Genomic DNA, 288,358 nt, shown 5'->3' with positions numbered 1-288,358 from the left:
GTAGGTCACAGTTGTCCAATCGCTCTCCAAAAAGTGTGTGCTCTAAAACACCACCATCAGAAACCCTGCCATTCATGCCAACATCTACATTTATAAATTCGTAATTGGCGTTAACAAGGGCCATCATGATGATGCTGAAATAGCCCTTATAATTATAAAAATAGGATCCGCTATTTGGTGGCTGAGTGATTCGGACATGTTTCCCGTCCAAAGCCCCACCACAGTTAGGGAACTGCCACAGCTGCTCAAAATCAGAGGCAATCTTTTTCCATTCCTCCTCCATGTTGGGAAACTGTATGTAACTACGTAGACTGTGGTAAATTGCATTACATGTCTCCGGGATTAGAACACTGAGCATGGGCCTTGAAATGGCTGCAGAAAAATGCAATTCTTGGAGTGAGCGTCCGGTGGCCAGGAATCTCAGTGTGACTGCCAATCTTTCATCTGCCGGAATGGCAGCACGCATCGCTGTATCCTTCCGTTGAATACGTGGCGTAACTCGTTCCAGTAACTCTTTAAAAGATTCCTCTGACATCCTCAGATAGTTGCGGAAATCATGAGGATTCTTCTCCTGAAGCTCTCTTACAAGTTGCATGTGGGACAATTCAGACCTCTTCTGCAGCCACTCTCTGGTCCACATGCGACGCTTTTGTTTGGAACGCCTCTGTAGCTCTCGTGCCTCATCTTGATGCCGAGCTTCCTCAACCAGCAATGCAGCAACCACAATAGCACACTGCCCGTCGTCCATGATGTGCAAACTGCAAACATAACATGAGAAGATGAGAACACTTTCAACAAAACAATTAACACAAGTATTAAAACTGTACATAAAAAATATCATGGAAAACCATGTTCCATTATGTTAGTGAGCATGACAGAAAACGTGCTGTGTAGGTGCGTATGCATGAGACCCCTAAAATATCTGTCCATGCAAAAGCATATACATATACAAATAGAAGCCAAGCCCTCTCTTACTGAAGAGCAAAGATAGCAGATAATTGGTAAATGTGCGATAAATGGATCAAAAATGGAAACGCATTTGAGACCACAAACAATACCTACCTCGCTAAAGATGCCTGATTTGTTCAAAGCGGAGTCACAGCTGGAGAACGCTACAATGATCCGCAAAAATCAGCACTAGTCCAATGAACGGATATTAACAGCCCGGAGAACTCTGCTAGGATCCGCAATCAACAGCCCGGAGAACTCTGCTAGGATCTGCAATCAAGCACGAGGTCAGAAACAAAGAACGGAATCGCTATCCTGTTGCCTTCTGTATGCGCGGCCGGAAATGAGAACGCTGTAGTGACCACCAATCGGGGACGAGGGGCGCGGAAAAGTCCAATTTATGCACGCCTACGTGTCTCTGCTCTGAATCGCTGACGAGGTCGTTGGCTAGGTGTCAAATACAGCGATGCACACTGCCCAGCGGGAGTGCAACGACTCAGGAATGGTCCAGGAAGCTTTGTAACGATCAACGATCTCACAGCAGGGGCCTGGTCGTTGCTACCTGTCAAACGTAGCGAGATCGCTATCGATGTCGCTATTGCGTCACAAAACCCGTGACGTATCAACGATCTCGCTAGCGATCTCGTTATGTGTGACAGGGCCTCTACCCTAGGGATTAGATCTTTCGTATCAAATTGGTAGATGTGTCTAACACTCAGCACACCCACAGGTAAGCCGTTTCTACCAGTGGCGTTCAGATGTAAACACTAAATGCAGCTGAACAGCACATCTCTGATCACTGTATCGTTGCTGAGAACTGCAGCTCAGTACATATTGAACTGAATAAGAGCTGAGCTGCAGTTCTTGGCAACAGCAACTATGCAGTGAACTGAGCTGTGCTGTGTGACCTCTGCTAGAGCTGAAAACTGCTGACATGTGAGGGCAAGTAAGATCCCAGCCAATTTGATATTTATGAAGATAGGTGATTTTATGTCATTTTTATTTTTTTAGATAAATATCATCATTAATATCATAAACTCAGACAGTCCCGTCAGTAGTATTAATGTTTTAATTAAAAAAATATATATATTAAAGGTAAAAAATGTGAAAAATAAGTTAAAGTTTTGATACTTTCAACTTTTAAATATGAGTGCAGTAAATGTGAGTGGGATGTGCTCACATGTTTGTGACATCACTCCTTCCCTCACCTTCTGGCCGTTTGCAGAAGAATAAGGGAGAGTGACGTTTTTGATCACAGTACAGAGACATTTTGTTGGTCACTGTAAAGTGATACCAAGAAGTGGACAGTGTCACAGAGGATATCTGGTACTGCTAATTCTGTTAGTTGGCGCTTCATTCCTCACTGTATCACACATGATAGGATTAGATACACAGAATGTGTCCTGATAGGATTAGAAACAAGGCTCAGCAGACTGTATCACATAGTATTATATATGATAAAATTAGATACAGTGGTGGCCAAAAGTATTGGCACCCCTGCAATTCTGTCAGATAATACTCAGTTTCTTCCTTAAAATGATTGCAATCACAAATTCTTTGGTATTATTATCTTCATTTAATTTGTCTTCAATGAAAAAACACAAAAAGAATTGTCCTAAAGCCAAATTGGATATAATTCCACACCAAACCTAAAAAAGAGGGTGGACAAAAGTATTGGCACTGTTTGAAAAATCATGTGATGCTTCTCTAATTCGTGTAATTAACAGCACCTGTAACTTACCTGTGGCACCTAACAGGTGTTGGCCATAACTAAATCACACTTGCAGCCAGTTAACATGGATTAAAGTTGACTCAACCTCTGTCCTGTGTCCTTGTGTGTACCACATTGTGCATGGAGAAAAGAAAGAAGACCAAAGAACTGTCTGAGGACTTGAGAAACCAAATTGTGAGGAAGCATGAGCAATCTCAAGGCTACAAGTCCATCTCCAAAGACCTGAATGTTCCTGCATCTTCCGTGCGCAGTGTCATCAAGAAGTTTAAAGCCCATGGCACTGTGGCTAACCTCCCTAGATGTGGACGGAAAAGAAAAATTGACGAGAGATTTCAACGCAAGATTGTGCGGATGGTGGATAAAGAACCTCAACTAACATCCAAACAAGTTCAAGCTGCCCTGCAGTCCGAGGGTACAACAGTGTCAACCCGTACTATCCGTCGTAGTCTGAATGAAAAGGGACTGTATGGTAGGATACCCAGGAAGACCCCACTTCTTACCCCGAGACATAAAAAAGCCAGGCTGGAGTTTGCCAAAACTTACCTGAGAAAGCCTAAAACGTTTTGGAAGAATGTTCTCTTGTCAGATGAGACAAAAGTAGAGCTTTTTGGGAAAAAGCATCAACATAGAGTGTACAGGGAAAAAAAAGAGGCATTCAAAGAAAAGAACACGGTCCCTACAGTCAAACATGGCGGAGGTTCCCTGATGTTTTGGGGTTGCTTTGCTGCCTCTGGCACTGGACTGCTTGACCGTGTGCATGGCATTATGAAGTCTGAAGACTACCAACAAATTTTGCAGCATAATGTAGGGCCCAGTGTGAGAATGCTGGGTCTCCCTCAGAGGTCATGGGTCTTCCAGCAGGACAATGACCCAAAACACACTTCCAAAAGCACTATAAAATGGTTTGAGAGAAAACACTGGAGACTTCTAAGGTGGCCAGCAATGAGTCCAGACCTGAATCCCATAGAACACCTGTGGAGAGATCTCAAAATGGCAGTTTGGAGAAGGCACCCTTCAAATATCAGGGACCTGAAGCAGTTTGCCAAAGAAGAATGGTCTACAATTCCAGCAGAGCATTGTAAGAAACTCATTGATGATTGCCGGAAGCGGTTGTTCGCAGTTATTTTGGCTAAAGGTTGTGCTACCAAGTATCAGGCTGAGGGTGCCAATACTTTTGTCTGGCCCATTTTTGGAGTTTTGTGTGAAATGATCAATGATTTGATTTTTACTTCATTCTCTTTTGTGCTTTTTCCTTGCAAGCAAATTAAATGAAGATAATAATACCAAAGAATTTGTGATTGCAATCATTTTCAGGAAGAAACTGAGTATTATCTGACAGAATTGCAGGGGTGCCAATACTTTTGGCCACCACTGTACATGGCTCAGCGGACTGTATCACACATGATGGGATTACAATCTTTAGTTTATTGATACATTAAATGGGTTGTCTGGTCCAAATCTATAAGTCTGCAGTCACTCTTGTGTGACTGCAGAATTATGAATCCCCCCAGCGCATGCACTGTACGCTCCCACAACATACTTGCCACTGGTTCAGTGCCGTAATGGAAGCTGCATGATCTTCATCAAAGTAAGTACCACACTTATAGCAGTTTTAACGACCATCTATGCGGCACCTACCATTAAGATCTATTGGCAGACAGTCTCATCTGCGACTGGTCAGAGGATATTTTTGGGCACGTTGAATGTTTTTGATGTTTATTTCATTCACTCTGGGCTTTGTGCCATGTGACAGAGTCACTGGTATGATATACGAGGGGAGGTATGTGTCAGGTTGCTCTCCTGTGTGAACTAAAACCTAATAAATTTCTGCGAGCATGTTATATGCTGGGGGGTGTTAACTCTCTTAAAGGGTGTGGTTTTGTGGGAATGGCAAAGAGGGTGCGAGGTCATTCCCCTACCTCCCCTCAGGGTGTGGCTGAGCAAGGTTTAAATGTCCAGTCAGTTGTTTTTTTCTCTGAGCAGTGTGTGGCCTAGAGAGTGAAGTCTCCAGGCAGTGTTTGGGTGAAGCTAGAGAACAACACTGGAGAACTTGTGTTTACTGCGACTTTATCGTGTTACCCGGAGCGGCGGGCCGAGCCTCGCTTGATATTGGACTCTGTTACATCTTATCTTTTGTTTTCCTGTTAACCCCGAGAGGGTCTGTTTATTTTTATGGGACACTGCTGGAGTTTATGCTACAGAATAAACCAGCAGGAAGTTTAACCCGAACCGTGTATCCTGTGTCTATCTCTGGAGAGCCGTGAAAGTTGCTTTACCACAGTTGGTGTGAGAGTGCGTGCAAGATTCCAGGAACACGTGTACCTGCCACAGAGACCGGTTGATGTCCTGGGTGAAGGCCACCAGCCACGCAGAGAAGTCCGGCAGCCAGACAGAGAAGTCCGGAAGCATGGAGGAGCTCATTAAGCACCTGGTGCAGAGCCAACAACAGATGCACCAGCAGCACTTGCAGCAGAGCATGCAGCAGAGCCAGCAGAGCATGCAGCAGCACCAGGAGACGACCAAACTGTTGCTGCAACAGATCCAGTTGCAGCAAAAGGAGCAGCAGCAGCATCAGTAGGAGCAGCAACAGCAGATACAGCTTCTGGCGGACGCCATCCAGGGCAGGGCAACCAACCCACCCCCAGGACCAACTGATGACTCCCAAGTCAGGAAAGCGGTAAGAAGGGCCTTGCAGAAGATGACCCCTGGGGATGACATAGAAGCATTTCTGTCTTTGAGAGGGTGGCTGATTGGGAGAGACTTCAACCAGAACAGTGGGAAGAGGTTCTGGCCCTTTTTTGTCGGGTGAACCCCAAAAGGAGTATTACAACTTGGCACAGCAGGATGCTAAGGAATACGCAAAGCTAAAGATGGAGATCTTGGCATGCCTGGGAGTGAATATGGCGGTGAGAGCCCAACGAGTCCACCACTGGGCGTATGCCAGCGACAAAGCCCCTTGCTCGCCGATGTTCGACCTACTGCATCTCGTTCAGAAGTAGTTGCAGCCAGAGTCCTCCACTCTGACCCGGATGGTCAAGCGGGTGGCGATTGATAGATTCGCAAGTCAGTATAGACTTGGGTTGCCCAGGGCGATCCCCAGAACGCAGATGACTTCATCGGCCTGGTAGAGATGTACTAGGTGGTTGAGAAATCCCTTGAGAAACCGTATAAAGTCACTTCTCCGTACTGGGATACCCAAAAGGGGGCAGGTTCACCACGAAAGGGGTCTAGAGCCACCACTGGGGGGCGTCCCACTCCCACTGAAGGTGCCACAAGGACTGTTGTGAAAGATATTGGCGGTGTCACAACCCTGGACACGTAGCCACCAGGTGTCATATATCCCCCGAGCCCATGAACTGCAGCCTAGACAGACGGGTCTCCTATTATGCTTATCCAGCCTGCAGTGTGGACTGTCGACCCTGCGAGGAGCTGCAAGCGTGCGCCGTGTCCGTTAATGGAGTAAAGGTGCTTGGACTGTTGGACTCTGGGAGTCTGGTGACCTTAATCATAGCTACCCTTCCCCACCTGTTGAGCCCTTCCAAAACTAAGGGCATTTGGTGCATTCATGGGGACGCCAAGGACTATCCCGTGGCCACAGTGTCAGTGGCAACAGACTGAGGTGCCCAGTCCCACGAGGTCGGGGTGGTTAAAGACGTGATACATCCCATCATACTGGCCCGTGATTTTTCTTTATTTTGGGACTTTTGGGAGAAGGGAACTGGAATAAGTACCGTGGGCAAAAGCCAGGTCCCTGGAGAAGAACCCCCGACGAAGTCTCAAGTGGATGAGTTCCCACTGTGCATCCTTACCGGTGATGAGGGCTAGACGGTGACTGAGGAGGCTGACCTCCCTGAGTTAGATGTGTCTGGAGAGAACTTTTTTGACTGCTCAAGATCGGGACCTGAACTTAAAGGGGGTGTTTGACCTGGTTACTGTATGTAATGGGGTTGCCGCCCAAGAGCCGGGGGCCAATACCAGGTTACCCCACTTTGCAGTTCAGGGGGAGTTGCTATATCGGGTGGCTAAACTAAGGGGCGGTGAGACAGTAGAACAGCTGTTAGTGCCGGGGCCATACAGACGGAGGGTACTGGATATGGCCCATTGACATGTTCTGGGCGGACACCTAGGGGTTGAGAAAACTCAGGAGAGGATTTTAAGAAGGTTTTATTGGTCTGGGTGTTACCAAGAAATTCCGAACTATTGTAGGTCCTGCCCCACCTGCCAAATAACCGCTCCCTCTTCCCACTTCCGTAGTCCATTAGTTCCACTGCCGGTGATAGAGATCGCCTTTGAGAGGATTGCTATGGACCTAGTAGGCCCTTAGACAAGTCAGCCCAAGGCCACCAATACATTTTGGTGATCATGGACTATGCGACTCGGTATCCAGAAATGGTGCCGCTAAAAAATTCATCAAGTAAATGCGTAGCCAGGGAACTTGTCCATATATTTGCCAGGACCGGTCAGCCCAAGATAATCCTAACGGACCAAGGGACCCTGTTCATGAGCAAGGTAATGAAGGAGCTGTGCAAGGTCCTCCAGATTACCCAACTGTGAACCTCTGTGTACCATCCGCAGACAGATGGCTTAGTAGAGTGCTTTAACAAGACCCTGAAAGCGATGCTCAAGAAAGTCGTGGAGAAGGATGGACATGACTGTGACTACCTGCTGCCCTTCCTGCTCTTCTCGGGAAGGGAGGTTCCACTAGCCTCTAGCGGTTTTTCTCCGTTTGAGCTCCTGTATGGACGACATCCGCAAGGGCTCCTGGAAATCACTAAGGAAACCTGGGAAGCCGAGGGTACGCTACACCAGAGCATCGTTGAACATGTCACCCAGATGCAGGAAAGAATGGTGAAAGTGATGCCGATCATGAAAGCGCATCTCCTCCAGGCGCAGGAAGCCCAGGCTAGGGTCTATAATCGATCGGTGAGGCTGAGGCAGTTCCAGCCTGGGGACCGTGTTTTGGTGCTAATCCCTACAGTCAAGAGCAAGTTCCTGGCCAAATGGCAAGGTCCGTACGAGGTGGTGGAGAAAGTCAGCGAAGTTAATTATAAAGTCCACCAGCCTGGCCGAAGAAAGCTGCACTAAGTGTACCATGTGAACTTGCTCAAGCCGTGGCGGGACTGGGAACCTGTGGAAACTCTTTGCCTGGGAGCCGCTCCTGAAGGCAAGGTGGAAGAGGTCACTATAGCAGGTACTATATAGCCCAGAAGCAACAGTGTCGAGAACTACTACAGCGAAATCGGGAGTTGTTCTGAGAGTTGCCGGGGTATACTCAGGTGGTAGAGCATGACATGCTGACAGAGCCACATGTAAGAGTGAATTTGAAGCCATACCGGATTCTGGAAGCACGCCGGGAGGTGATCTCCGACGAGGTGAAGCGAATGCTAGACCTCGGGGTGAGTGAGAAGTCAAAGAGTGGGTGGTCGAGCCCAATCGTCCCCGTGCCAAAATCCAATGGAGAGTGGAGGTTTTGTAATGACTACCGCCGGCTGAATGAGGTGTCCAAGTGGGACGCATACCCGATGCCCCGCATCGACGAACTCAAGGCAAGGTACATCACCACTCTTGACCTGACGAAGGGCTACTGGCAGATCCCCATGTCCCCATGGAGAAGACGGCTTTCTTGACACATGATGGGTGCTTTCAATACACTTGGATGCCATTCAGACTACAGGGGGCCCCAGCCAACTTCCAGAGGGTTATGGATTTGATCCTAGCCCCACATAAGAAGTATGCCGCAGCCTACCTTGATGACATTGTAGTCTTTAGCCCAGACTGGGCTAGACATCTACCTAAACTGCAGTCCATTCTGGATGCGCTGAGAAAGGCGGGATTTACTATAAATCCGAGAAAATGTGCCATTGGGAAAGAGGAGTCGAAGTACTTGGACTATGTCGTCGGGAGAGACTAAATAAAGCCGCAAGTCAATAAGGTGGAGGCAATCCAGACCTGGCCGCAACCGCTCTCCAAGAAGCAAGTAAGAGCATTCCTAGGAATGGTGGGACATTACCGGCGGTTTATACCGAATTTTGCCATGATGGCCGCGCCGCTGACGGATCTCCTAAAAGGCACCAGATCAACCATGGTGAAGTGGATGGAGGAAACAGAGATCGCGTTTCAACAGTTGAAGCTAGCACTGTGTGAGCAGCCGGTCCTGGTCGCACCAGACTTTAAGAAAGAGTTTGTGGTCCAGACAGACACTCCAGAGGTTGGTCTAGGAGCCATACTTTCTCAAGAGATAAATGGGGAAGAACATCCCATTCTCTACCTGAACCAGGAACTTTCATCCTGTGAGAAGAACTACGCAATAGTGGAAAAAGAGTCTTTAGCCATAAAGTGGGCCGTAGATACTCTAAGATATTACCTACTAGGCCGGAAGTTTAAGTTGGTGTTAGACCAACGAGGGGTAAAAATGCCAGGGTAACTAGATGGTTTCTAGCTCTTCAGGACTTTAACTTTCACGTGGAGCATAGGCCTGGGAAGTTACACGGGAACGCGGATGCCCTCTCTAGGATTCCCTGCCTGGTATCGGAAAGTGCCCAAACCCCCGGCTTTGGGCAGAGGGGGGGAATATGTGACAGAGTCACTGGTATCATATATGAGGGGATGTATGTGTCACTCAAATTGCTCTCCTGTGTGAACTAAAACTTAATAAATTTCTGCCAGCATGTTATATGCTGGGGTGTTAACTCTCTTAAAGGGTGTGGTTTTATGGGAATGGCAAAGAGGGTGTGGCTGAGCAAGCTTTAAATGATGTTTGCTGCGACTTTATCGTGCTACCCGGATCGGGCCGAGCCTTGCTTGATATCGGACTCTGTTATACCTTATCTTTTGTTTTCCCGTTAACCCCAAGAGGGTCTGTTTATTTTTATGGGACACTGCAGGAGTTTATGCTACAGAATAAACCAGCAGGAAGTTTAACCCAAATTGTGTGTCCTGTGTCTGCCTCTGGAGAGCCGTGCAAGTTGCTTTACCACAGCCATTACATTACTAATTCTTTTCCTGGGGGTGGAGATAATTGTGAACTGGTTCCTATACTTCAAAAATAGGTGGTTATTGCGTCTATATGCTCCATTCTTGAGAAGGAGGTTGTTGAGGCTCAAGGGGATGCCCCTGCGGCCTGTCTGTTAGGTAAACTGTTTGTACCTGTGAATCTCCATCTTAGAGTTCTTAGTGAACATCATGATTCGGTCTTGGCCGGACAACCCAGTAATAAAGCTACCACAGATTTCCTTACTCAGCATTTTTAGTGGTCAGGGGTTCATCAGGATATTTAGGAGCATGTAGTCACCTGCAATATCTGTGCGCCTTCTAAGACCTCTTATACTCGTCCGTCTGGGTCTCTCCAACCATTGGCGATTCCCAGTAGACCATGGACTCATTTATCGGTCAATTTTATCACTGATCTACCCATATCGGCAGGTAATACTGTAATTTTGCTGGTGGTGGACAGATTCAGTAAGATGTCACATTTCATTGCGATACCCGCTTTATCTAACACTAAGACTTTGGCACAGATTTTCATCAAAGAGATCGTAAAATTACATTGGATCCCTACCGATATTGTTTCTGATCAGGGGATGCAGTTTATTTTAGAGGGTGTTTTGCACTCGTTTGGGGATCCAGCTATCATTCTCTTCAGCTATTCACCCTCAGTCTAATTGGCAAACTGAATGTGTTAATCAGAATCTTGAGACTTATTTTAGGTGTTTTGTGATTGAGAATCAGAAGGATTGGGTTACTTACTTACCTCTAGCTGAATTCGCGGTGAATAATTGTCATGAATCTACAGTCATGGCCAAAAGTTTTGAGAATGACACCAAAATTATATTTTCACATGATCTGCTGGCCTCTGGTTTTTATTAGTGTTTGTCTGATGTTTATATCACATACAGAAATATAATTGCAATCATATTATGAGTACCAATAGGTTATATTGACAGTTAGAATGAGTTAATGCAGCAAGTCAATATTTGCAGTGTTGCCCCTTCTTCTTCAAGACCTCTGTAATTCTCCCTGGCATGCTCTCAGTCAACTTTTGGACCAAATCCTGACTGATAGCAGTCCATTCTTGCATAATCAATGCTTGCATTTTGCCAGAATTTGTTGGTTTTTGTTTGTCCACCCGTCTCTTGATGATTGACCACAAGTTCTCAATGGGATTAAGATCTGGGGAGTTTCCAGGCCATGGACCCAAAATCTCTATGTTTTGTTCCATGAGCCATTTAGTTATCACCTTTGCTTTATGGCAAGGTGCTCCATCATGCTGGAAAAGGCATTGTTGGGCGCCAAACTGCTCTTGGACGGTTGGGAGAAGTTGCTCTTGGAGGACATTCTTGTACCATTCTTTATTCATGGCTGTGTTTTTAGGCAAGACTGTGAGTGAGCCGATTCCCTTGGCTGAGAAGCAACCCCACACATGAATGGTTTCAGGATGCTTTACAGTTGGCATGAGACAAGACTGGTGGTAGCGCTCACCTTTTCTTCTCCGAATAAGCTGTTTTCCAGATGTCCCAAACAATCGAAAAGGGGATTCATCAGAGAAAATGACTTTGCCCCAGTCCTCAGCAGTCCACTCCCTGTACCTTTTGCAGAATATCAGTCGGTCCCTGATGTTTTTTCTGGAGAGAAGTGGCTTCTTTGCAGCCCTCCTTGAAACCAGCCCTTGCTCAAAGAGTCTCCGCCTCACAGTGCGTGCAGAAGCACTCACACCAGCCTGCTGCCATTCCTGAGCAAGCTCGGCACTGCTGGTAGTCCGATCCCGCAGCTGAAACAGTTTTAAGATACGGTCCTGGCGCTTGCTGGTCTTTCTTGGGCGCCCTGGAGCCTTTTTGGCAACAATGGAAGCTCTCTCCTTGAAGTTCTTGATGATGCGATAGATTGTTGACTGAGGTGCAATCTTTGTAGCTGCGATACTCTTCCCTGTTAGGCCATTTTTGTGCAGTGCAATGATGGCTGCACGTGTTTCTTTAGAGATAACCATGGTTAACTAAAGAGAAACAATGATACTAAGAACCAGCCTCCTTTTAAAGTGTCCAGTGATGTCATTCTTACTTAATCATGACTGATTGATCGCCAGCCCTGTCCTCATCAACACCCACACCTATGTTAATGGATCAATCACTAAAACGATGTTAGCTGCTCCTTTTAAGGCAGGACTGCAATGATGTTGAAATGTGTTTTGGGGGTTAAAGTTCATTTTCTGGGCAAATATTGACTTTGCAAGTACAGTAATTGCTGTTAAGCTGATCACTCTTTGACATTCAGGAGTATATGCAAATTGACATTACAAAAAATGAAGCAGTAAACTTTGGAAAAATTACTATTTGTCTCATTCTCAATACTTTTGGCCATGACTGTACTGGTAAGTCCCTGTTCTTCAGGGCATACGGGTTTCATCCTCAGTTCAGCTCATTTAATAGAAATTGTTCTTCAGGAATACCTGAAGAAGAAGGGGTTCTTGATAACTTGAGGAAGATGGGGTCCAAATATAAGACGTATGATGGGTCCGGACCTATGTGTTGGTGACTTGGTGTGGTTGTCCTCAAGGAACATTAAGTTGAATGTTCTCTTTTGGAAACTGGGTCCCAGGTTGATCGTCCCTTATAAGATTGTGACCGTCATCAGTCCCCTAGCATTCCACCTTGTTCTGCCGCCCACCTTTAGGATCCTTAATGTATTACATTGGTTTCTCCAAAAAATAATATGTTGCGTCCTCTGTACCATCACTGCTACCGCATAAGCCCCCACACAGCCCCCTTATGTACAGTGTGATATCAACACAGCCTCTTATATACAATATGAGCCTCCACACAGCCCCCCTTTACAGTATCACAGCCCCCTGAATACAGTATGAACCTACACACAGCTCCTTATATATAATATGAGCCTACACCCAGCTGTCCCTAAATACAGTATTTGACCACATACAGCCCCCTATATACAGTATTTACCCACTCACAGTCCCCTTTATGCAGTATGAGCCTACATACAGCTGCCCCTATATACAGTAGGAGCACACACTCTATATGTAATTTCTTAGTTAAGTGTTTCTATGAAGAGTGAAAATGGTGCAATAATTTACCAGCTTGTAGACCATCAAATGTTATAAGATGATGGGACATCCAGCATGTGACTCTACTAGGATGATTTAATACAGGGGCGGGCGATTAATTTTCCTAAGGGGGCCACATGAGACACTGTGACTGTTGCGGAGGGCCGAACCAACAGGCTGATATTCTGCTCAATATTAGTATTAACTATATTATTATTTCATGTGAATTATATCACTTAAAGGGAACCTGTCTTGCCATTTGTATAATGTAAACTGTCCCCAGGTGACAATTAGAAAATCGGTGCTATAATCATTTGCCAAAACAACTTTATATACTTATATCTTACTTGCTTGTTCAGTCATAGGGGTGTTCATTACTGTATTCAGTCATGGTGGTCGCCGCCCAATCAATTTGATTTCTGTCCCCGTGTTTAAGGCGACGTCATCTGAACAGTGGAGTTCAAATTCCGCGCTTCTGCACTGTGTAGTCTTATCCACGCTTGTGCAGTGTGTTTTTAAGCCGCCCTTTCCATCGGGTCATGCGCAGTGAAGGTGTGTTTAGTTCACAGCTTCACTGACTGTGTGCACACGTGCATGGAGCCGCTCTTCACGGCGCACGCATGGGACCCGATGTACAATGCGCAAGCATGGCTTAAAAACACCCTCACAAGCGTGGATAAGACTACACAGTGCGTAAGTGCGGAATTTGAAATCCACTATTCAGATGACGTCGCCGCGAACATGGGGACAGAATTTTAATTGGGTGGGCGGTGATCACCATGACTGAATACAGTAATGAACAACCCTATGACTGAATGAACAAGTAAGATATAAGTATATAAAGTGGCTTTGCAAATGATTATAGCACTGATTTTCATGGAAAAAGCATGTTAGTGATGCACATTGCATCACTAATTGTGACCTGCGAACAGTTTACATTATACAAATGATATGACAGTTTCCCTTTAATATTGAGTAGAATTAAGTATGCTAACTCGTTGCAACTGCTAATACATGTTGCGATAGGGCTTATTGTAACATGTATTCTTACCACTTGCAGCTGATCAAAACCATATAATTTATTATTTTTTATAAAGTTTATAGAAAACAGTAAATGGTGCCCGGTTGTCTAACGGTGCATGTGTGGCACCCCAGGGGTCTGGTTGCCACAGTGGTAGAAATACCATGTCTGAGATCGAGCATGAGTTTTCTTGGTCAGGAGCAATATTGCTTGCCACACCTCCTGCCACAGTCCAGGGAGGGGAGGAACCTGCCCTTTATAAACTGGATCTGGGGTGGGGTTAGAGGGTGGAGAGAAGTCTAGTTTCAAAGAAGGGACAGAGGAGAAGCAAGGAGCTCTGTAGGAGCCAGGAGCTGAAGACCAGGGACTGGAGCAGAGCTCGTCCTGGAAGAAGACGCAGAGAACCGGACACCTGAGTCCGAGGCTGTGGGGATATCTACATCCAGCAGCAGAAACCACCTGGCAGGGGATTTCAGGTCCTCTGGCCATAGAAAGCCTGGAGGCTCAGTCACACGCAAGGGACCGGCACTGCCATCGAGGAGCGGAAGGAACCAAAGGCCCCAAGTCACCAGCCATACGGGTGAGCACCACACGGTACACTCAGGGACGTGGGCTACTACACGACTACAGCAGGGTAGCCAGGAAGTGTGCAGTCAGACAGGAAGGCCTATAACTCCACCTGGCCAGGAGACTCTTGTTCGCTCACAGACTCACCAGGCCTCTAATGTTAGCCAGTACTCCCGGCAGGGCCTTCTTCATTACCAACAGTAAAGACCCTGAACCGCACTGCACGGATTCTGAGTCATTTCTGCTGCGCCCACGCACCACAACCCTCACCATCTACAGACGCTTCCCTGAGGCTATACTCCTCCCATGGGGAGTTATACTACCCTCTGCTGTGCACACCACACCAGCCTCAGCAGTCTGCCACGCAGCGGCGGTTCTCAGTGATCGCAATCCACGGGTGGCGTAGTCGGACATTTAATCATAAAAAAACACATAAATAGACTGCCACTGGTTTGACCACCCTGAGCCACGGGACCGGGTCGCCGCCACGGAGACTACAACCCCCAGCATTATACAGAGACCCGGCTCCGGGTATTTCCCCTACACACACGGCCCAGGGGGCGCGTCACATGCGTGGTGCCGGCTGCTTCTGGGTCAGAGTTGAAGCCAGATGTGACGTCAGCAGGGCGCCGACACGTGTATTCAGTGGCCACTTCCAGATTCAGAAGATGAGACCTCCGAAATATGCGGCAAAGTGCAGTTTGAAAAAAAAAAGTAATAAAACCGCCATCTATAAAGGGGGACCAGAACATCAATGACGTCAAATTACCAGGGGGGGGAAGATTAAAAATGTTTTGCCATCAATGGGTTCTACTGTCTGCTACCCTATGGGTAGTGGATACTCTTTCCAGAGGCCTAAAACTAAGTTGTTCTGCCATTCCCCTACTCCGGATGATAGAGACCCGTGTAGGCAAGAAGAAGCAAATGGCTTTAGAAACAGAGGTCATACAATTAATAAACAAGTGAGTGTTAGTCAGTGTGCCAGAACTAGAAAAGGGTTTTACAGCAATTTATTTCTAATAAAAAAACAGATGGTTCCTACAGAACCATAATCTAAAAGCCCTAAATGTTTAGATAAAAATGAAAGCATTTAAATTGGAGACTCTAAGTTCAACGGTGAAGCTTTCTACCCCTTTTATTTCATGGCAGTAATATACTTAAAAGATGCGTATTATCACATCCCGATCCACCCAGACCACCGAAAATATCTCAGGGTGTCAGTAGAATTCCAAGGCGACCTCTTGCATCTACAGTTTCAGAATTTTTACCAAGATAGTGGCGGAGATGACATCTTATATAAGAAAAAGGGCTGTGTCCTTCTTGCCTGTGAGTGGCGCTATCACTGGCCGCTCACAGGCATCACGTGACCCTCGGCTGCAGCCGGCTCTGACATCCGATGATGTCGCGTCAAGTTCCGGCTGCAGCCAGGGGTGACTCACTTCTGTGTTCCACAGTGGATGCTGGGTTGTAGGCGGGGTTACCCTGCGCATCACACCCAGCATCCACCATGCACTTTCCCTCTCCTCATTGATTTGGAAAGCGCGCGGTGGATGCTGGGTGTGCAGCACGGGGTAATCCCGCCCACAGCCCAGCATCCTTTGTGGGGATCGCGTCACTCATGTCACACCTCACTTGACGTGACATCAGTGGGGGGGTCACGTGATGCCTGTGAGCGGCCAGTGATAGCACCGCTCACAAGCAAGAAGGACACTGCAAGGTATTTACAAAACGTCTTATAATCACTGGGTTAATACATTGGGGGATTCTTAAAAAGTAGTGGACAACTTCTTTAATAGTGCCATACCTAGATTACTTTCTAATAATCTGAGACTCAGAAAAGACATGCGCAATAGCAGTCAAACAAGTTCTATCCATCCTATCAAGATTAGGTTGGATATTAAACAAAGAAAAATCAAGACTCGAGCCTATTCAGATTAAAATTTTCTTGTTCATCAACCTGGATGCTATTCACTAGCGATATGCCCTCTCGGCAGAGAAGATTCAAACAATCAAACAAAAAATTGTAAATATTCAGGAAAAGCATATAGTCTCAGTAAGGGAAGCCATGTCCCTACTAGGATCCCTGACAGCTAAAATTCCAGTAGTGCAGTGGGCTCAATTCCACACAAGTAGTCTACAGTGGGAGATCCTGGCAGTGCAGGCCACAGTAGGAGATCAGCTGGATTACAAATTTAAACTATCTATGAGATCTCTAAACTTGCTAAAGTGGTGGACAGAAACAGAAAATCTCTTGATGCAAGTCTGACAGGTTGGGGTGCCCGCCTAGAGGGGTTTTGTTTTCAAGGCCTGCGGGATTCCAAGATAAAAAGCGGTTTCTCCAACCTAAAAGAACTGACCGTAGTCAGAAAAGCACTACAGGCAACCTTGAGATGCAGTATAGGAAAAAACATGGTGATTCTATCAGACAACAGCACAGCATTGCCTATATAAATAACCAATGAGGAACCAGGTGCATTAATGTCGGAGGTAGAAAGAATATTCTCCATAGCAGAGAAAAATTTTTATTCCTCTCAAGCCGTCACTTATCAAAAAACATCATCGCTGATTACCTAAGTCGCCATTTGCTCAATCAGGGAGAATAGGCTCTAAACCAAAGAGTTTTTGGGCAAATTTGCTTGGCGTGAGGTCTTCCAGAAGTAGATTTATTTGCCACCAGGGAAAATTGTCAGGTAGAATTTTTTTTTCTCTAAACCCAAGGGAGTTGCCAAACCGGGTAGATGCACTACTACAGAAAAGGGAGTTTCACCTAGCATATGCCTTTCCTCTCTTTCCCTTAATTCCCATGGTAATAAAAAAGATACACGAGGACAACGCCAGAGAAATACTAATTGCTCCCTTTTGGCCGAAAAGGACCTGGTTTACATTCATGTCAGTCTCGGTCCCCTGGACCTACCCAACAAGCCAGATCTACTATTCCAGGGTCCAGTGACCCACCCTCAGGTTCACAGCTTACACCTGACTGCCTGGAACTTGAAAGGGGGTTGTAACCAGCCAGGGGGTTCTCACAGGATTTAATTTAAACTCTCCTGTTCAACAGGAATAAAGTTACATCTCTTTTAAGTATGAAAAAATCCAGAATAAAGTTCTGGAATATTTGGGTCGGGTTATGACCCCCCAATGTCAACTAGTCCCCATTACGCAAATACTAGAATTTCTCCAAAATGGTCTAGAGAGAGGCCTCTCCACTAGCTCCTTAAAAGTTCAGGTACCAGCTTTAGGAGCATTGTTTGATCATAAGATTGCTGATCACCCATGGACACATAGGTTCATAAAAGCATCTTTTTCATCCAGACCAGTAGCTGGTCCTAAGGTGGGCCCCTGCGACCTTAATTTAGTTCTAAATGTGACGCGCCCCCTGGGTCGTGGGGTACTCGGTGCCGGGCCGGTCGTTGCTTGGGGAGATGTCACAGTGGTGGTGACCCGGTCCGTGACCGTCAGTAAAAAGGGGGATTTTATAGTTTTTATGTATGCATTCCGTGACGCCACCTGTGGTATGCGGCTATAGGTAGCCGCCGCTGCAGCACAGGTCCTCTGAAGCTGGTATTTAATGCAGCAGAGTTGGTTTGGCTCTCCACAGGTAGAGCTTAGCTCCAGGGCAGTGCAGAAATGTTGTAGATGTTATAGGTGATCCTGGGAGTTGTAGTGCAGGGGTGATGGCGCAGTTAATAATCAGTCCACAACTCAATGGCGGTTTCCTCTTATGTTTACTTGCGGTGATTAGGCAGACCGGAACACGGGTGCTGGCTAGAAGTGGAAGTCCGGGCAGCCTGGAAGCAAGTAAGGAATCCACCTCGCCAGGTGGAGTTGTAGGCCTTCCCTTTTGCACTAATCTCTCTGGCCCTGCTGCTTGTAGCTGTGCTGTGGTCCTCGTCCCTGAGTACAACGTCCTTGTGCTCACCCGTATGGCAGGCAGCTCGGGCCTTGCTGATGCGTCGCTCCCACGTGGCAGTGCTGGGCCCTGTGGTGCTGCTGAGCCTCCGGGCATCTGGTGGGGCCAGGAGACCTGCAGTATCCTGCCCTCTGGCTTCTGCTGCTGGGCCTTCGGTGCCCCACAACCTCGGACTCCGGTGTCCGGTTCTTCCGTGCTCCTATCCTCAGGGATGAACTGCCGCGCAGCTCCACTCCCTAGGTCTTTCCTGTTCTACGTCCTGACTTCAACTCCTGTCTGCTCTCCTCACACTAAGTCTAACTAACCCCGCCCCCAGATCCCAGTTGCCAAGGGGAGGGACTCCCCTTGCTGGTCTTGAGCCAGGACAGTGTTGCATGCTTAGTATACCAGACTAGGGGACCCCTGCTTGCTTCCAGGCATTGCATGAGCTCTTGTGAGAGAGGCAATGCCACTGTGGCAACCAGACTCCTGGGGTGCCACATTCCCCTCCTAGTTAACTTCAGTACTCCCGGACTGAGGATACCTTTTAAAATTAACAATAACAATTCACATTACAAACAATGTACAAGTCAAAAATTACAAAAAACAAACAAAAATTTATAGCAGTCACTGCGGCGCTTAGTCTTTACGCCACATTCCGGGGATTGTCTTTTTCCGGATAATTGAAATTTAGCTGGTGGGAACCGCATCAACCAACTTTGTGTATCGTCCCTGGGCGTGGCTTCAGGTCATTCTTTCGGTGGGCCTGGTCTTCAGCCACGCCTGCGGTTTATTTTCTAGGCCACTTAATAAATATTTTTCAATATTGTCCTGACCACACCTAGTCCTGTGGTCCAATTGTCTATAAATTTAACAAATATATACATCCAAGACTATTTAACGGTTACAACTATATATAACATACACTTTTATCCTCTTACACTTTAGTTCCTCCAACGGACAGGGAGCTGACCTTTAGTACTCCGGGTCGATCTACGGAGTACATTTGTTGTCATTGACCTACCCTGGTCCCTAGAGTCTACCCCTGGTGTGGTGGGTTCAGTGTGAACTACACTACGGGTAGTCTGAGGTAACACCGGTAGGCTGGGTAATCTCCTACGAAGTCTTTGGCTCACCCTGGGTATGACAGGTTCACTGTTAGCAGAGGGTAAATTCTCCTGATCTGCTGCTGATGAAGCATCTGTCTCTGAGGCCGACTGGTCTTCCAGATGTTCTGGAGCCTCTGCAGCTTCTGGTGAGGCCGCTTGGAGAGAGGTTAGGACAGGCACCACAATGGCTTTGTTCACTTGCGTCCAAGACAGGGGAAATTCTCCGAGGACTGTCTGGACCGTTTCCTCCACTTCTTCTGTGCGTCGAGGGCTGCCTTGATCTTCTTCTGTGTGTTTCAACTGTTCAGGACATATCTTCAAGTGAACTCTTGAGACTGCCGCTGAAGTTTCTCCTCCATCCTTACTGATGAGGCACACTTTGGTGTTATCATAATTTGAGGGTAGGACGGTGTATGGCTTAACCTCCCACTGGTCACCTAATTTGTGAACTCGCCTCTTCCTTTTGAGTACTTGTTCTCCAGGTGACAAGGGAACTGCAGGTGCGTGCTGATTGTAAGTTTTCTCCTGTTTTTGTCTTGCCTGGGACAAACTTCTCTCAACACATTCTTGCACCTTGTGGTATTGTTGCTGCCGCTCTGTATCCCAATCTTCATCTGGTGATGTCGTCTCTGGTGTTAAGACTCCCATGTCTAAGTCGATGGGTAGCTTACCAGGTCTTGCTCTCATCAGGTAAGCGGGTGTACAGTTGGTGGAGTTCACCGGGATGTGGTTATATAGGTCCACCAAATCTGGTAAGTTCTCTGGCCACAGGCTACGTTCTTCAAAGGGCAACGTCTTCAACAAGTCTCTTACCACCTGGTTCATCTTCTCACACAACCCGTTGGTCTGGGGATGAGACGGCATCGTCCTTATTTTCTTGCAGCCATAAAAGTTACAGAATTCCTGGAACACCTCTGCTTCAAAGGCTGGACCTTGGTCGGTAAGCACCCGTTCAGGGTGACCGTGCGGGTGACAAAAGTGCTGTTGGAACGCTTTGGCTGCCGTCTGAGCCGTCTGGTCTTTCACTGGCACTACTACCAAGAATCTGGAGTAGTGGTCTACTACGGTGAGAGCGTAGACATAGCCTGACCGGCTTAGGGCTAGCTTCACGTGGTCCAAGGCTACCAGTTCAAGTGGTTGCTTGGTGATTATGGGCTGCAGGGGAGCCCTATGGCTATCACGGTCTTTTTGTCTCAGGTTGCATGGACCACATTCTCGACACCATCTCTTGATTGCTTTCCTCATGCCAACCCAGTAGAATCCCTCATGTAGCAGGACTTCCAACTTCTTCCACCCGAAGTGTCCTGCTCCATCGTGGTACGCTTCTAAGACCATTGGCGCATCTCGCCTCGGGACTACCACCTGCCAGACCAGTTCGTGTGTCCGGGAGTTAATACTTCTTCGACACAGCTTTCCCTCGTAGATGAACAGTTTGCCCTTCTCCTTCCACAACTGTTGGGTCTCCTGTGGAGCATCTGGATCAGGGTGTGAGTCAGCTTGTGTCAGCAAATCCTTTACCAGGTGGACAGCTGGGTCGCTATCCTGCGTCTCTGCCCATCCATGATGGGGCAATGGGTTGAACGTGGCCTCTCTGCTGGCGGAGCGCTTGTCCCTCACACAGTGGGAGCACTGGGTCACCCCGTGACGATGTCAAGCGGGTAGCTCTATCTCCTCCAGCTCTTCCAGGTCTTCCCCCCCATCTGGCAAGTTGGGCATCCTGGACAGCGAATCAGCATTAGTGTTGTTATGCCCCGCCCGATACTTGATGGTAAACTCATAGTTAGACAGTCGGGCCATCCATCGTTGCTCTAAGGCACCAAGCTTCGCAGTTTCCAGGTGCGTCAGCCGGTTGTTATTTGTGAAGACTGTAAATCTAGAAGAGGCGAGGTAATGTTTGAAGCGCTCTGTTACAGCCCAGACAATGGCTAAAAACTCCAACTTAAAGGAACTATAGTTGTCGGGGTTCCTTTCCATGGGCTGGAGCTTCCTGCTGGCGTAGGCAATCACTCTCTCTCTGCCCTGCTGTACCTGGGACAGTACCGCTCCCAATCCCACATTTCTGGCATCTGTATGGAGTACAAATGGTTGGCCATAGTCGTGGTAGGCCAGGACTTTGTCTCCAGTAAGAGCCATTTTCAGTCGAATGAAAGATTCGTCTTCTGGTTTACCCCATTTGAGCGGAGGTTTTGGGTTTTTGACCTTCTTGGACTGGCCCACTAAGAGGTCCTGCATGGGTGCCACTATCTTGGTGAAAACTTTGATGAATCTCCTGTAGTAGCCTACCAGCCTGAGGGACTGCCGCACTTTCTTGATAGTGGAGGGTCTTGGCCAGTCCTTGATCACGGTGACTTTTTCAGGGCCTGGTGCTACACCTTCGGCGCTTACCACATGACCTAGGTACTGCACCTTGGGCTTCAACAGGTGGCACTTGGACGGCTTTACCTTCAGGCCAAAACCAGAAAGGGTTTCGAACACCTCGGCCAGGTGCTCCAGGTGGTCTTCATATGTCTTTGAGTAGACAATTACATCGTCTAGGTACAGCAGGACGGTTTTGAAGTTTTTGCGTCCCAGGCAACACTCCATTAACCGCTGGAAGGTTCCTGGGGCATTGCAGAGCCCGAATGGCATGCAGTTGAACTCGCTGAGGCCCATTGGTGTTGTAAACGCGGTCTTTTCTCTGTCCGCCTCTGCCACAGGACCCTGCCAGTACCCACTGGTGAGATCCAAAGTGGAGAAATAATTAGCAGATCTTAGTGCAGCTAATGATTTCTCAATTCTGGGTAATGGGCAATCTTATGTGTAATGCGGTTAATCTGCCTGTAATCAACACACATTCTCATTGTACCATCTTTCTTTCTGACTAGAACTAATGGAGCTGCCCAGGGGCTACAACTATCTCTGATCACCCAAGCCTCCTTCATCTCCCGTAACATTCCTTTGCCACATTGATAGTGAGCTGGCGGTACAGGCCGGTACCTCTCTTTGATGGGCGGATGATCTCCCGTGGGGATATGATGTTGGACCCCTTTTACCTGCAGACAGCATAGCCAGAACAATAGACAGAATTTTTAGAAAATAGCAAAAGGCAATGGTACTCACCAGCCAAGGTTTCAAGAAAAAATGCACACCAGGACACGGCCGGCCCCCTTTTGTTAGAAGGAGGTAACACAGGTGCTGAATGCTGATGAACAATCGCCCTCACCCACTCTCACTGGAGGGGCGATTGCCCAGCACTAAAACTGCACACAGATGAAACTTGCAGTAGGGTGCAATTCACACACTCGTGGCACCGTGCCTAGCCAGCATCCTATTACATGCCCCTACTATTTGACTAGGCGGGATGCCCGGCACCCTATCCGTGCATCCCTTTTACCTGCCCAAAGTCTAGTGGATGTTTGCTGAATACTCGCTCATACTCTTGGACCACCCGGTATACTCCATGCTTGTGGTGCAAAGGGGTGGAGTCAGTGCCTACTTGTAGCTTCTGACACCAATCCTCCATCTGCCCCTTGGAGCCGTTATCCTCCACTGGTTTGGATGGAGGCAAGGGTTCCACTGCCTTTATTGCATTGTTACTGACAGTGAACAGCTTAGCAAGGGTAGCATACCGGGGTAAATGGACTTCTTTCTCCCCACAATTCAGGATGCGTATCGGTACTCTCCTCTTGCGGACATCGACTACCCCCCTGGCTGTCAAGATGGTGGGCCTACTATCAGAGTACACGGGTTCTACCAGGGCCTGATAATCTTGACCCCTGAGACCTATTGCTGCCCGACACCATATTAACATTTCACTCCTAGGGGGCATTGCAATGGGGAATGGATCACTCATCCTGACACTGCCAACTTCTCCACCAGACAGGTCTACCTGTTGTCTTTTCATCAGGGCTCTGATCTTCTTCTACAGAACTCGCTGCTGACTGGAACTGGCAGTCTCTGCGACCTGCTGCAACAAAAGAATAATTTCCCCAAGACAATTCTCTATCACATTGGTGCCTATAGTTATCATAGGATGACTTTCTCGGCAATCAGTATCAACAATAATCATTCCTTGTGATGGATGTTCTACTCGGCCAACTTTTATGGTCGCCTCTTTATACCCCACCTGAGGCAAGGGCTGACCATTGCTGTCATAGATGCTAAGATTTTCATCTGGACTGCGGGTAATGTGAGTCAGTCCAGTATCGTTTATAAAGGATATATGGCATCGTTGTCACCTGGGAACCAGTGTCCAGCAGTGCGTTCATCGGGATGCCATCAAGCACGACAGGCAGAATCTTGCGTAGTGCCCCGCCTTTTGACAGCGGCGGCAGATGGGTTGTCCGTCCTGGTCGTAGCGATCGCTGTTCCTACCTCTGGTCGGTGGAATTCTTCTCTGTCGTCGCCATGGGACGTCATCTGGACTGGAAGCCAGCTGGATCTTTTCCTTGGGAGACACTTGCATGGCCTGCACGGTTTTGGTTAGTGTAGCCACACTTTTGGTCAGCTCCTGGACCTGAAGGCACAGGTCTGCAGATGGATCATTATCTAGGGTCTGCGCGTCAGCCTCCACAGGTGCTGGGGAAAAGGACGCCACCTACTGGTGGTATGTGATAGCGGGGCGCCGGAGAGATGCAGTGCCGCCTGGGGTTTATTCTCGCAGCACCCGGATGGCTCTGTCTTTAAATTGCGCAAAGTCCAGATCAGGGTTTTGCAGAGCCATAATGCGCAGCTGTGTCCAGTGAGCGCCAGACAGGAGCCCCTCAATAAACTGCTCTGTCAGCAATCTGTCCTCACACAGTGTCGGAGTCTACCTGTTTGATGGCCTGCAGCGCCTCCTGCAGGTTTAGAGCATAGTCCCGTACACTGTCCTGCATCCTTTGTTTGCACCCGTAGAACTTCATCTTAATTTCTTCTGCGGTGCGGGTGTCAAAGGTATCCTTCAATCGGGCCAGTATTTCTTTTACAGTGCCTTTGTCTCTGCCCGGCCAGGACTTCACCTCTCTCTGGCCTGCACCGATTAGCTGGCCTATGAGGATGCTGACTTTTTGCTCCTCAGGCAGGGGGTACACTTTAAACAAACTGCGCAGTCTCTCCTCAAAGTCGTTCAGGGTGTGCGACTCCCCTGAGTACTGGGGCAACCACGCCGCCCCCGGTATATATGGCATTGATAACGGCATTACAGTGGCGGTGGCCGCGCCCGCGGCTGCATCCTCTCCCATGCTGGGCATCTTCCTCCCCCGTAGTGAACCTCAGCCAGGTCCTGGGCGTCTGCTCACGTACCAGTATGCTGCTCTGCGGCGGAAGGATCTCTTACCCGGCGGTTCCGGATCGGGGCCTCCTGCTTCCCCTCGGCGGGCGGCAAACCACGTGATAACACCGTTTAGTAAAGTCTATGGAACACAGGACCCGGTTATACCGGGCTTCGTAAATCCTGTTCATGACGCCAAGTTGACGCGCCCCCTGGGTCGTGAGGTACTCGGTGCCGGGTCGGTCGTTGCTTGGGGAGATGTCACAGTAGCAGTGACCTAGTAAAAAGGGGGATTTTATAGTTTTTATGTATGCAATTCGTGATGCCACCTGTGGTATGCGGCTATAGGTAGCCGCCGCAGCAGCACAGGTCCTCTGAAGCTGGTATTTAATGCAGCAGAGTTGGTTTGGCTCTCCACAGGTAGAGCTTAGCTCCAGGGCAGTGCAGAAATGTTGTAGATGTTATAGGTGATCCTGGGAGTTGTAGTGCAGGGGTGATGGCGCAGTTAATAATCAGTCCACAACTCAATGGCGGTTTCCTCTTATGTTTACTTGCGGTGATTAGGCAGACCGGAACACGGGTGCTGGCTAGAAGTGGAAGTCCGGGCAGCCTGGAAGCAAGTAAGGAATCCACCTAGCCAAGTGGAGTTGTAGGCCTTCCCTTTTGCACTAATCTCTCTGGCCCTGCTACTTGTAGCTGTGCTGTGGCCCTCGTCCCTGAGTACAACGTCCTTGTGCTCACCCGTATGGCAGGCAGCTCGGGCCTTGCTGATGCGTTGCTCCCACGTGGCGGTGCTGGGCCCTGCGGTGCTGCTGAGCCTCCGGGCGTCTGGTGGGGCCAGGAGACCTGCAGTCTCCTGCCCTCCGGCTTCTGCTGCTGGGCCTTCGGTGCCCCACAACCTCGGACTCCGGTATCCGGTTCTTCTGTGCCCCTATCCTCAGGGGTGAACTGCCGCACAGCTCCACTCCCTAGGTCTTTAATCTTCAACGTCCTGACTTCAACTCCTGTCTGCTCTCCTCACACTAAGTCTAACTAACCCCGCCCCCAGATCCCAGTTGCCAAGGGGAGGGACTCCCCTTGCTTGTCTGGAGCCAGGACAGTGTTGCATGCTTAGTATACCTGACTAGGGGACCCCTGCTTGCTTCCAGGCATGGCATCACCTCTTGTGAGGGAGGCAATGCCACTGTGGCAACCGGACTCCTGGGGTGCCACAAATGCCCTTACAAAGGCTCCCTTTGAACCTATTTCAACCACTACTATTAGGGTGCTTACACTAAAAATATTCATACTGGTGGCACTAACCTCAGCCAGGTAAGTTAGTGAGTTCCAAACTGTATTGGTCAGCAAACATCTTGCAACAACGGGTGATATTGAGGCCATATCCAGCATTCCTGCCAAAAGGAAGTTCTAGATTTCACAGAAGTCAGGAAATAGTTCTTCCTTCGTTTTGTGATGAACCAAAAACCCTGGATGTGAGAAGGTGTATCCTGAGATACCTTGAGGTAATGAGTCAGTGGAGGAAGTCCTCGGCCATGTTTATTCTTTTTCAGAGGCCAAACCATGGGAAAGGGCTGCAAAATCCATGATTGCTAGATGGGTTAGGATGGCCATAGCCTTAGCCTACTCTGCCCCAGACTGTGTTCCCCCTCAGGGTATAAAAGCACACTCTACTAGGGCCATAGCAGCCTCTTGGGCAGAAAGAGCTAATGCCTCAGTGGACCAAATCTGCAAGGCAGCAATCTGGTCTACTCCTACCACATTCGAGAGAATGACTTACTTTCTCTTGCACATTAGAGAAAAGAGCAGGCACCCTTTTCTGCAAGCTTACACCATCATTTCTCAAAAGCATCAGACTCCACAAGGTGGTACAGTACCAACTACATCATAAGTAACTTGACCAGTTGAGAGTTTAGTTGGCAAATGAGTTGATGACTGAGACTCTACACCTGTTCCCTTGGCACACAATTATGGATGCATATTTGACAATGCGAAGAAAGAGGAGCCATACTTGGAGAATGACAAACAGCAGTAGTGGATGTTGATGATGGTGATAATGTCACCTAACAGTTACTACCTGAGGGTGCAGCCTGGCCAACAAAGACAAGTAGGGGGAAGAGGATAACTTGAGGCTTCTTGTGATTGATGGTCATTTTGATTTTTTCAGATAAGCTAGTGATGTCGCTTCATGTGTTAATAAAGAGTCATAGTTCCTAATCTGTACAAAATGGAATGTTCATCAGGACTTTTACTTACTTTGAGGTTTATTGATTACTGCTTTATATTCGGGTTCAGACAAACCTTTACATGTTGCTCTATTTCCAATGTGTCTTCCCACATGGCAACCCACAAAGTATGATTTGCTCAATAATCTGCAATCAGATGGATTTCCTCATTGAAAATACTCTACAGTTTTTAGTGCTAAGAATGGAGTTCTTCTGGGATTTTCTCATTGGAGGTTTCAAGCTGAAATTTAGAATAAACTGCTGCGTTTGAATAAAATGGGGTGCAAGTGACCCACAGATCTGTATCTACAGTTTTAAGAAGTATGTGTAATTTAACATAAAAATAAAAAACATTACAAAATAAATATAATTCCTCCAAACATATATTCAAATTTCTCATACATTAGATGGAAGGTACTGCCTATTAAATATTGATGAATATGTGTAGAGCTTCATTGTTTAGAAATTAATATATAAATTTGATATTTAACTATGTGCAGAGAAGAGAACAATATTGTATTACTGATGCATAGTTGTAGCTTATAGTCCTGTAGCAGATATAATAACAATATTAAAGAGGAGAAATGATGGAGCAGCATCGCTTATTCATTTGTGTGTAATTCTCTATTTTTTAAAGGGGTTGTCCAGTCTGATAAAAGTCTACAGTCACATAGTGAATCGTGACAACATGCAGTTAGAGTGGGTGGTCACGTGACTGCAAGAACGCAATTCGCACATATGCAGTCACGTGTTGACTAGACGTGCCCGGTTTATCCCACTTCACTAGTATTGAGATAAGCCGGGCACGTCTAGTTGGAATGTGTAAATCGCATACTTGTAGTCACATGACCATCTGCTCTCACCAGCAATACCTTACAGTATGCACACTGCCGGCTGTCAGATTCAGAAGTCTCCAGTCACATAATGTGACTGCAGACTTTTATCAGAAGACCATACTACACATTTAAGTTCTCTGTGACAGATGTAAAAGTTGTGCTGTAGGTTCTTTTAGATCGCAGAAACAGAATAACTTCATGGGTATATAAACACATCTAACATCAGAAAAAAACGCATAAAAATAACTTTTAATAGATATCAATAAAATGTTGCCTTAAAGGCACACACCAGATACTGTATGATGCAAAAAATGGACACACATCTATTATTAAAAAATGACCTAGTGCTGCAAATGTAAACAGATACTCAAATATTCAGCAGTAGGCTCTGTCGTCTAATTTGAAGACACACAGACTCAAGAAAGATCCAAATATTAGGTGTCTCTCAGAAAGAGCCTACCCTTATATACCAGTCATTGGTCACAAACAACAAGATACACCATTAGGAGTACACCAGATAAATTACCAAATTTCTGTAATCCCAAGGCTACCCGGTATGTATCTTAATGGGGCTAGAGATTTATACGAAAAATCATTAGTTCCCTCATTACCCCCAGGCACCTCCTATTACTATAATGTGGGTATGTCCATTAACTTACTCCACTTAGAAAGACAATTTCCAGGTAAGGACAATACTCCATAAAGCATGAATAAATAATTAATTCCCAAACTGAGGTACGCAGGCAGGTACCCACAGAAAACCAAACATTAAGAGAGAGGTAAGAACCGATAACGCTACACCTCCTGCAGGTACAAATAGTCAAGCAAAAATATATATGGGTTACTCATCTCAAACTGAAGATCTTGCCTCCCCAGTCCAGTATAAGAATTCCTCATTCCTCGACGGGTTTCCCCGTATGGTTTCAGGTTCATCAGGAGAAAAAATTGGATCAATATAATGATAGGTATCCTGCTCATGATTTGCAGTCTATCCAGTTATGCTACTCCCCCTCTTAATATACCCCATCAGGAAAGATTCATTCATAGCTACTTCCCTGATCAAGAGGTATATCCTCCATTGATGTAATCATGAGGAATTGTCCCCTCTATGTGCAGTACGCATGTCTCCTGTTCTAACATCCACTAGAGGTTCTAGAGACGTATTGCGCAGGCATGGGTCCTTGCACGGACGCCAGAGACCAGACCCACGGCGCACCTGCACATACATCGCTACCAGCTGTGCTGTGTATGTAGTCAACCCTGCGCATGCGCAATCGGCAGGGCCTCAGGGATGAAAAAAGAGAGTCTATCCCGCAGGTCCTGAATCGAAAATATCCCGCATGCGCTATGATTCTGAACCCAGATGAAGCCACTGTGCAGGCGCTACCAATTGGACCACGGATAGATGCCCCGTGCTGATCACACATCCACAGTATATATGCCCCGTCTCAGAAATCACAGCTCACAACTATGCGGTATGTAAAGAACAAGATGATCAAAGCCATCAGGTAAATGTTCACAGGGGCCGATTAGTACAATATGTGTATAGGTAACCCTTTAAATAACGCGGCACATAGAAATAGTTGGAATAGGTTTAATTGGGTCAAAAAAAGAGACCTATTGTTAATATTGATATATTGCTTATGTCACACATATCGGCATAATGGAAAGGGGGAAAATGGAGGAGAGGGGAAGTGTACATAGAGCACTTAAGTGTAGACGATACTTATGATAAGAGTCATGATATATAAACAATAGTGTTGAGCGAGCATGCTCGACACTGCTCGGTACTCGCTCGAGCATCTCGCTGCTCGGGATGTTCGGCGAGCACTGAGCATTTCCGGGTTACTCGGGTGGGAGCTCGGGTCTCCGCCCTGCACGTTTGGGGCTCTTTACAGAGCCAATGAACATGCAGGGATTGCCAGCCAGTCACTGTAATGCCGCAGCCATGTTGTTTGTGGGCATTACAGTGATTGGCTGGCCGCACAGCGTCACCTCGAGTATTTAAAACCGGGCGCCTCCATCTTGGACACAGTCGCCCGGGATCAGACAGTGTAGGGAGAGTGCTGCTTGTAACATACCTGGCGGCGTTCTTGCATAGGGCACTATGTTCCACTATGCAAGATCGCAAACTTGATCATCAGTCCAGTCTGCTAGCCTGGCTTCTTTCCATGCTGTCTGCTTGCCTCTGTTCTGGCTGCTTAGGGCGGCGATCCGGTCACTTCCTGTCTCTTGTAGCTGCTGTGGGCACACCCCTAATGCGTCCTCAGCCTGTTGCTGTCAGTCACTGGATATTTAAACCTGCTTCACCTGGAAGCTGGTGCCTGAGCAACTTTAACATTCAGTGTGCTCCTTGACTCTGAATGTGCCAGGTCCTGTTCTGTTTTTCCCTGCCTGTCTGCTTTTCTGAAGGCTTTATTCCCAGGCCTGTCTGAACACGCTCCTAGCCTGTTCGTTTCTGCCTCTGGGGGCCGTATACCCAGGCTCGTTCCTGTATTTCGCTGCAGAAACAGTTCCTGTCTGAACAGTCTCCAAACCTGTTACTTGTTTTGTCTCTTTGTCCGTTTCCTCCCTTTTTCTGCAGTGTCTGAACCAGCTCTTGGCTATACCTAGGCTCGTTCCTGTATTTCGTTGCAGTACAGTTCCTGTCTGAACTGTCTCCTAACCTGTTACCTGTTTGGTCCCTATGTCCGTTTTCTCCCTTTTGCTGCAGTGTCTGAACCAGCACTTGGCTTTATCTAGGCTCGTTCCTGTATTTTGTTGCAGTACAGTTCCTGTCTGAACTGTCTCCTAACCTGTTACCTGTTTGGTCCCTTTGTCCGTTTCCTCTCTTTTTCTGCAGAGTCTGAACCTGCACCTAACTCCTACTCATTGTCGCTGTACTTTTGTTTGTGAGTTTGGAGTCCACTCGCTACTTCTTTGCAAGTACCTTGTGTGCATCTGGTTCTGCCTTTCCCTTCCAGTCTGTTCCGTGTGAACAGAGCCCTGTCCCCTCTGCTCAGCCTTGTCCACCGCGCCTGCGGTTTCGCTCTGCTCAGCCCTGTCCACTGCATCTGCGGTTTCGCTCTGCTCAGCCTTGTCCACCGCCCTTATGGTTTCGCTCTGCTCAGCCTTGTCCACCGCACCTGCGGTTTCGCTCTGCTCAGCCCTGTCCACCGCACTTGCGGTTTCGCTCTGCTCAGCCTTGTCCTCCACATCTGCGGTTTTGCTCTGCTCAGCCTTGTCCACCGCATCTGCGGTTTCGCTCTGCTCAGCCCTGTCCACCGCATCTACGGTTTCGCTCTGCTCTGCCTTGTCCACCGCATCTGCGGTTTTGCTCTGCTCTGCCTTGTCCACCCCATCTGCGGTTTCGCTCTGCTCAGCCTTGTCCACTGCATCTGCGGTTTCGCTCTGCTCTGCCTTGTCCACCGCACTTGCGGTTTTGCTCTGCTCAGCCTTGTCCACCGCACCTGCGATTTCGCTCTGCTCAGCCTTGGCCACCGCACCTGCGGTTTCGCTCTGCTCAGCCTTGTCCACCGCACCTGCGGTTTCGCTCTGCTCAGCCTTGTCCACCGCACCTATGGTTTCGCTTTACTCTGCTTGATTACCGCATCTGCGGCTCTGAACCGGTCTCCTAGTCTGTACTGGACCCTACCCAGCCTGTGCTCTAACCTGGCTGTTCCTGTCAACAGCCGTGTCCGGGGTCTGACCTGGAGTCGCACCTGGTCCCTCTGCTCGGTTCCTCCCTGGTGCACAGGCGTCGTTAGCCGTCGTGCGACCTTGGTCGGATCGGGTAGATACTTAGTTACGCCCCTCCAGGCACTCTCCGGTTCATGGTCCAGTGGGATCACTAAACACGCACACGCCAGTCAGTCCGGGCTTGTGCATAACCGTTTGCTCAGGCCATGGTTCCCGTTGAGCCCCACGGCCCTTCGCTCTCAGAGACATTTTAAATCCGTGTCCAGCGAATACGTGCAAAAAAAATAAATAAAAATAAAAAATAAATAATTTTTATTTTTTTTTTGTCTAGCTATGGCCCAGGCGATGTACGCACCAGTTCAAATGGAGCTTTCTGCACCCGTTCCTGTGGATCCGCCACGGTACTATGGGGATCCTAAACAAAGCCGTGCGTTTGTGGAGCAATGCATGCTGTATTTCAAGTTCTACCCTCTCTATTTTCCTACCGATTGGTCTAAAGTGGCATTTATGTTATCTTATCTAGCGGGTGATGCCTTGAAATGGGTCACCCCCCTATGGGAAGCATGGGATCCTATCGTCCTTGACCTGCAGGCCTTCCTGGTAGCCTTTCTAATGGTCTTCGACGACCCTAATCCTGGGGACTCTGCTGAAGCTGCCCTTCCCAGTGTCCTGGAGCTGCCCCGATGGGTGATGTGTGTGGGTAGCGCACCAGATCTCCTGCCCAAAGAGACTGCTGCCCACCCAGAAACCAGACTGAAGATGGTCCCTAAGCAGGGACTCTCCATCTTTAATGAATCTGGTGATACGTCCATCGAGGTGGAGGATACTCCCAAGTCTCTGCACCCCTCTAACCTGGCGGAGGTCCTCCAGTTGCCTCCTGAATCCTCCGGGGTGCTACCTGTTAACGAATGGAGAGAGACTTTCCCACACCCTGTACCGGATACCTCGCCCGCTTCATCCAGTGAGCTTGACCAAGTGTACTCCGAAACAGTGGTTACCCCCGAGTCTCTGCACCCCTCCAACCAGGCGGAGGTCCTCCAGTTGCCTCCTGAATCCTCCGGGGTGCTACCTGTTAACGAATGGAGACAGACTTTCCTACACCCTGTATCGGATACCTCGCCCACTTCTTCCAGTGAGCTTGACCAAGTGTACTCCGAAGCAGTGGTTACCCCCGAGTCCCTGCACCCCTCCGGCCAGGCGGAGGACCTCCAGTTGTCTCCTGTATTCCCCGGGGTGCTAACTGGTAACAATTGCAGTGAGACTTTCTTACATCCTGTACCTGGTACTGCGCCTACTTCATCTAGTAAGCTTGGCAAAATGTACTTCGAAGCAGTAATGACCCTCGAGTCTCCGCACCCCTCTAACCAGGCGGAGGACCTAAAGTTGTCTCCAGAATCCACCAGGGTGTTATCGGATAATAAATGGATAGAGAATTTCCTGTGTACTGTTCCTGGTACTTCGCCAACTTCTTCTGTTGCTGAGGATGGCTTGATGGGAGGAAGCATCGTAGTTACCAAGATGATGAGATCAGTTTTGTTTCCTCTAGTGGACAGAAGAGGTAGCCCTCTTGAAGAGAAGGATTGGTCTCCTAATTCTCTGCGGAACACTCTTGCAGGCTTGAAGAAGAGGGGGCATAAAGGGGGGTGTACTGTAACATACCTGGCGGCGTTCTTGCATAGGGCACTATGTCCCACTATGCAAGATCGCAAACTTGATCATCAGTCCAGTCTGCTAGCCTGGCTTCTTTCCATGCTGTCTGCTTGCCTCTGTTCTGGCTGCATAGGGCGGCGGCCTGGTCACTTCCTGTCTCTTGTAGCTGCTGTGTGCACACCCCTAATGCGTCCTCAGCCTGTTGCTGTCAGTCACTAGATATTTAAACCAGCTTCACCTGGAAGCTGGTGCCTGAACAACTTTAATATTCAGTGTGCTCCTTGACTTTGAATGTGCCAGGTCCTGTTCTGTTTTTCCCTGCTTGTCCGCCTTCCTGGAGGCTTTATTCCCAGGCCTGTCTGAACACGCTCCTAGCCTGTTCGTTTCTGACTCTGAGGGCCGTATACCCAGGCTCGTTCCTGTATTTCGCTGCAGTAACAGTTCCTGTCTGAACTGTCTCCTAACCTGTTACCTGTTGGGTCCCTATGTCCGTTTTCTCCCTTTTGCTTAAGTGTCTGAACCAGCACTTGGCTTTACCTAGGCTCGTTCCTGTATTTCGTTGCAGTACAGTTCCTGTCTGAACTGTCTCCTAACCTGTTACCTGTTTGGTCCCTATGTCCGTTTCCTCCCTTTTGCTGCAGTGTCTGAACCAGCACTTGGCTTTACCTAGGCTCGTTCCTGTATTTTGCTGCAGTACAGTTCCTGTCTGAACTGTCTCCTAACCTGTTACCTGTTTGGTCCCTTTGTTCGTTTCCTCTCTTTTTCTGCAGAGTCTGAACCTTCACCTAACTCCTACTCGTTGTCGCTGTACTTTTGTTTGTGAGTTTGGAGTCCACTCGCTACTTCTTTGCAAGTACCTTGTGTGTATCTGTGGCACCCCAGGGGTCTGGTCTCCACAGTAATAGCAATGTTATGTCTGAGAGCAGGTGGGAGGTCTCTTGGTCAGGAATCCTATGCATGCCACACCTCCTGCCCAGTCCTGGGAGGGGAAGAACTTCCCCTATATAAAACTGGGGCTGAGGCAGGGTTAGTGAGAAGAGAAGAGTTGAGAAGAAGAGAAGCAGCATAGGAAAGAAAGATCAGGAGCTCTGTGGGAGCAGGCTAAAAGGAATCAGGGGCTGGCAGCTGAAGAGCTCGCCCTGATTGAAGAGTTACTACCGGACCCGGAGTCCGAGGCTGTGGGGATTAACCCAGACCCAGCAGCAGAAACCGCCCGGCAGGGGATTTCAGGTCCTCTGGCCAAGAAACCCGAAGGCACGGTCACACGCGTGGGACCAGCACCGCCGTCGTGGAGCGGAAGCCACTAGAAGGCCCCGAGTCACCGGCCATACGGGTGAGCACCACACGGTACACTCAGGGACGTGGGCTACTTTTACCCGCCTCTAGCAAGGTAGCCAGAAGAGTACGATTAGTTGGGGAGGCCTACAACTCCGCCTGGCCAAGGGGGATCCCATCTGCTCAAGGACTGACCAGGCCCCGACCGCTAGCCAGTACTCCGGGAGGGTCTATCTTTGTCACCAGTAAAGACCCTGAACTACACCGCATCGTCTCTGAGTGGTTCCTGCTACCCCCATCATCCACGTCGGCTGCCCTGAGGCCATACCCCTCCCATTGGGGGTTATACCATCTACGCTGCACTATCCTACCACCGGCCTCAGCGGTCTGCCCTGCAGCGGCAGCTCCATAGCTGCATTCAACGGGTGGCGTAGTCGTCCTACATCTACTGCTAATACTCAGCCACACAGTTTGACTCCCTGGGCACGGACCGGGTCACCGCCACGAGACTACTACCCCTATCAGATCCGGCTCCGGGTAGGCTCCCGCGTGCGCAACGCTACTCAGCACAGGCCCAGGGGCGCGTCAGCTTTTGGCGTAGTCGGCAGGATTACGTGCCCGCAACCACCGGGTACTGCGTGCCTGAAAAAGACTGTTCAAACTTACCAGTGGTGAAGATTCCCGCCATCCGTGAAGATTCCCGCCATCCGGCACCATCTTCAGCCTTCTTCCCGCCATCCGCGAAGATTCCCGCCATCCGGCGCCATTTTCAGCCTTCTTCCCGCCTTCCGTGGAGTTTTCCCGCCGTTGGACGCCATCTTGAAGACGCCGCGCGGGAAGAAGAGGGGCGTGGACTCCGAAAGCGCGCGAGAACTGAAGCCCCGCCTCACGTCCGGACGTTGCGTAAGGTCCTGGAAGGAGCCCAGCAGACGCCGACGTCACAGGAGCGCGACGGAAGGTCCTCAACCCTGACGATCCACTGCGGAGTCGCGGCCTACGGAAGAGGATCATCGCAAGGTAGGCCACGGTCCACTAGGGGGGAGAAAGATGTCGGATACGGAGGAGAGCTTCACTGCCTCAACCCCCGCCAGCGCCAGCGCTGCTGCAGTCATGCCTTTCACCATGCCCTATATCCCGGGAGCAGCCTGGCTACCCCAGTACTCAGGGGAGTCACATACCCTGAATGACTTTAAAGAAAAGCTGGATAGCCTCTTCCAGGTGTACCCCCTCACAGAGGAGCAAAAAGTGAGCATCCTGGTGGCCCAACTAACCGGGGCAGCCCAAAGGGAGGTAAAGTCCTGGCCACCTGGGAGGAGGACTGTCGCGGGGATACTAACCCGGCTGAGGGACACCTTTGATACCCGCACCTCAGCCGAGATTAAGCTTAAATTCTATGGGTGCAAGCAGCGAGCACATGAGAGTATAAGGGACTATGCGCTAAACCTACAAGAGGCCCTGAGAGCCATTAAGCAGACCGACCCTGACAGCGTGGGAAACGAGGACAGGCTGTTGACCGAGCAATTTATAGAGGGACTATATTGCAATGTCCACCGAACCCAGTTGCGGGCCATAGCCTTACAGGATCCTCATCTGGACTTTGCACAGTTCAAGGACAGAGCCATCCGGGTGCTCCGAGAACCGGCACCGGGTGGCGTTGTGACCCACAGGCGCCCTACTACCGTTTACCACCAGGAGGCGGCGCCCTTGTCGGCAGGGCCTGTGGGGGCTGATGCGCAGACTTTGAACAATGACCCGGCTCCAGACCTGCACCATCAGGTCCAAGAGCTAGCTAAAAGCGTTGCTGCGCTAACCCGAACTGTGCAGTCTTTACAGGTTTCCACTCCAGGGAAGATCCAGCTGGCATCCGGACCGGAGGACATCCCGTGGCGTCGACCAAGGAGGACCCCACCGGCCAGAGGAAGACCCAGCGACCGATACAACGAGGACGGACAGCCCATCTGCCGCCGCTGCAATCAACCCGGACATATGGCAAGGTACTGTCCTTTAAACTGGCACAACCTGGGGTAGAGGGCCAACCCCCAGGAAAAAGATCACCAGGCCCATCGAGCTGGCGCGACAAATATGTGGGAGGACGTCCAGTCTTGCCTGTGGTACTGGATGGCATCCCTATGAGTGCCCTACTGGACACCGGGTCACAGGTCACCACCATCCCGTACGTGCTCTTCAAGCAGTACTGGAATGACTCGGATATAACCGGCTATCCAGACGACGACTTGAGTATCATCGCCAGTAATGGTCAGCCCGTGCCACAGATCGGATTTAAAGAAATGACCATTAAAATCGGTAGAGTTGAACTGGCAGCACAGGGACTGATCATTGTAGACATTGACAAGCGCGAGAGTCACCCAAAGATAACCCTAGGAACTAATGTGATTGAAAATTGTCTTGCAGAGGTGATTTTCATTTTACAGCAGGTTGCCAAGAACGCCAGCTCCGGCCAGCAGCGAGTGCTCCAGAAAGAGATCCGGGCACTGATGCGACGGCAACAAGTGGAACTCTCCGGCGGTGAGATTGGTAGCGTAAGAATGTGTGACCCTTTCCCTATTGCCATACCCCCGAAAAGTGAAATGATGATTTGGTGCCGGGCAGCTATTGGTCTGAGAGGTAGAGATTACCAGGCCATGGTAGAGCCAGTCTACTCAGACAGTAGGCCCACCATTTTGACAGCCCGGGAGGTAGTTGATGTACGCCATGGGAGGGTACCCGTTCGCATAATAAATATCGGGAAAAGGGAAGTATACCTGCCCCGGTATGCTACGCTAGCCAAATTATATACTATCAGCCAAAATTCTATACAGTCTGTGGAACCCTTGCCTCCATCTCACCCGGAGGAAGGTAACGGCTCTACGAAAATAATGGAGGATTGGTGTCAGCAACTACATTTGGGTACTGACTCCACTCCCTCCCACCAGAAACAGGGAGTCTACCGGGTGGTTCAAGAGTACGAGAGAGTGTTTAGTAAACACCCGTTAGACTTCGGGCGAGTCAAGGGGGTAGAACACCACATCCCCACGGGAGACCATCCTCCCATAAAAGAGAGGTATCGACCCGTACCCCCTGCACACTACCAACACGCCAAGGGGATGCTTAGAGACATGAAGGAGGCTGGGGTAATCAGGGATAGCTGTAGCCCCTGGGCAGCTCCACTAGTCTTAGTCAAAAAGAAAGACAACACCATGAGAATGTGTGTAGATTACCGGAAAATTAACCGTATCACACACAAAGATGCGTACCCCTTACCAAGAATAGAGGAGTCTTTGGCTGCTTTAAAATCTGCTAACTTCTTCTCCACCTTGGATCTCACTAGCGGGTACTGGCAGGTTCCTGTAGCAGAGGCGGACCGGGAGAAGACCGCATTCACCACCCCGATGGGACTTAGCGAGTTTACCTGCATGCCGTTTGGACTCTGCAACGCACCAGGAACCTTCCAGCGACTGATGGAGTGCTGTCTGGGACACCGGAACTTTGAGACGGTCCTGTTATACCTGGACGATTTCATCGTCTACTCCAAGACCTACGAGGACCACCTGAAACACCTGGCGGAAGTGTTCGAAGCTCTGGCAAGTTACGGCCTAAAGGTGAAACCCTCCAAGTGTCACCTCCTGAAGCCAAAGGTGCAGTACCTGGGACACGTGGTGAGTGCTGACGGAGTGGCTCCCGACCCTGATAAGATCACCGCAATTAAGGAATGGCCAAGCCCCTCCAGCGTAAAGGAAGTGAGGCAGTTCCTCGGGTTGGTAGGCTACTACCGAAGGTTCATACCCGGTTTCACCAAGAAGGCAGCTCCTATGCAGGACCTCCTGATAGGCCAGTCCAGGAAGGCCAAGAACCAGAAGCCACCCTTCAGATGGGAGAAGCTGGAAGAAGAGTCCTTCCGCCAGCTGAAGATGGCCCTCACGGGGGATGAAATCCTGGCGTACCCGGATTACAGCCAGCCCTTTATCCTCTACACCGACGCTAGTAACATCGGGCTAGGAGCCGTACTGTCCCAGATCCAGCAGGGGAAAGAACGGGTAATTGCTTACGCCAGCCGAAAACTGCGACCCACCGAAAGAAACCCTGAGAATTACAGCTCATTTAAGCTAGAGTTCCTGGCAGTGGTGTGGGCAGTCACCGAACGCTTTAAGCACTACCTTGCTGCTTCCCGGTTCACCGTGTACACGGATAACAACCCGTTGACACACCTGGACACTGCAAGACTCGGTGCCCTAGAGCAGAGATGGATGGCCCGCTTGTCCAACTATGAGTTCACAATCAAATACCGGGCAGGACGCTCCAATACCAACGCGGACGCCCTGTCCAGGATGCCGAACCTACCGGACGTAGGGGAAGATTCAGAGGAACTGGAAGAAGTTGAACTCCCCGCGTTCCACCGTCATGGGACTATCCAGTATTCCCACCGTGTAAGGAGTAAGCAATCCGCTACGTTCAACCCGTTACCTCATTACAACTGGGCGGAGACGCAAGACAGTGACCCTGCCGTCCGACTGGTAAAGGAGTTGCTGACTCGGCCAGATGCACGCCTTGACCCAGATGCTCCGGAGGAAGCCAAGCAACTGTGGGCTGAGAAGAGTCGACTGTTCCTTTACAAGGGGAAGTTGTGCCGCAGAATGGTTAACTCCCGGACGCATGAACTAATCTGGCAAGTAGTGGTGCCAAGAAGAGACGCAGCTATGGTGATGGAGGCATACCACGACGGAGCTGGGCACTTCGGATGGAAGAAGCTGGAGTTTCTGCTGCGCGGGCGGTTCCATTGGGTAGGCATGAGAGGGACCATCGAGAGGTGGTGCAGAGACTGTGGCCCATGCAACTTAAGAAGGAGGGACCGTGCCAGCCAGAAGACTCCCCTGCGGTCCATCATCACCAGACAGCCGTTGGAACTGGTAGCCTTGGATCATGTAAAGCTGACCCCAAGCAGAAGTGGCTACGTCTACGCATTAACCATCGTGGATCACTACTCCCGGTTCTTGGTTGTCGTCCCCGTCAAGGATTTAACGGCTCACACAGCAGCTAGAGCCTTCCAGCAGCACTTCTGCCGTCCGCATGGATACCCGGAGCAGGTGCTGACGGACCAGGGGCCTGCCTTTGAAGCGGAAGTCTTCCAGGAGTTCTGCACCCTGTATGGATGCCGGAAGATTAGAACAACACCCTATCACCCGCAAACTAATGGACTTTGTGAGAAAATGAACCAGGTGGTGATAGATCTCCTGAAAACATTGCCCCTGGAGGAACGCAGTCTGTGGCCTGAAAAGCTGCCCGACCTGGTGGACCTATACAACCACATCCCTGTAGGTTCCACCAACTGTACCCCGGCTTACGTAATGAGGGCAAGACCTGGTAAGCTTCCTGTTGATCTGGAGATGGGAGTCCTGACACCCGAGGACACTTCACCAGAAGCAGACTGGGACACAGAGAGGCAGCAGCAGTACCGGAAAGTACAGGAGAGCGTGGAGCGAAGTCTCTGTCAAGCTAGGGAAAGACAAGAGAAAACTTACAACCAGTATGCTCCCGCTGTTCCCCTGGTGCCCGGAGAGCAGGTCTTGAAGAGGAAAAGACGGCTCCACAAGTTGGACGACCAGTGGGAGAAGGACCCGTACACCATACTGCCCTCAAGCTACGACAACCCAAAGATCTGTACAATCAGTAAAGACGGAGGGGAAACCACAGCCATTGTATCCCGGGATCACCTAAAGAAGTGTCCCGAACAGCTACGGAACCCTGAAGAGGAACAAGAGGACCCTCGACCCGTAGAGGAAAGGGAAGATATGGTTAGTACTGTGCTCGGAGACTTCCCTCGGTCTTGGACTCAGGTCAATGGTGCTGTTGTGGTACCCGTCCTCACGTTCCTCCAACCAGCATCCCAAGTGCCTACGGAGACACAGGTAGAACTGGAAGAACAGCCGGTCCAGGAGGCAGAAGACCCTACACAAGCAGACCCGGAGAATCAACCCTCTGCTTATAGTGAGCCTGCCATACCCCTAGTGAGCCAAAGAGTCCGTAGACGGCTGCCCAGTTTACCCTTGACAGCTCCTATACCCTGTAGCTCAGGACCAGTGAGTCAGCTCCGTAGGTCCACTAGGGTCACTAGAGGCCAGTTGCCCATACGTTGGAGGATCTAAGTGTTTAGATTGTTTATTAATGTTTACCTGTCTATTGTTGCTTGTGTATAATTTTGTGTTTCTAGTTATTTATAGGAGTCTTTGGTGGATTTACCGGGAATCCTTTGTGTATATAGTTGGAGCGTAACCCAGGACGGACTGAAAGACTGTTAAGGACTCGGGGCAGGACAGACCCCTACCTGGTTACGTCTCCCTGTGTTGGTGAAATGGACACCCTTGTTTTCTTGAAAAACTGCACCCGGTTGCGGACACGCCGCGACCATCCTAATGTTTTTCTTTATTGCGTTGTTTCTGTTTGTAATTTGTTATGTTTACAAAAGTATGTTTAGTCCCGGAGTACTAAAATTCACTAGGGGGGAATGTGGCACCCCAGGGGTCTGGTCTCCACAGTAATAGCAATGTTATGTCTGAGAGCAGGTGGGAGGTCTCTTGGTCAGGAATCCTATGCATGCCACACCTCCTGCCCAGTCCTGGGAGGGGAAGAACTTCCTCTATATAAAACTGGGGCTGAGGCAGGGTTAGTGAGAAGAGAAGAGTTGAGAAGAAGAGAAGCAGCATAGGAAAGAAAGATCAGGAGCTCTGTGGGAGCAGGCTAAAAGGAATCAGGGGCTGGCAGCTGAAGAGCTCGCCCTGATTGAAGAGTTACTACCGGACCCGGAGTCCGAGGCTGTGGGGATTAACCCAGACCCAGCAGCAGAAACCGCCCGGCAGGGGATTTCAGGTCCTCTGGCCAAGAAACCCGAAGGCACGGTCACACGCGTGGGACCAGCACCGCCGTCGTGGAGCGGAAGCCACTAGAAGGCCCCGAGTCACCGGCCATACGGGTGAGCACCACACGGTACACTCAGGGACGTGGGCTACTTTTACCCGCCTCTAGCAAGGTAGCCAGAAGAGTACGATTAGTTGGGGAGGCCTACAACTCCGCCTGGCCAAGGGGGATCCCATCTGCTCAAGGACTGACCAGGCCCCGACCGCTAGCCAGTACTCCGGGAGGGTCTATCTTTGTCACCAGTAAAGACCCTGAACTACACCGCATCGTCTCTGAGTGGTTCCTGCTACCCCCATCATCCACGTCGGCTGCCTTGAGGCCATACCCCTCCCGTTGGGGGTTATACCATCTACGCTGCACTATCCTACCACCGGCCTCAGCGGTCTGCCCTGCAGCGGCAGCTCCATAGCTGCATTCAACGGGTGGCGTAGTCGTCCTACATCTACTGCTAATACTCAGCCACACAGTTTGACTCCCTGGGCACGGACCGGGTCACCGCCACGAGACTACTACCCCTATCAGATCCGGCTCCGGGTAGGCTCCCGCGTGCGCAACGCTACTCAGCACAGGCCCAGGGGCGCGTCATATCTGGTTCTGCCTTTCCCTTCCAGTCTGTTCCGTGTGAACAGAGCCCTGTCCCCTCTGCTCAGCCTTGTCCACCGTGCCTGCGGTTTCACTCTGCTCAGACCTGTCCACCGCATCTGCGGTTTTGCTCTGCTCAGCCTTGTCCACCGCACTTACGGTTTTGCTCTGCTCAGCCTTGTCCACTGCACCTGCGGTTTCGCTCTGCTCAGCCTTGTCCACCGCATCTGCGGTTTCGCTCTGCTCAGCCCTGTCCACCGCACCTGCGGTTTCGCTCTGCTCAGCCCTGTCCACCGCACTTGCGGTTTCGCTCTGCTCTGCCTTGTCCTCCGCATCTGCGGTTTTGCTCTGCTCAGCCTTGTCCACCGCATCTGCGGTTTCGTTCTGTTCAGCCCTGTCCACCGCATCTGCGGTTTCGCTCTGCTCAGCCCTGTCCACCGCACTTGCGGTTTCGCTCTGCTCAGCCTTGTCCACCGCATCTGAGGTTTCGCTATGCTCTGCCTTGTCCACCGCACCTGCGGTTTCGCTCTACTCAGCCTTGTCCACCGCACTTGCGGTTTTGCTCTGCTCAGCTCTGTCCACCGCACCTGCGGTTTCTCTCGCTCAGCCCTGTCCACCGCACTTGCGGTTTTGCTCTGCTCAGCTCTGTCTACCGCACCTGCGGTTTCGCACTGCTCAGCCTTGTCCACCACATCTGCGGTTTCGCTCTGCTCAGCCCTGTCCACCGCACCTGCGGTTTCGCTCTGCTCAGCCCTGTCCACCGCACTTGCGGTTTCGCTCTGCTCTGCCTTGTCCTCCGCATCTGCGGTTTCGTTCTGCTCTGCCTTGTCCACCGCATCTGCGGTTTCGTTCTGCTCAGCCCTGTCCACCGCATTTGCGGTTTTGCTCTGCTCAGCCTTGTCCACCGCACTTGCAGTTTCGCTCTGCTCAGCCTTGTCCACCGCACCTGCGGTTTCGCTCTACTCAGCCTTGTCCACCGCACTTGCGGTTTCGCTCTGCTCAGCTCTGTCCACCACACCTGCGGCTTCGCTCGCTCAGCCCTGTCCACCGCACTTGCGGTTTTGCTCTGCTCAGCCCTGTCCACCGCACCTGCGGTTTCGCTCTGCTCAGCCTTGTCCACCGCACCTGCGGTTTCGCTCTGCTCATCCTTGTCCACCGCACTTACGGTTTCGCTTTACTCTGCTTGATTACCGCATCTGCGGCTCTGAACCCATCTCCTAGTCTGTACTGGACCCTACCCAGCCTGTGCTCTAACCTGCCTGTTCCTGTATTCCCCGGTGTGGGTCAACAGCCGTGTCCGGGGTCTGACCTGGAGTCGCACCTGGTCCCTCTGCTCGGTTCCTCCCTGGTGCACAGGCATCGTTAGCCGTCGTGCGACCTTGGGTAGATACTTAGTTGCGCCCCTCCAGGCACTCTTCGGTTCATGGTCCAGTGGGATCACCAAACACGCACACGCCAGTCAGTCCGGGCGTGTGCGTAACACTGCTGAGTTAGGGAGAGATATATAGTGCGAAATAGTTAGTGTAGGGTCTCTAAAGGCTGCCAAATCAAACAAAGAGTCCTTCTCAGGACTAATATCCATCCCAGATATCAGGCAGGCAAGCAGACTGTATAGGAGACGCGGTGGTTATACCAACAAACAGTGCATTACAGTCCTGTGTGCTCCTGCTGGTCAAATTGCTAGACTTATCCCCCGGTCTCAGGGGCCAGGAAAAATCCTTTTTTTTTTCATCTAAATCCTGTATTTTTTTTTCCTCAGTCAGACTGTACAAATACGCATCTTATTAACCTTTTGGTATTCCCCCCACCAAAAAAAAAAAATTGAGTGTGTCTGTGACTGTTAAGACACCAATATATCTGTTTAAAAGAGTCTGGTGTAGGCCAGAAAAATAGAAATGTGGTTTTGCAGTTCCACGGGTCAAATCTCTGTATTATCCTGTTTTTGGCATTTTTTGTCGTAAAAAAAAACTGTAATGGTGTCTTCCTGACTGGTCAGACATCAATATATCTGTTTAAAAGATTCTGGTGTATGCCACATAACTATAACTGTGGTTTTGCAGTTCCACGGGTCAAATCTCTGTATTATCCTGCTTTCGGCATTTTTTGCCATAAAAAAAAACTGTAATAGTGTCTCCCTGACTGGTCAGACACCAGTATATCTGTTTAAAATATTCTGGTGTAGGCCAGATAACTAGAAGTTTGGTTTTACAGTTCACGGTTCAAATCTCTGTATTATGCAGCTTTTGGCATTTTTTACATAAAAAAAAAGTAATAGTGTCTCCCTGACTGTTCAGACACAAATATATCTGTTTAAAATATTCTGGTGTAGGCCAGATAACTAAAAGTTTGGTTTTGCAGTTCCACGGTTCAAATCTCTATATTATGCAGCTTTTGGCCTTTTTTACATAAAAAAAAACAGTAATAGTGTCTCCCTGACTGTTCAGACACAAATATATCTGTTTACAATATTCTGGTGTAGGCCAGATAACTAGAAGTTTGGTTTTGCAGTTCACGGTTCAAATCTCTGTATTATGCAGCTTTTGGCATTTTTTACATAAAAAAAAGTAATAGTGTCTCCCTGACTGTTCAGACACAAATATATCTGTTTAAAATATTCTGGTGTAGGCCAGATAACTAAAAGTTTGGTTTTGCAGTTCCACGGTTCAAATCTCTATATTATGCAGCTTTTGGCCTTTTTTACATTAAAAAAAAACAGTAATAGTGTCTCCCTGGCTGTTCAGACACAAATATATCTGTTTAAAATATTCTGGTGTAGGCCAGATAACTAGAAGTTTGGTTTTGCAGTTCCACGGTTCAAATCTCTGTATTATGCAGCATTTGGCCTTTTTTACATAAAAAAAACAGTAATAGTGTCTCCCTGACTGTTCAGACATAAATATATCTGTTTAAAATATTCTGGTGTAGGCCAGATAACTAGAAGTTTGGTTTTGCAGTTCCACGGTTCAAATCTCTGTATTATGCTGCTTTTGGCCTTTTTTACATAAAAAAAACAGTAATAGTGTCTCCCTGACTGTTCAGACACAAATATATCTGTTTAAAAGATTCTGGTGTAGGCCAGAGAAATAGAACTGTGGTTTTCCTCTTTCACGCTTCTAATCGCCATTTTATTACCCTTTTTCCATTGATAGTGCGAGTGTAAGCTATTTTACTTCATTTACAATGGGCAAAGCGCGTGGCAATGGACGTGGAACTGGACGTTCTGGTGATGGTGCGTGTAGAGGACGGGGCAGTGGCCAAAGTGAAAATGTGCCACAACCTACAGGCACATCTTCTCGCTCCCACTTCTTGACCGAATTACTAGGGAAGCACACTACAACACCAGTATTGCGAACTGATCAGTTTGAACAGGTTATTAATTGGATAGCAGATAATACTTCCACTCACCTGGGCACCACCACCTCCGGTCTGTCTTCCACGCGGTCAAGTTTTAGTAGCCGTGAGTCTCGACCGCATACTCCTCCTCACCCTGATGCTGCTTCCTCCCACCATGCCGAGTGTCGTCAGAAAGCAACTGATCCCACAGTTGGACACTCTGAAGAGCTGTTCACTGGTCCATTTCCATATTTGTGCCCCTCGCCTGCTCCTCTTGAAGTGGTGGAAGAGGAGATCCCATGTAGCAATGCCCAAATATTTGAACAGTCGACGCTGGCAATTTGTCACAAGAGGTGGACGATGACGAGATTCAATTGCCACGAAGTGAGGAGGAGGATCGTGGTGCGCAAGTGGAAGAGGAGGAGGTGGTGGATGATCTAGTAACTGACCCAACGTGGCAGGAGGACACGCAGAGCGAGGCCAGCAGCACACAGGGGGAGGGAGGCAGAGTACCCCAACAGGCAGGAAGAAGCAGTGTGGTGGCCGCACACAGAAGGCAGGCAACAGTTCCCCGTAACACCAACACGAGGGACGTTGCCAGTACAACCGGTAGGTCTTCCAGAGTATGGAGTTTTTTTAAAGACTCTGCTGATAACCCCAAAAAGGCCATTTGCACCACCTGCCATGCCAGCATCAGCAGGGGTGATAAAACTACCAGCCTGACCACCACCAGCATGATCAGGCACATGTCAGCAAAGCACCCGACTTTGTGGGGAGAACCCCAGGGTCCACGACCAGTGTCAGCGGGTGTCACCACTGCTTCTTCCGCTGTTGTGCGTGTAAGAGAACCCCCTGTTGTGCGTGCAAGGCAATCCCCTGTCCATACTGCATGCAAAGATGCCCCCTCCTCTCAGTCTTCACTTGTTATGGCAGTTTCTCAAGAAACTGCATCAACGTCCACGTCCCACCGCAGCGTTCAATTGTCCATATCCTAGACATTTGAACGAAAGCACAAATTCGCAGCCAACGTCCCACAGGCCACAGTCCTAAATTCGCACATTTCACGACTGCTTGCGTTGGAAATGCTGCCTTTTAGGCTGGTGGAGACGGAATCCTTCCGCAACCTTATGGCGGTGGCCATCCCTCGGTACTCGGTCCCCAGCCGACACTATTTTGCCCGGTATGCCATCCCCGCACTACACAAGCACGTGTCCCAAAACATCTGCCGTGACCTCAACAACGCAGTTACTGGGAGAGTCCACCTGACAACGGACACGTGGACAAGTGCTTGTGGCCAGGGACGGTACATGTCCCTGACGGCACACTGGGTAAACATAGTGGAAGCCTGGACCCAGTCGGACCTTGGGACGGAACACATTCTCCCCACACTGAGGATTGCAGGCCCTATGTCAGTCAGAGTTGCCCCCACAGTGTACAGCTCCTGCGCATCATCCTCCTCCTCCTCCTCATGTTCAGCCTCCATCTCAGATATCACCACATCAGTTACAAGCTGGAAGCACTGCAGTACTGCCTCAGCCTAGCGGCAACAGGCTGTGCTGAAACTCATAAGCTTAGGTGATAAACCTTACACTGCTTGTGAGTTGTGGACAGCTGTGAAAGAGCAGGCAGATCTGTGGCTGAGACCGCTGAACCTACATCCAGGCATGGTCGTGTGTGACAATGGCCTTAACCTGGTGGCGGCTCTGAGGCGAGGCGAGATCACACACGTACCATGCCTGGCTTATGTGCTTAACCTCGTGGTTCAGCGGTTTCTTAAATCGTACCCCGAGTTGCCAGATCTGCTCGTCAAAGTACGTCACCTGTCAGCTCATTTTCGGAAGTCGGCTACAGCTTCCGCCGCCCTTGCTGTGTTGCAGCAGCGTTTGCAGCTTCCGGCACACCGACTGGTGTGTGATGTCCCCACACGTTGGAACTCTACCCTCCACATGTTGCAAAGGATATGTGTGCGCAGAAGAGAGCAGTTGTGGAGTACCAGCTGAAACCAGGCCGTCGATATTCAGGTCAGACTCCACATATAAGACCTCAGGAGTGGACCTGGATGTCTGACATATGTACCATCCTGACAAACTTTGAGGAGGCCACCAAGACGGTGAGTGGCGATGACGCCATCATTAGCGTCAGCATCCCACTTGTCTGTCTTTTGCAACGCTCTCTGCAGAGAATTAAAGAGGAGGCATTGCAGCCAGAGTATGATGAGATGGATCAAGAAGCCGTAATTGGCGATTACCCATAGCCCAACCTCATCTCATCCCAAAGTGCATTGGGGGACAATGAGGGAGAGGAGGAGGAAGAACAGGAGCTGGTATCATGCGCTGTAGACAGTCATACCTGTACAACTGTCATACCATCGGTTCAGTGTGGGTGGCTTGAGGACAGGGGGGAGGAGGAGGAGAGCATGGTCAGTCGTCATCTTGGTGAGGACACGGAAGTCTTGCCCGTGACCAGTCTGGCACGCATGACTGACTTTAAGTTACGCTGCCTTAACCGTGATCCTCGCGTTGTCAAAATGTTGGGTGACAGTCATTACTGGTTGGTGACACTTTTAGACCCCCGCTACAAGGAGGACTTTCACTCTCTTATTCCTGAGGTGGAGAGGTCTACAAAAATGGGGCAGTACCAGAAGGCCCTTGCTGCAGAACTGTTAAAAAAATTCCCATCTGAACACGCTAGCGGCAGAAGTCACAGTTCATTGACCAACCAAGGCGTACAGGCGAGAGAGACGCAACTCCAATCCAGCAGAGGCAGGGGAACACTGTCAACATTCTGGGACAGTTTTCTGAGACCCGCCCAGCTTACAGGCCCTGAGGCACGGGGTACTCTCACAAGGAGTGGAAAGTTTCAAAAGATGGTGAGGGAGTACCTTGCCGACCGTACCAGTGTCCTCCGTGATTCCTCTGTGCCTTTTAATTATTGGGTATCCAAGCCGGACACTTGGAATGAACTCGCTCTGTACACCTTGGAGGTCCTGGCCTGCCATGCTGCTAGCGTGTTATCGGAGAGTGTTTTTAGTGCCGCTGGGGGAATTATAACTGATAAACGCACTCACCTGTCAACTGACAATGCTGACAAGCTGACCCTTATCAAAATGAACAAGGGCTGGATTGGGCCAGACTTCTCATCACCACCAAATGACAGCAGAGTAACATAAAGTCAAATCCACTGTGTTATTTCGAGAGGTGTATTCCCATGCACCGCTTCACACCCACACATGGGTATACGCTTCCTCATTTCGGCTGTTTTTTGCTCTTCTGCTTATCCTCAGCCTCCACCACCACTATACCACCAGGGTGACCGTGGTCCGTTTTGCCAGCATTGCAAGTTCCTCCGTCCTAATTTTTGGCAGCTTTTGCTTGGAAGGCATAGGCAAAGACTATGGGAGACCCACTCCCCAATAATGGGAATAATGTTTTAATATGCTGTACTGCATGGCTCTTGTAAGGGGTATTGCAAGTTCCTCCTTCCTAATTTTTGGCAGCTTTTGCTTGGAAGGCATAGACAAAGACTATGGGAGACCCACTCCCCAATAATGGGAATACTGTTTTTAATATGCTGTACTGCATGGTTCTTGTAAGGGGCATTGCAAGTTCCTCCTTCCTAATTTTTGGCAGCTTTTGCTTGGAAGGCATAGGCAAAAACTATGGGAGACCCACTCCCCAATAATGGGAATGTTTTTAAGATGCTGTACTGCATGGCTCTTGTAAGGGGCATTAAAATCGTCTTGTTAAGCTACTGCGACCTCCACCATTCTTCCAAGGGGCATTGATATTGTCTTTTTATTCCACTGCGACCTCCACCACTCTTCCAAGGGGCATTAAAACTGTCTTGTTAAGCTACTGCGACCTCCACCACTCTTCCAAGGGGCATTAAAACCGTCTTGTTAAGCTACTGCGACCTCCACCACTCTTCCAAGGGGCATTAAACTGTCTTGTTAAGCTACTGCGACCTCCACCACTTTTCCAAGGGGCATTAAAACCGTCTTGTTAAGCTACTGCGACCTCCACCACTTTTCCAAGGGGCATTAAAACCGTCTTGTTAAGCTACTGCGACCTCCACCACTTTTCCAAGGGGCATTAAAACCATCTTGTTAAGCTACTGCGACCTCCACCGCTCTTCCAAGGGGCATTAAAACCGTCTTGTTAAGCTACTGCGACCTCCACTGCTCTTACAAGGGGCATTAAAACCGTCTTGTTAAACCACTCTGAACTCCACAGCTCTTCCAACGGGCATTGAAATGTTGTTTTTAATTAACTCTAACCTCCACGACTCTTCCAACGGGCATTGCATTTCCTCCTAATTTTAGTCAGCTTTTTCTTTTCAATGCATAGGCGAACACAAAGGGAGACCCACTCCCCAATAATGGGTAGAAGGTTTTTAGTACGCTATAATCCACGTCTGTTTCAAGGGGCATTGCAGTTCCTCATAATTTTTGGAAAGCCTTCCATTCACTGCTTAGGCCAACAGTGTACAGTAGACCCAGTTGCTATAAACGGTAAAAAACGGTTTAGTTAAGGCCCTCTGACCTCCATGTCTCTTCCAAGGGGCATTGAAGTGCCTCAAAATTTTTGGTAGGCATTGCACTCACTGTATGCCCTATAACTGTGTAGCCGAACTGCTCCTTTTGGTACAGAAACATATCCTACAAGACATGTGTGGTTGACTGGCCTTATATTGATGTGAATGGTCCCTGTTCCTCCTGCTCTTTCTCCTTTGCCACCACTTCATCCATAATTCATCACCTGAAGCTTTGTTTTAACGGGAGTCATAGAACTGGGATAGTAGCAGGAAAACATCCAGCAATTCTCGGAGGAGGTAGGATATACGCCAAAATGCTGACCACCTCAGGCCTACCCGCTACTACATACATGCGCTTGCATTCCAAGGAACAGAAAGCTAAGGAGATGGATGGTCTCATGATCATGAATAATTTACTCGTTGTGTAGGAGGCCGACCACTGCTGCTGTCTACCTTCTGAAGTTTGTGTTGAAGCCTGATTGACCCAGGATGCGCAATCCTCTATGTCTAGAGGACGTGTTGCATCCCAGTGTCCAACTGTGTCCCGGCTTCCACAATATTAACCCAGTGTGAAGGCTTCAGTGAGATGGACCATCCCTGGCCACATTCACTTGTCCACGTGTTTGTGGTTAGGCTGTCCTTCAAATAGGGGCGGCTGGGGACCGTTTATGGACACCCGGCCGCCCCCTGGCGGCTGGGGACCAAGCGTGGACACCCGACCCCCTGGCGGCTGGGGACCGAGTGTGGACACCTGGCCACGTGGCGTCTGGGGACTAAGTACAGACACCCGGCCGCGCCCTGGCGGCTGGGGACCAAGCGTGGACACCCGACCGCCGGGCGGCTGGGGACTGAGTATGGATACCAGGCCGCCGACGCAGCCATGACGTGGTGGCCAGATTCTGCCTCCACATGCCTAAAAGGCCCAATTTCAAGTGCAAGCAAGCTAGCAGTATGGTATTGCAGCCTGGGGGTGGGTGGGTGGCAGGCTGCACACTTACGCTTGCATTCCAAGAAAACAAAGCAGATGCTAACTTCTATCATCATCATCATGCTCCTCACCTTGGCACTCTCAACTCCCCTGATGGAGAAGCCAGGGCCCACCGGAGGAGTCTGGTTGTCTGGTGGGCTCTGCCAATGCTGCCCTAAAGCAGTTCAGACTAAGAAAAGTGTGGGGAAGATTACCGGGACAAATAGGGCGGCTGGGGACCGTTTATGGACACCCGGCCGCTCCCTGGTGGCTGTTGACCAAGCGTGGACACCCGGCCGCTGGGCGGCTGGGGACTGAGTATGGATACCAGGCCGCCGACGCAGCCATGACGTGGTGGCCAGATTCCGCCTCCACATGCCTAAAAGGCCCAATTTCAAGTGCAAGCAAGCAGTATGGTATTGCAGCCTGGGGGTGGGTGGGTGGCAGGCTGCATACTTGCGCTTGCATTGCAAGGAATGAGGGAGGTACAATTGAACACTGCCCTGGGACAAGGACTTGCAAGTCTGATGCGGCAAGAATCACTTCTGATGGGCACACTTTTAGGCAGTGACCTGGGTGTCAGAGATGCTTCCAGGGGTCTTCCCCATGCTGTTCCCATGTCTTTTCAGCACTGTATGCATGTGTCACACAGCACATGGGCAGATAAGGTTGAAAAATGTTAAAATGACATTTCCCAGTGAATGCATTTGTCACGGTTGAAAGCAATACAAAAGTGCAAAAACGCATAAAAAATGCTACTTGTGAACATAGCCCAAGGTGTGGAGGAGTATTTTTGTTTTTGGTTATTTATTTTACCTTATACACAAGTCTTTACCCTGGAAAGGATGTTCCTTAACATATTTCACAGGAAAGCACTTTCAGTTTCGTTTGTGAACGTTTTCTTGTGAGCCCGTAAAAGGGGCTTAATACCTCTGACCACGTTGTTGACAGCAGTGACCTGGGGGTCAGAAATGCTTCCTGGGGCGATCCCCATGCTGTCCCCATGTCATTTGAGCACTGTCACTATCGTTTTGAGCACTTTTTAGGCTTTCTACAGACTGCCGGGGGTGCCGCCGCAAAAATGCTCGGGTCTCCCATAGACTAACATTGGGCTCATTGCTCGATTCGAACAACCGAGTATCACGGTGAGCTCGGCCCGAGCTTCGAGCACCCAAGCATTTTAGTGCTCGCTCAACACTAATAAACACCTATACATGATAATTCACAAAAATTGCTAAATAACCATGCTGGCTGATAATAGGAGATCCTATTAACTAAATGAAACAACAATAATTTTGTTGTTCGTTAAGACCGTTTGGAGTCAAGGTACACAATCTAAAAATCCACTAGCATTCCTTTTGGAGAAGTAGCCTATTCCAATCACCCCCCCGGACCACCTCTAGCACACAAAATGAAACTGCGTTTGGATTGTTAGAATGGTATTCCCTAATGTGACGAGCAAGAGGCGTGTCCCTCTTATGTCGCACATCTCCAAGATGTTCTTCAATCCTTCTCCACAATTCCCTTTTGGTCTTACCAATATAGTTTTTAGGGCAAGAGCACGTCGCCATGTATACTACCCCTATTGTCTTGCAATTTGCAAAGTCCCTCATAAAAAAGTTCTTTCCCCCAGTATTGTCAGCAAAACTTTTACACGGTCTTATCCAGGGGCAAAATTTACAATCTCCGCACCTAAAAGTGCCACATGTTCTACGTTCAAGCCACGTACCCTGTCTAGTCGGCTGTTTATATAGACTATGGACTAGGCGGTCCCAAATTGACAGTCCCTTTCTATAGCTGATACTGGGATGTTCAGAAACAAACCCCTTGAGATCAGGGTCCGTCTTGAGGATCCCCCAGTATCTACGGACAATAGTTGACACCTCATTTGCCCTGTTGTCAAACATGCCAATAATCCTAGGTGGACCATTTTTTTCTTCATTGGCTATCGGACATAACAATGTTTGTCTATTTTGACGACTGGCATGGAGAAAAGCTGTTTCGATGACCTTGTCAGGGTAATAGGGTGTCTTTAAACCGTTATCTCAAATCACGAGATTGGGACATAAATACCCCCTTTCCATTATGCCGATATGTGTGACATAAGCAATATATCAATATTAACAATAGGTCTCTTTTTGACCCATTTATACCTATTCCAACTATTTCTACGTGCGGCGTTATTTAAATGGTTACCTATACAAATATTGTACTAATCGGCCCCTGTGAACATTTACCAGATGGCTTTGATCATCTTGTTCTTTACATACCGCATCGTTGTGTGCTGTGATTTCTGAGACTGGGCATATATACTGTGGATGTGTGATCAGCACGGGGCATCTATCCATGGTCCAATTGGTGACGCCTGTGCAGTGGCTTCATCTGGGATCAAAATCATAGCGCATGCGGGGTAGTCTTGATTCAGGACCTGCGGGATAGACTCTCTTTTTTCATCCGTGAGGCCCAGGCGATTACGCACGCGCAGGGTTGACTAGTACATACACAGCACAGCTGGTAGCTATGTGTGTGCACAATACGTCTCTAGAACCTCTAGTAGATGTTAGAACAGGAGACATGCGTACTGCACATAGAAGGGACAATTCCTCATGATTACATCAATGGAGGATATACCTCTTGATCAGGGAAGTAGCTATGAATGAATCTTTCCTGATGGGGTATATTAAGAGGGGGAGTAGCATAACTGGAAAGACTGCAAATCATCAGCAAGATACCTATCATTATATTGATCCAATTTTTTCTCCTGATGAACCTGAAACCATACGGGGAAACCCGTCGAGGAATGAGGAATTCTTATACTGGACTGGGGAGGCAAGATCTTCAGTTTGAGATGAGTAAGCCATATATATTTTTGCTTGACTATTTGTACCTGCAGGAGGTGTAGCGTTATCGGTTCTTACCTCTCTCTTAATGTTTGGTTTTCTGTGGGTACCTGGCTGTGACGCGCCCCTGGGCCTGAGTCGCGCAGCGTTGCGCACGCGGGAGCCTACCCGGAGCCGGATCTGATAGGGGTAGTAGTCTCGTGGCGGTGACCCGGTCCGTGCCCAGGGAGTCAAACTGAGCGGCAGAGTTTAGCAGAAGATGGTACGGTGTTCGACTACGCCACCCGTTGAATGCGGCTATGAAGCCGCCGCTGCAGGGCAGACCGCTGAGGCCGGTGGTAAGGTCGTGCAGCGTAGCTGGTAGAACCCCCAACGGGAGGGGTATGGCCTCAGGGCAACCGACGTGTTTGAAGGGGGTAGCAGGAACCACTCAGAGACGGTGCGGTGTAGTTCTGGGTCTTTACTGGTGACAAAGTAGACCCTCCCGGAGTACTGGCTAGCGATCGGGGCCTGGTCAGTCCGTGAGCTGATGGGATCTCCCCTGGCCAGGCGGAGTTGTAGGCCTCCCCAACTAATCGTACTCTTCTGGCTACCTTGCTAGAGGCGGGTAAAAGTAGCCCACGTCCCTGAGTGTACCGTGTGGTGCTCACCCGTATGGCCGGTGACTCGGGGCCTTTTGGTAGCTTCCGCTCCACGTCGCGGTGCTGGTCCCTTACGTGTGACCGTGCCTTCGGGTTTCTTGGCCAGAGGACCTGAAATCCCCTGCCGGGCGGTTTCTGCTGCTGGGTAAGGATTAGTCCCCACAGCCTCGGACTCCGGGTCCGGTAAGAACTCTTCAATCAGGGCGAGCTCTACAGCTTCCAGCCCCTGACCTCTTTTAGCACAGCTCCCACAGAGCTCCTGATCTTTCTTTCCTATAGCTGCTCCACTACAGACCAGACTGTGTCTCTGTCTGTGTTCTCTGCTCTTTCTCTCTACTCACTCACCCTGCTTCAGCCCCAGCTTTATATAGGGGAAGTTCTTCCCCTCCCAGGACTGGGCAGGAGGTGTGGCATGCATAGGATGTCTGACCAGGAAACCTCCCACCTGCTCACAGACGTAATATTGCTATTACTGTGGGAAACCAGACCCCATGGGGTGCCACACCTGCGTACCTCAGTTTGGGAATTAATTATTTATTCATGCTTTATGGAGTATTGTCCTTACCTGGAAATTGTCTTTCTAAGTGGAGTAAGTTAATGGACATACCCACATTATAGTAATAGGAGGTGCCTTGGGGGTAATGAGGGAACTAATGATTTTTCGTATAAATCTCTAGCCCCATTAAGATACATAATAATAGATGTGTGTCCATTTTTTGCATCATACAGTATCTGGTGTGTGCCTTTAAGGCAACATTTTATTGATATCTATTAAAAGTTATTTTTTATGGGTTTTTTTTTATGTTAGCTGTAGGTTCTTTGCCACTTTGAGAGTTATCTTTTAGCTAGTTTACTTATTTTGCAAAACCTTTTGTACAATAGGTATCACTGTTTATGATTCGTGACCATCTTCTATGTTCTACTTTTGGAGTGTCTTGTAATATTACACTTGTAAAGCCTGAAAAATACAGAAAACATAGCAGTGCAAAGAGTATGGGTGATATTGTCACTATTGATTTGAACACAAATTGTTTTAATTTGCCAATTAATACCAGGAACACAAATGATAATATCCACAAGGCTAATTGGCTTTCACATCTTGAAAATTATTTTAATGAATATTTCAAAGCATGAAGCTTTTTAGTGGCTAAGCGGGAATAAATCAATACATTTCTACTTGTTATGTAACAAGTCTACTCTTTATTTCTACCTTTCTAGTCTTCAGTTTCATTAGGATTTAAATCTATTTGGTGTAAAGGCAACTATATTAACGCCTAATTAGGTCTTAAAGACTTATTCTGATCTAAGCAGTGGTCAGGAACAATTGAATTGAGGGGTAAGTTGCAAAGGTGCTCCATTCAAGTCAATGGCTCTGATGAAGATAGCATAGTCCAGCATAAGGTTATCTTCGTGTCATTAGTGCCATATACTTTGAATAGGGTGACAGGGTGAATGCTAGTGTTGAGCCACCCCCGTAGTGTTCGAGTTCGGTTCGGTTCGTCGAACACCCGTGTGTTCGCCGAACTGTTCGTCGAACTGTTCGTCGAACACCTTCGAACACCGTTAAAACCAATGGCAGGCAAACAAAAACACATAGAAACACATAGAAAACACCTTCAAAGGTGTCCAAAAGCTGACAAACTGCTCAGAAGACACAACTAACACATGGAAAAGTGACAAGTACATATAGTCATGCGAAAAGAAAAGAGGTGGAGGAGTAAAAGGAGGGGGAGACACAGATATAGGCATGTCATGCCCTTCTAAAATCCAAAAAGTGAGAAGCCGACACGTTCAGTCCGCTCCTGCCCGTGCCACCTCGTCGCCGGGTTTGTGCCAGAGCCGCGGTGAACCCTGACGGCCAGCCCCCCTCTCCCAATACTGGTGCCTGTCCGCTGGTGGGTCGAGCGAGCCCCCCTGTGGTGGAGGCAGCTCTAAGCTTTTTAATTTAAATTGTCTCTCTAATTTGAATGAATACGCTTTAAATCCATTTACAAGGATCTATTGGAGGGCAAGTCTCATGCCAGCAGCCGCGTAATTCCAGCTCCAGTAGCGTCCACTAAAGCTGCTGCAGTTAAAAAGCTTTTATAAGGATCGAGCTCGGCTGTCCACCGCAAGGCATCCTACTGCCAGTCCCAGCCCCTATGCCTTGGGGTGCCTCCTGATGCTCTTCACTGAGTATCCCATGGTCCCGAAGCATTTCCTTTGAAAAAATTAAGTGTCCAAACTACAGGTGGTGTAGCTTGCTTAACAGCCGGGATAATCCGCTGACTAGCAGACACTGCTACTAGGCACAAAGTATTTCCTGGGCTAGATGCAGTTAAAAATTTGTAATTAGATACTCTCGTTGGATGCTGAGAAAGCATTCCATAGAGTCTCCTGGCACGCCATATATGATTCTCTTAAAAAGCTTGGGGTAGGGGTCTAGGGCAGAGGTCCCCAACCGCCGGTCCGCGGACCAGGACCGGGCCGTTGGGGTTTTTCAGCCGGTCCGCGGGGAGAGGGGGCCCCTCCAGCCTCCAGCAGGGCCGCCATCAGGGCATGACTGCCCTGACTCCAGTATGGGGCCCGGCCGGTAGGAGCCCCCTCGGAGCCCCCCTCTTGTGCGTCTCTCTCCTCATGGGGCCCCCGGCCGCATGCTAAGCGCCGGGTCCGGGACATCTTAGCGCTGCGCTGTTTCGGCAGCACCTTCATGATTCCCCTGACTTCCGGTCATGTGACGGCGCCGTCACATGGCCGGAAGTCAGGAGAACCTGGTGTCAGCGATTTGGACGAGCGCCAGGATTCTGCAGGGATCGCATGGGGGTAAGTATAACAAGTTTTATTTTTTTTTAAATACAATTAACTAGGAGTGGGGGGAATGGGAGATGCACATGGGGGGAGGGGAGAGATGAGAGATGCACATGGGGGAGGGGAGAGATGAGAGATCCACATGGGGGGGAGGGGAGAGATGAGAGATGCACATGGGGGAGGGGAGAGATGAGAGATCCACATGGGGGGGAGGGGAGAGATGAGAGATGCACATGGGGGGGAGGGGAGAGATGAGAGATGCACATGGGGGAGGGGAGAGATGAGAGATCCACATGGGGGGGAGGGGAGAGATGAGAGATGCACATGGGAGGGAGGGGAGAGATGAGAGATGTACATGGGGGGAGGGGAGAGATGAGAGATGCACATGGGAGGGAGGGGAGAGATGAGAGATGCACGGGGGGGTGAGAGATGCACGGGGGGGTGAGAGATGCACGGGGGGATGAGAGATGCACGGGGGGTGGATGAGAGATGCACGGGGGGGTGAGAGATGCACGGGGGGGATGAGAGATGCACAGGGGGTGGATGAGAGATGCACGGGGGGATGAGAGATGCACGGGGGGGTGAGAGATGCACGGGGGGGATGAGAGATGCACGGAGGGGATGAGAGATGCACGGAGGGGATGAGAGATGCACGGGGGGTGGATGAGAGATGCACGGAGGGGGGTGAGAGATGCACGGAGGGGGGTGAGAGATGCACGGAGGGGGATGAGAGATGCACGGGGGTGAGCTGCACATGGGGGGGTGAGAGATGCACATGGGGGGGTTATGTTTACATAACTTTGTTGCCTTATGAAGGGCGGGGGGGCCCCCAAAAATTTCTTGCACAGGGGCCCACTACAGTCTGTGTCCGCCCCTGGGATGAAGTAAATGCAGCTGAACAGCAGCTGTCAGGACAGCTGCCCTGTCCTGCTGCAGGGCGTGATGGGGCCTCAGTGATGCGGCTCCTGGCACAGCACATTATGTGGGGCTCCTGGCATAGCTCCTGGCGGGGACCTGGTCTACACTATATGATAAGTATGCACTAAACTCCAAATCCCTCCATTACCCCGCCCCCATATGACCAAAGCCCCGCCCATCCCACCCCCTCCTTGCTGGGCCATGGAAAAATGATCTTGCTTCAAGCCAGTCCCTGGTGCAAAAAAGGTTGGGGACCACTGGTCTAGGGGACCCTTTTATAGCCAAAATCACGGCCCTGTATCACAATACGTCACCTAGGCTGAAGATAAATGGAACTGTAGCACCCTGAGGGCTCGGTTGCTACAGAAGTATTGCACCTCACCCAGAGGTGTGATATCTCACTCTCAGGTAAGGATGGAGTGTGGATCAGGACCCGACACCTGCATGCATTACACCACATTGCCGTGGGGCAGGGTGACCAATATGCCTCTGAGATAGGCACGACAGTCCCTGTCCCTGGCTGGAGTGGGGGGAGGGAACACTGAGGAAGGGAAACCCTGTAGTGCAGGAGCAGGGAGGAAGCAGTTCCTGGGTGCATTGAGAAGGGAGTATAAAAGGTGGGCACCATCTTAGTTCAGTGCAGAGAAGTCTGAGCAGAAGTGGCAGGGAGCAGGGGCTCTGCATGAGCTCTGCTCCGGAGGCGGGCCTAGTAACAGAGGCCCAGGCCTGGAAGAGGGAGAAGGAAGGAAGAGGAGCGGAGAAGGCTCCAGGAACGAGGAATGAAGTGATCCCAGGGGTGCGGACGGGCGAGTCGCCACCGCACGCCCGAATCCACCTGCGTGGAGGGGTCAGGCCAAAGGGGGAGACCGGTCCCCGAAACTAGTGGAGGCAGGAAACGACCCTCAGCTAGAAACCGGAGGCTGTGACATTTTATGTGGCGCAGCCCCTCGCTACACCCGCTAGGAAGGCACCACATAGGGTCAGGGAAACTGGCGCCAAGTTTACCAAGAGGAGGCCCGAGGCAGCCGGACAGAAGGGTTGGTAAGAAAGGCCAGACAAAGGACACACAAAGGGGGTCCTGTGAAGCGCTCCAAAGTTATCTGGGAGTTGTCTGAGCCCCTCACCTGGTGAGCACAGTACGACGTGGGCAGCCGTTACCTGCAGACGTGGTCTGGATAATAAGAACTGTGAGTAAAGGCCCTGGACTGCATCACTGACTCCGTGTCGTTACTGCTGCTGCCCTGCACCATCACCCCCATCCTCCGCATACACTGCCCTGAGGCTATACTCCTCCCGTGGGGAGTTATGCTACGCTCTGCTGCACCCACAACACCAGCCTCAGCGGTCTGCCCTGCAGCGGCGGTTCACTCTGACCGCAATCCACGGGTGACGTAGTCGGACATTTAAACATCAAAACCACATAAATAGTTCCGCCACTGGTTTGACCACCCTGAGCCACGGAACCGGGTCGCCGCCACGAAGACTACAACCACCAGCATCCACCAAAAAGGGTCCGGCTCCGGGTGTCCCAAGGCCCAGGGGGTGCATCAGAACATTTTCATCACCTTTCACAATCACCAATGGGACAAGGCAGGGATGTCCTCTGTCCCCTCTCTTATACATCCTAGTGACGGAGCACCTGCTCTCATCAATTCGCCATAACCCCAATATTAGGTGGATTGAGGTGGGAGGCACCGAGTACAAGTGCTCTCTATTTGCTGATGATGTCCTAGTATATATCACTCAATCACATATATTCATCCATGCTGTTATGGCTGAAATAGATCACTTTGTTACATGGTCAAATTTTAAAATCAATGCAGCGAAGTCTGAGGCCCTCGATGTCTCCCACCCCAAATCCATATAGGATTCCATCCAGTCCAACTTTCCCTTTGCCTGGCCCTCACAGGGTATCAAATACTTAGGAATTCCTATTCATAGAGACCTCTCCCATCTATGTTATCTTAATTTTGGGCCCTTTGTTGAACAACTCCATACAGACCACGGTTGGCAAGTTAGAACTGTAAGATTCACTACGTGAACCACTGGTGTTTTGTGGAAAAGCACATGTACACTGTGTTCCAAATTATTATGCAAAAAGTGTTTAGGAGTGATAAGGGAAGAATTTGTTTGTTTGTCAGTTAAACTCATTGATGGTGATGTGTGTCAGGGCTCTTTATATCACTGTAAGCAATTGCAGACACCTGTGCTAATTAGTTTGGCAGGTGTGTCCAATGAAAGGCAAGACTACTTAAGAAGGCTGTCTCACATTATTAAGCAGCCTACATTTTCTGCCAAAATGGGAAAGAAAAAGGATGTGTCGGCTGCTGAGAAGCAACAAATTGTGGAGTGTTTAGGTCAAGGCATGACTACAATCAACATTGTGCTATGATCAGGATGAAGTGTCTTGGCAATCAAGAAGTATGAAGCTGATTCACAGTACACACGTGTGCGTGCTGATAAGGGCAAATTGAGGACTCTTTCCTACAGGCAATTACGTCAAGTTAAAAGAGCAGCGGCAAAAAAGCCTTGTCATAGCAGCAGACAAGTTTTTGAAGCTGCTGGTGTCTCCAACGTCCCCCGAACAACAAGATGCAGGGTCCTTCAGAGGTTTGCAGCTGTGCATATGACGCGCCCCTGGGCCTGTGTCGCGCTGCGATGCGCACGCGGGAGCTTACCCGGAGCCGGATCTCTTGAGGGTTGTAGTCTCGTGGCGGCGACCCGGTCCGTGCCCAGGGAGTCAAACTGAGCGGCGATGTACTAGCAGTAGATGGTTGGTGACTACGCCACCCGTTGAATGCAGCTTTGGAGCTGCCGCTGCAGGGCAGACCGCTGAGGCCGGTGGAAGGATGGTGCAGCGTGGATGGTATAACCCCCAACGGGAGGGGTATGGCCTCAGGGCAGCCGACGTGGATGATGGGGGTAGCAGGAACCACTCAGAGACGGTGCGGTGTAGTTCAGGGTCTTTACTGGTGACAAAGAAAGACCCTCCCGGAGTACTTGCTAGTGATAGGGGCCTGGTCAGTCCTTGAGCAGATGGGATTTCCCCTGGCCAGGCGGAGTTGTAGGCCTTCCCAACTAACTGTACTCTTCTGGCTACCTTGCTAGAGGCGGGAATAAGTAGCCCACGTCCCTGAGTGTACCGTGTGGTGCTCACCCGTATGGCCGGTGACTCGGGGCCTTCTAATGGCTTCCGCTCCACGATGGCGGTGCTGGTCCCACGCGTGTGACCGTGCCTTCGGGCTTCTGGGCCAGAGGACCTGAAATCCTCTGCCGGACGGTTTCTGCTGCTGGGTAGGAGTTAGTCCCCACAGCCTCGGACTCCGGGTCCGGTTAGAAATCTTCTCAGTCAGGACGAGCTCGGCAGCTGCCAGCCCCTGACTCGTTGTAACACTGCTCCCCACAGAGCTCCTGATGTTTCTTGCTATGCTGCTTCTCTTCTCTACTCTTGTTCTGTCTTCTTTCTCACTAACCCTGCCTCAGCCCCGGGTTTATATAGGGGAAGTCCTTCCCCTCCCAAGACTGGGCAGGAGGTGTGGCATGCACAGGATCCCTGACCAAAGGACCTCCCACCTGCTCTCAGACGTAATATCTCTATCACTGTGGCAACCAGACCCCTGGGGTGTCACATTCCCCCCTAGTGAAATTTAGTACTCCGGGACTAAACATATTTTTTTAGAAAAACATAACAAGGTATAACAATAACAATACAATAAGAAAAACACATAAGATGGTTACGGCGTGTCCGCAACCGGGTGCAGTTTTGAGAAGCAAGGTGTCCATTTCACCAAAACAGGGAGACGTAACCAGGTAGGGGCCTGTCCTGCCCCGAGTCCTTAACAGTCTTTAGTCCATCCTGGGTTACGCTCCAACTATGTACAAGGATTCCCGGTAAATCCACCAAGGACTCCTAAAAAGAACTAGAAACACAAAATTATACACAAGCAACTATAAACAAGTAAACATTATAAGATAGCTTAAACATTTAGATCCTCCAACGTGCGGGTAGCTGGCCTCTAGTGGCCCTAGTGGACCTACGGAGCTGACTGTCTGGCCCTGAACTACAGGGTGTAGGAGCTGTCAAGGGTAAACTGGGCAGCTGTCTATGGGCCCTCTGGCTCACTAGGGGTATGGCAGGCTCACTATAAGCAGAGGGTTGATTTTCCGGGTCTGCTTGTGTAGAGTCTTCTGCCTCCTGGACCGGCTGTTCTTCCAGCTCTACCGGTTGCTCCGTAGGTTCTTGGGATGATGGTTGGAGAAAGGTGAGTACGGGTACCACAACTGCACCATTGACTTGAGTCCAAGACCGAGGGAAGTCCCCGAGCACGGTACTAACCATATCTTCCCTTTCCTCTACGGGTCGATGGTCTTCTTGTTCCTCTTCAGGGTTCCTCAGTTGTTCGGGACACTTCTTCAGGTGGTCCCGGGATACAATGGCTGTGGTTTCCCCTCCGTCTTTACTGATGGTACAGACCTTCGGGTTTTCGTGGCTTGAGGGCAGTACGGTGTACGGGTCCTTCTCCCACTGGTCGTCCAACTTGTGGAGCCGTCTCTTCCTCTTCAAGACCTGCTCTCCGGGTACCAGGGGAACAGCGGGAGCATACTGGTTGTAAGTTTTCTCTTGTCTTTCCCTAGCCTGACAGAGACTTCGCTCCACGCTCTCCTGTACTCTCCGGTACTGCTGCTGCCTCTCTGTGTCCCAGTCTGTTTCTGGTGAAGTGTCCTCGGGTGTCAGGACTCCCATTTCCAGGTCAACAGGTAACTTACCAGGTCTTGCCCTCATTAGGTAAGCCGGGGTACAGTTGGTGGAACCTACCGGGATGTGGTTGTATAGGTCCACCAGATCGGGCAACTTTTCAGGCCACAGACTGCGTTCTTCCAGGGGCAACGTTTTTAGAAGATCCATCACCACCTGGTTCATTTTTTCACAAAGTCCATTAGTCTGCGGATGGTAGGGTGTCGTCCTTATCTTCCGGCAGCCATATAGATTGCAGAATTCCTGGAAGACCTCCGCTTCAAAGGCAGGTCCCTGGTCCGTCAGCACTTGGTCCGGGTACCCGTGTGGACGGCAAAAGTGCTGCTGGAAGGCTCTAGCTGCTGTTTGAGCCGTTAAGTCCTTGACGGGGACGACAACCAGAAACCGGGAGTAATGATCCACGATGGTTAACGCGTAGACGTAGCCACTTCTGCTTGGGGTCAGTTTTACATGATCCAAGGCTACCAGTTCCAACGGTTGCCGGGTGACGATGGACTGCAGGGGAGTCTTCTGGCTGGCGCGGTCCTTCCTTCTCAGGTTGCACGGGCCACAGTCTCTGCACCACTTCTCAATGGTTCCCCTCATGCCTACCCAGTGGAATCGCTCGCGCAGCAGGAACTCCAGCTTCTTCCACCCGAAGTGTCCAGCTCCGTCGTGGTATGCCTCCATCACCATGGCTGCGTCTCTTCGTGGCACCACTACTTGCCAGAGTAATTCATGCGTTCGGGAGTTAACCATTCTGCGGCACAACTTCCCTTTGTAAAGGAACAGTCGACTCTTCTCTGCCCATAGTTGTTTGGCTTCCTCCGGAGCGTCTGGTTCAAGGCAAGCCTCCGGCCGAGTCAGCATCTCCTTCACCAGTCGGACGGCAGGGTCGCTGTCTTGCGTTTCCGCCCAGTTGTAGTGAGGTAAGGGGTTCAACGTAGTAGCCTGCTTACTCCTTACCCGGTGGGAATACTGGATAGTCCCATGACGGTGGAACGCAGGGAGTTCAATTTCCTCCAGTCCCTCCGGATCTTCTCCTTCGTCCGGCAGGTTGGGCATCCTGGACAGGGCGTCCGCGTTAGTATTGGAGCGCCCTGCCCGGTATTTGATTATGAACTCGTAGTTGGACAGACGGGCCATCCACCTCTGCTCCAGGGCACCGAGTCTTGCCGTGTCCAGGTGTTTCAACGGGTTGTTATCCGTGTACACGGTGAACCGGGAAGAAGCAAGGTAATGCTTAAAGCGCTCAGTGACTGCCCATACCACGGCCAGGAACTCTAGCTTAAATGAGCTATAATTCTCGGGGTTCCTTTCGGTGGGTCGCAGTTTTCGGCTGGCGTAGGCGATTACTCGTTCTTTCCCCTGCTGGATCTGGGACAGTACGGCTCCTAGCCCGATGTTACTGGCGTCGGTGTAGAGGATGAAGGGCTGGCTATAATACGGGTACGCCAAGATTTCATCCCCCGTGAGGGCCATCTTCAGCTGGCGGAAGGACTCTTCTTCTAGCTCTTCCCATTTGAAGGGCGGCTTCTGGTTCTTGGCCTTCCGGGACTGGCCTATCAGGAGGTCCTGCATAGGCGCTGCCTTTTTGGTGAAACCGGGAATAAACCTTCGGTAGTAGCCTACCAACCCGAGGAACTGCCGCACTTCTTTTACGCTGGAGGGGCTTGGCCATCCCTTAATTGCGGTGATCTTATCGGGGTCGGGAGCCACTCCATCAGCGCTCACCACGTGTCCCAGGTACTGCACCTTTGGTTTCAGGAGGTGACACTTGGAGGGTTTCACCTTTAGGCCGTAACTCGCCAGAGCTTCGAACACCTCCGCCAGGTGTTTCAGGTGGTCCTCATAAGTTTTGGAGTATACGATGACATCGTCCAGGTACAACAGGACCGTCTCGAAGTTTCTGTGGCCCAGACAGCACTCCATTAATCGTTGGAAGGTTCCTGGGGCGTTGCAGAGTCCGAACGGCATGCAGGTGAACTCGCTAAGTCCCATCGGGGTGGTGAATGCGGTCTTCTCCCGGTCCGCCTCTGCTACAGGAACCTGCCAGTACCCGCTAGTGAGATCCAAGGTAGAGAAGAAGTTAGCAGACCTTAAAGCAGCCAATGACTCCTCTATCCTTGGTAAGGGGTACGCATCCTTGTGTGTGATACGGTTGATTTTCCGGTAATCTACACACATCCTCATGGTGTTGTCTTTCTTTTTGACTAAAACTAGCGGGGCTGCCCAGGGGCTACAACTATCCCGGATTACCCCAGCCTCCTTCATGTCTCTAAGCATCCCCTTGGCGTGTTGGTAATGTGCAGGGGGTACGGGTCGATACCTCTCTTTTATGGGAGGATGATCTCCCGTGGGGATGCGGTGTTCTACCCCCTTGACTCGCCCGAAGTCTAACGGGTGTTTACTAAACACTCTCTCATACTCTTGAACCACCCGGTAGACTCCCTGTTTCTGGTGGGAGGGAGTGGAGTCAGTTCCCAAGTGTAGTTGCTGACACCAATCCTCCATTACTTTCTTAGAGCCGTTACCTTCCTCCGGGTGAGATGGAGGCAAGGGTTCCACAGACTGTATAGAGTTTTGGTTGATGGTATATAATTTTGCTAGCGTGGCATACCGGGGCAGGTACACTTCCCTCTCCCCGATATTGATTATGCGAACGGGCACCCTCCCATGGCGTACATTGACCACCCCCCGTGCTGTCAAAATGGTGGGCCTACTGTCTGAGTAAACTGGTTCTACCATTGCCTGGTAATCTCTACCTCTCAGACCAATAGCTGCCCGGCACCAAATCATCATTTCACTTTTTGGGGGCATGGCAATAGGGAAAGGGTCACACATTCTTACGCTACCAATCTCACCGCCGGAGAGTTCCACCTGTTGCCGTCGCATCAGTGCCCGGATCTCTTTCTGGAGCACTCGCTGCTCGCCGGAGCTGGCGTTCTTGGCAACCTGCTGTAGAAGGAAAATCACCTCTGCAAGACAATTTTCAATTACATTAGTTCCTAGAGTTATTTTTGGGTGGCTCTCATGTTTGTCAATGTCTACAATGATCAGTCCCTGTGCTGCCAGTTCGACTCTACCGATTTTGATGGTCACCTCTTTAAATCCGATCTGTGGCACGGGCTGGCCATTGCTGGCGATGATACTCAAGTCGTCGTCAGGGTAGCGGGTAATATCCGAGTCATTCCAGTACTGCTTAAAGAGCACGTACGGGATGGTGGTGACCTGTGACCCGGTGTCCAGTAGGGCACTCATGGGAATGCCATCCAGTACCACAGGCAAGACTGGACGTCCTCCCACATATCTGTCGCGCCAGTTCGATGGGCCTGGTGATCTTTTTCCTGGGGGTTGGCCCTCTACCCCAGGTTGTGCCCGTTTAAAGAACAGTACCTTTCCATATGTCCGGGTTGATTGCAGCGGCGGCAGATGGGTCGTCCGTCCTCGCTGTATCGGTCACTGGGTCTTCCTCTGGCCGGTGGGGTCCTCCTTGGTCGACGCCACGGGATGTCCTCCGGTCCGGATGCCAGCTGGATCTTCCCTGGGGTGGAAACCTGTAAAGACTGCACAGTTCGGGTTAGCGCAGCAACGCTCTTAGCTAGCTCTTGGACCTGATGGCGTAGGTCTGGAGCCGGGTCATTGTCCAAAGCCTGCGCATCAGCTCCCACAGGCCCTGCCGACAAGGGCGCCTGTGGGTCACAACGCCACCCGGTGCCGGTTCTCGGAGCACCCGGATGGCTCTGTCCTTGAACTGTGCAAAGTCTAGATGGGGATCCTGTAAGGCCATTGCCCGCAACTGGGTTTGGTGGGCATTGCAATATAAACCCTCTATAAATTGTTCAGTCAACAGCCTGTCCTCGTTTCCCACCCCATCAGGGTCGGTCTGCTTTATGGCCCTCAGGGCCTCTTGTAGGTTTAGTGCATAGTCCCTTATACTCTCATGCGCTCGCTGCTTGCACCCGTAGAATCTAAGCTTAATCTCGGCTGAGGTGCGGGTATCAAAGGTGTCCTTCAGCCGGGTTAGTATCCCTGCGACAGTCTTCCTCCCAGGTGGCCAGGATTTTACTTCCCTTTTGGCTGCCCCAGTTAGTTGGGCCACCAGGATGCTCACTTTTTGCTCTTCTGTGAGGGGGTACACCTGGAAGAGGCTATCCAGCTTTTCTCTAAAGTCATGCAGGGTATGTGACTCCCCTGAGTACTGGGGTAGCCAAGCTGCTCCCGGGATATAGGGCATGGTGAAGGGCATAACTGCAGCAGCGGTGGCGCTGGCGGGGGTTGAGGCAGTGAAGCTCTCCTCCGTATCCGACATCTTCCTCCCCCCTAGTGGACCGTGGCCTACCTTGCGATGATCCTGTTCCGTAGGCCGCGGCTCCGCAGTGGATCGTCAGGGTTGAGGACCTTCCGTCGCGCTCCGGTGACGTCGGCGTCTGCTGGGCTCCTTCCAGGACCTTACGCAACGTCCGGACGTGAGGCGGGGCTTCAGTTCTCGCGCGCTTTCGGAGTCCACGCCCCTCTTCTTCCCGCGCGGCGTCCTCAAGATGGCGTCCAATGGCGGGAAAACTCCACGGATGGCGGGAAGAAGGTCGAAGATGGCGCCGGATGGCGGGAAAACTTCGCGGATGGCGGGAAGAAGGTAGAAGATGGCGCCGGATGGCGGGAAACCTCCACGGATAGCGGGAATCTTCACCACTGGTAAGTTTGAACAGTCTTTGCTTTTCAGGCACGCAGTACCCGGTGGTTGCGGGCACGAGATCCTGCCGACTACGCCAAAGTTGACGCGCCCCTGGGCCTGTGTCGCGCTGCGATGCGCACGCGGGAGCTTACCCGGAGCCGGATCTCTTGAGGGTTGTAGTCTCGTGGCGGCGACCCGGTCCGTGCCCAGGGAGTCAAACTGAGCGGCGATGTACTAGCAGTAGATGGTTGGTGACTACGCCACCCGTTGAATGCAGCTTTGGAGCTGCCGCTGCAGGGCAGACCGCTGAGGCCGGTGGAAGGATGGTGCAGCGTGGATGGTATAACCCCCAACGGGAGGGGTATGGCCTCAGGGCAGCCGACGTGGATGATGGGGGTAGCAGGAACCACTCAGAGACGGTGCGGTGTAGTTCAGGGTCTTTACTGGTGACAAAGAAAGACCCTCCCGAAGTACTTGCTAGTGATAGGGGCCTGGTCAGTCCTTGAGCAGATGGGATTTCCCCTGGCCAGGCGGAGTTGTAGGCCTTCCCAACTAACTGTACTCTTCTGGCTACCTTGCTAGAGGCGGGAATAAGTAGCCCACGTCCCTGAGTGTACCGTGTGGTGCTCACCCGTATGGCCGGTGACTCGGGGCCTTCTAATGGCTTCCGCTCCACGATGGCGGTGCTGGTCCCACGCGTGTGACCGTGCCTTCGGGCTTCTGGGCCAGAGGACCTGAAATCCTCTGCCGGACGGTTTCTGCTGCTGGGTAGGAGTTAGTCCCCAAAGCCTCGGACTCCGGGTCCGGTTAGAAATCTTCTCAGTCAGGGCGAGCTCGGCAGCTGCCAGCCCCTGACTCATTGTAACACTGCTCCCCACAGAGCTCCTGATGTTTCTTGCTATGCTGCTTCTCTTCTCTACTCTTGTTCTGTCTTCTTTCTCACTAACCCTGCCTCAGCCCCGGGTTTATATAGGGGAAGTCCTTCCCCTCCCAAGACTGGGCAGGAGGTGTGGCATGCACAGGATCCCTGACCAAAGGACCTCCCACCTGCTCTCAGACGTAATATCTCTATCACTGTGGCAACCAGACCCCTGGGGTGTCACACATACACCATCCTGTCGACCTCCTCTATCCACTTCACACAAGCAGAAACGGCTCCAGTGGGCTAAACATTACATGAAGACTGATTTCAAAACTGTTTTGTTCACGGATGAGTGCTGTGCAGCGCTCGATGGTCCAGATGGATGGAGTGGAGGATGGCTGGTTGATGGACACCCCACGCAAACACGGCTACAGCGCCAACAAGGAGGAGGTGGAGTAATGTTTTGGGCTGGAATCATGGGGAGAGAGATTGTCGGCCCCTTTAGGATCCCTGAAGGCGCTAAAGATGAACTCCATAATGTATGTGGATTTTCTCAAACAGCACTTCCTGCCATGGTTCAAGAAGAAGAACCGTGTATTTCACAGCAAGATCATTTTTTTGCATGATAATGCACCATCTCATGCTGCACATAAAACATCTGCATCTCTGGCTGATATGGGCATAAAAGGGGACAAACTTATGGTGTGACCCCCATGCTCCCCTGACCTCTACCCCATTCAGAACCTCTGGAGCATCATCAAAAGGAGTGTCTATGATGGCGGGGGGCAGTTCACATCTAAGCAACAGCTCTGGGAGGGTATTCTGTCCTCATGCAAAACAATTGAAGCAGAAACCATCCAAAACCTGACAAATTCAATGGACGAGAGAGTTCAGAAGCTCCTTTCGAACAAGGGGTCCTATGTGAAAATGTAACATCACCTAGAATAAAGTTTTGAGTTGAAAACTGTTTGATTTCAGTTTCTAATAACCTGCTAATGCTTATAATTTCAAAAATGACAATTTTTTTGGTCTTTATTAAAATGAAAAGGTTGATCGAAAAGTTTGGGGGATCTAAGAGTGTGGCAACCCAGTAGTCATGATTACTTCGAATTCTGACAATATGAGGGTCATGTTGCAGGTAGTGCAGCAAGAAGGCACTTAAGTGTCTTGCGCATCTCGGAGCCCCAAAATTATTTTCCGGGCTAGATGCAGCTAAAAATTATTATTAATTTTAAATCTGGTGGAGCTTAGTATAGATGGCCTAATAGGATCAGTGCTGCACACTGCTACAAAGCCCAAATTATTTTCCAGCCAAGATACAGATAAACATGATTAGTAATTTTAAATCTGGTGGAGCTTATTATAGATGGCCTAATAGAATCAGTGCTGCACACTGCTACAAAGCCCAAATTATTTTCCAGCCAAGATACAGATAAACATGATTAGTAATTTGAAAGCTTAAAACGGTTGGTAGGGTGATTTTAACCAATCATCAAGTTTTTACTCTCCCCAGGATGACACAGGGGTAGAAAAGTCGTTTCGGATCCATGATTTGTTCATCTTTATGAACGTGAGTCTGTCTACATTATCAGTGGAGAGCCGCGTGCGCTTATCTGTCAGCACACCACCAGCAGCGCTGAACACACGTTCAGACAGAACGCTGGCTGCGGGGCATGACAAGATCTCCAAGGCGTAAGTGGCTAGCTCCGGCCATTTATCCAGATTGGAAGCCCAAAAAGAGCAAGGGTCCAGTGACACAGTCATGGCTTCAATGTTTACTTGGAGATACTCCTGTACCATCGTCTCTAGGCGTTGACTATGTGTCAGACTTCTTGTCTCCTGTGGCCTTGCAAAGGATGGGCTAAAAAAGTGGTGAAATGATTCCGCAAAATTGATGTTACCAGCAGATACTGTGGTTCTGTTACGGTTTGAGTGCTGAACACTTGACGGTCCCAAGGTTGGCAAGTTGGAACTGTGAGATTCACTACGTGCACCACTGGTGTTTTGTGGAAAAGCACATGTAAGATTCTGCAACAGTCTCTGCTGATACTCCTGCATGCGTGCATCCCTTTCTATGGCAGGAATAATTTCGGCAAATTTACTTTTGTACCGGGGATCTAACAGTGTGGCAACCCAGTAGTCAGGATTATTTCTAATTCTCACAATTCGAGGGTCATGTTGCAGGTAGTGCAGCAAGAAGGCACTCATGTGTGTTGCGCATCCAGGAGCACCAAGTCCCTGTTGTGTTGGTGGCGAGGTAACAATCATGCTTCCTTCCTCTGTCCTCTCCCCCCAACCTCGCACAACAGAAATGTGATCAAGGTCTCCCTCATCTGATGAGTCTTCCATCAGTTCGTCCTCCACTTCTTCCTGGGCTCCTGCACCTTCCTCACTAGTTTGGCTGCTACCATGCGCCCTGGTAAAACCATCTCCCCCACCCTCACATGCCTGCCGCCTTGGTGCTGCCGACCGTCTGGACCTTGCAGATGTTAGCCCTTCCGCATACAACTCCTCCTCCTCTACTTCCTCCACCTCCTCTTGTGCCACCACCTGACTCCGAATTCTGTTTAACATGTGCTCCAGCATGTAAATCGCCGGAATAGTCATGCTGATAATGGCATCGTCAGCACTAAACATCTTCGTCGCCATTTCAAAACTGTGCAGAAGGGTGCATAGGTCCCTGATCTGAGACCACTCCTCCAGCGTGATTTGCCCCACCTCTGGATCTTGTTGGCCCAGGCTATACGTCAGAACGTATTGCACCAGGGCTTGTCGGTGCTGCCACAGTCGCTGCAACATGTGCAGAGTTGAATTCCACCGGGTAGGCACATCGCATTTTAGCCGGTGAAGTGGCAGGCCCAACGACTTCTGTAGAGATGTAAGTCGCTGAGCTGCGGGATGCGAACGGCGGAAGTGAGCACACAGCGACCGTGCCCTCTGCAGAAGGCCATCTAGTCTGGGATAGTGGGCTAAAAATTGCTGGACAACCAGGTTCAACACGTGAGCCATACAAGGCACGTGTGTGACATTGCCCCGGCGAAGGGCCGCACCAAGGTTTGCAGCATTGTCGCACACGGCCTTCCCTGGTTTCAGGTCCAGTGGGGACAACCATTCATGAAATTGGTTCTCCAGAGCTGACCACAACTCCTCAGCTGTGTGACTCACATTTCCCAGACATTTCAAAGTAAAAACCGCCTGATGACGTTGAGCCTTTCTGCCAGCATAGTAAGGAGGTGTGCAGGATCCCTTCTGCGCAGTTAGAAAGCTTGTGGCATGACCAGACAGGCTTTGGGTGCAGGTGGAAGACCGAGAGGAGGTTGAGGAGGCAGAAGCAGTGGAGGAACTTTGACATAAAGAGGATTGACGCACAACTCGTGGGGACGGCAAGACTTGGACAGCAGCCCCTTGTCCTGCTGTCACCATAGTTACCCAGTGCCCAGTCAGCGACATGTAACGCCCCTGTCCATGCCTACTCGTCCAAGTGTCTGTGGTGAAATGCACCCTGTCACACACAGAGTTTCTCAAAGAAGCGGTGATGTTGTGTGCGACATGCTGGTGGAGCACAGGCACACCTTTCTTTGAGAAGTAGTGCCGACTGGGCATCTGGTACTGGGGCACTGCGACGGACATAAGGTCTCGAAAATCCTCTGTGTCCACCAGGCGGAAAGGCAGCATTTCTGTAGCCAAGAGCTTGCAGATGGTGAAATTCAGCCTCTTAGCTTTCTCATGGCTAGGAGGAAATGGTCTTTTACTTGTCCACATCTGAGGGACCAAGGGCTGACTATTGTGCTTAGACGGGGTTGATAAGGGTGTCCCCGGCAAACTGCCGGTCTGTGAGGAAGATGCAGGTGGACATGTTAGGTTGCCTTGATCCAAAGGTGGTGCTATCGATGTCGGACAGCGCTCAACACCAGCTGGTGTTACCACCTCCAAAGAAAATGATGACCTGCCAATCACGCTGGCTGTTGCGGGTAAAGAGGTGGCAGGTCTGCGCCCCAAAACAGGTGTGACTGCTGTCCCCCCAGTCACAGAGGATGAAGAGGCCGCGGATGCACAAGATATGGCAGACGGTGGTTGGCCCGGCCGGCTAGGCCGCATTGTAGCACACTGAGCTTCCCACTGCAACTTATGCTTCATGTCCATGTGCCGGTTCATGCATGAAGTACTCAAACTATGTATTTTTTGGCCTCTACTTAGCTTTTGCTGACAAATGTTACAGATAACACGAGTTGGGTCATCTTTATCGATCTGAAAAAATGCCCAGGCTATGCAAGGCTTAGCACCCATGCGACCTGAAGAGCCACCACGACTTGTGGTGAGAGGCAGAGTTGTGTTTGAGGATGCAGTTGTTGACGTGCTTCCAGTACTACGTCTCTGTCCAGGAAGGCGCAACCTGACCTCGTCGTCACTAGCATCTTCCTCCACCTCCTCTGCTGACCTCATCTCTTGGCTGACTGTGGGTTGACAGTAAGTGGGATCTCCAACCTCATCATCATCACCCTGTGCGTTATCACACCCGTCGTCCTCAGAGCCAACCTGTTCCTGCCCTGACAAAAAACTAAAGTTGTCGCTCCAATCAGGTATTTGAGTCTCATCATCGTCTTCCTCATTGTCTCCACCAACAGGAGTTACAGTTTGGGAATGAGGGTCTACATTATGGTCAGAACCTTCTGCGTCTGGTCCTGGATCCGACTCATAAAGATTCTGGGCATCAGTGCAGATCATTTCCTCGTCTGGATTCACAGAAGTGCTGAAGTCGACCTCTGATTCCCAGGCTATAGTATGAGTAAACAGCTCTGCAGACTCAACCATCTGTTCTACCTCATACTCAGACGGGCAGCTGGAGATTTGGGAGCTGTGAGGAAGCAAGTGCGATTTGGGTGACACCTTTGAGGACTGGAGTATTTGTGATGTTGAAGTTGATGTGGAGGAGAGCCCACTTAAAGGAGCACTTGATATCCGTTGAAGCACCTGCTGTTTTTGTGCCTCATCTGGAATTTGTAGCGATTGGCGTGGCCGTAAGAAAGGGATCTTATCACATTGTCCGCTAAAAGAAGTAGACATTTTAGTTTGGCTGGAAGATGGTCTTTCTTCTGCAGATGTTACTGTTTCTTTAACACCTACCCCACGGACACAACCTTTTTTCCCCTTCCCAACACGCCTATTCCACTTTCCACCAGCAGCAGGCCTTTTTCCACTCATTTTGGTGGTTAACTAATTCACAACTCTGGAGTTGTTTGCACAAAAAAACAATGGATGGGAACCGAGCAGAGCTGAGTGGCCAAACTGTGGTATTAGGCCAAAACTATTGGCTGGGTTAGATGCAGAAAAAAATTATATTCGATTTGCAACCTGATGGAGGTCAGTATAGATGGACTAATAGAACAAGTCCCACACACAGCTAGAAGCCCAAATATTTTTTCAGAGCTAGATGCAGAAAAAAATTATATTCAGTTTGCAACCTGATGGAGGTCAGTATAGATGGACTAATAGAACAAGTCCCACACACAGCTAGAAGCCCAAATATTTTTTCAGAGGTATATGCAGATAAAAATTATTTTTAATTTGCAACCTGATGGAGGTCAGTATAGATGGACTAATAGAGAAAGTCCCACGCACTGCTAGAAGGCCAAATTTTTTTCAGAGCTAGATGCAGAAAAAAATTATATTCAGTTCGCAACCTGATGGAGGTCTGTATAGATGGATTAATAGAACAAGTCCCACACACAGCTAGAAGCCCAATATTTTTTCAGAGGTAGATGCAGAAAAAAAAATATTTTTAATTTGCAACCTGATGGAGGTCAGTATAGATGTACTAATAGAGAAAGTCCCACACACTGCTAGAAGGCCAAATATTTTTTCAGAGCTAGATGCATAAAAAAATTATATTCAGTTTGCAACCTGATGGAGGTCTGTATAGATGGATTAATAAAACAAGTCCCACACACAGCTAGAAGCCCAATATTTTTTCAGAGGTAGATGCAGAAAAAAAATTATTTTTAATTTGCAACCTGATAGAGGTCAGTATAGATGGACTAATAGAGAAAGTCCCACACACTGCTAGAAGACCAAATATTTTTTCAGAGCTAGATGCAGAAAAAAATTATATTCAGTTTGCAACCTGATGGAGGTCAGTATAGATGGACTAATAGAACAAGTCCCACACACAGCTAGAAGCCCAAATATTTTTTCAGAGGTAGATGCAGATAAAAATGATTTTTAATTTGCAACCTGATGGAGGTCAGTATAGATGGACTAATAGAGAAAGTCCCACACACTGCTAGAAGGCCAAATATTTTTTCAGAGCTAGATGCAGAAAAAAATTATATTCAGTTTGCAACCTGATGGAGGTCAGTATAGATGGACTAATAGAACAAGTCCCACACACAACCTAGAAGCCCAAATATTTTTTCAGAGGTAGATGCAGATAAAAATTATTTTTAATTTGCAACCTGATGGAGGTCAGTATAGATGGACTAATAGAGAAAGTCCCACACACTGCTAGAAGGCCAAATATTTTTTCAGAGCTAGATGCAGATAAAAATTATTTTTAATTTGCAACCTGATGGAGGTCAGTATAGATGGACTAATAGAGAAAGTCCCACACACTGCTAGAAGGCCAAATATTTTTTCAGAGCTAGATGCAGATAAAAATTATTTTTAATTTGCAACCTGATGGAGTTCAGTATAGATGGTCTAATAGAGAAAGTCCCACACACTGCTAGAAGGCCAAATATTTTTTCAGAGCTAGATGCAGAAAAAAATTATATTCAGTTTGCAACCTGATGGAGGTCTGTATAGATGGATTAATAGAACAAGTCTCACACACAGCTAGAAGCCCAATATTTTTTCAGAGGTAGATGCAGAAAAAAAATATATTCAGTTTGCAACCTGATGGAGGTCTGTATAGATGGATTAATAGAACAAGTCCCACACACAGCTAGAAGCCCAATATTTTTTCAGAGGTAGATGCAGAAAAAAAATATATTCAGTTTGCAACCTGATGGAGGTCAGTATAGATGGACTAATAGAGAAAGTCCCACACACTGCTAGAAGGCCAAATATTTTTTCAGAGCTAGATGCAGAAAAAAATTATATTCAGTTTGCAACCTGATGGAGGTCAGTATAGATGGACTAATAGAACAAGTCCCACACACAGCTAGAAGCCCAAATATTTTTTCAGAGGTAGATGCAGATAAAAATTATTTTTAATTTGCAACCTGATGGAGGTCAGTATAGATGGACTAATAGAGAAAGTCCCACACACTGCTAGAAGGCCAAATATTTTTTCAGAGCTAGATGCAGATAAAAATTATTTTTAATTTGCAACCTGATGGAGGTCAGTATAGATGGACTAATAGAGAAAGTCCCACACACTGCTAGAAGGCCAAATATTTTTTCAGAGCTAGATGCAGAAAAAAATTATATTCAGTTTGCAACCTGATGGAGGTCAGTATAGATGGACTAATAGAACAAGTCCCACACACAGCTAGAAGCCCAAATATTTTTTCAGAGCTAGATGCAGAAAAAAATTATATTCAGTTTGCAACCTGATGGAGGTCAGCCGAATTTTTCTCAAATCGTTCGTGTTCGCCGAACGGCTCGAACACCGCCCAAAACAGCTCGAATTTGAGATTGGCGAACAGTTCGAGTAGAACAACGCTCATCTCTAGTGAATGCTTCATTCAACTCCAATCTCAGGCTAGATCACAGCTAAAACCATGAATGGAGAGGCAACATGCTGAATGAAGCATGACACTAGGGGGCGAATAGTAAAGATTTTGATATTTTCAATGAGAGCAAGTCATCATATTCCTGTAATTTAAAACAAGAATACCACTTTAATGAGTTTTTGTTCTTTATCTCTGTTTTTGGAAATCTATAACTTATTTATTTTTCAATTGAAATAAAGGCAATTTTTTTGTGAGATAAATTGCATTTTTAAATGTCATCATTTTGGAATCCATATAATGTATTCTATTACTTTTATTACAGTTTTTTGGGGGAAAAAGGGGTTGAGAAAACAACTATTCCACCATTGGAAAGGTTGTGTTTAGGCTAGAAGGGAGGTTGGGTGCTAAGTACTTACAAGCTCTTGGCCAATTATGGTATTCAACTACACAGACAACCAGAGCACTAGGCACTATATATGATAGGTGCACTTTGATATGTGCAGTGCCTCTCTTGTTGATTATTACAGTGTTGATCTAGCTAACAATCAAGCGCACCTGTCAGCAGGATTGTGCTTAGTAAAGTACATACACTGTCAGGTGAGTGACATTACACTGAGTAAAATGATACCTTTGTTGATGAAATTCATCCAGTGCTTCTTTTATAATCTTTATTTTCATGTCTTCCATAATGATATGCATGTGCTCTGGGGCGGGCTTTAAGAAGGGGCTGTAGCTGGTGCTCTCATTATGTATTCCTATCGCTGGCCTCTGACAGGTCACTGTGGTTTCAGTGACCTGCCTACTGTTTTAAATACTGCCTGTGTAATTTCTGTGATAAAGTCAAATGTACATCCCCCAAAATGGCCGCTGCTGCCCGCGCATGTGCAGTAGCACCTTTCAGTTGCCGAGAGATGCTACTGCGCACACGCGGGCGCCATATTGCTTAAGTAAAACAAATTTGAGTGCAGCACTTATCACGAGCCTTATCACATGGTCTGACGATTCTCACCCAGCCAAACCAGAACTCACACTTTGCACTGATGAGGGGCAGTACCCCGAAACACAGTGTCTGCAAATTGAGTTTTTGGTTCTGGCTTATATCCTAAGTCATGTGATAAGGCTCGTTAAAGGGTCACTATTGACTTTTAGGATTGCTACTTCCTGTAGGTGGCACTTCATCCAAATGTGCAATATGCAAATATGTGCTTAAAATACAATCTTTTTTTTGCTATGCAATGCAGGAATGAAGGTGAGTATTGACCTAGTCAGGCTATCTGGCTAAGGCAGATTAGTAAAACCCGGCAGGGCCTTCATTTCTTGGAGGAGGTCACAGGAGGCAGTGGGGTGGCCTCCTCCCTCCAACCCGGGTTTTCCAGTGGCTCTTGCCACAGGTCCTTTAAAAACCCTGCATTAAGGATTAGTATTGTTCAGTGTTGGGACCTGCTAGGAACATAGCAGGAAAGCTTGGTGGGCCTGTGTGTAGCTGAACCCACGCCTGGGAAGGCTCTGCACCCATTAGGCTCTGAGTGGCCCGGCACGGCCGTTGCCCATGGCAACCGTTGTTATGGACTGATGTTAACCCGGCTGCAAACCGGAGGACTTTCTGTTTTACCCATGAGTGCTGAATAAAAGCTGCTTATGTTGGACTTGCTTGGGTCACTGCCTCAGTTACTGCACGGTGTGAACTCCGCCGCCTTACAGCTTGGTGGAGAAAGCGGGCATTGTGACTGAGGCATACTCCACCGGCAGCTGCATGACCACAATCTGGCCGGCCACCTTTCAGCCCAACCCTGTGGACAAAATGGAGGAGCTGTTAAGGAGATTGGTCCTCACGCAGCGGCAGCAACAGGAGTAGTTCAAGTAGCAGCAGAACGCCAATGACCTGATCGTGCAGCAGCTCGCAGCCCTGAGGGAGACGCCAATGGCACCAGCCCCAGAACATCGAGAGGCCCGGGACTAGGTTCGCTCAGCATTGAGGAAGATGGGACCAGAGGAAGACGTGGAAGCCTTCCTGTCCATCTACAAATGTACAGCAGAGCGGGAAAACCTACCAGCCAGCCAGTGGGCGGAAGTGGTGTCTCCGTTTTTGGTCGGCGATGCTCAGAAGGCCTACTTCCACCTCAGTCGGGAGGACGCCCAGGACTACCAGAGGCTCAAAGGTGAGATCCTTGCCCGACTGGGGGTAAATACATATGTGAGGGCTCAGTGTGTATTTTCATGGGCCTATGTGGAGACCCAACCCCCCCAGTCTCAGGCGTATGACCTTTTGCAGCTGGTAAAGAGGTGGCTCCAGCCTGAGTCTTTGACTCTAGCCCAGATGGTGGAGAGGGTGGTGGTCTACCGGCTGGTGAGGACTCTGCCGGCCGCTATCCAATGATGGGTGGGGCAAGGGGACCCCAGCACCCTCGACCAGTTGGTCAGGCTGATCGAGCGCTACTCGGACACTCAGGACTTTATCCGGGACTCTGCCCCCTCGCGGCTGTCACGCCGATCCCTGCCAACCCCGGAACCGGGAAAGGGGTCGCGTCTGAGAACAGTCAGCACCGTACCCGTGCTGAAGGGATACCCCGGAGTGAGAGTGGCAGGAGACCGGTTCCCTCCCAAACGGTCATAAAACCTAACTACCTCCACCATTAGGTGCTGGCGGTGTCAGGGGCTGGGACATGTGGTTGCTAACTGCCCCATGACTAAAGAACCCATGGACTGCGGGTATAACCGCCGGGTCTCAATGTACGCCCAGACCGTCTGCACTGCGAGTGCCGACCCCTCGGACAGTGAACCTCAACTGTGCCAGGTAATGGTTAATAGGTACCCCACGGAGGCCCTCCTAGACTCAGGGAGCCTAGTGACTTTGGTACATGGGTCGCTGGTGGCAGGAGACAACCCCAGTAAACGGACAGTCAGGGTTGTGTGTATCCATGGGGACCTCCGAGAGTACCCAATCGTGGAGATAGTTTTGTCCACGCCATGCGGCGACATAAAACATGTGGTGGGGGTGGTAAAAACTCTTCCCTATGGGACTGTGTTGGGAAGAGACTTGCCCCTGTTCTGGACTCAAAAAAAACAAACTCCACTCTCCCCCGGTAAAATTTTTTACAGGCGCTGTACCCGACGAACCCGAGTCAGGGGTACCTGCCGTAGGGGTGTCCAACCTAGGGACAGAGTGTGACCCCGATAGGTCTTCCCTAGAGGTGCTGGCAGGAGAGGTCGAGGAGACCCCATCGATCCCTAGCTGGAAGTGTCCCGGGACACGTTTGGGACAGCTCAGCTACAGGATCCCACCCTGACTCGGGCGTGGGAAAGGGTGTTAGAGGTAAATGGCGTAGCTCAACAACCCGGTACAGATACTGTATTTCCACGCATGGTAGTCAAAAGTGAGTTGCTCTATAGGGTAGACAAAATCAGTGACGAGGTCATGGAACAGTTAGTGGTACCCCAGTCGTACCGTCGGGTGGTTCTGGAGATGGCACACACACACCTGCGGGGTGGACACTTAGGAGTTAAAAAGACGCAAGAACGTATCTTGCAGTGGTTCTTTTGGCCGGGGATTTACGTGGGGGTCCAAAAGTACTGCGAATCCTGCCCCGAATGTCAACTGACCACACCCACCGCCAATTTCCGTAGCCCATTGGTACCTCTGCCAGTGACAGAGGTACCTTTTGAACAGATTGCAATGGACTTGGTAGGGCCCATTGTAAAATCCGCTCGTGGCCACCAACATATACTTGTGGTCGTCGACTATGCCACCCGGTACCCGGAGGCTGTACCGCTGTCAAGGTAAAAAATATATATTATAGAAAATCAATTAGTTTCTTTTAATAGATTACCTAATCAGTGTGAATCAATATAGAGATGATGGTATAATCTATGTGTATGTATGTATGCAAATGTGTATATGCACATGGATTATGTCAATAGCTAATGAATGTATAACTAAAAGCTTTTATTCTTATTGTAGAAATGATTTCCTGGGAATGACATATGCATATGCATGGCTGATAACAGAGAGATTCATGTCAAGTTGGCAAAGATGGCACTGAGAGACGAACTCACCCCCTCCCATCGGAATTCCTAAGGCGTTACTCAGACCAAGAGATATATAAATGAGCAAATTACAGTGTGCCGAGTTATCAGAAAAGAGAAATAAATTTTACTGATCCCACCTAGAAGGAGAATACTATTTAACCCCATGTCTACATAATAAAGTATGCCATTTGCGTGATTCAGTCTCTGAGTGAAGTTTATCAAGCAGATTAGCAGATTTGGTTAACTAGCTTCTCTGCATGCACTCGGACATCTTTAATTTGGAGGAGAGAAGTTACCTAGTGTATCTTAAATTAGTGAAACCTCCACAAATGGTGTCATGATTGGGATCACACTCGAGGGGAACTCTAGGTCTCGGGGTGCCCATCACCGGACCACCTACGGACGAGTCAGGACTGCTCAAAGCGAGAGCCTGATCAACTCTCATCACTGAATGCGGTAAGTCTGCTGATTTAATGAATCCATAGTGCTTATTCGTATTTTGAGCGGTCTCTGGTGAGTTTGTGGTGTCTAGATTGGCCCTTAGGGACAGCCCTGTGCAACTGGGCGGGTCCCCGCTGTGTGATTCCAAGAACTCTGGTGTGTAGTCGCTCCTGGCTAACTGCTGCTCTGTGGTATATCAGGCGTCCCGTCCCATTAGAACGATCTTTGTACGCAGGAGCGTACACGTATACACTTGAGAATTTAGGAAAATTTATTTGTTTATAACGCGGGCACGTGGCGAGTGACGTTGTTACTGAGAAGTCGTGTATTAAGTCGTCATTAGGACGCGAGTGCGCGGGGCCAACCAATCCTCTATTAAGTTGTGTATTAAGTCGTGGGACACGCAGGGAGTGAAGTTACTGATAAGTCATGTATTAAGACGTCATTAGGACCCGGGCACGCGGGGTAAACCAATCCTCTATTAAGACATGGAATATGCGGGGAGCCAACTGCATCGTTAAGTCGTATATTAAGACATCACTAAGACGCGGGTGCGCGGGGTGTTCAGTGCTTCATTAAGTCGTAAAAGAATCAATTCAGTACTTGGTAGGGAGTGTAGGGACCTATTACAATTCTACTTGTGTATCAGCTGCCTGGTCTGATCATAAGTCTAAGGAGACGGAATGCCTGGAGCCAAAATAATGAAAAAACTAAAGACATTGTTTGTGTCGCAGGGATCGCTCAATCAGGAGTGACAGAACCCCAAAGATATAGTTGCAGAGAAGGAAGGAAATATGTAGAGAAAACCAAAAAAGTAATGTCATTGTGTGGGTTGCACCCGGGGGGGGGGGGGGGCGTAGATTACAGTACGAGATGTTGAATGCAGCAATTTGGGAAAACAGGGGAAAACTGGAAGATAATGAGTTGTTTCAAAGTGCATACATGCGAAAAAAGGATGCACTGAGTTTATCGAAAGAAGGGTTTGTGGAGATTGAGGATAGGGATAACAAGGGGAAACATAACTGGTTATTTCTATGTTAGAGAGATGCCTCCGCCACCGCCCTATAATGGCGGCGCAATGAATTGTTGGGTGTGTTCTAATTGTGGCCAGCAGAATCCATTGTCAGCAGATTATTGTGTTGCATGTCACGCTCCCCGTCCAGGAGGCCCACCCCTCGCTACCCAAGCCACTCCTAGTGCCCCATCCTCATCCGTTATACCTATGTCCGCCCAAAGTTCCAATCCTTCCTGCAGCGGCCATGTTACTACACCCATTGCTTCACCTCCGGCCTCTGACCAGATGTCAGTGGGTGTGTTCCTTCCCAATGGCACACACCCTTCCTGTAGTGTGCTTCCTTCCAATGGCAGCCATCTTGGCACACCCGAAATACAGGCCACAAACAGTGAAGCACACCCTTCCTGTAGTGTGCTTCCTTCCGGTGGCGGCCATCTTGGCGCACCCAGAATACAGGCCGCAATACACACTACACCCAAAGCATCAACAGCAACATTTACTCCTATACAAGTGTGTCCGGTTGTCACTCCGGATGGTGCGTATTATGTTCCAAAAGACTATGTCCCTCTCTATCCTCATTTGCCTAGTGCCGAAACTCTATTTAATAGTCCGGAGTTCCGGCAGGCCCTCAACCGAAGGAGAAATACTATTGAGCATGAGGAGCCGTGGGATGAAGAGGCGGCAGCACCACTACCACCACCACCTTCAGCGTCCACACCAATAAGCGATCCAGAAGGTAAACCGGCTCATGTGACATTTCGTACCCCAATATCATAATTCTCTCCGGATCGGGTGGATTCCCGTGCCACCCTTTCAGATGAAGAACACCCACAGGTGTTGAAACCATGAACAGAAAGAATGATTTGGAAGTCAACAACGGTACTAACAGCAGGTCTGGGGGATCTGGTAGCACAGCGGGTGGATGCTATAGTTAATGCAGCGAACCCTAGATTACAACATAGGGGAGGAGTGGCTAAGACTATTGTGCAAGCCGGAGGTAATGCTATTCAGGAAGAATGTAACAGCATTGTACATTCTTCAGGACCGGTCGAGGCAACAGACTTGGCAGCCACCAGACTAGGGAGATTACCATGCAGGCTTGTTATTCATGCAGTAGGTCCAGTGTATGATGAAGATCATCATGATCAGTGTGTGTCACAACTTAGAGCTACAATCAACAATATTCTGAAATATGCTGGAACAAGTAACCTTACTTCTATTGCTCTTCCTGCTATAAGTTCTGGAATGTATGGATTTCCTATGCAAGCCTGTGCCCAAGCAAAAGTCCAAGCTATACGGGGGTATAGAGGACTAACTACGTTGGAGGAGATAAGACTAATCAGAAATGACTATCATAAATGGAAAGTGTCACAGGTAGATCAGATCCACTCAGCCGCCAGATGACCTCAGAAGATAACCCATATGAACTATTTCTTAGACAAACAAGCCCACCTCCTGTTGCTGTGCTGCTGGTATCTCCCTCAACATCTTCTCAGGCAGAATCTCCAGTGCCAGATCACCATGATATATATGTGGCATTCACACCCTCGCAAGTTAATCAAGTGATTAATCAACTACCTGACCCAGACAGACACCCTATGGCATTCTACAGAAGAATCAGGCAAATTCAACAAACTTATTCAGCCACTTGGAAAGATCTTCATGAAATCACTAGCATTAGAGCGGGAGATGCCTTCTGGCCAATAATTCAAGTAGCTCTGAATGACAGCCCAGTGACAGACAAGGAGACTTACCAATCAGGAGGAGCTTTTTGTCAACAGCTTCAGCAATGGGCCAAGGAGTGGCTTACAGACTCATTTACCAGTGTTTCGGACTGTACTCAAGAATCAGGGGAGAATGTTGAAAAATTTTACACCAGAATCTATACTCTGTTCAAGGATCAAGGGTTCGATGAAGTTCAGAGGATCCAACAGAATCTGCTGGCCACTTCATTTGTTAGGGGACTCAGAGAGGAAATTTCAAAGAAGCTTACGGACTCCAGGCCAGAATACGTGGACATGTCCCCACGAAAGGCACTCCTCATTGCTAAAGCTATAGAGAAACAATTGAATGCTGTACCAAGGCCTGTTCCAAGGCCTGCTCCAGAGCCTACTCCAGCACCTACACCGACTCCTGTTCCTGCTCCTGCTCCAGCTGCTCTAGCAGTCTATCAACCTGCAGATAATCAACAAGAACAGTTGCCATATCCCCCAGGATACCCACAACAACTAATGGTGTGAGAAGAGAACGCTACACAACTGTAACGTCGGTGCTCGAGTAAGGGACCGAACCCATAAACTGCAGTTTAAACTGATGAAGGTCAGATTGACCAAAACGTTTTGTTACTTCTTTTGGGACTGCAATAAAATTCATTAATTCGATTTCTTGATTTCGAGTGCTGAGGTTATTCCCTACCCACAACAACTATACCGCTCAACCCCACAATGGATGGGTCCTCCACAAATGAACAGAGGACCGAGTTTAAGACTAAGGGAACCAATCTGTCACCGTTGTAACCAACCAGGTCATTTCAGAAGAGGATGTCCGGAGAATAGAGGGGATCCTTTCTATGGCTCGATGCCACTCTCCTACAAACCGCAATTTGAAAGAAGAGATTCTCCACGCTACCAAGGGAATCCACGGTACTCCCGCCAAGAGTATAGACAGTGTTCACAGCAGCCACCACAGAGAGAGTATGAGACAATGCCAAGAGAACCTGTGCAGAATTACAGAAACCAGCCACCGCAACAGATGTACCAAAATAACAGGGACCCACCACGCCGGTTTGCGGGGGAAGACCAGAATTACCCCGCATAGGACAGTGGCAAGCCCGTGCTCACCTTGACCTCAGTTGAAAACGTCCCCACTAAATCTGGACTGATTTCTACTGTCAAAATAGATGTAGGGGACAGAACTTTACCTTTTCTAGTAGACACGGGTGCAGCCAAATCAGTAATACGGTCAAGAGATTTACCCTATGAATCGCTTATATCTGATGATTTCCTTTCATGTGTGGGAGTGGATGGAAAACCACACTCATCCCGACTAACATTTCCATTGCCTATTGGGAAAGAACAGAAGCTGCTGGCCTGATTGCTCGTTTCAGACACCTGCCCGCTTAATTTGTTGGGAGCAGATCTACTCCAGAAGTTAAATGCTCAGATATCATATGATGAGAATGGAATGCATCTAGATGTCTCTACTCCGTTATCATTAGAGGAACAAACAAAGGTACATGCCCTCCCATTATGTGTCATCCAATTTGCAACAACCGCCATACCACAGCATTATCTTGATGGAATACCACCTGAACTCTGGACTCAAGGTCCTGATGATATAGGCTGGCTGCCTGTCCCGCCAGTCCAAGTTTTCATGAAAGAAGGTGCATGGATTCCCAGACTCCCACAGTACCCACTGAAAGCAGCCCAAGAAGTGTCATTAGATGCCCAGATCCAAGAATTACTCAAGAAAGGAGCATTAATTCCCTGTGTGTCTCCTGCTAATACTCCATTATTTCCAGTGCAGAAGAAGACTGCAAGAGGAGAACAGGATAAATTTAGGATGGTGCAAGATCTGAGAGCTGTGAATGCAGTTACAATCCTGGAGACCCCAGTGGTGCCAAATCCACATACATTACTCAGTGACATTCCCCCTGAGGCAACGCATTTTACAGTAATCGACTTGGCAAACGCCTTCTTCAGTGTGCCTTTGCATCCAGACTGTCAGTATCTTTTTGCTTTTACGCACAGAGGAGTACAGTACACCTGGACCGTTATGCCTCAAGGAGCTCAGAACTCTCCTCATCACTTCACACTGGCCTTAACTACCTGTCTCCAACCCTGGAAGAGTGAGAACCCTGTAGTCACATTGATACAATATGTCGATGATCTACTCCTCTGTTGTCCAGACGACCAAACTTGCCACAGGTTCAGCTATTCTTTGTTCCAATTTCTGGCCACCATCGGATGCAAAGTTACTCAGCAAAAGCTACAATGGTGTTGTACCAAAGTTGTGTTTTTGGGTCATTGCATATCCCAAGGTACCAAGCATCTCACCAAAGAACGGAAAACTGCCATTCGTGACATACTGTACCCGAGAACTGTCAAACAACTCCAAGCTTTCCTGGGAGTGGTCACATACTGCAGGCAGTGGATCCCTAATGCGTCAGCTCTCATGCAACCTCTATATGTTCGGGTCCACTCTTCTGAACTTGACCTGCATTTTGACCAAGAAGCTGAAGATGCAATGGACCAGTTGAAAGAACTCATCATTTCAGCCCCTGCACTGGGGATTCCCAACTATGAATTTCCATTCTTTCTATTTGTCTCTGAAGTGTGTGGCCATTAGTGTTGAGCCACCCCCGTAGTGTTCGAGTTCGGTTCGGTTCGTCGAACACCCGTGTGTTCGCCGAACTGTTCGTCGAACTGTTCGTCGAACACCTTCGAACACCGTTAAAACCAATGGCAGGCAAACAAAAACACATAGAAACATATAGAAAACACCTTCAAAGGTGTCCAAAAGCTGACAAACTGCTCAGAAGACATAACTAACACATGGAAAAGTGACAAGTACATATAGTCATGCGAAAATAAAAGAGGTGGAGGAGTAAAAGGAGGGGGAGACACAGGTATAGGCATGTCATGCCCTTCTAAAATCCAAAAAGTGAGAAGCCGACACGGCCAGTCCGCTCCTGCCCGTGCCACCTCCGTGTCGCCGGGTTTGTGCCAGAGCCGCGGTGAACCCTGACGGCCAGCCCCCCTCTCCCAATACTGGTGCCTGTCCGCTGGTGGGTCGAGCGAGCCCCCCTGTGGTGGAGGCAGCTCTAAGCTTTTTAATTTAAATTGTCTCTCTAATTTGAATGAATACACTTTAAATCCATTTACAAGGATCTATTGGAGGGCAAGTCTCATGCCAGCAGCCGCGGTAATTCCAGCTCCAGTAGCGTCCACTAAAGCTGCTGCAGTTAAAAAGCTTTTATAAGGATCGAGCTCGGCTGTCCACCGCAAGGCATCCTACTGCCAGTCCCAGCCCCTATGCCTTGGGGTGCCTCCTGATGCTCTTCACTAAGTATCCCATGGTCCCGAAGCATTTCCTTTGAAAAAATTAAGTATCTAAACTACAGGTGGTGCAGCTTACTTAACAGCCGGGATAATCCGCTCACTAGCAGACACTGCTACTAGGCACAAAGTATTTCCTGGGCTAGATGCAGTTAAAAATTTGTAATTAGATACTCTCGTTGGATGCTGAGAAAGCATTCCATAGAGTCTCCTGGCACGCCATATATGATTCTCTTAAAAAGCTTGGGGTAGGGGTCTAGGGGACCCTTTTATAGCCAAAATCACGGCCCTGTATCGCAATACGTCACCTAGGCTGAAGATAAATGGAACTGTAGCACCCTGAGGGCTCGGTTGCTACAGACGTATTGCACCTCACCCAGAGGTGTGATATCTCACTCTCAGGTAAGGATGGAGTGTGGATCAGGACCCGACACCTGCATGCATTACACCACATTGCCGTGGGGCAGGGCGACCAATATGCCCCTGAGATGGGCACGACAGTCCCTGTCCCTGGCTGGAGTGGGGGGAGGGAACACTGAGGAAGGGGAACCCTGTAGTGCAGGAGCAGGGAGGAAGCAGTTCCTGGGTGCATTGAGAAGGGAGTATAAAAGGTGGGCACCATCTTAGTTCAGTGCAGAGAAGTCTGAGCAGAAGTGGCAGGGAGCAGGGGCTCTGCATGAGCTCTGCTCCGGAGGCGGGCCTAGTAACAGAGGCCCAGGCCTGGAAGAGGGAGAAGGAAGGAAGAGGAGCGGAGAAGGCTCCAGGAACGAGGAATGAAGGGATCCCAGGGGTGCGGACGGGCGAGTCGCCACCGCACGCCCGAATCCACCTGCGTGGAGGGGTCAGGCCAAAGGGGGAGACCGGTCCCCGAACTAGTGGAGGCAGGAAACGACCCTCAGCTAGAAACCGGAGGCTCTGACATTTTATGTGGCGCAGCCCCTTGCTACACCCGCTAGGAAGGCACCACATAGGGTCAGGGAAACTGGCGCCAAGTTTACCAAGAGGAGGCCCGAGGCAGCCGGACAGAAGTGTTGGTAAGAAAGGCCAGACAAAGGACACACAAAGGGGGTCCTGTGAAGTGCTCCAAAGTTATCTGGGAGTTGTCAGAGCCCCTCACCTGGTGAGCACAGTACGACGTGGGCAGCCGTTACCTGCAGACGTGGTCTGGATAATAAGAACTGTGAGTAAAGGCCCTGAACTGCATCACTGACTCCGTGTCGTTACTGCTGCTGCCCTGCACCATCACCCCCATCCTCCGCATACACTGCCCTGAGGCTATACTCCTCCCGTGGGGAGTTATGCTACGCTCTGCTGCACCCACAACACCAGCCTCAGTGGTCTGCCCTGTAGCGGCGGTTCACTCTGACCGCAATCCACGGGTGGCGTAGTCGGACATTTAAACATGAAAACCACATAAATAGTTCCGCCACTGGTTTGACCGCCCTGAGCCACGGAACTGGGTCGCCGCCACGAAGACTACAACCACCAGCATCCACCAAAAAGGGTCCGGCTCCGGGTGTCCCAAGGCCCAGGGGGTGCGTCAGAACATTTTCATCACCTTTCACAATCACCAATGGGACAAGGCAGTGATGTCCTCTGTCCCCTCTCTTATACATCCTAGTGACGGAGCACCTGCTCTCATCAATTCGCCATAACCCCAATATTAGGTGGATTGAGGTGGGAGGCACCGAGTACAAGTGCTCTCTATTTGCTGATGATGTCCTAGTATATATCACTCAATCACATATATCCATCCATGCTGTTATGGCTGAAATAGATCACTTTGTTACATGGTAAAATTTTAAAATCAATGCAGCGAAGTCTGAGGCCCTCGATGTCTCCCTCCCCAAATCCATATAGGATTCCATCCAGTCCAACTTTCCCTTTGCCTGGCCCTCACAGGGTATCAAATACTTAGGAATTCCTATTCATAGAGACCTCTCCCATCTATGTTATCTTAATTTTGGGCCCTTTATTGAACAACTCCATACAGACCACGGTTGGCAAGTTAGAACTGTAAGATTCACTACGTGAACCACTGGTGTTTTGTGGAAAAGCACATGTACACTGCGTTCCAAATTATTATACAAAAAGTGTTTAGGAGTGATAAGGGAAGAATTTGTTTGTTTGTCAGTTAAACTCATTGATGGTGATGTGTGTCAGGGCTCTTTATATCACTGTAAGCAATTGCAGACACCTGTGCTAATTAGTTTGGCAGGTGTGTCCAATGAAAGGCAAGACTACTTAAGAAGGCTCTCTCACATTATTAAGCAGCCTACATTTTCTGCCAAAATGGGAAAGAAAAAGGATGTGTCGGCTGCTGAGAAGCAACAAATTGTGGAGTGTTTAGGTCAAGGCATGACTACAATCAACATTGTGCGATGATCAGGATGAAGTGTCTTGGCAATCAAGAAGTATGTAGCTGATTCACAGTACACACGTGTGCGTGCTGATAAGGGCAAATTGAGGACTCTTTCCTACAGGCAATTACGTCAGGTTGAAAGAGCAGCGGCAAAAAAGCCTTGTCATAGCAGCAGACAAGTTTTTGAAGCTGCTTGTGCCTCCAACGTCCCCCGAACAACAAGATGCAGGGTCCTTCAGAGGTTTGCATCCTGTCGACCTCCTCTATCCACTTCACACAAGCAGAAACGGCTCCAGTGGGCCAAACATTACATGAAGACTGATTTCAAAACTGTTTTGTTCAGGGATGAGTGCCGTGCAGCGCTCGATGGTCCAGATGGATGGAGTGGAGGATGGCTGGTTGATGGACACCCCACGCAAACACGGCTACAGCGCCAACAAGGAGGAGGTGGAGTAATGTTTTGGGCTGGAATCATGGGGAGAGAGATTGTCGGCCCCTTTAGGATCCCTGAAGGCGCTAAAGATGAACTCCATAATGTATGTGGATTTTCTCAAACAGCACTTCCTGCCATGGTTCAAGAAGAAGAACTGTGTATTTCACAGCAAGATCATTTTTCTGCATGATAATGCACCATCTCATGCTGCACATAAAACATCTGCATCTCTGGCTTATATGGGCATAAAAGGGGACAAACTTATGGTGTGACCCCCATGCTCCCCTGACCTCTACCCCATTCAGAACCTTTGGAGCATCATTAAAAGGAGTGTCTATGATGGCGGGAGGCAGTTCACATCTAAGCAACAGCTCTGGGAGGGTATTCTGTCCTCATGCAAAACAATTGAAGCAGAAACCATCCAAAACCTGACAAATTCAATGGACGAGAGAGTTCAGAAGCTCCTTTTGAACAAGGGGTCCTATGTGAAAATGTAACATCACCTAGAATAAAGTTTTGAGTTGAAAACTGTTTGATTTCAGTTTCTAACAACCTGCTAATGCTTATAATTTCAAAAATGACCATTTTTTTGGTCTTTATTAAAATGAAAAGGTTGATCGAAAAGTTTGGGGGATCTAAGAGTGTGGCAACCCAGTAGTCATGATTACTTCGAATTCTGACAATATGAGGGTCATGCTGCAGGTAGTGCAGCAAGAAGGCACTTATGTGCCTTGCGCATCTCGGAGCCCCAAAATTATTTTCCGGGCTAGATGCAGCTAAAAATTATTTTTAATTTTAAATCTGGTGAAGCTTTAGTATAGATGGCCTAATAGGATCAGTGCTGCACACTGCTACAAAGCCCAAATTATTTTCCAGTCAAGATACAGATAAACATGATTAGTAATTTGAAAGCTTAAAACGGTTGGTAGGGTGATTTTAACCAATCATCAAGCTTTTACTCTCCCCAGGATGACACAGGGGTAGAAAAGTCGTTTCGGATCCATGATTTGTTCATCTTTATGAACGTGAGTCTGTCTACATTATCAGTGGAGAGCCGCGTGCGCTTATCTGTCAGCACACCACCAGCAGCGCTGAACACACGTTCAGACAGAACGCTGGCTGCGGGGCATGACAAGATCTCCAAGGCGAAAGTGGCTAGCTCCGGCCATTTATCCAGATTGGAAGCCCAAAAAGAGCAAGGGTCCAGTGACACAGTCGTGGCTTCAATGTTTACTTGGAGATACTCCTGTACCATCGTCTCTAGGCGTTGACTATGTGTCAGACTTCTTGTCTCCTGTGGCCTTGCAAAGGATGGGCTAAAAAAGTGGTGAAATGATTCCGCAAAATTGATGTTACCAGCAGATACTGTGGTTCTGTTACGGTTTGAGTGCTGAACACTTGACGGTCCCACGGTTGGCAAGTTGAAACTGTGAGATTCACTACGTGCACCACTGGTATTTTGTGGAAAAGCACATGTAAGATTCTGCAACAGTCTCTGCTGATACTCCTGCATGCGTGCATCCCTTTCTATGGCAGGAATAATTTCTGCAAATTTACTTTTGTACCGGGGATCTAACAGTGTGGCAACCCAGTAGTCAGGATTATTTCTAATTCTCACAATTCGAGGGTCATGTTGCAGGTAGTGCAGCAAGAAGGCACTCATGTGTGTTGCGCATCCAGGAGCACCAAGTCCCTGTTGTGTTGGTGGCGAGGTAACAATCATGCTTCCTTCCTCTGTCCTCTCCCCCCAACCTCGCACAACAGAAATGTGATCAAGGTCTCCCTCATCTGATGAGTCTTCCATCAGTTCGTCCTCCACTTCTTCCTGGGCTCCTGCACCTTCCTCACTAGTTTGGCTGCTACCATGCGCCCTGGTAAAACCATCTCCCCCACCCTCACATGCCTGCCGCCTTGGTGCTGCCGACCGTCTGGACCTTGCAGATGTTAGCCCTTCCGCATACAACTCCTCCTCCTCTACTTCCTCCACCTCCTCTTGTGCCACCACCTGACTCCGAATTCTGTTTAACATGTGCTCCAGCATGTAAATCACCGGAATAGTCATGCTGATAATGGCATCGTCAGCACTAAACATCTTCGTCGCCATTTCAAAACTGTGCAGAAGGGTGCATAGGTCCCTGATCTGAGACCACTCCTCCAGCGTGATTTGCCCCACCTCTGAATCTCGTTGGCCCAGGCTATACGTCAGAACGTATTGCACCAGGGCTTGTCGGTGCTGCCACAGTCGCTGCAACATGTGCAGAGTTGAATTCCACCGGGTAGGCATATCGCATTTTAGCCGGTGAAGTGGCAGGCCCAACGACTTCTGTAGAGATGTAAGTCGCTGAGCTGCGGGATGCGAACGGCGGAAGTGAGCACACAGCGACCGTGCCCTCTGCAGAAGGCCATCTAGTCTGGGATAGTGGGCTAAAAATTGCTGGACAACCAGGTTCAACACGTGAGCCATACAAGGCACGTGTGTGACATTGCCCCGGCGAAGGGCCGCACCCAGGTTTGCAGCATTGTCGCACACGGCCTTCCCTGGTTTCAGGTCCAGTGGAGACAACCATTCATGAAATTGGTTCTCCAGAGCTGACCACAACTCCTCAGCTGTGTGACTCACATTTCCCAGACATTTCAATGTAAAAACCGCCTGATGACGTTGAGCCCTACTGCCAGCATAGTAAGGAGGTGTGCAGGATCCCTTCTGCGCAGTTAGAAAGCTTGTGGCATGACCAGACAGGCTTTGGGTGCAGGTGGAAGACCGAGAGGAGGTTGAGGAGGCAGAAGCAGTGGAGGAACTTTGACATAAAGAGGATTGACGCACAACTCGTGGGGACGGCAAGACTTGGACAGCAGCCCCTTGTCCTGCTGTCACCATAGTTACCCAGTGCCCAGTCAGCGACATGTAACGCCCCTGTCCATGCCTACTCGTCCAAGTGTCTGTGTTGAAATGCACCCTGTCACACACAGAGTTTCTCAAAGAAGCGGTGATGTTGTGTGCGACATGCTGGTGGAGCGCAGGCACACCTTTCTTTGAGAAGTAGTGCCGACTGGGCATCTGGTACTGGGGCACTGCGACGGACATAAGGTCTCGAAAATCCTCTGTGTCCACCAGGCGGAAAGGCAGCATTTCTGTAGCCAAGAGCTTGCAGATGGTGAAATTCAACCTCTTAGCTTTCTCATGGCTAGGAGGAAATGGTCTTTTACTTGTCCACATCTGAGGGACCGAGGGCTGGCTATTGTGCTTAGACGGGGTTGATAAGGGTGTCCCCGGCAAACTGCCGGTCTGTGAGGAAGATGCAGGCGGACATGTTAGGTTGCCTTGATCCAAAGGTGGTGCTATCGATGTCGGACAGCGCTCAACACCAGCTGGTGTTACCACCTCCAAAGAAAATGATGACCTGCCAATCACGCTGGCTGTTGCGGGTAAAGAGGTGGCAGGTCTGCGCCCCAAAACAGGTGTGACTGCTGTCCCCCCAGTCACAGAGGATGAAGAGGCCGCGGATGCACAAGATATGGCAGACGGTGATTGGCCCGGCCGGCTAGGCCGCATTGTAGCACACTGAGCTTCCCACTGCAACTTATGCTTCATGTCCATGTGCCGGTTCATGCATGAAGTACTCAAACTATGTATTTTTTGGCCTCTACTTAGCTTTTGCTGACAAATGTTACAGATAACACGAGTTGGGTCATCTTTATCGATCTGAAAAAATGCCCAGGCTATGCAAGGCTTAGCACCCATGCGACCTGAAGAGCCACCACGACTTGTGGTGAGAGGCAGAGTTGTGTTTGAGGATGCAGTTGTTGACGTGCTTCCAGTACTACGTCTCTGTCCAGGAAGGCGCAACCTGACCTCGTCGTCACTAGAATCTTCCTCCACCTCCTCTGCTGACCTCATCTCTTGGCTGACTGTGGGTTGACAGTAAGTGGGATCTCCGACCTCATCATCATCACCCTGTGCGTTATCACACCCGTCGTCCTCAGAGCCAACCTGTTCCTGCCCTGACAAAAAACTAAAGTTGTCGCTCCAATCAGGTATTTGAGTCTTATCATCGTCTTCCTCATTGTCTCCACCAACAGGAGTTACAGTTTGGGAATGAGGGTCTACATTATGGTCAGAACCTTCTGCGTCTGGTCCTGGATCCGACTCATAAAGATTCTGGGCATCAGTGCAGATCATTTCCTCGTCTGGATTCACAGAAGCGCTGGAGTCGACCTCTGATTCCCAGGCTATAGTATGAGTAAACAGCTCTGCAGACTCAACCATCTGTTCTACCTCATACTCAGACGGGCAGCTGGAGATTTGGGAGCTGTGAGGAAGCAAGTGCGATTTGGGTGACACCTTTGAGGACTGGAGTATTTGTGATGTTGAAGTTGATGTGGAGGAGAGCCCACTTAAAGGAGCACTTGATATCCGTTGAAGCACCTGCTGTTTTTGTGCCTCATCTGGAATTTGTAGCGATTGGCGTGGCCGTAAGAAAGGGATCTTATCACATTGTCCGCTAAAAGAAGTAGACATTTTAGTTTGGCTGGAAGATGGTCTTTCTTCTGCAGATGTTACTGTTGCTTTAACACCTACCCCACGGACACAACCTTTTTTCCCCTTCCCAACACGCCTATTCCCCTTTCCACCAGCAGCAGGCCTTTTTCCACTCATTTTGGTGGTTAACTAATTCACAACTCTGGAGTTGTTTGCACAAAAAAACAATGGATGGTAACCGAGCAGAGCTGAGTGGCCAAACTGTGGTATTAGGCCAAAACTATTGGCTGGGTTAGATGCAGAAAAAAATTATTTTGAATTTGCAACCTGATGGAGGTCAGTATAGATGGACTTATACAAATAGTCCCACACACTGCTAGAAGCCCAAATATTTTTTCAGAGGTACTGTAGATGCAGATAAAAATTATTTTTAATTTGCAACCTGATGGAGGTCAGTATAGATGGACTAATAGACCAAGTCCCACACACTGCTAGAAGCCCAAATATTTTTTCAGAGCTAGATGCAGAAAAAAATTATTTTTAATTTGCAACCTGATGGAGGTCAGTATAGATGGACTAATAGACCAAGTCCCACACACCGCTAGAAGCCCAACTATTTTTTCAGAGCTAGATGCAGAAAAAAATTATATTCAATTTGCAACCTGCTGGAGGTCAGTATAGAAGGACTAATAGAACAAGTCCCACACACTGCTAGAAGCCCAAATATTTTTTCAGAGCTAAATGAAGAAAAAAATTATTTTTAATTTGCAACCTGATGGAGGTCAGTATAGATGGACTAATAGACCAAGTCCCACACACTGCTAGAAGCCCAAATATTTTTTCAGAGCTAGATGCAGAAAAAAATTATTTTTAATTTGCAACCTGATGGAGGTCAGTATAGATGGACTAATAGACCAAGTCCCACACACTGCTAGAAGCCCAAATATTTTTTCAGAGCTAGATGCAGAAAAAAATTATTTTTAATTTGCAACCTGATGGAGGTCAGTATAGATGGACTAATAGACCAAGTCCCACACACCGCTAGAAGCCCAAATATTTTTTCAGAGCTAGATGCAGAAAAAAATTATTTTTAATTTGCAACCTGATGGAGGTCAGTATAGATGGACTAATAGACCAAGTCCCACACACTGCTAGAAGCCCAAATATTTTTTCAGAGCTAGATGCAGAAAAAAATTATTTTTAATTTGCAACCTGATGGAGGTCAGTATAGATGGACTAATAGACCAAGTCCCACACACTGCTAGAAGCCCAAATATTTTTTCAGAGCTAGATGCAGAAAAAAATTATTTTTAATTTGCAACCTGATGGAGGTCAGTATTGATGGACTAATAGACCAAGTCCCACACACTGCTAGAAGCCCAAATATTTTTTCAGAGCTAGATGCAGAAAAAAATTATTTTTAATTTGCAACCTGATGGAGGTCAGTATAGATGGACTAATAGACCAAGTCCCACACACCGCTAGAAGCCCAACTATTTTTTCAGAGCTAGATGCAGAAAAAAATTATATTCAATTTGCAACCTGCTGGAGGTCAGTATAGAAGGACTAATAGAACAAGTCCCACACACTGCTAGAAGCCCAAATATTTTTTCAGAGCTAAATGAAGAAAAAAATTATTTTTAATTTGCAACCTGATGGAGGTCAGTATAGATGGACTAATAGACCAAGTCCCACACACTGCTAGAAGCCCAAATATTTTTTCAGAGCTAGATGCAGAAAAAAATTATATTCAGTTTGCAACCTGATGGAGGTCAGTATAGATGGACTAATAGAATGATGCTATGCCCAAAAGATTTTACTTCACTAGGTGCAGTAAAAAAATTGGTATTCTATACACAGGTGTTATATCTTGCAACACAGATAGGCTACTCCACTGACTAACACACTCTGCAATAGGCCAAAAAGGATTAGCTTTGCTAGATTCAGCCAAATGCTGTGAAAAAAACTTGCACAGCACTGGCACAGACCTGCCTGGCAAAAACTGATAGGAACTCATGTTACCTAGTCCTGAAAATGACTCCAATTACAATTAGTCTTTACTCCCACAACCTATCTATTTAAGAGCACAGACCTCCCTGATAAAAGTCGTAGGAAATGCTGTAACCTAGTCCTTAAAAGGACTGCAATCACAACTATTCCCTACTCCCAAGCTATCTGTATATTTGTGCGAAAATTGGCTTGAAATTAACAAGGTATAGCGCACACAGCAACAGCGGTGCCGTCTAACACGCAGCTGCAGCAGTGAGAAAATGGTGGCGACGGGGAAAATGGCTTGGTCTTATAGGGCAAAGACATGTGACATACACTGCCAATGACACATGCCCTTGCTTGTGTGAAAAAAAGCACTTCGCTCCGTGTGTGCGCTGCTGATAGGCTGACAGATTGCACCTCCCCACTGCAAATGCGGGAAAGAGAAAAAAAAATGGAGATCTTCATTGTTCCTGCAGAGATCCATCCCCTGCCCCTCCCCCCACCCCGCTGTACGCTCAAACTGCGTATTAACATTAATTTTCATCATTACTGAGAAAAAATCCAGCTATGATTTTGGTGCACGAACAGTTATCGAACATAATCTCGAACAGCCGAATTTTTCTCAAATTGTTCGTGTTCGCCGAACGGCTCGAATACCGCCCAAAACAGCTCGAATTTGAGATTGGCGAACAGTTCGAGTAGAACAACGCTCATCTCTAGTGGCCATGCCTCAGGAGTTCTGGCACAAAAACATGGAGGCCACATGAGACCCATCAGATATTATTCCAGTAAATTGGATCCAGTGGCGCAAACAGCTCCAACATGTCTCAAAGTAGTGCTGGAAGCTACAGAACTCCTCCGCAGAACAGCAGATGTTGTACTTGGCCATCCTACAGCTATATTAGCCCCTCATGATTTGAATGCTATCCTTGCACAAACCCAGCACAACCATCTATCTATGCAACGTCGTGTCAGAATCCAATGTGAGCTTCTTTTACCAGAAAATATAGCTCTTCGGCGATGTACTGTCTTGAACCCCTCCACTTTGCTTCCTCTGTCAAGGGGGGACTGCTCTGAAGATTTAGGGGGGTCCTCAGAAGACCATGAATACCCTGATTCGAGTGACCATGATTGCCTTGAGTTCAAACTGAGCAGCCACTGCCTGAAGCGGATCTGATACTGTATACTGACGGGTCCAGATACGCAGATGAATATGGAACATACCATACCGGATATGCAGTGGTGTCCCACCAATGGTTATTTCTGCTGGACCACTGCCATCTTATATGTCAGCTCAAGATGCCGAACTGTATGCTCTGACTGAAGCCTGCAAGTGCGCAGAGAGTCAAGTGGTCAATATCTACACAGACTCGAGGTATGGATTCGGGATTGCCCACAACTTCGGCCTGATATGGGCCCTGAGAGACTACAAGACAGCCAGTGGAGCTCCAATCCGGAATGCAGCGGCAGTGAGAAGTCTGCTAGAAGCTCTGAAGTTACCTAGACAAGTAGCTGTGATCAAAATTAAGGCTCATGGGAAACTGAATTCAGAGGAAGCCAAGGGGAATCATCTGGCTGACATTACAGCAAAAGCAGCAGCTATGGAACGAATATTTCCAGTGGATGCAGAGGTGTCGGGGGGTACGAATGTGTTTGTGCTCACCAGAAGTCAGAGACAACGAGGGGATGAGGAAGAAACGGGAATGAGAAATTTGGGGTTGGAAGAAGAAGAGGAGGAAGATGAAGAGGAGCAAAGACTGGAAGAGAATCCGGCACACAGGACTTTAGTGGACTGGCAGAATGCGGTAACAGAAGAAGAAAAACAAGGATGGATCAGACGGGGAGGAACATTTTGTAAAGACGGAATCTGGAGAGTGGGAAGAAGAATATGTCTTCCAGGAGCACTGTATCCTGCAGTGGTTCAGTGGGCTCATGGAAAGGTACATAGAGGGAAGAATCAGATGATTTCAGCTATCAATAAACTCTATATTGCACCCGAGATCTCAGCTCTTGCTACAAACTGTACTATGATCTGTGAGATTTGTAACACTTGTAATCCCAGAACAGAACATGTGCCAAAGAAGAAACTGGCAAAGTCACAGTATCCTTTCCAGAGAATCCAAATTGATCATATGCAATTACCCAAGAGTGAAAGATATGAATATGTTCTGTAGGTGGTGGATATGTTTTCCTGCTGGACAGAAGCATACCCAGTGGCCAACATGACTGCTAGAACTACAGTGAAAAGGCTTCTGGCAGAACTTATCTGCAGATTTGGGATTCCAGAAGTGATTTAAAGTGATCAAGGACCCACCTTCACTGCAGAAGTTACAAAATCAATCTGGGAGATGATTGGGGCGGATTTGGGCCTGCATACTCCTTATCATCCTCAAAGTAGCGGCAAAGTTGAAAGGATGAATGGCACTTTGAAAAACAAAATTCTTAAAGCCAGTAAAGAATTGTCACTTCCATGGCCGGAGATGCTGCCTATTGCCCTATACTTAGTCCGAAATATCCCTAGACAACCCACAGGGCTCACACCATATGAGATCTTGTTTGGGGGGCCACCTACAATGGGTCGATATTACCCACATCAGCTTAGTTCAGGGAATGATAAGCTTGTGAATTTTGTTGTCGGACTTGCTAAAGAGTTAAAAATAACACATGCTACAGTGTACTCTTCTATTCCAGACTCACATCTTGAACCAGGTACTCACAGCATCCAGCCTGGAGATTTTGTCCGGATAAAGAATCACGTGTGAGGCACACTGGATGCCAGATTTGAAGGACCCTACCAAGTGCTGCTTACATCACCTACGGCTGTGAAGGTCAAAGGCCGAACATCTTGGGTCCACGCATCCCATTGCAAGAAGGCGGTCTCAGACCCACAACCCTGATGTTCCTTTTTCTGATGACGGTAGCTATGGGGGAAGCCTTTGTTACGGTAACACATGCATTCCAAGCAATTATTACTAAAGAGAATGATATTCCAGTTTTCGGGTACAACACTTCCTTGAGTCTGGTGACTTTCCAATTTGATTACTGTGGGATAGTATCTTGTAGGGAGTATGAGAGATTGAGTAGTGACTGGTTAAGAACATTGTGGGTGGACGCTGACCGATATATCTGTGTCACTGACAATTACTGGGGACAAAAATGTGATTACTGGGGTGCTGTTGGGTGGAACACAGGTGACTACGACTGGGGATACAAACCACAATCTGCTAAGGACAAAAAGGATAATAACGGGAAATCTTTGCTTGACTGTTTCAAACTACTAAAAAGACCGTTTAAACCTGGGTGTAGGGCTATAGGTACATGTAATGGGTTGACCATCACCATAGAGAACCCTACAGAGCAAGATGGAGGAATGTATATATTAGGATCCTGGAGTGAAGGAAGGATGGGAGGCATGGGAAAGTTCAAATTGACCAGTATTCCTAATAAAGTGGGTCCAAAGATAAACCCATTAGCCCCTCGGCACCACAGGATGGAAGGTATGGTAGCCATAGCCAATCCCACTTATGAGGATACCCTAACCATAGAAACAGGATTTTCAGATCATAATTGGTGGTTAGAATGGATGAAGTATACAGCAACCCAAGATAACTTTAGTGATTGTTATGTATGTTCAAAAGCCAAGCCACATTTGGGCACAGTCCCTCTAATTTTCCCAGAGGAGGTGCAAAGGTGTCTCTTGGATATGCATACCAACAGGACTTCAAATTCCAGTGTCTGCATCCCCTGGAGAACGAAATATTTCATTACCGCCGGAATATCAAGCCCCGGACACGGAATAATCATCTACCCAGGAAATTACACTAGTTTCCAAAATACCAGGGGGAGTGGGAATTTCTTAGGGAATTTTACACAAGGTTACTGTGGGAATTACAGTACTATAGAGAGTATAGAGGCCCAGGACCAGAAACAATCTCTGAGTGACATGCACTGGATTTGTGGTAACATGAAGATTAGGACTAGACTAGAGGGCCAATGGACTGGGGAATGTGCCTTAACTAAAGCAATAATGTCTGTCTACCTTATATCTGAGTCACAGGAATCCAAAGAGGAAATAAAGGCTGTGTTTGCAGGTACATACAGGGCCAAGAGAGAAGTTAACCCCAAAGGCAGTTTTGACCCACATATATATATTGATGTTCTCGGAGTGCTTAGGGGGGTGCCAGACTAATTCAAGGCCCGAGACCAAGTGAAGGCGGGATTTGAGTCCATAATACCCATAATAACCGTCAACAAGAACGTAGATTGGATAAATTACATATATTATAACCAACAAAGATTTGTCAATTACACCAAAGATGCCTTGCAAGGGATAGCTGACCAACTAGCACCCACACCTACCATGGCCTTCCAAAACAGAATAGCTCTGGATATGTGACTTGCACAAAAAGGAGGGGTATGCAAAATGATAGGTGAGCATTGTTGTACGCATATCCCAGACAATACCGGCCCCACAGGGAAAGTTACTAAGGCTCTCAAAAAATTGACAGATTTAAGTGAAGAACTGAAAAGGAATTTAGGTGTGACTGATCCCTTGGATAAATATTTTTCTTGGATGAGAGATTGGAAGAGTTGGTTAATCCAAGGGGGAATTATTTTACTAAGTGTAATTATTCTAATTAGTGTATTGCTGATCTGTGTGATTCCCTGTGTCAAGAGGTTAATTGCCAAAACAGTAGATGCAGCAGTACCTGTCAGCGTCTTGTCTGAAGAATCTAATGAAGAGGCCTATGAACAAACAATTCCCCTTAGAACAAAGGTGTTGTACCAGAGAGATTACCGGAAGTAAATGAGTTTGTAAAGTTAATATCCATATTTCTGTGTTAGGGATGGCCCTCGATTACCCAGTCACTAGATCTTTTAGGGTCTCCACCTCTTTCCTGTAGGTCTTCGTACGAGTTAGATTTAGGAACGTCGGTGGGTCTGTCTAAAAGGGACGAGGCGCCCGTCACATCGTAGGGTTCCAGAATAGCCTTAACATAGGGTCAATTCCTTCTCCCACTCTGATTTTTAGCATATGGATATTAAAAGCAAATAATTGATTTTAGGGGGGTCTGTCAAGGTAAAATATATATATTATAGAAAATCAATTAGTTTCTTTTAATAGATTACCTAATCAGTGTTAATCAATATAGAGATGATGGAATAATCTATGTGTATGTATGTATGCAAATGTGTATATGCACATGGATTATGTTAATAGTTAATGAATATATAACTAATATCTTTTATTCTTATTGTAGAAATGATTTCCTGGGAATGACGTATGCATATGCATGGCTGATAACAGAGAGATTCATGTCGAGTTGGCAAAGATGGCGCTGAGAGACGAACTCACCCCCTCCCATCGGAGTTTCTAAGGCGTTACTCAGACCAAGAGATACATAGATGAACAAATTACAGTGTGCTTAGTTATCAGAAAAGAGCAATAAATTTTACTGATCCCACCTAGAAGGAGAATACTATTTAACTCCATGTCTACGTAATAAAGTATGCCATTTGCGTGGTTCAGTCTCTGAGTGAAGTTTATCAACCAGATTAGCAGATTTGGTTAATTAGCTTCTCTGCATGCACTCGGACATCTTTAATTTGGAGGAGAGTGTATCTTAAATTGGTGAAACCTCCACACCGCTACGCCACACCTCGGCGAAACTGATTGCACGGGAGCTGTTTGCCATGTTCTGTCGCTGTGGGCTATGGACGGATCAAAGGACCCCTTTTATGTCAAAGGTGACGAGGGAACTGTGCAAACTGCTAAAAATAAAACAATTGCGCACCTCGGTGTACCACCCTCAAACCGACGGGCTAGTAGAACGGTTCAATAAAACCCTCAAGTCCTTGTTAAAAAAGGTGGTTTCTAAGGATGAAAGGGATTGGGACATGTTGCTACCCTATTTGATGTTCGCCGTCCGTGAGGTACCCCAGGCTTCCACAGGGTTCTCTCCCTTTGAGCTATTGTACGGCAGACACCCTAGGGGTCTGTTGGACGTAGCCAAAGAGACGTTGGGAACAAGAGCCGACTCCACGTAGGAGTATAATTGAACACGTGGCTAGTATGCAGGACCGGATCGCGGCGGTCATGCCCATCATGAAAGAACATCTGTTAGATGCCCAGGCAGCACAGAAGCGTACATATAATGAAAAAGCCAAGGTCAGGTCTTTTAACAAGGGCGATCTGGTGTTAGTACTGGTACCCACAGCCGAGAGTTAGCTCATGGCCAAGTGGCAAGGGCCATATGAGGTTCGAGAAAAGGTGGGGGAGGTAAATTACCGGGTGTATCAGCCCTGAAGGAGGAAACCTGAGCAGCTTTATCATGTAAACCTGCTAAAACCTTGGAAAGATCAAAAGTGTTTAGTTACAGACGTCACTCCGGGCATATCACCAGAGAGTTCTCTACCTTCAGCCAGGGATGCGTCCGGGGGAGAGGTCAGGATAAGTGATGCTCTCACTAAACAGCAGCGACGGGAGGCTCGCTCGCTGGTGCAGCAGAATACCGACGTGTTCTCAGAGCTACCGAGTAGGACTACGGTTCTCCAACATGACATTGTTACCGAACCTGCGGTAAGGGTACGAATGAGACCGTACCGGGTACCCGAAGTCAGGAGGCAAGCCATCACGGCTGAGGTAAAACAAATGCTCCAGTTAGGCGTCATCGAGGAATCATGGAGTGAGTGGGCTAGCCCCATCATACTGATTCCGAAACCAGACGGATCATTACGCTTCTGTAACGATTTCCGGAAATTAAATGAAGTGTCGAAGTTTGATCTTTATCCAATGCCCAGGGTGGATGAGCTGATTGAGAGACTGGTGCAGGCCCAGTACTTTACCACGCCTGATCTCACCAAGGGTTACTGGCAGGTACCTCTCATGAAATCAGCGAAGGAAAAGACCGCCTTCTTAACTCCGGAGGGTCTATATCACTATGTGGTCTTACCTTTTGGGTTACATGGGGCCCCGGCTACATTCCAGAGGATGATGGATATAGTGCTTAAGCCCCATCAGAAGTACGCATTCGCGTATCTAGATGATATTATCATCTTTAGCACCGACTGGCATACACACCTATCCCAGGTACAAGCGGTGCTGGATTCTCTCAGATCCACGGGGTTAACGGCAAACCCAAAAAAATGTGTGATAGGGCTAGAGGAAGCCCGATATTTGGGGTATGTGATTGGCCGAGGAGTTATCAAGCCCCAAATCAATAAAGTTGAGGCCATTAAAAACTGGCCTAAACCATTAAGTACAAAACAGATTAGGGCGTTCCTTGGCATCCTTGGGTATCACCGCCGGTTTATACCTAATTTTGCGGGGAAAATGGCGGCCCTGACCGATCTCTTGAAAGGAAAAAAAATCGGTAATGGTTCGGTGGAACCCTCAGGAAGAAGAAGCCTTTCAGTCCATGAAATTGGCCCTGTGTGGACAGCCGGTCCTCATCAGTCCCAACTTCAAGGAAACCTTCATTGTACAGACAGAAGCCTCGGAGGTAGGCCTCGGGGCCGTATTGTCACAAAAAGTGAATGGTGAAGAGCACCCGGTCACCTACTTGAGTAGAAAACTTATCCCGGCAAAGAAAAACTATAGCGTGGTAGAGAAGGAGTGTTTGGCTATTAAGTGGGCCCTGGAATCGCTACGTTATTATTTACTTGAGCGTCAGTTCCGCTTGGTGACGGACCACTCACCCTTGGTATGGATGAGGAACGCCAAGGAGAGGAATGCGCGAGTCACCAGGTGGTTTCTGTCACTGCAAAATTTTAGTTTCTCTGTAGAACATCCCCCTGGGAAGTCGCAGGCAAACGCGGACGCCCCGTCCTGGGCACCCTGTATGGTGACAAATATTCAACCCCACAAGTTTGAACAGAGGGGAGGGGGATATGTGAGGCAGTGACCGGGATCGTATACGAGGGACGTTATATATTCCCCAGAATGTGTATAGAGACCTATTAAATCCATTGGAGTGCATTGCAGTCACAAACTCACCTGCGGCTGCAATGCAGGAATGAAGGTGAGCATTGACTTGGTCAGGCTATCTGGCTAAGGCAGATTAGTGAAACCCGGCAGGGCCTTCATTTCTTGGAGGAGGCTACAGGAAGGCAGTGGGGTGGCCTCCTCCCTCCAACCCGGGATTTCCAGTGGCTCTTGCCACAGGTCCTTTAAAAACCCTGCATTAAGGATTAGTGTTGTTCAGTGTTGGGACCTGCTAGGAACTTAGCAGGAAAGCTTGGCGGGCCTGTGTGTAGCTGAACCTACGCCTTGGAAGGCTCTGCACCCATCAGGCTCTGAGCGGTCCGGCGTGGCCGTTGCTCACGGCAACCATTGTTATAGACTGATGTTAACCCGGCTGCGAACGTGAGAGGACTTTCTGTTTTACTCGTGAGTGCTGAATGAAAGCTGCTTATGTTGGACTTGCTTGGGTCACTGCCTCAGTTACTGCACGGTGTGAACACCGCCGCCTTACAATGTGCACTGCTATATACCATGTAATAGCTGTGTCTGACCATGCAGGAACATGGTCTGATCACACCACAGCTCCTGAGCTGGGGAGGAAGCAAAAAAGAGTATACATTACAGGAGGGGATCGCAAATGATTCTTTTTGTGATTTAACACATTTCCCTGCCTGTTTTTAAACAATGTTTTACTTCAAATAAGGAATTAGCTGTGATCTCATGCTGTAATGTCTGGCCCCCGGACAGGTTCTGGAGCGGAGATATGTATCATCCAGGTTGGTAGCTTTGGTGATGTAAACCTGGGAAAGCATGCTCTGGCATGTATAGTGCTGAGAGGGTAACAGGGTGTATCAGGGCCGGGTTTTACGAGCAGTCATAAGAGATGGGTCATATGAAAAAATGCAAGAGAGCAATAGGGTCTTATCCAATTAATAATTGTTACAGAAGTATTAAAAACTGCTCACTTGGTAGGGTTGCGTGGGACACAACACCTCTAAAGCCTGGACTCCAGATGCTGCAACTTCCTATGGATATGTCAGAGATAGATGCTGGGAAAGGAAGTTGTTTCTACGCCCTCTGGAGTCACGACAAACCATTAGTATGGATAAAAATATAGGTTTATTGCCTACGCGTTTCAGAGTCCACCGACTCCTTCCTCAGGCACTTTTATCCATACTAATGGTTTGACTCCAGAGAACGCAGAAACAACTTCCTTTCCCAGCATCTATCTCTGATAAGAGATGGGTGGGAATGGCTGCTCACATATCCCCACCACAGGGGCGTGGTTTGATAAATAAAATAGAGACCAAGTGTCTCATTCAGTGTCTGTGACTGGAGGTGTGGAGACCTCCAGGGTGTTTTGGTTAAAGGACACTGACCTGAGCTGGCAAACCCGCCATACTATATGGACTGTTTATTTTCTGTTTTTCCACTTTGTGCAGGAAAAGGCCGTCATTTTGTTTACTACTAAAGTGTGGTTTATGCAGTTATAATAAACCATCCTTGGACGTTTAAAAACAACTGGTTTCCTGTGCCTACCTCAACAGCAGCTGAATAAGTAGAAACACTACAATTAGTGTTAGAAGCACGGCACGAATATCAAGGAGCAGTGTGACTGCCGCAGAGTATTGCATGTCCCGGGTGAAAGCGACTGCAGAAGCAAAAGCCAACAACATGGAGGAGCTGATAAAGCAACTGGTGCAGGCTAATCTTCTACAGCAACAAATATGGCAGCAGCAGCATCAACAGCATCAGCAGCAGTGGCAACAGTAGCAGCAGATTCAGCAGCACAAGCAGCAGATGGAACTCTTAACCGAGGCGATCTGTGGCAGGGCAACCGCCCCACCCCCTACTCTAGGTGATGACTCACACATGAGGAAGTTGGTAAGAAGAGCCTTACAAAGATGACCCTGGGTGAAGACATTGAGGCGTTCCTGACTGTTTTTGAGAGGGTGGCGAAGTGGGAGAAATTGCCTCCGGAGCAGTGGGCGGAGGTTCTGGCGCCATATTTAACAGGGAAGCCACAGAAGGCCTATTATGACCTGTCCTTGCAGGATGCAAAAGAGTACGCCAAGTTGAAGACTGAGATTTTGGCATGCTTAGGAGTGACTGATTATCAGGGCGCAACAGGTGCACCACTGGGCCTATTCAATGACAAACCTCCCTGGTCCCAAATGTTTGACCTCCTACACCTGGTCCAAAAGTGGTTGCAACCTGAATCTTCCTCCCCAGCACAGATGGTGGAGAGGGTCGTCATGGACAGGTTCATACACTCCCTTCTGACGCCAGTGCAATCCTGGGTTGGCCAGTGAGATCCCCATAATGCCGATGACCTGGTGGGGTTGGTGGAAAGGTACTAGGCAGTCGAGAGTGCTTTGGGGAAGCAAGGGGTCGTAGCAGCTCCACACTGGGGTTCCCAAAAGGGGGCTGACACCCAAAAGAGGGGAACTGCCACATCTGCAGGGCGTCCAAGAGTCCAGGAGGTGTCTGAGTTGCTGCCAAAGGTCCCATCCAATGACTTAATTTGTTGGAGATGTCTCACCCCGGGTCACATAGACACCTTTTTCCCCATAACCAATGAGCCAATGATCGCAGCATAGGACGGCACTGCTAGTACTTTGCATATCCTACCTGCAGTGCTGCCCCTCAACCAGGCGAGGGACTGCAGGCATGCCCCGTGTCAGTGAATGGAGTGCAAATGACTGGTCTGTTGGACTCGAAGAGTTTTTTAATCCTAGTTAGGGCCACAATTCCTCATTGGCTGATTCCGGGGAAAAAGGTGGGTGTCCGCTGTATCCATGGGGACGCTAAGGACTACCTTGTGGCCCGAGTGGTCATAGACACAAACTGTGGCCCCAGTCCCATGAGGTGGGTGTAGTCAAGGACTTATTGTACCCTGTTATAATAGGGCGTGAGTTTGACTTGTTTTGGGACTTGTGGGGGAAAGGGAGGACACCGGTTTGTCCGGACAACAGCCAGGTCGCGCCTAAAGAAACCTCGTCGCAGGATGCAGCTGATGGGTTTCCCTTTTGTGTGCTTCTTGGGGATGAGGATGAGGCAGCATCCCCAAAGGCCAACATCCCTTAGCTAGAGGTGTCCAGGGGAAACTTTGGAACCGCCCAACTCAGGGACCTTACTCTAAAAGGGGCATTTGATAATGCAACTGTATGGTGTTGCTCAAGAGCCGGGGGCTGACACCCAATACTATATCGAATTACCAAGCTCAAAGGGGAGGTAATCGAGCAGTTACTAGTGCCAGGACCATACAGACTGTAAAGTGGCTAATGGTCGCATAGTCGATGGGAGGTATGTGTCACAGAGATGGCTGTCCTCTGTGATGTAACCTGGAGTGTTTCTGTAGTGCACGTAAGCACTAAGAGGAGCGTTTGGTGGACCTGCGACCAGGTTATGGGTAGCTAGGAGAGTTAGGCGGGTCCAGCTACCCATATACCTCACCTCTGGGTGTGGTTAACAGCATTTAAAATAGATGCTGTTGTTTGGCACATGGTCTGTGTGTTTGGAGGGAGAAGGCCTCCTGTGTGTGATTGTCTCCAGACTGGGCCGTGTACTGGATGCCTATCAGCCTGTATGACCGCAGAGCTGGCTAACCAGAGTCTTTGCTCAAAGGACTGTTACTTTGTTTTTGCCTGCACTAAAGGCTGTTTGTTTGCATTTTGCTTTTGACCAGTTTATGAAGCAAATAAACCGTTACGACATTTAAAGGAACATGTCTCTTGTTTGCCTCCCATCGCACCCAAGTGAGTATAATCCCTACAAGATGTAAGGTGTTAAACATGGTCCATACACATGTGTTAGGTGGTCATCTGGAGTAGAAAAAAATGAGGAAAGGATCCTCCAGAGATTCTATTGGCTCGGTTGTCACCGAGAAATTGTAAATTATTGTAGGTCATGTCCCACCCACCAGCTGACCTGGCTCACTTCCATAGCCCCTTAGTGCTGTTGCCGATGATTGAAGTGCCATTTGATCGCATAGCCACGGATCTAGTGGGACCCCTGGTCAAGTCCACCAGAGGGCATCAGCATATCCTGGTAGTACTGGACTATGCTGCAGGGTACCCTGAAGACGTACCACTGCGTAACTCCTCTGCCAAATGTATAGCCCGGGAGTTGGTCCACATCTTTTTTAGAACAGGGTTGCATAAGGAGATCCTAACAGACTAAGGGACCTCATTTATGTCAAGGGTGATGAGGGAGTTGTGCAAAACCCTGCAAATCACACAACTCCGGACCTCCGTCTACCATCCCCAGACAGATGTCTTGGTAGAAAGATTTAATAAAACCTTGAAGGCCAAGTTGAAGAAGGTCGTAGAGAAGGACGGCCGAGACTGGGACTGTCTACTGCCATACCTTCTATTCTCCATTAGAGAAGTCTCACAGGCCTCTACTGGATTCTCCCCTTTTGAGCTGTTGTATAGTCGAAAGCCACGCGGACTCCTGGACGTAGCGAAGGAGACCTGGGAGGCGGAGTCTAAACCCTACCGGAGTGTAATCTAACATGTGGCCCAGATGCAAGAGAGGATTGCAGAGGTGATGCCTATTGTGAAAGAGCACCTCCTCAAAGCACAAGAGGCACATTCAAGGGCGTACAATTGATCTTCGAGTGTGAGACACTTCAACCCTTGGGATCTGGTACTGGTGCTGGTACCTACGGTGGATAGCAAGTTCATGGCCAAATGGCAGGGCCCGTATAAAGTAGATGAAAAGGTGGACAATGTCAACTATAAAGTCCACCAACAAGGGAGAAGGAAGCCCTACCAGGTGTACCACATCAACCTGATTAAGCCATGGCGAGATAGGAAGCCCGTGGAAGCTCCATGTTTGGTGGCTAAATCGACATGAAAGAAGTCAATGTGGCAGATTCGCTGTCACATGCCCAAAAGCAACAGTTCCTTGAGTTGCTACGTCAGAACCGAGACCTGTTCTCTGAACTATCAGGTTGTACCCAGATTATAGAGCATGAGATTCTTACGGATCCTCATGTCTGGGTATATCTGAAACCGTATCAGATTCCCGAAGCCCGCCGAGAGGTGATCTCGAAAGAGGTGAAGTGGATGCTGAGTTTGGGAGTCATTGAAGAGTCCAAGAGTGGCTGGTCCAGTCCCATTGTCTTAGTGTCGAAACCAGATGGAGAATGGCGGTTTTGCAATGACTATAGGAAGTGCCACTCTCTATACTTACAGTATCATCGTTTTCATCCCTGGAGAGCTCCGGGTTACTGTTCTCATCGCTGCTCAGCTTTTGCTTCTTGGTCGGCATCTCGTTTCCTGCCGCACGACCGGAAGCGTCAGACGGTCTGACGCTTCCGGTCGTGCGGCGGGAAACGAGATGCCGGCCAAGAAGCAGAAGCTGAGCAGCAATGAGAACAGTAACCCGGAGCTCTCCGGGGATGAAAACGATGATACTGTAAGTATAGAGAGTGGCACCAACACAGAACGACCAGATACCCCCACAATTACCGCAAATGCTCCCGGGAGGAAAAGTTGGGGCAAAGGAAAATGGAGATCGAAGAAGTGTAAATGACTATAGGAAACTGAATAAGGTCTCTAAGTTCGATTCATACCCAATGCCCAGGGTAGATGAACTGATTGAAAGGCTAGGGCCGGCCAGGTACATTACCACCCTTGACCTCACAAAAAGGTATTGGTAAATTCCTATGTCCCAAGATGCCAAGGAGAAGACGGCCTTTTCAACACCAGATGGTTGTTTCCAGTACACAAAGATGCCATTTGGGTTGCTCCAGAAGCTCCAGCTACCTTCCAGAGAGCCATGGACCGGACCCTAGCTTCCCACAAGAAGTACGCAGCGGCCTACCTGGATGACATCATGATCTACAGCCAGTATTGGGGAAGCAATCTGAGTAAAGTCCAGGCAATATTTGATGCCCTATGGAAGGCGGGGCTTTCCATCAACCTGAAGAAATGTGCCATGGGCATTTAGGAAGCCAAATATTTGGGCTATGTCATAGGCAGAGGTGAGATAAAGCCCCAAATTAATAAAGTTGACGTGATCCAGAGTTGGCCACAACCTCTCGCAAAAAAGCAGGTCAGGGTGTTCCTGTTCATCGTGGGCTACTCCCGCCGGTTCATCCCTAACTTTTCCATGATAGCCGCCCCTTTGACAGACCTCTTTAAAGGGATAAAATCTGTTATGGCTAAGTGGTCTCCAGATGCTGAGACGGCCTTCCAGGAAGTAAAGCTAGCCCTGTATATATAGCCAGTGTTATTGGCACCAGATTTCTCTAAGGAGTTTGTGGTCCAGACGGATGCGTCAGATACCAGGCTGGGTGCTGTCTTATCATAAGAGATGAACGGGGAAGAGCACCCCATAATGCATTTAAGCTGGAAGCTGACATCTTGTGAGAAGAATTACTCCATAGTGGAGAAGGAATGTTTGGCCATCAAGTGGACGTTGAACACTCTAAGATACTACCTCTTAGGTAGGAAGTTCAGGCTAGTGTCAGACCATGCCCCACTAAAGTGGATGAGAGAGAAGAAAAGGAACAATGCCCGAGTGACCAGGTGGTTCCTAGCCCTTCAGGATTTTAGCTTCCATGTACAGCATAGGCCTAGGAAACTGCATGGTAATGCTGACGCACTGTCGAGGGTCCACTGTTTGATACCGGAGGGTTTCAAGCCCCCCAGCTTTGTGCAGAGGGGGGTGTAAGATGGCCACCGGACAGGTCCTTGAGGGGAGATATGTATCATCGAGGTTGGTAGCTTCGGTAATGTAAACCCGGGAAAGCATGCTCCGGCAAGTACAGAGTTAATAGGGCATATCAGGGTCAGGTTTTACGAGCAGTCATAAGAGATGGGTGGGAATGGCTCACATATCCCCACCCCAGGGGCGTGGTTTGGTAAATAAAATGGAGACTAAGTGTCTCATTCAGTGTCTGTGACTGGAGTTGTGGAGACCTCCAGGGTGTTTTGGTTAAAGGACACTGACCTGACCGGGCAAACCCGTCATACTGTATGGACTGTTTATTTTCTGTTTTTCCACTTTGTGCAGGAAAAGGCTGTAGTTTTGTTTGCTACTAAAGTGCGGTTTATGCAGTTATTATAAACCTTCCTTGGACGTCTTAAAACAACTGGTTTCCTGTGCCTACCTCAACTGCAGCTGAGTGAGTAGAAACCCTACAATACTCTTTTGCTTCGTCCCCTGCCCAGGAGATGTAGTATGATCAGACCATGTTCCTGCAAGGTCAGACCCAGCCATTACACAGGACATAGCATGGGCACATTTATAAGATTATCTCAGCCCAGGAACATTTTATTTAAACACATCAAATTGTGGAGCTTATTATTCTAAGATCTATTGATTAAAATGAACTTTTGTTCGTGGGAAAACCCCTTTAATTTCAAAATGGATCTGCTATACTTACATTAAGAAGTTTTTCCCAACAACCCATGGCATTAGTCCCCTTCTCTTTTGCCTATCCTCATAATAATACCAGCTTTACTTTGTTTCATGACACAGTGCTATAGGGAAATCATCAATTCACCACAAAATATTACACTAAGGTACAACATTTCGTTTATAATATGCTTTGTCTACAGTATTACTCCATAGTCACTTGAATTGCCTTGGTCCATATTGAATTGCCACATGGTGAGATAGGTTTATTTTCCTATTGTTGTTTTCAACTGACAAAAGCTCACTTTTATAGAAATGTTTGCAATATTCGCCGATTAATTAGTCGAACATTCGTATCCAAATCCCAATGGATTCAATGGGCGGCAACACCAAATGCATACACTACACCTTCAAACGGGCCCAAAAGCTGCCAAACAGATCAAATTAGGGGCAGACACCAGGAAAGTGACATCAACTGACCCAGAGTACATGTAGTATAGTTATTATTATTTATTATTATAGCACCATTTATTCCATGGCGCTTTACATGTGCAAAGGGGTCACCGACTGGTGCAAGAGGAGAGAGTACCCTGCCCGCAAGGGCGCACAAACAATCTACAAGGGATGGGTGAGGATACAGTAGGTGAAGGTACAGCTGGTCGTGCAGCAGTATGGTGGAGCAAGGGTGTAAAGACCCGGGGTCTTCCGTGGGCGTAACGTTACTCAGACAACACAGGGTGAGTGTAAAACAGCGTGGCAATACTTTATTGAACCACAAAGTGGACAATAAACACGTAGAACAGTCCCAGCAAATACCCAAGATGGTACAATATTACACAGTCTCACCCTTCCTTTTCAGTCTGCCTGGGATAGAACAGCTGCGTCTCTGGAGACTTCCAAGGGTGACTACCTCAACCAGTGGCCCCCCGATTCTGGCGGGCCCCCACAGAGAGAAGGTAGCGGCAAGCTTGGGAAGCTAGCAGTCCATCGAGTGACACGGCCAGGAGACCCAAGGGCTCAACCTGGCCTCTCCGAGAGTTTCCATTGGGCCAGATGACTAGTGGGTCCCAATCTGGCTTCTCGGAATGTCTCCATGGGTTCCAGGTGACCGGTGGGTCCTTCCTGGCAACCCCAAACAACATACCCATGGGGCCAGGTGACTTCTTCGTCCCAACCTGTTCTCCCCAAAATGTATCCATGTCTCTCTGATGGTTAATGGAGCAGATCCGTGTCTTTCCAGTCAGGGCTGATACCCTTAGGCTAGAATCATATAGAATTAAAATCTGTGTCTCTTTGGATACCATGCTATCCATCTACTTTCCTGAAGGATGTCTCTCATTCTCCTTATAAAGTCTTTCTGATGCTCCTTGATTCTGCTGGCAGCACTACAGACATCCCTGTTTATATTTACATCTGTGTAAGGTCATCAGTCACAGGTAAGAGGTAAAGGTACATGGCTCACCAGGTCTTATTATTTGAGCTAATCAATTTATATAGTTGGTATCACAGGGACTATTGTAAATAAACATCTCTATTTCAGAATCAAAGAGCAGATAACATTCAGGGTTATACAAATAATAGTCTGTGTTAATCAACTAAAGAAGAACACAGATTAAAAAGTCAACATAAAAATAAAGGTATACTGCTCTTGCCATCAGAAAGTATGTCTGGCATAATTAAGATTAGAGATGAGCGTTGTTCTACTCGAACTGTTCGCCAATCTCAAATTCAAGCTGTTTTGGGTGGTGTTCGAGCCGTTCGGCGAACACGAACAATTTGAGAAAAATTCGGCTGTTCGAGGTTATGTTCGATAACTGTTCGTGCACCAAAATCATAACTGGATTTTTTCTCAGTAATGATGAAAATTAATGTTAATACGCAGTTTGAGTGTACAGCGGGGTGGGGGGAGGGGCAGGGGATGGATCTCTGCAGGAACAATGAAGATCTCCATTTTTTTTTTCTCTTTCCCGCATTTAGAGTGGGGAGGTGCAATCTGTCAGCCTATCAGCAGCGCACACACGGAGCAAAGTGCTTTTTTTCACACAAGCAAGGGCATGTGTCATTGGCAGTGTATGTCACATGTCCTTGCCCTATAAGACCAAGCCATTTTCCCCGTCGCCACCATTTTCTCACTGCTGCAGCTGCATGTTAGACGGCACCGCTGTTGCTGTGTGCGCTATACCTTGTTAATTTCAAGCCAATTTTCGCACAAATCTACAGATAGCTTGGGAGTAGGGAATAGTTGTGATTGCAGTCCTTTTAAGGACTAGGTTACAGCATTTCCTACGACTTTTATCAGGCAGGTCTGTGCTCTTAAATAGATAGATTGTGGGAGTAAAGACTAATTGTAATTGGAGTCCTTTTCAGGACTAGGTTACATCAGTACCTATCAGTTTTTGCCAGGCAGGTCTGTGCCAGTGCTGTGCAAGTTTTTTTCACAGCATTTGGCTGAATCTAGCAAAGCTAATCCTTTTTGGCCTATTGCAGAGTGTGTTAGTCAGTGGAGTAGCCTATCTGTGTTGCAAGATATACCACCTGTGTATAGAATACCAATTTTTTTACTGCACCTAGTGAAGTAAAATCTTTTGTGCATAGCATCATTCTATTAGTCCATCTATACTGACCTCCATCAGGTTGCAAATTGACTATAATTTTTTTCTGCATCTAGCTCTGAAAAAATATTGGGCTTCTAGCTGTGTGTGGGACTTGTTGTATTAGTCCATCTATACTGACCTCCATCAGGTTGCAAACTGAATATATTTTTTTCTGCATCTACCTCTGAAAAAATATTGGGCTTCTAGCTGTGTGTGGGACTTGTTCTATTAATCCATCTATACAGACCTCCATCAGGTTGCAAACTGAATATATTTTTTTCTCCATCTACCTCTGAAAAAATATTGGGCTTCTAGCTGTGTGTGGGACTTGTTGTATTAGTCCATCTATACTGACCTCCATCAGGTTGCAAACTGAATATATTTTTTTCTGCATCTACCTCTGAAAAAAATATTGGGCTTCTAGCTGTGTGTGGGACTTATTCTATTAATCCATCTATACAGACCTCCATCAGGTTGCAAACTGAATAAAATTTTTTCTGCATCTACCTCTGAAAAAATATTGGGCTTCTAGCTGTGTGTGGGACTTGTTGTATTAGTCCATCTATACTGACCTCCATCAGGTTGCAAACTGAATATATTTTTTTCTGCATCTACCTCTGAAAAAATATTGGGTTTCTAGCTGTGTGTGGGACTTGTTCTATTAATCCATCTATACAGACCTCCATCAGGTTGCAAACTGAATATATTTTTTTCTGCATCTACCTCTGAAAAAATATGTGGCCTTCTAGCAGTGTGTGGGACTTTCTCTATTAGTCCATCTATACTGACCTCCATCAGGTTGCAAACTGAATATAATTTTTTTCTGCATCTAGCTCTGAAAAAATATTTGGCCTTCTAGCAGTGTGTGGGACTTTCTCTATTAGTCCATCTATACTGACCTCCATCAGGTTGCAAATTAAAAATATTTTTTATCTGCATCTACAGTACCTCTGAAAAAATATTTGGGCTTCTAGCTGTGTGTGGGACTTGTTCTATTAGTCCATCTATACTGACCTCCATCAGGTTGCAAACTGAATATAATTTTTATCTGCATCTAGCTCTGAAAAAATATTTGGCCTTCTAGCAGTGTGTGGGACTTTCTCTATTAGTCCATCTATACTGACCTCCATCAGGTTGCAAATTGAATATAATTTTTATCTGCATCTAGCTCTGAAAAAATATTTGGCCTTCTAGCAGTGTGTGGGACTTTCTCTATTAGTCCATCTATACTGACCTCCATCAGGTTGCAAATTAAAAATAATTTTTATCTGCATCTACCTCTGAAAAAATATTTGGGCTTCTAGCTGTGTGTGGGACTTGTTCTATTACTCCATCTATACTGACCTCCATCAGGTTGCAAACTGAATATATTTTTTTCTGCATCTACCTCTGAAAAAATATTGGGCTTCTAGCTGTGTGTGGGACTTGTTGTATTAGTCCATCTATACTGACCTCCATCAGGTTGCAAATTAAAAATATTTTTTATCTGCATCTACAGTACCTCTGAAAAAATATTTGGGCTTCTAGCTGTGTGTGGGACTTGTTCTATTAGTCCATCTATACTGACCTCCATCAGGTTGCAAATTGAATATAATTTTTATCTGCATCTAGCTCTGAAAAAATATTTGGCCTTCTAGCAGTGTGTGGGACTTTCTCTATTAGTCCATCTATACTGACCTCCATCAGGTTGCAAATTAAAAATAATTTTTATCTGCATCTAGCTCTGAAAAAATATTTGGCCTTCTAGCAGTGTGTGGGACTTTCTCTATTAGTCCATCTATACTGACCTCCATCAGGTTGCAAATTAAAAATAATTTTTATCTGCATCTACAGTACCTCTGAAAAAAATATTTGGGCTTCTAGCTGTGTGTGGGACTTGTTGTATTAGTCCATCTATACTGACCTCCATCAGGTTGCAAATTGAATATAATTTTTATCTGCATCTAGCTCTGAAAAAATATTTGGCCTTCTAGCAGTGTGTGGGACTTTCTCTATTAGTCCATCTATACTGACCTCCATCAGGTTGCAAATTAAAAATAATTTTTATCTGCATCTAGCTCTGAAAAAATATTTGGCCTTCTAGCAGTGTGTGGGACTTTCTCTATTAGTCCATCTATACTGACCTCCATCAGGTTGCAAATTAAAAATAATTTTTATCTGCATCTACAGTACCTCTGAAAAAAATATTTGGGCTTCTAGCTGTGTGTGGGACTTGTTCTATTAGTCCATCTATACTGACCTCCATCAGGTTGCAAATTGAATATAATTTTTATCTGCATCTAGCTCTGAAAAAATATTTGGCCTTCTAGCAGTGTGTGGGACTTTCTCTATTAGTCCATCTATACTGACCTCCATCAGGTTGCAAATTGAATATAATTTTTATCTGCATCTAGCTCTGAAAAAATATTTGGCCTTCTAGCAGTGTGTGGGACTTTCTCTATTAGTCCATCTATACTGACCTCCATCAGGTTGCAAATTAAAAATAATTTTTATCTGCATCTACCTCTGAAAAAATATTTGGGCTTCTAGCTGTGTGTGGGACTTGTTCTATTACTCCATCTATACTGACCTCCATCAGGTTGCAAACTGAATATATTTTTTTCTGCATCTACCTCTGAAAAAATATTGGGCTTCTAGCTGTGTGTGGGACTTGTTGTATTAGTCCATCTATACTGACCTCCATCAGGTTGCAAATTAAAAATAATTTTTATCTGCATCTACAGTACCTCTGAAACAATATTTGGCCTTCTAGCAGTGTGTGGGACTTTCTCTATTAGTCCATCTATACTGACCTCCATCAGGTTGCAAATTAAAAATAATTTTTATCTGCATCTACAGTACCTCTGAAAAAATATTTGGGCTTCTAGCTGTGTGTGGGACTTGTTCTATTAGTCCATCTATACTGACCTCCATCAGGTTGCAAACTGAATATAATTTTTATCTGCATCTAGCTCTGAAAAATATTTGGCCTTCTAGCAGTGTGTGGGACTTTCTCTATTAGTCCATCTATACTGACCTCCATCAGGTTGCAAATTGAATATAATTTTTATCTGCATCTAGCTCTGAAAAAATATTTGGCCTTCTATCAGTGTGTGGGACTTTCTCTATTAGTCCATCTATACTGACCTCCATCAAGTTGCAAATTAAAAATAATTTTTATCTGCATCTACCTCTGAAAAAATATTTGGGCTTCTAGCTGTGTGTGGGACTTGTTCTATTACTCCATCTATACTGACCTCCATCAGGTTGCAAACTGAATATATTTTTTTCTGCATCTACCTCTGAAAAAATATTGGGCTTCTAGCTGTGTGTGGGACTTGTTGTATTAGTCCATCTATACTGACCTCCATCAGGTTGCAAATTAAAAATATTTTTTATCTGCATCTACAGTACCTCTGAAAAAATATTTGGGCTTCTAGCTGTGTGTGGGACTTGTTCTATTAATCCATCTATACTGACCTCCATCAGGTTGCAAATTGAATATAATTTTTATCTGCATCTAGCTCTGAAAAAATATTTGGCCTTCTAGCAGTGTGTGGGACTTTCTCTATTAGTCCATCTATACTGACCTCCATCAGGTTGCAAATTAAAAATAATTTTTATCTGCATCTAGCTCTGAAAAAATATTTGGCCTTCTAGCAGTGTGTGGGACTTTCTCTATTAGTCCGTCTATACTGACCTCCATCAGGTTGCAAATTAAAAATAATTTTTATCTGCATCTAGCTCTGAAAAAATATTTGGCCTTCTAGCAGTGTGTGGGACTTTCTCTATTAGTCCATCTATACTGACCTCCATCAGGTTGCAAATTAAAAATAATTTTTATCTGCATCTACAGTACCTCTGAAAAAAATATTTGGGCTTCTAGCTGTGTGTGGGACTTGTTCTATTAGTCCATCTATACTGACCTCCATCAGGTTGCAAATTGAATATAATTTTTATCTGCATCTAGCTCTGAAAAAATATTTGGCCTTCTAGCAGTGTGTGGGACTTTCTCTATTAGTCCATCTATACTGACCTCCATCAGGTTGCAAATTGAATATAATTTTTATCTGCATCTAGCTCTGAAAAAATATTTGGCCTTCTAGCAGTGTGTGGGACTTTCTCTATTAGTCCATCTATACTGACCTCCATCAGGTTGCAAATTAAAAATAATTTTTATCTGCATCTACCTCTGAAAAAATATTTGGGCTTCTAGCTGTGTGTGGGACTTGTTCTATTACTCCATCTATACTGACCTCCATCAGGTTGCAAACTGAATATATTTTTTTCTGCATCTACCTCTGAAAAAATATTGGGCTTCTAGCTGTGTGTGGGACTTGTTGTATTAGTCCATCTATACTGACCTCCATCAGGTTGCAAATTAAAAATAATTTTTATCTGCATCTACAGTACCTCTGAAACAATATTTGGCCTTCTAGCAGTGTGTGGGACTTTCTCTATTAGTCCATCTATACTGACCTCCATCAGGTTGCAAATTAAAAATAATTTTTATCTGCATCTACAGTACCTCTGAAAAAATATTTGGGCTTCTAGCTGTGTGTGGGACTTGTTCTATTAGTCCATCTATACTGACCTCCATCAGGTTGCAAACTGAATATAATTTTTATCTGCATCTAGCTCTGAAAAATATTTGGCCTTCTAGCAGTGTGTGGGACTTTCTCTATTAGTCCATCTATACTGACCTCCATCAGGTTGCAAATTGAATATAATTTTTATCTGCATCTAGCTCTGAAAAAATATTTGGCCTTCTATCAGTGTGTGGGACTTTCTCTATTAGTCCATCTATACTGACCTCCATCAAGTTGCAAATTAAAAATAATTTTTATCTGCATCTACCTCTGAAAAAATATTTGGGCTTCTAGCTGTGTGTGGGACTTGTTCTATTACTCCATCTATACTGACCTCCATCAGGTTGCAAACTGAATATATTTTTTTCTGCATCTACCTCTGAAAAAATATTGGGCTTCTAGCTGTGTGTGGGACTTGTTGTATTAGTCCATCTATACTGACCTCCATCAGGTTGCAAATTAAAAATATTTTTTATCTGCATCTACAGTACCTCTGAAAAAATATTTGGGCTTCTAGCTGTGTGTGGGACTTGTTCTATTAATCCATCTATACTGACCTCCATCAGGTTGCAAATTGAATATAATTTTTATCTGCATCTAGCTCTGAAAAAATATTTGGCCTTCTAGCAGTGTGTGGGACTTTCTCTATTAGTCCATCTATACTGACCTCCATCAGGTTGCAAATTAAAAATAATTTTTATCTGCATCTAGCTCTGAAAAAATATTTGGCCTTCTAGCAGTGTGTGGGACTTTCTCTATTAGTCCGTCTATACTGACCTCCATCAGGTTGCAAATTAAAAATAATTTTTATCTGCATCTACAGTACCTCTGAAAAAAATATTTGGGCTTCTAGCTGTGTGTGGGACTTGTTCTATTAGTCCATCTATACTGACCTCCATCAGGTTGCAAATTGAATATAATTTTTATCTGCATCTAGCTCTGAAAAAATATTTGGCCTTCTAGCAGTGTGTGGGACTTTCTCTATTAGTCCATCTATACTGACCTCCATCAGGTTGCAAATTAAAAATAATTTTTATCTGCATCTAGCTCTGAAAAAATATTTGGCCTTCTAGCAGTGTGTGGGACTTTCTCTATTAGTCCATCTATACTGACCTCCATCAGGTTGCAAATTAAAAATAATTTTTATCTGCATCTACAGTACCTCTGAAAAAAATATTTGGGCTTCTAGCTGTGTGTGGGACTTGTTCTATTAGTCCATCTATACTGACCTCCATCAGGTTGCAAATTGAATATAATTTTTATCTGCATCTAGCTCTGAAAAAATATTTGGCCTTCTAGCAGTGTGTGGGACTTTCTCTATTAGTCCATCTATACTGACCTCCATCAGGTTGCAAATTGAATATAATTTTTATCTGCATCTAGCTCTGAAAAAATATTTGGCCTTCTAGCAGTGTGTGGGACTTTCTCTATTAGTCCATCTATACTGACCTCCATCAGGTTGCAAATTAAAAATAATTTTTATCTGCATCTACCTCTGAAAAAATATTTGGGCTTCTAGCTGTGTGTGGGACTTGTTCTATTACTCCATCTATACTGACCTCCATCAGGTTGCAAACTGAATATATTTTTTTCTGCATCTACCTCTGAAAAAATATTGGGCTTCTAGCTGTGTGTGGGACTTGTTGTATTAGTCCATCTATACTGACCTCCATCAGGTTGCAAATTAAAAATAATTTTTATCTGCATCTACAGTACCTCTGAAACAATATTTGGGCTTCTAGCTGTGTGTGGGACTTGTTCTATTAGTCGATCTATACTGACCTCCATCAGGTTGCAAATTGAATATAATTTTTATCTGCATCTAGCTCTGAAAAAATATTTGGCCTTCTAGCAGTGTGTGGGACTTTCTCTATTAGTCCATCTATACTGACCTCCATCAGGTTGCAAATTGAATATAATTTTTATCTGCATCTAGCTCTGAAAAAATATTTGGCCTTCTAGCAGTGTGTGGGACTTTCTCTATTAGTCCATCTATACTGACCTCCATCAGGTTGCAAATTAAAAATAATTTTTATCTGCATCTACCTCTGAAAAAATATTTGTGCTTTTAGCTGTGTGTGGGACTTGTTCCATTACTCCATCTATACTGACCTCCATCAGGTTGCAAACTGAATATATTTTTTTCTGCATCTACCTCTGAAAAAATATTGGGCTTCTAGCTGTGTGTGGGACTTGTTGTATTAGTCCGTCTATACTGACCTCCATGAGGTTGCAAATTAAAAATAATTTTTATCTGCATCTACAGTACCTCTGAAAAAATATTTGGGCTTCTAGCTGTGTGTGGGACTTGTTCTATTAGTCCATCTATACTGACCTCCATCAGGTTGCAAATTGAATATAATTTTTATCTGCATCTAGCTCTGAAAAAATATTTGGCCTTCTAGCGGTGTGTGGGACTTTCTCTATTTGTCCATCTATACTGACCTCCATCAGGTTGCAAATTAAAAATAATTTTTATCTGCATCTAGCTCTGAAAAAATATTTGGCCTTCTAGCAGTGTGTGGGACTTTCTCTATTAGTCCATCTATACTGACCTCCATCAGGTTGCAAATTAAAAATAATTTTTATCTGCATCAACCTCTGAAAAAATATTTGGACTTCTAGCTGTGTGTGGGACTTGTTCTATTAATCCATCTATACAGACCTCCATCAGGTTGCAAACTGAATATAATTTTTTTCTGCATCTAGCTCTGAAAAAATATTTGGCCTTCTAGCAGTGTGTGGGACTTGTTCTATTAGTCCACCTATACTGACCTCCATCAGGTTGCAAATTCAAAATAATTTTTTGTCTGCATCTAGCTCTGAAAAAATATTTGGCCTTCTAGCAGTGTGTGGGACTTTCTCTATTAGTCCATCTATACTGACCTCCATCAGGTTGCAAACTGAATATATTTTTTTTCTGCATCTACCTCTGAAAAAATATTGGGCTTGTAGCTGTGTGTGGGACTTGTTCTATTAATCCATCTATACAGACCTCCATCAGGTTGCAAACTGAATAAAAAAATTTTCTGCATCTACCTCTGAAAAAATATTTGGGCTTCTAGCTGTGTGTGGGACTTGTTCTATTAGTCCATCTATACTGACCTCCATCAGGTTGCAAATTGAATATAATTTTTTTCTGCATCTAACCCAGCCAAGAGTTTTGGCCTAATACCACAGTTTGGCCACTCAGCTCTGCTCGGTTCCCATCCATTGTTTTTTTGTGCAAACAACTCTAGAGTTGTGAATTAGTTAACCACCAAAATGAGTGGAAAAAGGCCTGCTGCTGGTGGGAAGGGGAATAGGCGTGTTGGGAAGGGGAAAAAAGGTTGTGTCCGTGGGGTAGGTGTTAAAGCAACAGTAACATCTGCAGAAGAAAGACCATCTTCCAGCGAAACTAAAATGTCTACTTCTTTTAGCGGACAATGTGATAAGATCCCTTTCTTACGGCCACGCCAATCGCTACAAATTCCAGATGAGGCACAAAAACAGCAGGTGCTTCAACGGATATCAAGTGCTCCTTTAAGTGGGCTCTCCTCCACATCAACTTCAACATCACAAATACTCCAGTCCTCAAAGGTGTCACCCCAATCGCACTTGCTTCCTCACAGCTCCCAAATCTCCAGCCGCCCGTCTGAGTATGAGGTAGAACAGATGGTTGAGTCTGCAGAGCTGTTTATGACGCGCCCCCTGAGCCATGTTCAGGGGATACCCGGAGCCGGATCTGGATAGGGGTAGTAGTCCTTGTGGCGGTGACCCGGTCCGTGCCCAGGGTGTCAAACTAGGAGGCAGTGTTTGGCAGATGATGCTGTATGGTTCGACTACGCCACCCGTTGAATGCAGCTATGGAGCTGCCACTGCAGGGCAGACCGCTGAGGCCGGTGGAAGGATGGTGCAGCTTGGATGGTATAACCCCCAACGGGAGGGGTATGGCCTCAGGGCAGCTATTGAGAGTTTGGATGAGGGGAGTGATGGTGCGGGTGTCCCAGTACTGAGGGTGCAGGTGTGACAACGAAACACGGAGGCTTGAAGTGCAGTTTCAAAAGCTTTACTCACTGTTCTTTATCCGGTCGCTTGTGCACAGTAAGGACCACCCGAGTCATGCCGTGTCCACCAGGGCAGGGACTCGGCCAACTCCCAGGTAGTTCCAGAGCGTGGTCCAGAGCTCCCCTCTCTTCCTTCCTACTGGCCGTTCTCACCAGGGACCCACCTATGTCCGGCTCCCTCGGGCTTCTTGGTGGTAAAACCTTTCCTGGCTTCCCTGGCCCTACGCGTGGTATGCCTTCCTGGTGGATGTGGTGAGGGTCGTGCCAAAGCTTGACCACGACCTCCGGTTCCTGGCTGAGGATAATTAGTCTCTACCAGTTTGGGATCCGGTACCCTTCTCTGCCAACCCTTCACCCTCTTCGTTCTCCTGTGGGATCTCAGGGTTCCTCTCTCCCCTTGCGTCTCTGGGACTTTCTGTCTCTCTCTCTCCGCTTCAGGCCTGGCCCTGGAGCTGGGCCCAGACGGAGCCACAGCTCCCCCCCTCAGCCCTCTCTGGCTGAGCTCCTCTCTGAACAGAACCGACCCTGTCCTAAGATGGTGCCCACCTTATATACTCCCTCTATGTGTGAGCCTAGGTGACTAGCACCCAATGGGCTCCTAGCTATACCCAGAGTACCTCCCCTATCTGCTCCTACACTACAGGGATATTCCTCCCCCCTCCCCACTCCAGCCGGGGACAGACTCTGTCGTACCTGCACATCTACCTAGTGGGAGTTCTGTCCCCCAGAAATGGGGTGAGTGTAGTGCATGCAGCTGTCTGAGCTCTGTCCCACACTCCATCCTTACCCGGGAGTGGAATACCACACCTCTGGGTCGAGGTGCAATAGCCCTGTAGCAGCCGAGTCCTCGGGGTGCTACATTTACTCATACTATAGCCTGGGAATCAGAGGTCGACTCCAGCGCTTCTGTGAATCCAGACGAGGAAATGATCTGCACTGATGCCCAGAATCTTTATGTGTCGGATCCAGGACCAGACACAGAAGGTTCTGACCATAATGTAGACCCTCATTCCCAAACTGTAACTCCTGTTGGTGGAGACAATGAGGAAGACGATGATAAGACTCAAATACCTGATTGGAGCGACAACTTTAGTTTTTTGTCAGGGCAGGAACAGGTTGGCTCTGAGGACGACGGGTGTGATAACGCACAGGGTGATGATGATGAGGTTGGAGATCCCACTTACTGTCAACCCACAGTCAGCCAAGAGATGAGGTCAGCAGAGGAGGTGGAGGAAGATGCTAGTCACGACGAGGTCAGGTTGCGCCTTCCTGGACAGAGACGTAGTACTGGAAGCACGTCAACAACTGCATCCTCAAACACAACTCTGCCTCTCACCACAAGTCGTGGTGGCTCTTCAGGTCGCATGGGTGCTAAGCCTTGCATAGCCTGGGCATTTTTTCAGATCGATAAAGATGACCCAACTCGTGTTATCTGTAACATTTGTCAGCAAAAGCTAAGTAGAGGCCAAAAAATACATAGTTTGAGTACTTCATGCATGAACCGGCACATGGACATGAAGCATAAGTTGCAGTGGGAAGCTCAGTGTGCTACAATGCGGCCTAGCCGGCCGGGCCAACCACCGTCTGCCATATCTTGTGCATCCGCGGCCTCTTCATCCTCTGTGACTGGGGGGACAGCAGTCACACCTGTTTTGGGGCGCAGACCTGCCACCTCTTTACCCGCAACAGCCAGCGTGATTGGCAGGTCATCATTTTCTTTGGAGGTGGTAACACCAGCTGGTGTTGAGCGCTGTCCGACATCGATAGCACCACCTTTGGATCAAGGCAACCTAACATGTCCGCCTGCATCTTCCTCACAGACCGGCAGTTTGCCGGGGACACCCTTATCAACCCCGTCTAAGCACAATAGCCAGCCCTCGGTCCCTCAGATGTGGACAAGTAAAAGACCATTTCCTCCTAGCCATGAGAAAGCTAAGAGGTTGAATTTCACCATCTGCAAGCTCTTGGCTACAGAAATGCTGCCTTTCCGCCTGGTGGACACAGAGGATTTTCGAGACCTCATGTCCGTCGCAGTGCCCCAGTACCAGATGCCCAGTCGGCACTACTTCTCAAAGAAAGGTGTGCCTGCGCTCCACCAGCATGTCGCACACAACATCACCGCTTCTTTGAGAAACTCTGTGTGTGACAGGGTGCATTTCACCACAGACACTTGGACGAGTAGGCATGGACAGGGGCGTTACATGTCGCTGACTGGGCACTGGGTAACTATGGTGACAGCAGGACAAGGGGCTGCTGTCCAAGTCTTGCCGTCCCCACGAGTTGTGCGTCAATCCTCTTTATGTCAAAGTTCCTCCACTGCTTCTGCCTCCTCAACCTCCTCTCGGTCTTCCACCTGCACCCAAAGCCTGTCTGGTCATGCCACAAGCTTTCTAACTGCGCAGAAGGGATCCTGCACACCTCCTTACTATGCTGGCAGTAGGGCTCAACGTCATCAGGCGGTTTTTACTTTGAAATGTCTGGGAAATGTGAGTCACACAGCTGAGGAGTTGTGGTCAGCTCTGGAGAACCAATTTCATGAATGGTTGTCTCCACTGGACCTGAAACCAGGGAAGGCCGTGTGCGACAATGCTGCAAACCTGGGTGCGGCCCTTCGCCGGGGCAATGTCACGCACATGCCTTGTATGGCTCACGTGTTGAACCTGGTTGTCCAGCAATTTTTAGCCCACTATACCAGACTAGATGGCCTTCTGCAGAGGGCACGGTCGCTGTGTGCTCACTTCCGCCGTTCGCATCCCGCAGCTCAGCGACGTACATCTCTACAGAAGTCGTTGGGCCTGCCACTTCACCGGCTAAAATGCGATGTGCTTACCCGGTGGAATTCAACTCTGCACATGTTGCAGCGACTGTGGCAGCACCGACAAGCCCTGGTGCAATACGTTCTGACGTATAGCCTGGGCCAACGAGATCCAGAGGTGGGGCAAATCACGCTGGAGGAGTGGTCTCAGATCAGGGATCTATGCACCCTTCTGCACAGTTTTGAAATGGCGACGAAGATGTTTAGTGCTGACGATGCCATTATCAGCATGACTATTCCGGTGATTTACATGCTGGAGCACATGTTAAACAGAATTCGGAGTCAGGTGGTGGCACAAGAGGAGGTGGAGGAAGTAGAGGAGGAGGAGTTGTATGTGGAAGGGCTAACATCTGCAAGGTCCAGACGGTCGGCAGCACCAAGGCGGCAGGCATGTGAGGGTGGGGGAGATGGTTTTACCAGGGCGCATGGTAGCAGCCAAACTAGTGAGGAAGGTGCAGGAGCCCAGGAAGAAGTGGAGGACGAACTGATGGAAGACTCATCAGATGAGGGAGACCTTGATCACATTTCTGTTGTGCGAGGTTGGGGGGAGAGGACAGAGGAAGGAAGCATGATTGTTACCTCGCCACCAACACAACAGGGACTTGGTGCTCCTGGATGCGCAACACACATGAGTGCCTTCTTGCTGCACTACCTGCAACATGACCCTCGAATTGTGAGAATTAGAAATAATCCTGACTACTGGGTTGCCACACTGTTAGATCCCCGGTACAAAAGTAAATTTGCAGAAATTATTCCTGCCATAGAAAGGGATGCACGCATGCAGGAGTATCAGCAGAGACTGTTGCAGAATCTTACATGTGCTTTTCCACAAAATACCAGTGGTGCACGTAGTGAATCTCACAGTTCCAACTTGCCAACCGTGGGACCGTCAAGTGTTCAGCACTCAAACCGTAACAGAACCACAGTATCTGCTGGTAACATCAATTTTGCGGAATCATTTCACCACTTTTTTAGCCCATCCTTTGCAAGGCCACAGGAGACAAGAAGTCTGACACATAGTCAACGCCTAGAGACGATGGTACAGGAGTATCTCCAAGTAAACATTGAAGCCATGACTGTGTCACTGGACCCTTGCTCTTTTTGGGCTTCCAATCTGGATAAATGGCCGGAGCTAGCCACTTACGCCTTGGAGATCTTGTCATGCCCCGCAGCCAGCGTTCTGTCTGAACGTGTGTTCAGCGCTGCTGGTGGTGTGCTGACAGATAAGCGCACGCGGCTCTCCACTGATAATGTAGACAGACTCACGTTCATAAAGATGAACAAATCATGGATCCGAAACGACTTTTCTACCCCTGTGTCATCCTGGGGAGAGTAAAAGCTTGATGATTGGTTAAAATCACCCTACCAACCGTTTTAAGCTTTCAAATTACTAATCATGTTTATCTGTATCTTGGCTGGAAAATAATTTGGGCTTTGTAGCAGTGTGCAGCACTGATTCTATTAGGCCATCTATAATAAGCTCCACCAGATTTAAAATTACTAATCATGTTTATCTGTATCTTGACTGGAAAATAATTTGGGCTTTGTAGCAGTGTGCAGCACTGATCCTATTAGGCCATCTATACTAAAGCTTCACCAGATTTAAAATTAATAATAATTTTTAGCTGCATCTAGCCTGGAAAATAATTTTGGGGCTCTGAGATGCGCAAGACACATAAGTGCCTTCTTGCTGCACTACCTGCAGCATGACCCTCATATTGTCAGAATTCGAAGTAATCATGACTACTGGGTTGCCACACTCTTAGATCCCCCAAACTTTTCGATCAACCTTTTCATTTTAATAAAGACCAAAAAAATGGTCATTTTTGAAATTATAAGCATTAGCAGGTTGTTAGAAACTGAAATCAAACAGTTTTCAACTCAAAACTTTATTCTAGGTGATGTTACATTTTCACATAGGACCCCTTGTTCGAAAGGAGCTTCTGAACTCTCTCGTCCATTGAATTTGTCAGGTTTTGGATGGTTTCTGCTTCAATTGTTTTGCATGAGGACAGAATACCCTCCCAGAGCTGTTGCTTAGATGTGAACTGCCTCCCGCCATCATAGACACTCCTTTTAATGATGCTACAAAGGTTCTGAATGGGGTAGAGGTCAGGGGAGCATGGGGGTCACACCATAAGTTTGTCCCCTTTTATGCCCATATCAGCCAGAGATGCAGATGTTTTATGTGCAGCATGAGATGGTGCATTATCATGCAAAAAAATGATCTTGCTGTGAAATACACGGTTCTTCTTCTTGAACCGTGGCAGGAAGTGCTGTTTGAGAAAATCCACATACATTATGGAGTTCATCTTTAGCACCTTCAGGGATCCTAAAGGGGCCGACAATCTCTCTCCCCATGATTCCAGCCCAAAACATTACTCCACCTCCTCCTTGTTGGCGCTGTAGCCGTGTTTGCGTGGGGTGTCCATCAACCAGCCATCCTCCACTCCATCCATCTGGACCCACGAGCGCTGCACGGCACTCATCCGTGAACAAAACAGTTTTGAAATCAGTCTTCATGTAATGTTTGGCCCACTGGAGCCGTTTCTGCTTGTGTGAAGTGGATAGAGGAGGTCGACAGGATGGCGTATGCACAGCTGCAAACCTCTGAAGGACCCTGCATCTTGTTGTTCGGGGGACGTTGGAGGCACCAGCAGCTTCAAAAACTTGTCTGCTGCTATGACAAGGCTTTTTTGCCGCTGCTCTTTCAACCTGACGTAATTGCCTGTAGGAAAGAGTCCTCAATTTGCCCTTATCAGCACGCACACGTGTGTACTGTGAATCAGCTACATACTTCTTGATTGCCAAGACACTTCATCCTGATCATCGCACAATGTTGATTGTAGTCATGCCTTGACCTAAACACTCCACAATTTGTTGCTTCTCAGCAGCCGACACATCCTTTTTCTTTCCCATTTTGGCAGAAAATGTAGGCTGCTTAATAATGTGAGACAGCCTTCTTAAATAGTCTTGCCTTTCATTGGACACACCTGCCAAACTAATTAGCACAGGTGTCTGCAATTGCTTACAGTGATATAAAGAGCCCTGACACACATCACCATCAATGAGTTTAACTGACAAACAAACAAATTCTTCCCTTATCACTCCTAAACACTTTTTGCATAATAATTTGGAACACAGTGTACATGTGCTTTTCCACAAAACACCAGTGATTCACGTAGTGAATCTTACAGTTCTAACTTTCCAACCGTGGTCTGTATGGAGTTTTCAATAAAGGGCCCAAAATTAAGATAACATAGATGGGAGAGGTCTCTATGAATAGGAATTCCTAAGTATTTGATACCCTGTGAGGGCCAGGCAAAGGGAAAGTTGGACTGGATGGAATCCTATATGGATTTGGGGAGGGAGACATCGAGGGCCTCAGACTTCGCTGCATTGATTTTAAAATTTGACCATGTAACAAAGTGATCTATTTCAGCCATAACAGCATGGATGGATATATGTGATTGAGTGATATATACTAGGACATCATCAGCAAATAGAGAGCACTTGTACTCGGTGCCTCCCACCTCAATCCACCTAATATTGGGGTTATGGCGAATTGATGAGAGCAGGTGCTCCGTCACTAGGATGTATAAGAGAGAGGACAGAGAACATCCCTGCCTTGTCCCATTGGTGATTGTGAAAGGTGATGAAAATGTTCTGACGCGCCCCCTGGGCCTTGGGACACCCGGAGCCGGACCCTTTTTGGTGGATGCTGGTGGTTGTAGTCTCCGTGGCGGCGACCCGGTTCCGTGGCTCAGGGCGGTCAAACCAGTGGTGGAACTATTTATGTGGTTTTGATGTTTAAATGTCCGACTACGCCACCTGTGGATTGCGGTCAGAGTGAACCGCCGCTCCAGGGCAGACCGCTAAGGCTGGTGTTGTGGGTGCAGCAGAGCGTAGCATAACTCCCCACGGGAGGAGTATAGCCTCAGGGCAGTGTATGCGGAGGATGGGGGTGATGGTGCAGGGCAGCAGCAGTAACGACACGGAGTCAGTGATGCAGTCCAGGGCCTTTACTCACAGTTCTTATTATCCAGACCACGTCTGCAGGTAACGGCTGCCCACGTCGTACTGTGCTCACCAGGTGAGGGGCTCAGACAACTCCCAGATAACTTTGGAGCGCTTCACAGGACCCCCTTTGTGTGTCCTTTGTCTGGCCTTTCTTACCAACCCTTCTGTCCGGCTGCCTCGGGCCTCCTCTTGGTAAACTTGGCGCCAGTTTCCCTGACCCTATGTGGTGCCTTCCTAGCGGGTGTAGCGAGGGGCTGCACCACATAAAATGTCACAGCCTCCTGTTTCTAGCTGAGGGTCGTTTCCTGCCTCCACTAGTTTCGGGGACCGGTCTCCCCCTTTGGCCTGACCCCTCCACGCAGGTGGATTCGGGCGTGCGGTTGCGACTCGCCCGTCCGCACCCCTGGGATCCCTTCGTTCCTCGTTCCTGGAGCCTTCTCCGCTCTTCTTCCTTCCTTCTCCCTCTTCCAGGCCTGGGCCTCTGTTACTAGGCCCGCCTCCGGAGCAGAGCTCATGCAGAGCCCCTGCTCCCTGCCACTTCTGCTCAGACTTCTCTGCACTGAACTAAGATGGTGCCCACCTTTTATACTCCCTTCTCAATGCACCCAGGAACTGCTTCCTCCCTGCTCCTGCACTACAGGGTTCCCCTTCCTCAGTGTTCCCTCCCCCCACTCCAGCCAGGGACAGGGACTGTCGTTCCCATCTCAGGGGCATATTGGTAGCCCTGCCCCACGGCAATGTGGTGTAATGCATGCAGGTGTCGGGTCCTGATCCACACTACATCCTTACCTGAGAGTGAGATATCACACCTCTGGGTGAGGTGCAATACCTCTGTAGCAACCGAGCCCTCAGGGTGCTACAGTTCCATTTATCTTCAGCCTAGGTGACGTATTGCGATACAGGGCTGTGATTTTGGCTATAAAAGCGTCCCCTAGACCCCTACCCCAAGCTTTTTAAGAGAATCATATATGGCGTGCCAGGAGACTCTATGGAATGCTTTCTCAGCATCCAACGAGAGTATCTAATTACAAATTTTTAACTGCATCTAGCCCAGGAAATACTTTGTGCCTAGTAGCAGTGTCTGCTAGTCAGCGGATTATCCCGGCTGTTAAGCAAGCTACACCACCTGTAGTTTGGACACTTAATTTTTTCAAAGGAAATGCTTCGGGACCACGGGATACTCAGTGAAGAGCATCAGGAGGCACCCCAAGGCATAGGGGCTGGGACTGGCAGTAGGATGCCTTGCGGTGGACAGCCGAGCTCGATCCTTATAAAAGCTTTTTAACTGCAGCAGCTTTAGTGGACGCTACTGGAGCTGGAATTACGCGGCTGCTGGCATGAGACTTGCCCTTCAATAGATCCTTGTAAATGGATTTAAAGTGTATTCATTCAAATTAGAGAGACAATTTAAATTAAAAAGCTTAGAGCTGCCTCCACCACAGGGGGGCTCGCTCGACCCACCAGCGGACAGGCACCAGTATTGGGAGAGGGGGGCTGGCCGTCAGGGTTCACCGCGGCTCTGGCACAAACCCGGCGACGCGGAGGTGGCACGGGCAGGAGCGGACTGAACGTGTCGGCTTCTCACTTTTTGGATTTTAGAAGGGCATGACATGCCTATATCTGTGTCTCCCCCTCCTTTTACTCCTCCACCTCTTTTCTTTTCGCATGACTATATGTACTTGTCACTTTTCCATGTGTTAGTTGTGTCTTCTGAGCAGTTTGTTAGCTTTTGGACACCTTTGAAGGTGTTTTCTATGTGTTTCTATGTGTTTTTGTTTGCCTGCCATTGGTTTTAACGGTGTTCGAAGGTGTTCGACGAACACACGGGTGTTCGACGAACCGAACCGAACTCGAACACTACGGGGGTGGCTCAACACTAATTAAGATTTTACGCTGTATTGTCATATAGGGTTACTGCAGAGGTGGGAGGACAGTTCAAAATGAATTGAGATGGGGCGATAGCTAGACATAGAGGATGGGTCAAGGGAGGGCTTTTTGAGAATGGGTGTGATAGAAGTATGTTTGAATCATGAGGGGAAGACACCAGGGCAGCACAGTGGCTCAGTGGTTAGCACTGCAGCCTTGCAGCGCTGAGGTCCTGGGTTCAAATGCCACCAAGGCATGGGCGCACCAACCATGGGGCAGAGGGGGCAGCTGCTTCCCCCTAGAAGCAGGGATGCACGCCGCCATAGGCGTATTATAATGAGGGCAATCTGGGCTACCGCCTGAGGCTCCGGGGTGTCTATGGCCAGATTGCCCTCATTATATGTGCGGCGCCGCGGCACATACCGGCAAACAGTGGCGGGGGGGCCCCCGGACCGCTCCACCAGCAGCGGCGCACGGCCGCTACTTCTTCTTTGGACGGGCCAGCACTACAGCTGTTACGTTCCCTGTGCTGGCCCGGCCACGTCACAGCTAGGAGACACGGCCCTGTGCGCGGCCGTGTCTCCTAGCTGTGACGTCACGCAGTGAGCGCCCGGCCTGCACTGCTGCACAGGAGAGGAGCAGGAGGACTGGAGCCGGGGGATGGTGAGTGTGTGAGAGCGAGTGTGTGTGTGATTGAGTGAGTGTGTGTGTGTGCAGGCAGATATCATTGTGTGATGTCTGTTTATATGTATTTTTGGGTTTCAAATGTGTTTATGCGTGTATGTATATGTCTGTATATGTTTGTGTGTGTGTGATTGCGTGCGGCCTCCTGCTGTCTCTGGGGGGGCGCTGTGCGGCCTCCCGCAGTGTATAGATGGCTACGTGCGGCCTCCCGCTGTGTATAGATGGCAACGATGCGGCCTCCTGCTGTGTATAGATGGCACCGTGCGGCCCCCTGCTGTGTATAAATGGCTATGTGCGGCCTCCCGCTGCGTATAGATGGCTACGTGCGGCCTCCCGCTGTGTATTGATGGCTACGTGCGGCCTCCTGCTGTGTATAGATGGATACATGCGGCCTCCTGCTGTGTATAGATGACTACATGCGGCCTCCTGCTGTGTATAGATGGCGCCTTGCGGCCTCCTCCTGTGTATTGATGGTTACGTGCGGCCTCCTGCTGTGTATAGATGGCTACGTGCGGCCTCCCGTATGTATAGATGGCTACGTGCGGCCTCCTGCTGTGTATTGATGGCTACGTGTGGCCTCCTGCTGTGTATAGATGGCTACGTGCGGCCTCCCGCTGTGTATAGATGGCTACATGCGGCCTCCTGCGGTGTATAGATGGCGCCGTGCGGCCTCCTGCTGTGTATTGATGATTACATGCGGCCTACTGCTGTGTATAGATGGCTACGTGTGGCCTCATTTGTGTATAGATGGCTATGTGCGGCGTCCTGCTGTGTATTGATGGCTACGTGTGGCCTCCTGCTGTGTATAGATGGCTACGTGCGACCTCCTGCTGTCTATAGATGGCGACGTGCGGCCTCCTGCTGTGTATTGATGGCACTGTGCGGCCACCCGCTGTGTATAGATGGCTACATGCAGCCTCCTGCTGTGCATTGATGATACGTGTGGGCTCCTGCTGTGTATAGATGGCTATGTGCGGCCTCCCGCTGTGTATTGATGGCTATGTGTGGCTTCCTGCTGTGTATAGATGGCTACGTGCGGCCTCCTGCTGTCTATATATGGCTACGTGCGGCCTCCTTCTGTGCATTGATGGCACCGTGTGGCCTTCCGCTGTTTATAGATGGCTACGTGCGGCCTCCTGCTGTGTATAGATGGCTATGTGCAGCCTCCTGCTGTGTATTGATGGCTACGTGCGGCCTCCTGCTGTATATGTATGGCACCGTGCGGCCTCCCGTTCTGTATAGATGACTACGTGCGGCCTGCCGCTGTGTATAGATGGCGCTGTGCAGCCTCCTCCTGTGTATTGATGGTTACATGCGGCCTCCTGCTCTGTATAGATGGCTACGTGCGGCCTCCCGCTGTGTATAGATGGCATCGTCTGGCCTCCCGCTCTGTATACATGACTATGTGCGGCCTCCTGCTGTGTATAGGTGGCGCCGTGCGGCCTCCTGCTGTGTATTGATGGTTACGTGCAGCCTCCTGCTGTGTATAGATGGCTACGTGCGGCCTCCTGCTGTGTATTGATGGTTACGTGCGGCCTCCTACTGTGTATAGATGGCTACGTGCGGCCTCCTGCTGTGTATTGATGGCTACGTGTGGCCTCCTGCTGTGTATAAATGGCTACGTGCGGCCGCCTGCTGTCTATAGATGTCTACGTGCGGCCTCCTGCTGTGTATTGATGGCACCGTGCAGCCTCCCGCTGTGTACAGATGGCTACGTGTGGCCTCCTGCTGTATATTGATGGCTACGTGTGGCCTCCTGCTGTGTATAGATGGCTACGTGCGGCCTCCTGCTGTCTATAGATGGCTATGTGCGGCCTCCTGCTGTGTATAGATGGCATCGTGCGGCCTCCCGCTCTGTATACATGACTATGTGCGGCCTCCTGCTGTGTATAGGTGGCGCCGTGCGGCCTCCTGCTGTGTATTGATGGTTACGTGCAGCCTCCTGCTGTGTATAGATGGCTACGTGCGGACTCCTGCTGTGTATTGATGGTTACGTGCGGCCTCCTACTGTGTATAGATGGCTACGTGCGGCCTCCTGCTGTGTATTGATGGCTACGTGTGGCCTCCTGCTGTGTATAGATGGCTACGTGCGGCCGCCTGCTGTCTATAGATGTCTACGTGCGGCCTCCTGCTGTGTATTGATGGCACCGTGCAGCCTCCCGCTGTGTATAGATGGCTACGTGTGGCCTCCTGCTGTATATTGATGGCTACGTGTGGCCTCCTGCTGTGTATAGATGGCTATGTGCGGCCTCCTGCTGTCTATAGATGGCTATGTGCGGCCTCCTGCTGTGTATAGATGTCACCGTGCGGCCTCCCGCTGTGTATAGACGGCTACGTGAGGGCTCCCGCTGTGTATAGATGGCACCGTGTGGCCTCCCGCTGTGTATAGATGGCTACGTGTGGCCTCTCGCTGTGTATAGATGGCGCCGTGTGGCCTCCTGCTGTGTATTGATGGTTATGTGCGGCCTCCTGCTGTGTATAGATGGCTACGTGCGGCCTCCCGCTGTGTATAGATGGCTACGTGTGGCCTCCTGCTGTATATTGATGGCTACGTGTGGCCTCCTGCTGTGTATAGATGGCTATGTGCGGCCTCCTGCTGTCTATAGATGGCTATGTGCGGCCTCCTGCTGTGTATAGATGTCACCGTGCGGCCTCCCGCTGTGTATAGACGGCTACGTGAGGGCTCCCGCTGTGTATAGATGGCACCGTGTGGCCTCCCGCTGTGTATAGATGGCTACGTGTGGCCTCTCGCTGTGTATAGATGGCGCCGTGTGGCCTCCTGCTGTGTATTGATGGTTATGTGCGGCCTCCTGCTGTGTATAGATGGCTACGTGCGGCCTCCCGCTGTGTATAGATGGCTACGTGCGGCCTCCCGCTGTGTATAGATGGCTACGTGCGGCCTCCTGCTGTGTATAGATGACGCCGTGCGGCCTCCTGCTGTGTATAGATGGCTACGTGCGGCCTCCTGCTGTGTACTGATGGCTACGTGTGGCCTCCTGCTGTGTATAGATGGCTAAGTGCGGCCGCCTGCTGTCTATAGATATCTACATGCGGCCTCCTCCTGTGTATTGATGGCACCGTGCACCCTCCCGCTGTGTATAGATGGCTACGTGCGGCCTCCTGCTGTTTATTGATGGCACCGTGCAGCCTCCCGCTGTGTATAGATGGCTACGTGCGGCCTCCTGCTGTGTATTGATGGCTACGTGTGGCCTCCTGCTGTGTATAGACGGCTACGTGCGGCCTCCTGCTGTCTATAGATGGCTATGTGCGGCCTCCTGCTGTGTATTGATGGCACCGTGTGGCCTCCAGCTGTGTATATGTGGCTATGTGCGGCCTCCTGCTGTGTATAGATGGCTACATGCGGCCTCCCGCTCTGTATAGATGGCTACGTGCGGCCTCCCGCTGTGTATAGATGGCTACATGCAGCCTCCTGCTATGTATTGATGATACGTGCGGTCTCCTGCTGTGTATTGATGGCTACGTGTGGCCTCCTGCTGTGTATAGATGGCTAAGTGCGGCCGCCTGCTGTCTATAGTTGTCTATGTGCGGCCTCCTGCTGTGTATTGATGGCACCGTGCAGCCTCCCGCTGTGTATAGATGGCTACATGCGGCCTCCTGCTGTGTATTGATGGCTACGTGTGGCCTCCTGCTGTGTATAGATGGCTACGTGCGGCCTCCTGCTGTCTATATATGGCTAAGTGCGGCCTCCCGCTGTGTATTGATGACTCCGTGCGGCCTCCCGCTGTTTATAAATGGCTACGTGGGGCCTGCTGCTGTGTATAGATGGCTACGTGCGGCCTCCTGCTGTTTATTGATGGCTACGTGCGGTCTCCTGCTGTGTATTGATGGCTATGTGCGGCCTCCTGCTGTGTATTCATGGCACCGTGCGGCCTCCCTCTGTGTATAGATGGCTACGTGCGGCCTCCCGTTGTGTATAGATGGCTACGTGCGGCCTCCCGCTGTGTATTGATGGCACCGTACGCCCTCCCGCTGTGTATAGATGGCTACGTGTGGCCTCCTGCTGTGTATTGATGGCTACATGTGGCCTCCTGCTGTGTATAGATGGCACCGTGCAGCCTCCCGCTGTTTAGATGACTATGTGCGGCCTCCCGCTGTGTATAGATGGCGCCGTGTGGCCTCTTGCTGTGTATTGATGGTTACGTGCGGCCTCCTGCTGTGTATAGAAGGCTACGTGCGGCCTCCCGCTGTGTACAGATGGCTACGTGCGGCCTCCCGCTGTGTTTAGATGGCTACGTGCGGCCTCCTGCTGTCTATTGATGGCTACGTGTGGCCTCCTGCTGTGTATAGAAGGCTACGTGCGGCCTCCTGCTGTCTATAGATGGCTACGTGCGGCCTCCTGCTGTGTATTGATGGCACCGTACGGCCTCCCGCTGTGTATAGATGGGTACGTGTGGCCTACTGCTGTGTATTGATGGCTACGTGTGGCCTCCTGCTGTGTATAGATGGCACCGTGCAGCCTCCCGCTGTTTAGATGACTACGTGTGGCCTCCCGCTGTATATAGATGGCGCCGTGTGGCCTCTTGCTATGTATTGATGGTTCCGTGCGGCCTCCTGCTGTGTATAGAAGGCTACGTGAGGCCTCCCGCTGTGTATAGATGGCTACGTGCGGCCTCCCGCTGTGTTTAGATGGCTACGTGCGGTCTCCTGCTGTGTATAGATGGCGCTGTGCGGCCTCCTGCTGTGTATAGATGGCTACGTGCGGCCTCCTGCTGTGTATTGATGGCTACATATTGACTCCTGCTGTGCATAGATGGCTACGTGCGGCCGCCTGCTGTCTATAGATGTCTGCGTGCGGCCTCCTACCATGTATTGATGGCACCGTGTAGACTCCCGCTGTGTATAGATGGCTATGTGCAGCCTCCTGCTGTGTATTCATGGCTACCTGTGGCCTCCTGCTGTGTATAGATGGCTACGTGCGGCCTCCTGCTGTCTATAGATGGCTATGTGCGGCCTCCCACTGTGTATTGAGGGCACCGTGCGGCCTCCAGCTGTGTATAGGTGGCTACGTGTGGCCTCCCGCTGTGTATAGATGGCACCGTGCGGCCTCCCGCTGTGTATAGAAGGCTACGTTCGGCCTCTCGCTGTGTATTGATGGCTGCGTGTGGCCTCCTGCTGTGTATAGATGGCTACGTGCGGCCGTCTGCTGTCTATAGATGCCTACGTGTGGCTTCCTGCTTTGTATTGATGGCACCGTGCAGCCTCCCGCTGTGTATAGATGGCTACGTGCGGCCTCCTTCTGTGTATTGATGGCTACGTGTGGCCTCCTGCTGTGTATAGATGGCTACATGCAGCCTCCTGCTGTGTATTGATGATACGTGCGGCCTCCTGCAGTATATAGATGGCTACGTGCGGCCTCCCGCTGTGTATTGATGGCTATGTGTGGCCTCCTGCTGTGTATAGATGGCTACGTGCGGCCCCCTGCTGTCTATATATGGCTACGTGCGGCCTCGTGCTGTGTATTGATGGCATCGTGCGGCCTCCCGCTGTTTATAAATGGCTACATGCGGCCTCCTGCTGTGTATAGATGGCTACGTGAGGCCTCCTGCTTTGTATTGATGGCTACGTGCGGCCTCCTGCTGTGTATTGATGACTACGTGCGACCTCCTGCTGTGTATTGATGGCACCATGCGGCCTCCCGCTGTGTATAGATGGCTACGTTCGGCCTCCCGCTGTGTATAGATGGCTACGTGTGGCCTCCCGCTGTGTAAAGATGGCACCGCGTGGCCTACCACTGTGTATAGATGGCTACGTGCGGCCTCTCGCTGTGTATAGATGGCTACGTGCGGCCTCCTGCTGTGTATTGATGGGTACGTGTGGCCTCCCGCTGTGTATTGATGGCTACGTGTGGCCTCCTGCTGTCTATAGATGGCTACGTGCGGCCTCCTGCTGTGCATAGATGGCTACGTGCGGCCTCCTGCTGTCTATAGATGGCTATGTGCGGCCTCCCGCTGTGTATAGATGGCACCACGCGGCCTCCCGCTGTGTATAGATGGCTACGTGCGGCCTCGCGCTGTGTATAGATGGCTACGTGCGGCCTCCCGCTGTGTAAAGATGGCTACATACAGCCTCCTGCTGTGTATTGATGAAACTTGCGGCCTCCTGCTGTGTATAGATGGCTACGTGCGGCCTCCCGCTGTGTATTGATGGCTATGTGTGGCCTCCTGCTGTGTATAGATGGCTACGTGCGGCCTCCTGCTGTGTATAGATGGCTACGTGCGGCCTCCTGCTGTCTATATATGGCTACGTGGGGCCTCCTGCTGTGTATTGATGGCATCGTGCGGCCTCCCGCTGTTTATAAATAGCTAGGTGCGGCCTCCTGCTGGGTAGAGATGGCTACGTGCGGCCTCCTGCTCTGTATTGATGGCTACGTGCGGCCTCCTGCTGTGTATTGATGGCTACGTGCAGCCTCCTGCTGTGTATTGATGGCACCATGCGGCCTCACGCTGTGTATAGATGGCTACGTGCGGCCTCCCGCTGTGTATAGATGGCTACGTGCGGCCTCCCGCTGTGTAAAGATGGCACCACGTGGCCTACCGCTGTGTATAGATGACTACGTGCGGCCTCCCGCCGTCTATAGATGGCTACGTGCGGCCTCCCGCTGTGTATAGATGGCTACGTGCGGCCTCCCGCTGTGTAAAGATGGCACCACGTGGCCTACCGCTGTGTATAGATGGCTACGTGCGGCCTCTCGCTGTGTATAGATGGCTAGGTGCGGCCTCCTGCTGTGTATTGATGGGTACCTGTGGCCTCCTGCTGTGTATAGATGGCTACGTGCGGCCTCCTGCTGTCTACAGATGGCTACGTGCGGCCTCCTGCTGTGTATTGATGGCTACGTGCGGCCTCCTGCTGTCTATTGATGGTTACGTGTGGCCTCCTGCTCTGTATAGATGACTACGTGCGGCCTCCCGCCGTCTATAGATGGCTACGTGCGGCCTCCTGCTGTGTATTGATGGCACCGTGCGGCCTCCCGCTGTGCATAGATGGCTACGTGCGGCCTCCTGCTGTGTATTGATGGCTACTTGTGGCCTCCTGCTGTGTATAGATGGCACCGTGCAGCCTCCCGCTCTGTATAGATGACTACGTGCTCCCTCCCGCTGTGTATAGATGGCGCCGTGTGGCCTCCTGCTGTGTATTGATGGTTATGTGCGGCCTCCTGCTGTGTATAGATGGCTACATGCGGCCTCCCGCTGTGTATAGATGGCTACTTGCTTTCTCCTGCTGTGTATAGATGGCGCCGTGCGGCCTCCTGCTGTGTATAGATGGCTAAGTGCGGCTGCCTGCTGTCTATAGATGTCTACGTGTGGCCTCCTGCTGTGTATAGATGGCTACGTGCGGCCTCCTGCTGTCTATAGATGGCTATGTGCGGCCTCCTGCTGTGTATTGATGGCACCATGTGGCCTCCAGCTGTGTATATTTGGCTACGTGTGGCCTCCCGCTGTGTATAGATGGCTACGTGTGGCCTCCCGCTGTGTATAGATGGCTACGTGCGGCCTCCCGCTGTGTATAGATGGCTACATGCAGCCTCCTGCTGTGTATTGATGGCTACGTGCGGCCTCCTGCTGTCTATATATGGCTACGTGCGGCCTCCTGCTGTGTATTGATGGCTCCGTGCGGCCTCCCGCTGTTTATAAATGGCTACGTGCGGCCTCCTGCTGTGTATAGACGACTACGTGCGGCCTCCTGCTGTGTATTGATGGCTCCGTGCGGCCTACTGCTGTGTATTGATACCTATGTTCAGCCTCCCGCTGTGTTTAAATGGCTACGTGTGGCCTCCTGCTGTGTATAGATGGCTACGTGCGGCCTCCTGCTGTGTATTGATGGCTCCGTGCGGCCTCCCTCTGTGTATAGATGGCTACGTGCGGCCTCCCGCTGTGTATAGATGGCTACGTGCGGCCTCCCGCTGTGTATAGATGGCATCGTGCGGCCTACCGCTGTGTATAGATGGCTACGTGTGGCCTCCCGCTGTGTATAGATGGCTACGTGCGGCCTCCTGCTGTGTATTGATGGGTAGGTGTGGCCTCCTGCTGTGTATAGATGGCTTTGTGCGGTCTCCTGCTGTCTATAGATGGCTACGTGCGGCCTCCTGCTGTGTATTGATGGCTACGTGCGGCCTCCTGCTGTCTATTGATGGCTACGTGTGACTCCTGCTGTGTATAGATGGCTACGTGCGGCCTCCTGCTGTCTATAGATGGCTACGTGCGGCCTCCTGCTGTGTATTGATGGCACCGTACTGCCTCCCGCTGTGTATAGATGGCTACGTGTGGCCTCCTGCTGTGTATTGATGGTTACGTGCGGCCTCCTGCTGTGTATAGATGGCACCGTGCAGCCTCCCGCTCTGTATAGATGACTACGTGCGGCCTTCCACTGTGTACAGATGGCGCCGTGTGGCCTCTTGCTGTGTATTGATGGTTATGTGTGGCCTCCTGCTGTGTTTAGATGGCTACGTGCGGCCTCACGCTGTGTATAGATGGCTACGTGCGGCCTACTGCTGTGTTTAGATGGCTACGTGCGGCCTCCTGCTGTGTATAGATGGCGCCGTGCGGCCTCCTGCTGTGTTTAGATGGCTACGTGTGGCCTCCTGCTGTGTATTGATGGCTACGTGTGGCCTCCTGCTGTGTATAGATGGCTCCGTGCGGCCGCCTGCTGTCTATAGATGTATACGTGCGGCCTCCTGCCGTGTATTGATGGCACCGTGCAGACTCCCGCTGTGTATAGATAGCTACGTGCAGCCTCCTGCTGTGTATTGATGGCTGTGTGTAGCCTCCTTCTGTGTATAGATGGCTACGTGCGGCCTCTGCTGTCTATAGATGGCTATGTGCGGCCTCCTACTGTTTATTGATGGCACCGTGCGGCCTCCAGCTGTGTATAGGTGGCTACGTGTGGCCTCCCGCTCTGTATAAATGGCACCGTGCGGCCTCCCGCTGTGTATAGATGGCTATGTGCGTCCTCTCGCTGTGTATTGATGGCTATGTGTGGCCTCCTGCTGTGTATAGATGGCTATGTGCGGCCTCCTCCTGTCTATAGATGGCTACGTGCGGCCTCCTGCTGTGTATTGATGGCACCGTGCGGTCTCCCGCTGTGTATAGATGGCTACGTGCGGCCTCCCGCTGTGTATAGATGGCTACGTGCGGCCTCCCGCTGTGAATAGATGGCAACGCGTGGCCTCCCGCTGTGTATAGATGGCTATGTGCGTCCTCCCGCTGTGTATTTATGGCTATGTGCAGCCTCCTGCTGTGTATTGATGATACGTGCGGCCTCCTGCTGTGTATAGATCGCTACGTGCGGCCTCCCGCTGTGTATTGATGGCTAAGTGTGGTCTCCTGTTGTGTATAGATGGCTACGTGCGGCCTCCTTCTGTCTATATATTGTTACGTGTTGGCTCCTGCTGTGTATTGATGGCACCGTGCGGCCTCCCGCTGTTTATAGATGGCTACGTGCGGCCTCCTGCTGTGTATAGATGGCTACGTGCGGCCTCCTGCTGTGTTTTGATGGCTACGTGCGGACTCCTGCTGTATATTGATGGCTACGTGCGGCCTCCTGCTGTGTATAGATGGCACCGTGCGGCCTCCTGCTCTGTATAGATGACTACGTGCGGCCTCCCGCTGTGAATAGATGGCGCCGTGTTGCCTCCTCCTGTGTATTGATGGTTACATGCGGCCTCCTGCTGTGTATAGATGGCTACTTGCGGCCTCCCGCTGTGTATAGATGGCACCGTGCGGCCTCCTGCTGTGTATTGATGGCTATGTGTGGCCTCCTGCTGTGTATAGATGGCACCGTGCAGCCTCCCGCTCTGTATAGATGAGTACATGTGGCCTCCCGCTGTGTATAGATGGCGCCGTGTGGCCTACTGCTGTGTATTGATGGTTATGTGCGGCCTTCTGCTGTGTAGAGATGGCTATGTGCGGCCTCCCGCTGTGTATAGATGGCTACGTGCGGCCTCCTGCTGTGTATAGATGGCTACGTGCGGCCTCCTGTTGTGTATAGATGGTGCCGTGCGGCCTCCTGCTGTGCATTGATGGTTACGTGCGGCCTCCTGCTGTGAATGGATGGCTACATGCGGCCTCCCACTGTGTATATATGGCTACGTGCGGCCTCCTGCTGTGTATTGATGGCTACGTGTGGCCTCCTGCTGTTTATAGATGGCTACGTGCAGCCGCCTGCTGTCTATAGATGTCTACGTGCGGCCTCCTGCTGTGTATTGATGGCACCGTGCAGCCTCCCTCTGTGTATAGATGGCTATGTGCGGCCTCTTGCTGTGTATTGATGGCTACGTGTGGCCTCCTGCTGTGTATAGATGGCTACGTGTGGCCTCCTGCTGTCTATAGATGGCCATGTGCGGCCTATTGATGTGAATTGATGGGACCGTGCGGCCTCCTGCTGTGTATAGATGGCTATGTGTGGCCTCCCGCTGTGAATAGATGGCGCAGTGCGGCCTCCTGCTGTGTGTAGATGGCTACGTGTGGCCTCCCGCTGTGTATAGATGGCTACGTGCGGCCTCCTGCTGTGTATAGATGGCGCCGTGCGGCCCCCTGCTGTGTTTTGATGGTTAAGCGCGGCCTCCTGCTGTGTATAGATGGCTAGGTGCGGCCTCCCGCTGTTTATAGATGGCTCCTGCTGTGTATTGATGGCACCGTGCGGCCTCCCGCTGTTTATAGATGGCTACGTGCGGCCTCCTGCTGTGTATAGATGGCTACGTGCGGCCTCCTGCTGTGTTTTGATGGCTACGTGCGGACTCCTGCTGTATATTGATGGCTACGTGCGGCCTCCTGCTGTGTATAGATGGCACCGTGCGGCCTCCTGCTCTGTATAGATGACTACGTGCGGCCTCCCGCTGTGAATAGATGGCGCCGTGTTGCCTCCTCCTGTGTATTGATGGTTACATGCGGCCTCCTGCTGTGTATAGATGGCTACTTGCGGCCTCCCGCTGTGTATAGATGGCACCGTGCGGCCTCCTGCTGTGTATTGATGGCTATGTGTGGCCTCCTGCTGTGTATAGATGGCACCGTGCAGCCTCCCGCTCTGTATAGATGAGTACATGTGGCCTCCCGCTGTGTATAGATGGCGCCGTGTGGCCTACTGCTGTGTATTGATGGTTATGTGCGGCCTTCTGCTGTGTAGAGATGGCTATGTGCGGCCTCCCGCTGTGTATAGATGGCTACGTGCGGCCTCCTGCTGTGTATAGATGGCTACGTGCGGCCTCCTGTTGTGTATAGATGGTGCCGTGCGGCCTCCTGCTGTGCATTGATGGTTACGTGCGGCCTCCTGCTGTGAATGGATGGCTACATGCGGCCTCCCACTGTGTATATATGGCTACGTGCGGCCTCCTGCTGTGTATTGATGGCTACGTGTGGCCTCCTGCTGTTTATAGATGGCTACGTGCAGCCGCCTGCTGTCTATAGATGTCTACGTGCGGCCTCCTGCTGTGTATTGATGGCACCGTGCAGCCTCCCTCTGTGTATAGATGGCTATGTGCGGCCTCTTGCTGTGTATTGATGGCTACGTGTGGCCTCCTGCTGTGTATAGATGGCTACGTGTGGCCTCCTGCTGTCTATAGATGGCCATGTGCGGCCTATTGATGTGAATTGATGGGACCGTGCGGCCTCCTGCTGTGTATAGATGGCTATGTGTGGCCTCCCGCTGTGAATAGATGGCGCAGTGCGGCCTCCTGCTGTGTGTAGATGGCTACGTGTGGCCTCCCGCTGTGTATAGATGGCTACGTGCGGCCTCCTGCTGTGTATAGATGGCGCCGTGCGGCCCCCTGCTGTGTTTTGATGGTTAAGCGCGGCCTCCTGCTGTGTATAGATGGCTAGGTGCGGCCTCCCGCTGTGTATAGATGGCTACATGCGGCCTCCTGCTGTGTATAGATGGCTACGTGCGGCCTCCTGCTGTGTATAGATGGCGCAGTGCGGCCTCCTGCTGTGTGTAGATGGCTACGTGCGGCCTCCCGCTGTGTATAGATGGCTACGTGCGGCCTCCTGCTGTGTATAGATGGCGCCGTGCGGCCCCCTGCTGTGTTTTGATGGTTAAGCGCGGCCTCCTGCTGTGTATAGATGGCTAGGTGCGGCCTCCCGCTGTGTATAGATGGCTACATGCGGCCTCCTGCTGTGTATAGATGGCAACGTGCGGCCTCCTGCTGTGTATAGATGACTACATGCGGCCTCCTGCTGTGTATAGATGGCGCCGTGCGGCCTCCTGCTGTGCATTGATGGTTACGTGCGGCCTCCCGCTGTGTATAGATGGCTACGTGCGGCCTCCTGCTGTGTATTGATGTTTATGTGCGGCCTCCCGCTGTGTATAGATAGCTACGTGTGGCCTCCTGCTGTGTATAGATGGCTACGTGCGGCCGTCTGCTGTCTATAGATGTCTACAGGCGGCCTCCTGCTGTGTTTTGATGGCACCGTGCAGCCTCCCGCTGTGTATAGATGGCTACGTGCGGTCTCCTGCTGTTTATTGATGGCTACGTGTGGCCTCCTGCTGTGTATAGATGGCTACGTGCGGCCTCCTGCTCTCTATAGATAGCTATGTGCGGCCTCCTGCTGTGTATTGATGGCACCGTGCGGCCTCCTTCTGTGTATAGATGGCTGCTTGTGGCCTCCCGCTGTGTATAGATGGCACCGTGCGGCCTCCTGCTGTGTATAGATGGCTACGTGCAGCCTCTCGCTGTGTATTGATGGCTACGTGTGGCCTCCTGCTGTGTAAAGATGGCTACGTGCGGCCTCCTACTGTCTATAGATGGCTACGTGCGGCCTCCTGCTGTGTATTGATGGCACAGTGCGGCCTCCCGCTGTGCATAAATGGCTACATTCGGCCTCCCGCTGTCTATAGATGGCTGCGTGCGGCCTCCCGTTGTGTATAAATGGCTACGTGCGGCCTCCCGCTGTGTATAGATGGCTACATGCGGCCTCAGGCTGTGTATTGATGGCTACGTGTGGCGTCCTGCTGTGTATAGATGGCTACGTGAGGCCTCCTGCTGTCTATAGATGGCTACATGCGACCTCCTGCTGTGTATTTATGGCTACGTGTGGCCTCCTGCTGTGTATTGATGGCTACGTGTGGCCTCCTGCTGTGTATAGATGGCTAGGTGCGGCCTCCTGCTGTGTATTGATGGCACCGTGCGGCCTCCTGCTGTGTATTGATCGCACCGTGCAGACTCCCGCTTTGTATAGATGGCTACGTGTGGCCTCCTGCTGTGTATAGATTGGTATGTGCAGCCTCCTGCTGTCTATAGATGGCTACGTGCGGACTCCTGCTGTGTATTGATGGCTACGTGTGGCCTCCTGCTGTGTATAGATGGCACCGTGCAGCCACCCGCTCTGTATAGATGACTACGTGCGGCCTCCCGCTGTGTATAGATGGGGCCGTGCGGCCTCTTGCTGTGTATTGATGGCACCGTGCAGCCTCCCGCTGTGTATAGATGGCTACGTGTGGCCTCCTGCTGTGTATAGATGGCTATGTGCGGCCTCCTGCTGTCTATAGATGGTTACATGTGGACTCCTGCTGTGCATTGATGGCACTGTGCGGCCTCCCGCTGTGTACAGATGGCTACGTGCGGTCTACTGCTGTGTATTGATGTTTTCTTGCGGCCTCCCGCTGTGTATAGATGGATACATTCGGCCTCCCGCTGTGTATAGATGGCTACGTGCGGCCTCCTGCTGTGTATAGATGACTACGTGCGGCCTCCTGCTGTGTATAGATGGCGCCGTGCGGCCTCCTGCTGTGTATTGATGGTTACGTGCGGCCTCCTGCTGTGAATAGATGGCTACGTGCGGGCTCCTGTATGTATAGATGGCTACGTGCGGCCTCCTGCTGTGTATTGATTGCTATGTGTGGCCTCCTGCTGTGTATAGATGGCTACATGCGGCCTCCTGCTGTCTATAGATGGCTACGTGCGGCCTCCTGCTGTGTATTGATGGCACCGTGTGGCCTCTCGCTGTGTATAGATGGCTACGTGAAGCCTCCTGCTGTGTATTGATGATATGTGCGGCCTCCTGCTGTGTATAGATGGCTACTTGCGACCTCCCGCTGTATAATGATGGCTATGTGTGGCCTCCTGCTGTGTATAGATGGCTACGTGCGGCCTCCTGATGTCTACAGATGGCTACGTGCGGCCTCCTGCAGTGTATAGATGGCACCGTGTAGCCTCCCGCTCTCTATAGATGACTTCGTGCGGCCTCCCGCTGTGTATAGATGGCGCCGTGTGGCTTCCTGCTGTGTATTGATGGCACCGTGCAGACTCCCGCTGCGTATAGATGGCTACGTGTGGCATCCTTCAGTGAATAGATGGCTTTGTGCGGCCTCCTGATATCAATAGATGGCTACGTTCGGCCTCCTGCTGTGTATTGATGGCACTGTGTGGCATCCCACTGTGTAGAGATGGCTACGTGCTGCCTACTGCTGTGCATTGATGGCTACGTGTGGCCTCCTGCTGTGTATAGATGGCACCGTGCAGCCTCCCGCTGTGTATAGATTGCTACGTGCGGCCTCCTGCTGTGTATAGATGGCGCCGTGTGGCCTCCTCCTGTGTATTGATGGTTACGTGTGGCCTCCTGCTGTGTATAGATGACTACGTGCAGCCTCACGCTGTGTATAGATGGCTACGTGCGGCCTCCTGCTGTGTATTGATGGCTACCTTTGGCCTCCTGCTGTGTATAGATGGCTACGTGCGGCCTCCTGCTGTGTATTGATGGCGCCGTGCAGCCTCTCGCTGTGTATAGTTGGCTACGTGCGGCCTCCTGCTGTGTATTGATGGCTACGTGTGGCCTCCTGCTGTGTATAGATGGCTGCTTGCGGCCTCCTGCTGTCTATAGATGGCTATGTGCGGCCTCCTGCTGTGCATTGATGGCACCATGCGGCTTCCCGCTGTGTATAGATCTCTACGTGTAGCCTCCTGCTGTGTATAGATGGCACCGTGAGGCCTCCCGCTGTGTATAGATGGCTACGTGCGGCCTCTCGCTGTGTATTGATGGCTACGTGTGGCCTCCTGCTGTGTATAGATAGCTATGTGCGGCCTCCAGCTGTCTATAGATGGCTATGTGCGGCCTCCTGCTGTGTATTGATGGTACGATGCGGCCTCCCGCTGTGTATAGATGGCAACGTGCGGCCCACCGCTGAGTATAGGTGGCTACGTGCGGCCTCCCGCTGTGTATAGATGGCACCATGCGGCCTCCCGCTGTGTATAGATGGCTACGTGCGGCCTCCCGCTGTGCATAGATGGCTACGTGCGGCCTTCGGCTGTGTATAGATGGCTACATGCAGCCTCCTGCTGTGTATTGATGCTACGTACGGCCTCCTGCTGTGTATAGATGGCTACGTGCGGCGTCCCGCTGTGTATTGATGGCTATGTGTGGCCTCCTGCTGTGTATAGATGGCTACGTGCGGCCTCCTGCTGTCTATATATGGCTGCGTGCGGCCTCCTGCTGTATATTGATGGCACCGTGCGGCCTCCCGCTGTTTATAAATGGCTACGTGCGGCCTCCTGCTGTGTATAGATGGCTACGTGCGGCCACCTGCTGTGTATTGATGGCTACGTGCGGCCTCCTGCTGTGTATTGATGGATACGTGCGGCCTACTGCTGTGTATTGATGGAACCGTGCGGCCTCCCGCTGTGTATAGATAGCTACGCGCGGCCTCCCGCTGTGTATAGATGGCACCGCGCGGCCTACCGCTGTGTATAGATGGCTACGTGCGGCCTCCCGCTGTGTATAGATGGCTACGTGCAGCCTCCTGCTGTGTATTGATGGGTAAGTGTGGTCTCCTGCTGTGTATAGATGGCTACGTGCGGCCTGCTGCTGTCTGTAGATGGCTACGTGCGGCCTCCTGCTGTGTATTGATGGCATCGTGCGGCCTCCCGCTGTGTATAGATGGCAACGTGCGGCCTCCTGCTGAGTATTGATGGCTACGTGTGGCCTCCTGCTGTGTATTGATGGCACCGTGCGGCCTCCCGCTGTCTATAGATGGCTACGTGCGGCCTCCTGCTGTGTATATATGGCGCCGTGCGGCCTCCTGTTGTGTATAGATGGCTACGTGCGGCCTCCTGCTGTGTATTGATGGCTACGTGTGGCCTCCTGCTGTGTATAGATGGCTATGTGCGGCCGCCTGCTGTCCAGAGATGTCTACGTGCGGCCTCCTGCTGTGTATTGATGGCACCGTTCAGCCTCCCGCTGTGTCTAGATGGCTACGTGCGGCCTCCTGCTGTGTATTGATGGCTACGTGTGGCCTCCTGCTGTGTATAGATGGCGCCGTGCGGCCTCCTGCTGTGTATTGATGGCACCGTGCAGCCTCCCGCTGTGTATAGATGGCTACGTGTGGCCTCCTGCTGTGTATAGATGGCTATGTGCGGCCTCCTGCTGTCTATAGATGGTTACATGTGGACTCCTGCTGTGCATTGATGGCACTGTGCGGCCTCCCGCTGTGTACAGATGGCTACGTGCGGTCTACTGCTGTGTATTGATGGTTTCGTGCGGCCTCCCGCTGTGTATAGATGGATACATTCGGCCTCCCGCTGTGTATAGATGGCTATGTGCGGCCTCCTGCTGTGTATAGATGACTACGTGCGGCCTCCTGCTGTGTATAGATGGCGCCGTGCGGCCTCCTGCTGTGTATTGATGGTTACGTGCGGCCTCCTGCTGTGAATAGATGGCTACGTGCGGCCTCCTGTATGTATAGATGGCTACGTGCGGCCTCCTGCTGTGTATTGATTGCTATGTGTGGCCTCCTGCTGTGTATAGATGGCTACATGCGGCCTCCTGCTGTCTATCGATGGCTACGTGCGGCCTCCTGCTGTGTATTGATGGCACCGTGCGGCCTCTCGCTGTGTATAGATGGCTACGTGAAGCCTCCTGCTGTGTATTAATGATATGTGCGGCCTCCTGCTGTGTATAGATGGCTACTTGCGGCCTCCCGCTGTGTAATGATGGCTATGTGTGGCCTCCTGCTGTGTATAGATGGCTACGTGCGGCCTCCTGATGTCTACAGATGGCTACGTGCGGCCTCCTGCAGTGTATAGATGGCACCGTGCAGCCTCCCGCTCTCTATAGATGACTTTGTGCGGCCTCCCGCTGTGTATAGATGGCGCCGTGTGGCTTCCTGCTGTGTACTGATGGCACCGTGCAGACTCCCGCTGTGTATAGATGGCTACGTGTGGCATACTTCAGTGAATAGATGGCTATGTGCGGCCTCCTGATGTCAATAGATGGCTACGTTCGGCCTCCTGCTGTGTATTGATGGCACTGTGTGGCATCCCACTGTGTAGAGATGGCTACCTGCTGCCTACTGCTGTGCATTGATGGCTACGTGTGGCCTCCTGCTGTGTATAGATGGCACCATGCAGCCTCCCGCTGTGTATAGATTGCTACGTGCGGCCTCCTGCCGTGTATAGATGGCGCCGTGCGGCCTCCTCCTGTGTATTGATGGTTCCGTGTGGCCTCCTGCTGTGTATAGATGGCTACGTGCAGCCTCCCGCTGTGTATAGATGGCTACGTGCGGCCTCCTGCTGTGTATTGATGGCTACGTTTGGCCTCCTGCTGTGTATAGATGGCTACGTGCGGCCTCCTGCTGTGTATTGATGGCGCCGTGCAGCCTCCCGCTGTGTACAGTTGGCTACGTGCGGCCTCCTGCTGTGTATTGATGGCTACGTGTGGCCTCCTGCTGTGTATAGATGGCTACTTGCGGCCTCCTGCTGTCTATAGATGGCTATGTTCGGCCTCCTGCTGTGCATTGATGGCACCATGGGGCTTCCCGCTGTGTATGGATCGCTACGTGTAGCCTCCTGCTGTGTATAGATGGCACCGTGAGGCCTCCCGCTGTGTATAGATGGCTACGTGCGGCCTCTCGCTGTGTATTGATGGCTACGTGTGGCCTCCTGCTGTGTATAGATGGCTATGTGCGGCCTCCAGCTGTCTATAGATGGCTATGTGCGGCCTCCTGCTGTGTATTGATGGTACCATGCGGCCTCCCGCTGTGTATAGATGGCAACGTGCGGCCCACCGCTGAGTATAGGTGGCTACGTGCGGCCTCCCGCTGTGTATAGATGGCACCATGCGGCCTCCCGCTGTGTATAGATGGCTACGTGCGGCCTCCCGCTGTGCATAGATGGCTACGTGCGGCCTTCGGCTGTGTATAGATGGCTACATGCAGCCTCCTGCTGTGTATTGATGCTACGTACGGCCTCCTGCTGTGTATAGATGGCTACGTGCGGCGTCCCGCTGTGTATTGATGGCTATGTGTGGCCTCCTGCTGTGTATAGATGGCTACGTGCGGCCTCCTGCTGTCTATATATGGCTGCGTGCGGCCTCCTGCTGTATATTGATGGCACCATGCGGCCTCCCGCTGTTTATAAATGGCTACGTGCGGCCTCCTGCTGTGTATAGATGGCTACGTGTGGCCACCTGCTGTGTATTGATGGCTACGTGCGGACTCCTGCTGTGTATTGATGGCTACGTGCGGCCTACTGCTGTGTATTGATGGAACCGTGCGGCCTCCCGCTGAGTATAGATAGCTACGCGCGGCCTCCCGCTGTGTATAGATGGCACCGCGCGGCCTACCGCTGTGTATAGATGGCTACGTGCGGCCTCCCGCTGTGTATAGATGGCTACGTGCAGCCTCCTGCTGTGTATTGATGGGTAAGTGTGGTCTCCTGCTGTGTATAGATGGCTACGTGCGGCCTCCTGCTGTGTATTGATGGCTACGTGCGGCCTCATGCTGTCTATTGATGGCTACGTGCGGCCTCCTGCTGTGTATTGATGGCACCGTGCGGCCTCCCGCTGTGTATAGATGGCAACGTGCGGCCTCCTGCTGAGTATTGATGGCTACGTGTGGCCTCCTGCTGTGTATTGATGGCACCGTGCGGCCTCCCGCTGTCTATAGATGGCTACGTGCGGCCTCCTGCTGTGTATATATGGCGCCGTGCGGCCTCCTGCTGTGTATAGATAGCTACGTGCGGCCTCCTGCTGTGTATTGATGGCTACGTGTGGCCTCCTGATGTGTATAGATGGCTACGTGCGGCCGCCTGCTGTCCAGAGATGTCTACGTGCGGCCTCCTGCTGTGTATTGATGGCACCGTTCAGCCTCCCGCTGTGTCTAGATGGCTACGTGCGGCCTCCTGCTGTGTATTGATGGCTACGTGTGGCCTCCTGCTGTTTATAGATGGCTACGTGCGGCCTCCTGCTGTCTATAGATGGACATGTGCGGCCTCCTGCTGTGTATTGATGACACCGTGTGGCCTCCAGCTGTGTACAGGTGGCTACGTGCGGCCTCCCGCTGTGTATAGATGCCTACGTGCGGCCTCCCACTGTGTATAGATGGCTACATGTAGCCTCCTGCTGTGTATTGATGATACGTGCGGACTCCCTCTGTGTACAGATGGCAACGTGCGGCATCCCGCTGTGTATAGATGGCTACGTGCGGCCTCCTGCTGTGTATAGATGGCTATGTGCGGCCTCCTGCTGCGTATTGATGGCTACGTGTGGCCTCCTGCTGTGTATAGATGGCTACGTGCGGCCGCCTGCTGTCTATAGATGTCTACGTACGGCCTCCTGCTGTGTATTGATGGCACCGTTCAGCCTCTCGCTGTGTATAGATGGCTACGTGCGGCCTCCTGCTGTTTATTGATGGCTACGTGTGGCCTCCTGCTGTGTATAGATGGCTACGTGCGGCCTCCTGCTCTCTATAGATGGCTATGTGCGGCCTCCTGCTGTGTATTGATGGCAACTTGTGGCCTCCTTCTGTGTATAGATGGCTGCTTGTGGCCTCCCGCTGTGTATAGATGGCACCGTGCAGCCTCCTGCTGTGTATAGATGGCTACGTGCAGCCTCTCGCTGTGTATTGATGGCTACGTGTGGCCTCCTGCTGTGTAAAGATGGCTACATGCGGCCTCCTACTGTCTATAGATGGCTACGTGCGGCCTCCTGCTGTGTATTGATGGCACCGTGCGGCCTCCCGCTGTGCATAAATGGCTTCATTCGGCCTCCCGTTGTGTATAGATGGCTGCGTGCGGACTCCCGTTGTGATTAGATGGCACCGCGCGGCCTCCCTTTGTGTATAGATGGCTACGTGCGGCCTCCCGCTGTGTATAGATGGCTACATGCGGCCTCAGGCTGTGTATTGATGGCTACGTGTGGCGTCCTGCTGTGTATAGATGGCTTCGTGAGGCCCCCTGCTGTCTATAGATGGCTACATGCGACCTCCTGCTGTGTATTGATGGCTACGTGTGGCCTCCTGCTGTGTATTGATGGCTACGTGTGGCCTCCTGCTGTGTATTGATGGCTACGTGTGGCCTCCTGCTGTGTATAGATGGCACCGTGCAGCCTCCCGCTCTGTATAGATGACTACGTGTGGCCTCCTGCTGTGTATAGATGGCTATGCGCGGCCTCCTGCTGTCTATAGATGGCTATGTGCGGCCTCCTGCTGTGTATTGATGACACCGTGCGGCCTCCAGCTGTGTATAGGTGGCTACGTGTGGCCTCCCGCTGTGTATAGATGGCTACGTGCGGCCTCCCGCTGTTTATAGATGGCTACGTGCGACCTCCCACTGTGTATAGATGGCTACATGTAGCCTCCTGCTGTGTATTGATGATACGTGCGGCCTCCTGCTGTTTTTAGATGGCTACGTTCGACCTCCCGCTTTGTATTGAAGGCTATGTGTGGCCTCCTGCTGTGTATAGATGGCTACATGCGGCCTTCTGCTGTCTATATATGGCTACGTGCGGCCTCCTGCTGTGTATTGATGGCTACGTGTGGCCTCCTGCTGTGTATAGATGGCTACGTGCGGCCGCCTGCTGTCCAGAGATGTCTACGTGCGGCCTCCTGCTGTGTATTGATGGCACCGTTCAGCCTGACGCTGTGTCTAGATGGCTACGTGCGGTCTCCTGCTGTGTATTGATGGCTACGTGTGGTCTCCTGCTGTGTATAGATGGCTACGTGCGGCCTCCTGCTGTCTATAGATGGACAAGTGCAGCCTCCTGCTGTGTATTGATGACAACGTGTGGCCTCCAGCTGTTTATAGGTGGCAACGTGCGGCCTCCCGCTGTGTATAGATGCCTATGTGCGGCCTCCCACTGTGTATAGATGGCTACATGTAGCCTCCTGCTGTGTATTGATGATATGTGCGGCCTCCTGCTGTTTTTAAATGGCTACGTGCGGCCTCCCGCTGTGTATTGATGGTTATGTGCGGCCTCCTGCTGTGTATAGATGGTTACGTGCGGCCTCCCGCTGTGTACAGATGGCAACGTGTGGCATCCCGCTGTGTATAGATGGCTACGTGCGGCCTCCTGCTGTGTATAGATGGCTATGTGCGGCCTCCTGCTGCGTATTGATGGCTTCGTGTGGCCTCCTGCTGTGTATAGATGGCTACGTGCGGCCGCCTGCTGTCTATAGATGTCTACGTGCGGCCTCCTGCTGTGTATTGATGGCACCGTTCAGCCTCTCGCTGTGTATAGATGGCTAAGTGCGGCCTCCTGCTGTTTATTGATGGCTACGTGTGGCCTCCTGCTCTCTATAGATGGCTATGTGCGGCCTCCTGCTGTGTATTGATGGCAACTTGCGGCCTCCTTCTGTGTATAGATGGCTGGTTGTGGCCTCCCGCTGTGTATAGATGGCTACGTGCGGCCTCCTGATGTCTACAGATGGCTACGTGCGGCCTCCTGCAGTGTATAGATGGCACCGTGCAGCCTCCCGCTCTCTATAGATGACTACGTGCGGCCTCCCGCTGTGTATAGATGGCGCCATGTGGCTTCCTGCTGTGTATTGATGGCACCGTGCAGCCTCCCGCTGTGTACAGATGGCTACGTGTGGCATCCTTCAGTGAATAGATGGCTATGTGAGGCCTCCTGATGTCAATAGATGGCTACGTTCGGCCTCCTGCTGTGTATTGATGGCATTGTGCGGCATCCCACTGTGTAGAGATGGCTACGTGCTGCCTACTGCTGTGCATTGATGGCTACGTGTGGCCTCCTGCTGTGTTTAGATGGCACCGTGCAGCCTCCTGCTCTGTATAGATGACTGCGTGCGGCCTCCCGCTGTGTATAGATGGTGTCGTGCGGCCTCCAGCTGTGTATTGATGGTTACGTGCGGCCTCCTGCTGTGTATAGATGGCTGCGTGCATCCTCCTGCTGTGTATAGATGGCTACGTGCGGCCTCCCGCTGTGTATAGATGGCTTCGTGCGGCCTCCTGCTGTGTATAGATGGCTATTTGCGGCCTGCCGCTGTGTATTGATGACTTTGTGCGGCCTCCTGCTGTGTATAGATGGATACGTGCGGGCTCCCGCTGTGTATAGATGGCTACGTGCGGCCTCCTTCTGTGTATACATGACTACGTGCGGCCTCCTGCTGTATATAGATGGCGCCGTGCGGCCTCCTGCTGTGCATTGATGGATACGTGCGGCCTCCTGCTCTGTATAGAAGGCTACGTGCGGCTTCCTGCGTGTATAGATGGCTACGTGCGGCCTCCTGCTGTGTATTGATTGCTACGTGTGGCCTCCTACTGTGTATAGATGGCTACGTGCGGCCTCCTGCTGTCTATAGATGGCTACGTGCGGCCTCCTGCTGTGTATTGATGGCACCGTGCTTCCTCCCGCTGTGTATAGATGGCTACGTGCAGCCTCCTGCTGTGTATTGATGATACGTGCGGCCTCCTGCTGTGTATAGATGGCTACGTGGGGCCTCCCGCTGTGTTTTGATGGCTGTGTGTGGCCTCCTGCTGTGTATGGATGGCTACGTGTGGCCTCCTGCTGTCTATAGATGGCTACGTGCGGCCTCCTGCTGTGTATTGATGGCAGCGTGCGGCCTCCCGCTGTGTATAGATGGCTACGTGCGGCCTCTCACTGTGTAAAGATGGCTACGCGCGGCCTCCTGCTGTGTATTGATGGCTACGTGCGGCCTCCTGCTGTGTATTGATGGCTGCGTGCGGCCTCCTGCTGTGTATAGAAGGCAACGTGCGGCCTTTAGCTCTGTATAGATGACTGCGTGCGGCCTCCCGCTCTGTATAGATGGTGCCATGCGGCCTCCTGCTGTGTATTGATGGTTATGTGCGGCCTCCCGCTGTGTATTGATGGCTACGTGCGGCCTCCTGCTGTGTATAGATGGCGCCGTGCAGCCTCCCGCTGTGTATTGATGGCTGCGTGCTGCCTCCTGCTGTGTATAGATGGCTACGTGTGGTCTCCTGCTGTGTATAGATGGCTACGTGCGGCCTCCTGCTGTCTATAGATGGCTACGTGCGGCCTCCTGCTGTGTAGTGATGGCTACGTGTGGCCTCCTGCTGTGTATAGATGGCACCGTGCAGCCTCCCGCTCTGTATAGATGACTACGTGCGGCCTCCCGCTGTGTATAGATGGCGCCGTGTAGCCTCCTGCTGTGTATTGATGGATATGTGCGGCCTCCTGCTGTGTATAGATGGCTACGTGCGGCCTCCCGCTATGTATACATGGCTACGTTCGGCCTCCCGCTGTGTATAGATTGCTACGTGCGGCCTCCTGCTGTATATAGATGGCGCCGTGCGGCCTCCTCCTGTGTATTGATGGTTATGTTTGGCCTCCTGCTGTGTATAGATGGCTACGTGCAGCCTCCCGCTGTGTATAGATGGCTACGTGCGGCCTCCTGCTGTGTATTGATGGCTACGTTTGGCCTCCTGCTGTGTATAGATGGCTACGTGCGGCCACATGCTGTCTATAGATGTCTACGTGCGGCCTCCTGCTGTGTATTGATGGCTACGTGTGGCCTCCTGCTGTGTATAAATGGCTACTTGCGGCCTCCTGCTGTCTATAGATGGCTATGTTCGGCCTCCTGCTATGCATTGATGGCACCATGCGGCTTCCCGCTGTGTATAGATCGCTACGTGTAGCCTCCTGCTGTGTATAGATGGCACCGTGAGGCCTCCCGCTGTGTATAGATGGCTACGTACGGCCTCTCGCTGTGTATTGATGGCTACGTGTGGCCTCCTGCTGTGTATAGATGGCTACGTGCGGCCTCCAGCTGTCTGTAGATGGCTATGTGCGGCCTCCTGCTGTGTATTGATGGTACCATGCGGCCTCCCGCTGTGTATAGATGGCTACGTGCGGCCGACCGCTGAGTATAGGTGGCTACGTGCGGCCTCCCGCTGTGTATAGATGGCACCATGCGGCCTCCCGCTCTGTATAGATGGCTACGTGCAGCCTCCCACTGTGCATAGATGGCTATGTGCGGCCTTCGACTGTGTATAGATGGCTACATGCATCCTCCTGCTGTGTATTGATGATACGTACGGCCTCCTGCTGTGTATAGATGGCTACATGCGGCCTCCTGCTGTCTATATATGGCTGCGTGCGGCCTCCTGCTGTATATTGATGGCACCGTGCGGCCTCCCGCTGTTTATAAATGGCTACGTGCGGCCTCCTGCTGTGTATAGATGGCTACGTGCGGCCACCTGCTGTGTATTGATGGCTACGTGCGGCCTCCTGCTGTGTATTGATGGCTACGTGCGGCCTCCTGCTGTGTATTGATGGAACCGTGCGGCCTCCCGCTGTGTATAGATAGCTACGCGCGGCCTCCCGCTGTGTATAGATGGCACCGCGCGGCCTACCGCTGTGTATAGATGGCTACGTGCGGCCTTCCGCTGTGTATAGATGGCAATGTGTAGCCTCCTGCTGTGTATTGATGGGTAAGTGTGGTCTGGTGCTGTGTATAGATGGCTACGTGCGGCCTGCTGCTGTCTGTAGATGGCTACGTGCGGCCTCCTGCTGTGTATTGATGGCTACGTGCGGCCTCATGCTGTCTATTGATGGCTACGTGCGGCCTCCTGCTGTGTATTGATGACAACGTGTGGCCTCCAGCTGTGTATAGTTGGCTACGTGCCGCCTCCCGCTGTGTATAGATGCCTACGTGCGGCCTCCCACTGTTTATAGATGGCTACATGTAGCCTCCTGCTGTGTATTGATGATACGTGCGGCCTCCTGCTGTTTTTAGATGGCTACTTGCGGCCTCCCGCTGTGTATTGATGGTTATGTTCGGCCTCCTGCTGTGTATAGATGGCTACGTGCGGCCTCCCGCTGAGTACAGATGGCAACGTGCGGCCTCCCGCTGTGTATAGATGGCTACGTGTGGCCTCTTGCTGTGTATAGATGGCTATGTGCGGCCTCCTGCTGCGTATTGATGGCTACGTGTGGCCTCCTGCTGTGTATAGATGGCTACATGCGGCCGCCTGCTGTCTATAGATGTCTACGTGCGGCCTCCTGCTGTGTATTGATGGCACCGTTCAGCCTCCCGCTGTGCATAGATGGCTGCGTGCGGCCTCCTGCTGTGTATTGATGGCTACGTGTGGCCTCCTGCTGTGTATAGATGGCTACGTGCGGCCTTCTGCTGTCTATAGATGGCTATGTGCGGCCTCCTGCTGTGTATAGGTGGCTACGTGAGGCCTCCCGCTGTGTATAGATGGCTACGTGCGGCCTCCCGCTGTTTATAGATGGCTACGTGCGACCTCCCACTGTGTATAGACGGCTACATGTAGCCTCCTGCTGTGTATTGATGATACGTGCGGCCTCCTGCTGTTTTTAGATGGCTACGTTCGACCTCCCGCTGTGTATTGAAGGCTATGTGTGGCCTCCTGCTGTGTATAGATGGCTACATGCGGCCTTCTGCTGTCTATACATGGCTACGTGCGGCCTCCTGCTGTGTATTGATGGCTACGTGTGGCCTCCTGCTGTGTATAGATGGTTTCGTGCGGCCGCCTGCTGTCCAGAGATGTCTACGTGCGGCCTCCTGCTGTGTATTGATGGCACCATTCAGCCTCCCGCTGTGTCTAGATGGCTACGTGCGGCCTCCTGCTGTTTATTGATGGCTACGTGTGGCCTCCTGCTGTGTATAGATGGCTACGTGCGGCCTCCTGCTGTCTATAGATGGACATGTGCGGCCTCCTGCTGTGTATTAATGACACCGTGTGGCCTCCAGCTGTGTATAGGTGGCTACGTGCGGCCTCCCGCTGTGTATAGATGCCTACGTGCGGCCTCCCACTGTGTATAGATGGCTACATGTAGCCTCCTGCTGTGTATTGATGATATGTGTGGCCTCCTGCTGTTTTTAGATGGCTACGTGCGGCCTCCCGCTGTGTATTGATGGTTATGTGCGGCCTCCTGCTGTGTATAGATGGCTACGTGCGGCCTCCCGCTGTGTACAGATGGCAACGTGCGGCCTCCCGCTGTGTATAGATTGCTACGTGCGGCCTCCTGCTGTGTATAGATGGCTATGTGCGGCCTCCTGCTGCGTATTGATGGCTACGTGTGGCCTCCTGCTGTGTATAGATGGCTACGTGCGGCCGCCTGCTGTCTATAGATGTCTACGTGCGGCCTCCTGCTGTGTATTGATGGCACCGTTCAGCCTCTCGCTGTGTATAGATGGCTGCGTGCGGCCTCCTGCTGTCTATAGATGGCTATGTGCGGCCTCCAGCTGTGTATAGGTGGCTACGTGCGTCCTCCCGCTGTGTATAGATGGCTACGTGCGGCCTCCCACTGTGTATAGATGGCTACATGGAGCCTCCTGCTGTGTATTGATGATACGTGCGGCCTCCTGCTGTTTTTAGATGGCTACGTTCGACCTCCCGCTGTGTATTGAAGGCTATGTGTGGCCTCCTGCTGTGTATACATGGCTACATGCGGCCTTCTGCTGTCTATATATGGCTACGTGCGGCCTCCTGCTGTGTATTGATGGCTTCGTGCGGCCTCCCACTGTTTATAAATGGCTGCGTGCGGCCTCCTGCTGTGTATAGATGGCTACGTGCGGCCTCTTGCTGTGTATTGATGGCTAAGAGCGGCCTGCTGCTGTGTATTGATGGCTACGTGCGGCCTCCTGCTGTGTATTGGTGGCACTGTGCGGCCTCCCGCTGTGTATAGATGGCTATGTGCGGCCTCCCGCTGTGTATGGATGGCTACGTGCAGCCTCCCGCTGTGTATAGATGGCTACGTGCGGCCTCCTGCTGTGTATAGATGGCTACGTGCGGCCTCCTGCTGTGTATTGATGGGTACGTGTGGCCTCCTGCTGTGTATAGATGGGTACGTGCGGCCTCCTGCTGTCTATAGATGGCTACGTGCGGCCTCCTGCTGTGTATTGATGGCTATGTGCAGCCTCCTGCTGTCTATTGATGGCTACGTGCGGCCTCCTGCTATGTATAGATGGCTGCGTGCGGCCTCCTGCTCTCTATAGATGGCTATGTGCGGCCTCCTGCTGTGTATTGATGACACCGTGTGGCCTCCAGCTGTGTATAGGTGGCTACGTGCGGCCTCCCGCTGTGTATAGATTGCTACGTGCAGCCTCCCACTGTGTATAGATGGCTACATGTAGCCTCCTGCTGTGTATTGATGATACATGCGGCCTGCTGCTGTGTATAGATGGCTACGTGCGGCCGCCTGCTGTCTATAGATGTCTACGTGCGGCCTCCTGCTGTGTATTGATGGCACCGTTCAGCCTCCCGCTATGAATAGATGGCTACGTGCGGCCTCCTGCTGTGTATTGATGGCTACGTGTGGCCTCCTGCTGTGTATAGATGCCTACGTGCGGCCTCCCACTGTTTATAGATGGCTACATGTAGCCTCCTGCTGTGTATTGATGATACGTGCGGCCTCCTGCTGTTTTTAGATGGCTACTTGCGGCCTCCCGCTGTGTATTGATGGTTATGTTCGGCCTCCTGCTGTGTATAGATGGCTACGTGCGGCCTCCCGCTGAGTACAGATGGCAACGTGCGGCCTCCCGCTGTGTATAGATGGCTACGTGTGGCCTCTTGCTGTGTATAGATGGCTATGTGCGGCCTCCTGCTGCGTATTGATGGCTACGTGTGGCCTCCTGCTGTGTATAGATGGCTACATGCGGCCGCCTGCTGTCTATAGATGTCTACGTGCGGCCTCCTGCTGTGTATTGATGGCACCGTTCAGCCTCCCGCTGTGCATAGATGGCTGCGTGCGGCCTCCTGCTGTGTATTGATGGCTACGTGTGGCCTCCTGCTGTGTATAGATGGCTACGTGCGGCCTTCTGCTGTCTATAGATGGCTATGTGCGGCCTCCTGCTGTGTATAGGTGGCTACGTGAGGCCTCCCGCTGTGTATAGATGGCTACGTGCGGCCTCCCGCTGTTTATAGATGGCTACGTGCGACCTCCCACTGTGTATAGATGGCTACATGTAGCCTCCTGCTGTGTATTGATGATACGTGCGGCCTCCTGCTGTTTTTAGATGGCTACGTTCGACCTCCCGCTGTGTATTGAAGGCTATGTGTGGCCTCCTGCTGTGTATAGATGGCTACATGCGGCCTTCTGCTGTCTATACATGGCTACGTGCGGCCTCCTGCTGTGTATTGATGGCTACGTGTGGCCTCCTGCTGTGTATAGATGGTTTCGTGCGGCCGCCTGCTGTCCAGAGATGTCTACGTGCGGCCTCCTGCTGTGTATTGATGGCACCATTCAGCCTCCCGCTGTGTCTAGATGGCTACGTGCGGCCTCCTGCTGTTTATTGATGGCTACGTGTGGCCTCCTGCTGTGTATAGATGGCTACGTGCGGCCTCCTGCTGTCTATAGATGGACATGTGCGGCCTCCTGCTGTGTATTAATGACACCGTGTGGCCTCCAGCTGTGTATAGGTGGCTACGTGCGGCCTCCCGCTGTGTATAGATGCCTACGTGCGGCCTCCCACTGTGTATAGATGGCTACATGTAGCCTCCTGCTGTGTATTGATGATATGTGCGGCCTCCTGCTGTTTTTAGATGGCTACGTGCGGCCTCCCGCTGTGTATTGATGGTTATGTGCGGCCTCCTGCTGTGTATAGATGGCTACGTGCGGCCTCCCGCTGTGTACAGATGGCAACGTGCGGCCTCCCGCTGTGTATAGATTGCTACGTGCGGCCTCCTGCTGTGTATAGATGGCTATGTGCGGCCTCCTGCTGCGTATTGATGGCTACGTGTGGCCTCCTGCTGTGTATAGATGGCTACGTGCGGCCGCCTGCTGTCTATAGATGTCAACGTGCGGCCTCCTGCTGTGTATTGATGGCACCGTTCAGCCTCTCGCTGTGTATAGATGGCTGCGTGCGGCCTCCTGCTGTCTATAGATGGCTATGTGCGGCCTCCAGCTGTGTATAGGTGGCTACGTGCGTCCTCCCGCTGTGTATAGATGGCTACGTGCGGCCTCCCACTGTGTATAGATGGCTACATGGAGCCTCCTGCTGTGTATTGATGATACGTGCGGCCTCCTGCTGTTTTTAGATGGCTACGTTCGACCTCCCGCTGTGTATTGAAGGCTATGTGTGGCCTCCTGCTGTGTATACATGGCTACATGCGGCCTTCTGCTGTCTATATATGGCTACGTGCGGCCTCCTGCTGTGTATTGATGGCTTCGTGCGGCCTCCCACTGTTTATAAATGGCTGCGTGCGGCCTCCTGCTGTGTATAGATGGCTACGTGCGGCCTCTTGCTGTGTATTGATGGCTAAGAGCGGCCTCCTGCTGTGTATTGATGGCTACGTGCGGCCTCCTGCTGTGTATTGGTGGCACTGTGCGGCCTCCCGCTGTGTATAGATGGCTATGTGCGGCCTCCCGCTGTGTATGGATGGCTACGTGCAGCCTCCCGCTGTGTATAGATGGCTACGTGCGGCCTCCTGCTGTGTATAGATGGCTACGTGCGGCCTCCTGCTGTGTATTGATGGGTACGTGTGGCCTCCTGCTGTGTATAGATGGGTACGTGCGGCCTCCTGCTGTCTATAGATGGCTACGTGCGGCCTCCTGCTGTGTATTGATGGCTATGTGCAGCCTCCTGCTGTCTATTGATGGCTACGTGCGGCCTCCTGCTATGTATAGATGGCTGCGTGCGGCCTCCTGCTCTCTATAGATGGCTATGTGCGGCCTCCTGCTGTGTATTGATGACACCGTGTGGCCTCCAGCTGTGTATAGGTGGCTACGTGCGGCCTCCCGCTGTGTATAGATTGCTACGTGCAGCCTCCCACTGTGTATAGATGGCTACATGTAGCCTCCTGCTGTGTATTGATGATACATGCGGCCTGCTGCTGTGTATAGATGGCTACGTGCGGCCGCCTGCTGTCTATAGATGTCTACGTGCGGCCTCCTGCTGTGTATTGATGGCACCGTTCAGCCTCCCGCTATGAATAGATGGCTACGTGCGGCCTCCTGCTGTGTATTGATGGCTACGTGTGGCCTCCTGCTGTGTATAGATGCCTACGTGCGGCCTCCCACTGTTTATAGATGGCTACATGTAGCCTCCTGCTGTGTATTGATGATACGTGCGGCCTCCTGCTGTTTTTAAATGGCTACTTGCGGCCTCCCGCTGTGTATTGATGGTTATGTGCGGCCTCCTGCTGTGTATAGATGGCTACGTGCGGCCTCCCGCTGAGTACAGATGGCAACGTGCGGCCTCCCGCTGTGTATAGATGGCTACGTGTGGCCTCTTGTGGTGTATAGATGGCTATGTGCGGCCTCCTGCTGCGTATTGATGGCTACGTGTGGCCTCCTGCTGTGTATAGATGGCTACATGCGGCCGCCTGCTGTCTATAGATGTCTACGTGCGGCCTCCTGCTGTGTATTGATGGCACCGTTCAGCCTCCCGCTGTGCATAGATGGCTGCGTGCGGCCTCCTGCTGTGTATTTATGGCTACGTGTGGCCTCCTGCTGTGTATAGATGGCTATGTGCGGCCTCCTGCTGTCTATAGATGGCTATGTGCGGCCTCCTGCTGTGTATAGGTGGCTAGGTGAGGCCTCCCGCTATGAATAGATGGCTACGTGCGGCCTCCTGCTGTGTAATGATGGCTACGTGTGGCCTCCTGCTGTGCATAGATGGCTGCGTGCGGCCTCCTGCTGTCTATAGATGGCTATGTGCGGCCTCCTGCTGTGTATTGATGACACCGTGCGGCCTCCAACTGTGTATAGGTGGCTACGTGCAGCCTTCCGCTGTGTATAGATGGCTACGTGTGGCCTCCCGCTGTTTATAGATGGCTATGTGCGGCCTCCCACTGTGTAAAGATGGCTACATGTAGCCTCCTGCTGTGTATTGATGATACGTGCGGCCTCCTGCTGTTTTTAGATGGCTACGTTTGGCCTCCCGCTGTGTATTGAAGGCTATGTTAGGCCTCCTGCTGTGTACAGATGGCTACATGCGGCCTTCTGCTGTCTATATATGGCTACGTGCGGTCTCCTGCTGTGTATTGATGGCTCCGTGCGGCCTCTCGCTGTATATAAATGGCTACGTGTGGCCTCCTGCTGTGTATAGATGGCTACGTGCGGCCTCCTGCTGTGTATTGATGGCTATGACCGGCCTCCTGCTGTGTATTGATGGCAACGTGCGGCCTCCTGCTGTGTATTGATGGCACCGTGCGGCATCCCGCTGTGTATAGATGGCTATGTGCGGCCTCCCGCTGTGTATAGATGACTATGTGCGGCCTCCCGCTGTGTATAGATGGCTACGTGCTGCCTCCCGCTGTGTATAGATGGCTACGTGCGGCCTCCCGCTGTGTATAGATATCTACTTGCGGCCTCCTGCTGTGTATTGATGGGTACGTGTGGCCTCTTGCTGTGTAAAGATGGGTACGTGCGGCCTCCTGCTGTCTATAGATGGCTACGTGCAGTCTCCTGCTGTGTATTGATGGCTATGTGCGGCCTCCTGCTGTCTATTGATGGCTACGTGTGGCCTCCTGCTGTGTATAGATAGCTACGTGCTGCCTCCTGTTGCCTATAGATGGCTACTTGCGGCCTCCATCTGTGTATTGATTGCACCGTGCTGCCTCCCGCTGTGTATAGATGGCTACGTGCGGCCTCCTGCTGTGTATTGATGGCTATGTGTGGCCTCCTGCTGTGTATAGATGGCACCGTGCAGCCTCCCGCTCTGTATAGATGACTACGTGCGGACTCCCGCTGTGTATATATGGCGCCGTGTGGCCTCCTGCTGGGTATTGATGGTTATGTGCGGCCTCCTGCAGTGTATTGATGCCTACGTGCGGCCTCCCACTGTGTTTAGATGGCTACATGCGGCCTCCCGCTGTGTATAGATGGCTATGTGCGGTCTCCTGCTGTGTATAGTTGGCGCCGTGCGGCCTCCTGCTGTGTATAGATGGCTACGTGCTGCCTCCTGCTGTGTATTGATGGCTACGTGTGGCCTCCTGCTGTGTATTGATGGCACCGTGCAGCCTCCCGCATTGTATAGATGGCTACGTGCGGCCTCCTGCTGTGTACTGATGGCTCCGTGTGGCCTCCCGCTGTGTATAGATGGCTACGTGCAGCCTCCTGCTGTGTATTGATGATACGTGCGGCCTCCTGCTGTGTATAGATAGCTACGTGCGGCCTCCCGCTGTGTATTGATGGCTAAGTGTGGCCACCTGCTGTGTATAGATGGCTACGTGCGGCCTCCTGCTGTCTATATATGGCTACGTGCGGCCTCCTGCTGTGTATTGATGGCACCATGCGGCCTCGCGCTGTTTATAGATGGCTACGTGCGGCCTCCTGCTGTGTATAGATGGCTACGTGCGGCCTCCTGCTGTGTTTTGATGGCTACGTGCGGCCTCCTGCTATGTATTGATGGCTACGTTTGGCCTCCTGCTGTGTATAGATGGCACCGTGCGGCCTCCCGCTTTGTATAGATGACTACGTGCGGCCTCCCGCTGTGAATAGATGGCGCCGTGCGGCCTCCTCCTGTGTATTGATGGTTACATGCGGCCTGCTGCTGTGTATAGATGGCTACGTGCGGCCTCCCGCTGTGTATAGATGGCACTGTGTGGCCTTCCGCTGTGTATTGATGGCTACGTGTGTCCTCCTGCTGTGTATTGATGGCACCGTGCGGCCTCCCGCTGTCTATAGATGTCTACGTGCGGCCTCCTGCTGTGTATATATGGCGCCGTGCGGCCTCCTGCTGTGTATAGATGGCTACGTGCGGCCTCCTGCTGTGTATTGATGGCTACGTGTGGCCTCCTGCTGTGTATAGATGGCTACGTGCGGCCGCCTGGTGTCGAGAGATGTCTACGTGCGGCCTCCTGCTGTGTATTGATGGCACCGTTCAGCCTCCCGCTGTGTCTAGATGGCTACGTGCGGCCTCCTGCTGTGTATTGATGGCTACGTGTGGCCTCCTGCTGTGTATAGATGGGTACGTGCGGCCTCCTGCTGTCTATAGATGGACATGTGTGGCCTCCTGCTGTGTATTTATGACACCGTGTGGCCTCCAGCTGTGTATAGGTGGCTACGTGCGGCCTCCTGCTGTGTATTGATGGCTATGTGTGGCCTCCTGCTGTGTATAGATGGCACCGTGTAGCCTCCCGCTCTGTATAGATGACTACGTGCGGACTCCCGCTGTGTATATATGGCGCCGTGTGGCCTCCTGCTGGGTATTGATGGTTATGTGCGGCCTCCTGCAGTGTATTGATGGCTACGTGTGGCCTCCCACTGTGTTTAGATGGCTACATGCGGCCTCCCGCTGTGTATAGATGGCTACGTGCGGTCTCCTGCTGTGTATAGTTGGCCCCGTGCGGCCTCCTGCTGTGTATAGATGGCTACGTGCTGCCTCCTGCTGTGTATTGATGGCTATGTGTGGCCTCCTGCTGTGTATTGATGGCTACGTGTGGCCTCCTGCTGTGTATTGATGGCACCGTGCAGCCTCCCGCAGTGTATAGATGGCTACGTGCGGCCTCCTGCTGTGTACTGATGGCTCCGTGTGGCCTCCCGCTGTGTATAGATGGCTACGTGCAGCCTCCTGCTGTGTATTGATGATACGTGCGGCCTCCTGCTGTGTATAGATAGCTACGTGCGGCCTCCCGCTGTGTATTGATGGCTAAGTGTGGCCACCTGCTGTGTATAGATGGCTACGTGCGGCCTCCTGCTGTCTATATATGGCTACGTGCGGCCTCCTGCTGTGTATTGATGGCACCATGCGGCCTCGCGCTGTTTATAGATGGCTACGTGCGGCCTCCTGCTGTGTATAGATGGCTACGTGCGGCCTCCTGCTGTGTTTTGATGGCTACGTGCGGCCTCCTGCTATGTATTGATGGCTACGTTTGGCCTCCTGCTGTGTATAGATGGCACCGTGCGGCCTCCCGCTTTGTATAGATGACTACGTGCGGCCTCCCGCTGTGAATAGATGGCGCCGTGCGGCCTCCTCCTGTGTATTGATGGTTACATGCGGCCTGCTGCTGTGTATAGATGGCTACGTGCGGCCTCCCGCTGTGTATAGATGGCACTGTGTGGCCTTCCGCTGTGTATTGATGGCTACGTGTGTCCTCCTGCTGTGTATTGATGGCACCGTGCGGCCTCCCGCTGTCTATAGATGTCTACGTGCGGCCTCCTGCTGTGTATATATGGCGCCGTGCGGCCTCCTGCTGTGTATAGATGGCTACGTGCGGCCTCCTGCTGTGTATTGATGGCTACGTGTGGCCTCCTGCTGTGTATAGATGGCTACGTGCGGCCGCCTGCTGTCGAGAGATGTCTACGTGCGGCCTTCTGCTGTGTATTGATGGCACCGTTCAGCCTCCCGCTGTGTCTAGATGGCTACGTGCGGCCTCCTGCTGTGTATTGATGGCTACGTGTGGCCTCCTGCTGTGTATAGATGGGTACGTGCGGCCTCCTGCTGTCTATAGATGGAAATGTGTGGCCTCCTGCTGTGTATTTATGACACCGTGTGGCCTCCAGCTGTGTATAGGTGGCTACGTGCGGACTCCTGCTGTGTATTGATGGCTATGTGTGGCCTCCTGCTGTGTATAGATGGCACCGTGTAGCCTCCCGCTCTGTATAGATGACTACGTGCGGACTCCCGCTGTGTATATATGGCGCCGTGTGGCCTCCTGCTGGGTATTGATGGTTATGTGCGGCCTCCTGCAGTGTATTGATGGCTACGTGTGGCCTCCCACTGTGTTTAGATGGCTACATGCGGCCTCCCGCTGTGTATAGATGGCTACGTGCGGTCTCCTGCTGTGTATAGTTGGCCCCGTGCGGCCTCCTGCTGTGTATAGATGGCTACGTGCTGCCTCCTGCTGTGTATTGATGGCTATGTGTGGCCTCCTGCTGTGTATTGATGGCACCGTGCAGCCTCCCGCAGTGTATAGATGGCTGCGTGCGGCCTCCTGCTGTGTACTGATGGCTCCGTGTGGCCTCCCGCTGTGTATAGATGGCTACGTGCAGCCTCCTGCTGTGTATTGATGATACGTGCGGCCTCCTGCTGTGTATAGATAGCTACGTGCGGCCTCCCGCTGTGTATTGATGGCTAAGTGTGGCCACCTGCTGTGTATAGATGGCTACGTGCGGCCTCCTGCTGTCTATATATGGCTACGTGCGGCCTCCTGCTGTGTATTGATGGCACCATGCGGCCTCGCGCTGTTTATAGATGGCTACGTGCGGCCTCCTGCTGTGTATAGATGGCTACGTGCGGCCTCCTGCTGTGTTTTGATGGCTACGTGCGGCCTCCTGCTATGTATTGATGGCTACGTTTGGCCTCCTGCTGTGTATAGATGGCACCGTGCGGCCTCCCGCTTTGTATAGATGACTACGTGCGGCCTCCCGCTGTGAATAGATGGCGCCGTGCGGCCTCCTCCTGTGTATTGATGGTTACATGCGGCCTGCTGCTGTGTATAGATGGCTACGTGCGGCCTCCCGCTGTGTATAGATGGCACTGTGTGGCCTTCCGCTGTGTATTGATGGCTACGTGTGTCCTCCTGCTGTGTATTGATGGCACCGTGCGGCCTCCCGCTGTCTATAGATGTCTACGTGCGGCCTCCTGCTGTGTATATATGGCGCCGTGCGGCCTCCTGCTGTGTATAGATGGCTACGTGCGGCCTCCTGCTGTGTATTGATGGCTACGTGTGGCCTCCTGCTGTGTATAGATGGCTACGTGCGGCCGCCTGCTGTCGAGAGATGTCTACGTGCGGCCTCCTGCTGTGTATTGATGGCACCGTTCAGCCTCCCGCTGTGTCTAGATGGCTACGTGCGGCCTCCTGCTGTGTATTGATGGCTACGTGTGGCCTCCTGCTGTGTATAGATGGGTACGTGCGGCCTCCTGCTGTCTATAGATGGAAATGTGTGGCCTCCTGCTGTGTATTTATGACACCGTGTGGCCTCCAGCTGTGTATAGGTGGCTACGTGCGGCCTCCTGCTGTGTATTGATGGCTATGTGTGGCCTCCTGCTGTGTATAGATGGCACCGTGAAGCCTCCCGCTCTGTATAGATGACTACGTGCGGACTCCCGCTGTGTATATATGGCGCCGTGTGGCCTCCTGCTGGGTATTGATGGTTATGTGCGGCCTCCTGCAGTGTATTGATGGCTACGTGTGGCCTCCCACTGTGTTTAGATGGCTACATGCGGCCTCCCGCTGTGTATAGATGGCTACGTGCGGTCTCCTGCTGTGTATAGTTGGCCCCGTGCGGCCTCCTGCTGTGTATAGATGGCTACGTGCTGCCTCCTGCTGTGTATTGATGGCTATGTGTGGCCTCCTGCTGTGTATTGATGGCACCGTGCAGCCTCCCGCAGTGTATAGATGGCTGCGTGCGGCCTCCTGCTGTGTACTGATGGCTCCGTGTGGCCTCCCGCTGTGTATAGATGGCTACGTGCAGCCTCCTGCTGTGTATTGATGATACGTGCGGCCTCCTGCTGTGTATAGATGGCTACGTGCGCCTCCCGCTGTGTATTGATGGCTAAGTGTGGCCACCTGCTGTGTATAGATGGCTACGTGCGGCCTCCTGCTGTCTATATATGGCTACGTGCGGCCTCCTGCTGTGTATTGATGGCACCATGCGGCCTCGCGCTGTTTATAGATGGCTACGTGCGGCCTCCTGCTGTGTATAGATGGCTACGTGCGGCCTCCTGCTGTGTTTTGATGGCTACGTGCGGCCTCCTGCTATGTATTGATGGCTATGTTTGGCCTCCTGCTGTGTATAGATGGCACCGTGCGGCCTCCCGCTTTGTATAGATGACTACGTGCGGCCTCCCGCTGTGAATAGATGGCGCCGTGTGGCCTCCTCCTGTGTATTGATGGTTACATGCGGCCTGCTGCTGTGTATAGATGGCTACGTGCGGCCTCCCGCTGTGTATAGATGGCACTGTGTGGCCTTCCGCTGTGTATTGATGGCTACGTGTGTCCTCCTGCTGTGTATTGATGGCACCGTGCGGCCTCCCGCTGTCTATAGATGTCTACGTGCGGCCTCCTGCTGTGTATATATGGCGCCGTGCGGCCTCCTGCTGTGTATAGATGGCTACGTGCGGCCTCCTGCTGTGTATTGATGGCTACGTGTGGCCTCCTGCTGTGTATAGATGGCTACGTGCGGCCGCCTGCTGTCGAGAGATGTCTACGTGCGGCCCCCTGCTGTGTATTGATGGCACCGTTCAGCCTCCCGCTGTGTCTAGATGGCTACGTGCGGCCTCCTGCTGTGTATTGATGGCTACGTGTGGCCTCCTGCTGTGTATAGATGGGTACGTGCGGCCTCCTGCTGTCTATAGATGGACATGTGCGGCCTCCTGCTGTGTATTTATGACACCGTGTGGCCTCCAGCTGTGTATAGGTGGCTACGTGCGGCCTCCCGCTGTGTATAGATGCCTACGTGCGGCCTCCCACTGTTTATAGATGGCTACATGTAGCCTCCTGCTGTGTATTGATGATACGTGCGGCCTCCTGCTGTTTTTAAATGGCTACTTGCGGCCTCCCGCTGTGTATTGATGGTTATGTGCGGCCTCCTGCTGTGTATAGATGGCTACGTGCGGCCTCCCGCTGAGTACAGATGGCAACGTGCGGCCTCCCGCTGTGTATAGATGGCTACGTGTGGCCTCTTGTTGTGTATAGATGGCTATGTGCGGGATCCTGCTGCGTATTGATGGCTACGTGTGGCCTCCTGCTGTGTATAGATGGCTACATGCGGCCGCCTGCTGTCTATAGATGTCTACGTGCGGCCTCCTGCTGTGTATTGATGGCACCGTTCAGCCTCCCGCTGTGCATAGATGGCTGCGTGGGGCCTCCTGCTGTGTATTGATGGCTACGTGTGGCCTCCTGCTGTGTATAGATGGCTATGTGCGGCCTCCTGCTGTCTATAGATGGCTATGTGCGGCCTCCTGCTGTGTATAGGTGGCTACGTGAGGCCTCCCGCTGTGTATAGATGGCTACGTGCGGCCTCCCGCTGTTTATAGATGGCTACGTGCGACCTCCCACTGTGTATAGATGGCTACATGTAGCCTCCTGCTGTGTATTGATGATACGTGCGGCCTCCTGCTGTTTTTAGATGGCTACGTTCGACCTCCCGCTGTGTATTGAAGGCTATGTGTGGCCTCCTGCTGTGTATAGATGGCTACATGCGGCCTTCTGCTGTCTATACATGGCTACGTGCGGTCTCCTGCTGTGTATTGATGGCTACGTGTGGCCTCCTGCTGTGTATAGATGGCTACGTGCGGCCGCCTGCTGTCCAGAGATGTCTACGTGCGGCCTCCTGCTGTGTATTGATGGCACCGTTCAGCCTCCCGCTGTGTCTAGATGGCTACGTGCGGCCTCCTGCTGTGTATTGATGGCTACGTGTGGCCTCCTGCTGTGTATAGATGGCTACGTGCGGCCTCCTGCTGTCTATAGATGGACATGTGCGGCCTCCTGCTGTGTATTGATGACACCGTGTGGCCTCCAGCTGTGTATAGGTGGCTACGTGCGGCCTCCCGCTGTGTATAGATGCCTACGTGCGGCCTCCCACTGTGTATAGATGGCTACATGTAGCCTTCTGCTGTGTATTGATGATATGTGCGGCCTGCTGCTGTTTTTAGATGGCTACGTGCGGCCTCCCGCTGTGTATTGATGGTTATGTGCGGCCTCCTGCTGTATATAGATGGCTACGTGCGGCCTCCCGCTGTGTACAGATGGCAACGTGCGGCCTCCTGCTGTGTATAGATGGCTATGTGCGGCCTCCTGCTGCGTATTGATGGCTACGTGTGGCCTCCTGCTGTGTATAGATGGCTACGTGCGGCCGCCTGCTGTCTATAGATGTCTACGTGCGGCCTCCTGCTGTGTATTGATGGCACCGTTCAGCCTCTCACTGTGTATAGATGGCTGCGTGCGGCCTCCTGCTGTGTATTGATGGCTACGTGTGGCCTCCTGCTGTGTATAGATGGCTACGTGCGGCCTCCTGCTGTCTATAGATGGCTATGTGAGGCCTCCTGCTGTGTATTGATGACACCGTGCGGCCTCCAGCTGTGTATAGGTGGCTACGTGGGTCCTCCCGCTGTGTATAGATGGCTACGTGCGGCCTCCCTCTGTTTATAGATGGCTACGTGCGGCCTCCCACTGTGTATAGATGGCTACATGTAGCCTCCTGCTGTGTATTGATGATACGTGCGGCCTCCTGCTGTTTTTAGATGGCTACGTTCGACCTCCCGCTGTGTATTGAAGGCTATGTGTGGCCTCCTGCTGTGTATAGATGGCTACATGCGGCCTTCTGCTGTCTATATATGGCTACCTGCGGCCTCCTGCTGTGTATTGATGGCTTCGTGCGGCCTCCCACTGTTTATAAATGGCTGCGAGCGGCCTTCTGCTGTGTATAGATGGCTACGTGCGGCCTCTTGCTGTGTATTGATGGCTAAGAGCGGCCTCCTGCTGTGTATTGATGGCTACGTGCGGCCTCCTGCTGTGTATTGGTGGCACTGTGCGGCCTCCCGCTGTGTATAGATGGCTATGTGCGGCCTCCCGCTGTGTATAGATGGCTACGTGCAGCCTCCCGCTGTGTATAGATGGCTACGTGCGGCCTCCTGCTGTGTATAGATGGCTATGTGCGGCCTCCTGCTGTGTATTAATGGGGACGTGTGGCCTCCTGCTGTGTATAGATGGGTACGTGCGGCCTCCTGCTGTCTATAGATGGCTACGTGCGGCCTCCTGCTGTGTATTGATGGCTATGTGCAGCCTCCTGCTGTCTATTGATGGCTACGTGCGGCCTCCTGCTATGTATAGATGGCTGCGTGCGGCCTCCTGCTCTCTATAGATGGCTATGTGCGGCCTCCTGCTGTGTATTGATGTCACCGTGTGGCCTCCAGCTGTGTATAGGTGGCTACGTGCGGCCTCCCGCTGTGTATAGATGGCTACGTGCGGCCTCCTACTGTCTATAGATGGCTATGTGTGGCCTCCTGCTGTGTATTGATGACACCGTGCGGCATCCAGCTGTGTATAGGTGGCTACGTGCGGCCTTCCGCTGTGTATAGATGGCTACGTGTGGCCTCCCGCTGTTTATAGATGGCTATGTGCGGCCTCCCACTGTGTAAAGATGGCTACATGTAGCCTCCTGCTGTGTATTGATGATACGTGCGGCCTCCTGCTGTTTTTAGATGGCTACGTTTGGCCTCCCGCTGTGTATTGAAGGCTATGTTAGGCCTCCTGCTGTGTACAGATGGCTACATGCGGCCTTCTGCTGTCTATATATGGCTACGTGCGGCCTCCTGCTGTGTATTGATGGCTCCGTGCGGCCTCCCACTGTATATAAATGGCTACGTGCGGACTCCTGCTGTGTATAGATGGCTACGTGCGGCCTCCTGCTGTGTATTGATGGCTATGAGCGGCCTCCTGCTGTGTATTGATGGCAACGTGCGGCCTCCTGCTGTGTATTGATGGCACCGTGCGGCATCCCGCTGTGTATAGATGGCTATGTGCGGCCTCCCGCTGTGTATAGATGACTATGTGCGGCCTCCCGCTGTGTATAGATGGCTACGTGCTGCCTCCCGCTGTGTATAGATGGCTACGTGCGGCCTCCCGCTGTGTATAGATGGCTACGTGCGGCCTCCTGCTGTGTATTGATGGGTACGTGTGGCCTCCTGCTGTGTAAAGATGGGTACGTGCGGCCTCCTGCTGTCTATAGATGGCTACGTGCGGTCTCCTGCTGTGTATTGATGGCTATGTGCGGCCTCCTGCTGTCTATTGATGGCTACGTGTGGCCTCCTGCTGCGTATAGATGGCTACGTGCGGCCTCCTGCTGCCTTAAGATGGCTACTTGCGGCCTCCGGCTGTGTATTGATTGCACCGTGCTGCCTCCCGCTGTGTATAGATGGCTACGTGCGGCCTCCTGCTGTGTATTGATGACTATGTGTGGCCTCCTGCTGTGTATAGATGGCACCGTGCAGCCTCCCGCTCTGTATAGATGACTACGTGCGGACTCCCGCTGTGTATATATGGCGCTGTGTGGCCTCCTGCTGGGTATTGATGGTTATGTGCGGCCTCCTGCAGTGTATTGATGGCTACGTGCGGCCTTCCACTGTGTTTAGATGGCTACATGCGGCCTCCCGCTGTGTATAGATGGCTACGTGCGGTCTCCTGCTGTGTATAGTTGGCGCCGTGCGGCCTCCTGCTGTGTATAGATGGCTACGTGCGGCCTCCTGCTGTGTATTGATGGCTACGTGTGGCCTCCTGCTGTGTATTGATGGCACCGTGCAGCCTCCCGCAGTGTATAGATGGCTACGTGCGGCGTCCTGCTGTGTACTGATGGCTCCGTGTGGCCTCCCGCTGTGCATAGATGGCTACGTGCAGCCTCCTGCTGTTTATTGATCGTACGTGCGGCCTCCTGCTGTGTATAGATGGCTACGTGCGGCCTCCCGCTGTGTATTGATGGCTAAGTGTGGCCACCTGCTGTGTATAGATGGCTACGTGTGGCCTCCTGCTGTGTATATATGGCTAAGTGCGGCCTCCTGCTGTGTATTGATGGCACCGTGCGGCCTCGCGCTCTTTATAGATGGCTACGTGCGGCCTCCTGCTGTGTATAGATGGCTACGTGTGGCCTCCTGCTGTGTTTTGATGGCTACGTGCCGCCTCCTGCTATGTATTGATGGCTACGTTTGGCCTCCTGCTGTGTATAGATGGCACCGTGCGGCCTCCCGCTTTTTATAGATGACTACGTGCGGCCTCCCGCTGTGAATAGATGGCGCCGTGCGGCCTCCTCCTGTGTATTGATGGTTACATGCGGCCTGCTGCTGTGTATAGATGGCTACGTGCGGCCTCCCGCTGTGTATAGATGGCACTGTGTGGCCTTCCGCTGTGTATTGATGGCAACGTGTGTCCTCCTGCTGTGTATTGATGGTTATGCGCGGCTTCCTGCTGTGTATAGATGGCTACGTGCGGCCTCCCGCTGTGTATAGATGGCTACTTGCGGCCTCCTGCTGTGTATAGATGGCGCCGTGCGGCCACCTGCTGTGTATTGATGGTTACGTGCGGCCTCCTGCTGTGTATAGATGCTAGGTGCGGCCTCCCGCTGTGTATAGATGGCTACGTGCGGCCTCCTGCTGGGTATTGATGGCTACGTGTGGCCTCCTGCTGGGTATAGATGGCTACGTGCAGCCGCCTGCTGTCTATAGTTGTCTACCTGCGGCCTCCTGCTGTGTATTGATGGCACCATGCAGCCTCCCGCTGTGTATAGATGGCTACGTGCGGCCTCCCGCTGTGTATTGATGGCTACGTGTGGCCTCCTGCTGTGTATAGATGGCTACGTGCGGCCTCCTGCTGTCTACAGATGGCTATGTGCGGCCTCCTGCTGTGTATTGATGGCACCGTGCGGCCTCCCGCTGTGTATAGATGGCTACGTGTGGCCTCCCGCTGTGAATAGATGGCACCGTGTGGTCTCACACTGTGTATAGATGGCTACGTGCTGCCTCTAGCTGTGTATTGATGGCTACGTGTGGCCTCCTGCTGTGTATAGATGGCTACGTGCGGCCTCCTGCTGTGTATAGATGGCTACGTGCGGCCTCCTGCTGTCTATAGATGGCTACGTGCGGCCTCCTGCTGTGCATTGATGGTACCATGCGGCCTCCCTCTGTGTATAGATGGCTACTTGCGGCCTCCCGCTGTGTATAGATGGCTACGTGCGGCCTCCCGCTGTGTATAGATGGCACCGCGTGGCCTCCCGCTGTGTATAGATGGCTACGTGTGGCCTCTCGCTGTGTATAGATGGCTACGTGCGGCCTCCTGCTGTGTATAGATGGCTACGTGTGGCCTCCTGCTGTGCATAGATGGCTACGTGCGGCCTCCTGCTGTCTATAGATGGCTACGTGCGGCCTCCTGCTGTGTATTGAAGGCTGCGTGCGGCCTCCTGCTGTCTATTGATGGCTACGTGTGGCCTCCTGCTGTGTATAGATGGCTACGTGCGGCCTCCTGCTGTCTATAGATGGCTACGTGCGGCCTCCTGCTGTGTATTGATGGCACTGTGCAGCCTCCCGCTGTGTATTGATGGCTACGTTTGGCCTCCTGCTGTGTATAGATGGCTATGTGCTGCCTCCTGCTGTCTATAGATGACTATGTGCGGACTCCTGCTGTGTATTGATGGCACTGTGCGGCCTCCCGCTTTGTATAGATGGCTACGTGCGGTCTACTGCTGTGTATTGATGGCTACGTGTGGCCTCCTGCTGTGTATAGATGGCACCGTGCAGCCTCCCGCTCTGTATAGATGACTACGTGCGGCCTCCCGCTGTGTATAGATGGCGCCGTGCGGCCTCCTGCTGTGTATTGATGGTTAGGTGCGGCTTCCTGCTGTGTACAGATGGCTACGTGCGGCCTCCTGCTGTGTATAGATGGCTTCGTGCGGCCTCCCTCTGTGTATAGATGGCTACGTGCGTCCTCCTGCTGTGTATAGATGGCTACGTGCGGCCTGCCGCTGTGTATTGATGTCTTTGTGCCGCCTCCTGCTGTGTATAGATGGCTACGTGCAGCTTCCCGCTGTCTATAGATGGCTACGTGCGGCCTCCTGCTGTGTATAGATGACTACGTGTGGACTCCTGCTGTGTATAGATGGCGCCGTGCGGCCTCCTGCTGTGTATTGATGGTTACGTGCGGCCTCCCGCTGTGTATGGATGGCTACGTGCGGCCTCCCGCTGTGTATTGATGGCTACGTGCGGCCTCCCGCTGTGTATAGATGGCTACGTGCGGCCTCCTGCTGTGTATTGATGGCTACGTGTGGCCTCCTGCTGTGTAGAGATGGCTACGTGCGGCCGCCTGCTGTCTATAGATGTCTACGTGCGGCCTCCTGCCGTGTATTGATGGCACCGTGCAGCCTCCCGCTGTGTATAGATGGCTACGTGCGGCCTCCTGCGGTGTATTGATGGCTACGTGCGGCCTCCTGCTGTGTATTGATGGCTACGTGTGGCCTCCTGCTGTGTATAGATGGCTTCGTGCGGCCTCCTGCTGTCTATAGATGGCTATGTGCAGCCTCCGGCTGTGTATTGATGGCATCGTGCGGCCTCCCGCTGTGTATAGATGGCTATGTGCGGCCTCCCGCTGTGTATAGATGGCAACATGCGGCCTCCCGCTGTGTATAGATGGCACCACGCGGCCTCCCGCTGTGTATAGATTGCTACGTGCGGCCTCCCGCTGTGTATAGATGGCTACGTGCGGTCTCCTGCTGTGTATTGATGGCTACGTGTGGCCTCCTGCTGTGTATAGATGGCTACGTGCGGCCTCCTGTTGTCTATAGATGGCTGCATGTGAACTCCTGCTGTGTATTGATGGCTACGTGTGGCCCCCTGCTGTCTATTGATGGCTACGTGTGGCCTCCTGCTGTCTATTGATGGCACCGTGCAGCCTCCCGCTGTGTATAGATGGCTACGTGTGGCCTCCTGCTGTGTATAGATGGCTATGTGCGGCCTCCTGCTGTCTATAGATGGCTATGTGCGGACTCCTGCTGTGTATTGATGGCACTGTGCGGCCTCCCGCTGTGTATAGATGGCTACGTGCGGCCTACTGCTCTGTATTGATGGCTACGTGTGGCCTCCTGCTGTGTATAGATGGCACCGTGCAGCCTCCGGCTCTGTATAAATGACTACGTGCGGCCTCCCGCTGTGTATAGATGGCGCCGTGCGGCCTCCTGCTGTGTATTGAGGGTTATGTGTGGCCTCCTGCTGTGTTTAGATGGCTACGTGCGGCCTCACGCTGTGTATAGATGGCTACGTGCGGCCTCCTGCTGTGTATAGATGGCTACGTGTGGCCTCCTGCTGTGTATAGATGGCTACGTGCAGCCTCCTGCTGTGTATTGATGGCACTGTGCAGCCTCCCGCTGTGTATAGATGGCTACGTGCGGCCTCCTGCTGTGTATTGATGGCTACGTGTGGCCTCCTGCTGTGTATAGATGGCTACGTGCGGCCGCCTGCTGTCTATAGATGTCTACGTGCGGCCTCCTGCCGTGTATTGATGGCACCGTGCAGCCTCCCGCTGTGTATAGATGGCTATGTGTGGCCTCCTGCTGTGTATTGATGGCTACGTGCGGCCTCATGCTGTGTATTGATGGCTACGTGTGGCCTCCTGCTGTGCATAGATGGCTTCGTGCGGCCTCCTGCTGTCTATAGATGGCTATGTGCAGCCTCCGGCTGTGTATTGATGGCATCGTGCGGCCTCCCGCTGTGTATAGATGGCTACGTGTGGCCTCCCCCTGTGTATAGATGGAACCGTACGGCCTCCCGCTGTGTATAGATGGCTACGTGCGGCCTCTCGCTGTGTATTGATGGCTACGTGTGGCCTCCTGCTGTGTATAGATGGCTACGTGCGGCCTCCTGATGTCTATAGATGGCTATGTGCGGCCTCCTGCTGTGTATGGATGGCACCGTGCGGCCTCCCGCTGTGTATAATTGGCTACGTGCGGCCTCCCGCTGTGTATAGATAGCAACATGCGGCCTCCCGCTCTGTATAGATGGCACCGCGCGGCCTCCGCTGTGTATAGATGGCTACGTGCGGCCTCCCGCTGTGTATAGATGGCTACGTGCGGCCTCCTGCTGTGTATTGATGGCTACGTGTGGCCTCCTGCTGTGTATAGATGGCTACGTGCGGCCTCCTGCTGTCTATAGATGGCTGCATGTGACCTCCTGCTGTGTATTGATGGCTATGTGTGGCCCCCTGCTGTCTATTGATGGCACCGTGCAGCCTCCCGCTGTGTATAGATGGCTACGTGTGGCGTCCTGCTGTGTATAGATGGCTATGTGCGGCCTCCTCCTGTCTATAGATGGCTACGTGCGGCCTCCTGCTGTGTATAGATGGCTACGTGCGGCCTCCTGCTGTGTATAGATGGCGCTGTGCAGCCTCCTTCTGTGTATTGATGCTTACGTGCGACCTCTTGCTGTGTATAGATGGCTACGTGCTGCCTCCCGCTATGTATAGATGGCTACGTGCGGCCTGCTGCTGTGTATAGATGGCTAAGTGCGGCCTCCTGCTGTGTATAGATGGCTACGTGCAGCCTCCTGCTGTGTATTGATGGCACCGTGCAGCCTCCCGCTGTGTATAGATGGCTACGTGCGGCCTCCTGCTGTGTATTGATGGCTACGTGTGGCCTCCTGCTGTGTATAAATGGCTCCGTGCGGCCTCCTGCTGTCTATAGATGGCTATGTGCGGCCTCCTGCTGTGTATTGATGGCACCGTGCGGCCTCCTGCTGTGTATTGATGGCTACGTGTGGCCTTCTGCTGTGTATAGATGGCTATGTGCGGCCTCCTGCTGTCTATAGATGGCTACGTGCGGACTCCTGCTGTGTATTGATGGCACTGTGCAGCCTCCCGCTGTGTATAGATGGCTACGTGCGGCCTACTGCTGTGTATTGAGGGCTACGTGTGGCCTCCTGCTGTTTATAGATGGCACCGTGCAGCCTCCAACTCTGTATAGATGACTACGTGCGGCCTCCCGCTGTGTATAGATGGCGCCGTGCGGCCTCCTGCTGTGTATTGATGGCTACGTGCGGCCTCCCTCTGTGTATTGATGGTTACGTGCGACCTCCTGCTGTGTATAGATGGCTACGTGCGGCCTCCTGCTATGTAAAGATGGCTACGTGTGGCCTCCTGCTGTGTATAGATGGCTACGTGCGGCCTCCTGCTGTCTATAGATGGCTACGTGCAGCCTCCTGCTGTGTATTGATGGCACCGTGCAGCCTCCCGCTGTGTATAGATGGCTACGTGCGGCCTCCTGCTGTGTATTGATGGCTACGTGTGGCCTCCTGCTGTGTATAGATGGCTCTCTGCGGCCTCCTGCTGTCTATAGATGGCTACGTGCGGCCTCCTGCTGTGTATTGATGACACCGTGCGGCCTCCTGCTGTGTATTGATGGCTACGTGAGGCCTCCAGCTGTGTATAGATGGCTATGTGCGGCCTCCTGCTGTCTATAGATGGCTACCTGCAGACTCCTGCTGTGTATTGATGGCACTGTGCGGCCTCCCGCTGTGTATAGATGGCTACGTGCAGCCTACTGCTGTGAATTGATGGCTACGTGTGGCCTCCTGCTGTGTATAATTGGCACCGTGCAGCATCCTGCTCTGTATAGATGACTACGTGCGGCCTCCCGCTGTGTATAGATGGCGCCGTGCAGCCTCCTGCTGTGTATTGATGGCTACGTGTGGCCTCCTGCTGTGTATAGATGGCTACATGCGGCCTCCTGCTGTCTATAGATGGCTACGTGCAGCCTCCTGCTGTGTATTGATATCACCGTGCAGCCTCCAGCTGTGTATAGATGGCTACGTGCGGCCTCCTGCTGTGTATTGATGGCTACGTGCGGCCTCCCTCTGTGTATTGATGGTTACGTGCGACCTCCTGCTGTGTATAGATGGCTACGTGCGGCCTCCTGCTGTGTATTGATGACTACGTGTGGCCTCCTGCTGTGTATAGATGGCTCTCTGCGGCCTCCTGCTGTCTATAGATGGCTACGTGCGGCCTCCTGCTGTGTATTGATGACACCGTGCGGCCTCTTGCTGTGTATTGATGGCTACGTGAGGCCTCCTGCTGTATATAGATGGCTATGTGCGGCCTCCTGCTGTCTATAGATGGCTACCTGCAGACTCCTGCTGTGTATTGATGGCACTGTGCAGCCTCCCGCTGTGTATAGATGGCTACGTGCAGCCTACTGCTGTGAATTGATGGCTACGTGTGGCCTCCTGCTGTGTATAATTGGCACCGTGCAGCATCCTGCTCTGTATAGATGACTACGTGCGGCCTCCCGCTGTGTATAGATGGTGCCGTGCGGCCTCCTGCTGTGTATTGATGGCTACGTGTGGCCTCCTGCTGTGTATAGATGGCTATGTGCGGCCTCCTGCTGTCTATAGATGGCTACGTGCAGCCTCCTGCTGTGTATTGATATCACCGTGCAGCCTCCAGCTGTGTATAGATGGCTACGTGCGGCCTCCTGCTGTGTATTGATGGCTACATGCGGCCTCCTGCTGTGTATTGATGGCTATGTGTGGCCTCCTGCTGTGTATAGATGGCTACATGCGGCCTCCTGCTGTCTATAGATGGCTACGTGCAGCCTCCTGCTGCGTATTGATATCACCGTGCAGCCTCCAGCTGTGTATAGATGGCTACGTGCGGCCTCCTGCTGTGTATTGATGGCTACATGCGGCCTCCTGCTGTCTATAGATGGCTACGTGCAGCCTCCTGCTGTGTATTGATATCACCGTGTAGCCTCCTGCTGTGTATAGATGGCTACATGCGGCCTCCTGCTGTGTATTGTTGGCACCGTGCGGCCTCCTGCTGTGTATTGATGGCACCGTGCAGCCTCCCGCTGTGTATAAATGGCTACGTGTGGCCTCCTGCTGTGTATAGATGGCTATATGCGGCCTCCTGCTGTGTATAGATGACTATGTGCGGCCTCCTGCTGTCTATAGATGGCTATGTGTGGACTCCTGCTGTGTATTGATGGCACTCTGCGTCCTCCCGCTGTGTATAGATGGTTACGTGCGGCCTACTTCTGTGTATTGATGGCTACGTGTGGCCTCCTGCTGTGTATAGATGGCACCGTGCAGCCTCCCGCTCTGTATAGATCACTACGTGCGGCCTCCCGCTGTGTATAGATGGCGCAGTGCGGCCTCCTGCTGTGTATTGATGGCTACGTGCGGCCTCCCGCTGTGCATAGATGGCTACGTGCGGCCTCCTGCTTTGTATAGATGGCGCCGTGCGGTCTCCCTCTGTGTATTGATGCTTACGTGCGACCTCCTGCTGTGTATAGATGGCTATGTGCGGCCTCCCGCTATGTATAGATGGCTACGTGTGGCCTCCTGCTGTGTATAGATGGCTACGTGCGGCATCCTGCTGTCTATAGATGGCTACGTGCAGCCTCCTGCTGTGTATTGATGGCACCGTGCAGCCTCCCGCTGTGTATAGATGGCTACGTGCGGCCTCCTGCTGTGTATTGATGGCTTCATGTGGCCTCCTGCTGTGTATAGATGTCTCTGTGCGGCCTCCTGCTGTCTATAGATGGCTACGTGCGGCCTCCTGCTGTGTATTGATGACACCGTGCGGCCTCCTGCTCTGTATTGATGGCTACGTGAGTCCTCCTGCTGTGTATAGATGGCTATGTGCGGCCTCCTGCTGTCTATAGATGGCTACGTGCGGACTCCTGCTGTGTATTGATGGCACTGTGCGGCCTCCTGCTGTGTATAGATGGCTACGTGCGGCCTACTGCTGTGAATTGATGGCTACGTGTGGCCTCCTGCTGTGTATAATTGGCACCGTGCTGCCTCCCGCTCTGTATAGATGACTACGTGCGGCCTCCTGCTGTGTATAGATGGCGCCGTGCGGCCTCCTGCTGTGTATTGATGACTACGTGTGGCCTCCTGCTGTGTATAGATGGCTACGTGCGGCCTCCTGCTGTCTATAGATGGCTACGTGCAGCCTCCTGCTGTGTATTGATATCACCGTGCAGCCTCCAGCTGTGTATAGATGGCTACGTGCGGCCTCCTGCTGTGTATTGATGGCTACATGTGGCCTCCTGCTGTCTATAGATGGCTACGTGCAGCCTCCTGCTGTGTATTGATATCACCGTGTAGCCTCCTGCTGTGTATAGATGGCTACATGCGGCCTCCTGCTGTGTATTGTTTGCACCGTGCGGCCTCCTGCTGTGTATTGATGGCACCGTGCAGCCTCCCGCTGTGTATAAATGGCTACGTGTGGCCTCCTGCTGTGTATAGATGGCTATATGTGGCCTCCTGCTGTGTATAGATGACTATGTGCGGCCTCCTGCTGTCTATAGATGGCTATGTGTGGACTCCTGCTGTGTATTGATGGCACTATGCGTCCTCCCGCTGTGTATAGATGGCTACGTGCGGCCTACTTCTGTGTATTGATGGCTACGTGTGGCCTCCTGCTGTGTATAGATGGCACCGTGCAGCCTCCCGCTCTGTATAGATGACTACGTGCGGCCTCCCGCTGTGTATAGATGGCGCCGTGCGGCCTCCTGCTGTGTATTGATGGCTACGTGCGGCCTCCCGCTGTGCATAGATGGCTACGTGCGGCCTCCTGCTTTGTATAGATGGCGCCGTGCGGTCTCCCTCTGTGTATTGATGCTTACGTGCGACCTCCTGCTGTGTATAGATGGCTATGTGCGGCCTCCCGCTATGTATAGATGGCTACGTGTGGCCTCCTGCTGTGTATAGATGGCTACGTGCGGCCTCCTGCTGTCTATAGATGGCTACGTGCAGCCTCCTGCTGTGTATTGATGGCACCGTGCAGCATCCCGCTGTGTATAGATGGCTACGTGCGGCCTCCTGCTGTGTATTGATGGCTACGTGTGGCCTCCTGCTGTGTATAGATGTCTCTGTGCGGCCTCCTGCTGTCTATAGATGGCTACGTGCGGCCTCCTGCTGTGTATTGATGACACCGTGCGGCCTCCTGCTCTGTATTGATGGCTACGTGAGTCCTCCTGCTGTGTATAGATGGCTATGTGCGGCCTCCTGCTGTCTATAGATGGCTACGTGCGGACTCCTGCTGTGTATTGATGGCACTGTGCGGCCTCCTGCTGTGTATAGATGGCTACGTGCGGCCTACTGCTGTGAATTGATGGCTACGTGTGGCCTCCTGCTGTGTATAATTGGCACCGTGCTGCCTCCCGCTCTGTATAGATGACTACGTGCGGCCTCCTGCTGTGTATAGATGGCGCCGTGCGGCCTCCTGCTGTGTATTGATGACTACGTGTGGCCTCCTGCTGTGTATAGATGGCTACGTGCGGCCTCCTGCTGTCTATAGATGGCTACGTGCAGCCTCCTGCTGTGTATTGATATCACCGTGCAGCCTCCAGCTGTGCATAGATGGCTACGTGCGGCCTCCTGCTGTGTATTGATGGCTACGTGTGGCCTCCTGCTGTGTATAGATGGCTCCGTGCAGCCTCCTGCTGTCTATAGATTGCTACGTGCGGCCTCCTGCTGTGTATTGATGGCACCGTGCGGCCTCCTGCTGTGTATTGATGGCACCGTGCAGCCTCCCGCTGTGTATAAATGGCTACGTGTGGCCTCCTGCTGTATATAAATGGCTATGTGCGGCCTCCTGCTGTCTATAGATGGCTACGTGCGGACTCCTGCTGTGTATTGATGGCACTTTGCGTCCTCCCGCTGTGTATAGATGGCTACGTGCGACCTACTGCAGTGTATTGATGGCTACGTGTGGCCTCCTGCTGTGTATAGATGGCACCGTGCAGCCTCCCGCTCTGTATAGATGACTACGTGCGGCCTCCTGCTGTGCATAGATGGCGCCGTGCGGCCTCCTGCTGTGTTTTGATGGCACCGTGCAGTCTCCCGCTGTGTATAGATGGCTACGTGTGGCCTCCTGCTGTGTATAGATGGCTATGTGCGGCCTCCTGCTGTCTATAGATGGCTACGTGCGGACTCCTGCTGTGTATAGATGGAACTGTGCGGCCTCCCGCTGTGCATAGATGGCTACGTGCGGCCTACTGCTGTGTATTGATGGCTACGTGTGGCCTCCTGCTGTGTATAGATGGCACCGTGCGGCCTCCTGCTCTGTATAGATGGCTTCGTTCGGCCTCCCGCTGTGTATAGATGGCTCCGTGCGGCCTCCTGCTGTGTATTGATGGTTACGTGCGGCCTCCTGCTGTGTATAGATGGCTGCGTGTTGCCTCCTGCTGTGTATAGATGTCTACGTGCGGCCTCCCGCTGTGTATAGATGGCTACGTGCGGCCTCCTGCTGTGTATAGATGGCTACGTTCGGCCTGCCGCTGTGTATTGATGGCTTCCTGCGGCCTCCTGCTGTGTATAGATGGATACGTGCGGCCTCCCGCTGTGTATAGATGGCTACGTGCGGCCTCCTGCTGTGTATAAATGACTATGTGCGGCCTCCTGCTGTGTATAGATGGCGCCGTGCGGCCTCCTGCTGTGCATTGATGGTTACGTGCGGCCTCCTGCTGTGTATAGATGGCTCTGTGCGGCCTCCTGTGTGTATAGATGGCTACGTGTGGCCTCCTGCTGTGTATTGATGGCTACGTGTGGCCTCCTGCTGTGTATAGATGGCTACGTGCGGCCTCCTGCTGTCTATAGATGGCTACGTGCGGCCTCCTGCTGTGTTTTGATGGGACCGTGCGGTCTCCCGCTGTGCATAGATGGCTAAGTGCAGCCTCCTGCTGTATATTGATGATACGTGCGGCCTCCTTCTGTGTATAGATGGCTACGTGCGGCCTCCCGCTGTGTATTGATGGCTATGTGTGGCCTCATGCTGTGTATAGATGGCTACGTGCGGCCTCCTGCTTGCTATAGATGGCTGCGTGCGGCCTACTGCTGTGTATTGATGGCAGCGTGCGGCCTCCCGCTGTGCATAATTGGCTGCGTGTGGCCTCCCGCTGTGTATAGATGGGTACGTGCGGCCTCCTGCTGAGTATTGATGGCTACGTGCGGCCTCCTGCTGTGTATTGATGGCTACGTGCGGCCTCCTGCTGTGTATAGATGGCACCGTGCGGCCTCCCGCTCTGTATAGATGACTATGTGCGGCCTCCTGCAGTGTATAGATGGTGCCGTGCGGCCTCCTGCTGTGTATTGATGGTTACGTGTGGCCTCCTGCTGTGTATAGATGGCTACGTGCGGCCTCCCGCTGTGTATAGATGGCTACGACCGGCCTCCCGCTGTTATAGATGGCTATGTGTGGCCTCCTGCTGTGTATAGATGGCGCCGTGCGGCCTCCTGGTGTGTATTGATGGTTACGTGCGGCCTTCTGTTGTGTATAGATGGCTACGTGCGGCCTCCTGCTGTGTATAGATGGCTTCGTGCGGCCCCCTGCTGTGTATTGATGGCTGCGTGCTGCCTCCTGCTGTGTATTGATGGCTACGTGTGGTCTCCTGTTGTGTATTGATGGCTACGTGTGGCCTCCTGCTGTGTATAGATGGCTACGTGCGGCCTCCTGTTGTCTATAGATGGCTACGTGCGGCCTCCTGCTGTGTATTGATGGCACCGTGCAGCCTCCCGCTGTGTATAGATGACTACGTGCGGCCACCTGCTGTGCATTGATGGCCACGTGTGGCCTCCGGCTGTGTATAGATGGCTATGTGCGGCCTCCTGCTGTCTATAGATGGCTACGTGCATCCTTCTGCTGTGTATTGATGACACCGTGCGGCCTCCTGCCGTGTATTGATGGCTACGTGTGGCCTCCTGCTGTGTATAGATGGCACCGTGCAGCCTCCCGCTCTGTATGGATGACTACATGTGGCCTCCCGCTGTGTATAGATGGCGCCTTGCGGCCTCCTGCTGTGTATTGATGGTTACGTGTGGCCTCCCGCTGTGTATAGATGGCTATGTGCGGCCTCCTGCTGTGTATTGATGGCTACGTGTGGCCTCCTGCTGTGTATAGATGGCACCGTGCAGCCTCCCGCTCTGTATAGATGACTACATGCGGCCTCCCGCTGTGTATAGATGGCGCCGTGCGGCCTCCTGCTGTGTATTGATGGTTACGTGCGGCCTCCTGCTGTGTATAGATGGCTAAGTGCGGCCTCCCGCTGTGTATAGATGGCTACCTGCGGCCTCCTGCTGTGTTTAGATGGCGCCGTGCGGCCTCCTGCTGTATGTTGATGGTTACGTCTGGCCTCCTGCTGTGTATAGATGGCTACGTGCGGCCTCCCGCTATGTATAGATGGCTACGTGTGGCCTCCTGCTGTGTATTGATGGCTTCGTGTGGCCTCCTGCTGTGTATAGATGGCTACGTGCGGCCTCCTGCTGTCTATAGATGGCTACGTGCAGCCTCCTGCTGTGTATTGATGGCACCGTACAGCCTGCCGATGTGTACAGATGGCTACGTGCGGCCTCCTGCTGTGTATTGATGGCAACGTGTGGCCTCCTGCTGTGTATAGATGGCTCTGTGCGGTCTCCTGCTGTCTATAGATGGCTACGTGCGGCCTCCTGCTGTGTATTGATGGCACCGTGCGGCCTCCCGCTGTGTATAGATGGCACCGTGTGGCCTCCTGCTGTGCATAGATGGCTTTGTGCGGCCTCTCGCTGTGTATTGATGGCTACGTGTGGCCTCCTGCTGTGTATAGATGGCTACATGCGGCCTCCTGCTGTCTATAGATGGCTGCGTGCGGCCTCCTGCTGTGTATTGATGGCACCGTGCGGCCTCCCGCTGTGTATGGATGGCTACGTGCGGCCTCCCGCTGTGTATAGATGGCTATGTGCAGCCTCCCGCTGTGTATAGATGGCGCCGTGCGGCCTCCTGCTGTGTATTGTTGGTTACGTGCGGCCTCCTGCAGTGTATAGATGGCTAAGTGCGGCCTCCCGCTGTGTATAGATGGCTACGTGCGGCCTTCCGCTGTGTATAGATGGCTATGTACGGCCTCCTGCTGTGTATAGATGGTGCCGTGCGGCCTCCTGCTGTGTGTTGATGGTTACGTCCGGCCTCCTGATGTGTATAGATGGCTACGTGCGGCCTCCCGCTATGTATAGATGGCTACGTGCGGCCTCCTGCTGTGTATTGATGGCTTCGTGTGGCCTCCTGCTGTGTATAGATGGCTACGTGTGGCCTCCTGCTGTCTATAGATGGCTACGTGCAGCCTCCTGCTGTGTATTGATGGCACCGTACAGCCTCCCGATGTGTACAGATGGCTACGTGCGGCCTCCTGCTGTGTATTGATGGCAACGTGTGGCCTCCTGCTGTGTATAGATGGCTCCGTGCGGCCTCCTGCTGTCTATAGATGGCTACGTGCGGCCTCCTGCTGTGTATTGATGGCACCGTGCGGCCTCCCGCTGTGTATAGATGGCACCGTGTGGCCTCCTGCTGTGCATAGATGGCTTCCTGCGGCCTCTCGCTGTGTATTGATGGCTACGTGTGGCCTCCTGCTGTGTATAGATGGCTACATGCGGCCTCCTGCTGTCTATAGATGGCTGCGTGCGGCCTCCTGCTGTGTATTGATGGCACCGTGCGGCCTCCCGCTGTGTATGGATGGCTACGTGTGGCCTCCTGCTGTGTATAGATGGCTATGTGCAGCCTCCCGCTGTGTATAGATGGCGCCGTGCGGCCTCCTGCTGTGTATTGATGGTTACGTGCGGCCTCCTGCAGTGTATAGATGGCTAAATGCGGCCTCCCGCTGTGTATAGATGGCTACGTGCGGCCTTCCGCTGTGTATAGATGGCTACGTGCGGCCTCCTGCTGTGTATAGATGGCGCCGTGCGGCCTCCTGCTGTGTGTTGATGGTTACGTCCGGCCTCCTGATGTGTATAGATGGCTACGTGCGGCCTCCCGCTATGTATAGATGGCTACGTGCGGCCTCCTGCTGTGTATTGATGGCTTCGTGTGGCCTCCTGCTGTGTATAGATGGCTACGTGCGGCCTCCTGCTGTCTATAGATGGCTACCTGCAGCCTCCTGCTGTGTATTGATGGCACCGTACAGCCTCCCGATGTGTACAGATGGCTACGTGCGGCCTCCTGCTGTGTATTGATGGCAACGTGCGGCCTCCTGCTGTGTATTGATGGCACCGTGCGGCCTCCCGCTGTGTATAGGTGGCACCGTGTGGCCTCCTGCTGTGCATAGCTGGCTACGTGCGGCCTCTCGCTGTGTATTGATGGCTACGTGTGGCCTCCTGCTGTGTATAGATGGCTACATGCGGCCTCCTGCTGTCTATAGATGGCTGCGTGCGGCCTCCTGCTGTGTATTGATGGCACCGTGCGGCCTCCCGCTGTGTATGGATGGCTACGTGCGGCCTCCCGCTGTGTATAGATGGCTATGTGCAGCCTCCCGCTGTGTATAGATGGCGCCGTGCGGCCTCCTGCTGTGTATTGATGGTTACGTGCGGCCTCCTGCAGTGTATAGATGGCTAAGTGCAGCCTCCTGCTGTGTATAGATGGCTACGTGCGGCCTTCCGCTGTGTATAGATGGCTACGTGCGGCCTCCTGCTGTGTATAGATGGCGCCGTGCGGCCTCCTGCTGTGTGTTGATGGTTACGTCCGGCCTCCTGATGTGTATAGATGGCTACGTGCGGCCTCCCGCTATGTATAGATGGCTACGTGCGGCCTCCTGCTGTGTATTGATGGCTTCGTGTGGCCTCCTGCTGTGTATAGATGGCTACGTGCGGCCTCCTGCTGTCTATAGATGGCTACGTGCAGCCTCCTGCTGTGTATTGATGGCACCGTACAGCCTCCCGATGTGTACAGATGGCTACGTGCGGCCTCCTGCTGTGTATTGATGGCAACGTGTGGCCTCCTGCTGTGTATAGATGGCTCCGTGCGGCCTCCTGCTGTCTATAGATGGCTACGTGCGGCCTCCTGCTGTATATTGATGGCACCGTGCGGCCTCCCGCTGTGTATAGATGGCACCGTGTGGCCTCCTGCTGTGCATAGATGGCTTCGTGCGGCCTCTCGCTGTGTATTGATGGCTACGTGTGGCCTCCTGCTGTGTATAGATGGCTACGTGCGGCCTCCTGCTGTCTATAGATGGCTGCGTGCGGCCTCCTGCTGTGTATTGATGGCACCGTGTGGCCTCCCGCTGTGTATGGATGGCTACGTGCGGCCTCCCGCTGTGTATAGATGGCTATGTGCAGCCTCCCGCTGTGTATACATGGCACCGCGCGGCCTCCCGCTGTGTATAGATGGCTACGTGTGCCCTCCTGCTGTGTATAGATGGCTACGTGTGCTCAATATTGAGTCATACAATTAATGTAAGGCTATGTGCCCACGATGCAGAAATGCTTCGGATTTTTCCTGAGCGTTTCTGCATCTCCCTGGCAGAAAAAACGCATGCGGATTGTGCATGCGTTTTTCCTGCCAGGGACATGCGGATGTGAAGCGTTCTTCACATGCATTTCTGCATGCGAGTTGTCAAGCACTTTCCAAGCGATTTTAGCATCACTTGGAAAGTGCTTGACAACTTGGTCACAACCAGCATGGATTTATATAGTGTGACCGTAAAAGAATGGTAAAAAATAAAAAATAAATATATTACCTTCTGATGGCCTGCCGACGTCAGCGGTCGCGTGACCCGTCACATGACTAAATGATCGGCTGGCAAGCCAGGACGCATCGGATAAAGACGCCGGGGGCCATCAGAAAGTAAGCATAATATTTATTTTTTATTTTATTCCTTTTTTACAGGTTCTAGGGTACCCGGGTCCGGAGGAATCCACATGTACAGATGCAGTGATGCGGATTCCATGCATTCCAATGCAAGTCAATGGAGGCGAAAGCACCGTGCTTCCGCAAAATAATTGGTAATGCTACGGATTTTTCCGCAATGATATTCCGCAGCGGAAATTTCCGCAGCATGTGCACAGCACATGCGGATTATCATTGGGGAACATGGTAGACCTTCTACCAAGCGCTTTTTAAGCATTTCTGCAGTGGAATTGCCGCTGCGGAAACGCTTAAAAAACGCATAGTGGGCACACAGCCTAAAAAAAATGATTATAATTAATATTGTGCCAAATTAATTTCACGTGAACTATCACATGATCTATCACAGGGGATCATGTGACATGTGATACATCAGGTGTGTGCCCGGGGCCCTTGCTACTCTTAATCCACCCCTGCATGCCGCAAACACACTTAGATCACTGGCGGTCGCGGCCAGCGAAAGTTCCCTCTGTGGCCGGCTGCAGGTGACTGCTCTGCTCTGCACCTGGCGGCCGGAACTGCGCAGTGTCACTGCATGGGGTCCAGCCGGGATTATCTTTAACGCACGCTGACTGACACAGCACGCCGCATGTCACCTGATCAGGGTCCTGACTCCTGAGGTGTGCTGACGTAGCACGCTGTCTGCCTACCCTGTTTCCTGTCTCTGAGAATCCCGCCGGAGTGGAGCGCTTGTCCTGTTACTGTGGGCCTGCTGCCAGTGACTGTGGCAGCCTGCCAGTGTAAATTACACAATACACTCACTCACTGTGTAATTATTAAAATTTGGAAGGGCCTTGGCCTTGGGAGTAGGAACCGGACCTGGAGAAAGGACAGGTGGTTAATGCTGGGCCAGCTGGGGGGATGTTAATTATTATAGCAATAGCACTATTATATATAAATAAATAACATATAAATAAAATCCCATACCCCGAGTGTCAGCGCCATTATCCCGCAACCCGAGTGTCAGCGTCATTATCCCGCACCCTGAGTGTCAGCGTCATTATCTCGCACCCCGAGTGTCAGCACCATTATTCCGTACCCCGAGTGTCAGCGCCATTATCCCGTACCCTGAGTGTCAGCGCCATTATCCTCTACCCCCAGTGTCGGGGCTATTATCCTGCACCCCGTGGGTCGGCGTCTTTATCCTGTACTCCCAATGACGGCGCCATTATCCTGTACCCACAGTGTCGGCGTCATCCTGTACCCCCAGTGTCGGTGTCATTATCCTGTACCCCGAGTGTGAGCGCCATTAATCTGTACCCCGAGTGTCAGCGCCATTATCCTGTACCCTGAGTGTCAGCACCATTAATCCGAACCCCAAGTGTCAGCGCCATTAATCCGTACCCTGAGTGTTGGTGTCATTATCCTGTTCCTCCAGTCTCGGTGTCATCCTGTACCCCCAGTGTCGGTGTCATTATCCTGTACCCCGAGTGTCAGCGCCATTAATCCATACCCCGAGTGTCAGCGCCATTATCCTGTACCCCGAGTGTCAGCGCCATTAATCCGTACCCCGAGTGTCAGCGCCATTAATCCGTACCCCGAGTGTTGGTGTCATTATCCTGTACCCCCAGTGTCGGTGTCATCCTGTACCCCCAGTGTCGGTGTCATTATCCTGTACCCTGAGTGTCAGTGCCATTAATCCGTACCCCGAGTGTCAGCACCATTATCCTGTACCCCGAGTGTCAGCGCCATTAATCTGTACCCCGAGTGTCAGCGCCATTAATCCGTACCCCGAGTGTTGGTGTCATTATCCTGTACCCCCAGTGTCGGTGTCATCCTGTACCCCCAATGTCGGTGTCATTATCCTGTACCCCGAGTGTCAGCGTCATTATTCTAGGCTATATGTAGTTACACTACGGGGAGGCCTCTATATGTGATTACCTGGATTGGTGCTCTAAATGTAATTCTCCTGCTCCATCTTATACTCACCCTCCGGTGTCTTATCTGTTTCCAGCGTTGCACCTTTTTCGTTTTAAAATTTTACAATCTGAACGACCATGGCTTGCCCCCCCCTAGTTTTGATCCTGGGTACGCCCATGCACCAAGGACAACATCTGAGTTGGGAGTTTGTATGTTCTCCCTGTGTTTGCGTGTTTTTCCTCCGGGTTCTCCGGTTTCCTCCCACACTCCAAAGACATACTGATAGGGAATGTAGAATGTGCCCCAATGGGGACAGTGCCGATAATGTCTGTAAAATTGTCTGAATTGTAAAGCGCTGTGGAATATGTTGGCGCTAAAAAAAGAAGAAAAGAAGAAGACCAGTTGTTAGTGACAGGTTGAAGAGGAGGGTTAGGCTTGGGATGAAGACTGTGGTAAGGTTTGGAATGAGTTGGGACGGTATTGGATCACGTTCACAGGTTGGGATATGTGATTTGGAGAGTAAAGATGATCTTTGGTGATGGCGGAGAAGATGGTTTTGAAGGAGAAGAGTTTTGCAGTTATGAGAAGCTGTGAGGACTCTAAGTAAAATCTTTGCTCTACATTGCCAATCTTCTGCTTGAAGAATGAGGCAAAGTCTTCAGCTGATATGAGAAGGAGGGTGAGCTGATGGTCGGAGGAGAGACTTGAAAGTACTGAATAGCTGTTTAGAGTTGTGAGACAGGTATGATATGAGAGATAAGTTTGTTTTGCTGCAGTGAGCAATTGCGCAGCATTTTGACAACTTCTGTTACTAGACTCCACTCCATTTCTTTGGCAGCCGCACAGTGGTACGCTTTGTAGATGAGGGCCAGAAAGAACATGTGCTCCAGTAGATGACAAGCGCTGCATCAAGTGGCCTCTCCTCCTCTTCCTCCACCTTAACATCACACACAGTACAGTCCTCAGAGGTGGCACCCCAATTACTTTTGTTTTCACACGCGTCACAACTCTCCAACAACTCAAATGACTGTGGGGAACCACAGATGGGCGAGTCTTCAGAGCTTTTCACACATTCTATTCCGGGGCATCAGAGGTCTGATCCAAAGCTTCACTGACTCAAGAGGGGGGAAAGCATGTACAGCGATGTCCAAATTTTTTTCAGTTGATCCAGGGCTGGACGAAGTAAGGTCCGAGCAGTATCCAAACCTTCGTCACCAGATGTTAAACCCTGGGGGTGGAGGTGATCCTGATGAGACTCAGATACTTGAGGCACATGCGGACTGTACCATGCTGTTAGGTCAGGAAGAGGAGGAGGGTGACTCTCAGGGCAAGGAGTGGGAGAACAAAGAGGATGAAAATGAGGTTGTAGATCCCACTTGGTGTGAACCCAGATGCATGCAGCTGAGTAGCTCAGCAGAGGAGGTGGAGGAGGAAGTAGACGAGGAGGTTACGTTGCGGCTTCCTGCACAGACACAAAATTATGCAACCACGACAAGCACTGCATCCTCAGCCCCAACTCTGGCAGTGGCCAGCAGCATTCGCAGATCTTTTTTGAGACCTTATTACACAACTCACGTTATCTGCAAACTTTGTTAAAAATGAGTAGAGTAGAGTTAAAAAAAAATGAAATAATTTGACTACTACATGTATGAACTGGCACATGTGCAATCAACATGCGTTAATCTGGGAATCTCACTGTGCTAAAATGCAGACCAGCGGGCCTCGCCAACCACTGGCTGCCCCATCAACCGCATCTTCTGCTTTTTCCTCCTCCGTCACCATGGCAAGTGCTCTCACACAGGTCTCCGGCCAAAGAACCTCCACTTGTTTACCCGCTACAGTCGGGGGGAGTGATAGCCCGTCAGCTGTTATTGAAGTGGACATACCTGCTGTTTTTGAGTGATCTCAGACACCGAGCACACCCTATCTTTCTCAAACCACCGTAACATCTCCGTCTGCACCTCTCTCACAGTCCAGCAGCTTGTCGTGTTCACCTTACTCCACCCTCTCTCAGCACAACAGCCAGCCTTCAATCCCACAGTTGTGCTCACGTAAAAGATTGTTTCCTCCTACACATGCCAAAGCAAACAGCTTGAACTTCACCATCTCCAATCTGTTGGCCACGGAAATGCTGCCTTTTCGCCTGGTGGACACAGACAGTTTCCGAAAACTGATTGCCGTCACAGTCCCCCAGTACCAGTTGCCCAGTCACCATTGCTTCTCTAAGAAAGCTGTGCCTGCGTTACACCAGCACGTTGCAAACAACATCACCCATTCCTTGAAAAAATCTAGGTCTGACAGGGTGCATTTCACCACTGACACCAAGCATGGCCAGGGGCATTACATCTCGCTGACTGGACACTGGGTGACTCTGGTGGCTGTGGGGGCAGTCAGGGAATGGGCTGCTTCACAAGTCTGGGAACCTCCAAGGCTTGCAGGGCGCTTGGGGATGGAGAACTAAACCACTACCCACCAGAAGACGGAGAACTAAACTACTAGACAACAGGGGTTGGAGAACTAAACTACTAAACACCTAGGGTTGGAGAATGAAACAGAAGATGGAGAACCAAACTAATAGATGGAGAGAAAATCTGGGCAGTGAGAAAGATAAAAAACTGGGAAAAGAAAGGAGTGCTATCTGAGCGCAGTAAATAACATCACATATGGAATTTTGAAAAGGTAACTGGAGAGGCTCACCTTTGTGGGTTGTGCAGATCCAGGCACAACTCTAGTAGAGATTTAATAAAATGTTTTACAGGGTCTCCACCAACGGTCTGCCGCTCATCCAAAAGCTGTGGTTGCACACCTTGTCCTGGCCCGACAGGTTGCCTTCACGTGGAAACATTCAGGTGCACCTGATGAAGGCTCCTTGATAGCAGAAACGCGTTGTGCTATTATATGCTATTATATGTCAACCACTCATCCCTTGAGTGTTTTTTAATTCAAAATAAATTTTTATATCTTGAACCTATGCGCTTTTGAGCAGTCACCTGCGAGCCTATTTGAACATTTCCACTAAACTTACAGTGGAGTCTCTATCATTATCCACGGGAGCGTCTCCGGTAATCTCTTGTCACAAACTAATAGACAACAGGGGTTGGAGATCTAAACTACTAAACAGCTAGTGTTGGAGAACGAAAAAATACACACCAGAACATGGAGAACTAAACTAATAGACAACAGGGGTTGGAAAACTAAACAGCTAGGGTTGGAGAACTAAACTACTACACACCAGGGGATGAAGAACTAAACCACTAGACATCAAGGTGTCGCTAAACACCAAATCTTGGAATACCCAAGGCTTGTGGGACAAACTTCTGTATCTAACACTTCCTACAGTGTTTCTGCCTCCTTCACCTCCTCTAGGGCCTCCACCTGCACCCTCAATCTCTGCCTTAATGAGATGCATGTTCCAACAGTGCAGATCGAATCCCCCCATCTCTGTACTGCGCAGCCAGGGCTCACCGCCATCAGGCAGTGTTTCAATTAATATGTCTTGGATCTCGCAGTCAAACTGATCAAGAATTGTGGACAGCTATCCATGCTGAGTTTGAGCAATGGCTGTCTCCACTGAACCTAGAGCAAGGGAAGGCCGTGTGCAATAACAGTGCAAACCTGGTGGCGGCCCTATGCCGGGGCAACCTCACACACGAGAATTGCATGGCTCGCATCCTCAACAAGGAATTTCTCTGCCACTATCCCGGCCTGGATGTGCTGTTGCAGAAACCACAGTCTCTGTGTACTTACTTCCACCGTTCACAACCTGCGGATCATCGACTGGCGTCACTACAGAGATCTTTCGGCCTACTGGTTAACCGATTGATATGCGATGGGCCGACATGGTGTAATTAAATTCAGCGATTGTGGCAGCAGCAATGAGCCCTGATGCAGTATGTCATGTCGTATAGCCTGGGCAAACGCAGTATGGACATGATGCAAATCACACTTGCGGAGTGGACACATATGAAGGACCTCTGCACCCTTCTTCACATTTTCTAAATGGCTATTAAGATGGCTAGCGCTGACGATGCCATCATCAGCATCACTATTCCAGTAATCTACATGCTGGAGCACACTTTGATTAATCTGTGGGAGAAGGTGGTGATGATTCCAGGGGAAGAGGAGGAAGCAGAGGAGGATGCAGAAGGGTGGTCGCCATGGGAGGAACGAAGGACGAGGAGGAAGAGGTGATAGACGCGCAACAGTTAGGAGATGAAGATGATAATGATTCCCTCTCTGTTGTCCGTGGTTGCTAGTAGGGGATGGAGGAAGTAAGCTTGAGTGTGATCCCGCCACCAACACACTATGGACTTGGATCTCATGAGAGAGACCGACCCATAAGCGCCTTCTTGCAGCACTATCTGCAACATGAGTGTTGCCCTTATTGTTAGGATTCGAAATAGTGCTGATTACTGGATTGCAATCTGTTCGATCCATGGTACAAGAGTAAATTTTGCCAGATGCTTTCCCCCCTGGAAAGGGACGCGCCCATGCTGGAGTATCAAAACATGCTTGAAGACAATCTTGAGAGTGGTTTTCCCCAAGACAGCAGTGAGGTACACAGTGTGCATCGCAGTGATAGACTCCCAACCCTGGGAACGTTGAGTTGTCAACGCAAAAACATTAGCAGTAGTGTAGAGCGAGCATGCTCGACACTGCTCGGTACTCGCCCGAGCATCTCACTACTCGGGATGTTCCGCGAGCACCGAGCATTTTCGAGTTACTCGGGCGGGAGCTCGGGTCTCCGCCCTGCATGTTTGGTGCTCTTTACAGAGCCAATGAACATGCAGGGATTGCCAGCCAGTCACTGTAATGCCGCAGCCATGTTGGTTGTGGGCATTACAGTGATTGGCTGGCCGCACAGGGTCACCTCGAGTATTTAAAACCGAGCGCCGCCATATTGGACACAGTCGCTCCGGATCAGACAGTGTAGGGAGAGTGCTGCTGAGCTAGGGAGAGATTTATACTGCGAAATAGGTAGTGTAGGGTCTCTAAAGCCTGCAAAATCAAGCAAACAGTCCTTCTGAGGACTAATATCCATCCCAGATATCAGGCAGGCAGGCAGGCTGTATAGGAGACGCAATGGTTATACCAGCAAACACTGCATTACAGACCTGTGTGCTGCTGCTCAAATTGCTAGACTTAGCCCCAGGTCTCAGGGGCCAGGAAAAATCCTTTTTTTTTCATCTAAATCCTCTTTTGATTTTTTTCCTCAGTCAGACTGTACAAATACCCGTCTTATTAACCTTTTGGTATTCCCCCCCCACCAAAAAAAAAATTGAGTGTGTCTGTGAGTGTTCAGCACAAATATATCTGTTTAAAAGAGTCTGGTTTCGGCCAGATAACTAGAACTGTGGTTTTGCAGTTCCACGGTTCAAATCTCTGTATTATCCACTTTTTTGCCTTATTTACATAATAAAAAACAGTTTGAGTGTCTCGCTGACTGTTCAGACACAAATATATCTATTTAAAAAAGTCTGGTATACGCCAGGAAATGAGAACTGTGGTTTTCCCTCTTCCACGGTTCAAATCTGGGTGTTATCCACCTTTTTGCCTTTTTTACATAAAAAAAAACAGTTTGAGTGTCTCGGTGACTGTTCAGACACAATATATCTATTTAAAAAAGTCTGGTATACACCAGGAAATTAGACCTGTGGTTTTCCTTGTCCACGGTTCAAATGTGGGTGTTATCCACCTTTTTGCCTTTTTTCCATAAAAAATAACAGTTTGAGTGTCTCGCTGACTGTTCAGACACAAATATATCTGTTTAAAAAATTCTGGTGTAGGCCAGAGAACTAGAACTGTGGTTTTCCTCTTCCACGGTTCAAATCTGGGTGTTATCCACCTTTTTGCCTTTTTTCCATAAAAAAGACAGTTTGAGTGTCTCGCTGACTGTTCAGACACAAATATATCTGTTTAAAGATTCTGGTGTAGGACAGAGAACTAGAACTGTGGTTTTCCTCTCCCATGGTTCAAATCTGGGTGTAATCCACCTTATTGCCTTTTTTACATAAAAAAAACAGTTTGAGTGTCTCGCTGACTGTTCAGACACAAATATATCTGTTTAAAAGATTCTGGTGTAAGCCAGACAACTAGAACTGTGGTTTTCCTCTTCCATGGTTCAAATCTGGGTGTAATCCACCTTATTGCCTTTTTTACATAAAAAAAACAGTTTGAGTGTCTCGCTGACTGTTCAGACACAAATATATCTGTTTAAAAGATTCTGGTGTAAGCCAGAGAACTAGAACTGTGGTTTTCCTCTTCCATGGTTCAAATCTGGGTGTAATCCACCTTTTTGCCTTTTTTACATAAAAAAAACAGTTTGAGTGTCTTGCTGACTGTTCAGACACAAATATATCTGTTTAACCACTTCGCTCCAGAGCCTGTTTTTGCCTTCGTGACCGGGCCAATTTTTTCAATTCTGATGACTGTCACTTTATGAAGTAATTACTCTGGAATGCTTCAACGGATTCCCCTGATTATGTGAATGTTTTTTCGTGACATATTGTACTTCATGATAGTGGTAAAATGTCTTCGATATCACTTGCGTTTATTTGTGAAAAAATCAGAAATTTGGCAAAAATTTTGAACATTTTGCAATTTTCAAACTTTGAATTTTCATGCCCTTAAATCAGAGAGATATGTCAAACAAAATAGTTAATAAATAACATTTCCCACATGTCTACTTTACATCAGCACAATTTTGAAACCAAAATTTTTTTTTGTTAGGAAGCTATAAGGGTTAAAAGTTGACCAGCGATTTCTCATTTTTCCAACAAAATTTACAAAAACATTTTTTTAGGGACCACATCTTATTTGAAATGACTTTGAGGGGCCTTTATGACAGAAAATACCCAAAAGTGACACCATTCTAAAAACTGCACCCCTCAAGGTGCTCAAAACCACATTCACGAAGTTTATTAACCCTTCAGGTGTTTCACGGGAATTTTTGGAATGTGGAAGAAAACAATGAACATTTAACTTTTTTTCACAAAAATGATACTTTAGACCCAATTTTTTTATTTTCACAAGGGTAGCAAGAAAAAATGGGCAACACAATTTGTAGTGCAATTTCTCCTGAACACGCTGATACCCCATATGTGGAGGAAAACCACTGTTTGGGTGCACGGCAGGGTTTGGAAGGTAAGGAGCGCCATTTGACTTTTTGAATGTAAAATTTGCTTGAATAATTAGCGGACGCCATGTTGCATTTTGGGGAGCCCCTGATGTGCCTAAACAGTGGAAACCCCCCACAAGTGACACCATTTTGGAAACTAGACCCCTTAGGGAACTTATCTAGATGTGTGGTGAGCACCTTGCACCCCCAGGTGCTTCACAGAAGTTTATAATATTGAGCCGTAAAAATAAAATGTTTTTCATCCCCTAATTTTGCATTATCATAAGGATAACAGGAGAAATTGCACCATGAAATTTGTTGTGCAATTTCTCCTGAGTACGCCGATACCCCATATGTGGGGGAGAACCGCTGCTTTGGTGTACGGCAGGGTTCGGAAGAGAAAGGAGCGCTATGTTGGCTGGGATTGGTTGCAGACACCATGTCACATTTGAAGAGTCGCTGACATGCCGAAACAGCAGAAACCCCCACAAGTGACCCCATTTTGTAAACTACACCTCTCAAGGAATTCATCTAGGGAAGTAGTGAGTATTTTTAATTTTTTAATTTATACCATTGGGCAGTGAAGAAAACATAATTATATTTTTACCACAAAAAAATGTTTTGCCCTCAGATTTTACATTTTCACACAGGGCAATGGGTAAAAATGGTGCCGAAATGTGTAACACAATTTCTTCTAAAAGTGGCAATGCCCCATATGTGGCTGTATCGTACCGCTTAGTCATACGGCGAGATCCGGGAGGGACAGAGCGCTATTTGACAATTGGAGAGCAAATTATTGTAGAATAGGCATTTGGATTTGGGAGCACAAAATTTTCTGAATTTCTTTTGGGGGGCAAGGGCCCTTTCGCTTTTCCAGAGCCTTTCTGCTACCAGTAACTTGGAAGTCCCTTATATTTTTAACAGATAACGGACCTGAGTGGGGACTAGCTTTTTTTGAGGACTGAGTTGAAGCTTTTATTGGGAACATTTTACATATTGTTTATCCGGCGCTCTATGCTGAGCACTTACATCGGGGTTTCCATCTAAATTTCCAAGTGATATAATTCAGATGAAACCCCTGCGGGATCCATTCACTGTAATGAGGCAGCAGAGTTACTCTGGACTCCGTCTGGCCTCTGTTTAGCGGTGTCCTTTTTTTCAGAAGTGCACAAAACTGTGGCCAACCGCACTTTTATGCACGCCTAAAAAAACTGACACCGTGGGATCACAGGCCAGACGGCATGCACAGTGGCCTATATCTGCCTTATTACAGGGAATCTTCTGCCGTGGGTTCCGTCTGAATCACGTATTTCAGAGATTTACATGGAAACTCTGGTGTAAGCGCTCAGGGCAGAGCGCAGGATGAATGTGAGCAGAGCCTTACTGCGATCTTTGGGAGACATAATAAACAAATCAGTAGCAGGTGAAGAATTGGTTTTATTTATTTTTTACGCCGTTCATTGTGCGGTATAAGTGATGAGATTACTTTATTCTTCGGGTCGGTGCGATTACAGAGATACCAGATTTATATCGGGTTTTTATGATTGACAGCTGTCACACACTAAAAGACGCTTTTTTTGCAAAATCTAGTTTTTGCATTGCCATATTTTGAGAGCTAGAATTTTTCCATATTTCGGCCGACAGAGTCATGTGATGGCTTGCTTTTTGCGGGACGAGTTGACATTTTTATTGGTACCATTTTTGGGTATGTGACATTTTTTGATCGCTTTCTATTCCGTTTTTTGGGAGGTAAAATTAACAAAAACCAACAATTCAGGAATTGTTTTTTGAGTTTTTTTTATGCCGTTCTGCGTGTGGTAAAAGTGATAAGGCAGCATTATTCTTTGGGTCAGTACGTTTACAGCGATACTACACTTACTGTATATTTTTTTTATGTTTTGGCGCTTTTACACAATAAAACTATTTTATAGAAAAAATATTTTTTTTGCTTAGCTTTATTCTGAGAGCAATAACTTTTTTATTTTTCGGCTGATGGAGCTGTATGGTGGCATTTTTTCGCGGAACAAGATGACGTTTTCAGCGGTACCATTTTTATTTCCATTTTGCTTTTTGATCGCATTTTTTTCCACTTTTTGTTTGGCTATATGATGAAAAAGCATAGTTTTTTGCTCCGTTTTTTATTTATTTTTATTACGGTGTGCACAGAAGGAGTTAATTAGTGTGACAGTTTTATAAATCGGGTTGTTTCGGACGCGGTGATACCAAATATGTGTACTTTTTTTGTTTTTGTATAAATATACGGATTTATTGGTTTAATATTTTATTTATTTATTTATTTTGTGATTTTTTTTTTTAACAGTTTGAAAACATTTTTTAGACTTTTTTTTACATTTTTACTTAGTCCCTGTATGGGACATTAATTTTTATTTTTCTAATCACTGTTCTCATGCAATGCAATAGACATGTATTGCATTGCATGAGAGCTTTGCTGACAGTTTCACACTGTCTGTCTCCTGCTAGAGTTCAGCTGCAGGCTGAGCCTAGCAGGACACCAGATAAGGCAGATCCGGAGGCGGTCATGTGACCTCCGGCTGCCATGACAACGGCAAGTCCTGTAAGGCATCAGGGGGCCTTCGGAGAGGTAAGTGGACGACACCCTCTCCTCTCACTATCTTCTAAATGCCGCGATCACTATAGATCGCAGCATATAGAAGATAGCAAAGGGTTAACATCATTGGGACCTGATCCAATCAGGTCCCGATGATGTCCCCTGTCAGAGCTGTCACTCTGCACCGCACACGCAGCGCTTACAGGACCCTGGGGGTCCTGAAGGCTGCGGGACCACCAATCGTTCATAAACGTCGGCGCTGCACAGAGCCCAGGCAGTGCTGACGTTTATGTACAGTGGGCGGTCTGGAAGCGGTTAAAAGATTCTGGTGTAGGCCAGAGAAATAGAACTGTGGTTTTCCTCTTTCACGGTTCAAATCTGGGTGTAATCCACCTTTTTACATTTTTTACATAAAAAAAATCAGTTTGAGTGTCTCGCTGACTGTTCAGACACAAAAATATCTGTTTAAAAGATTCTGGTGTAGGCCAGAGAAATAGAACTGTAGTTTTCGTCTTCCACGGTTCAAATCTGGGTGTTATCCACCTTTTTACATTTTTTACATAAAAAAAACAGTTTGAGTGTCTCGCTGACTGTTCAGACACAAATATATCTGTTTAAAAGATTCTGGTGTAGGCCAGAGAAATAGAACTGTGGTTTTCCTCTTCCACGGTTCAAATCTGGGTGTTATCCACTTTTTTGCCTTTTTTCCATAAAAAAAAACAGTTTGAGTGTCTCGCTGACTGTTCAGACACAAATATATCTGTATAAAAGATTCTGGTGTAGGCCAGAGAACTAGAACTGTGGTTTTCCTCTTACACGGTTCAAATCTGGGAGTAATCCACCTTTTTGCCTTTTTTACATTAAAAAAACAGTTTGAGTGTCTTGCTGACTGTTCAGACACAAATATATCTATTTAAAAAAAGTCTGGTATATGTCAGGAAATTAGACCTGTGGTTTTCCTCTTACACGGTTCAAATCTGGGTGTAATCCACCTTTTTACATTTTTTACATAAAAAAAAAACAGTTTGAGTGTCTCGCTGACTGTTCAGACACAATATATCTGTTTAAAAGATTCTGGTGTAGGCCAGAGAAATAGAACTGTGGTTTTCCTCTTCCACGGTTCAAATCTGGGTGTTATCCACCTTTTTGCCTTTTTTCCATGAAAAAAAAAACAGTTTGAGTGTCTCGCTGACTGTTCAGACATAAATATATCTGTTTAAAAGATTCTGGTGTAGGCCAGAGAACTAGAACTGTGGTTTTCCTCTTTCACGGTTCAAATCTGGGTGTAATTCACCTTTTTGCCTTTTTTACAAGAAAAAAACAGTTTGAGTGTCTCGCTGACTGTTCAGACACAAATATATCTGTTTAAAAGATTCTGGTGTAGGCCAGAAAAAATAGAACTGTGGTTTTCCTCTTCCACGGTTCAAATCTGGGTGAATCCACCTTTTTGCCTTTTTCCATAAAAAAAAACAGTTTGAGTGTCTTGCTGACTGTTCAGACACAAATATATCTATTTAAAAAAGTCTGGTATATGTCAGGAAATTAGACCTGTGATTTTCCTCTTCCACGGTTCAAATCTGGGTGTAATCCACCTTTTTGCCTTTTTTACATAAAAAAAAAACAGTTTGAGTGTCTCGCTGACTGTTCAGACACAAATATATCTGTTTAAAAGATTCTGGTGTAGGCCAGAGAAATAGAACTGTGGTTTTCCTCTTCCACGGTTCAAATCTGGGTGTTATCCACCTTTTTGACTTTTTTCCATAAAAAAAAAAACAGTTTGAGTGTCTCGCTGACTGTTCAGACACAAATATATCTGTTTAAAAGATTCTGATGTAGGCCAGAGAACTAGAACTGTGGTTTTCCTCTTCCACGGTTCAAATCTGGGTGTTATCCACCTTTTTGCCTTTTTTACATAAAAAAAACAGTTTGAGTGTCTGACTGACTGTTCAGACACAAATATATCTGTTTAAAAGATTCTGGTGTAGGCCAGAGAAATAGAACTGTGGTTTTCCTCTTCCATGGTTCAAATCTGGGTGTAATCCACCTTTTTGCCTTTTTTACATAAAAAAAAACAGTTTGAGTGTCTCACTGACTGTTCAGACACAAATATATCTGTTTAAAAGATTCTGGTGTAGGCCAGAGAACTATAACTGTGGTTTTCCTCTTCCACGGTTCTAATCTCCTTTTCATTACCCTTTTGCCATTGATAGTGCGAGTGTAAGTATTTTACTTCATTTACAATGGGCAAGGCACGTGGCAAGGGACGTGGAACTGGACGTTCTTGTAATGGTGCGTGCAGAGGACGGGGTCGTGGCCAAGGTGAAAATGTGCCACAACAAACAGCCACATCTTCTCGATCCCAGTTATTGATCGAATTACTAGGGAAGCACACAACAGCACCACTATTGCGAACTGATCAGTGTGAACAGGTTATTAATTGGATAGCAGATAATACTTCCACTCACCTGGGCACCACCACCTCCGGTCTGTCTTCCACACGGTCAAGTGTTAGTAGCCGTGAGTCTCGACTGCATACTCCTCCTCATCCTGATGCTCCTTCCTCCCACCATGCTGAATGTCGTCAGACAGCAACTGATCCCACAGTTGGACACTCTGAAGAGCTGTTCACTGGTCCATTTCCTTATTTGGGCCCCTCGTCTGCTCCACTTGAAGTGGTGGAAGAGGAGATCCCATGTAGCAATGGCCAAATATTTGAGCAGCCACGGACACAGGAAGGCGACGCTGGCAATTTGTCACAAGAGGTGGACGATGACGAGACACAATTGCCACGAAGTGAGGAGAAGGATCGTGGTGCGCAAGTGGAAGAGGTGGAGGTGGTGGGTGATCTAGTAACTGACCCAACGTGGCAGGAGGACACGCAGAGCGAGGCCAGCAGCACACAGTGGGAGGGAGTGTACCCCAACAGGCAGGAAGAAGCAGTGTGGTGGCCGCAGACAGAAGGCGGGCAACTGTTCACCATAACACCAACACGAGGGACGTTGCCAGTACAAATGGTAGGTCTTCCAGAGTCTGGAATTTTTTGAAAGACTCTGCTGATAACCCCAAACAGGCCATTTGTACCACTTGGCAGGCCAGCATCATCAGGGGTGACAAAACTACCAGCCTGACCACCACTAGCATAATCAGGCACATGCCAGCAAAGCACCCGACCTTGTGGGGCGAACCCCAGGGTCCACGACCAGTGTCAGCGGGTGTCACCACTGCTTCTTCCGCTGTTGTGCGTGTAAGAGAACCCCTTGTTGTGCGTACAAGGCAATCCTCTGTCCATACTGCATGCAAAGATGCCCCCTCCTCTCAGTCTTCACTTGTTATGGCAGTTTCTCAAGAAACAGCATCAACGTCCACGTCCCACCCCAGCGTTCAATTGTCCATATCCCAGAGCTTTGAACGAAAGCGCAAATTCGCAGCCAACGCCCCACAGGCCACAGTCCTAAATTCGCACATTTCACGACTGCTTGCGTTGGAAATGCTGCCTTTTAGGCTGGTGGAGACGGAATCCTTCCGCAACCTTATGGCGGTGGCCGTCCCTCAGTACTCGGTCCCCAGCCGACACTATTGTGCCATCCCCGCACTACACAAGCACGTGTCCCAAAACATCTGCCGTGCCCTCAACAACGCAGTTACTGGGAGAGTCCACCTGACAACGGACACGTGGACAAGTGCTTGTGGCCAGGGACGGTACATCTCCCTGACGGCACACTGAGTAAACATAGTGGAAGCCGGGACCCAGTCGGACCTTGGGACGGAACACATCCACCCCACACCGAGGATTGCGGGCCCTATGTCAGTCAGAGTTGCCCCCACAGTGTACAGCTCCAGCGCATCCTCCTCCTCCTCCTCCTCATGTTCAGCCTCCATCTCAGATATCACCACATCAGTTACAAGTTGGAAGCACTGCAGTACTGCCTCAGCCAAGCGGCAACAGGCTGTGCTGAAACTCATAAGCTTAGGTGAGAAACCTCACACTGCTTGTGAGTTGTGGACAGCTGTGAAAGAGCAGGCAGATCTGTGGCTGAGACCGCTGAACCTACATCCAGGCATGGTCGTGTGTGACAATGGCCGTAACCTGGTGGCGGCTCTGAGGCGAGGCGAGATCACACACGTACCATGCCTGGCTTATGTGCTTAACCTCGTGTTTCAGCCGTTTCTTAAATCGTACCCCGAGTTGCCAGATCTGCTCGTCAAAGTACGCCACCTGTAAGCTTATTTTCGGAAGTCGGCTACAGCTTCCGCCGCCCTTGCTGTGTTGCAGCAGCGTTTGCAGCTTCCGGCACACTGACTGGTGTGTGATGTACCCACACATTGGAACTCTACCCTCCACATGTTGCAAAGGATTTGTGAGCAGAAGAGAGCAGTTGTGGAGTACAAGCTGCAACAAGGCTGTCGATATTCAGGTCAGACTCCACACATAAGACCTCAGGAGTGGACCTGGATGTCTGACATATGTACCATCCTGACAAACTTTGAGGAGTCCACCAAGATGGTGAGTGGCGATGACGCCATCATTAGCGTCAGCATCCCACTTGTCTGTCTTTTGCAACGCTCTCTGCAGAGAATTAAAGAGGAGGCATTGCAGCAGGAGTCTGATGAGATGGATCAAGAAGCTGTAGTGGGCGATTACACACAGCCCAGCCTCATCTCATCCCAACATGCATTGGGGACAATGAGGGAGAGTAGGAGGAGGAGGAAGAACAGGAGCTGGTATCATGCGCTGTAGAGGGTAGTACTTGTACAACTGTCATACCATCGGTTCAGCGTGGGTGGCCTGAGGACAGGGGGGAGGAGGAGGAGGAGGAGAGCATGGTCAGTCGTCATCTTGGTGAGGACACGGAAGTCTTGCCCGTTATCAGTCTGGCACGCATGGATGACTTTATGTTACGCTGCCTTAACCGTGACCCTAGCGTTGTCAAAATGTTGGGTGAAAGTCATTACTGGTTGGTGACACTTGTAGACCCCCGCTACAAGGAGAACTTTCACTCTCTTATTCCTGAGGTGGAGAGGTCTACAAAAATGGGGCAGTACCAGAAGGCCCTTGCTGCAGAACTGTTAAAAAAATTCCCATCTGAACACGCAGAGGTCACAGTTCGTTGCCCAACCAAGGCGTACAGGCGAGAGAGACGCAACTCCAATGCAGCAGCGGCAGGGGATCACTGTCAACCTTCTGGGACAGTTTTCTGAGACCCGCCCAGCTTACAGGCCCTGAGGCGCGGGGTACTTTCACAAGGAGTGGAAAGTTTCATAAGATGGTGAGGGAGTACCTTGCCGACCATACCAGCATCCTCCATGATTCCTCTGTGCCTTTTAATTATTGGGTATCTAAGCTGGACACTTGGAATGAACTCGCTCTGTACGCCTTGGAGGTCCTGGCCTGCCCTGCCGCTAGCGTGTTATCGGAGCATGTTTTTAGTGCCGCTGGGGGAATTATAACAGATAAGCGCACTCGCCTGTCAACTGACAATGCTGACAAGTTGACCCTTATCAAAATGAACAAGGGCTGGATTGGGCCAGACTTCTCATCACCACCAAATGACAGCAGAGTAACATAAAGTCAAATCCACTGTGTTATTTTGGGAGGTGTATTCCCATGCACCGCTTCACACCCACACATGGGTATACGCTTCCTCATTTCGGCTGTTTTTTGCTCTTCTCCTTATCCTCAGCCTCCACCACCACTATACCACCAGGGTGACCATGGTCCGTGTTGCCAGCATTGCAAGTTCCTCCGTCCTAATTTTTGGCAGCTTTTGCTTGGAAGGCATAGGCAAAGACTATGGGAGACCCACTCCCCAATAATGGGAATAATGTTTTTAATATGCTGTACTGCATGGCTCTTGTAAGGGGCATTGCAAGTTCCTCCGTCCTAATTGTTGGCAGCTTTTGCTTGGAAGGCATAGGCAAAGACTATGGGAGACCAACTCCCCAATAATGGGAATAATGTTTTTAATATGCTGTACTGCATGGCTCTTGTAAGGGGCATTGCTAGTTCCTCCGTCCTAATTTTTTGCAGCTTTTGCTTGGAAGGCATAGGCAAAGACTATGGGAGACCCATTCCCCAATAATGGGAATAATGTTTTTAATATGCTGTACTGCATGGCTCTTGTAAGGGGCATTAAAATCGTCTTGTTAAGCTACTGTGACCTCCACGTCTCTTCCAAGGGTCATTGATATTGTCTTTTTATTCCACTGGGACCTCCACGTCTCTTCCAAGGGGCATTGATATTGTCTTTTTATTCCACTGCGACCTCCACCACTATTCCAAGGGGCATTAAAACCATCTTGTTAAGCTACTGTGACCTCCACGTCTCTTCCACGGGGCAATGATATTGTCTTTTTATTCCACTGTAACCTCCACCACTCTTCCAAGGGGCATTGATATTGTCTTTTTATTCCACTGCAACCTCCACCACTCTTCCAAGGGGCATTAAAATTGTCTTGTTAAGCTACTGTGACCTCCACGTCTCTTCGAAGGGTCATTGATATTGTGTTTTTATTCCACTGGGACCTCCACGTCTCTTCCAAGAGGCATTGATATTGTCTTTTTATTCCACTGCGACCTCCACCACTATTCCAAGGGGCATTAAAACCGTCTTGTTAAGCTACTGTGACCTCCACGTCTCTTCCACGGGGCAATGATATTGTCTTTTTATTCCACTGTAACCTCCACCACTCTTCCAAGGGGCATTGATATTGTCTTTTTATTCCACTGCAACCTCCACCACTCTTCCAAGGGGCATTAAAACCATCTTGTTAAGCTACTGTGACCTCCATGTCTCTTCCATGGGTCATTGATATTGTCTTTTTATTCCACTGTAACCTCCACCACTCTTCCAAGGGGCATTAAAACTGTCTTGTTAAACCACTCTGAACTCCACAGCTCTTCCAAGGGGCATTGCATTTCCTCCTAATTTTAGTCAGCTTTTGCTTTTCAATGCATAGGCGAACACTAAGGGAGACCCACTCCCCAATAATGGGTAGAAGGTTTTTAGCACGCTGTAATCCACGTCCGTTTCAAGGGGCATTGCAGTTCCTCATAATGTTTGGAAAGCCTTCCATTCACTGCTTAGGCCAACAGTGTACAGGAGACCCAGTTGCTATAAATGGAAAAAACGGTTTAGTTAAGGCCCTCTGACCTCCATGTCACTTCCAAGGGGCATTGGAGTGTTCCGAAATTTTTGGTAGGCATTGCACTCACTGTATGCCCTATAACTGTGTAACCGAACTGCTCCTTTCGGTACAGAAACATATCCTACAAGACATGTGTGGTTGACTGGCCTGATATTGATGTGAATGGTCCCTGTTCCTCCTGATCTTTCTCCTTTGCCACCACTTCATCCATCATTCATCACCTGAAGCTTTGCTTTAACGGGAGTCATAGAACTGGGATAGTAGCAGGAAAACATCCAGCAATCCTCGGAGGAGGTAGGATATGCGCCAAAACGCTGACCACCTCAGGCCTAGCCGCTACTACATACATACGCTTGCATTCCAAGGAACAGAAAGCTAAGGAGATGGATGGCCTCATGATCATGAATAATTTACTTGTTGTGTAGGAGGCCGACCACTGCTGCTGTCTACCTTCTGAACTTTGTGTTGAAGCTTCATTGACGCAGGACCCGCAAACCTCTATGTCTGGAGGACATGTTGCATCCCAGTGTCCAACTGTGTCCCGGCTTCCACAATATTAACCCAGTGTGAAGGCGTCAGAGAGATGGACCATCCCTGGCCACATTCACTTGTCTACGTGTTTGTGGTTAGGCTTTCCTTCCCACTAAATGCACTGGGGAGGGCACAGGTAATGTTTTGGTATGCGCGGTTGTGTATAAGGCGCACCGGGACAAATAGGGGCGGCTGGGGACTGAGTATGGATAACAGGCTGCCGACGCAGCCATAATGTGGTGGCCAGATTCTGCCTCCACATGCTTAAAAGGCCCAATTTCAAGTGCAAGGAAGCTAGCAGTATGGTATTGCAGCCTGGGGGTGGGTGAGTGGCAGGCTGCATACTTGCGCTTGCATTGCAAGGAATGGGGGAGGTACAATTGAACACTGCCCTGGGACAAGGACTTGAACGGGGATAGTTGTAAGTCTGCAACGACAGGTGCAGGGCGGGAGGCATCTTCACATGTGCCATGAACAGGTGGTTGGCGTGCACACACTACAGCGGAATAGGCTGTCCTTCCCACTAAATGCACTGTGGAGGGCACAGGTAATGTTTTGGTATGCGCACTTGTGTATAAGGCGCAGCGGGACAAATAGGGGTGGCTGGGGACCATTTGTGGACACCCGGCCGCCCCCAGGCGGCTGGGGACCGTGTGTGAGCACCCGGCCGCGGGGCGGCTGGGGACCGAGTAAGGACACCCAGCCGCCCCCTGGCAGCTGGGGACTAAGCGTGGACACCCGGCCGCCGGGCGGCTGGGGACTAGAGATGAGCGTTGTTCTACTCGAACTGTTCGCCAATCTCAAATTCGAGCTGTTTTGGGCGGTGTTCGAGCCGTTCGGCGAACACGAACGATTTGAGAAAAATTCGGCTGTTCGAGGTTATGTTCGATAACTGTTCGTGCACCAAAATCATAACTGGATTTTTTCTCAGTAATGATGAAAATTAATGTTAATACGCAGTTTGAGTGTACAGCGGGGTGGGGGGAGGGGCAGGGGATGGATCTCTGCAGGAATAATGAAGATCTCCATTTTTTTTTCTCTTTCCCGCATTTACAGTGGGGAGGTGCAATCTGTCAGCCTATCAGCAGCGCACACACGGAGTGAAGTGCTTTTTTCACACAAGCAAGGGCATGTGTCATTGGCAGTGTATGTCACATGTCCTTGCCCTATAAGACCAAGCCATTTTCCCCGTCGCCACCATTTTCTCACTGCTGCAGCTGCGTGTTAGACGGCACCGCTGTTGCTGTGTGCGCTATACCTTGTTAATTTCAAGCCAATTTTCGCACAAATCTACAGATAGCTTGGGAGTAGGGAATAGTTGTGATTGCAGTCCTTTTAAGGACTAGGTTACAGCATTTCCTACGACTTTTATCAGGCAGGTCTGTGCTCTTAAATAGATAGATTGTGGGAGTAAAGACTAATTGTAATTGCAGTCCTTTTCAGGACTAGGTTACATCAGTTCCTATCAGTTTTTGCCAGGCAGGTCTGTGCCAGTGCTGTGCAAGTTTTTTTCACAGCATTTGGCTGAATCTAGCAAAGCTAATCCTTTTTGGCCTATTGCAGAGTGTGTTAGTCAGTGGAGTAGCCTATCTGTGTTGCAAGATATACCACCTGTGTATAGAGTACCAATTTTTTTACTGCACCTAGTGAAGTAAAATCTTTTGGGCATAGCATCATTCTATTAGTCCATCTATACTTACCTCCATCAGGTTGCAAATTGAATATAATTTTTTTCTGCATCTAGCTCTGAAAAAATATTTGGGCTTCTAGCAGTGTGTGGGACTTGTTCTATTAGTCCATCTATACTGACCTCCATCAGGTTGCAAACTGAATATAATTTTTTTCTGCATCTAGCTCTGAAAAAATATTTGGCCTTCTAGCAGTGTGTGGGACTTTCTCTATTAGTCCATCTATACTGACCTCCATCAGGTTGCAAACTGAATATATTTTTTTTCTGCATCTACCTCTGAAAAAATATTGGGCTTCTAGCTGTGTGTGGGACTTGTTCTATTAATCCATCTATACAGACCTCCATCAGGTTGCAAACTGAATATAATTTTTTTCTGCATCTACATTTGAAAAAATATTTGGGCTTCTAGCTGTGTGTGGGACTTGTTCTATTAGTCCATCTATACTGACCTCCATCAGGTTGCAAATTAAAAATAATTTTTATCTGCATCTACCTCTGAAAAAATATTTGGGCTTCTAGCTACTGTGTTACTGTTATGGTTTGAGTGATGAAGACTCGACAGTCCCACGGTTGGCAAGTTAGAACTGTGAGATTCACTACGTGCACCACTGGTGTTTTGTGGAAAAGCACATGTAAGATTCTGCAACAGCGTCTGCAGATACTCCTGCATGCGTCAATCCCTTTTTATGGCAGGAATTATTTCGGCAAATTTACTTTTGTACCGGGGATCTAAGAGTGTGGCAACCCAGTAGTCGGGATTACTTCGAATTCTGACAATCTGAGGGTCATGTTGCAGGTAGTGCAGCAAGAAGGCACTCATGAGTCTTGCGCATCCAGGAGGACCAAGTCCTTGTTGTGTTGGTAGCGAGGTAAGAATCAAGCTTCCTTCCTCTGCCCTCTCCCCTCAACCTCGCACAACAGAAATGTGATCAAGGTCTCCCTCATCTGATGAGTCTTCCATGCCCATCGCCAGTTCGTCCTCCACTTCTTCCTCGGCTCCTGCACCTTCCTCAACAGTTTGGCTGCTACCATGCGCCCTGGTTAATCCCTCTCCCCCACCCTCCCATGCCTGCCGCCTTGGTGCTGCCAACCGTCTGGACCTTGGAGATGTTATCCCTTCCGCATACGACTCCTCCTCTACTTCCTCCACCTCCTCTTGTCCCACCACCTGACTCTGAATTCTGTTTAGTGTGTGCTCCAGCGTGTAAATCACCGGAATAGTCATGCTGATAATGGCATCGTCGTCAGCACTAAACATCTTCGTCGCCATTTCAAAACTGTGCAGAAGGGTGTGTGGCGCCCCTGAGGGTTCAGTAGCCACAGAGTTACTGCATCTTACCCAGAGGTGTGGTATCTCACCCTCAGGTAAGGAAGGCATATGGCTCGGGACCCTAACACCTGCATCCAACACATACCCCCAGTGGGGGTAGGGCAAGATTGCTCCTAAGGGAGAGCACAGTCCCAGGTCCCTAGCTGGTGGAAGGGTCCTATGTAGTGGGTGCTTAGGGGAGCAGCTTAGCGGAGCACATGACAGGGAGAGTATAAATAGGAAGCTATCTTAGAAATAGCAAGCCAGTCAGAGGAGGAAAAGTGACAGGAGCAGAGGCTCGGCATGAGCTCTGCTCCAGAGGCGGGCCTAGCCTGGGAGGCCCAGGACTGAAGGAGAGAAGAGAGGAGTGGGAGCAGGAAGGCTCCAGGAACCGAAGGGACCCTAGGGCTATGGGCCGTGCAGAAGGCCACCTGTACTCCTGCTGCTACCAGGAGGTAGAGGGGTCAGACCAGATAAGGGGAACCGGTCCCTCAACTAGCGGAGAAACAGCAAGGCTCAACTAGAAACCGGAGGCTGCAGCATTTCATGTACTGCAGGTAAAAGTCCACACCAGTCTCACTAAGAAGGTAGCCACATAGGACCCAGGGGACGGAACACAAGTCGCCCGCCAAGGCCCGAGGATACCGGATAGAAGTGTCACTGGGTGTGAGGTGCAGGTAGAAGGCCAGAGAAAAGACACACAGAAGGGGGTCCTGCTAAGTACTCCGGAGCTATCTGGGGGTGGACTGAGCCCCTCACTGAGTACGCACAGCACGACGGGTGAGATTGCTCTGGTACCTGTAATCTGGACTGCAACAACTGTGAGTAAAGATCTTGGGACTGCATCACACGGACTCTGTGTTCATTACTGACTCCCTGCACTACAACCACCATCATCCACCCACACTGCCCTCAAGCTACACTCTTCCTGTGGTGAGTAATAATACCATTGCTGCAAAACCACCAGCTTCAGAGGACTGTTCCGCAGCGGCGGCCCCTTTTGCCCCACTCCATAGGTGGCGTAGTCGGACATTATAAAACCCATATATACAAATTACCCTTGGATTGACCGCCCTGGATCACGGACCGGGTCACCGCCACAGTGACTACAACCCCCAGCGTCTACCGGCCCGGCTCAGGGTACCCCACGGCCCAGGGGGCGCGTCAACTTCATAGGTCCCTGATCTGAGACCACTCCTGCAGCGTGATTTTCCCCACCTCTGGATCTCGTTGGCCCAGGCTATACGTCAGAACGTATTGTACCAGGGCTTGTCGGTGCTGCCACAGTCGCTGCAACATGGTCAGAGTTGAATTCCACCGTGTCGGCACATCGCATTTCAGCCGGTGAACTGGCAGGCCCAACGACTTCTGTAGAGATGTAAGTCATTGAGCTGCGGGATGCGAACGGCGGAAGTGAGCACACAGCAACCGTGCCCCCTGCAGAAGGCCATCTAGTCCGGGATAGTGGGCTAACAATTTATGGACAACCAGGTTCAACACGTGAGCCATACAAGGCACGTGTGTGACATTGCCCCGGCGATGCAGCATTGTCGCACACGGCCTTCCCTGGTTGCAGGTCCAGTGGAGACAACCATTCATGAAACTGGGTCTCCAGAGCTGACCACAACTCCTCAGCTGTGTGACTCACATTTCCCAGACATTTCAAAGTAAACACTGATGCCTTGAGCCCTGCTGCCAGCATAGTAAGGAGGTGTGCAGGATTCCTTCTGCGCAGTTAGAATGCAGGTGGCATTACCAGACAGGCTTTGGGTGCAGGTGGAGGACCGAGAGGAGGTTGAGGAGGCAGAAGCAGTGGAGGAACTTCGAGATAAAGAGGATTGACGCACAACTCGTGGGGACAGTAAGACTTGGACAGCAGCCCCTTGTCCTGCTGTCACCATAGTTACCCAGTGCCCAGTCAGCGACATGTAATGCCCCTGTCCATGCCTACTCGTCCAAGTGTCTGTGGTGAAATGCACCCTGTCACACACAGAGTTTCTCAAAGAAGCGGTGATGTTGTGTGCGACATGCTGGTGGAGCGCAGGCACACCTTTCTTTGAGAAGTAGTGCCGACTGAGCATCTGGTACTGGGGCACTGAGACGGACATAAGGTCTCGAAAATCCACTGTGTCCTCCAGGCGGAAAGGCAGCATTTCTGTAGCCAAGAGCTTGCAGATGGTGAAATTCAACCTCTTAACTTTCTCATGGCTAGGAGGAAATGGTCTTTTACTTTTCCACATCTGAGGGACCGAGGGCTGGCTGTTGTGCTTAGACGGGGTTGATAAGGATGTCCCCGGCAAACTGCCGGTCTGTGAGGAAGATGCAGGCGGACATGTTAGATTGCCTTGATCCAAAGCTGGTGCTCTCGATGTCAGAGAGCGCTCAACACCAGCAGGTGTTTCCACTTCCCAATGAACTGATGACCTGCCAATCACACTGGCTGTTGCAGGTAAAGAGGTGGCAGGTCTGCGTCCAAAAACATGTGTGACTGCTGTCCCCCCAGTCACAGAGGATGAAGAGGCCGCGGATGCACAAGATGGGGCAGACGGTGTTTGGCCCAGCCTGCTAGGCCGCATTGTAGTACAGTGAGCTTCCCACTGCAACTTATGCTTCATATCCATGTGCCGGTTCATGCATGAAGTACTCAAACTATGGATTTTTTGGCCTCTACTTATGTTTTGGTTACAAATATTACAGATAACACGAGTTGGGTCATCCTTATCATTCTGAATAAATGCCCAGGCTATGCAAGGCTTAGAGCCCATGCGACCTGAAGAGACACTACGACTTGTGGTCAGAGGCAGAGTTGTGGTTGAGGATGCAGTTGTTGACGTGCTTCCAGTACTCCATCTGTGGAGGCGCAACCTAACCTCGTCGTCAATAGCATCTGTGACGCCCCGCTGTGCTTGGTATCACATATCCTAGAAGAGTGTATTGATGGAATCCTCCACAAGAGGCCCCCATAAACATTCACACATCTCCACCTTCCACCTCAGACCAGCAGAGGGAGCCCTTTAGGGATATAAATAGGGAAGGTGGAGCTAGGCAGTTCAGTTCCTCTGAAGAGTTCCTGCAGTAGAGAAGCCTAAGAGAGGTCAGTCTGCAGTGGAGCTCAGTCTAGTCTAGAGAACTCAGTTAATAGTTCAGCAGTGGAGCACGAGGCTCCTGCTAGCTAGATTCAGTAAGGCATAACCGGAATCCCTGGAGAACTACAAGTCCCAGGATGGCTAAGGTGCTGATACGTAACAGAGCCAGGAGACGCTTAGGCCCCGCATAGTGGGAGGGTGAACTCCAAGAGAAGGTCCTACCACAAGGTCAGCCAGCGCAGGACAGAGACAAAGTTAGGCCTAGCTCCAGGCAGGTCAGAAACTTACTACGCAGAGGCAAGAAACAGGAGGCCCTACACCCGCTCATTGGGGAGGATCCTGATATTCACCCTTCACCCTACAGTGCTCCGGGATGTGCCTGAATTTCCTCCAGTAAAAGGTACTGAAGTGACTACCGTGTCCGTTCCCGTTCTTGCTCTGACCCAGCTGGGTCTCGCCTGTCCTGCATTCCCCCTGCATACGCTGCCCTGAGACCTAGCTCCACCTGTGGGGAGCTATACCATCGAGCAGCCTTATCATGGGTCTCAGTGGACTGCTGCAGCGCTGGTCCTTCTCACCAGATACCACAGGTGGCGTCACAAACTCTTATAAAATTAACAATTATCCACTCTTTTAAAGAGTGACCCCAGGGTACGGGCCAGGGAGCCGACCACCGCGACATCCCCAAGGCCAGGCAAAGGCCCGGGTACCGAGTCATCCCCATCCCCTGGGCTAGTCACATCCTCCTCCACCTCCTCCGTTGACCTCATCGACTGGCTGATTGTGGGTTGACAGTAAGTGGGATCTCCAACCTCGTCATTATCACCCTGTGTGTTATCACACCCGTCGTCCTCAAAGTCAACCTCTTCCTGCCCTGACCGAAAAGTCAAGTTGTCGCTCCAATCAGGTATTTGAGTCTCATCATCGTCTTCATCATTGTCTCCACCAACAGGAGTGACAGTTTGGGAACGAGGGTCTACATTATGCTCAGAACCTTCTTCATCTGGTCCTGGATCCGACTTATAAAGATTCTGGGCATCAGTGCAGATCATTTCCTCGTCTGGATTAACAGAAGCTCTGGAGCAGACTTACGTTTCCCAGGCTATAGTATGAGTAAACAGCTCTGCAGACTCAACCATCTGTGTTACCCCATACTCAGACGGGCAGCTGGAGACTTGGGAGCTGTGAGGAAGCAAGTGCGATTGGGGTGACACCTCTGACGACTGGAATATTTGTGATGTTGAAATTGAGGTGGAGGAGAGCCTACTTGAAGGAGCACTTGATATCTGCTGAAGCACCTGCTGTTTTTGTGCCTCATCTGGAATTTGTAGCGATGGGCGTGTCCGTAAGAAAGGGATCGTATCACATTGTCCACGAAAAGAAGTCGACATCTTAGCTTGGCTGGAAGATGGTCTTTTTTCTGCAGATGTTACCCCCCCCCTACTGCGGGGGGGCTCGACCCACCAGCGGACAGGCACCAGTATTGGGAGAGGGGGGCTGGCCGTCAGGGTCCACCGCGGCTCTGGCACAAACCCGGCGACACGGAGGTGGCACGGGCAGGAACGAACTGGCCTTGTCAGCTTCTCACTTTTTGGATTTTAGAAGGGCATGACATGCCTATATCTGTGTCTCCCCCTCCTTTTACTCCTCCACCTCTTTTCTTTTCGCATGACTATATGTACTTGTCACTTTTCCATGTGTTAGTTATGTCTTCTGAGCAGTTTGTCAGCTTTTGGACACCTTTGAAGGTGTTTTCTATGTGTTTCTATGTGTTTTTGTTTGCCTGCCATTGGTTTTAACGGTGTTCGAAGGTGTTCGACGAACAGTTCGACGAACAGTTCGGCGAACACACGGGTGTTCGACGAACCGAACCGAACTCGAACACTACGGGGGTGGCTCAACACTACTGGGGACTGAGTATGGATACCAGGCTGCCGACGCAGCCATGACGTGGTAGCCAGATTCCACCTCCACATGCCTAAAAGGCCCAATTTCAAGTGTAAGCAAGCAGTATGGTATTGCAGCCTGGGGGTGGGTGGGTGGCAGGCTGCATACTTGCGCTTGCATTGCAAGGAATGGGGGATTTACAATTGAACACTGCCCTGGGACAAGGACTTGAATGGGGATAGTTGCAAGTCTGCAACGACAGGTGCAGGGCGGGAGGCATCTTCGCATGTGCCATGAACAGGGGGTTGACGTGCACACACTACAGCGGAATAGGCTGTCCTTCCCACTAAATGCACTGGGGAGGGCACAGGTAATGTTTTGGTATGCGCGCTTGTGTATGAGGCGCACCGGGACAAATAGGGGCGGCTGGGGACCATTTATGGACACCCGGCCACCCCCAGGCAGCTGAGGACCGTGTGTGAGCACCCGGCCGCGGGGCGGCTGGGGACCGAGTATGGACACCCAGCCGCCCCCTGGCACCTGGGGACTAAGAGTGGACACCCGGCCGCCGGGCGGCTGGGGACTGAGTATGGATACCAGGCCGCCGACGCAGCCATGACATGGTAGCCAGATTCTGCCTCCACATGCCTAAAAGGCCCAATTTCAAGTGTAAGCAAGCAGTATGGTATTGCAGCCTGGGGGTGGGTGGGTGGCAGGCTGCATACTTGCACTTGCATTGCAAGGAATGGGGGATTTACAATTAAACTCTGCCCTGGGACAAGGACTTGAATGGGGATAGTTGCAAGTCTGCAACGACAGGTGCAGGGCGGGAGGCATCTTTGCATGTGCCATGAACAGGGGGTTGGCGTGCACACACTACAGCGGAATAGGCTGTCCTTCCCACTAAATGCACTGTGGAGGGCACAGGTAATGTTTTGGTATGCGCGCTTGTGTATAAGGCGCACCGGGACAAATAGTGGCGGCTGTTGACCAAGTATGGACACCGGGCCGCCCCCTGGCGGCTGGTGACCGAGTGTGGACACCTGGCCGTCGGGCGGCTGGGGACTGAGTATGGATACCAGGCCGCCGACGCAGCCATGACATGGTGGCCGGCGTCTGCCTCCACAAGCCTAAAAGGCCTCATTTCAAGTGCAAGCAAGCTAGCAGTATGGTATTACAGCCTGGGGGTGGGTGGGTGGCAGGCTGCACACTTACACTTGCATTCCAAGAAAACAAAGCAAATGCTAACTTCTATCATCATCATCATGCTCCTCACCTTGGCACTCTCAACTCCCCTGATGGAGAAGCCAGGGCCCACCGGAGGAGTCTGGTTGTCTGGTGGGCTCGTCCAATGCTGCCCTAAAGCAGGCCAGGCTAAGAAAAGTGTGGGGAAGGTTACCGGGACAAATAGTGGCGGCTGGGGACTGAGTATGGAAACCTTGCTGCCGAAGCTGCCATGAGGTAGTGGCCAGCTTCGGCCTCCTCCAAACTAAAAGGCCCAATTTCAAGTGCAAGCTAGCAGTATAGTATTGAAGCCTGCGGGTGGGTGGGTGGTTGGCTGCATATTTGCGCTTGCATTGCAAGGAATGGGGGAGGTACAATTGAACACTGCCCTGGGACAAGGACTTGCATGGGGATAGTTGCAAGTCTGCATCTTCTGATGCGGCAATGATCACTTCTGATGGGCACACTTTTAGGCAGTGACCTGGGTGTCAGAGATGCTTCCAGGGGTCTTCCCCATGCTGTTCCCATGTCTTTTCAGCACTGTATGCATGTGTCACACAGCACATGGCCAGATAAGGTTGTAAAATGTTAAAATGACATTTCCCGGTGAATGCATTTGTCAAGGTTGAAAGCAATACAAATGTGCAAAAACACATAAAAAATGCTACTTGTGAACATAGCCCAAGGTGTGGAGGAGTATTTTTGTTTTTGGTTATTTATTTTACCTTATACACAAGTCTTTACCCTGGAAAGGATGTTCCTTAAAATATTTCACAGGAAAACCGTTTCAGTTTCGTTTTTGAATGTTTTATTGTGAGCCCGTAAAAGTGGCTTAATACCTCTGACCACGTTGTTGATAGCACTGACCTGGGGGTCAGAAATGCTTCCTGGGGCGATTCCCATGCTGTCCCCATGTCATTTGAGCACTGTCACTATCGTTTTGGGCACTTTTTAGGCTTTCTACAGACTGCCGGGGATGCCGCCGCAAAAATGCTCGGGTCTCCCATAGACTAACATTGGGCTTGTTGCTGGGGTCAAGCACCCGAGTATCACGGTGAGTTCGACCCGAGCTTTGAGCACCTGAGCATTTTAGTGCTCGCTCAACACTAATTAGCAGCCTTGCAGTGCTGGGTTCCTGTGTTCAAACCCCACCAAGGACAACATCTGCAAGGAGCTTGTATGTTCTCCCCGTGTTTGCGAGGGTTTCCTCCATGTACCCATTTTTCTTCCCACACTCCAAAGACATACTGATAGGAAATTTAGATTGTGAAACCCAATGAGGACAGTGCCACTAATGTCTGTAAAGCGCTGTGGAATTATTGGCGTTATATATGTGAGTAAAATAAATAAATAGAAATTGATGCCACTTTAGTGGTATCTGCCCATAATTATTGGAAATATTTGGTCTCCAAGTTGGGTCTCCTTCATTTGTGTTGCCTCAGCATGGCAGAGCTCTCAGAGCACCAGGCCTACACCTGTCACGTAGCCTGCTGTATGACGTTACTAACAGAAGAAATATTTTTTTTTACTGTGGATGAGGCCTGTAAAACATAGAATATATGCTCCAAACAATTTCAAACTGAGATCTCCCCTGCTGCATCACGTTAGTCATAAAAAAAATTAGTTTTGTTTACTCTGCATAAGCTCTGCATACAGCTGAATTTCACTGCCACAAAACGAGAAGGTGAGATATGGTGTGCTGAATCACGTTTGTCACAGAAAAAAATAGATTTTTAAAGGTGTACTCGTGCATGGAGCACAATAGAAGCAGTGCACAACAGACTTCTATGAAATGTGCTCTGCTGTCTTTGTCTGGACCTCACTAATGGCACAAGAAAAAAAATCTGCTGGAAGGTCGATTTCACAACCACACAGGACCCTAACTATCTAAGCTATCTGACTTAGAAGCAACCGCCTAGCTAACTAGCTAAAATCTCTAATGAATCCAGGAGCAGACCAGGAGCATCCTCTCTGTGCTGTTCTACTGTCAACATGTCCGCTCTTTATATAGACAGGGACATGTGATTTTAACAGCCAATGGCACAAGCCCTTGTGTCTGGACATTGTGGATGGTTCCTGCGCCCTGATTGGCTAGCCGCAATTTGCACACATAAAGTTAGGAAAAAAAAAAAAAGATTACAAGCATGCTGCTCCTCTGAGCTCTCCCCATCCCCTCCCCTCATCAAACATGTCCTACCCGCTCATTATACACCACCACTATCCTAGTCAAAGAGCTAAAAATACTTTAGTGGCAATGTATTCCCGCACTTTTACAGAATTTTGCAGATTTTAAGAAAAAATGCTTGTGTGTCTGATCACAAATCTGAATGTGTCATATCCTTTCCGAATTTGAAATTGGCGATCGTTTTTCGAACATATTCGCTCAACACTAGTCTTTACTTGGTATGCTAGAATCATTCATATTGTCTTATTACTAGTGTTGAGCGAGCATGCTCGACACTGCTCGTTACTCGCCCGAGCATCACGCTACTCGGGATGTTCGGCGAGCACCGAGCATTTCCGGGTTACTCGGGCGGGAGCTCGGGTCTCCCTGCACGTTTGGCGCTCTTTATACAGCCAATGAACATGCAGGGATTGCCAGCCAGTCACTGTCATGCCGCAGCCATGTTGTTTGTGGGCATTACAGTGATTGGCTGGCCGCACAGAGTCACCTCGAGTATTTAAAACCGGGCTCTGCCATCTTGGACACAGTCGCTCCAGATCAGCTAGTGTAGGGTCAGTTCTGCTGAGTTAGGGAGAGATATATAGTGCGAAATAGGTAGTGTAGGGTCTCTAAAGCCTGCCAAATCAAACAAACAGTCCTTCTCAGGACTAATATCCATCCCAGATATCAGGCAGGCAGGCAGGCTGTTTAGGAGACGCAGTGGTTACACCAGCAAACGCTGCATTACAGTCCTGTGTGCTCCTGTTGGTCAAATTGCTAGACTTATCACCCCAGTCTCAGGGGCCAGGAAAAATTATTATTTTTTCATCTAAATCCTGTAATTTTTTTTATTTCCTCAGTCAGACTGTCCAAATACGCGTCTTATTAACCTTTTGGCATCCCCCCCAAAAAAAAAAAATTAGTGTGTCTGTGACTGTTCAGACACAAATATATCTGTTTAAAAGAGTCTGGTGCAGGCCAGAAAAATAAAACTGTGGTTTTGCAGTTCCACGGGTCAAATCTCTGTATAATCCTGTTTTTGGCATTTTTTGCCGTGAAAAAAAACTGTAATAGTGTCTCCCTGACTGGTCAGACACCAATATATCTGTTTAAAAGAGTCTGGTGTATGCCACATAACTATAACTGTGGTTTTCCAGTTCCACGGGTCAAATCTCTGTATTATACTGCTTTTGGCATTATTTGCCGTAAAAAAAAACTGTAATAGTGTCTCCCTGACTGGTCAGACACCAATATATCTGTTTAAAAGAGTCTGGTGTGGGCCAGAAAAATAGAACTGTGGTTTTGCAGTTCCACGGGTCAAATCTCTGTATTATCCTGTTTTTGGTATTTTTTGCCGTAAAAAAAACCTGTAATAGTGTCTCCCTGACTGGTCAGACACCAATATATCTGTTTAAAAGAGTCTGGTGTAGGCCAGAAAAATAGAACTGTGGTTTTGCAGTTCCACGGGTCAAATCTCTGTATTATCCTGTTTTTGACATTTTTTGCCGTAAAATAAACTGTAATAGTGTCTCCCTGACTGGTCAGACACCAATATATCTGTTTAAAAGAGTCTAGTGTAGGCCAGAGAAATAGAACTGTGGTTTTGCAGTTCCACGGGTCAAATCTCTGTATTATCCTGCTTTTGGCATTTTTTGCCATAAAAAAAAAACTGTAATAGTGTCTCCCTGACTGTTCAGACACAAATATATCTGTTTAAAAGATTCAGGTCTAGGCCAGACTAATAGAACTGTGGTTTTCCTCTTCCACAGTTCTAATCTCCTTTTTATTACCATTTTTCCATTGATAGTGCGAGTGTAAGCTATTTTAGTTCATTTACAATGGGCAAGGCGCGTGGCAAGGGACGTGGATCTGGATGTTCTGGTGATGGTGCGTGTAGAGGACGGGGCCGTGGCCAAGGTGAAAATGTGCCACAACCAACAACCACATCTTCTCGCTCCCACTTCTTGGCCGAATTACTAGGGAAGCACACTACAACACCAGTATTGCGAACTGATCAGTGTGAACAGGTTATTAATTGGATAGCAGATAATACTTCCAGTTACCTGGGCACCACCACCTCCGGTCTGTCTTCCACACGGTCAAGTTTTAGTAGCCGTGAGTCTCGACCGCATACTCCTCCTCACCCTGATGCTCCTTGCTCCCACCATGCCGAGTGTGGTCAGACAGCAACTGATCCCACAGTTGGACACAAGAGCTGTTCACTGGTCCATTTCCATATTTGTGCCCCTCGCCTGCTCCGCTTGAAGTGGTGGAAGAGGAGATCCCATGTAGCGATGCCCAAATATTTGAACAGCCACGGCCAGAGGAAGTCGACGCTGGCAATTTGTCACAAGAGGTGGACGATGACGAGACACAATTGCCACGAAGTGCAGAGGAGGATCGTGGTGCGCAAGTGGAAGAGGAAGAGGTGGTGGATGATCTAGTAACTGACCCAACGTGGCAGGAGGACACGCAGAGCGAGGCCAGCAGCACACAGGGGGAGGGAGGCAGAGTACCCCAACAGGCAGGAAGAAGCAGTGTGGTGGCCTCACACAGTAGGCGGGCAACAGTTCCCTGTAACACCAACACGAGGGATGTTGCCAGTACAACCGGTAGGTCTTCCAGAGTCTGGATTTTTTTTAAAGACTCTGCTGATAACCCCAGAAAGGCCATTTCTACCACCTGCCATGCCAGCATCAGCAGAGGTGATAAAACTACCAGCCTGACCACCACCAGCATGATCAAGCACATGGCAGCTAAGCACCCGACTTTGAGGGGCGAACCCCAGGGTCCACGACCAGTGTCAGCGGGTGTCACCACTGCTTCTTCCGCTGTTGTGCATGTAAAAGAACCCCCTGTTGTGCGTGCAAGGCAATCCCCTGTCCATGCTGCATGCAAAGATGCCCCCTCCTCTCAGTCTTTACTTGTTATGGCAGTTTCTCAAGAAACAGCATCAACGTCCACGTGCACGTCCCACCGCAGCATTCAATTGTCCATATCCCAGAGCTTTGAACGAAAGCGCAAATTCGCAGCTAACGCCCCACAGGCCACAGTCCTAAATTCGCACATTTCATGACTGCTTGCGTTGGAAATGCTGCCTTTTAGGCTGGTGGAGACGGAATCCTTTCGCAACCTTATGGCAGTGGCCGTCCCTCAGTACTCGGTCCCCAGTCGACACTATTTTGCCCGATGTGCCATCCCCGCACTACACAAGCACGTGTCCCAAAACATCTGCCGTGCCCTCAACAACGCAGTTACTGGGAGAGTCCACCTGACAACGGACACGTGGACAAGTACTTGTGGCCAGGGACGGTACATCTCCCTGACGGCACACTGAGTAAACATAGTGGAAGCCGGGACCCAGTCAGACCTTGGGACGGAACACATCCTCCACACACCGAGGATTGCGGGCCCTATGTCAGTCAGAGTTGCCCCCACACTGCACAGCTCCAGCGCATCATCCTCCTCCTCCTCATGTTCAGCCTCCATCTCAGATATCACCACATCAGTTACAAGCTGGAAACACTGCAGTACTGCCTCAGCAAAGCGGCAACAGGCTGTGCTGAAACTCATAAGCTTAAGTGATAAACCTCACACTGCTTGTGAGTTGTGGACAGCTGTGAAAGAGCAGGCAGATCTGTGGCTGAGACCGCTGAACCTACATCCAGGCATGGTCGTGTGAGACAATGGCCGTAACCTGGTGGCGGCTCTGAGGCGAGGCGAGATCACACACGTACCATGCCTGGCTCATGTGCTTAACCTCGTGGTTCAGCGGTTTCTTAAATCGTACCCCGAGTTGCCAGATCTGCTCGTCAAAGTACGCCGCCTGTCAGCTCATTTTCACAAGTCGGCTACAGCTTCCGCCGCCCTTGCTATGTTGCAGCAGTGTTTGCAGCTTCCGGCACACCGACTGGTGTGTGATGTCCCCACAAGTTGGAACTCTAACCTCCACATGTTGCAAAGAATTTGTGAGCACAAGAGAGCAGTTGTGGAGTACCAGCTGCAACAAGGCCGTAAATATTCAGGTCAGACTCCACACATAAGACCTCAGGAGTGGACCTGGATGTCTGACATATGTACCATCCTGACAAACTTTGAGGAGTCCACCAAGATGGTGAGTGGCGATGACGCCATCATTAGCGTCAGCATCCCACTTGTCTGTCTTTTGCAACGCTCTCTGCAGAGAATTAAAGAGTAGGCATTGCAGCCAGAGTATGATGAGATGGATCAAGAAGCCATAGCGGGCAATTACACGCAGCCCAGCCTCATATCATCCCAACCTGCATTGGGGGACAATGAGGGAGAGGAGGAGGAGGAGGTGACAGAAGAGGAAGAACAGGAGCTGGTATCATGCGCTGTAGACGGTAGTACCTGTACAACTGTCATACCGTCGGTTCAGCGTGGGTGGCCTGAGGACAGGGGGGAGAAGGAGGAGGAGGAGAGCATGGTCAGTCGTCATCTTGGTGAGGACACGGAACTCTAGCCCTTTACCAGTCTGGCACGCATGACTGACTTTATGTTACGCTGCCTTAACCGTGACCCTCGCGTTGTCAAAATGTTGGGTGACAGTCATTACTGGTTGGTGACACTTTTAGACCCCCGCTACAAGGAGAACTTTCACTCTCTTATTCCTGAGGTGAAGAGGTCTACAAAAATGGGGCAGTACCAGAAGGCCCTTGCAGCAGAACTGTTAAAAAAATTCCCATCTGAACACGCTAGCGGCAGAGGTCACAGTTCGTTTCCCAACCAAGGCGTACAGGCGAGAGAGACACAACTCCAATCCAGCAGAGGCAGGGGAACACTGTCAACATTCTGGGACAGTTTTCTGAGACCCGCCCAGCTTACAGGCCCTGAGGCGCGGGGTACTCTCACAAGGAGTGGAAAGTTTCAAAAGATGGCGAGGGAGTACGTTGCCGACCGTACCAGCGTCCTCCGTGATTCCTCTGTGCCTTTTAATTATTGGGTATCCAAGCTGGACATTTGGAATGAACTCGCTCTGTACGCCTTGGAGGTCCTGGCCTGCCCTGCCGCTAGCGTGCTATCGGAGCATGTTTTTAGTACTGTGGGAATTATAACAGATAAGCGCACTCGCCTGTCAACTGACAATGCTGACAAGCTGACCCTTATCAAAATGAGCAAGGGCTGGATTGGGCCAGACTTCTCATTACCACCAAATGACAGCAGAGTAACATAAAATCAAATCCACTGTGTTATTTCGGGAGGTGTATATCCATGCAACGCTTCACACCCACACATGGGTATACGCTCCCTCATTTCAACTGTATTTTGCTCTTCTCCTTATCCTCAGCCTCCACGACCACTATACCACTAGGGTGACCTTGGTCTGTGTTGCCAGCATTGCAAATTCCTCCGTCCTAATTTTTGGCAGCTTTTGCTTGGAAGGCATAGGCAAAGACTATGGAAGACCCATTCCCCAATATTGAGAATAATGTTTTTAAGATGCTGTACTGCATGGCTCTTGGTTGCCAGCATTGCAAGTTCCTCCATCCTAATTTTGGGCAGCTTTTGCTTGGAAGGCATAGGCAAAGACTATGGGAGACCCACTCCCCAATAATGGGAATAATGTTTTTAAGATGCTGTACTGCATGGCTCTTTCAAGGGGCATTTAAACCGTCTTGCTAAGCTACTGCGGCCTGCACCACTTTTCCCAGGGGCATTGATATTGTCTTTTTATTCCAATGCGACCTCCACCATTCTTCAAAGGGGCATTAAAACCGTCTTGTTAAGCTACTGCAACCTCCACCACTTTTCCCAGGGGCATTGATGTTGTCTTTTTATTCCACTGCGACCTCCACCATTCTACCAAGGGGCATTAAAACCATCTTGTTAAGCTACTGCAACCTCCACCACTTTTCCCAGGGGCATTGATATTGTCTTTTTATTCCACTGCAACCTCCACGTCTATTCCAAGGGGCATGAAAACCGTCTTGTTAAGCTACTGCAAACTCCATGTCTTTTCCAAGGGGCATTAAAACCGTCTTGTTAAGCTACTGCAACCTCCATGTCTCTTCCAAGGGGCATTAAAACCATCTTGTTAAGCTACTGCAACCTCCACATCTCTTCCAAGAGGCATTAAAACCGTCTTGTTAAGCTACTGCAAACTCCACTTCTCTTCCAAGGGGCATTAAAACTGTCTTGTTAAGCTACTGCGACCTCCACGTCTCTTCCAGGGGGCATTAAAACCATCTTGTTAAGCTACTGTGACCTCCACCACTTTTCCCAGGGGCATTGATATTGTCTTTTTATTCCACTGTGACCTCCACCATTCTTCCAAGGGGCATTAAAACCATCTTGTTAAGCTACTGCGGCCTCCACCACTTTTCCCAGGGGCATTGATATTGTCTTTTTATTCCAATGCGACCTCCACCATTCTTCAAAGGGGCATTAAAACCGTCTTGTTAAGCTACTGCAACCTCCACCACTTTTCCCAGGGGCATTGATGTGGTCTTTTTATTCCACTGCGACATCCACCATTCTACCAAGGGGCAATAAAACCATCTTGTTAAGCTACTGCAACCTCCACCACTTTTCCCAGGGACATTGATATTGTCTTTTTATTCCACTGCGACCTCCATGTCTATTCCAAGGGGCATGAAAACCGTCTTGTTAAGCTACTGCAACCTCCACTTCTTTTCCAAGGGGCATTAAAACCGTCTTGTTAAGCTACTGCAACCTCCACGTCTCTTCCAAGTGGCATTAAAACCATCTTGTTAAGCTACTGCAACCTCCACATCTCTTCCAAGAGGCATTAAAACCGTCTTATTAAGCTACTGCAACCTCCACATCTCTTCCAAGGGGCATTAAAACCGTCTTGTTAAGCTACTGCGACCTCCACGTCTCTTCCAGGGGGCATTAAAACCATCTTGTTAAGCTACTGCCACCTCCACCACTTTTCCCAGGGGCATTGATATTGTCTTTTTATTCCAATGTGACCTCCACCATTCTTCCAAGGGGCATTTAAACCGTCTTGTTAAGCTACTGTGACCTCCACCACTTTTCCCAGGGGCATTGAAATCGTCTTTTTATTCCACTGCGACCTCCACCATTCTTCAAAGGGGCATTAAAACCGTCTTGGTAAGCTACTGCAACCTCCACCTCTTTTCCCAGGGGCATTGATATTGTCTTTTTATTCCACTGCGACCTCCATGTCTATTCCAAGGGGCATGAAAACCGTCTTGTTAAGCTACTGCAACCTCCACGTCTTTTCCAAGGGGCATTAAAACCGTCTTGTTAAGCTACTGCAACCTCCACGTCTCTTCCAAGGGGCATTAAAACCGTCTTGTTAAACTACAGCAACCTCCACGTCTCTTCCAAGGGGCATTAAAACCGTCTTGTTAAGCTACTGCGACCTCCACGTCTCTTCCAAGGGGCATTAAAACCGTCTTGTTAAGCTACTGCGAGCTCCACGTCTCTTCCAAAGGGCTTTAAAACCGTCTTGTTAAGCTACTGCGACCTCCAACTCTTTTTCCAGGGGCATTGATATTGTCTTTTTATTCCACTGCGACCTCCACCATTCTTCCAAGGGGCATTAAAACCGTCTTGTTAAGCTACTGCGACCTCCACCACTTTTCCCAAGGGCATTGATATTGTCTTTTTATTCCACTGCGACCTCCACGTCTCTTCCAAGGGGCATTAAAACCGTCTTGTTAAGCTACTGCAACCTCCACGTCTCTTCCAAGGGGCATTAAAACCGTCTTGGTAAGCTACTGCAACCTCCACGTCTCTTCCAAGCGGCATTAAAACCATCTTGTTAAGCTACTGCGACCTCCACGTCTCTTCCAAGGGGCATTAAAACCGTCTTGTTAAGCTACTGCGAGCTCCACGTCTCTTCCAAAGGGCTTTAAAACCGTCTTGTTAAGCTACTGCGACCTCCACCTCTTTTGCCAGGGGCATTGATATTGTCTTTTTATTCCACTGCGACCTCCACCATTCTTCCAAGGGGCATTAAAACCGTCTTGTTAAGCTACTGCGACCTCCACCACTTTTCCTAAGGGCATTGATATTGTCTTTTTATTCCACTGTGACCTCCACGTCTCTTCCAAGGGGCATTAAAACCGTCTTGTTAAGCTACTGCAACCTCCACGTCTCTTCCAAGGGGCATTAAAACCGTCTTGGTAAGCTACTGCAACCTCCACGTCTCTTCCAAGGGGCATTAAAACCATCTTGTTAAGCTACTGTGACCTCCACCACTTTCCCCAGGGGCATTAAAACCGTCTTGTTAAGCTACTGCGACCTCCACTATTCTTCCAAGGGGCATTAAAACCATTTTGTTAAGCTACTGCATTGGACATTGATATTGTCTTTTTATTCCACTGCGACCTCCACCATTCTTCCAAATGGCATTGCATTTCCTCCTAATTTTAGTCAGCTTTTGCTTTTCAATGCATAGTCGAACACTAAGGGAGACCCACTCCCCAATAATGGGTAGAAGGTTTTTAGTATGCTGTAATCCACGTCTGTTTCAAGGGGCACTGCAGTTCCTCATAATTTTTGGAAAGCCTTCCATTCACTGCTTAGGCCAACAGTTGCTATAAATGGAAAAAATGGTTTAGTTAAGGCCCTCTGACCTCCATGTCACTTCCAAGGGGCATTGGAGTGCCTCTAAATTTTTGGTAGGCATTGCACTCACTGTATGCCCTATAACTGTGTAGCTGAACCGCTCCTTTTGGTACAGAAACATATCCTACAAGACGTGTGGTTGACTGGCCTGATATTGATGTGAATGGTCCCTGTTCCTCCTGCTCTTTCTCCTTTGCCACCACCTCACTCATCCATCATTCATCACCTGAAGCTTTGTTTTAACAGGAGTCATAGAACTGGGATAGTAGCAGGAAAACATCCAGCAGTCCTCGGAGGAGGTAGGATATGCGCCAAAACGCTGACCACCTCAGGCCTAGCCGCTACTACAGACATGCGCTTGCATTCCAAGAAAACAAAGCAGACGCGGCCAGGTGTCCATAAACGGTCCCCAGCCGCCCCTATTATTTCCCCTTGAAACTTCCCCCACACATATCTTAGCCTGGCCTGCTTTAGGGCAGCATTGGACGAGCCCACCAGAGAACCATACTCCGCCGGTGGACCCTGGCTTCTCCATCACTGGAGTTGAGAGTGTCAAGGTGAGGAGCATGATGATGATAGAAGTTAGCATCTGCTTTGTTTTCTTGGAATGCAAGCGTAAGTGTGCAACCTGCCACCCACCCACCCCCAGGCTGCAATACCATACTGCTAGCTTGCACTTGAAATGGGGCCTTTTAGTTTGAAGGAGGCCGAAGCTGGCCACTACCTCATGGCTGCTTCAGCAGCGAGGTATCCATACTCAGTCCCCAGCCGCCCGGCGGCCGGGTGTCCATGCTTGGTCCCCAGCTGCCAGGGGGCAGCCGTGTGTCCATACTCGGTCCCCAGCAGCCCCGCGGCCGGGTGTCCACACATGGTCCCTAGTCGCCTGTGGGCGGCCGGGTATCCATAAAAGCTCCCCAGCCGCCCCTATTTCTCCTTGAAACTTCCCCCACACTTTTCTTAGCCTGGCCTGCTTTAGGGCAGCATTGTACGAGCCCACCAGAGAACCAGACTCCTCCGTTGGGCCCTGGCTTCTCCATCCTGGGAGTTAAGAGTGCCAAGATAAGGAGCATGATGATGATGATAGCAGTTAGCGTCTGCTTTGTTTTCTTGGAATGCAACCGCTTGTAAGTAGTAGCGGTGGCAAAGGAGAAAGAGCAGGAGGAACAGGGACCATTCACATCAATATCAGGCCAGTCAATCACACATGTCTTGTAGGATATGTTTCTGTACCAAAAGGAGTGGTTCGGCTACACAGTTAAAGGGCATGCAGTGAGTGCAATGCCTAATAAAAATTTCGAGGCACTCCAATGCTCCTTGGAAGTAACATGGAGGTCAGAGGGCCTTAACTAAACCGTTTTTTCCATTTATAGTAACTGGGTCTCCTGTACACTGTTGGCCTAAGCAGTGAATGGAAGGCTTCCAAAAACTATGAGGAACTGCAATGCCCCTTGAAACAGACGTGGATTACAGCATACTAAAAACCTTCTACCCATTATTGGGGAGTGGGTCTCCCTTAGTGTTCGCCTATGCATTGAAAAGCAAAAGCTGACTAAAAATAGGAGGAAATGCAATGCCCGTTGGAAGAATGGTGGAGGTCGCAGTAGCTTAACAAGACGGCTTTAATGCCCCTTGGAAGAATGGTGCAGGTCGCAGTAGCTTAGCAAGATGGTTTTAATGTCCCTGGGGAAAGTAGTGGAGGTCGCAGTAGCTTAACAAGATGGCTTTAATGCCCCTTGGAAGAGATGTGGAGGTTGCAGTAGCTTAACAAGACGGTTTTAATGCACCTTGGAAGAGACGTGGAGGTTGCAGTAGCTTAACAAGACGGTTTTAATGCTCCTTGGAAGAGACGAGGAGGTCACAGTGGAATAAAAAGACAATATCTATGCCCCTTGGAAAAGTGGTGGAGGTCGCAGCAGCTTAACTAGACGGTTTTAATGGCCCTTGGAAGAATGGTGGAGATCGCAGTGGAATAAAAAGACAACATCAATGCCCCTGGGAAAAGTGGTGGGGGTCGCAGTAGCTTAACAAGACGGTTTTAATGCCCCTTGGAAGAATGGTGGAGGTCGCAGTGGAATAAAAAGACAATATCAATGCACCTGGGAAAAGTGGTGGAGGTCGCAGTAGCTTAACAAGACGGTTTTAATGCCTCTTGGAAGAGACGTGGAGGTCACAGTAGCTTAACAAGATGGTTTTAGTGCCCCTTGGAAGAAACATGGAGGTTGCAGTAGCTTAGCAAGATGGTTTTAATGCCCCATGGAAGAGACATGGAGGTTGCAGTAGCTTAACAAGACGGTTTTAATGTCCCTTGGAAGAGACGTGGAAGTTGCAGTAGCTTAACAAGACAGTTTTAATGCCCCTTGGAAGAGACGTGGAGGTTGCAGTAGCTTAACAAGACTGTTTTAATGCCCCTTGGAAGAGACGTGGATGTCGCAGTGGAATAAAAAGACAATATCATTGCCCTTGGGAAAAGTGGTGGAGGTTGCAGTAGCTTAACAAGATGGTTTTAATGCCCCTTGGAAGAGATGTGGAGTTTGCAGGAGCTTAACAAGACAGTTTTAAAGCCCCTTGGAAGAGACGTGGAGGTCGCAGTGGAATAAAAAGACAATATCAATGCCCCTGGGAAAAGTGGTGGAGGTCGCAGTAGCTTAACAAGATGGTTTTAATGCCCCTTGGAAGAATGGTGGAGGTCACAGTGGAATAAAAAGACAATATCAATGCCCCTGTGAAAAGTGGTGGAGGTCGCAGTAGCTTAACAAGACGGTTTTAATGCCCCTTGGAAGAGACGTGAAGGTCGCAGTAGCTTAACAAGACGGTTTTAATGCCCCTTGGAAGAATGGTGGAGGTCGCAGTGGAATAAAAAGACAATATCAATGCCCCTGGGAAAAGTGGTGGAGGTCGCAGTAGCTTAACAAGACGGTTTTAATGCCCCTTGGAAGAGACGTGGAGGTCGCAGTAGCTTAACAAGACGGTTTTAATGCCCCTTGTAACAGACGTGGAGGTTGCAGTAGCTTAAAAATACGCTTTTAATGCCCCTTGGAAGAGACGTGGAGGTTGCAGTAGCTTAACAAGACGGTTTTAATGCCCCTGGGAAGAGACGTGGAGGTTGCAGTAGCTTAACAAGACGGTTTTAATGCCCCTTGGAATAATGGTGGAGGTCGCAGTAGCTTAACAAGACGGTTTTAATGCCCCTTGGAAGAGACGTGGAGGCTGCAGTAGCTTAGCAAGACGGTTTTAGTGCACCTTGGAAGAGACGTGGAGGTTGCAGTAGCTTAACAAGACGGTTTTAATGCCCCTTGGAAGAGACGTGGAGGTCGCAGTAGAATAAAAAGACAATATCAATGCCCCTGGGAAAAGTGGTGGAGGTCGCATTAGTTTAACAAGATGGTTTTAATGCCCCTTGGAAGAATGGTGGAGGTCACAGTGGAATAAAAAGACAATATCAATGCCCCTGTGAAAAGTGGTGGAGGTCGCAGTAGCTTAACAAGACGGTTTTAATGCCCCTTGGAAGAGACGTGGAGGTCGCAGTAGCTTAACAAGACGGTTTTAATGCCCCCTTTAAGAATGGTGGAGTTCGCAGTGGAATAAAAAGACAATATCAATGCCCCTGGGAAAAGTGGTGGAGGTCGCAGTAGCTTAACAAGACAGTTTTAATGCCCCTTGGAAGAGAAGTGGAGGTCACAGTAGCTTAACAAGACGGTTTTAATGCCCCTTGGAACAGACGTGGAGGTTGCAGTAGCTTAACAAAACGGTTTTAATGCCCCTTGGAAGAGACGTAGAGGCTGCAGTAGCTTAACAAGACGGTTTTAATGCCCCTTGGAAGAGACGTGGAGGTTGCAGTAGCTTAACAAGACGGTTTTAATGCCCCTTGGAATAATGGTGGAGGTCGCAGTAGCTTAACAAGACGGTTTTAATGCCCCTTGGAAGAGACGTGGAGGCTGCAGTAGCTTAACAAGACGGTTTTAATGTCCCTTGGAAGAGACGTGGAGGCTGCAGTAGCTTAACAAGACGGTTTTAATGCCCCTTGGAAGAGACTTGGAGGTTGCAGTAGCTTAACAAGACGGTTTTAATGCCCCTTGGAAGAGACGTGGAGGTCGCGGTAGCTTAACAAGACGGTTTTAATGTCCCTTGGAACAGACGTGGAGGTTGCAGTAGCTTAACAAGACGGTTTTAATGCCCCTTGGAAGAGACGTGGAGGCTGCAGTAGCTTAACAAAACGGTTTTAATGCCCTTTGGAAGAGACGTGGAGGTTGCAGTAGCTTAACAAGACGGTTTTAATGCCCCTTGGAAGAGACGTGGAGGTCGTAGTAGCTTAACAAGACGATATAATGCCCCTTGGAACAGACGTGGAGGTTGCAGTAGCTTAACAAGACAGTTTTAATGCCCCTTGGAAGAGACGTGGAGGCTGCAGTAGCTTAACAAGATGGTTTTAATGCCCCTTGGAAGAGACATGGAGGTTGCAGTAGCTTAACAAGACGGTTTTAATGCCCCTTGGAAGAGACGTGGAGGTTGCAGTAGCTTAACAAGACGGTTTTAATGCCCCTTGGAATAATGGTGGAGCTCGCAGTAGCTTAACAAGACGGTTTTAATGCCCCTGGAGAAAGAGGTGGAGGTCTCAGTAGCTTAACAAGACGGTTTTAATGCCCCATGGAAGAGACGTGGAGGTTGCAGTAGCTTAACAAGACCGTTTTAATGCCCCCTGGAAGAGACGCGGAGGTTGTATTAGCTTAACAAGATGGTTTTAATGCTCCTTGGAAGAGACGTGAAGGTCGCAGTGGAATAAAAAGACAATATCAATGCCATTGGGAAAAGTGGTAGAGGTAGCAGTAGCTTAACAAGACGGTTTAAATGCCCCTTGGAAGAGACGTGGAGGTTTCAGTAGCTTAAAAAGATGGTTCTAGTGCCCCTTGGAAGAGACGTGGAGGTTGCAGTAGCTTAACAAGACGGTTTTAATGCCCCTTAGAAGAGACGTGGAGGTTTCAGTAGCTTAACAAGACAGTTTTAATGCCCATTGGAAGAGATGTGGAGGTTGCAGTGGAATGAAAAGACAATATCAATGCCCCTGGGAAAAGTGGTGGAGGTCGCAGTAACTTAACAAGACGGTTTTAATGCCCCTTGGAAGAATGGTGAAGGTCGCAGTGGAATAAAAAGACAATATCAATGCCCCTGGGAAAAGTGGTGGAGGTCGCAGTAGCTTAACAAGACGGTTTTAATGCCCCTTGGAATAATGGTGGAGGTCGCAGTAGAATAAAAAGACAATATCAATGACCCTGGGAAAAGTGGTGGAGGTCGCAGTAGCCTAACAAGACGGTTTTAATGCCCCTTGGAAGAGGCGTGGAGGTCGCTGTAGCTTAACAAGACGGTTTTAATGACCCTTGGAAGATACCTGGAGGTTGCAGTAGCTTAACAAGACGGTTTTAATGCCCCTTGGAAGAGACTTGGAGGTTGCAGTAGCTTAACAAGACGGTTTTAATGCCCCTTGGAAGAGACGTGTAGGTTGCAGTAGCTTAACAAGATAGTTTTAATGCCCCTTGGAAGAGACGTGGAGGTCGCAGTGGAATAAAAAGACAGTATCAATGCCTCTGGGAAAAGTGGTGGAGGTCGCAGTAACTTAACAAGACGGTTTTAATGCCCCTTGGAAGAATGGTGAAGGTCGCAATGGAATAAAAAGACAATATCAATGCCCCTGGGAAAAGTGGTGGAGGTCGCAGTAGCTTAACAAGACGGTTTTATTGCCCCATGGAAGAGACGTGGAGGTCGCAGTAGCTTAACAAGATGGTTTAATGCCCCTTGGAAGATACCTGGAGGTTGTAGTAGCTTAACAAGACAATTTTAATGACCCTTGGAAGATACCTGGAGGTTGTAGTAGCTTAACAAGACGGTTTTAATGCCCCTTGGAAGAGACTTGGAGGTTGCAGTAGCTTAACAAGACGGTTTTAATGCCCCTTGGAAGAGACGTGTAGGTTGCAGTAGCTTAACAAGATAGTATTAATGCCCCTTGGAAGAGACGTGGAGGTCGCAGTGGAATAAAAAGACAGTATCAATGCCCCTGGGAAAAGTGGTGGAGGTCGCAGTAACTTCACAAGACGGTTTTAATGCCCCTTGGAAGAATGGTGAAGGTCGCAGTGGAAGAAAAAGACAATATCAATGCCCCTGTGAAAAGTGGTGGAGGTCGCAGTAGCTTAACACAACGGTTTTAATGCCCCTTGGAAGAATGGTGGAGGTCGCAGTAGAATAAAAAGACAATATCAATGCCCCTGGGAAAAGTGGTGGAGGTCGCAGTAGCTTAACAAGATGGTTTTATTGCCCCTTGGAAGAGACGTGGAGGTCGCAGTAGCTTAACAAGACGGTTTTAATGCCCCTTGGAAGATACCTGGAGGTTGTAGTAGCTTAACAAGACGGTTTTAATGCCCCTTGGAAGAGACGTGGAGGTTGCAGTAGCATATCAAGATGGTTTTAATGCCCCTTGGAAGAATGGTGGAGGACGCAGTAGCTTAACAAGACCGTTTTAATGCCCCTGGGGAAAGTGGTGGAGGTCGCAGTAGCTTAACAAGACGGTTTTAATGCCCATTGGAAGAGACGTGGAGGTTGCAGTAGTTTAACAAGACGGTTTTAATGCCCCTTGGGAGAATGGTGGAGGTCGCAGTGGAATAAAAAGACAATATCAATGCCCCTGGGAAAAGTGGTGGCGGTCGCAGTAGCTTAACAAGACGGTTTCAATGCCCCTTGGAAGAAACGTTGAGGTTGCAGTAGCTTAACAAGACGGTTTAAATGCCCCTTGGAAGAGCCATGCAGTACAGCATCTTAAAAACATTATTATCATTATTGGGGAGTGGGTCTCCCATAGTCTTTGCCTATGCCTTCCAAGCAAAAGCTGCCAAAAGTTAGGACGGAGGAACTTGCCATGCTGGCATACAAGAGACATGTAGGACAGCATCTTAAAAACATTATTCCCATTATTAGGGAGTGGGTCTCACATAGTCTTTGCCTATGCCTTCCAAGCAAAAGCTGCCAAAAATTAGGACGGAGGAACTTGCAATGCTGGCAACACGGACCAAGGTCACCCTGGTGGTATAGTGGTGGTGGAGGCTGAGGATAAGGAGAAGAGCAAAAAACAGCCGAAATGAGGAAGCGTATACCCAGGTGTTGGAGTGAAGCGGTGCATGGGAATACACCTCCCGAAATAACACAGTGGATTTGACTTTATGTTACTCTGCTGTCATTTGGTGGTGATGAGAAGTCTGGCCCAATCCAGCCCTTGTTCATTTTGATAAGGGTCAACTTGTCAGCAATGTCAGTTGACAGGCGAGTGCGCTTATCTGTTATAATTCCCCCAGCGGCACTAAAAACACGCTCCGATAACTAGCGGCAGGGCAGGCCAGGACCTCCAAGGCGTACAGAGCGAGTTCATTCCAAGAGTCCAGCTTGGATACCCAATAATTAAAAGGCACAGAGGAATCACGGAGGACGCTGGTACGGTCGGCAAAGTACTCCCTCACCATCTTTTGAAACTTTCCACTCCTTGTGAGAGTACCCCGCGCCTCAGGGCCTGTAAGCTGGGCGGGTCTCAGAAAACTGTCCCAGAACATTGACAGTGTTCCCCTGCCTCTGCTGGATTGGAGTTGCGTCTCTCTCGCCTGTACGCCTTGGTTGGGCAACGAACTGTGACCTCTGCCACTAGCGTGTTCAGATGGGAATTTTTTTAACAGTTCTGCAGCAAGGGTCTTCTGGTACTGCCCCATTTTTGTAGACCTCTCCACCTCAGGAATAAGAGAGTGAAAGTTCTCCTTGTAGCGGGGGTCTAAAAGTGTCACCAACCAGTAATGACTGTCACCCAACATTTTGACAACGCGAGGGTCACGGTTACGGCAGCGTAACATAAAGTCAGTCATGCGTGCCAGACTGGTAACGGGCAAGACTTCCGTGTCTTCACCAAGATGACGACTGACCATGCTCTCCTCCTCTTCCTCCTCCCTGTCCTCAGGCCACCCACGCTGAACCGACGGTATGACAGTTGTACAGGTACTACCGTCTACAGCGCATGATACCAGCTCCTGCTCTTCCTCCATCGGCTCCGCCTCGTCCACCTCTCCCTCATTTTCCCTCAATGCACGTTGGGATGAGATGAGGCTGGGCTGTGTGTAATCGCCCGCTATGGCTTCTTGATCCATCTCATCATACTCTGGCTGCAATACCTCCTCTTTAATTTTCTGCAGAGAGCGTTGCAAAAGACAGACAAGTGGGATGCTGACGTTAATGATGGCGTCATCGCCACTCACCATCTTGGTGGACTCCTCAAAGTTTGTCAGGATGGTATATATGTCAGACATCCAGGTCCACTCCTGAGGTCTTATGTGTGGAGTCTGACCTGAATATCGACGGCCTTGTTGCAGCTGGTACTCCACAACTGCTCTCTTCTGCTCACAAATCCTTTGCAACATGTGGAGAGTAGAGTTCCAACGTGTGGGGACATCACACACCAGTCGGTGTGCCGGAAGCTGCAAACGCTGCTGGAATACAGTAAGGGCGGCGGAAGCTATAGCCGACTTGCGAAAATGAGCTGACAGGCGGCGTACTTTGACGAGCAGATTTGGCAACTCGGGGTACGATTTAAGAAACCACTGAACCACGAGGTTAAGCACATGAGCCAGGCATGGTACGTGTGTGATCTCGCCTCGCCTCAGAGCCGCCACCAGGTTGCGGCCATTGTCACACACGACCATGCCTGGATGTAGGTTCAGCGGTCTCAGCCACAGATCTGCCTGCTCTTTCACAGCTGTCCACAACTCACAAGCAGTGTGAGGTTTCTCACCTATGCTTATGAGTTTCAGCACAGCCTGTTGCCGCTTGGCTGAGGCAGTACTGCAGTGCTTCCAGCTTGTAACTGAGGAGCATGCTCAGGAGCTGTACACTGTGGGGGCAACTCTGACTGACATAGGACCCGCAATCCTCGGTGTGGGGAGGATGTGTTCCGTCCCAAGGTCCGACTGGGTCCCGGCTTCCACTATGTTTACCCAGTGTCCGTCAGGGAGATGTACCGTTCCTGGCCACAAGCACTTGTCCACGTGTCCATTGTCAGGTGGACTCTCCCAGCAACTGCATTGTTGAGGGCACGGCAGATGTTTTGGGACACGTGCTTGTGTAGTGCGGGGATGGCACACCGGGCAAAATAGTGTTGGCTGGGGACCGAGTACCGAGGGACGGCCACCGCCATAAGGTTGCGGAAGGATTCCGTCTCCACCAGCCTAAAAGGCAGCATTTCCAACGCAAGCAGTCGTGAAATGTGCGAATTTAGGACTGTGGCCTGTGGTGCGTTGGCTGCGAATTTGCCCTTTCGTTCAAAGCTCTGGGATATGGACAATTGAACGCTGCGGTGGGCCGTGGACGTGGACGTTGATGCTGTTTCTTGAGAAACTGCCATAACAAGTGAAGACTGAGAGGAGTGGGCATCTTTGCATACAGTATGGACAGGGGATTGCCTTGCACGCACAACAGGGGGTTCTATCACATGCACAACAGCAGAAGAAGCAGTGGTGACACCCACTGACACTGGTCGCGGACCCTGGGGTTCGCCCCACAAAGTCGGGTGCTTTGCTGCCATGTGCCATGCTGGTGGTGGTCAGGCTGGTAGTTTTGTCACCCCTGCTGATGCTGGCATGGCAGGTGGTACAAATGGCCTTTTTGGGGTTATCAGCAGAGTCTTTAAAAAAATTCCAGACTCTGGAAGAACTACCGTTTGTACTGGCAACGTCCCTCGTTTTGGTGTTACTGGGAACTGTTGCCCGCCTTCTGTGTGCGGCCACCACACTGCTTCTTCCTGCCTGTCGGGGTACTCTGCCTCCCTACCCCTGTGTGCTGCTGGCCTCGCTCTGCGTGTCATCCTGCCACCTTTGGTCAGTTACTAGATCATCCACCACCTCCTCCTCTTCCACTTGCGCACCACGATCCTCCTCCTCACTTCGTGGCAATTGTGTCTCACCATCGTCCACCTCTTGTGACAAATTCCCAGCGTCGACTTCCTCTGGCCGTGGCTGTACAAATATTTGGACATCGCTACATGGGATCTCCTCTTCCACCACTTCAAGCGGAGCAGGCGAGGGGCACAAATATGGAAATGGACCAGGGAACAGCTCTTCAGAGTGTCCAAGTGTGGGATCAGTTGCTGCCTGATGACACTCGTCATGGTGGGAGGAAGGAGCATCAGGGTGAGGAGGAGTATGCGGTCGAGACTCACGGCTGCTAAAATTTGACCGTGTGGAAGACAGACCAGAGGTGGTGGTGCCCAGGTAACTGAAAGTATTATCTGCTATCTAATTAATAACCTGTTCACACTGATCAGTTTGCAATACTGGTGTTGTAGTGTGCTTCTCTAGTAATTCGGTCAAGAAGTGGGAGCGAGAAGATGTGGCTCTTGGTTGTGGCACATTTTCACTTTGGCCACGGCCCCGTCCTCTACACGCACCATCACCAGAACGTCCAGTTCCACGTCCCTTGCCACGCGCCTTGCCCATTGTAAATGAAGTAAAATAGCTTACACTCGCACTATCAATGTAAAAAGGGTAATAAAAAGGAGATTAGAACCGTGGAAGAGGAAAACCACAGTTCTATTTGTCTGGCCTACACCAGAATCTTTTAAACAGATATATTTGTATCTGAACAGTCAGGGAGACACTATTACAGTTTCTTTTACAGCAAAAAAAGCCAAAAGCAGGATAATACAGAGATTTGACCGGTGGAACTGCAAAACCACAGTTATATTTTTCTGAGCTACACCAGACTCTTTTAAACAGATATATCGGTGTCTGACCAGTCAGGGAGACACTATTACAGTTTTTATTTTACGGCAAAAAATGCCAAAAACAGCATAATACAGAGATTTGACCCGTGGAACTGCAAAACCACAGTTCTATTTTTCTGGCCTACACCAGACTCTTTTAAACAGATATATTGGTGTCCGAACAGTCAGGGAGACACTATTACTTTTTTTTTTTTATGGCAAAAAATGCAAAAAGCAGGATAATACAGAGATTTGACCCGTGGAACTGCAAAACCACAGTTATAGTTATGTGGCGTACATCTGAATCTTTTAAACAGATATATTGGTGTCTGACCAGTCAGGGAGACACTATTACAGTTTTTTTACAGCAAAAAAACGCCAAAAAACAGGATAATACAGAGATTTGATCCGTGGAACTGCAAAACCACAGTTCTATTTTTCTGGCCTACACCAGACTCTTTTAAACAGATATATTGGTGTCTGACCAGTCAGGGAGACACTATTACAGTTTTATTTTACGACAAAAAATGCCAAAAACAGGATAATACAGAGATTTGACCCGTGGAACTGCAAAACCACTGTTCTATTTTTCTGGCCTACACCAGACTCTTTTAAACAGATATATTGGTGTCTGAACAGTCAGGGAGACACTATTACTGTTTTTTTTTACGGCAAAAAATGCAAAAATCAGGATAATACAGAGATTTGACCCGTGGAACTGCAAAACCACAGATGGCGGCGCCCGGTTTTAAATACTCGAGGTGACGCTGTGCGGCCAGCCAATCACTGTAATGCCCACAAACAACATGGCTGCGGCATTACAGTGACTGGCTTGCAATCCCTGCATGTTCATTGGCTCTGTAAAGACGTGCAGGGCGGAGACCCGAGCTCCCGCCCGAGTAACCCGGAAATGCTCGGTGCTCGCCGAACATCCCGAGTAGCGTGATGCTCGGGCGAGTACCACGCAGTGTCGAGCATGCTCGCTCAACACTACTCATTACATATCAAAGTGCCACACCTTAAAGGGGTATTCCCATCTCTAAGATCCTGTCCCATTATGTAGTAGGTGTAATAATAATAATATTAGCAAATGCCTCCAATTAGAAATGTAGTATAGTATTTTTGATTCACTATGCCACTTACCTCATGTGCAGGCATCGCAGGACCTTAGGTATCCATGGTTATGTCCACTGATAAAATCGCAGTTAGTTAGCTAGCTGCTAGTGGTCGTAACCATGGATACCTAAGGTCCTGCGATAACTGCACATGAGGTAAGTGGCATAGCGAATCAAAAATACTATAGTACATTTCTAATTGAAGGTATTTGCTAATATTATTATTATTACATCTACTACATATTGGGACAGGATCTTGGAGATGGGAATACCCCTTTAAGTGTTTGTACTCCACATAGAACTTTTTACTTTTCTATATACAAGCTACACAATACTATACAATGACATATGGTGCTCTAAAATTGGAAGCGATGAGGCTTGTGGTCCACCATATGATATTATTTTTTAATATTGTCCACTCCTAAAGCAGCGCATCATTTTGAGTCCTATTCAGACACGTAGGGTTCCTTGCGACGCAATAATTTATGTCTCCATGAAACAACTGACAGAGTAAATACCTTTTCCTCAGTATAAATTATGTCTTTATTTGGTATATTATAACTACTCATACTGTTTTGTTCCATATTAAAATGTCACACTTAAAATGTCAGTGCACCACATAGAACGTTCAACTTTCTATATACAAACTATACAATACTGCACATAACACATGGTGCTCTAAAATTGGAATTGAAGAGGTTTGTAGTCCTTCATATGGTGTTGGTTTTTTAATGTTGTCTACTTTCAACATAGCGTATCTCCTTGAGTCCTATTCAGACATGTAGGGTTCTTTGCAATGAAGCAATTTTATCAACACTAAATAATTGATTCTCCACAAATATTTCCAGGCAAATATCATAGTCACCGATTAATTTCTGAAGTCTCATGGTAGATTTTCGGTCTAGTCCCTTATACAATAAGACTGTATTTAGATTTAGACATCTTTTATATCATTTTATGCTTGGACATATAGGGCAATATTCACACTGGCTACACTAGCTGCCTTGGTAAGGGTTTGCTTCCATACATTGTCTCATAGCCTGGTTTCATCTACACACCACCCAAAGACAGCACACACCTGAAATAATCATGTGCTCCATGTGCTATTTCCTTTTCCTGCTATAAATTCAGACCATTTGGACACATTGTCAGGACTAAGAGCTCCACAGCTTGAAACGGATAGACTCGTGTCCTTTTTTTTAATCTCCCTCCCCCATGTCACCCCTTCCCCTTCCCCTTCCCTTTCCCTTTCCCTTTCCCACTTCATTGATATGTTTTTGAAAAATAACTTTTTAAATTGTTTTTCATTAAAAGTCATGTTTTAAACTTCTAATCATTGGCGGATTCTGGAACCTTCTGCAGCACCTCTCTCTACTCTGTTTCCGGGGTACAGTGTGGTGAGCATCGCATCTCCGGGTCTTATATAGACCCGATGACTTGATGTGTCCGGCCAATCACATTAATGTCATTAGCCAACATGGCTAAGGCATTACCATGATTAGCAAGCAATCCCCGCATATTTAGTGGCTGAAAAATAGCCGCGAATCAAGTACTGAGCGTGACCTAGCACCCCGATGCTCAGTCGAGTATCGAGCAGTGCTGATCACGCTCGCTCATCACTAGTAGCTACTAAGTGCAGAACTGCAAATTAGAAACCGAGAATTTACAAATCAGTACAATTTTCAGAAGGGCAGGAAGAAAGCATATTCCTTTATTTTTATCACTAGCTTAAGAAAGGATCTTGAAAATGAATATCTATAATTTTGCATAAGCCATCAATTCTTTTAATATATCCTCTTTGAAAAAAATTCTGTTTTCTAATGTCTTAAAAGCTCAGACAGATTAAATATTTTGAAGTTATTTTCCCCTCACGTTTGAGCAGACCATTTTTATATAACCCCAGGCAGAAATCATACAGATTTAAACTATATTTCAACCTTTAAATTAACCATAAAGTGAATGTAATGAATTTGTTACTGTTTTTGGTTAAAAAAAATCAAGCAAAATAGTAGTTATGCTTCGAGAAAATGACAGTTGTTTTCCTGTTTTACATATGAATTACTGAATGTTCAGTCATTTTTCTTGCAAAGCTAACTTTGATACACAAGACACTACAAAAAGCTACTGTGGCTGTCAAAAATGTGGTTTAGGCTATATGCACACGGTGCATTTTTGGTGCATTTTTTCCATGCAGAAATGGGACAAAAATGCACTGCAAACCTTATCCCATGATTTCCTATGACATTTTGCAACATCTGTGCACATGATCAGAATTTTTCCTGACTGAATTTCATGTGCAGAAAAAGAAGCAGCATGTACATTCTTTACGCGTTTTGGCCTTCGTTTTTCTAATAGAATGCATTGAAAAAAAAGCATAGGAAATCCGCAGGCAAAAACGCATCAAAAATGCTGTGGATTTTCCACAGCGTTTTTGCTGCCAAGAGGTTCAGAACCTTGCAGAAACGCTGCAGAAATTTCTGCAAGCAATTCCTGATTGTGCGCACATAACCTTAATGTAAATTTGTTTATTTGAAAAACCAAACTTTTTGGCAATGTTCCCATGATGAGTTTTTGGTGAGTATTTGATGTTGCAGATGTTCTGCACCATATCTGCACCTATTAAGTAAATAAGGTAACTTGCATTTTCTATTGCATTTTAGTGCATTTTTTGTAAATGTTTTTAGCGCATTTTGACACTGCATTTTTTGCCTCTTTTCGGTATTTCATGTTTTAACCCCTTAACGACTGCATTTTCACAGCAGTCGTTTAGAGTACTTAAGTCTCAGCGCCACTCTTTCACGGTAATGAGACATAAGTGTCAGCTGTCAGCTGTATATGACAGCTGATACCCTGCAGTATCGGCCCCGGCTGGTTTCGATGTCGATCAGGGCTGATTAACCCCATAAATACCGCTGTCAATCGTGACAGCGCCATTTAAGTGGTTACAAGGGGGTCGCAAGACCCCATTAGTAACCATCGGACCCTCACGATGGTAACCATGGTACTCTGAGCTCATGTGATGATCCCAGGGTACGGTGGCCTGTGAGATCCAGCAATAAGCTGGGTCTCACAGGCTGAGTCAGGCTGAGTCAGGCTGAGTCACTGACAGGTCTCATGCACTGCAGTACAGGAGTACTGCAGTGTATGAGACAAGCGATCAAAGTGAAAATTACACATGTCCCACAGTGGGGCTCAGTGAAAAAGTAAAAAAAAAGTGTTATAAAATATTGAATAAAAATCACTAAAATCCATTTCATAGCTCAAAATGCAGCATTTGTGATAAAACAAAAATAAACAAGAAAACGTACACATAATTGGGAGTTTAGTTTCGGCCATCTTAGTTCAGTTGAGTGAGGGACAGTGATTAGTAAGGACGTGTCAGGAGGACACAGGAGAAAGTACAGTCATGGCCAAAAGTATTGAGAATGAGACAAATAGTAATTTTTCCAAAGTTTACTGCTTCATTTTTTGTAATGGCAATTTGCATATACTCCTGAATGTCAAAGAGTGATCAGCTTAACAGCAATTACTGTACTTGCAAAGTCAATATTTGCCCAGAAAATGAACTTTAACCCCCAAAACACATTTCAACATCATTGCAGTCCTGCCTTAAAAGGAGCAGCTAACATCGTTTTAGTGATTGATCCATTAACACAGGTGTGGGTGTTGATGAGGACAGGGCTGGCGATCAATCAGTCATGATTAAGTAAGAATGACATCACTGGACACTTTAAAAGGAGGCTGGTTCTTCGTATCATTGTTTCTCTTCAGTTAACCATGGTTATCTCTAAAGAAACACGTGCAGCCATCATTGCACTGCACAAAAATGGCCTAACAGGGAAGAGTATCCTAGCTACCAAGATTGCACCTCAGTCAACAATCTATTGCATCATCAAGAACTTCAAGGAGAGAGCTTCCATTGTTGTCAAAAAGGCTCCAGGGCGCCCAAGAAAGACCAGCAAGCGCCAGGACCGTATCTTAAAACTGTTTAAGCTGCGGGACCGGACTACCAGCAGTGCCGAGCTTGCTCAGGAATGGCAGTAGGCTGGTGTGAGTGCTTCTGCACGCACTGTGAGGCGGAGACTCTTTGAGCAAGGGCTGGTTTCAAGGAGGGCAGCAAAGAAGCCACTTCTCTCCAGAAAAAACATCAGGGACCGACTGATATTCTGCAAAAGGTACAGGGAGTGGACTGCTGAGGACTGGGGCAAAGTCATTTTCTCTGATGAATCCCCTTTTCGATTGTTTGGGACATCTGGAAAACAGCTTATTCGGAGAAGAGGTGAGCGCTACCACCAGTCTTGTCTCATGCCAACTGTGAAGCATCCTGAAACCATTCATGTGTGGGGTTGCTTCTCAGCCAAGGGAATCGGCTCACTCACAGTCTTGCCTAAAAACACAGCCATGAATAAAGAATGGTACCAGAATGTCCTCCAAGAGCAACTTCTCCCAACCATCCAAGAGCAGTTTGGCGCCCAAAGATGCCTTTTCCAGCATGATGGAGCACCTTGCCATAAAGCAAAGGTGATAACAAAATGGCTCATGGAACAAAACATAGAGATTTTGGGTCCATGGAATGGAAACTCCCCAGATCTTAATCCCATTGAGAACTTGTGGTCAATCATCAAGAGACGGGTGGACAAACAAAAACCAACAAATTCAGGCAAAATGCAAGCATTGATTATGCAAGAATGGACTGCTATCAGTCAGGATTTGGTCCAAAAGTTGATTGAGAGCATGCCAGGGTGAATTACAGAGGTCTTGAAGAAGAAGGGGCAACACTGCAAATAGTGACTTGCTGCATTAACTCATTCTAACTGTCAATATAACCTATTGGTACTCATAATATGATTGCAATTATATTTCTGTATGTGATATAAACATCAGACAAACACTAATAAAAACCAGAGGCCAGCAGATCATGTGAAAATATAATTTTGGTGTCATTCTCAAAACTTTTGGCCATGACTGTACGTGAGAAGGGTGTGTGTGTGTGTCACATTCTGGGAGTTTTTGGACAACCACATCAGGAAAGTTGATCCGAGCAGTCTAGACAGTGGGGACAACAGGAATAGATGTACCTGGAGAGGTCAATTTGGGAACTTCACCTTACGTGCCATGACAGGACAACCACATCAGGAAGGTGGATCCAAGCAGGTCAGGCAGTGGGACAGAGAATGGAGTTACCCCTACGGCTGGCGCATTCGGCGTTAATCTTCATATCCAAATCTGTGTCTGTGTCTTTCATCACTGGTAGAGTGCCGCTGTATGTGAAGAGATCACAAAGAGACTGTATCACTTGTTACTCCCTGTATCTGACTGTTGCTGCAAGTAAAGACGTTTTCAAACAGGTCTGGTTTTCTCCTTCTGAAGGCTAAAAGAGTCGACACCTGGGACGGCGGGTCCGAAGTGAGTATGGAGGTCTCCTCCAAAGAAGCACCACAACACACACACACACAGGGGTTCTCAGAGTCCCCTTTTTCTGTATGGGGCCAGGGTGAGGATTTAATCACTGAAACTGACATGCCACTCGCCACTGACTACCACCCTACCCCCCGCCACGTTCACTGAATGCTTAAACTTGACTGCAATTATTATTCTCAAGGTCATTACGAGTTCATAGACACCAAACATGTATAGGTTGTTTTTTATTTACCGTAAGTGGTGAAAAAAAATCCAAAGTTTTCTAAAAGTGGTGCCATATTCCGAAACCCATAGCTTCTCCATTTTTCATGCTCTGGGGCTGGATGAGGGCTTAATTTTTGCATGCAGAGCTGATGTTTTTATTGATACCATTTTGGGGTAGATCTGATGTTTTGATCGTCTGTTATTGCATTTTATAGCAATGTTGCAGAGACCAAAAAAAATCATTGTGGCATTTAGAATTTTATTCTCGTTACGCCGTTTACCGATCAGATTAATTCTTTTTTTATATTGATAGATCGGGCGATTCTGAAAGCAGCGATACCAAATATGTGTATGTGTATTGTTTTATTTTAAATGGGGAAAAAGGGGGGGTGATTTAAACTTTTATATTTTTTTTAATATTTTTAAAAACATTTTTTTTTTAAATTTATGCTTGCTTCAATAGACTCCATGGGAGACTAAAAGGAGCAGCACTTGCCTGATCGACTCTGCTACATACAGGCGATGAGCAGATCGCCTGTATGTAGCAGATTTGCTCACTTGCTATGAGCTCCAACCACTCCCTCTTGAAGGGGCCGCGCATGACGTCCTAAAGAGTCCCCGGCCAATGGCCGGAGGACTGACCCTATATTAAGCATCTCCTCCAAAATGGAGATGTCTGTGCAAGGTTGTTGTTTGTGTGCTAACACTCTCCTCAGCCCTTAGGTTCTTTGCCCGCCAGCATGTCTCACAGTCCTGCCCGCCAGTCTGTCTCACAGTCCTGCCCGCCAATCTGTCTCACAGTCATGCCCGCCAGTCTGTCTCACAGTCCTGCCCGCCAGTCTGTCTATCAGCCGTGCCCGCCAGTCTGGCAGATTACCTGCCGTGCCCGCCAGCCCGCCTACCCGGAGCACCTGCCAAGTTACCGCCCGTGTCCGCCTGCTCCTTTACCCGGAGTACCTGTCTGGCTATCCACCGTACCCGCCTGCTTGTCTACCCGGATCACCTGCCAGCCTACCTGCCGTGCTCATCCGCTGTACCGGTCAGTTCCTGTCATCTGACCCGTGGGAGTCACCTGCTCTCACACAAGGTCGGTCTCAGAGTGGCACCTGGTTCACCTGCCCGGTCTCTCCTTGGTTCACGGAGTCGACTAAGCTGCCGTGTGACCTGTGTCGGTCCGAGTAGGCACTTAGTTATGCCCCTCTGGTCCCTCCTTGCATCAAAGCACAGAGGTTCCACCACCCAGATCCATAACAGTTTGCACAGGCCATGGAATCTGGTGGCTCCCAGGCTCCTTCGCTCTCTGACTTATACCAGGAGGTCTCTCATCAGAGATCCCAACAGGAGACTATCCTGTCCTATCTGCGGACAGTCAACTCCCGCCTGGACACGTTGTCCACTCCGATGGTGTCCGTCTCTTATCGAGCGGCACCCACTCCAGCGGTACCTCAACCCAGTGGCGCTGTGGCACCCGGCTTTGGACCCCGGCTTTCTGTGCCTTCACGTTTCGATGGTGACCCTGTCCTATGTCGGGGCTTCATAAATCTGTGCACGCTGCACTTTGAACTTCTGGCACGCCAATTCATCTCCGACTGGGCCAAGGTGGCATTCATCATGTCTCACCTCACCGGAGAGGCGTTGGCGTGGCTTAACCCTCTGTGGGAGAGAGGGGATCCTCTGGTGTCCAATCTCCAAGCCTTCCTCGCGGCTTTCCAGAAAATGTTCGATGAACCTGGACGAAGATCTTCTACTGCCTCCTCACTTCTCTGACTCCGTCAAGTGAGCCTCTCTGTGGGATGGTATGCCGTGCGTTTCCGCACCCTCACATCTGAAATGGCATGGAATAATGAGTCACTGGTGTCCACCTTTTGGGAGGGCCTTTCCGGACAGGTCAAGGATGCGCTAGCCGGCCGAGATATACCTTCCACCCTGGATGACCTGGTGTCTTTAGCTACCCGGATCGATATCCGCTTTCTGGAACGTGCTAAGGAGATGACCCGGGAGAGAAGACCTCCGTGTCTCGCTCCAACCTTCCAAAGGCCTGTCTCGCAACCAGCAATTTCCCGGGTATCTTCGCCAAAGCCAATGCAAATTGACCAAGCCTAGTTGGTCAAGTCTCGCCAGGAGACACGCCACGCCGAGGAAAGTTGCTTCTACTGTGGCAGTATAGAGCATCTCATCCGTTCCTGCCCGGTGAGACTGGGAAACTCCAGTGTCTAGAACCGCTCGGAGAAGTCGTCCTAGGCAAGAGTTCATCCTCTCCGTCCTTGACTCTGTCCATTTCTGTCACCAGTGGTGAGATCCGCTTCTTCAAGTCTGCCTATCTGGATTCCGGCGCCGCAGGGAATCTCGTTCAACAGGCCGTTGTGGAGCGCTATCAGATTCCCACCATACGTCTGGCTGAACCTTTGGTGGTTTCCTCAGTGGATGGGAAGCTTCTCTCGGAAACCATCTTGCTGGTCACTGAGCCTGTAGCTCTTCAGGTGGGAATGCTGCACTCGGAGAAGATCTCCTTTCATGTGCTGTCCGATCTCTCTGATCCCCTCTTGCTTGGTCTGCCCTGGTTACAGAGACATGAGCCCATCATGAATTGAAGATCTGGTGAAGTGCTCCGTTGGGGTCAGGAATGCCATGAGTCCTGTCTGGTTCCGGTTCGTCCTGCTCGACCCCCGCTACGCCGGCTAACCTACCTGGCCTGCCGGCACCCTACTAGTCCTATGTGGACGTCTTTGACAAAAAGGAGGCTGAGACACTACCACCTCATAGGCCGTATGATTGCGCCATCGACCTAATACCTGGTGCTTCACCTCCTCACGGGCGATTCTACCCCTTATGGTTGGCTGTATTGACTATAGGGGTCTAAACCAGATTACCATCAAAAATAAGTACCCCCTGCCTCTCATCTCGGAGATCTTCACCAAGCTTGATCTTCGGGGGGCGTACAATCTGGTCCGGATTCGCCAGGGAGACGAGTGGAAGATGGCATTCAACACCCGGGACGGTCACTACTAATACCGTGTGATGCCCTTTGGTCTCTGTAATGCCCCAGTCGTCTTCCAGGAGCTTGTTAACGACATCTTCCGAGATCTCCTGTATTCCTGCGTGGTGATGTACCTGGACGACATCTTGGTGTTCTCCCCGGATCTCCGGAGGGAGATGTTCGTCAGGTTCTGCTGAGGCTCCGGAAGAATCGCCTGTATGCTAAATACGAGAAATGCCTCTTTGAGCAGACCTCCTTGCCGTTTCTTGGTTATATCATTTCTGAGACTGGTCTGCGGATAGATCCCGAGAAGGTGTCTGCTGTCTTAAAGTGGCCCCGACCGGAGGGATTGAAGGCGATTCAACGGTTTCTGGGTTTCGCAAACTATTACCGCCTCTTCATTCCTCATTTTTCCTCCCAGACTGCTCCCATCTCTGCTTTCACCCGTAAAGGAGCAAATCCCAGAAAGCATTCGTCTCCCTTAAACAAGCCTTCTCCTCCGCTCCTGTGCTACACCGTCTGGATTGCAACAAGCAGTTTTCCCTGGAGGCTGATGCTTTCTCTTCCGGGGCCGGAGCCGTGCTCACGCAGAAATCCTCGTCCGGGAGAATGGTGGTCATCTACACTGACCATAAAAACCTTGCTTATTTGCAGAATGCCCAAAGACTAAACCCGCATCAGGACAGATGGTCACTATTCTTTGCTCGATTCTGCTTTACTCTCCACTACCGCCTGGCAGACAAGAACATTAAAGCCGACGCACTATCATGTTCATTTTTGTCTACCGACAAGGAGGAGGAGCCTCTACATATCATTGACCCCTCCAAAATAATGACTGTTGCTCCGTTTGACCTGTCTCATGACACACCCCCAGATGAAGCGATCAAGCGAAACGGCGTCCGTCGGGTGTGGGGAGGACACAGCAGGTCTCTAGCGCTCCAGGACTTACGTTTACAACGAGGTATTTTGACTCCCTTTTCTCTAACATATTATTCCGGACCCCCACAGGGACTATTCATATTAGCTCTATCATTCTATTTAGAGCTCCCTTTTTTATATGTGTGTTCAGTGTGTTGATTGACAGCTCGGCTGTCCAATCTGGGATTGGGAGGCACTGACTATTTCCAGGTGCTCAATGTTCCAGGTGATTGCCAGGCTACTTAACTGAGCTGTTTCTTCCAGACGTACATTCAGCTTGTGTGAGGTTTGTTCTCTGTGCTTAGTGTTCTGATCTTCTGCTTCCTGACCCTTTGGACTGTGTTCTGACTACCCTCTTGTCTTGTCCTTTGGCTTTCTTCCGCTTCCTCTTGGTATTGACCCTGGACTGTGACCTGACTTACGACTCTGTCTTTTCCCTTGGTATCTACGTGCTCTCTTGGTATTGACCCTGGAACGTCTGACTATCTGACTCACGGTCGCTCCGTGAGTTAGTGACTAGCGTCACATTCAGGTTCCTTTTGAAGGTTTCCACGGTAGATGAGAGTCTGATATGTTGGGGTAGAGAGTTCCAGAGTAGGGGAGATGCACGGGAGAAATCTTGTATGTGATTGTGGGAAGAGAAGATAAGAGGGGAGTAGAGAAAAAGATTTTGTGAGGATCGGAGGTTGTGTGCAGGTAAGTACTAGGGAGAGACTAGGGTCACAGATGTATGGAGGAGACAGGATGTGGGTGGCTTTGTATGCCAAAGTTAGGGTTTTGAACTTGAGTCTCTGGGCAATGGTCAGCCAGTGCAGGGATTAACAGAGGGGAGAGGCCAGGGAATAGTGGGGTGACAGGTGGATTAGTCGGGCAGCAGAGTTTAGGATAGATTGGAGGGGTGCGGGAGTGTTAGAAGGGAGGCCACAGAGCATGAGGTTGCAGTAGTCGCTGCGTGTACTAGTATTTTTGCAGATTCATGGTTGAAAAATGTGCGGATTTGGGAGATATTTTTGAGTTAGAGTCGTCAGGAAGTGGAAAGAGCTTGGCTATGTGGTTTGAAGGAGATATGAGTCAAGGGTTACCCCGAGGCAGCGAGCTTGCGGGACTGGGGAGAGTGGGCAGCCAATATTGATTCTCACCTGACATGACTCCAGAGCTGGGATCTCCATCCTCCTCCTACTGCCGATCCCTCTGCTCCTGAGCATGTCAGCTTAGGATGGTAATATACAGTGGTGACCAAAAGTTTTAAAAAATGTTTAAAAGTGCGATTACTTCTGTCTGGTTGTTTTGATGCCATTTTCCTGGTGATTTTAGTAAACCGGCAGTAAATTGTTGTCAGCTATAAGGACAAAAATTTGTGTTTGACATTGTTTTATCCCTTTGTGTTAATTTTCAACATTTGATGGGCCAAATGTTTTGCATATTTTGTCATGGGCAGTCAATTTTTTTTGTGTGTGTGTTTTTAGTTTACAACATGGCAAAGACAAAGCCAAATTTATCACCAGATGTCAAGAAGCTTATTATTCTGAGAGTGAAGTCAGGCAAAAGCCAAAAAGAGGTAGCTAGAGTCAATTGTCATGTACAGGTGCATCTCACTAAATTAGAATATCATCAAAAAGTTAATTTATTTCAGTTCTTCAATACAAAAAGTGAAACTCATATATTATATAGATTGTTTATTTCTGTTAATGTTGATGATTATGGCTTACAGCCAATGAAAACACAAGTCATTATCTCAGTAATTAGAATACTTTATAACACCAGCTTGAAAAATGTTTTTAAAATCCTAAATATTGGCCTACTGAAATGTATGTTCAGCATATACACTCAATACTTGGTCGGGGCTCCTTTTGCATCAATTACTGCATCAATGCCGCATGGCATGGAGGCGATCAGCCTGTGGCACTGCTGAGGTGTTATGAAAGCCCAGGTTGCTTTGATAGCAGCCTTCAGCTTGTCTGCATTGTTGGGTCTGGTGTCTCTCATCTTCCTCTTGACAATACCCCATAAATTCTCTATGGGGTTAAGGTTAGGCGAGTTTGCTGGCCAATCAAGAACAGTAGTGATACTGTTGTTTTTAAACCAGGTATTGGTACGTTTGGCAGTGTGGACAGGTGCCAAGTCCTGCCGAAGAATGAAATTTCCATCTCCAAAAAGCTTGTCAACAGAGGGAAGCATGAAGTGCTCTAAAATTTTCTGGTGGACGGCTATGCTGACTTTGGTCTTGATAAAACACAGTGGACCTACAACAGCAGATGACATGGCTTCCCAAAACCATCACTGATTGTGGAAACTTCACACTAGACCTCAAGCAGCTTGGATTGTGTGCCTCTCCACTCTTCCTCCAGACTCTGGGACCTTGATTTCCAAATGAAATGCAAACTTTATTTTGCATTTACTTAATGTCAATGACTGCCTTCTGGACATCAGTCAAGTCAGCAGTCTTCCCCATGATTGTGGAGCCTACTGAAACAGACTAAGGGACCTTTTTAAACGCCTAGGAAGCCTTTGCAGGTGTTTTTTCTTAATTATTCTAATTTACTGAGATAATGACTTTTGTGTTATCATTGGCTGTAAGCCATAATCATCAACATTAACAGAAATAAACACTTGAAATAGATCACTGTTTGTAATGACTATTGAAATTAACTTTTTGATGATTTTCTAATTTTGTGAGATTTTGTATATTAAAGAAAGAAAAAGTAGGCTATGGAACAACTGACAAACCTTGAAGTGGACAACCACGGAAAACTTCCTCCAGAGTTGATCACATAATTAAGAAAAAGTCAATATCTGATGTTCATAAAAGCGCTGTACAGATTTTGCACGAAATGAACGAAGAATATGGGGTAAAAGTGAGTCGCCAAACTGTGGTGCGGTAGCTAAGAGCAGTAGGGTTGAATGCATGAGTTTCAGTCAAGAAGTCTTTCATCTCTGCAAAGAGCCGGAAGGTCCGACTTGAGTTTGCCAAAGAACACAGCCAATGGAAAGAGATAGATTGGTCTAAGGCAGCGGTGGCGGACCTATGGCACTCGTGCCACAGGTGACACGCAGAGCCCTCCTTGTTGGCACATGAACCATAGGATAAGCACAAGCTGTGTGTCATGTGCCGTGGCGTGCGCTGTGTGTCATGTGCCGGAGCGCGCGCTGTGTGTCATGTGCCGGGGCGCGCGCTGTGTGTCACGTGCCGGGGCGCGCGTTGTGTGTCACGTGCCAGAGCGCGCTGTGTGTCATGTGCCGGGGCGCGCGCTGTGTGTCATGTGCCGGGGCGCGCGCTGCGTGTCCTGTGCCGGGGCACTGCGACCACCACCACTCTCCTCAGCCCGCGCACCATCCCCCTCTCACTAGAGCCGCGGCCCCTCTAATCTGCACGCGCGCGGCCTAAGGAGAGTGGCCTGCGACGCTAGTGAAGCGCTGAGGAGGGTGAGGAGATGGCGCACGTGACAGGTAGGACTGTGATATGTGAAGTCCAGATCAGTGTTGGAACGAGCAGAGGTGAGTAGTTATTATTATTATTTTACTCTTGAGCCATTATACGGTGTGCAGCCCCATGTGGGGCCCATTATACGGCGTGCAGCACCATGTGGGGCCCATTATTCTGTATGCAGCACCATGTGGGGCCCATTATTCTGTATGCAGCACCATGTGGGGCCCATTATTCTGTATGGAGGACCACGTGGGGCCCATTATTCTGTATGAAGGACCATGTGGGGCCCATTATTCTGTATGGACGACCACGTGGGGCCCATTATTCTGTATGGAGGAATATGTGGGGCCCATTATTCTGTATGGAACGCTGTGTGGGGATTACAGTTGGAGAATCATACTGTGATGAGGTCACCATTCTTTGTTGGGGGGATTGAGGGAGAGGGGTACAGTATGGTCATTATACTGTGGGGGTACCATACTGTGTTTGGGGACAGTTTTGTTTGCATCCTACTTTATTATCTGTATTATTCAAGGTTTTGTTATTACATATTTAAATTGGGCCATATGCTTTTAACTGCTTTTACATAACATATTATATTATTCTACTATAATTCCAAAAGTTAATTATTTTATTTAATATGGAAAAACTTCCTCAATTATATACATTTGTTTTAACAAATATCAAGGTTGGCCCGTGACTTTGTCCAAGCTTTTAACTTTGGCCCTCTGTGAATTTGAGTTTGACATCCCTGGCTTAAAGTGTTATTCTCATCATGATAAAGGGTTTCAATTGCAAAGAGGTAGTAAAAACAACTTTGCAATTTTACTTTTGATTAAATATCCTCTGCAATTGGTGGCTAGTATCTTAGGCTTGGAGTGCAGCGCTTACAAGCTCTCTGCTATAGACTCTACATATAGCGTGCTAATGTATGAGTTGTTTTTCTAAACTAAAACCTCAGTATTCAGGTAAAATTACCGTGTTGGCACTTTGCGATAGATACAGTTATATGAAAAAGTTTGGGCACCCCTATTAATCTTAAGCTTAATGTTTTTTAAAAATTGGTGTTTTTGCAACAGCTATTTCAGTTTGATATATGTAATAACTGTTGGACACACTAATGTTTCTGCCTTGAAATGAGGTTTATTGTACTAACAGAAAATGTGCAATCTGCATTCAAACAAAATTTGACAGGTGCATAAATATGGGCACCCTTATCGTTTTCTTGTTTTAAATACTCCTACCTACTTTTTACTGACTTACTAAAGCACTTTTTTGGTTTTGTAACCTCATTGAGCTTTGAACTTCATAGCCAGGTGTATGCAATCATGAGAAAAGCTACTTAAAGTGACCACTTGCAAGTTGTTCTCCTGTTTGAATCTCCTCTGAAGAGTGGCATCATGGACTCCTCAAAACAACTGTCAAATGATCTGAAAACAAAGATTATTCAACATAGTTGTTCAGGGGAAGGATACAAAAAGCTGTCTCAGAGATTTAACCTGTCAGTTTCCACTGTGAGGAACATAGTAAGGAAATGGAAGAACACAGGGACAGTTCTTGTTAAGGCCAGAAGTGGCAGGCCAAAAAAAACATCAGAAAGGCAGAGAAGAAGAATGGTGAGATCAGTCAAGGACAATCCTCAGACCACCTCCAGAGAGCTGCAGCATCAACTTGCTGCAGATGGTGTCACTGTGCATCGGTCAACTATACAACGCACTTTGTACAAGGAGAAGCTGTATGGGAGAGTGATGCGAAAGAAGCAGTTTCTGCAAGCACGCCACAAACAGAGTCGGCTGAGGTATGCTAAAGCACATTTGGAGAAGCCAATTTCTTTTTGGAAGAAGGTCCTGTGGACTGATGAAAACAAGATTGAGTTGTTTGGTCATACAAAAAGGTGTTATGCATGGCGGCAAAAAAACACAGCATTCCAAGAAAAACACTTGCTACCCACAGTAAAATTTGGTGGAGGTTCCATCATGCTTTGGGGCTGTGTGGCCAATGCCGGCACCGGGAATCTTGTTAAAGTTGAGGGACGCATGGATTCCACTCAGTATCAGCAGATTCTTGTCAATAATGTTCAAGAATCAGTGATAAAGTTGAAGTTACGCAGGGGATGGATCTTTCAGCAAGACAATGATCCAAGACACTGCTCCAAATCTACTCAGGCATTCATGCAGAGGAACAATTACAATGTTCTGGAATGGCCATCCCAGTCCCCAGACCTGAATATCATTGAACATCTGTGGGATCATTTGAAGAGGGCTGTCCATGCTCGGCGACCATCAAACTTAACTGAACTGGAATTGTTTTGCAAAGAGGAATGGTCAAAAATACCTTCATCCAGGAAATCATTAAAAGCTACAGGAAGCGACTAGAGGCTGTTATTTTTGCAAAAGGAGGATCTACTAAATATTAATGTCACTTTTCTGGTGAGGTGCCCATACTTATGCACCTGTCAAATTTTGTTTGAATGCAGATTGCACATTTTCTGTTAGTACAATAAACCTCATTTCAAGGCAGAAACATTACTGTGTCCAACAGTTATTACATATATCAAACTGAAATAGCTATTGCAAAAACACCAATTTTTATAAAACATTAAGCTTAAGATTAATAGGGGTGCCCAAACTTTTTCATATAACTGTAAATAAATGGATTTTGGATTGCAGTTTGGGCATTCAGTCTCCAAAAGGTTCACCATCACTCGCATTGTGGGCGGAAGAATCCAAGTTCAATCTGTTTGGTAGTGATGGCAAGCACTATATATACCACCAAAATGGAAAACGTAATGATGTAAGGTGCCAAACACCTACAGTTAAACATGGTGGTGGCAATGTCATGGTTTGGGGTTGCTTTCTGCATCTGCCATTGGCACTCTGCATAAAATTGATGGAAATATGAATGCTAACATGTACAAGGATATACTAGAGAATGTAATGCTGCCATATGGTAAAAGCAAAGTAGGCAGGGGATGGATAGTACAGCAAGACAATGATCCTAAGCATACATCAAATTTATTCAAAAATTGGCTAGCAAAGAAAAATGTTTGCCTGTTGCAAAGGCCAAGCCAATCACTTGATTTAAACCCTAAAGAGCACCTTTGGGATCAGTTAGGGAGACTAATTGGGGCCTGTACCCTTAGGAATAAAGAAGAATTGTCTGCAGATTTGCAAGTGGAATGAATCCAGATCCCTCAAGATGTCTTGAATTCCCTAGTGGCTTCAATGCCCCGTCGGTATTGTGCAGTAATTAAAGCAAGAGGTTATGCTACAAAATACTAAGTTATGGCATGGTAAACAATGAATTACTCTCTATGTTGTGATCAATAAATAGTATATGCAAAACTTTTGGCAGTCTTCTTTAATTAAATGATCATATCTATATTCAAAAGCATTTTGGATAAAATTAAGGTCATGCACTTTCAATTCATCACCAGGGAAATGGCATCACAACAACCAGACAGAAGTAATCACACTTTAAAAAAAAGCAAAACTTTTGGTTGCCACTGTAGCTCTCACTTCTGTTGTCACATTTCTAGGCCCCTCTGGTCCCTCCTTGCACCGAAGCACAGAGGTTCCACCACCCGGATCCGTAACAGTTTGCACAGGCCATGGAACCCGGTGACCCCCAGGCTCCTTTGCTCTCTGACGTGTACCAGGAGGTCTCACGTCAGAGATTCCAACAGGAAACTATCCTGTCTGATCTGTGGACTGTCAACTCCCGCCTGGATATGCTGTCGACCCCGTTTGTGTCCATCTCTAGCCGAGCAGCATCCGCTCTGGTGGCACCTCCACCCAGTGGCGCTGTGGCACCCGGCTTTGGACTCCTGGCACACCAGTTCACCTCCGACCGGGCCAAAGTGGCCTTCATCATGTCTCACCTCACCGTGGAGGCATTGGCATGGCTAAACCCTCTGTGGGAAAGAGGGGATCCTCTGGTGTCCGATCTTCTGCCTTTCCTCGTTGCCTTCCGGAAAGTCTTCGATGAGCCCGGACAAAAATCTTCTACTGCCTCCTCACTTCTCCGTCTCCGCCAAGGGAGTCTCACTGTGGGCCAGTATGCCATACCTTTCTGAACCCTCGCATCTGAACTTGCCTGGAACAACGAGGCCCTGGTGTCCACCTTTTGGGAGGGTCTCTCCGGATGGATCAAGGATGAACTAGCCGGTCGTGACATCCCTTCCACCCTGGACGACCTGGTGTCATTAGCTACCGGGATTGACATCCGTTTTATGGAACGTGCTAAGGAGACTACCCGGGAGAGAAGATTTCCGCGTCTCGCTCCAACCAGCCTCGCAACCAGCAATTCCCCGGGCATGTTCGTCTGAGCCTATGAAAATTGACCAAACCAAGATGGTCAAGTCTCGCCTGGAAACACGCCGAGCCGAGGGGAGTTGCTTCTACTGTGGCAGTATAGAGCATCTGATCCGTTCCTGCCCGGTGAGGCTGGGAAACTCCAGTGTCTAGGACCGCTCGGAAAGGTCGTCCTAGGCAAAAGTAAATCCTCTCAGTCCTTGACTCTGTCTGTTTCTATTTCCAGTGGTGAGACCCGCTTCTTCGAGACTTCCCATCTGGATTCCGGAGCCGCTGGGAACCTCATTCAACAGGCTGTTGTGAAGTGGTATCAGATTCCTACTGTACGTCTGGCTGAACCGTTGGCGGTTGCCTCCGTGGATGGGAGGCTTCTTCCGGAAACCATCTTGCTCGTCACACAGCCTGTAACCCTTCAGGTGGGAATGCTGCACTCGGAGAAGATTTCCTTTCATGTGCTGTCCGGTCTCTCTCACCCCCTCTTGCTTGGTCTACCCTGGTTACAAGACATGAGCCCGTCCTGAATTGGACATTTGGGGAAGTGCTCCGTTGGGGTCAGGAATGCCATGAGTCCTGTCTGGTTCCGGGTCGTCCTGCTCGGCCCCCGTCTACTCCGGCTAATCTACCTGGTCTGCCGGCACCCTACTTGTCCTATGCGGACAACTTTGACAAAAAGGAAGCGGAGATTCTACCACCTCATAGGCCGTATGATTGCCCCATTGACCTGGTACCTGGTGCTTCTCCTCCCCACGTGCAAATCTACCCCTTGTCACTGGCTGAGACCCGGGCCATGTCTGAGTACAGAGAAGAGTATCTTGCTAGTGGATTTATCCAGAAATCCACCTCTCCAGCTGGAGCAGGATTCTTCTTCGTCAAGAAGAAAGATGGCTCTCTATGTCCCTGTATCGATTACAGGGGCCTTAAGCAGATTACCATGAAAAATAAGTGCCCCCTGCCTCTCATTTCGGAGCTGTTTAACCGCCTTAAAGGCACGAAGATCTTCACCAAGCTCGATCTTCGTGGGGCGTACAATTTGGTCCAGATCAGCCAGGGAGATGAGTGGAAGAAGGCATTCAACACCCGGGACAGTCACTACGAATACCGCGTGATGCCCTTTGGTCTCTGTAATGCTCCAGCCGTCTTCCAGGAGCTGATGAACGACATCTTCCGAGACCTCCTGTATTCTTGTGCGGTGGTGTACTTGGACAATATATTGGTTTTCTCTCCGGATCTGCTCTCACACCGGAGGGATGTTCGTCAGGTTCTGCTAAAGCTCCGGAAGAATCGCCTACACGCTAAATTCGAGAAATGCCTCTTTGAGCAGACCTCTCTACCGTACCTGGGCTATGTTATCTCCGAGACTGGTCTGCGGATGGATCCCGAGAAGGTGTTTGCCGTCTTAAAGTGGCCCCGACCGGAGGGGTTGATGGCGATTCAGCGATTCCTGGGCTTCGCAAACTGTTACAGCCTCTTCATTCCTCATTTCTCCTCCTGGACTGCTCCCATCTCCACGCTCACCCGTAAAGGAGCAAATCCCAGGGAATGGACTTCCGAAGTGGAGAAAGCCTTAGTCTCCCTATAACAAGCCTTCTTCTCCGCTCCTGTGCTGCACCGTCCAGATTGCATCAAGCAGTTCTTCCTGGAGGTTGATGCATCCTCCTCCAGAGCCGGAGTGCTACTCACCCAGAAATCCTCGTCTGGGAGAATGGTAACCTGCGGCTTCTTCTCCAAACTCTTCTCCTCGTCCAAAAGCAACTACTCCATAGGAGATCGTGAGCTGCTGGCCATCAAATTAGCTCTGGAGGAGTGGCGCTACTTGCTAGAGGGGGCTCTGCACCCGGTGGTCATCTACACTGACCACAAAAACCTCGCTTATTTGCAGAACGCCCAAAGACTTAATCCGCGTCAGGCCAGGTGGTCTCTATTCTTTGCCCGATTCTGCTTCACTCTGTATTACTGCATGGCGGACAAGAACATTAAAGCTGACGCCCCATCCCGCTCATTCCTGTCTTCGGACCAAGAGGAAGAGCCTCTACATATCATTGATCCCTCCAAAGTAATGACTGTTGCTCCGTTTGACCTGTCTCATCTTCCACCCAGTAAAACTTTTGTAGCGGTTCCGGATCGAAAGAAGGTTCTACTCTGGGGCCATTCATCCAAACTAGCTGGTTATGCCGGCCAGAGGAAGACCTTTCTGCTCATCGCCCGACATTACTGGTGGCCTTCCCTGTGCAAGGATGTTGCGGACTTTGTCGCGGCTTGTTCCTCTTGTGCCCGTAACAAGGTTCCCAGGCACCTTCCATCCGGCCGTCTCCATCCTCTTCCCATGCCTTCCGCTCTGTGGCAACACATTGCAATGGACTTCATCATGGATCTCCCTGTTTCTGCTGGTTGTACTGTCATTTGGGTGGTCGCTGACTGCTTTTCTAAAATGGCCCGCTTTATCCCTCTGCCTGGTCTTCCATCTGCATTTGTGCTGGCAAAGAACTTCATCCATCACATCTTCTGTCTTCACGGCCTACCCCTCCACATTGCATCTGATCGCGGAATTCAGTTCACTTTGCACTTCTGGAGAGCTACGTGCAAGCTGCTGGATGTCTCTTTGGATTTATCTTCAGCTTATCATCCTCAGTCCAATTGTCAAGTGGAATATATCAACCAGATCCTTACCAGCTTTCTTCGGCACTTTGTCAACGCTCACCATAATGATTGGGTTGAGCTCCTGCCCTGGGCCGAGTTCTCCTATAACAACCATGAGAGCGAGTCTTCTACTAAATCCCCGTTTTTTGTGGTCTACGGTCGACACCCCGGATTCTGTTTCCCGTCTCCTCTTCAGTGGACAATCCTGCTGCGGAGTCTCTCGTCAGCAAATTTTTGGCTATTTGGGAATACACTAGATCTGCACTTCTTCAGTCCTGAAGAGATATGCTGATAAGAGATGTCTGGATCCGCCTCAATTCCGTCTGGGAGACAAGGTCTGGCTTTCCTCCAAATATGTCTGTCTCAAGATACCTTCTTATAAGTTCGGTCCGTGGTTCATTGGTCCGTTCGAGGTTCTGAACCAAATCAATCCCGTGGCTTACAAGCTGAAACTCCCGATCACCTTTTGGATTCCCAACTCCTTTCATGTATCCCTCCTCAAACCAGTTGTCCTTAATTCCTTCTCTGACGATCCAGGTACCACTCCAGCTCCAGTCTCCGCTGAGGACGTCTTTGAGGTAGAAGACATTTTGGCCACCAAGAGAGTAAAAGGAAAGACTTTCTTTCTTGTGGATTGGAAGGGGTTTGGCCTGGAGGAGAGGTCTTGGGAACCCAGGGAGAACATTCATGCCCCTAATCTTCTTAAAAAATTTCTCGCAGGCCCTAAAGAAGAGGGGGCATAAAGGGGAGGTATTGTAGCATCGGCGTCTCTGCCTCCTGCCGGGCAGAGACGCCCTTCCCCTCACCGCCGCGGTCCTGTTCCGGCGTCTTCCTGCTCCCCTGCTGCTGTGGCGCGCAGCTTCCCAGGCACTGTGCTTAGGGCGCGCGCTTCCTCCCTCTTAAAGGGCGTCCTATCAAAACTATGAATTAACACATGTGGAATTATATACTTAACAAAAAAGTGTGAAACAACTGAAAATATGTCTTATATTCTAGGTTCTTCAAAGTAGCCACCTTTTGCTTTGATGACTGCTTTGCACACTCTTGGCATTCTCTTGATGAGCTTCAAGAGGTAGTCACCGGAAATGGTTTTCACTTCACAGGTGTGCCCTGTCAGGTTTAATAAGTGGGATTTCTTGCCTTATAAATGGTGTTGGGACCATCAGTTGTGTTGTGCAGAAGTCTCGTGGATACACAGCTGATAGTCCTACTGAATAGACTGTTAGAATTTGTATTATGGAAAGAAAAAAGCAGCTAAGTAAAGAAAAACGAGTGGCCATCATTACTTTAAGAAATGAAGGTCAGTCAGTCTGAAAAATTGGGCAAACTTTGAAAGTGTCCCCAAGTGCAGTTGCAAAAACCATCAAGCACTACAAAGAAACTGGCTCACATGAGGACCACCCCAGGAAAGGAAGACCAAGAGTCACTTCTGCTTCTGAGGATAAGTTTATCCGAGTCACCAGCCTCAGAAATCATAGGTTAACAGCAGCTCAGATTAGAGACCAGGTCAATGCCACACAGAGTTCTAGCAGCAGACACATCTCTTCAACAACTGTTAAGAAAACAAGCAATGTGAACTGAGGTCTAAGATGGTAGACATGCAAGAAATAGGAGCATGTTCACACTAGCAAAAAGAAGCAAAACCTACAAAAGACAAAAATATATCTCATACCCTACCATCATTATATATAAATGTAAAGCAAAGTTGCATAATAAATATAGGGTACTTAGTGAACTATTTTTGATCAAAAAAAGTATACAAGCCGTCCCACCAGCGGCAAGGTGACCCTAAATTGGGACGGTACCTATACTGTCTATATTAAAAACCTTACTGTATATCAAAGTTGAAGTAATGCATATAAAAGGGTAGACAAATAGGACCGGGTCCCAACTCCAGACCACCTAGGCCCGTGGTAAGCTACTTCAACTTTGATATACAGTAAGGTTTTTAATATAGACAGTATAGGTACCGTCCCAATTTAGGGTCACCTTGCCGCTGGTGGGACGGCTTGTATACTTTTTTTGATCAAAAATAGTTCACTAAGTACCCTATATTTATTATGCAACTTTGCTTTACATTTATATATAATGATGGTAGGGTATGAGATATATTTTTGTCTTTTGTAGGTTTTGCTTCTTTTTGCTAGTGTGAACATGCTCCTATTTCTTGCATGTCTACCATCTTAGACCTCAGTTCACATTGCTTGTTTTTTTGTCTTGTTTGCATTCTGTGCAATTTAAGGGTGTGGCATCCCCTTTGTTGAGCTGATTAGTATATATGTAGCTTACCACGGGCCTAGGTGGTCTGGAGTTGGGACCCGGTCCTATTTGTCTACCCTTTTATATGCATTACTTCAACTTTGATATACAGTAAGGTTTTTAATATAGACAGTATAGGTACCGTCCCAATTTAGGGTCACCTTGCCGCTGGTGGGACGGCTTGTATACTTTTTTTGATCAAAAATAGTTCACTAAGTACCCTATATTTATTATGCAACTTTGCTTTACATTTATATATAATGATGGTAGGGTATGAGATATATTTTTGTCTTTTGTAGGTTTTGCTTCTTTTTGCTAGTGTGAACATGCTCCTATTTCTTGCATGTCTACCATCTTAGACCTCAGTTCACATTGCTTGTTTTTTTGTCTTGTTTGCATTCTGTGCAATTTAAGGGTGTGGCATCCCCTTTGTTGAGCTGATTAGTATATATGTAGCTTACCACGGGCCTAGGTGGTCTGGAGTTGGGACCCGGTCCTATTTGTCTACCCTTTTATATGCATTACTTCAACTTTGATATACAGTAAGGTTTTTAATATAGACAGTATAGGTATCGTCCCAATTTAGGGTCACCTTGCCGCTGGTGGGACGGCTTGTATACTTTTTTTGATCAAAAATAGTTCACTAAGTACCCTATATTTATTATGCAACTTTGCTTTACATTTATATATAATGATGGTAGGGTATGAGATATATTTTTGTCTTTTGTAGGTTTAACAACTGTTAAGAGGAGACTTTGTGCAGAAGGCCTTCATGGTAAAATAGCTGCTAGGAAACCACTGCTAAGGACAGGCAACAAGCAGAAGAGACTTGTTTGGGCTAAAGAACACAAGGAATGGACATTAGACCAGTGGAAATCTGGGCTTTGGTCTGATGAGTCCAAATTTGAGATCTTTGGTTTCAACCACCGTGTCTTTGTACGACTCAGAAAAGGTGAACGGATGGACTCTACATGCCTCGTTCCCACCGTGAAGCATGGAGGAGGAGGTGTGATGGTGTGGGGGTGCTTTGCTGGTGACACTGTTGGGGATTTCTTCAAAATTGAAGGCATACTGAACCAGCATGGCTACCACAGCATCTTGCAGTGGCATGCTATTCCATCCGGTTTGCGTTTAGTTGGACCATCATTTATTTTTCAACAGGACAGTGACCCCAAAACACACCTCCAGGCTGTGTAAGGGCTATTTGACCAAGAGGATGAGTGATGGGGTGCTACACCAGATGACCTGGCCTCCACAGTCACCAGACCTGAACCCAATCGAGATGGCTTGGGGTGAGCTGGACCGCAGAGTGAAGGCAAAAGGGCCAACAAGTGCTAAGCATCTCTGGGAACTCGTTCAAGATTGTTGGAAGACCATTTCCGGTGACTATCTCTTGAAGCTCATCAAGAGAATGCCAAGAGTGTGCAAAGCAGTCATCAAAGCAAAAGGTGGCTACTTTGAAGAACCTAGAATATAAGACATATTTTCAGTTGCTTCACACTTTTTTGTTAAGTATATAATTCCACATGTGTTAATTCATAGTTTTGATGCCTTCAGTGTGAATGTACAATTTTCATAGTTATGAAAATACAGAAAAAGCTTTAAATGAAGAGATGTGTCCAAACTTTTGGTCTGTACTGTACATCGTGTAATTAATGTAAAGTGTTAATTAGTGTTGAGCGAGTATGTTCTATTAACCCTTTCGTCGAGTATGCTCGGGCCGAGCTCAGAGTATTTACAGTATTTGAATCGCTCCCGTGTGCATGATTTGCAACTGTTTGACAGCTTTATTACATGTGAGGAATGTCTATTTCTTACACATTCCTCACATGTAATAAAGCTGTCAAACAGTTGCAAATCATGCACACGGGAGCGATTTAACCTTATCACCGAGCAGCTGTAAATACTCGGAGCTCGGCCCGAGCATACTCAGCGAAAGGGTTAATAGAACATACTCGCTCAACACTAGTGTTAATATATAACGTGAGTAGTGCATAGTGCAGGGTAAGCACAGGATTAGATTAGGGATAAGATGAGTACTGTTTATATAGTAAGTGGTTTAGCAACGGTATAGAACAGGGGTCTCAAACACGCAGCCCGCGGGCCGCATGCGGCCCCTCCGGCTGCTTCTTGCGGCCCGCAGGCACATAGACCCCGTAACTATCGCGGCTCTCTCCAGCAGCCGCCGACATCAGCGCTGTAATGCAGTGTATTGCCGCGCAGAGACCAGGTCTCTGCGCGTCAATACCAGTGTCAGCCGCCGGCCTATGAGAGGCCTGCAGCTGACATTGGCGTCCCAGCGTATGACGTCACTGCCATGCGCAGATGTCAGCTGCTGGCCTCTGATAGGCCGGCGGCTGGCACTGGTATTGCTGTGCAGAGAGCCGGTCTCTGCGCGGCAATACACTGCATTACAGCGCTGATGACGGCGGCTGCTGGAGAGAGCCGCGATCATTATGGGGTCTGTGCCTGCCACAGGTGCAGAAAGGACGCCGAGGGAACGGAGGACAGGTGAGAATCTTTTTTTTTTTTTTCTCTGTCATGTGAAATACACTACAGGGGACCTGTGCTCAGTATGGGGGAAAGCACTGTGCGCAGTATGGGGGGACGGGGACCTTGAGCGCAGTATGGGGGGACGAGGACCCTGAGCGCAGTATGGGGGGGACGGGGACCCTGAGCGCAGTATGGGAGGGACGGGGACCCTGAGCGCAGTATGGGGGGGACGGGGACCCTGAGCGCAGTATGTGGGGGGGGCGGGGACCCTGAGCGCAGTATGGGGGGGGACGCTGACCCTGAGCGCAGTATGGGGGGGACGGAGACCCTGAGCGCAGTATGGGGGGGAACGGGGACCCTGAGCGCAGTATGGGGGGGACGGGGACCCTGAGCGCAGTATGGGGGGGGACGGGCACCCTGAGCGCAGTATGGGGGGGTGGGCACACTGAGCGCAGTATGGGGGACGGGGACCCTGTGCGCAGTATGGGGGGGACGGAGACCCTGAGCGCAGTATGGGGGGGAACGGGGACCCTGAGCGCAGTATGGGGGGGACGGGGACCCTGAGCGCAGTATGGGGGGGGACGGGCACCCTGAGCGCAGTATGGGGGGGTGGGCACACTGAGCGCAGTATGGGGGACGGGGACCCTGTGCGCAGTATGGGGGGACGGGGACCCTGTGCACAGTATGAGGGGGAACGGGGACCCTGAGTGCAGTATGGGGGGGAACGGGGACCCTGAGCGCAGTATGGGGGGATGGGGACCCTGTGCACAGTATGGGGGGACGGGGACCCTGTGCGCAGTATGGGGGGACGGGGACCCTGTGCACAGTATGTGGGGACGGGGACCCTGTGCGCAGTATGGGGGGATGGGGACCCTGTGCGCAGTATGGGGGGATGGGGTCCCTGTGCGCAGTATGGGGGGACAGGGACCCTGTGCGCAGTATGGGGGGACGAGGCCCTGTGCGCAGTATGGGGGGGGACCTGGATGGAGGACATGTCTGCAACATGGGGACCTGGATGGGGGACATGTCTGCAAGATAAGGACAAGGATGGGGGACCATGTCTGCAATATGGGGAACCTGGATGGGGGACCATGTCTGCAATATGGGGGACCATGTCTGCAATATGGGGGACCTGGATGGGGACCATGTCTGCAATATAGGGGACCTGGATGGGGGACCATGTCTGCAATATGGGGGACCTGGATGGGAGACCATGTCTGCAATATGGGGGACATGGATGGGAGACCATGTCTGCAATATGGGGGACCTGGATGGGAGACCATGTCTGCAATATGGTGGACCTGGATGGGAGACCATGTCTGCAATATGGGGGACTTGGATGGGAGACCATGTCTGCAATATGAGGGACCTGGATGGGAGACCATGTCTGCAATATGGGGGACCTGGATGGGAGACCATGTCCGCAATATGGGGGACCTGGATGGGAGACCATGTCTGCAATATGGGGGACCTGGATGGGAGCCATGTCTGCAATATGGGGGACCTGGATGGGAGACCATGTCTGCAATATTGGGGACCTGGATGGGAGACCATGTCTGCAATATGGGGGACCTGGATGGGAGACCATGTCTGCAATATGGGGGACCTGGATGGGAGACCATGTCTGCAATATGGGGGACCTGGATGGGGGACCAAGTCTGCAATATGGGGTCCTGGATGGGGGACCATGTCTGCAATATGGGGGACCTGGAGGGGAGACCATGTCTGCAATATGGGGGACCTAGATGGGAGACCATGTCTGCAATATGGGGGACCTGGATGGGAGACCATGTCTGCAATATGGGGGACCTGGATGGGAGACCATGTCTGCAATATGGGGGACCTGGAGGCGAGACCATGTCTGCAATATGGGGGACCTGGAGGGGAGACCATGTCTGCAATATGGGGGACCTGGAGGGGAGACCATGTCTGCAATATGGGGGACCTGGAGGGGAGACCATGTCTGCAATATGGGGGACCTGGAGGGGAGACCATGTCTGCAATATGGGGGACCTGGAGGGGAGACCATGTCTGCAATATGGGGGACCAGGAGGGGAGACCATGTCTGCAAGATGAGGACCTGGAGGGGAGACCATGTCTGCAATATGGGGGACCTAGATGGGAGACCATGTCTGCAATATGGGGGACCTGGATGGGAGACCATGTCTGCAATATGGGGGACCTGGATGGGAGACCATGTCTGCAATATGGGGGACCTGGAGGCGAGACCATGTCTGCAATATGGGGGACCTGGAGGGGAGACCATGTCTGCAATATGGGGGACCTGGAGGGGAGACCATGTCTGCAATATGGGGGACCTGGAGGGGAGACCATGTCTGCAATATGGGGGACCTGGAGGGGAGACCATGTCTGCAATATGGGGGACCTGGAGGGGAGACCATGTCTGCAATATGGGGGACCAGGAGGGGAGACCATGTCTGCAAGATGAGGACCAGTTCAAAAGGTGTATAGAAAATAAAATGTTATCACTAAAAAGGTCACTTTGTCATGCAAATAATGCGGCCCCCCAAATTAAATGTTTTTCCGTGTGCGGCCCATATGCCCAGCTGAGTTTGAGACCCCTGGTATAGGACATAGGATAAGAACAATAGGTTTAGTCTACAGGATAGGACACAGTTAATAATAATAACTTGCCCAGTGGGTGGAAACTAGTGTTAATAAAAGGTAGCACTTCTTAATAGTAAGGGAGATAAACAAATACAGTGACAAGTCCAAGTTCAAATCCTATGGGTTGCTACGGTCAGCATGTATCTACCATTCAAAGCAGTGGGTCGCCTTACTGGAATCCGAGCATCCTCTCTTGTTGTGCCCGGAGCCTAAAGTCTGACATAGGGGCTCCTGGGCACATCGTATCCTTTGGCGGAAAAGGGAAGATGAACAGGGGGCCCAACGAGATGGAAGGTAATGGATTCCGGGTGCACTGCTGAATGGGAAGGGAGATCCCTGGGGCTAACAGAGCCAGTGGGTGAAGGGATGCTAAAGGAGGAACAAATGGTAGGGGTGAAGATGTGTTGTGCTTGGAAAGGAAGAAATAATTGTTTGTGGTGGCTCCCTAGGATGGAGGCCTGGAAACAGTGGAGGCCTACGATCTACAAGTGAGTGTGATGCACCCCACTCCTGACAGCACATTGGGGATGGGACACTGTTTTCCTGTAAAGTGCCAGAGCGTAACCGGACAGCAGCTCGGTCATAACTACCGCTCTAGCTCACTTTACATATGCACCACCCACCATAAGTCATTGTATTTTAAATAGTACATTTGATCCCCTTCATCACACCCCAAAACATATAGCGACCACACCTCAGAACCAATAGATAAATACATAATAAGGGAGGACACTCTAGGAAGAGGTTCGAGATGTGTACAAAGGAGTTCAGCGCAGAGAGGGGTGACACACATCTGAGTTGGTCCCCAACCCTGGTGATGTAGAGTCCTGTATACATACAGTACCTGCTATGTAAGTTTGTACCACGTGTAACTAAACATTGCAGAATACCAATAATAGCAGGAAGGTTATGCTTATTTTAAGATGCTGTTGTGGTGGGAACAAATAATAAAATACCTATCACATAGTTCCCATTTCTATGCAAGAATATGCCTGGTATTCAGAATATTGTCATTTTTGACTAAAGTTAATATAGTTACAACCATCTTTATGTCAGTTTTCTATATTCAAATTACCTTTTTACCTTGAGTTATCTTGTACGATTCACAATTTTCTTTGAGATCTGTCAGTGACGCTTTCAATTTTAACAAAATGAATGACGAGGTAGGGAAAATATAGCAATTTTATTCAGCTAACAGACTTACAGAATTTGGCTTGAAATACAGTAATTCAAATATATAATTGCAAAGAAAGCACAAAACCTAATAATGTACCATCCTCAAGATCCAGAAACGAATGCACTTTAATGATGAATAAGATTAATTGTTTGAACATAGAACTATACCTACATGTTATACACTATTAAAAATGGCAAACTACAAAGGCAGGTTATTGAGATGTGAAGCGAAATGTGATATGTTATTTGGAAAAATGTGTGTGGGATGTGCTTCGTGCATATTTAATGTGTAGTTTGTGTTTTTTTTATTAGTTCTATGATGTGATTATGAATTTTTTTGCTTGTAAGGAATGTAAATGTCTCAGACTTCTGAATAAAGACTAAAAGACTTGAGTAATGCTTAGTTATACATTTTGACAGTAAAGCCAATATAACATGGCGTATTGATTTCAAGTGCTAAAAGAAATATAGTTGTGCACTGTTATTTTTACTATAAGCTTTGTTGATATTAATCACTTTATTCTTTGCAGAATAAAACAGCATCAATGGCCTAAAAGCCAGTCCCTAAATTCCAAGTGTATCAGTAGTGCAAAAAACTAGTTGGATACATGGAATAGGAAATGGGCAGATCACTTAAAGAACACTAACTACAGCTATAGCAGCAAACTAGGCTTGGACTGTTCCACTGGTGAACTGATGGATCAGCTGGTGGACCCTTATGCATGAGTGAGCCTCCCTCCACCCTATATGAGCAGTTTTTGGCACAATAGAATTGATTCTATATGTACAGACAAGAGCAACATCTTGAATCTTTTGATGATATTTTGTACTAGAAATTGTGGGATATTCAAAGTCTTTTCTATTTTACAGTATATTAAAGAACATTTTTCTGAAATTGTTTCACAAGTTTTAAATGCAGTTGTTCACAAATTGATGAACTTCTGACCATCTTTCTTTTTTAGACACTTTGCCTCTCTAACATTCTCTTTTCACACAAAGTTTTGTGACTTAGTTGAAACATTACCCTCTAGCTGTTTTTTATTAACCACTTACTTTTCCAGCCTTTTGTTAACTCTCTGCCAACATTTTTGAGATGTATTGCTGCTGGCAATTTCTAAACAAGTTATTTTTTAAATTATATAGAAAAATGTCTAGATTTCAATTTCTGATACATGCTCTATGTTTTGGTGTGAGTAAAATATGGCTATAAGAGATTTTCAAATCTTTGTATTCTTGTTTTCTTATCATTTTACACAATCTCCTCAATTTTTTGGAATTGAGGTTGTATAATATTAGTAGGTAGTTCTTATCAAACTAACCTATGTTTATGGCCCTTGCACAAGCCTTTCCACCTGAAGTCTCATTAGCAAGCCCCTCAAACTAGTTTAACTTAAGAAGTACGCCTGCGTCTGAGCAAATTAAACATTGATAAATCCCCCGGGCCACATGACATTCATCCACGGATACTGAGGGAATTCAGCTCAATAATTGACAGACCGCTGTACCTGATATTCTTAGACTCTCTGGTAACAGGGGTAGTGCCACAGGATTGGAGGATAGCATATGTGGTACCGATAATTTAGAAAGGTAAGAAGGTGGATCCAGGTAACTACCGTCCAGTAAGTCTGACATCAGCAGTGTGCAAAGATTTTGAGGGCATCATAAGGGATGACCTGCAGAGTTATATCACATAGAATAATATAATAAATGACAACCAGCATGGATTCATGAAAGGTAGATCGTGTCTAATCAACATGTTGGGTTTTTATGAGGAGGTAAGTGCAAATCTGGATGTTGGTAATGCGGTATGTGTGATTTATCTGGACTTTCCAAAGACATTTGATACTGTACCACATAACAGCCTTATATTGCAGCTACAGAGGCAAGGATTTGGGGGAACTATGTGCAGATGGACAAGGAATTGGCTAAATAACAAGAAACAAAGCGTCATCATAAATGGTACGTTCTCTAAATAGGATCTGTGCTAGGACCGAATCTTTTTAACCTCTTTATTAATGATCTTGTGGATGGGATTGAGAGTAAAGTGTCAGTCTTTGCTGATGACACCAAACTATGTAGGATATTAAACTCTGACCTTGACATTACAATATTGAAAAACGATCTGAATAACATGTCTGAATGGGCAAACACTTGGCAGATAAGGTTTAATTTAGATAAATGTAGAGTAAAGCTCCTAGTACGGAGTAATCCTATTGCTGCATGGGAGTGTCCATGGGACTACAAAACAAGAGAAGGACTTGGGTATTCTGGTTACAAGTAAGTTGAGCAGCAATACTCAAAGTCAAGCAGCAGCCGCAAAAGCTAACAAGATTTTAGGGTGAATAAAAAAGAGAGATAAAATCCTGAGATCCCAATGTATTGTTACTTGTGAGGCCACAGCTAGAATATGGGATCCAGTTTTGTGCTCCACATTTTAAAAAGGATATTCAGAAGTTCAAAGGTGGGCAGCTAGATTATTACAAAGGATGGAAGGACTCTCATTTGATGAGAGGTTGGAAACGTTGGGCTTGTTTGGCATAGAAAAAAGAAGCCTCAAAGGAGATCTCATTTACATGTATATGTGTGGTCAGTACAAAGCACTGGCACATGACTTATTCCTTCTAAGGACCATACTAAGGACAAAGGGGCACTCATTACGGGTGGAAGAAAGGCGATTAAAGCAGCTAAATTGGAAAGGGCTCTTTACGGTTAGAGCAGTCAGACTGTGGAATGCTCTACCACAAGAGGTAGCAATGGAAGATACCATGAAAGCTTTTAAAAAAAGGGCTGAATGATTTCCTCGATACACATAACATCGTGGGTTACAGTTAAATTAGACAAAATGTACAATTGGGGGAGAAAAGTTGAAAATGATGGACCTAGGTCTTTTTTCAACCTATGTACAGTTGTGCTCAAAAGTTTACATACCCCGGCAGAATTTTTCTTTTCTTGGCCTTGTTTCAGAGAATATGAATGATAACTTAAAAACCTTTTTCTCCACTCATGGTTATTGGTTGGGTTAAGCCATTTATTGTAAAACTACTGTTTTCTCTTTTTAAATATTAATGTCAACCAAAAACATCCAAATAACCCTGATCAAAAGTTCACATACCCTGGTGATTTTGGCCTGATAACATGCACAGAATTTGACACAAATGGGTTTGAATGGCTACTAAAGGTAACATCCTCACCTCTGACCTGTTTGTTTGTAATCAGTGTGTGCGCATAAAAGCTGAGTGAGTTTCTGGGATCCAGACAGACTCTTGCATCTTTCATCCAGCCACTGACGTTTCTGGATTGTGAATCTTTACCATCTGAGAAAATAAAGAGCCTCATCCACAACTACCACAAATAACTTCAAGCTGTCATTGATGTTAAAGGGGGCAATATACGGTATTAAGAACTGGGGTATGTGAACTTTTGATCATGGTCATTTGGATATTTTTGGTTGACATTTAGATTTAAAAAGAGAAAACACAGTAGTTTCACAATAAATGGCTGCACCCAACCAATAACCATGAGTGGAGAAAAAGTTTTTTTGTATTCATTCATATTCTCTGAAACAAGGTCAAGACAGGAAAAATTCTGCAGGGGTATGTAAACTTTTGAGCACAACTGTAACTGTGTAAACTAGGCTTTGCCAGGAGTAGCAGAGAAACTACAATATGTTTCAACCCTCTCAATGGACTTCAGCTGTCTCCCTGATGCAAATTCTCTGCCTCTGATGGAAATAGTTACTCCACCCCAGTGCTTACAACAAGAGATGAGCGAACCTTTCAAGATTCGGTTTGGTTATGCTCGGCAAACTTCCCGATGTTCGTCGAATGGTTCGTCAAACATATCCGAATCCCATTGCATTCAATAGGAGGCAAAACCAAACCCATACACAACACCTTCAAAGGGGCCCAAAAGCTGCCAAAACAGCTTAAACTAGGGTCAGAAAACAGGAAAAGTGGCATCAATTGACTCACAGTACAAATTTTATAATGGCACAGCAGCAGTCAGCAATGGGCCATGCATGTGGTATCACGGTCTGGCCCAGCATTTACAGCTTTAAATTTAACTTAAAATTAAGACGAGGTGGGTGAGGGATCGGGGTACGTCTGCTGTGCTGGGAGCCCTGATTCCACATGCAACAGCTCAAGCTGTTTTTCTACTCAGCCACACTCAGGTGGCACAAACATCAGTTTCATACACTACTATTGGTAGAAAAATTCAAGGATAGTAACACAGGTAGCTGACTGATCAATTGATCCACAGTCGACATTTTGTAATGGCACAGCAGCAGTCAGCCATGGGCCAAGCATGAGGTTTCAGGGTCTGGGCCAGCATTTACAGCTTTGAATTGAACTTCAAATTAAGAGAAGGTGGGCGAGGGATCGGTGTAGACCTGCTGTGCTGGGAGCCCTGATACCACATGCAACAGCTCAAGCAGCTTTTCTGCGCAGTCACACTAAGGCACAAATATAAATTTTTTAGAATACTATTTTTTAGAATACTATTGCTAGAAAAATGTAAGGAACAGACACCAAAAAACACCAACACCAATGTAAGGCAGACACCAACAAAGTGGAATCAATTTCACCAGAGTAGAAATAGTATAATGGGGACCGACACCCCTTCCACTACAGGAAACACACTAGATGGAGTTCCAACCAGGAGTCTCCACATGTCAAAAAATTATTGGTAACAGCAGCAGCAACAGCAGGCACAGAAGCCACAACAAAGATGTCACAGACTGCAATAACGAGAGATCAATGCAGCACACTAGAAACAACACCACCGCCTAGTCTGCACAGTATGTGATTGGGGTGCAAAAGTCTTTGGAGATCCATGACTTGTTCATCTTGATGAAAGTTAGGCAGTCTACACTTTCAGGGGACAGCCAGATGTGCTTATCCCTCAGGACACCACCAGCAGTGCTGAAGACACGTTCTAAGAGAATCTGGCGGCCGGGCATGATAAAATCTCCAAGGCATGACAGGCGAGCTCAGGCCAGTCTTCCATTTTTGAAAACCAAAATGTAAAAGGGTCCAAACCCTCCCCGATTGTATTGATATTGAACTCAAGATACTCCTGCACTATCCTTTCCAGTCGTTCACTATGTGTCAGACTTGTACTCTGTTGTGCTGGTGCACTAGCTGGTCTAAAAAAATGTGTGAAAAGACTCCCAGAAATTGCTTCTGCCACTTACACTGCTGCTGCTAATGTTTTTGCATTGACGAATTGACGTTCGTGGGGTTGGAAGTCTAGAACTGTGAGGCACACTGTGTGCCTCACTGCTGTCTTGGGGAAAACCACCCTTAAGGTTGTCTAAATCTCCTCGTCCTCCTCCATTTGTTCCACGGCTCCTGCAACTTCACTAACAGTTTGTCTGGTACCACCAGCCCTTCTCGATAGGTGTGATCCATCCTCCCTCAGCACCCGCCTGTATGACGACAGTATAGAACTTAGAGACATTGTTATCCCTTCCACATCCTCCTCTGCTTCCTCCTCTTCCACTGGAACCACCACCTCCTCCCGCAGACTATTCAAAGTGTGCTCCAGCACGTAGATGACCGGAATAGTGATGCTGATGATGGCATCGTCACCGCTAACCATCTTAGCAGACATTTCAAAACTGTGTAGAAGAGAGCAGAGGTTCTTAATCTGTGACCACACCGCAAATGTGATTTGTACCACGTCTGTACTGCATTGACCCAGGCTATACTACATGAGATACTGAGTCAGGGCTCGTCGCTGCTGACACAGTTGCTGCAACATGTGCGGAGTGGAATTCCACCGTGTCGGCACACCGCACATCAACCGGTTAACCGGAATGGCCAAAGACCTCTGCATCGATGTAAGTCAATGACCTGCAGGGTGGGAATAGTGGAAGTGAGCCCACAGCGACCGTGCTTTCTGCTGCAGCGCATCCAGGCCAGGATAGTGAGGGAGAAAATTGCTGTACCACCAGGTTGAGAAGGTGAGCCATGCAAGGCAAGTGTGTGAGGTTGCCCTGGCGCAGGGCTGCCAACAGGTTCACACCGTTATTGAGAACGCTGTTCCCTGGCTCCAGGTTCAGAAGAGACAGCCATTGCACAAACTCGGCCTGGATAGCTGTCCACAATTCTTTCGCTGTATGACTGCGATCTCCAACGCATATTAATTTTAACACTGCCTTATTGCAGTGAGCCCTAGTTGCACAGTATGAGGTCGGGGAGTGCGAGTCTCATTAAGGCGCAGGTGGAGGCCCTAGCGGAACGGGAGGAGGCAAAAGCAGTGGAAGTAGTGTTAGATACAGAGGTTTGTCCCGGAAGCCTTGGGTATTCCAAGACTTGTGTGTCAGCCCCTTCCCCACCTGCCCCCACAGCCACCAGGGTTACCTAGTGCCCAGTCAGCGAGATGTAACGTTCTTGGCCATGTTTACTCGTCCAGGTGTCTGTGGTGAAATGCACCCTGGCAGACATAGATTTAGTCAAGGAAGGGGTGATATTGTCTGTGACATGCTGGTGTAGCGCAGGCACAGTTTTCTTAGAGAAGTAATGGCGACTGGGCAACTGGTACTGGGGGACTGCCATCAGCATTCGGATACCCTCAGTATCCACCAGGTGGAAAGGCAGCATCTCCGTGGCCAACAGAAGAGATGGTGGAGTTCAACCTCTTAGCTTTGTCATGTGTAGAATGAAACAATCTTTTACGTGACCACAACTGCAGGACCAAGGGCTGACTGCTGTGCAGAGAAAGGGTGGAATAGGGTGAACACGACAAACTGCTGGACTGTGAGTGAAGTGCAGGAGAAGATGTTATGGTGGAATGAGAAAGATGTGGTGTGCTGGGTGAAATAAAAACAGCAGGCATGTCTACTTCCGTTACAGCTGATGGGCTCTCACTCACCACGACTGGAGCGGGTAAACAAGTGGAAGTTCTGCGGCCGGAGACCTGTCTGATAACACTTGGCACAGTGATGGAGGAGGAAAAAGCAGCAGATGAGGTTAATGGGGCGGGTGGTGGTTAGGCCCGCTAGTCTGCATTTTATCGCAGTGAGATTCCCAGATTAACGCATGTTGATCGGATATGTGCCGGTTCATGCATGTAGTAGTCAAATTCTTGCAAGTTTTGCCTTAACTGAGTCGTTTTTTTTCAAAACTGGCACATAACATGAGTTGGGTCATCCTTTGGGGTCTCAAAAAAGGCCCAGACTTGACAACCCTTGCCGTCCCTGCAAACTGCAGACCCACGACCGCTGCTGGCCACAGCCACAGTTGTCGCTGAGGATGCGTGCCTCTAGGTTCACACCAAGTGGGATCTACAACCTCTTCATCATCCACTCTGTTCTCCCACTCCTTGCCCTGAAAGTCACCCTGGTCCTCTTCCTGCCCTGACAGCACAGTACAGTCCTCGTGTGCCTCAGGTATCTGAGTCTTATCAGGCTCACTTTCTCCCAGGGTTAAAGTCTGGTGACGAGGGTCAGAATTATGCTCGGACCCTACTTTGTCCTGTCCCAGATCCAAAAGAAAAAAATGTTGGGCATCGGTGCAGATGCTTTTCTCCTCTTGAGTCTGTGAATCTTTGGAGCAGACCTCTGATGCCCATGGCTTAGAATGTGTGAACAGCTCTGCAGACTTGCCCATCTGTGGTTCCCTAAAGTCAGTTAGAAGATTGGAGAGTTGTGATGCGGGGGGTAAACAAGGGTAATTGGGGTGCCATCTCTGTGGACTGTACTGTATGTGATGTTGAGGTGGAGGAAGAGAAGGAGAGGCCGCTTGATGCAGCGCTTGCCATCCACTGGAGCACATGCTATTTCTGGGCCTCATCTACAAGGCGTACCACTGTGTGGCTGCCAAAGAAAGGGAGTGGAGTAGCCCGTCCAGTAACAGAAGTTGTCACATGTCTTTGGATAGAACTTGGCGCTGTTTGTTCAGTAGAGCTTTGACTAACATTACCACCTACCCCACATACACCAAGCCTATTCCCCCTTCCATCGCGACCTTGCTTTTTCTCACTCATATTGGATGTACCCTTCCCCTCTTTTAAACAGCTATTTAACAAACCTATGCCCAGACTAGTAAGTCACCTGTCACTAAATTATCAATCAGTATTTATTTGCTCAGATAGTGTGGCTGGAGCTTGCTATTAGCAACAAAAAATTAAATTTTTTAATGTGGAGCTCTGGATACTGAAGAATCTCAACGCAAAAGAATTACAACCTCAGATGTGGCCTGCATTATGTAGCACGGTAGTAACAAAAAAAAAAAGATTTTTTACTGTAGAGCCCTGGATACAGAAGAATCTCAGCGCAAAACAATTACACGCTTAGATTTTGTTCCTGCATGGAGCATAATATCAGCACAACAGAGTTCAATGCTGAAATGTGGCCTGGTGTCTCTGTCTGGATCACACTAATAGCAAAAACGATGAATCTGCTGGAAGGTCGATTTCACAGCCACACAGGTATCTATCTATATAAACTATCTGACTTACAAGCAACCACTTAGCTAACTATTGTAACATCCTTGGCGGCGTGCTGGTATAGCTTCCTATCTCCCACCATGCAAGACTGCTGACTTACCCATCAATCCAGACCACGCACTGTGTTCCTCTCTTTGCTGTGTGCATGTGTCTTGGCTGCTTGTTTAGGGCAGTGGCGGCATCACTTCCTTAGTCTTAAAGGAACAGTGTGCGCATTCCTAATCGGTCCCCAGCCTATTGCTGTAAGGCACTGGATACTTAAACCACCTCCACCCATTGGGAGGAGCCTGAGCAACATTATCTTTCAGTGTGTTCTGTGCAATTACTGAGTTGCCAGGTGCTGTCCTGTATCTTACCTGTTTCTGCCACCCTAGAGGCTGAATACCCAGGCCTGTACCTGTGTCCTGTATCTATTCTGTTCTGCCACCCTGAGGGCTGTGTACCCAGGCCTGTTACCTGTACCTCGTTCCTGTGTCAGTTCCTGTCTGAACTGTGTCCTAGCCCGTTACCTGTTTGCCTCTATGTCCGATCCTTCCCTTTACCTCCTGTCTGTTCCAGTACCTTACTCATATCCTGCAGTGTCTGTACCAGCACCTATCTTCTACCTGTTGCCTCTGTACTTCAGCTTGTGAGTGTGTTCACTCGCTACTTCATAGCAAGTACCTTGTGTGTGTCTGGCTCTGCTTGTCCTGTTTCCCTGCCCCTATATCTACCTTTTGTGTTCTAGCTATCTTCTTGCGGTTTCCTGACCATGTCTGTGCCATGTGAACAGAGCCCTGTCTGGCCGCTCTTGCGGCATTCCTGCCTAGCTGCTCCTGCAGCTCTGCCTTGCTCTGCTCCGCTTCCCTTTCACACCTGCGGCTCTGCCCTGTTTTGCTTCCCGTCCGCACCTGCGGCTCTGCTCTGCCCTTCTCCGCTTACCATTCGCATCTGCGGCTCTGCTCTGCCCTGATCCGCTTCCTGTACGCACCAGTGGCTCTGCTCTGCCCTGCTCTGCTCCGCTTCCCGTCCGCACCTGCGCCTCTGCTCCTGTATTCGAGTCTGTACTGGTCTCTATCCAGTCTGTCTACCCGTCTGTCTGTATGCCCGCCAGTACCTGCCTGCCTGTCTGTATATCAGCCGTGCCTGCCAGTACTTGCCTATGTGCATTCCCGTTGAACCTACCGCACCTGCCGGTGCTTATCTACACACCAGCCGAACCTGCTCATTCCTGCATAACCTGGTGTGGGTCAACAGTTGTGTGACCGAGGTCTGCCCTGGAGTAGCACCTGGGCCGGCCACCTCCCTTGTCCCTTCTCGGATCGTGGAGTCGTTAAGCTGCCGTGCATCTGCTGTTGAATATGGCGAGGCCCCTATTCACGCCCCTCCAGACACTCCTCGGTTCGTGGCCCAGTGGGATCACAAACCACGCTCACGCCAAACAGTCTGGGCGTGAGCATAACAACTATCTCACTCTCTCACTATCCAGTAGCAGCAGCAGGAGCAGCCTCTCTGCGCTTTTTACACTAGCAAAATGGCGCCAAAACAATATGTCTGTTCTTTATATGGAGAGGGACATGTGACTTTGGTAACCAATGACACAAGCCCTTTTGTCTGGACGTTGTGGATGGTTCCTGCGCCTTGATTGGCTTGCCGTAATCTCCACACATTAAGAAAAATAAAATAAAGATAAGAATAACAGTCCGTCGCTCCTCTAACCTCTCCATACTCCTTCCCCTCATCAAACACGTCCCCCACCTCATCATACAGCACCACAATCCTAGCCAAAGTCCTAAAAAATACAGTAGTGTAAACGCGACCATTTATCGCCCTTTGGCCGAATTTTGCCGATTTTGAATAAAAATTCTCGGGGGTCCGATCATGAATCTGAATGTGCAATGTTCGCACCGAATTTGAAAAAAAAAGTACGTTTTCCGAACATGTTCACTTAACTCTGCTTACAACAGGTCAAAATGCCCATACCATTAGTAAAATTTTACCCATTCATGTCTCAGAGCGCAGTAAACACTCTGGTACCACCTTCAGCTGGAACCAGAGCATTACAAGGAATTTTTATATGAGTACATAACACACTTTAGTATATCTCACACATAAATCAGAATATAACATATACATCAGTATATACTACACACATCAGTACTGTATGTAGCACACAAATCAGTATGTAGAACACATCAGCATTTAACACACCAGAATATAAAACACCCACACCAGTATATAACACACACATCAAATCAATCAGTGTGTAACATACATCAGTATATAAAACACTGAGATAAAGGAGTTGCAAGGGTGAGGTGGATTAATCATATAGTGGATTTAAGGATAGACTTGGGAGGTGCGAGAGTGTTAGTTTGGAAGATCATGAAGAAAGATATTGCCATGATTGAGGCAGGAGATGATGAGGACATGCAGTAACATTTTAATAGATGCAGGGTTGAGGAACAGATGAATTCTGTAAATATTTTAGAGGTGGAGGTGGCAGGAGGAGGTAAGGGCTTAGATGGGTGATGTGAATGACAGGTCGGAGTCAAGGAATTTCACCCAGGCAGAGGACTTATGATACAGGAGACAGCGTGATGTAATTTATTGTGATCATAGATCTAGTAGGAAGGTTGAGTAAAATGGAGGAAAGATGATGAGTTCAGTTTTCTCTACATTGCGTTTTAGAAAGTGTGACAAAAAAAGGAGAATATGGCCGATAGGCACTCAGATTCTGGGCAGCAGAGAGATGACATCTGGGCCAAAGAGGAAGATTTGAGCCCCTGAGAAGATCACTGTCATCAGCGCAGTAACTGCGGGCTGGCAGAGTCAAGAGAGGTGGGCTAAATGTATAAGTGCTACTATAACCACTGCTTTTTTAATGATTGCTAGTAATGGCTGCACAGGCAGGGAGACTGCTCGTCTGTGGTAATAGGCTGATTCAGTTTATGACATCTTTTACTGCTGGCAAGCAGTCCCAGATGCCTGTGCGGCCCTTGTTAGCTCTCATCTCAGTAGAAAAGAGGACAGATCTTCTCCCCACTGACCTGCTGCTATAGGGAGACCATTGTTTGTTTCTATTCCCTCCTGTCTCTGGCAGCTGTCACTACACTGCAGTGCCCAGCAGGGGCATACATAGAAATCATGGGGCCCCACAGCAGAAATTCTAATTGAGCTTTTACATAGTAATTTTCCTCCTGTAGAAGTCCTAGATTTCTCTATCATTGCTCCCATAAAGTATTATGCAAACAAAAGTGCCCCCCAAACACAGTATGATACCAACATGGTGAATTCCTCCACATTAGCCTCTACATGCACAGTATAATGACCCTACTGTATCCCACCTCAACTCCCAAGACAAAGTATGGTTGACCACAATGTAAGGGGGAAGACTGGGGTGTAAGTACTTTCAGAACAAGGGATCCGGAACTGCCAGGGCCATACCTCTTGTTGCAAGGGGGAAGACATACTGCGAGACAGGAGTCAGGTGACTGGGAAGCTGGGGGTGTGTCCAGGGAGAGAGTTGAGGAGTCAGGTGACCGGGGAGCTGAGCTGGTGTCTAGGAAGAGGGTGGAAAAGGAGTTTTTGCGCGGGAAAAGCGGCAGTAGACAGTGGGAGTCAAGCTCAACTAAAGGGAGAAGAGACGCAGGATCTCTGGAGCCGAGCAAGTGAGGTGCACTGTTATGGACTAGGGGCTCAGCGGGTCAAACCGTAGACCGCCCGCTGCCGCCAGAAGACGGAGCATTGTTTAGACGGGGAACTCGGAAGAAAGCAACACCGGCACCAGCCGGCAACTGCCTTGTGAGGAGCAAGAGTCAGTTAAGTGTAAAAACTGCCGATTACAACCGTGTCGACTCTAGCCCAACTGTGGATTGTCAGATATAGCATATTACCTGCTACTTCCCTTGTTGTCCCTATATTTTCCTTGTTACTCCCTGCGTGGAGATTGACTCTGTTAAAGTAAATCCCCCTTGTTTATTAACCCTGTACTGGCTGCTCTGTGTTTCTGTGTCACTGCATCTAAAGTACCTGTGTTACAACAACACAGTATGATCCCCCCAACTGTGACCCCCACACAGTCCTCCATGCAGTATAATGGGCGTCTACATACAGTATAATGGCCTACACTAGCCCTCCAAACAGTATAATGGCCCCCACACGGTATGAAGGACCCCACACAAACCGTCACACTGTGTAATTGCTTGCATACAGTATAATGGACCCCCACATATTATAATGGCCCCACATAGCCTTCCATATAGTATAATTCACCCCCCATAATCCTCCATATAGTATAATTCACTGCCCATGATCCTCCATAGAATATAATGCACTCCCCATGGTCCTCTATACAAGTATAATGCACCCCACATGGTCCTCCACACAATATAATTCACCCACCACGATCCTCCACACAGTATAATGCACCCCCATCATCCTCCATGCAGTATAATGCACCCCCATGGTCCTCCATGCAGCATAATGCACCCCCATGGTCCTCCCTGCAGCATAATGCACCCCCATAGTCCTCCGTACAGCATAATGCACCCCCATGGTCCTCCGTACAGCATAATGCACCCCCATGGTCCTCCATACAGCATAATGCACCCCCATGGTCCTCCATACAGCATAATGCACCCCCCATGGTCCTCCATACAGCATAATGCACACCCCCATGGGCCTCCATACATCATAATGCACCCCCCCCATGGTCCTCCATACAGTATAATGCACCCCTCATGGTCCTCCATACAGTATAATGCACCCTCCATGGTCCTCCATATAGTATAATGCACCCCCATGGTCCTCCATACAGTATAATGCACCCCTCATGGTCCTCCATACAATATAATGCACCCCCATGGTCCTCCATACAAAATAATGTACCCCCCATGGTCCTCCATACAGTATAATGCACCCCCCATGGTGCTTCATACAGCATAATGAACCCCCATGATCCTCCACACAGTATAATACACCACCCATACTGTATTATGGCCACCGGTCACTAATTTTAAAAAAATAAATACAATACTCACCTCTCCTGGTTCCAGCTGATGCTCCAGTCTCCTCAGCGTGTGGTGGACATCTCAAAGCGCCGGACATCTCAGAGCAGCGAGCGCCCTGTAATGACGTCATACATTAAGGAAGAATGATGGGGGTGGAAACATCTTCTGATGCTCCCTCCTCCATCATCATTGCTCGCACTGGGCCCCCCCTATGGCCACCAGCACGAACAATGATGACGGAGGAGGGAGCGTCAGCAGACGCTTCCACCCCCATCATTCTGTGCGGGTGGGTGGCCGGGCAGTGTGGGTATAACAGTCGGAGGCAGGAACCCCTGCAGTGAAGGCCCTCTGTGGGCCCCCCCTCGGCTCATGGGTCCCATAGCAGTAGCGTGGCCTGCTGCCATTGGTGGTACACCACTGCATATATGCACACACATACATTGTAGGGATTGTACTTACTCAGGTGTGGTGTGAGGCAAACAGGAGTCATGTTACATTAAATGTTCATAACGGTTTATTGGCTTCATAAACCGGTCAGAAAGTAAAATGCAAACAGCCTTTAGGGCAGGCAAAAACAAAGTAAAGAGTCCTTTAAGCAAAGTCTTTGGTGAACCGTACCTGTGGTCACACAGGTTGGTACGTATCCAGCACACAGCTCAGTCTGGAGACAACACACACAGGAGGCCTTCTCCCTCCAAACACAGATCATGTGCCAAACAACAGCCTCCATTATATAGGCTCTTAACCACACCCAGACGTATGTGGATAGCTGGACCCACCCATTCTCTCCTAGCTATTCTTAACCCGGCTCCCAGGTGCACCAAACGATCCTCTTAGTGCTTATGTGCACTAGAGAAACACTCCTAGCTATATCACAGAGACCAGCCATCTCTGTGATACATAACTCCCATCGACTACGCGACCATTAGCCACCTTACATACCTCTCCCCTATGCCTAAAGCCGTGGGGCTTGGTACCTTCTACTACCAGACAGGGGATTCTCGAGAGAGCATTACCATGTAGCTTCCCTGCTCTATGTTCTACATGGAAGTTGAAGTCCTGTAGGGCTAAAAACCAGTGGGTGACCCTGGCATTTCTTCCCTTTGTTTCCCTCATCCATCTGAGTGGGGCATGGTCGGATATTAATCTAAATTTTCGACCTAACAGATAGTACCATAACGTGTCCACCGCCCACTTTATGGCCAAGCACTCCTTCTCTATGACTGAATAATTTTTCTCGCAGGAGGACAACTTTCTACTCAGGTAGAGGAGAGGGTGCTCCTGCCCATGTTTCTCCTGGGAAAGGAATGCTTCTAAACAGACATCTGAGGCATCTGTCTGGAGTATAAACTCTTTATTGAAGTCAGGGGCAACCAGGACCGGTTGCCTACACAGAGCCACTTTCATCTCTTGAAAGGCCGTCTCCGCCTTTTCGGACCATTTGGCCATTGCCGATTTCGTCCCCTTAAGGAGGTCAGTCAGGGGTTCGGCCATCATGGCTAAGTTTGAGATGAATCTCCTGTAGTATCCCACGATCCCCAGGAAGGCTCTAACCTGGTTTTTGGACAGTGGTCTCAGCCAGGTTTGGATTGCCTCCACTTTACTGATTTGGGGTTTGATCTTGCCTCTGCCAACTACATAACCCAGTAAAGGATCGATACGAGAGTGTGTCAATATTTCCGCGCTCCTCCGTGTTCAAAAATGATGTATCATCCAGGTCTTATGACTCGCCCCCTGGGCCGCGTGGGGAACCCGGAACCGGGCCTCTGGTGGGATGCTGGGGGTGGTAGTCTCAGTGTGGCGGCGACCCGGTCCGTGGCTCAGGGTGGTCAAACCAGTGGCAGTCTTAGTGTAATAACAAATGTCCGACTACGCCACCCGTGGATTGCGATCAGTGGGGACCGCCGCTGCGCTGCAGACCGCTGAGGCTGATGTTGTAAGTGCAGCCAAGTATGGGATAACTCCCCACGGGAGAAGTATTGCCTCAGGGCAGCTAGTGTGGATGATGGGAGTGATGGTGTGAGCGTCCCAGTACTAATAGTGCTGGTGCGGCGATGAAACACAGAGTCGTGTGGTGCAGTTCAGGGTCTTTACTGATGGTATAAAGCAGACCCTCCCGGGAGTACTGGTTAGCAGTAGAGACCTGGTCAGTCTGTGAGCAAGCAGGATCTCCCCTGGCCAGGTGGAGTTGTAGGCCTCCCTGTCTATCTGCACTCTTTCCTGGCTACCTTGCTGTAAGCGGTTACAAGTAGCCCACGTCCCTGAGTATACCGTGTGGTGCTCACCCGTATGGCTGGTGACTTGGGGCCTTCTGTTAGCCTCCACTCCTGGATGGCGGCGCTGGTCCCTTTCTTGTGACTGAGCCTCCGGGCTTCTAAGGCCAGAGGACCTGGAATCCCCTGCTGGTTGGATTCTGCTGCTGGACCTGGATGTCCCCACAGCTTTGGACTCCGTGTCTGGGTTTAGTGTCTTCAGCCAAGGCGAGCTATCTAGCTTCCAGCCTCTGGCTCTCACTCCTGCTCCTACAGAGCTCCTGCTGTATCTTTCCCTCTCCAAGCTCTGACTCTTCTAATCCCGCCCCAGACCCAGTTTATAAGGGCAGATTCTTCCCCTCCCAGGTCTGGGCAGGCAGTGTTGCATGCTTAGGGCTCCTGACCAGAGAAACCTCCCACTTGCTCTCAGACATAATATTTCTATTACTGTGGCAACCAGACCCCTGGGGTGCCACATTCCCCCCTAGTAAATTTTAGTACTCCGGGACTAAACACATTTTTAAAGAAACATAAATACAAGGGTATAAACGATAATACAATAACATATTTACAAGAAGCTTTAGTTCTTTAAAGGTCACTGCGTGTCCGCAAGCGGGTGTCCATATCACCCAAGGTGAAGCTTTAAGCGAAGTAGGGGACCTGTCCGAAGCAAACCCCTTGCGTTGGCCTTGGGCGGGCTGCAAGGCTGAAGCTAGCTACTTTGGGCCGCAAGGAGGCCACACCAGACAGGTTTTCTCTTCTGCGGCCATCTTCGCAAGAGGCACAGTGTGCAACTATCTACAAGATTGTTCCGGTTATCCAGCGTCCATAACCTGTTAGTCCAAATAAATCTGCAGGGTAACTGAGAAACATAATTAATAACAGGCAACAACAAAAACCGTAAACATTTTCAAGAAACAGGTAAATTTACAGTGCATTACTTTATATTTCCCAGCGAGCGGGCATCTGACCTCTAGTGACTCTAGTGGACCTACGGAGCTCACTAACTGGTCCTGCACTACAGGGTGTAGGAGGTGTTATGGGTAAGCTGGGCAGCTGTCTGCGCACTCTTTGGCTCACTAGGGGCACGGCAGGCTCACTACTAGCAGAGGGTTGATCCTCCTGCGCTGCTGGTGTGGACTCTTCTGCCTCCTGGGCCGGCTGCTCTTCCAGCTCTACCTGGTCTTCTGTAGGCACTTGAGGGGCTGGCTGGAGAAAGGTGAGGACGGGCACCACGATAGCGTTGTTTACTTGTGTCCAGGACCGGGGAAAGTCTCCGAGTACGGTGCTGATCATTTCCTCATTTTCCTCTATGGGTTGAGGGTCTTCCTGATCTTCATCCGAGCTTTGCAACTTCTCAGGGCACTTTTTCAAGTGGTCTCTGGAGACAGTGGCTGTGGTCTCTCCTCCATCCTTGCTGATGACGTACACCTTTGGATTATTGTGGCTTGAGGGCAGTACGGTGTACGGGTCCTTTTCCCACTGGTCGTCCAACTTATGGAGCCGCCTTTTTCTTTTCAAGACCTGCTCTCCAGGTACCAGGGGAACAGCGGGAGCATGTTGGTTATAAGTCCACTCCTGCCTATATCTTGATTGACAGAGACTTCGCTCGATGCTCTCCTGTACTTTCCGGAACTGCTGCTGCCGTTCTGTATCCCAGTCTGCCTCTGGCGAGGTGTCCTCAGGTGTCAGGACTCCCATATCCTGGTCAATAGGCAGCTTACCAGGTCTTGCTCTCATTAGGTAAGCCGGGGTACAGTTGGTGGAACCTACCGGGATGTGGTTGTACAGGTCCACCAGATCGGGCAGTTTCTCAGGCCACAGGCTGCGTTCTTCCAGGGGCAATGTTTTTAGCAGATCTATTACCAACTGGTTCATCTTTTCGCAGAGTCCGTTGGTCTGCGGGTGATAGGGTGTTGTTGTGTTGTTCTTATCTTCTTGCAGCCATACAGGTTGCAGAACTCCTGGAAGACCTCTGCTTCGAAGGCTGGTCCTTGGTCTGTCAACACTTGCTCCGGGTACCCGTGTGGACGGCAGAAGTGCTGCTGGAAGGCTCTAGCTGCTGTTTGAGCCGTTAAGTCCTTGACGGGAACCACCACCAGGAACCGGGAGTAGTGATCTACGATTGTGAGGGCGTAGACATACCCAGATCTGCTCGGAGCCAGTTTCACATGGTCCAGGGCTACCAGTTCCAGTGGCTGTCTGGTGATGATGGGCTGCAGGGGAGTCTTCTGGCTGGCACGGTCCTTTCTTCTTAGGTTGCACGGGCCACAGTCTCTGCACCACCTCTCGATGGCTCCTCTCATGCCTACCCAGTAGAACCGTTCACGCAACAAGTACTCCAGCTTCTTCCATCCAAAATGTCCTGCTCCGTTGTGGTATGCCTCCAGAACCATAGCCGCGTCTCGTCTTGGGACCACTACCTGCCAGGTCAACTCATGTGTTCGAGAGTTAACCATTCTCCGGCACAGCTTCTCCCTGTAGAGGAACAGTTTACTTTTCTCCTTCCACAGTTGCTTGGTCTCCTCCGGAGCGTCTGGGTCAAGACGGGCATCGGCCTGTGTCAGCATTTCCTTCACCAGACGGACTGCGGGATCACTGTCTTGCGTTTCCGCCCAGCTGTAGTGGGGCAAGGGATTGAACGTCAAAGAGCGCCTTTCCTTCACACGGTGGGAATACAGGGTAATCCCATAGCGGTGGAACGCAGGTGTTATGTTCTGCTACCAGAGCTAAGGAAAGAGAGGAGATCTGTCCCTACGATAGAACTCAGCTTAATCCCTACGATGTAACAGGGGACCTGATCCTGCGATCAGACCTGCTAAAGTCCTAAGCTAGTCTGTACGGAGACCTATAGATGTGGGGAAGGAATCCCTACAAGTACTAAGGACTGGGAGGAAAATGGGACACCTCCTAACAGAAATAGTAGACAGATGAACAAACAAAATATATAGAACATAGAGGTCCATAGACCAAGCAAACTAACAGAGTTAGATAGAGGGCACAGGCTAGCTAGAAAGTAGTTAAACAATGAAGTCCAGCAAAGCCAGAAGGGCGGAGCAGGATTAAATAGGCCAGCAAGGTCATGTAACCATGCAAAGGAAAAAAACTAAGAACAAGGTTCTAACAGTACCCCCCCTTCTAAGAGGATCCTCCGGATCCCCTAGGACCAGGCTTATCAGGAAATCTCCTGTGAAATGCTCTGATAAGTCTGGACGTGGAAACATCATCCGACCTCACCCAAGAGTTATCCTCGGGTCCGAAACCTTTCCAGGCCACAAGATACTGCAAACTACCTCTATACTGTCTAGAGTTAAGGATGCGAGAAATTTCATATTCCCCGTCCTCCACCACCGGAGGAACAGAGGCAGAGGCGTCACAATCCGATACAACAGCTTTTTTCAACAGAGAGACATGAAATACCGGATTAATTCTCCAGGAGGTAGGAACCTCCAACCTAACAGCAGATTGGTTGACAACCTGAAGCACCTTAAAGGGCCCTACAAACTTGGGACCCAATTTCTTAGAAGGAATCCTCAACCGCAGATTCCTAGAGGACAACCAAACCATGTCACCAACAGCGAACAAAACCTTCTGTCGTTTCCTATCAAAGTAGTCTTTAGATTTTCTGTTGGCCTCCTGAAGATTACCACGCACATCCGTCCAAACTCTCTCCAAATCACCGGAAAAATTCTCCTCCTCAGGCACGGCAGATCCCAACTTGGAGAACGACCCAAACGACGGATGTCTCCCAGAACAACAAAAAAAAGGCGAACAACCAGCAGAAGAAGACGTATGATTGTTCAGAGCAAATTCAGCAAGTGGCAGAAACTCAGACCACCCCTCTTGATTGTCTGCCACAAAACAACGCAAGAACTGCTCAACATCCTGGTTTTTCCTTTCTGTCTGGCCATTAGATTCAGGATGATATCCGGACGAGAACGACAAATGAACTCCCAACCTGTCACAAAAGGCACGCCAAAAACGAGCCACGAACTGAGGACCTCTATCAGAAACAATGTCAGTAGGAACGCCATGAAGTCTGACAATTTCCTTGACAAAGGCCTTAGCGAGAGTTTTAGCGCAGGGCAGTTTGACGAAGGGAACCAAGTGACACATCTTGCTAAAACGGTCCACGACCACCCAGATGACAGTAAAACCCTCAGAGGGGGGAAGGTCAGTTATAAAGTCCATAGCCAAATGTGTCCAAGGAGCACTGGGAACCTCCAAAGGACAAAGCAACCCCGCAGCAGGAGTATGTGAGGACTTAGATCTAGCACAAATAGTACATTGGCGCACCCACTTAATGACTTCCTTCTGCCATCCAGGCCACCAAAAACTGCGACCCACCAGTCTCTTGGTCTCAGAGATTCCGGGATGACCTGCCAACCGAGATTCATGACACTCAACAAACAAATCTCTCCTAAAGGTCCCAGGCACAAACAACCTCCCATGAGGAGTGTTAGATGGGGCATTCTCCTGTGCTTTAAGAATCTCATCTTCCAAAACG

This window comes from Phyllobates terribilis, unplaced genomic scaffold (genome assembly GCF_046119375.1).
Source record: "Phyllobates terribilis strain yellow unplaced genomic scaffold, ASM4611937v1 Scaffold_4__5_contigs__length_816908805, whole genome shotgun sequence".
NCBI classification, from domain to species: Eukaryota; Metazoa; Chordata; class Amphibia; order Anura; family Dendrobatidae; genus Phyllobates; species Phyllobates terribilis.
Note: the sequence above shows the minus strand (reverse complement) of the source record.